The sequence below is a fragment of the Squalius cephalus genome (assembly GCF_949319135.1).
Source record: "Squalius cephalus genome assembly, chromosome: 9".
Classification (NCBI taxonomy): Eukaryota; Metazoa; Chordata; class Actinopteri; order Cypriniformes; family Leuciscidae; genus Squalius; species Squalius cephalus.
Window position 1 is genome coordinate 15,069,218 of NC_137130.1, and position 244,406 is coordinate 15,313,623.

At 37.9% G+C, this 244,406-nt stretch overlaps 3 protein-coding genes and 3 long non-coding RNA genes across 16 annotated transcripts; 2 read left to right on the forward strand and 4 right to left on the reverse strand.

Moving 5' to 3' along the window:
* Positions 1-1,932: 1,932 nt before the first annotated feature.
* dachd (dachshund d) lies at positions 1,933-108,501 on the reverse strand. 10 transcript variants are annotated; one of them, XM_079880816.1, is made up of 13 exons: positions 107,708-108,494; positions 57,037-57,152; positions 48,961-48,993; positions 48,097-48,258; positions 33,580-33,752; positions 33,126-33,261; positions 31,760-31,894; positions 29,346-29,498; positions 14,490-14,632; positions 12,506-12,653; positions 9,305-9,448; positions 8,098-8,166; positions 1,933-4,313 (listed from the first exon to the last, which is right to left on the reverse strand). In XM_079880816.1, the coding sequence occupies exons 1-13, from the start codon at positions 108,271-108,273 to the stop codon at positions 4,273-4,275; spliced, it is 2,019 nt and encodes a 672-aa protein (XP_079736942.1). In that variant the 5' UTR covers positions 108,274-108,494; the 3' UTR covers positions 1,933-4,272. The 10 variants fall into 10 exon arrangements, with proteins under 10 accessions (XP_079736942.1, XP_079736943.1, XP_079736940.1 ...); XM_079880817.1 differs by having other exon boundaries at positions 1,933-4,310; positions 14,490-14,635; XM_079880814.1 differs by having other exon boundaries at positions 14,490-14,635.
* Positions 108,236-112,528, forward strand: LOC307164244. The gene is made up of 3 exons (XR_013822243.1): positions 108,236-108,752; positions 111,379-111,647; positions 112,387-112,528. It is a non-coding gene; the product is annotated as an uncharacterized lncRNA (long non-coding RNA).
* Positions 112,529-136,960: 24,432 nt separating this feature from the next.
* On the reverse strand, positions 136,961-139,681 carry LOC307164243. Its single transcript, XR_013822242.1, has 4 exons — positions 139,606-139,681; positions 138,783-138,861; positions 137,537-137,628; positions 136,961-137,293 (listed from the first exon to the last, which is right to left on the reverse strand). It is a non-coding gene; the product is annotated as an uncharacterized lncRNA (long non-coding RNA).
* A 4,949-nt stretch (positions 139,682-144,630) lies between these two features.
* On the forward strand, positions 144,631-150,135 carry klf5b (Kruppel like factor 5b). The gene is made up of 4 exons (XM_079882339.1): positions 144,631-144,898; positions 145,963-146,765; positions 147,337-147,396; positions 147,939-150,135. The coding sequence occupies exons 2-4, from the start codon at positions 145,970-145,972 to the stop codon at positions 148,115-148,117; spliced, it is 1,035 nt and encodes a 344-aa protein (XP_079738465.1). The 5' UTR covers positions 144,631-144,898; positions 145,963-145,969; the 3' UTR covers positions 148,118-150,135.
* Positions 150,136-156,190: 6,055 nt separating this feature from the next.
* klf12b (Kruppel like factor 12b) lies at positions 156,191-196,723 on the reverse strand. Of its 2 annotated transcripts, none has more exons than XM_079882341.1 (6): positions 196,496-196,652; positions 176,449-176,531; positions 171,548-172,049; positions 166,116-166,251; positions 157,776-157,933; positions 156,191-157,622 (listed from the first exon to the last, which is right to left on the reverse strand). In XM_079882341.1, exons 2-6 carry the CDS (start codon positions 176,512-176,514, stop codon positions 157,441-157,443), a joined length of 1,044 nt encoding a protein of 347 aa, XP_079738467.1. In that variant the 5' UTR covers positions 176,515-176,531; positions 196,496-196,652; the 3' UTR covers positions 156,191-157,440. The 2 variants fall into 2 exon arrangements, with proteins under 2 accessions (XP_079738467.1, XP_079738466.1); XM_079882340.1 differs by lacking the exon at positions 196,496-196,652 and adding an exon at positions 196,700-196,723 and having other exon boundaries at positions 156,198-157,622.
* A 5,503-nt stretch (positions 196,724-202,226) lies between these two features.
* On the reverse strand, positions 202,227-216,840 carry LOC307164717. Its single transcript, XR_013822322.1, has 3 exons — positions 216,432-216,840; positions 212,835-213,042; positions 202,227-202,577 (listed from the first exon to the last, which is right to left on the reverse strand). It is a non-coding gene; the product is annotated as an uncharacterized lncRNA (long non-coding RNA).
* Between the last annotated feature and the right edge of the window lie 27,566 nt (positions 216,841-244,406).

Below are 244,406 nucleotides of genomic sequence, written 5' to 3' on the forward strand. Positions count from 1 at the left end.
TGACATTGACACGGTCCATGTTTGGAATGAGCAATGCTCGTTATAAATGTGCTCGACACGGGACGTGATTACAGCACCGTGGATATTTTGGTCTTTGTGCCTCAAAGTCATGTTCTAACTGAAATGAATTTATTACAATATGTGCAGTGATATGAAACATCTAGCTGGAGGGGTGAATCTCTCTTAAATAGCTGGGGAAGAACAAGACATCAAACAGCTCATAACTACTGTATATTTCTGTCTGAGAGAGCGGAAACACAGCATATTCTCAGCCAGAGAGTCTTGATCCACTGCTGGAGCTACAATGCTGATCTCTGTCTACTAAAATACAAAGCAGGAAGACAAAAAAAACACACAATTTGATAGACAGCACATTTGTGGTTTCTTTACTGCATCAAACCCTAACAGTTCAAATTTCACCGGTGAGCGACAGAAACCTTTTATGCTCGTGAAAGGGCCAAACTTGAATTACAGTCACCATTGATTGCCACTTTATATGTAGTTTTTCCAAGGTTGATAGAAACTTTAACCTCATTTTCAATAAAGAAGAAAAACATGAAACGTTCCAGACCTTGAATTTTTACAATGCTGTGTTGAATTATGCAGTGACCAGTCAATTATTCATCTCGGAGCCTCTCTGTTACAGCCACGCTTTCAAAAGCATGCAAAATGGACCTGTGCACGGCCGTGCTGTGTCAACACATTTCCATCAAAATTGCTTACGACAGGAAATTGTCATTCAGTGTCAATTCTGCCTAAGCTTTTATAAATTTGAAATAACACTAATATCAATTAGCTGCATTGCATTGGAAAACAGTTTCCTGAGCCAAACAGTTAGGTGTTCTCATGGGTCATTTCAGTTGCGCACTACCTTCTGAGCTCTGCAACTTGTAGACGTAATGTTTGTGCTGTAAATAAGTATTTCTATAAAAAGATGTATCAAACTTTTAGAAATATGTTCTAGTCAAGCTCAGGCGCTGTATTAGGCTAATTGTAACTTGATCATTTACACAATGGCACAACAATGAAATAAACAGAATTATAAAAATAAATGTGAAAAAAATGACAAACAGCCATTGCTCAGTAAGAGAATGAGAGTGACCTTACATGTGGGAGTCAACTTGAAGGTAATCTTGATTTTGTTTGATAATATATTTACTTTTATGATTTGATGTGATGTTTTAAAATGAGACAAACCAGCTAATACCACAAAACGACATGATTCATCAAATCCATTAACTTAGAGATGTTATAAGTATGATGTCATTAATTAAGGAATTGGATTTTTCTTGGCAAATTTATGAAATGCTTACCAATTAAAATGATATTACCAAGAAGACATTTTTGGTTTGAACATTTTGATTAGATTAAGTAAAAATTAATAAGTGTGTTTTTTAAATCAAGAGTTTCATCTTAGAAAGAGCCAGGGACATCCATTCAAAATAAAGAAGTGAAATTATTTCAAATCCACTTATTGTAATATTAAAAGAAAACTAATATGATTTCCATATTTCCACGATTTTATTTATTCACAACTGTATATGATGGAAAAATGAAAATGTACTGCGTAACATGAGTGACCCTGGTTGGCTCAATCCTAACAGTTTATCAATAAGTAATTAAATTAAACAAAAGAGATGTAAGTTCCTTCTTGTTTCCTTCTTTCTTCATGCACATTTTAAATATGTGGCTTTTCCCAGGAATATTGTGCCCATTCAGCTGAAATGAATGAAAGGTATTATTTCTCAGTCATGTGTTGTGTAGAGCAGTGTGCTCACTGTACTAAGCATGAGTGGTTTTATACTGCTAGATATTGTCATTGCTCAGTAACACATGTTTTACAACTCAACCATGAAAAATTTTGATTGCCCTTCAGATTAAAATATAAGCACACAGCTTATGTAATATCATACGTGACATTTTGTTTGCAACTGAAACTTTACAGTCTCTTTATTAGGATACAATTGCAAATACTTTTTGGATTGAACCATAGTAAAATCACATAGATTCAAGAGTTCAACTGCATTAAACACAGTGACATTTGATGGTAAAGTCACACCACAAACAGTGTGTACTTCTCTCTGAAGTTGTTTATAATGACAAAGTGATTCATTCGCAAAAGAGCTTAGTCTAATAATCATTGACTCACAAATATTTTATTACCATATATAACACCATAGAATAGAAAACAGACACACACTCATGCAACTTTGCACAGATACACTTCAGTGCATGTGTGCAGAAACACACTCGGACATACACGCGCACACACACGCACGCACGCACGCACACACTCTTACATACCATGTCATTACAGGAGACAAGATCAGAAAAGAGGGGAAAGCACTTTAAAACAAGACATCCTTTCAATATTTGTTTCCTTTACTGCCATAGAAAGAAATAAGGAACAATATGTCCATAAATCTTGCTACAGTGTTTACATCACATAAAAAGAAACTAAAAGGCAAGTCCTCGTTGATGAGGTAAAAGATACTTTAACATGTAGTTTAACACAATAAACATTGGAATTGTTACAGACTGAGGACAAATGTGTGACAAAATAATGTCTATGATTATAGTATAAATAGCTGCCCCATTACATTAGATACGTCCATCTAATAAAGGATCCTTTCAACGCATATTCTTTCTTGATTATCCAATAAGTGCCTCATCACCATCATCATCATCTACTTGGTACAATAAAAGCCTGTAATCTATAATTTAATATATTCAACATTACCATTAATTAGCACAGTGTCATTTTAAAGTCATCTGGCTGAATTGTTTCATTCTTTATTCAAATGTGATAGTTTGGGATTGCTATGATTACTTGATTTTTGTTTTCTGTCAAATGTGTGAAGGACTCATGTGGATGTTTGCAATCTTTGCTGGCAATTGTTCAAAAAATCTGTCAAATACTTTAAGAATCTTCTCAAACATTAAAAAAATAAAAATAAAAAATAAAAACAACAAGTCTATAATCCTTTAAAAAAATTGCAATTTCCACAAAAAAATTCAAATTCAATATGCAGTTTTATCAAATATGATTCACATGGGGAAAATTATGAATAATTATCTTCCAGTTATCGTCCTCTTTTATCTTTATTAAAAAAGGCTAATATTATGGTGTCTGTAATTTTCTGATGGGAACCTGTAGCCTGTTATTGATAATGACAAGCTTTTGACAAGAATAATAAATATTTTTTTATTATGATGCATTAAATACTATTTAAAGGGGTCTATCACTGAAAGTAATACACCAAATTGAGTGTAATAATGATGGGTAACGTTTGGCTATACAACTTTTCCATAAACTGAAGTTGAAATCAATCCAAAGCTTCAGATTCATATCACTGCAAATTGAAAATGTAGCTGTGAATAAGATAGTAGTGTTTATCAACTTTTACTGGATGTGAGTGAAGAAACCCTAAGTACAGTACATTTGTTCAGCACAGTTAAGTATTTATTGAATAACATGAATTCAGGACAACACATTTACATGCCTGCATGCTTCCTCACCATAGTGGCAGCGAATTGAAAGAATGATGGCTCAGAAACAAAACAAATCTATAAATTCAATATAAACGTTGGCATTGTTCTTCTAATAGATCTACTGCATACACAATACCAACTTTTAACATTATATACAAATACCAAAGTGAGTGAGTTAACCTATCTTCTGTTCTTGTATATACAATAATGATAGAAATGAAACTTGATTGTTTTTTTCTTCTAGTTTAGAAAACATTAAAAGCAAATATTAGTCTTTTCTGTTGATCAACATATATTCAAATTCACATTTTCAGAGGTTCTTCTCCATGTTTGGATCATTAACATCTTGGCAAATAGTTATGACATTGATTTATGTTCTTTTTTTCTTTTTTTAATACAAAACAAAACCTCTGAATCAGATTTAATTTTCGAAGCTTTTTCGCTGGTTTAAATACAGTATAAAAAATCTTCAGTGCTGTGAATTTGTTGTAAATATTATCACCGAGTGTACCAAACGGTACATTTTACTGTGCTCAAATTGTCACCTTCGCCAACTCATCATATCCAATCCCACATCTGGCATAATATAACGTTTATATCATTGAGAATAAGAGTCCTAATACTACATTCGAACACAATCCGTCTTCCACATCGGGCCAAGCATAAACCCTTGATGCACCTCTACGAGCGATTGACCTGTTTCTGTAACTAAATTACCCTGCGAGGGGACTCTGGAGAATCTTCATACGATACACGCTGCCAGTCTTCAACATCATGCTGTTAGTACATCACTGTGGTTTTCAGAAAGAGTCTTCCATCTGCTATTGATAAAGGGAGAGACAAAGTAAGTATACAGAACAGAACAGAGCCATAAAGCAAGGATAAGTAACAGTGATGCAATGCAATTGCACAAATTACACCATTGTTGTAAACCCTGGATCAATGTATGTCACATTTAAAGAACATAATATTGCCCTCATGATGTAAGGCACTTCACACTTTCTATGCATAAATGGAATTTAGCGAAAATAGCAGCCTTTATTTTGTAATGTCTTTTCTGACGTGTACGATCTAATGAGTTTTGTCCATTTCCAGCGAACCGTCATTGGCAAGTGCATGCCTAAATGGGCGGTAGCTCTCTTTGCCTCTTCTGGTAAAAGCATCTGTTAAGCATGGCTCAGGAGCGTGTTTGACATTTATTACCAGAACATTTCCTCTGTGTCCGGGAATGCTGCATCACTGCATTTAAGCAGTGTTTTCTCTCTTTGACAGTGCAAATAAAATGATATTCTGATGAGCAAAAGTAGGGACTGATCGAGGTTGCTCTGTGTTGGAATTGGTTGAAACGAGATTTGGTGTGACAGATACTGTATCTGCTGCATAAGTGATTTGTTACCATACCATTTATATTCTGCCTTTTTTGGGATTGCTCAGCGATACCACAGATATAAAATCAATTTGATTTTGTGTTCCATTGATTTTGTGTAAAAAAAAAGTATTTTTTTCTTCTACTATTAGATGTACATTCCTAAATCTGTGCTTTGTGATTTAATTTAACTCTGAAATATATAAATATTGATTCATGTGAATCCAGTAATCTGATGAACATTGATTAATTGCAGCCTGTGCACAGAGCTGCAACATGCCTTATTTTGTATGCGTTTTGCCATTGACTCGGCTCTTACAGGTTTAAAAGGGGTTAATATTGTGATCTTGATAAATATTGAATATAATCATATATATGGCTCTAGGCTCACAGGGCATTTCAAGAGCTTCATCCACATTATCTACCCCATTATATAAATGCTATATACATATTTATTCAGATCATGATAAATGCATGTGATTTTGATTGCCTTAATTTATCAGATTGCACCATATTTGGTGCTGGAAATAGTTAGTACAGTATTTTGATATCAGACAACAGCAAATATTCAATAAAGCAAATCAAAAAATAAAAACAAAACTATTATCCTAAATTATTTAGAAAATATACAATTAAAATACTAAAATACCACAGTCAAATTTAAACGACATGAGAAAAACGACAACAAAAACCAGCAGAAAGCTAATCTTACATGTACAAATTAGCATATTAATTCTGGGTCAAATGGAGTGTAGCTAAACTAGCGTATGCAAACAGTGCCAGGAATGTTTCTTGAGTGGGAAAAATCGAATGACTGCCATGTTGTTTTATGAAAGAACTCCCTCATTAAAATATGTTAAAACTTTGGCATTTTTATATTCAAATCAAGATGAAAAGTTCATTAAAGAGGATAAATATTTCATTAGATACTAAATAAAACAAAGGAATTTTTGGCTTCTCTCAGCATAAAATTCCTTTGAAAGATTAATTAATACATGTAAATTATGCAAATTATGCCCATGCAAATATTTTATGAAGACAATTAAGGGAACCATTAATTACTGCCTTTTTTGCTTCAGTGACATTCATTCATTTAATTTTAATTTCACTTTAACTGTTTTGATGTTTAATCTTGCAACAAAAAACTTTATCTCCCCTCACAGGGTCGTGTAAACTTGCAGAAAACATCGAGGCGCGCGCGCTGAGCATCGGGAAAAGATACCGGGGAGATATTATGTTCGGTATCACAAGGAATTAGTGGCGAGATGTGCTCCCAGAAGCAAGGAGCCAGGAAAAACAGTCAAGCTTATTCTTGGAATGGATTCAAAACACTGGAAAAGCAATTAATAAACACAGACTGTGTTAATATAGCAGAATTACAGAGTGTGACAAAAGACAAATAGAAATAATTAGTTCTCTGAAATTATGCTCTCATTATTATTATTTTTCCCAACAGCCAAGTGCTGAAATTATAGCACGTCTCTTTTTTTTCCTCCTTTTTTTTTGTATACAGATTGGAATAGAATTTTTCCCTCACATGCAAGTGTAATTTATCAGCACCCTTTTTTATGTTTTTGCCATTTAAGAGTAATTATGCCACACTGGTTGTAGTCCACAGTAACCATGACATGAACACAGAAATAATTGAACAGACACACATGCTATTTTAATACATACACAATTCCCGTGGCCAGTTTTTAAGTCAATTCTTCAAGGGCACTGACCATAAAACCTATGAAATGATTGCTTCTTGTGGAGCAATAACTATAACTGCAATAACTATCATTAAAAACATACATATGTTTTTCTCCAGATCATATGACCTAAATATCTCAAATTTCACAATATGTCTGCTCAAAGGAACTACTGACAAAAGCAAGTAGTAATGAACAAGCTTCTCTCCCCTCCATGCTTATACTAACTTTAGCAATTAATGCTGGAAAATGATTAATCTTTAGACATAAGAACCATCATAATGCTAATGACATTATATGCTCTGAAAAAAAATAATTTCCTGTTCATCAAGTCAATGTCACTCGATTTAGTTGGGCAAAATCATACTCCTTGCACTGGATCTCCATTTATTTTTACTAAAAACTTCCTTCACACACACACCAAAAAATTAACTAGGCTAATCAAACTGGGTTACGGGGCTTTTACTTGCGACGGGGTATTAAAATGCCATTTCCCACATTTCATAGCAATTTCCACACACTATTTTCAAAGGGAAATTGAGACCACTCAAGACGACATTTTTTGTATCACATGTGCTGCTGGGTACAATTAAAATAGACATCAGAGCGATGAGCGACTTAACACTTAAGGTGTAGTTAAAAGAGTGTGACTGAAACATTTGCAAATGGGCAAGTGGTTTTCTGTGAAACGATACCAGACTAAACCGGGTCCATAAAATACCCAAAAACCAATAAAGTGTGTGTGTATTTATTTGAGTGGGTGTGTTGTGCTCCACTGTGGGTCATCTTCAGATAATGAAACTTCTTATTATGCTCATTAAATTGGATTGGTCTCTGAGGTACACAACAGAAAGGGTCTTACTGTCAAGGGGGTCTATCTTTAAAATGATTCTATCCAAAGATTCTATCCATATAATATTATCCTTTACCTCCATCTATTGAGCTGAATACCATATTGATATATATACATATAAAATATAATCTGTATATTATAGATGTAGGCACATTTATAAAGAAAGTCAAACATGTACAAAACAACATTGGACCCCATTGATTTTCACTGCATGAGAAAAAAAAAATCAAAAATATATATTTTTTGTGTTCTACAGAAGAAAGAAATTCATACAGGTTTGGAAGTTCCTGAAGTTGAGTAAATGATGAAATAATATAACATTTTTTGGTTGAACTATCCCTTTAATAATATTTTAATACATCCCTGCTGGTAAAAACTTCAAAACAAAAGTACAATTTTAATTGACTCAGTGGGCTTGTTTAATGTTTCATCTTCTCCTTGTTCCTTGTTTAATATCTCATCAAACTCCTTCAATTCTCCAACACAGCAGACCATGCCACTGTCATAAATTCATATATTTTCCCTGTCTAGAAATGTTGTCTTGACAGATCCCACTGATCTTGACCTTTGTCTTGAACTGTAGGATCTGCGGCCCAGATGGCAGGCTGCATGCATGAACAGCAGGCCGAGTTAAAGCGAGGCTCATATACCGGAGCTGAGCCCAGATTTATAGTCTCTTGAAAAACACGTACCTTGTATTGTCCTCTCAGCATCTGTTCTGCCACTGCTGCGGTCAGTCTCTATCTCCTGGGTCAACGAGTCTGGCAAAATGAAAAGATAATGACGATTAAACATCCATGACATCTGCGCTTAATTAGGAAAGTTTTCTAGCCTCGTCTTTCGTGATGGGCGGATGTGCTCAGCAGATCGCTCGGGTCAGGGCAAAGTTTCGACCAATGGATGAGCAGTGTTATGAATACTGAACAGAGAATTTCGCATGCACGTTACCCTGATCTTATAGATCTTGCTTGGTACAGCTAATGTAGAATATGCTTGTTTCATTCAACATTTTAAACCTTTTATGATGTAATAAAAATGTGTCAAATGTAGTGTTATTTCAATATTATTTATATGCTTAATAATAGCTTTTTTCTAATTTAATATTAGTTTTATATCCCTATTCAGTTTTAATTAATTTTTTTATCTTAGTTTTAGTAATTTTAGCAATTATACATTTTATTCCAGTTAGATGACAAGGCAACATTTCTAAAAAAAATTTTTTTTTTTTTTTTTAGGTTCAGCGTACATATTATATGAATATTTTATATATTTATATTGCATTATTTAATTTAACAAAAAAGATTTAGTGGTTTTGATTTAATTTTAGTTAATAATAACAACACTTTAACAACACTTTGCTCAAATTACTTTGACAGCAAACACTTGTGGAAAGAAAATGAAAATGCTTGTTTTTATGGAAGATATGTTTTTTATCACACACTTCATCATATTGCAAAGCTCTCACATTATATATCACCTTATTATACAGATTTTTTTGCAGTCAAAATTGTTTATCATGACCACTGTTTACAGTACAATTTATCCCAAACACACTCGATAAATATGCAAGCTTCAAGTCTCTTTTATGAATCCTTTTTTTCTTCTTCTTCATATAATAAAACTATTAAAACTAAACTAAATCTATAGTCACCTGGTCATTATCCCAAAATAAACCCTTGTAATGAAGACCCCGATGTGAAGGTTTCGTTTTGTAGTAATCTCTAACATACTGAAGCATATTTCATCAGATTATTCTCAGCAAATGAATAAAATATATTTTACATGAAGTGACCTTTATCAACATTGCAAATTCCATATCTAGGAATCCACATGAAATGGCAAAAATGCACCTTTTAACAAATTGAAGTATGTCAACGTTAGACAGGCAAGTTGTCTCACCGTTGAGTGATCTGAGACTTTCCGTGGGTGATGTCTGTTTCAGGGTTTGCTCCACCTGCTCTCGTCGTTTAGACTCATACTCCAGTGCCTCCTGCAATTTCCTCTTCGCTTTCTTCTCCTTCTTCAATCGCTTCTGAATGATTGCTGTGTGCAAAGAACACAGAAAAGCAGAGGTATAGCTGGATTAAAGGATGGAGAGCTGGTTTTCAAACTCTGTCCGTGAGGAAATATTCATAGAAAAGTTGCAGCTGAAAAAATGTTCAATGAGAAATTGACTGTGTCATTAGCGAAATAATTGAGCCAGCGATAACCTGGATTAACCTAGGTTAAAATGCCAATGAGACGAGGTTAAGGGAAACTTTCTGTAAAGAAGGAGAGGAGAGAAGCACGCTGAATATTAAACAGAAGAAAGCTGGAGGGCTGTGGGCACATTTATAAGGAACCTTCTGTGAAACTGGCTTAATAAGCTCAATTTGATTCATTATGTAGGATAAATACATAGAACATGAGAATATTAAATCACACTTAACAATACTTTTGTGCAGAAAAAAAAAAAATCTAAATCATTTATTGATGCCAAAATGTAGATTCATAATTATATGTTCATGCAATAATAAAATACAATAGAGTATGTAACTAGAGGCCATCTGTAATACACATATCAGTTTTAATCTCAAAGAGAGTTGAAAATTATTAGCTAAACTATTATCAATCTGTAGTCCAATCATGGCCTTCCCTCGAGAAATATTGTGGCTCATTTAGAAACATTTACCATATAAATTACTTATTCATATTTCCATGAGTTCAACCACATTCACTCGAATGAAAGCTTTATATCTTTCATTTTCATTGTCCATGTATGTACTGTAATATACTGTATTCCCAAAAGCACTTCTGCACACATAATCAATATGTGCTCATGTATTGATCGAAATGTGAATATGCCTCATTCTGCTCGATTTATGACCTTGTCTCTATCACTTTGTTTTGTGTGCTTGTAATTAACAACTGTGTTTGTAACATAGATTTTCAGGTTATTTTAATGCACTTTTGCACAAATGGTTCTATGCTTTGAAAATGGGCATTTATGAAGTTTTTTTGGTACTTGTCCATGCAAACATTTTTGTGGGTGGTTGGCTTATAAACCCAAGACAAAAAAGGCCACCAAAAGTCTCTGATGAAAAACTGATGCCTAGAATTACTTCAGTCACATGATCCTTCAGAAAACATTATAATATGCAGATTTGGTGCACAAGTAGCGTTTCTAAATATTATCAGTTTAATAGAACTCTGATACATTTTGTTTTTTTCAGGATTCTTTGATGAATAGAAGGTTCAAAATAACAACATTTATTTAAAGTATATATTTTTTCTGTAACACTCACTTTTGATTAATTTAAACCATCCGTCCTGAATACAAGTATTTAATATTTCAAATCTTTCAAATAAATTAATTAATTAATTACCAACCCCCAAATTTTGAACGGTAAGTCTATGGATTTTTTGTTTTATTGTTTGCTAGTCAGAAATCAAATGTATGATCACTAAAAACAAACACACACACACATCTCCATAACAGGTGGTGTGATTTGACTTGCCATTCATGTTCTTAGCACAAACAAGCTACAAGCAAAATTCAAAATAAGGGGACAAAAAAAGTCTCAGTAATGAATTCTTCTGATTTCTTTGTAACATCCAGTATATTTAAACGTTGTAGCCCTAATTATACAGTACCTCACATGCAGGGATATTGAGAAGCAGACAAAAAAAATGACATATTGTGGCCACAAATAAATAATTTGTTCACTTGTTTTAGTTAAAGGGGTGGTATAATGCCCTTTTCACAAGATGTAAAATGTGTCTTTGATGTCCCCAGAGTGTGTATGTGAAGTTTTAGCTCAAAATACCCCACAGATATTTTTATATAGCATGTTAAAGTTGTCACTTTTTGAGGGTGAGCAAAAACGCACCGTTTTGTGTCTGTTCCTTTAAATGCAAATGAGCTGTTGCTCCCGGCACAGAGGGCGGAGCTTCAACAGCTCGTGTCATTTTACCTCACATAGACATGCACTGAAAATTTCTAACACTTTTAGCCTTTTATGTTCAAACCAGAGTCAGACAATGATGGAGAGACTCAAGAAGAAGTGACAACATGTAGAATGCAACTACCGGTATGTAGAATCAACTAATCAACTGAATTATATGCTGTTTAATGTTGATGGTCGCATTATTTTACATGTACATCTGCTTACATATGCTATCGCTTGTTTCGGCTTCTTCTTCGCCTGTGTTTTGATCAGGAGATTCTGTACTCTTTCAGAAGATGTCTAATAGCGGCCCCCAACCGTATAAGAGTGAAAACACGGAAAGCAGGAAATTTCCGTCAATGGCGGGGAAAGAGATAAGAATTTGTTCCTATGACTTAATTAATTCAATCATTTTAGTAAATTGTGGCCACATTGAACTAATCTGTTTGATTTAATTAAAACAAGGGAACAAATTATTCCAACGTGGCCACAATTTAGTAAAACGGGACAAATTATTATATCGTGCACGGTGCACACGATTTACTTAAAATGAGGGAACAAACATTTTTGACACATTAGTTGTGGGAACAAATCGTTAATTTGTGGCCACGATATACATACTTATTTTGTCCTGCATGTCAAATGTGGGACTCCGTATAATTATGGTGGTTGCTTTTGCATCATTGCAAAACTTAGGCTACCCAGAATACATTTACTAACTGCCTAGCAATGACCTTGTAATCACCTATATTTCTCAGCATTTGACTAGCAATACCATGAAACCACACACAATGACACAGGAAAGCAACACACATTTTATCACATAAAATTCTGTTGGTTTAATTGTATAGATAAGTCCTCAACCTAATTAGTCAAACTGAGGATACTTTATTAAGCTGATTAAAATGAAGCAGTTGACATAAAAAGATGACACATGGTATATTTTTTGTAGTGAGAGAAAAAAAGCCATAATAAATACAACTGATAGGGGCAAATATTCCCCTAAATAGAATTTCTAAAATTGTACAGTAAAACACTTTGCCTTTTTTCATTAAATTCCTCTAGAACCAAGAATCAAACTTTAGGTGATATACAAATTGTGTGTACTCTATGGTTTAAGTGTGCGTGTGTGTGTGTGTGTGTGCATGTTTGTGCGTGTGTGAGTAATACACACCTCTGTTCTTCTGCTCGACAGCCAGTTGTTTCTCCAGGGTTTCTCTGAGCTCTCGCTCTCTAAACAGCTCCATCTTTAGCTCCGTTTTCTCTAGCTGCACTTGTTTCTCCTGAGCGCGGGCGTTATCAATTGCCACCTTCAGCAAACCCTTCAGCAGCAGCAGGAGAAAAAAACTCACGTTATACAAAGTCTACACACACCTACTCAGGAGTCAATCGACTATCCGAATGCTTTATTTTATAATAAAGCAGTGGCACTCGAAGTTCGGAAACTTCTTAGAAGAAACTTGTTTTCCAAAGTCAATGTCAAAGACGATGGTATTTAAAACAACACTGGACATGAGGGTGAACAAATGATAACAGAACTTTCATTTTTGGATGAACTGTCATTCTTCAAATGAACATCAACAAGCCATGGACACAATATAAGCTTTAATTAAACTGTAACTTCTGTTCGTCAGTTTGTGAAGCAGCAGATTGTACAAGAACGATCAAATCTTGAACTAAACAGCAGCTTGTCTCAAAACAACACTTAAAAAGGTATTTGCCAAGCAAACAGCGCAGTGACCATTTCAAAACAATTATTCCCTGTACACATGCAATTAAGCCAAATGCAATGGGCTATATCATACTAATTGTTCCTTTGTATGACCCCAATTTAGACTAAGTTGCTTTATCTCAATTTTCTGCTTGGGTTCGTTTTGTTGATTTGTGTGTGAATGTTCAATCAAAACATTACCCTGAAATCATGATTAAAGATGACTGACTGAACTGAGTCCTGCTAATTAACAATGGGGCCGAAAGCAGCACGATAGATCTGATGGCCATATCACAAGAGCAATGAGCAAACCTCTCACTCCCCATACTGTACCCACATCATTAGTCTCAGAGGCGGTGTTAATCAACTACATTCATCTTTCTGACTGGGTCTCACTTGCATGACAACCACAGTGGTGATCAAGGTAGTCGTGGTGAATATACAGTATGCGGCTGTGCATTTGATTTGATGGGGAAAAACATCAGCTGGAGGAGCACCCAGAAAACTAGTATTTTAACTTTTTTACAAACCTGCCACAGGCAACTGCACCGGGTATTAACTTAGTAAAGGCACTTCTTATTAAAAATAATAGTTTCTTGATGCATATTATTCTAATATGCTGATTTGGTGCTTGAAAACAAATCTTTTTATTATCAATTTTGGAAATTGTTTGTTAAATGTAAACAGCATGAATTTTTCTTACTGTATGAATGTTTGACTTAACCTCAAGCATGATGCTAATATCACTGCACATCAGCCTCCTTTCACAATATTTTCCAAACAGTGGCTTTAGACTGCCATAAATTGTGATAAACGACTTGATGTGCCATCTCCTTCCATTATGTGTAATCTTCAGAATCACTGGTGTTCACTGTGTTATGACACATGACGTGATAAGATCATGACATGTGTCAGCTGGCCAGTCCACAGTGGGCTAAAATAGAACGTTACTATAGCAAACAGGAGATAGTCTGCTAAAATTCAAGGGAAACATTTTATTGGAATCATCATACTACTCAGTTATTATGACTTATTCTTTTTTTACTTTTATATTCAGTCCAATTCATCAATTTGGTTTGTTTATCAATTTGGTTATTTAACATTTATTTCAGATGTTGTGCGACAGTTTCTTTGGATGTCTTATACTTCAATAGGTAAAAAAACCCCTCAACTCACCATTTTCAAATGTCCATTTGAGGGAAATTCAGTCTTAAGCTGAACTTAAACCAGACTGAGAGCCTTTGATGGTCTTAGATGGTTTCCCAACATAACACATTTTTGTCGTCAAGCATTTTATTAATGCTTTGTGAATAGTCTGATTTTGACCACTTCACTAATTAGTACTTAGAAGACCATCTGAATCAACCAGGGAGAACTGGATCAAGAAAGACCATTCATGGCGTATTTCACTTTCTGCTAAATGCCTTCTGACAGAGAGGTCTCTTACCTGGATGTTAGTCAGAAGGGTCTCTATAGACGACAGCCCATCAGGGAAGAGGAAGGGTGAAGGGAATCCTGGAGGTAAAGTCTGACCTGCAAACGACAGCCTCTCATAGCCGTCTCTCGCCGTCGGCGTGCACATGGGGGTTTCTTCTGGTGGCAAGCAGAGAAACATACACATTCAGCACAACAGATGACACACTTCATGTAGTACTGTGCTGTAAAATAAATCATTATTTTCCTGAATTGGTGTTTATACACCCAGATTGTTTGTGAGATGTAAAATTAACATCTATACAAGCATGCCCAATCAAGCACGTATGATTGATAGCCCATTCTGTCAGTGTCACGCGGCACTCTATTATTGATGCTTCTGTATTTATAGCCGCTATAAATGCTTGAGAGATTTTACATACAGATAAAATGAGAGGCCCTTCTAAGAAATAGGCATTTGCATTTTTGGAAATTATGTGTTTCTCGGTAGCATTGAGGGCATGGATATGTTGGGAGACAAAGCCCACCCGTTCCATATGGCACGAAAACTCTCTGATAGGAAAAAACTGCACTCAAGCAGATGCATATGGCTAGCTGAGATTAGCAAGGGCCCTGGCTTCTCAACAAAGGCCATATGGCACAAGGTGGTGAACCCTCATTGACCATGTTTCAACACTACTGCCGCCCCCTCAGCAGACTGGCAATGCCATTCTGGGCAAATGAATTAACTCCCTCAAAGGAATCGGTGCATAAAAAATCAATATGATTGGAAGAGATTCAAGAGGAACCTGGTAGAGCAAAACAGAGGAGGAAAATAAATATCATTTATTTTCTCTCAGTCGATGGTTGACACATAAATGTGCAGGTGTAAAATGTCACAGGTGGGGCTGCCGTTAAAACCCTCTGGAAATAAAAGAAAAAGGATTTTATGTCTACCAGACAAATAAAAACAGGGGCCGGCACATTAAAGAGTATATATTTTATCACCAAGTCCACTGGGACTTCCAGCTGGATGTCATAAGGAGAGAAAACGCTGGGATGAGCACTGTAAAGTGTGCAGCATGTCTTTACAAACAGCTTTCCCAGATTAATCACCATGTCAACTTATTAAACATTATGCTGGTAAATGAAAGGAATCTGAAGTACCTCGTATTAAAAAAAAAAAAAAAAAAGTAATCCCCTTTATAGTGTAGTAAACAGTTATGTTACAATCAATATGCATTACATTTACATTTATGCATTTGGCAGACACTTCAATCCAAATCCATTTACAATACATGCAACACACTTTAATAGCATGTGTTTCTTGGAATTAAAACCCATGACCTTGGCGTTGCTATTGCCATGTTTGACCATGAGCTACAGGAATACGTGCACTGCAATAAAAAAAATTAAATAATAATAATAATAATTCTAGTGTTAGTTTATATATATATATATATATATATATATATATATATATATATATATATATATATATATATAGTTTACCTTTCAATTTCTTTCATTATTATATATATTTTTTTAATTATTAAATAAAATATATATAAAAAAATTCAAATCTGCCATTACTCAATTAGAGTGTATATGTACTAAATAGTACATATATTTTATTATATCTTATAATTATATCATTTATTATTTTACATTAGCTCTATTTCAAAAATGAATTATTAGATATACATTTTAGATTCTGTAAAAATCAGAAGACATCAGGTAGGGAGGCATTAAAACTAAATTAACAAATGATTCAATTCATTTGCTGTAATAATATATTGGATGATGCATCATTCTAAATTCATATTTAAGCATGTTTTGTGGTAATTATTGATATAGTTGAGGTTTGGACCTGCATTCTTTCAGTTACCAGCCAGATCTTTAACCACTAGGCTACAGTACTACCTGCCTAAATTAAAAATGTTTTCAAGTTAAAATATTAAAAAAGTATCTGAGTTGCATCTGAAAGAGAATAACGTGAGTGAGGACACTGAGCAGATGTCCAGTGGGGCTGAAATGTAAAGCAGATTCTTGCTCACTTCCTGTGAGCAGCCACCAGTGCCTGTCAGTGCCCTGATGACATCATCTGCCATTCATCAGTTCCGTTAGGGCAGACCTCTGCCATCTGCTGCACGGCCAATCATAACTCTACATCTCTCTCCACACACACACACACACACACACACACGCACACACAGGCCATCAAAACTCCACATTTATCTTAACAGCCACAGCCTTATACAGGCTATCATAGGCCTGCATCCATCACTACACACACGTAAAGGCCTCATAACCCCCTGAATCCATCTCCACACACACATGGCCAAACATGTACACACAGACTATCATAACTCACTTTAAACCACACAGCCCTGCGCTGACACTATCTTCACGCTGTCATAGCGTGCTGCCAATCACAGCAGAAGTCTCACAACATTCTGCCTGCTAGAAAACGAGAAAACACACAGGCCATGTCACCAACTAACAGAACACATTACAGACTGTCTAAATGGCAAGAACAAAGAAGAATATCTCAATAATACATTATATTAATGTAACGCATTATGAATGAATTGATAATGCCTTTTGATGTACAGTGTAGTTCATTTGATCAAATAGGGATGCACAAATGTGTGTACCATTTTGAGCATGCTAATTTCCCCCATTTTTACATTACATGACATTGTTGCTGTCATCTAACACCCACTTAATGTTAATCTTCAAAACACTAATAATTCAACACTGTAAAATTTAATCTTTAGCAAATTTCATAATGAATATCTATTTTTATATAGTATACTATAATATTGCAATGCATAAATTCACTTCCTGACTTAAGTGTTTTATTTGCAATTTAGATCAAATATTCTAAATGAGAAAATCTGTAAAAAATCATGTTTTTACATACCTCATATTTAATTAAAACAAAATTCTTGTTCATTCATTCAAAGCACAAATGGTATGGGATAAGCTATACATTGTGGTTTATAAATTTATTGTAAGTGTTTGTTTAAACTACTGATGGGCAATATTTTTCTTATATTATATTATATTTTACAAGATGATCAAACTAATTATAAGGTGTATTATAAGTCATTACAACATTTGTTTTAAATCATTATATACTAGTAATTAAAAAGCCTAGAAATCCATTTCTCATGCATTTCAGTTTAAGTATTAAACCCCAGAATCAGGCCCTCATACAGAATTAATACGTGTTTATATGACTCCCTAAATCATGCACAAACACGGCATGACTTGAGGATCCCCTCTTCTGCCATCAGCATTCACTAACGCCGGCCAAGGCTTGGTAACAGCTGGTCCTACATTAATTAGTTTAAAGTATTTATTTCAACCATCTCTGCAGCAGATTGCAGCAAAACATAAGAGATTATTCCGAGCATCTGCAAATGCCCTGGAAACATTCAGCCAACCAACAGTTGAATATCAGCCGCCACTATTAAGACTTTACGATTCGAAATTCTTGGACGGAGGAAAGGCCAAGAGGAGTGCTGGGAATCCATGGAGGGTCTCCACCAATCTCTCCCCGATTTAACTAGCATTTTACTCCAGATCATTACCAACAATGGGCGGCCGAATAATGAGTGTGCATGTGCTTGTAATAAAATGTAAAAGAAAGAAATAATTAAGAAAATTTGTTTTAATGCTGTTTGATGGCTTAGTTTTGTGCAATCATTAACAGATCATGTAAACAGAGTGAATTATATGAATTTGATGTAATTATTACATCACAGAATATACACAGTATGTTTTCTTCTCTTTGTCTCATTTATGGCTCTGATTCTTTGGATGCCAAACATGTAGCGAATCAGCAAATGAGAAACAATAGAGGAGAATTGGATGTCAGAAGCCTGTATTTGGTTTGCAGCCACCGTAGTCCTGGATTTGGTGTTGGCATTAATAATACATCATTGCTTAAACCAACTTCTGCTTTAGACTCAGCAGGACCTCGCCGCAAACACAATACTGGATCACAGGGTGGCTCATATTGCTTTGTTACTAGGAAACAATCTGTCATGCATTAGAAAGCAAACAGCACATTTCATCTCAAATGACCAATTCAGCTCTCAAATAACCGAAATTTGCCATTTTTTTGGTCAGTCTCCATTTACATTTGCCACACTTGAGTGCAATTGTGTCTGTGAGCATTCTCTTGTTTCTAGCACTCCATTTTGGCCAGGTTTTGGCTGTTTATTTCCTGCCATTGGTCCAGAATCATTGACTTGGACTTAATTACAGTGCCAGACGCCAGCATGATGAAGAGAGCGAAGGAGAGAGCTGTGTTTTCCAGGTGATATTTCTCCACCGGGGCTGCCAGCAGCAGCTGTGACAGGTCCGTTTGCAGCTTTCTGCCTCAAAAATGAAATCCTTATGAAATCCTTTTAGGTCAGCCGTGTCACAAATAACATTTCATGCGCAACTGTTTTGCTGGATAATAGGAGCCGCAAATAAAAATGGGCCGCTGTAAATACGACGCATTTGGAATGAAATGCCATAATTTAAAACAATAACGCACATACAATCACACGTAAACATGTGCACACACACACACACACACACACACACACAAACGCGCGCACGCTGTCCCTCCCTCCCGTGGCAGCAGTGGGAGTCCTTGACAGTGTGGTAGCAATGATAAATCACCTTTCCTGTTAATTCTTTCAGTCCTTATGTGTTGTGCTGCTAAAACAGGGGCTCGGAAATCAACTTGACAAAACTATAAATGTAAAAAAATATCACTTGGAGGGATCTGGGCTTATCTCCAATTTACATGTTATTAGATTTGTATTGTGAGCGGCTGCGTTGAGGAAAAGGGAAGAGCGAAAAGAGATGTTTGCGATAAGAGAAGATAAAATGTCTCGAACCACTTTTGATATCTTTGATGGAAAGTCATGACAAGGAGAGTGTAAACCACTCGACTGATTTTTAATATGATAGACAAGGCACTCTGCGATGAATTGAGTGGAAACCTTGGGAAATTTAGCAACATTCTCTCAATAAATAGCTTTAATTGACCTTGGGAGCTGAAAATGTGCCATATGTTGCAAGTTGCAGTGTTTGAATTGAGGTCCCAGTGGACCTTTCAGCTGATTTCTCCAATGAAGGCACTGAGCCGGAGGAGGGAGAGAGAGGGGGAAAAGCATTGCAGCATTTGGCTAGCCAGTCACTGTGATATATTGACAGGTGAAGCCTGTGTCCTTGCAAACCTGTGTTCCTCGCAGCAGGAGAATTGAATGTTTAAAACGTGGAGGATGTCAGTTCCCCTCTCCGCTACCTACAGCAGACAATTACATTTTATTTGACCTGCCAATGCGGGCTGAAGAAGTTGCCTCCTTCCAGGGGAGTGGTTATGACCTTTCAGTCTCATAAATGGAGACAACAGTGCATTACACAGAGGTGAATCTTTAAAACTGCATTGTCTGCTCTCTCTTCTGCATTCCATTAAATATTTCAACAGCAAACTGTTTTATTGACCTAACCGAAAGTGGCCAGTTTGAAGAACCTCTTTAAAAATGTTAATGTATCACCAACGCTAAAAAACAGAATGATATTTAGATAATTAAATATAAGAGCACCAAGGATATTTTTAAGGTAAAAAGACAGTTTGGTCGGAGTCTGTAGTTCCATCCGACACTGTTGCCCTCTTTCCTCAACCACTGCTTCCTGTGAACTCTTGTACTGTCCTAGAAAATAAAGGCAAGAATGCCAAAAAAGAACTTAACAAAAAAATTAGAATCGTTAGAGAAAGGCAGAGAGCGATTTATACAGTATGGATAAAAAGAATGATAAGAAAGAAGAGACTAATCACTGCTTAGTATGCAAAGACAGACGGACAGACAGACAGATAGACAGATAGATAGATAGATAGATAGATAGATAGATAGATAGATAGATAGATAGATAGATAGATAGATAGATAGATAGATAGATAGATAGATAGATAGATAGTAACTAGACTGTAACTAGGGTACATAACAAAACATAAAAACAAGAAAAAGACTAAAGCAATGAAAGGAAAGCAATTCTACCTTTACAGCATGTGTACACATGTAGACCACAGTTAGAAATGTGTGTTGTGATCCGTAGCGGGCAAATTCCATTAGAATGACTTAAAGGTGCATATGTTGTGCATATGGGCACGGTGAACACACACGTGTTCCAGGATTCTACCAGAATCACAGTAATCCTGTGTCAGGATTCTACCAGACACAGCTATCTACCGCAGAACCGCTAAACCCGCTCACACCCACTTGGCTTTGCTCTTTTCTGCTCTTTAATTCCGAGATGAAAATTAGCCATTACCAAATTCCTGCTGAGAGTCAAAGTCAAGTGCTGGAGTCGGTCGGCCCTGGATTAACAGGTAACATTTGACTTGGAAAGCCTTATCTCTGAGAAATGCACTGTGGTGTTTCTCTCTCCTCTCTCTCTCTCTCTCTCCTAATGTTCCCTACACTTAGAGATTAAATCGCTTGCTGCACAAACCCATTTGAGAGCACAAGGAAGGTGAGGGGGATAATCAGCACAGGCACTGGGCCGTGTTTCCTAAACGCGCTCCCAAACATTACTGTGCACGGGCATAAAATTAGCGTCGGGACCTTAAAACGCTGACATTTCGCATGACTTTTGGGAAAGTGACACCATCATATTTTCTTGTAGGATATCATTAAATTTCAACTGCCCTGTGGCAGAGACTTTCCATTAATAACCAATTCTGTGTGTCACTCCGTGCCCCTCTTCTGAAATAATGAGTCCTTTGGTTTGGCTTAATAAATTGAAACATATTCTCAAGGCCACGCTGAAGACAGCCGCACAGATGGGCAGGCGAAGGGGAGGAAATCTTCATAAATCCTTAACTGTCGCACACGGTCAGGGATAAAAACAAAAGCAGCCTTTATGGTGAACAGTTCACCACCAGAGGAAAAAAATACAGGTCCTGTGTGGTGGCAACAAGCTACAGCAAACTGTTAAGATTACAAGACGCATGCACAGAGCATAAAATGATTGTTAAATCAAATAAATTAACAGCAATTAAACTTTTGGTTATTTTCTACTTTAAAGATCTAACAACTTACAGTTTTTAACAACATCAACTATCATACTTTGGCGGGCAGTAGGGGTTTAGATCATTGTGGGGGGACTAGCCTCGCCAACAGTTCACCCAAAAATTAAAATTCTATCATTATTTACTAACCCTGTCATTCCAAACCTATATTTGCAAACCTATATCTGTGAAACACAAAAGAAATTTTGAGGAGTGCTTTGTCTAAACAATTAGTATCAATGAGGTCCAAAGCAACATTGAACCCCATTGACTTTCCTTGTAAAACATTTTTCCAAATATTTTCTTTGTGTTCCAAAGATTGATTCTTTGCGATTTCATGTGCAGTATTGTCGCAGACATCTTGTTTTCTGGTACTGGGCCATACAGCAGCGGCAAAGCAAAGAGTCTCTGATGCAAACCCCAGCAGAAGAAGATATCTTGTCTTTTTATATGGCCTGTGTCATATTTATTGCATAAAGGTCAGAGTGTTCATTTGTTCAAAGTCAGCGTTTTTCCACGCTCCTCCATGTAATAAATGCAGAGGGGATGTCATTATCGGACCGCTGAGGATTAAAGGCTTGACTGCCTGTGATGACTGCATAAAAAAGCCCCTCCACTACTTTTGTTTCTTCAAGTGAGCGTCCTACAGAAAGACCGCACTCGGCATACAATGACAACCATCGTTGCCAAAAACAGACACTCCTCAAAGGTGGATGAAGCTTTAGCGAGAGAGGGTTGCATAACCCGATTAATAAAGGTAAAGAAGGATGAGTAAATAATGTTCTCAAAGACCTATGAATTAATTGCCTTTTGAGAAGCAAATGTATGCAGGACTCGTAAGTAGTGGAGGGTCTTAGCCCAAAATGAGTCTTGTTTAGGGTCTATGTGGGGGGTGATGATCACTAAGGTCTGGAAATCAAACATGTCTCGGTTTAGGGGCTGTTTACACGACACCGTTTTCAACTAAAAACGTAAAACTTTTTATGCGTTTTGTCCGTTCATTATTAGCATGCATTACAGGAGTAATCAGCCCAAAATGAGTCCATTTATTGATCATTGAATGCTTACTGGTGCACACCCTGAAAGCTAGATTAGCCTACTACAATCACACTTTGGAAGCCTTCTGCGCAATCTAGTGCTAATCATCTCTAGAGATGGGTCTGTGTGGACATCTTTATTTATTTTTGTTAACTGGAATTGTTCTCAGCTCACATCTGTTTGAATTTTCTCTTCTTCTATCTTTTATAAATGCGGACATTGCTGTCCTTACACAGAAACAAATGTGTTTCAGCGCCAATATGTAAATGCCTTCCACATTTTACACGCAATGATATTAGAAATTCAAACAAGGAGTAAAAAACCCGACATAATCAAAACGCTTTGATAGAACAAGCACTCGAACACTGAGAAACGGGAGATAGTCTGTGGACTGATCACAGTGGAGTGTGTTCCGTCGAAGACGGGCGGACATATTAATGTGATTCGCAGCAATCCTACAGGGAATGAGGATGTTTGGGGCGACAATCGACTCTGGCACTAATCCAGGCTCTATGTACTGAGCCGCTTTGGAGACAGAAGATGAAAGACAAAAAGAAATGTAAATGTAAACTTTTTAAAAAGCAGAGCTTAGGAGCCCCCCATCTGACGCCCTCTCTCTGTGTATCTCATGCCCTCGTGAGCAAAGGAAAATGGATGCAAATCCATTTGCGTCTGGTTCACAGCTATAAAAAAATACTTAGGATTTTTAAAAGCGGGTGATGTGTTAAACGTGTGGAAATCTGTTTTGATAACATTATTCATAACACTGGCTTTGCGCAGCTTGAATTAATAACACTCCATTTACAGATGGAAGAAAGCTGGCATGGTATTTCCAGTTAAAGAGATTAATTTTTAAACACCTAATTGACAGGCTGGGGTTAGGCGGGATAAGCAACAGCATCTCCGGGCCTGTGGCTGCAAAGTCAAGGTGACTGGAACACTTAGGCGAGCTTTCAAATGCTGGAAGAGAATTAGTATTCCCGCAGTTTTTCTCCACCCCCTATTCTCTTTTATTAGGAACGATTTTGTTCACAGTGAAAGGATATAACAGCCCTAAGTATCCGTTGATAATTATGGAACAGTGAAATTGTAAAATTTGACACACTTTACCCTAAACTCAGCAGCTTAATAAGAGAGCTGCATTACTGTGTAAGTGCCCCAATATGACATTAAAGGGATAGTTCACCCAAAAAAGAATTTATAACATTCACTCTCCCTTGTCTCGTTATAAACCAGTATGTTTTTCTTTTCTTTTGAAGAATACAGGAGAAGATATTTTGGAAGTCAATGAGGTCCAAACAACAAAACAGAATTTCCATTTTGGGATGAACTGTCCCTTTAACACAAGTTATAATGGATGTACTGTACAAAGTGAAATCTGTTTTTTATGTCAGTAAAACATCTTTTTTAGTTACGTCTGGTAAATCTGCCCGTGAACATGATGTTTACAAAAACAAAAACGTGCACAGAAAACAATGATCTTTGAGGTATTTAATTGTTATGTCTGGGACGTCTGGGTCATAGAAAGTCAGGGTCAACCTTACCTTAACACAACAGTTGTTCTTAAGCTTTTTGCATCTTGAATTGCAAATTAGCATAAACGGCATTGCTAATGGTTACATTTCGTCTGTCCAAGGGCAAGCAAATGATAAATATGTTCACAGCAGTGCGCATACCGTTAAGGGCAGATGCTAAGTACAAGGGATATGTACTTAGAATTCACAAAGAGACTGTCCATGCTGCACAATGAACCATGTTCATTCTAATTGCCCTTGTAGTGCAAAACAAAAAGAAACTCACTTGCAAACTGAGCGAAAGGAAAACGCTGGAACTACCAGTGCAATCAAAAAGCGAAGCCCTAACCCTCTAGGCCAAGAGCTGCATCTTTCTTTTTTATCAGAGCAGGTGTCTCTGCAGCACATTGCTCCCTTTGAAATGAAGGATAACATAAAACGGCCCTGGCGTGTTGTGATGGACAAGGAGATTTCACCTTCTCTAGTGAATGATAATACATTATTAAATTTGCCTCTCTGCTCGTGAGATACTCTTAGCTGACCACAGCATATTTATCTCTCTATCTAAGCCTTACATCTTGGCAGGAGAAAGCATTCTGACACTTTTAAGGCATTTCAAAGATTAGAAAGAATCACTCGCTTTTCAACATTCCTAAAAGCACTGTCTTTCTTGTGGAATGTGATTAGCAGTCCATGGTATCACGTAATGGAACATTCATGAGGGAGAACAAATATCCAAATGAAGCGCCATGTCCTGGAGGGACGGCCCACGTTTGCATCATCAGCACTATTTGTTTCGCTGCTCACAAAGTTGATTGATCCTCTATTGAATGTTTTTTTCTTTCTTTTCGCACCCCTTCATTTCGACAGAACACACTGACAAGTTGTTTGATCATACACCCTGATTGTCTGCCAAGTCACATTTCAGATCCCCAATGGCTAATGATCCAGCCTTTTGTCTTAGGAAAAGTCGGCCGAGTCAGCACAAGCCTCAGTCCGTTTCACTTTTGAAGCCAGAATCTCAAGGACACTTAAAAAGGCAATAGAAAACATGCTTGGAAAGCAAGTGTGTCTGATGAAAGGAGAGTGTGCAAGTATACCATGATCAGACATGAAGTTAAAGAACCGGAGGTGTGTTGTAAGTAACATGTTTGCTAAGCAAAAAACAATGTCTCTATAACAATGCAAGATGGTGTTCATAAAACTGCTGGACCGGAAACATTTCTGAACTAACTACTGTATTCCTCGCTCAATAGTTTTGGCTTCTTGTTGATCAAACCGAAATCAGTGTAACACATTAAAAGAAACGCTTGATACGCAATCAAATGTTTTATTTATTTTTTTTTTTTTTTTTGAAGTAGGGAGTAATGAGTAACAACTTTTCGAATTAACAGGTACTTATATAACAATAAAAATGTAATTTTAAATGCATTTCTTGTAACCGTGACTTCTTTCAACTGTGACTTCATATCTAACAATGTGACTATTTCTTATCTTAAAATTTGTGTCACAATTACCCGTTTTATTTATTTTATTTCATTTTTTACTCTGAGGCAGAAATAGTCTTCCATAGTTACAAGTAACTTTGTTCATTTTTGTATTTACAGTCTACTACAGTGGAAAACATCCCACTTTCCACATCATGCTATATGATACAGCAAGAATCAAACATCATAATGTTTACTTTGTTCAAAAGGTCCACCAAATTTGTACAATTTCCTGCAGTACGCTAAGTGAAATTAGCCATATTATTTCTCAAGCGTTACGCTCTAAATGAAATAAAGCCTCTGTCCTTAGGGTTTGTGAAGACAATTACATCAGCGAAGCAATCTAATGAGTTTTCATTCTTGCACTGCAAGAACAATATCTAATTCTGCAAGATACAAAAAAATCACAGTAGATTTCCCCATTCCCTTCATGTCTATTAAATTTAATGTCATGAAACTTGAAAATCCAAGATCTTACAATGTTAGTCCATCTGCAAGTAACAATACACAAATGTAATGTTACATGCAGTCAGACTAACCTTAAAAGTATAAAAGCATGGTTTTTGTACACCACTTTTTTTAATGATTCATATTTTTCTTTTTCATTTGAGTTTTTAAAAGCAAAGAACTTTTATTTTCGCATCTTTTGATGTTCTTAGGGATGAGGTATTTTATGATGAAATCATATAATGGCTAACACATGCTTTGCCATTCACTGACCAGCTGGCAAATTATCGGAGTGATACTGCGGCTGCCATGCTCCATTATTCATATGACTGCATCTCTGCGCTTGTCTGTTTGGCCAAATCAGATCCGATTATTCCACGCACATTTAATGCTGAATTCAGAGGAGGGGGTGTACGCATCAATCACTCGCATAACCAAAGTCATGATGTACTGTCAATAGAGAGACTCAGTGATGGTACAGTTTTTCTTCAAAGTCGCACAATATGCTTGTGATGAGGATGTGGTCATTTACGTATTTGAATACTGTGGTAACTACGAAAGGGGGAAAGGGTAATAATCATATATACACTTGTAAAATGAAGGCATCAGGATTATTTGTAGCAATACGCAATAAGAAGTGATGCTTTATGTAGACCTAGAAAGAAATTATTTCATGATCAGGTGTGATCATTTCCCCCATTTTTTCAGGACATTTAGGACAATTTTAAGCATTATAAAAAATGTGGTACAAAAAAGTACTGGAAAAAGTGTTTGTGCACTTTTACAATACGAACATCCTTTACACAAATCAAATTTCGCATAGCTAAACATGCCATGCGGCATCAATATTACATTGCCACTCATCAATGTCATCACATATGACTCATCTGTTATGATCAATAATGCAGAAATAATTTATGTGAGAGCAGCTCTCATTTGGTAAAAATAAACCTCTACCATTCCTTTGGGTAAGTGAAACTGTTTGCAGTTATTATCCCATAAATTACTCTTCTAGTGTTGTTATTGTGCGGCGCTAAGCTACAGCACCCGCCCATATGTGGATATATTCACGAGCGGCTCCCCCAAGGAGAGGAACCATGTTAAATGTTTGATGTCCAAAATGAGTTTACTGCCAAAGGCTTTAGAGCCTTTCAAATTTCCTTGTTTGTCAACTACCTGCTGTTTCACAAGAGCGAGGCTTGTCAAAAACAATTCTGACAGATTCCCTTTGTGAAGCAATTCAATTAGTCCAGACTTTATAATAAATGTGAGCAAACTGTTCGCTTTTTTGCTTCACTTCAAGGTAAAGCGCTACTTAAAGCGGTCTAAAATTCTGCTTGCACAGATATGCTGGCAAAACATGACAGAGATGAAGGACACCAAAGAGTAGCTAACAATGTATTTTTTAATAGAACTTTTTCATTTATTAACTGAGAGTGATAGCATTGAGGTCTTAAATCGAGAAGTTCCTTGTCTTTATGAGTGAATCATTACAACACAAAAGATATTTAAAAAAAACACTGATTTATTCAGTAAGGAAACAATTTAGTGTTCATATGAATGAGTCATTGAATTATTCAGTCAACCGATTTGTTCAAAACAATTGGAACTAAACACTCTGGAACAAAACAGGTTACTGTCTGTGAGTGTATTACTGAATCATTAACTAAACTGATTTATTCAAAATACATTGATTCATTTACTCAAACAGATTCATTCATTCCTAATTCATTTAGGAACAAAACACTGATACTGTGTGTTGGTCGGAAGCACACAATGATAATGCTTTGACTTTTCTGGGAACTAGTTTTGAAACAAAAATACACAAAATAACTGGCAAAATTGTAAAAATTGTCTAAAATTTAAGCTACTTAAAAGGAACCCTTTTTTTATTAAGCTGTTCATCCATTTACTCGAACAGATTAATTAATTCCTGATTCACTTAGGAAGAGGAACATTCATTTAAAAATGAACTTCTTGTTTATTGAACTGTTGTATTGAAGAAATTGTGCGGTATCATTATCACAACAGCACTCGCTTGTGTGACACTCGCTTGCTTGTGTGACACTGCTTAAATGTGAAGGGATATTCTAACTGCACGAGACACAAAAACTGTCCCAAACTCATCTGCTGCCTTAACCTGCTTGGATACAGGTGACGTAAACACCTCAATCGTAATATGTCACACTGAATCGAAAGTGCACGACGTAGCATTAATTTAATGCTCTGCCAGAACCATAAAGATCAAACAAGTGGAGAAATATCATTAAACCATTGGAATGTAATCTCATTTGTCTAAACAAACTGATCCAATGAACAACCCTAATTAAAAAGCCTGCCATAAACAAAAGCAGGCCAAGCCAGACGAGCCCCTCCTCTTTAACAATGGGACACATTTATTTTATTAATCTAATGCATCATGTATCATATCATTACAGTTCAATATATCTATCATTAATTTTATTCCCTTCACTTAAGGCTTTTATTGGGATTACTTTGGTTATTAGTTGGTCTAATGTATTGGTTACCTCCAGATCCGGCGCTACGATCTCTCTCATCTCGCGGCATAAACCTGTGCGTGTTATTCAAATTGCCTCATTTATTATGATAGCTTCCTCATGTAAATTGTGCTGACTGCTCGCCCTTGCACAGTCCTCATTAGACTAATGAAAACCTTCAAACGAAAAAACTAAACAACCTGCCAAATAAAGGTCTGAGGTTATTATGAAAATTACAACTCTGGGAGCCAGGAGAAGCTCTGTTCATTAATTCATGCTCAGCAAATTGGTAACTAATTTAGTTGCACTCCTCTGCATTAATGGATTATTTTATAAAAATGTTTTCCACAGCCCGAGACCTTTGCCGCACACGTTAGAGAGCTTTGGATTCTAATCAAGAGGAGTGACATATTAAGCATGCCAAGCATCTGAATGATAATGCAGCAGCGATGCAAATAGACAATGTGGATTTTCACTCGGTCGGAGAGAATCAGGACCAATATAACTCAATTGATATCTTAAGGGGCTGGTGGAACCGTGGCGTGCTGGGGGATTAGACAGATCCATCTCCACATCTCTATTGGGGAACGATAGGAAAAAATGAATCACGCGTACTGTGATAATGTTATCATAAACAGGCCAAGATGTCAGTGGCCTCGTATAGTACACAATCAGTCACTAGAAACGTGAGATCGAGAATGAACAAAACACATCGACCGCACACACCAATCCCCCTAAGACCCACACAAAAACCTCATCTTCAGCCCCCCCCCCCCCATCACACCTAAGGTCTGACCTGTAAATTCATATAATCATGCTAATTACTTTGATTCACAGGCTTGGTTGGTCTATGGGAGAGAGCTACACAGCGCCTCCTCTCCGGGCAGATCCAGCAGGGGACGTGCAGCCCAGTGATTTCCACCGTGGTTTTAATGTCATTATCACCCTCTCCAACACTTCCCCAGCCCTGCATTCCGCCTGGAGACAATTCTCAAATCTATTATATGCATCATTTTGTGTTTATGCAAAGCATATGAGAGGACACTTCATTTTTTCTTTGCCAGATAAAAGTAAATATTGAAAACTGAAAAGTATAGAAATTTGTCAAATGTTTAGCAGCCTCCAATTTTATACTCAAGAGCTGGAGATTTGTTTGGATTGAATATAGTAAAAAAAAGGCATCTGGGAAACATAATCAATGTCTAAATTGGTGTTCTTAAAGTTTTCAAATGGACACTCCACCTGTGTTTATTAAATTATTTGGTAACACTTTACAATAGGGTTCATTAGTTAACATTAGTTACCTTAGTCAACATGAACTAAGAATGAACAATTCTTCTTCAGCATTTATTAATCTTAGCTAATATTAATTTCAACATTTACTAATATGTTATCAAAATCAAAGGTTGTATTTGTTAACATTAGTTAATGCACTGTGAACTAACATGAACAAACAATGAACAGCTGCATTTTTATTAACTAATATTAACAAAGATTAATAAATACTCTAACAAATGTATTGCTCATTAATACATTAACTAATGAACCTTATTGTAAAGTGTTACCAATTATTTTTGTTCAGAGTGTAAATTGATAAGGTTGGATGGATTTCAAAGTGTCTAAAATATAAGACCCGAAAGATTTGATTGAATGATAATGAAACAGTTATTGTACTCTTAGCAAAAAAGTACTATGGCAGTACCATGGTGCAGTGATATTATAAATGGTAATGTTAAGGTACTAAGATAGACTACCTTTCAAAAGTTTGGGGATAGTAAGATTTTTTATGTTTTTGAAAGAAGTATATTATGCTTACCTAGGCAGCATTTATTTGATCAAATATATATGATTTGATCTGAAATATTATTACAATTGTTAATATATTTTCTGTTTTAATATATTCAAAAATGTAATTTATTCCTGTGAAGGCAAATCTGATATTTGATCAATTTTATGGATTCTTGCTGAATTAAAGTATTAATTTCTTTAAAAAAATAAAATAAAATAAAAGAAAAATCTTATTGAAACAGTAGTATATATAGCATTCTACTAGGTACATGCATAGCTATAGTTATCAACATATTTCTATACTAAGCTATTTAATTAATAGTGGAAGTTACTATTACTTGCACTTACTTAAAACCCCATTACAATCCAAACAAACATTTTTGTACCAAGTTTTCTGTATAAAAGAGAGATTAAAGGATTAGTTCACTTCAGAATTAAAATTTCCTGATAATTTACTCACCCCCACGTCGTCCACGATGTCCATGTCTTTCTTTCTTCAGTCAAAAAGAAATTACAATTTTTGAGGAAAACATTTCTCCATATAGTGGACTTCAATAGGGTACAATGGTTTGAAGGTCCAAATTGCAGTTTCAGTGCAGCTTCAAAGGGCTCTACACGATCCCAGCCGAGGAATAAGGGTCTTATCTAGCGAAACGATCGGCCATTTTCTAAAAGAAATAAACATTTATATACTTTTTTTTAACCACAAATGCTCACCTTGCACTAGCTGCGATGCGCCACACATTACGCAATCACGTTGAAAGGTCACGCGTGACGTAGGCGCAAGTGCCGACCAACTGTTTACAAAGCAAACGTGCAAAGACTAATTCAAACGCCATTAACAAAATAAATAAATAAAAGGTAAAACAACGATGTCGGACGATTTTGAAGATTTTGAAGAATGAGATTTTCGCCCTACCCTACCTTTTTGAACCGGAACACGAGTGGCCTTTTCAACGTTATTACGTAATATGTGGCGCATTGCAGAGCTACTACAAGATGAGCATTTGTGGTTAAAACGATTTATTTGATTTTTTTTTTCGAAAATGACCGATCGTTTCGCAAGATAAGACCCTTATTCCGCGGCTGGGACCGTGTAGAGCCCTTTGAAGCTGCATCGAAACTGCAATTTGGACCTTTAAACCATTGTACCCTATTGAAGTCCACTATATGGAGAAAAATCCTGGAATGTTTTCCTCAAAAACCTTGATTTCTTTTCGACTGAAGAAAGAAAGACATGAACATCTTGGATGATGAGGGGGTGAGTAAATTATCAGGAAATTTTAATTCTTAAGTGAACTAATCCTTTTACCGTGTAATAAGAAAAAATATCATGGAAACCAATAACTTGATTTTTGCACAGTAGTGCCATACCCCAAAGTGTTTCACAGATATTTCCATAAAATAAAACAATAGAGCTATTTTGTTGGATTTAGGTTTTGAACTCTGACCTTTCTCGAGGTGCATTCTTTTGGCCTCATGGCCGATGTCGTGAGTTGCCAGGTCGCCCTCTTTAGGCCCGGGTAAGATGCTGGGAGACAGACCCAAAAATGCCTGGTTCATCGACAGTCCATTCTGATGCACAGCTTTGAGAGAACACAGAGACACATTATTCCCATCTCCACACGCTCTCAATTGACAATGCAAAACACCTTGAGTGATAAATAATTATTCTAGTTGAAAAGAGCCCTCGTCGTCCAGTGGCCAGAGAAGGTTAATACGTCCTTGGCTTTCAACTGTTAGTGACTTGTGGTATACCTCATCTCCAAATCAATGCGCCAGTCAATCAAAATCACATTTGCCACTCTGCCTGGCGTGTGCAATTCTCAGTGCAATTCTCCCTAACATCTGAGATGAGGCGACAGAACTTGAGTCAAAAAAAAAAAAAATTATTCTGTTTATGAATAAAAAGGCCTTATTACAAAAACCTGCGATTCACTAGATTCACTGGTTGAAATACATAAAATCAAACCTAAAGTCTGAGACCACTAGTGAAAAGGATTTAGCATTTTTATAATTTAATAAAACATTTTCATTACAAAAATTTATGAACAAAATGACCAATTCATTAAATAATGGGTTTTGCTTTAACAACAAGAGAGCTGGAGCTGCATGAACTCCACGAGTTTGTGTAAAATCAGATTATGTTGATTTGAGTTCACATGATTTGTGATGATCCAAAGAGCATCTCTTTAATGGAAGCAAGAACATCTGACCATCGGTACAAAGTTGTTCACATGATCAATGTCACACATTTAATGATTTGATTTTGAATTGAGCAGTCTTATTTTGTGTCTAAATGCCTTATAAAGTCTCTGTTCATAAATTCTTTAACCATTTTAACAACGTATTTCCAGGTTCAAACCCCAGCTTTTCAATGTAACTTTTGGAGCTTAAATAAGTTTTTAATCAAAATAAACACTTACTCGTTAAGACACCGCTTCCAGAATAACATCATAAAACATGGTAGCATATTTCAGAGATGACGAGAAACATACATACAGGCTCTCTCAGTGATTAAGGACATGGTTTTTATTTTATGACACAGCTAATGATGAAAACATTTGAGGTCTGTCTTTGCACAACATGAGCCAGAACCAAACTTAAAGATAGTTAATATCTCTTTGCCATCTGTTGAAAACAACAGAAAGCGGGAAGGGGCGCACGTGTGCTACGCTCTTAACAAGAGGCACTTTTAGCGCGGTATTTAGCAGGTCTTGAATGTATGTGCGCCTGTGTGCGGAGACGCTGGAAAAGACGAGGGAGAGAAATTGAGAGACAAAGAGAGTGGGAGAGAGATTTATGAGGTGAACATACGCATTCTGTCGGAGGAGCTCTCCGTGTGCGCGGGAGAGCTGGAGACGCTGCTGCTGCGCTGGGATGAGGGACGGCTCCCCGGCCTCCTGCCGTCTTCCAGAGAGGGGGCAGGGGAGGGACTGTCGGGGACCCGTTCCTGCACAGCCAACAGGAAAAACAAACACAGCCAGGGCGGCCATTACATGACACATTCTTTTCAGCAACACACCTCTATGGACACACAAGTGTCCATGCTTTTTTTTTCTTTCTTTTTTTGAGGCACCGCCCCCCCCCCCCCCTCCTTCCCCTTCTCTGCATCCTTTCCTTGCTTTCTTCCCAGGCTATTGTCTGACAGACTGTTCCCTGCAATGCCGTTTGAAAGCACGGATCGCGCACCACCCAGCCCCCTCCACCTTCCCCCAATGGCTGATGAGAGATGTGCACGACACAATGAGAGAACGGCGCTGTGGGTTACCTTAATCACTGATGTCACCATTCGGGATGGGGCACTCTGTCCCTGTGCTGCGGCGGCCATATTGGCGATGGTGCTGAGGTGGTTCATCTGACTCATCGCCATGGTGACGGATGCGGGAGGCAGGCTGACAGGGATCAGGGGGTGGGGCATCATCATAAACGGCAGTTCCAAGCCTGAAGATGAGAGGGGAAAGTAGCTGATTAATTAATCATTTCTGGCATTAAGTTGTGTGCAAATGGAAGACGCGTGTGCGACAGAAAAGAAAGCGTACTGCTGAAGAAGAGAGGAAGATTTAAAGGAGAAACGCTATGAATTATTCACACGTGACCTATCGTGCGAGCGGCGTGGCTTACAGAGTAAATATTCATTAAATAATAATCGTCACATTAGATAGTGTATTATGTTAAAGCTATTGACGACTACAAAAAAAAATAAAAAATTGCGGCATATTTTCAAGCCATTATGGTTATTAGAAACATAAATATTCACTTTTGTTTTTAATAATACATATCGCTGTTAATAATATATAGCGTTCTGGTGATTACAGTCATAATAACCTAATAATTATGAGATTTAAACTAATCTTTATTATGTTGGGAAAGGGAAAAATTATGGAAATATTTCACCATTAATAGTAAATGCATTCAAAATATCTGTGGAAAAAGAAGGCAAACATGAAAGGCATTAGTTAAAATGAGCAAAAATGAGCCAATTAAAACTAAGTGTGTATCATGAGATGCCTACAAGCTAATTACGAGTATTTGTGCCAGAAACTCCATTACTTGTATAACGGAGTGCATTTATAACGTCATTTTTTCAAGTCCTTGATAGTTACACGGGATTGAAATAATTAAGACATTCAAAGTATTTTGATGAGGCAAACCAGATCCTGCAGGAGGACATGTGATTGTACTGTTAAACTCATATATAAAACTAATGTGAACTGTGCTACATTCTTAGACAGTGATTAAATGGGTAGAAAGGAAGCTGTCCCGCTTTTTCAAAGGACATATGCACACAAATAAGGTCACAGCCTAGTGTGTGTCCCTGAACTAAAGACCCACTCACTCCCACTCCTGACTTTGAACTAAAGGATCAAAAGTAACTGAGAGAAATTTCAGTCTCGGGCGGTCAAAGGCACCACTCGAGCGCTTGAAAGAAAACTTGAGCGTTCGCAGTGGATCCGATCGAGCGGGCGGCCCCGTGCTCCATCCCACACTTCCCCGATATCGCCTGGCTCAAGGTAACAGGAGACACAGAGGGATAATCCAGTGAGTTGTTTTTGTGCGAAATATCAGTGGCCAAGGGCTGTGAGACAGTCTACATCAGAAAAAAACGAAAAAAGAAAATAAAAAAAGGGGAGGATGGAGGGGGTCCCTTCAGTGTGAACGCTCTTCGGTGAAGCATTGTGCATTTCCATAAGAAAGATGACCAGCAGATGCACAGGGAAAACACATTCCCTGACATTAAAAAGGAGGCTGAGATTAAAAGAACGAGAGGCCAAGCAGCACCTTGTAAAGGCGTCTCTCCTCGAGTGCCGAGTCTGAATCAATTACCACTCGCAGGACCGGACTCAATTAAAACCTGCCACGGCGCCAGCGTGTGATTGCAGGATACTTACAGCGCCACGCCGAAACAAATTGAGAGAGGCATTCATGCACGTATCTACCTTTCAAAGCTTTCGAGAGCCGGATTGAGTGCCGGCACGCCTTTGTGATTCGCTCAAGAAGATCTGACTGGATTTCAGGAAATCAACATTTACAAGAGAGGAGAGAAACGTATTAAAGTCTGATATGACTTTGCTTTTGTCATTTAAATGGGCGTCCTTTATCAGCCTGGCGGTGAATGATGTCTGTTGTGTTGACCGACTTCCACAAAGCAGAACTCTGCGTGTGAGAGCGACTACGGGCTTACAGTAGCAGACTGCTCTCGGGGGCCTAATCTCTCTCCCTCTCTCCCTCCATCCCACCTCCTTTCATGTTCCGCCATCCTTAAGTGATGTTTCAGCCATAATGGCCTATTGAAAACCATAAGAAAACATGATACAAGCTAAAAGATGTCCACCAAGGCTTTTCAGACAGACTGAAAGGCAATGAACTATGGATGTCTGATGAAGCAGACGCATTGTTCATCAACTGTTTTTCTTCTTTTGTAGTCTCAAAACAAAAGCCCTTTGGACACTGTTAATTTACCTTGTCAATAAAGATTTTTTATTTATTAATAAAGACACTTTTTTTCTATTGCGTTCCCGATAATAGATTAAATTCCAAGAACAAAATCAATGAAAATTTAAAACATCTCGGCAACTTATTTATACTTGTAACACTTTTTTATATATAAACGCAAATCATTTGTGTTCCATCAATTCAAACTTTATTCCTGAGGCTACATTTAGAAATTAGATAAATATACTTATCTCTTATTAGAATATGCCTGTATTCTACTTGTACATGGGTCAATAATAAAATCTCCTTCATAATACATATTATTATATACAGTATAATCATTTTCATTATATTTATTCCTAAAATATCAGCACTCCTGGAAGGCCTCTCAGACATTTAGATTTGAGGACCAGAACTAACTGTTGTATAGACACACACACACTGGTATTGCTATCATTATGAGGATATAGACATAATGATTTTTCACTGTATAATCTCCTAACTCTAACCCTACCCATCACAGAAAACTTATCAAAAAAGATCAAATATCAAAACAGCAATAAACTGCTGAAATTTGCATGAATTAGGACCTGAGATATTTACTGTCAAACAGATGAACTTTGATTCCAGTGGCCCTTAAAAACGAAAAAAGAGCCCTAAAGAGACAGACTGAAGCAGCTATTGTCTGGTGAAAGCTGGCTTTCAAAGCACTAGCAACCTGCATTATCCTGTGAGGGAGGAAGCTTTCCCTTGACAAAAATTAAACCAGCTCCTACTTGGCACTTTATTATCTCTTCAACTGAGTGATTTATTGTTTGTGGAATGAGAGCAAAAGAGGAGGAAAATTACATTTTCAGCAGAGCCAGGGCTTGTTCTGCCTCTACTCCTCTATCCTGGAAGAGCTCACGACAAACAATAATGTCAGCTGTAATTGATCTGAGGTCGCCGGTTAGCCCTCCAGTAAAAGCCCACTATTTAAGCGACAATCCGCCCTGCCTGCTCCTCAGATGCTGTCTAATGAAGCTGTCCATCTCTGCTATTTACCTTCTCTTAAATGGAAGAGAAAAGATGTACTGTATGAAGCCCAGCCAGGGAAGATTTGCTTTCCTCCCGTGAAATAGGACCTGCAGATGCCGTTGGAATGTGTAATTGGCTGCAGAGTCGGAGACGGGGGTTCCAGCGCTAATTAAATGACTTGTTTCTGGCCTATCCATCTTTGTTTGCGAGCACAACGCGACGGAGCAGTGTGTTGTAAATGCTCTTATCTAAACAGACGTTCTTTTGCTCGTCCCTTTGATTTGAGGGCCAAAATCATACGCCTTTTGAAGTAGCTGTTGAATCAGGATAACAATTTAAATGGTTGGCGTTTCAGAATGGCAGATTGTTATTTTTGCAATTCCCTAAAACTGTCAAGGCTTTTGCCACAGGTTTCTCATTCTCATATTTCATTTTAATTGTAAAAATATAACCGGCTACTCATAAACTCATTCTGGCTATTACAAAGGACCTTCAACCATAAAAAAAAACAGACCTCCATCTGTGTGGAGAAGATGTTACTGGAAATAAACACATAGGTCCTTCATAAACAGACATGCTTCTATGGTAAGGGTATAGATTGTTTTCTTTTTCCCAGAAGGCATAGCTAGTCAAGGCTGTTAAACGCTGTAACTCATTAAGGCCCGTTAGAGGAAGGTATTTCACTTTGAAGTAGCCACCCACGGTCTTTCTGTGTCATTGAGAAAAACTTTAAAGTCTTTTCTTCCTGTTTATAATCTTAATGCTAATCATAAAAAATAACATCTTGAATTTGTTAATATCCTCCCCCAAAATGATAATAAAAAAAGAAACAGACCTGTACACTATCACCAACAATCACAGAGCGCTAAAAACACCCCCAGATGCTTGAGAATGTGATGTGATCTTAAGCCACGAGAACAGAGAAACTGCATCCCTGTGTAAAATAAGGATTTACTATACTCACTCTGAAGTGAGAATGCTTAATAAGAAACAGAGGTTAAAGAAAAACATCTATTACACACTTGTGAGTGTAAAAAATAAATGGCAACAAAACATCTCTGGTTTGATGAGGTAGCATAATTACGCAGACCCCGCAACCCCCCACAACCATCAAAGCAAACATGTGGTAGGGATTACGGAGGAGACAGACAGTACTATTTTATTATTTATTTATTTATTTATTTATTCTTCCTTCAGGAGGATAAAGACCCAGCAGCAGTTCTTGGCATATGATGGAGTGCTTTTGGTCACTACCTGTTTATGCAAGCTGGCCGCTAGCAAACGTATGATATAGGTTCTGATTTTGATATAGAATTATATTATTGAAGTGTTTTTATGTAAATCCAAATGGCTTCATACATTTTTTTATGTTCATTTTATGTTTATTAAAGAATTTTTTTTTTTTATAGATGTAGATTTAGATTTTGTTCATGCTGGAATAAAATAAAAAATTAAATTAAATTAAATTAAATTAAATTAAATAATAAATACATAAACAAACAAACAAATAAATAAATATAATAATAATAATAATAATAATAATAATAATAATAATAAACGTAAATGACAAGGCTATGGGTTGGCACCACATATTCACTGTGATCTTGTGGTGTGGTTAACACAATTACCTGCATGTTACGAGATGCCCAGACACAGGCTTCAGGACACATCACTGAAAGCACACCCAATTTGGATTTGAATTAGGTTCAGTTTAAATGTGTCTTGTATCAGTCTCCATAAACTACTGCTGGTTTAGGGAAAGCATAAGGGAGCGAACATTACCAGCAGATGTTTCCACTGAGGGTACAATATATTCAAGTCCAATCAATAACCCCCCTCCCTGAGGGACTGTGACACCCAGCGAGAGGAGGGTGGGGGGAATCATTTTCATCAGATACTGAGCAAAGGGTCCCGTTTAAAAAGATTGCTTTTGGTCAATGGCAAGCAGTTGTCATTTGACTTGGACTCTGAAATGAAATGTATCGAACGGTGTTATCAATCACACAGTGCAGGGGTCCATGAGACGGCTTTCCAGGGGATAAGACAGCCTCTTGCATCATCTGTTCTAATTACAAAATTAGCATCACGTTGCAGAGGCTGCATCTTTGCGTGATTCTGAAATTCATTGTGAAAGGAGATTTGTTATGTTTGTCATGCCGCTTTGGTCTTATTGAATGTGCTTAGAAGGATAGTTCACCCCAAATGGAAATAATGTCATTATTTACTCATCCTTATGCGTTTCAAACCTGTATGACTTTTTTTTTTTTTTAATGAAAAAAATTATTTGTATGCATACAACATAAATCAATGGGGTCCAGTGTTGTTTTGGAGCACATTGACCTCATTACAGATGTAACATTCTTCAAAATATTATTGTTTGTGTTTCACAAGAGACAGAAAGTTTGTCCATTTGTCCAGCAATGAGAGATCACATGGAGAGAAAGTAAAATAAAATAAATTAATAACATGATATAATAAAATAAAATAAAAATATTTAATGATATTTTTATTCATAAAATATAAAACTAAAACTGTTTTAATTTTTAAATAAATAAATAAAAACAGAGTGACATATTGAGATTTGTATATACATATATTTGATATACATTTGTCCAGCAATTTGAGATTACATGGAGAGAAAGTTAAAAAAAAAAAAAAAAAAATGTATCTGATTTAGCTCTATATTGTGTCTATATATGTGACTATTTCCTTTTATATAAAGACATTTAGTGGAAACATCTGACACAAGCCAAACATAACCGAGAACTCTTTTAAGCTTTAATAAAATAAAATATACATGATATAATAAAATAAAATAAAAATATTTAATGATATTTTTATTCATAAAATATAAAACTAAAACTGTTTTAATTTTTAAATAAATAAATAAATAAAAACAGAGTGATATATTGAGATTTGTATATACATATATTTGATATACATTTGTCCAGCAATTTGAGATTACATGGAGAGAAAGTAAAAAAAAAAAAAAAAAAATGTATCTGATTTAGCTCTATATTGTGTCTATATATGTGACTATTTCCTTTTATATAAAGACATTTAGTGGAAACATCTGACACAAGCCAAACATAACCGAGAACTCTTTTAAGCTTTAATAAAATAAAATATACATGATATAATAAAATAAAATAAAAATATTTAATGATATTTTTATTCATAAAATATAAAACTAAAACTGTTTTAATTTTTAAATAAATAAATAAATAAAAACAGAGTGATATATTGAGATTTGTATATACATATATTTGATATACATTTGTCCAGCAATTTGAGATTACATGGAGAGAAAGTAAAAAAAAAAAAAAAAAATGTATCTGATTTAGCTCTATATTGTGTCTATATATGTGACTATTTCCTTTTATATAAAGACATTTAGTGGAAACATCTGACACAAGCCAAACATAACCGAGAACTCTTTTAAGCTTTAATAAAGCAACCTTTACGCACTCAAATTTCCTCTGGGTCACTAAGAAAAGTTCAATTGCACAGATTCTTGTACTACGAAGCCTAAATGCGGGCTACTTTCTGTAACTTGAGGCAGTGGGATGATTTGTTCTGGCAAGAAGCCTGACCCAGAGTAGGATCGCTAGTCTGGTTGGGGTTAATGGGGCTCCAGGCATGATTGATACCCGTGAGTGATAATGGCCGCGCCTTCATTTCTCATGTTCTAATTGCTGCAATGTTATTATAACTGCAATAATCATGGCAATATTCCGATTGCAGCACATCCTCTCTGTCATCATAAGGCACGGCGGTTACGCATCACACGCTGGTTTGTTTCTCTCTCGTAATTGAGTGCAGTGAGATGACCTATCGGAGGAATATTCGAAGCAGTCAAAGCGCACGCAACTTTCGCATTATGGACCCCAGAAGCTTATCGTGTGTGAAAGGTTGAATGTCATTTATTACATGTATCACATTTACACCATGTGACATTGTCTTTTCAAATTGCGCAGATCTCTTCATCCCTATCTTTGCCTCCAAAGGTCACTCAATTCCACTTATAAATGCAACCTGACAGAGATTAGTAAAGAGGGACGGGCAATGCACCACGTCTCACAACTGAATCAAACGGCTCCAAATTAATTCATCCAATTAATGAAGAACGAGCTTTAATGTTGATGAGGCCCGACAAGTAAACCGGCTACTTATTTATTTCATTTACTCCGCAGACACAAATATCTGCATGAACATGTGCCACGTTTATGCCGGCTAGGCTCACTGCAGTAATGTAGAGCTGTACTGCTTTTCAGAAATGATAGAGCATGATACGGATCATTACAGAAATAATGTTTAATCAATTCCCATTTTGTAATCTGTTTCTGCAGTTGTAGGCATTTGTGTACACCAGCGCTTTGCACATTTTTGCACCCCCCCTCCCCCTCTTCCAAAATCATGCATATTCAATTTTATGCTGATGCTTAACTGTCGATGCAACCGGAATTAAAACAAGCAATTCGACTTCATTAAAAAAGTAAGTGATTATCGAGTTATCTTTTTGAAATTCTATTAAAATGTGTGACGCTCTCCACTTATCTGTCACCTGCTTCCCAGGAGCACAACACACTAATAGAGGCACTCAGAAACGAATGCCCAGGAGAGGCTGCGTGTCTCTGTAAACTCAGCCCTGGTTCTCATCCCGGTCTCAGAGCTATTACCAATGCTTCCTGCCTTCCCGTGAACAGCCCTGCTGATGTTTGAGGCGAGACAAAACAGCATTCAACAATGTAAACTGACAGAGGTGAGGCGGATTTGAAGAAACTTGTTATCTGCAATGCTAAATGCCTATGGTGGATCTCAGTCAGAGAGTAATAAGGAATGAATCATTGCCCTGAATTCTGCCGATGCGACTCAGATGTGGCTAGGAAGTGAACATGTTTTCACTGTTTAGCTGCGGGCTGGTTTTTCACTCAGCAGACTTCTGGGCAATATATCACATTTTCATACTGTATTCGTGGTGATTTCATTTAAGCAACATCATGAATATGATGATGATGATTTTATTGCACTTTTATTTATCCAGTAAGTTTCCTGAAGAGAATGTCATTAAACTAGCTTCACGTGTCTCACGAATTGCAAGAATGTTTCTGATTGAAACTTTAGCAAAAACAAAACGCAAAACGCCATTAAGTTAAATTCCTTGAATCAGTTCAATCAATTGATTCAAAACTCTGATAAAGTTTCATCATTCATCATTTCATCATTGCATCATCATTCATATTAGTCAAATACATAGAACACATTTTATTTACATATCGTTTTAGTAAAGAATTTGAATATATGAAAAATGCCACGTGGACATTTGAATTATGATTCAAACAAATTGCTGAGTTTCATTTGCATAATCAAATGAAGTCTATTTCCTATCTTGTGTTCACTTCATTCAGTGAAAAATAGTGTTACTGTATTTTAGTTGTTGCATGAAACAATTTGAATCAACTCAGCAACAATAGCTGTTCAGTAAAAAAAAGTCCCAGAAAACATAAAAAGAATATCATTTCATTTTTATCCATGACATAATTACTTTTTTTTAAAAAAAGGATTAGTTATAACCATTTCACCCTGACTTAGATGGAGGCATGAGAAAAGAGAGGAAGAAAAAGTGAAAGTCAAACAGACAGACTCGATTTAACCAAAACTTTCTGCTGTTTGCAGTTGCCTTGCCACGTTTAGCAGTGCGAGGCCGGCAGATTGAAAAACAAAGCGCAACCCTTGTTGGATTTGTCCTTCCACAGTGTGGGATTTATTATTAGAAAGGACATAAACAGACTAATTAAATCACAGCAGTCGAGGCTGAGATGACAGCTGGTGCTGTGTGTGACCAAACAGATCCCTATCAAAGAGCAGGAGGCATTGCTCACTCAATCCGTCCTCTATGGGGAGCTATTTTAAGAGGCCCGGCATTGAGCACGAACGCTTTATGCTAAATGAGGGCTCAATGTACAAGCTGGCTGATTATAAAGACGCGACACGGCCCCGATGCATGATGGATGTGCATGCTGTAAAGACAATGGGTTTAGGGTCTATGTTTTTTGATAGGTGTTGAGGAAATGTGACAGCGCTCATCAGAAAGATATCGCACTGCCACCGACTTCCTCTGTGTCAGTTAAAAGCGCCGAGTGCTTGACGCAGTGATGCATTGAATTTATGACGAGATCGCTCTTGACAGTGTAACAAGTACAATAAGAGGCACGAGTCTTTTACTGTTATTAATGTGTTTGGAAGCTTATCCATATGGTTAAGTGCATAATAAGACTGCTTCAGAGACGGTTCGTTCCCCTTTGAAGTGATTCTTCATCTCATGCAATCATGCATCGAAAAGGGTAATTCTGCGGACAAATTTATACATTTTGAGTAATTAGTACAAGATTTGAAACACCACCGGTTGATTGGTTGCACATGTGAAACCACCGATGAGAAGAAAATATGGTTTTAACAAGTCAATAATGGCAAGTGCAATGAAAACAACTTAATCAATGGCACTGCAACGTTTGCAAACAAGAGCTTGAATTATAACACCAATAATTGATTCCCCTCCTCCCCGCTGTTTTTTTTCCTTTCCCTCCCGTGATGTCATTTCCAATCGATTCCTTCCTGTGTACAATGATGAGAAGTTTCCCGAGTTTGTTTTTTCGCTCTGACTCTTTCACCCGCTCCACCAATGGAAATTTGCAAGCTGCACTAGCAGCTTAACCAAAAAGGATTAACTCCCATATCCAACCGAGAACACAGATAATGCTCGGTAATTGGTAAAAAATGAAGATGAATGGGACAGCAAGATAAGGACCAATTAGCTCCTCCACGCTTACAGCTGCGGTCTCTCTACAGATCCATCTCTTGAGTGCTGGCCTCCTCTGCCAGAAGAAGCCTGGCGGAATTAGCGGCCTGACCTCATCGATGGTGGGAAGCCCACCCATCATCTCCCCCCATCACTTTCAATTCTGTCCCTAACATAGACACCTGTCACCAGCCCTGACGTGACAGGTTTGCGCTCCCCCACGTCCCCCAAAATGCTAAACGCCAGATCTGGGCCAGGTCTGAGCACGCTAACTCGCTAAATCAGAGAAACCCACACAAGCACGTGCACACATACATGCCTGAAAGTTTGTCGCTTATTTCATTATGGCAGCATCATCTGGTTGGTGATACACACAATTCCCCCATCTAATTACGGAGAGGATTTAAGGTCCATTAACGTTGCCGTGGCAAGGAATCAGATGCAAAATGGCACCCAGTGGCCACCAAGAGAGGGATTCTTTTCACCTCCTTCCATTTCTTAACCTGAAGGCAGCAAATGCATGAGTCACAACACGGGAAAGAAAGAAATAAAAATGAATGAAAATAAATCAAACAATTCATCATGCTGAAAAGGGCAGGTGTTGGTTTTGGTTCAGGTCTATTCAATGCGAGAGAACGGATCACTGTTTGCTTGTCTTCCAGGCACATGTTTTGCTTGGTTGTGATCTTGAATTGTGCCGTTTCCTGTGAGTCAATGGAACAATCCACATTGTAAGAGAAGGGAACCCCCCACCTCCTTGAAAAAATGCTGGGGAAGAATCAAAAGGGAAGCGAGCGCTAAGCTTAATCACGTTCACCACCTCCTCTCTCGCTTAGGCTGTTTGGCTATTTGGCTCCAATTTTAACTGGCTGACTGTTTTTCTCTCTGTTTTTGTAATTAATAATAGTGATGCAAGCCGGCGAGAGTTATTGAGCTGAATATTTAATGCAGAAGAAACATTAGCCCATCCAATTTGCATCAACATCAACAAATCCGGAGAAGAGTACAATGTCCTTCACACACTTAATATCAGCCTGTCTCTACTTCAGACTAAATCTATTCTGCTCTAAATTGAGAATCTCAATCAGAATATATATCATTGGAGGAATAGAGTATTTATATTAAAAAAAGTAGAAGCAACTACCAAGCAACCATCAACAACACCATTGCAATGCTGGGAATACCCTTGCAGTGGCCACTTTTTCACCACTCACAAAACAAATAAACACACACACACACTGATTATTAGGAGTAATGTTTTTTATACTGTACAAACTGTATATTATATCCCCTTACACTAACCCTACCCAAGAAAACTTTATGCATTTTTACATTTTTAATAAAACATTGTTTAGTATGTTTTTTAAGCCATTTGAATTACGAGGACTCAGGAAATGTCCTCATAAACTAGGTTTACGTTGTAATACCAGTGTAATACCCATGTCCTTATACAAATTGGTGTCCTCATAAATGATATAAAAAAACACACACAAACACACTTAATATCTTAATAATAATAACTTGTATGATGATGATGATGATTATTATTGTTATTGTTATCGGTGGTGTTGCCCCTAGTGACATTTAGAAAAATAATTGCACTTTCATGTAAGCAAGTGTCTCTAAATAAAACCTCATAGCAAGAGCAGCTGTTTTAATATGCTCACTTCCTGCTCATGACATTGTCCACCCCAGTCTAGAGTGTTTAACTGAGTTCCTCTGCTCTAAAGTCATCCCTATATCTGTCAAATGATTTCAGACTCTGGACTCCAGCTGCAAAAAGCGCCTATAAGCAGGACATAATAGGCATTCACAGCCCAAAACCATTAGAGCCAATCACGAGGCTCAGAAAGGCAGAAGTCAGCAGAGCACCACAGCTAAGAGTTTATTTTCACAGTTGTGTGTTTTCTCTGGCACTCTTTTAAAACACCCCGATGCGATATCACTCTCTCGGCTCTCTGGCGAAATGACCTTTCCGTTTTAATGCAGTAATGATCCGGAGCAGTGAGGGAATTCGCTGGGAGACGGGAATGGAAAACACTGTCTATTTCACTTAAAAACCTAATTTATGTTGCAATTAAAGGCTGAAAGGAGCTTGTTTCTCCCCTCTGGCTGGCTGAATAGAAGCAGCTATATTTCGCCCTCTTATCATGCGGGTGACTCCTATTGGCCACCCCGTCACAGGAGAGTGCTTGATATAAACAAGAGATTGCACTGACATCCAGTAATCAATATTAGGATGGCTTCAGTACCAAACATAATTTGTCTCGGCCTCCGTTCTTTTGACCAAACCGAGCATTAATTTAAATCATAAATCTGGGAGTGATTTAAATCCCGGAATGAGAGGCCCGCCTGCCTTTAATGATTTATTTTCTACATTTCTGCAAGCGAGAGATTTGTCCATACGCGGTGACAGGTCACCTTCAAACGCCAGAGGTAGACTGTTCATCACCATGCAGACTAGCATCTCATCGCTGCGAGTAAATATTAAAGTAAAAGAATCCAATTGATTGTGGATGGGCCGGAGAGGCGTCTCAGCCATATATTTCACTCAGAGCTTCTAATGCCTCTCTAGTTCGGCTCCTTCGCTCACCGCTGGGCCTGGAATTATTATTCTTCAGGGAGTCTGCATGCTCAAGGTTACAATTTAAATTGTAAAAAGATAAAAACAGTTTCTTATTAGCCCCATTGCCGCAGCCTCGCCTATTCCGATTCGCATTTATCTTTATTTCGGTGACCTCGCGGCCCCCCGCCGCCGTTCGCTGTTAGATGACCTCAGCTCCGCTCGGCTTCCTTTCGATAAATCTGCTTAGAGCGCACCGTGTTTTGCCAAAACTCCTAGTGTCAAATGCAGCTGGGAAAGCCTCGACGCAGGGTGGATATTCACAATGGAAATTACACACGCACAGTTCAGCTCTGGGATTATGGTAACTGAATCATTTGTAATGGATTTGTGGTTTAATATAACAGTGTAATTTCCACAAAAAATGGCTTTAAGTAATGTTGCAAAGAGAGAGAGGAAAAAATCTGAATGTATCTGAGAAACGATTAATTGGAGCGGGGGACATTCAAAACTAATTTTCTTCACCAAATTGAATTAGCGGCTCGCTTAATAGCTATTAGCTTTGGGATAAAGTGCTCATGGATGCATTTGATGTGTAGCTACTTTAAAAGTGCATTACCTGCTAATGATGAATTTGGAATCAACCAAACAAACTGACTGCTCAAAACAAGATTACACAAAGCTTTCTAGTTTTCTTCCAGATTTGGTATGGTTTGCCGTTTGATCTGCATTTAAGTGAGCTTAAGAACATATTTTCAAGAAATTTTCATAGATAAATAGAATGAATTATGTTTAGTTTGATAACAGCAGATCAGTTTGTTCTTAAAGGCATAGTTCACTCAAAATTGTCATTCCAAAACTGTAAACCTGACTTTCTTTTAGGGAACGAACAAACAAAACAAAAACAAAAAAAAACTTTCTTACTGTCTTACTGAAAAATGTGGACTTTTGATGTAAACAGTTAAATTCTTCAAAATATCTTCTTTTGTGTTTCAAAGAAGAAAGAAAGTCATACAGGTTTGTAACAACAAGAGGGTCAGTAAATAATGACAGAATTTTCATTTTTGGGTGAACTATCCCTTTAAGTGATGAAAATTCAGTCATCATTTACTCACCCTAATTTCTTTCTTCTGCTGAACACAAAAGAAGATATTTTGAAGAATGTCAGTAACCAAACAATTGATGGGCCCCATTGACTTCAATAGTTTTTTTTTTTATATATATACCATGGAAGTCAATGGGGCCCATCAACTGTTTGGTTACCCATATTCTTCAAAATATCTTCTTTTGTGTTCAGCAGAAGAAAGACATTCATGCAGGTTTGGAACAACTCATTTTTGGGTTAGGGTCATAAACTTTGGGTTTGATTTGAAACCCTGTTCAAACTGACATTGAAAGCTTTGAGCGCTTCTGGTCAGTTTCTGGTCATCTGAGTGGACAAGCACTAAATAAAGGTGTAAATGGGGTCCAAAACACTTTGCGAATGCTCAATCGCATTCAACATCGCATTCTGCCCTGATGAGTCCCACCAACTCATGTGCCAATCAAAAAAACGTGCCAAAACAAGGATTTTAAACATTGTATCTACATGTGGCTTTAAAAGAAAATAACCTTCTAGTTGAAAATTTGGAAAGCACATACATATGCATGCACAAGACTTTACAGAACATCTCCAACATATTAACATGCAGTGACAGATCATGTTGGTTAAATTGGTTAAATTGTTAAATCAAACAAATTTCTTCTTTTTTCCCACTTTATTAATATTTTAGGATTAATATTTAGTATTAAATAAGGGACCCTCCCCTCAAAATCTGATCACAAGCAGTCGCAGAAAACACATTTGTGAAGCATGTTACTCCCATGTGTAAACAGCCATGTGTCTTGCCTGACCACTTGTGACGGGTTGCGAGACGGCTGTTAACAGGGCCTGCATTCAGTGTGAGTCATGCTGCTGGTGGATGGTGACTCACCCACACTAGAGCTGAGGTCTCCGTTTTCTGAGTCGGCCCCGTGCTGGGTGTTGCTACCATGGTAGCTGCTCATCACCTCCAGTTTGATCTTCTTCACCTTCATGGCCTCTGCAATGGCAGCATTGGTGGCGGCCGCAGCGGCTGCAGCAGCGGCTGTGAGACCTGAAGATAGAGGACAGAAAGATGGAGTCACTGCATCATAAGGGTTCAGCTCAAATGGACCTAAAACAAAGGTATGATCAAAAAATGCTTCTAGAAAAGACATTGTGCAGGAATTTCAAGGGGGATAAGAGACAGTAACATGAGGACAACACGTTCCAAATTTTAAAGGGGAAAAAATCTATTTGAAATTTGATGCATTAAATGAATAAAAAGTGACAGTAAAGACATTTATAATGCAGGAAAATATTTTTATTTCAAATAAATGCTGTTCTTTTGAACTTTCTATATATATATAAATGTTTCCACAAAAAATTAATCACAACTGTTTTTAACATGTTTATTGAGCACAAAGTCAGCATATTAGAATGATTTCTGAAGGATCATGTGACACTAAAGACTGGAATAATGGCTGCTGAAAATTCAGCTGTGCCATCACAGAAATAAATTACATTTATATTTACATGTATATATAACAAAATAAAAAAAAGTTATTCTAAATTGTAATAATATAATTTTCACTGTATTTTTCTGAATAAAAGTTGTGAAGAAAAATTGTACTGACCCCAAATGTTTGGCTGTACTGTATTATAATATTGTGTCTAAAAAATAAATGTAAAAATAAAATAAAATAAAAATCGATATTCATTTTGAGATTTGCTAAAGATAACATCATAAATGTATCCTATTGTGTTTAAATATTACCTTTAGTGAGCATCAAATGACCGCAAAGGTAATCTAAATGTAAAAATAGAGGAAATAAACATGCATAATTAAATATCCAATATCAATACATTATGTAATAAGGCAAAATAACAATTTTACACTCATGTTTTTGAAATCACACATTACTTTGAGTATGGCTTTACCTCAGAAAGAAGGGGGGAAAACTGCTTTTCGCTCTATAACAGTTTGACAGTCTTTTCTCCCATCACTAGCCTAACTCAGTCTAGCACTGCGTCTTAACTAGAGCAGATCATTTGCATCCCATCACCGACAGTAGCTTTGCTGTTTTTGATTACACAGCTGGCCCCATTGGACTGATGCAACATTTTCAGCTGGAAGCCTCACTGTCATGAACGTCTTCTCTGATTTCCATCTCTTTTTCTCTCTAAATGCAAAGATGACGCCGTTGAGCTTTGATGGTGACAGATGGAATCAGGAGTACATATCAGGACTGACATGTTGCCATGGTTTCTGTTTGTAAATAAACGGGTGGGGATGTACGACAAAGTGAAAACAAACAGTCTGTAACAGTGGGAAACCGAAGAAGACGCGCCTAAATATGCACGCATACACACACAAATGTCTGTAACATCTCAAACACACGAACATTAAACGGCAAATCCATTGTTATTCCCTCTGAATGAAGAGGAACGCTGCAATTCAAAGTCTTTTGGCTCCAGTGGCAATATTACATTTTTTTTCCCCCATTGTTTGATTTGTTTAAAAGGAGCACAGTGGAGATGGAGAGATTGGATAAAGAACTGACTCGCTGTCATTTACTCTTTTTCAATGACAAAACACCTGAAAGACTCGCAGAAAGTAAAAGGAGGATCCTTGAAAGAGACCTTGAATCCATGAATGAAGATTAATGAAACGATGTGAATGGATGAATCAAAGCTGAGCTTTTTTTCCAGCACTGTTCAGTGAATCCTGTGAACGCAGTCTCATTTTGTACGTACAGTGTATTGAAAATGGTTACAGTACAATAACCTCATTTATGAGGCAAAGTGGATTCTGGGATAGGGGCTGAGCAACGTCATGACACTACAAAATATTAAATATCGTGACAATGTACATTTAATGCATCATTTAAACAGATCTGTATCCTGCATATTTAATGATTATTATCCTCTTAATTCATTTAAAATGAGTCCAATTAATTTCAAGATATGCCAATCAATTAATTGCATATTAATATGGAAGAAAATAACCCCAAAATATCCTCAACATTAAAGGTGGTCGATAAATAAAACACTGAATAGGCGATACAAAAATTACTTTACGTCACGAGTCAACAATTGTATGTTTTCTTTCCATATCATTACACATATGCTCGTCATTTGTCGCTAAATTGACAGACATTATATGTATCGCTTTTTAGCAAACTAATTAAAAAGATGCAGTCGGTATTTAAAATGTAAAACTCCTCTTATGTACCAATCAGTGACACGCTCATAGTTTGGCTTTCGTTTTCCCCCACATGAGGGAAGCCAATTGGCAAATTCATCATCACTAAAGTGTCACTTTCACTGACATGACTCGGCTGCGGCCATTTGGCCACTGTCTCCATTCCTGAGCGTGAAGAGAACGGGAAAAAGAAAGATACTGAACATGTGGCTTTAATACGCCACCTTGCCTCCCCAGCAGCAGACAGGCAGATGGTGTGAGCAACACTGCATGCCACCGGCTTTCTGGGCTTGTTTGCATTTTAAAGTACATCAGTACCATATTGATGAATCGTATACACTGTGTCGGAGTGGCCGCTCTCGTTTGCTGTTGTATATTCATGCCCTACAGCTGCGGAGGGGATCTACCTCCCCCCCTCCACTCATAATAAATATGGCCTCCAGTCGCACCGAAGGTCAATCTTCATTTGCGTCTAATGGGAGAGAGTCAACTGTTTTCTAAATGAGATGTATGCGTAGAAGAGACCTGGAGAAAAATAAAAATAAAAAAAAGCCTTCTGGTTGCTTGTGTGAAAAGTCGGGCACTTGAGTTGCTTTTACCAGAATTTTTACTTCAACAATTAAGCACTTCAATAATGCATTAAACATCCGTCGTATTCATTTATCAACTAAAATGGACATGGTGATACGTAATGTCCTGCAGGTATGGATGTTATCAATAAACAGCTTAACACAATTTCCTGCTTAATTAGCCTATTACAATATAGACCAGTGGCTCCCAGCTGGTGGATTGTGACCCAAAAATGGTAAAGTCAACGACTGCAAGGAAAAAAAACATATGCTGCTACTAAACATTTGTTGTACATAGTTATGATAGCAAAATAAATAGTTTTGTCAAATGCTGTAGTTAAAGGCAAACGACTAATTAAACTTCAGAATTTAGGACAAATTGATTGTATCAGTCAAAAACTGAATAATATTAATAATAATAAAATGAATGAATCATTCAATCTTTAAAAACAATCAACAAGTAAAAATTAGATGAAACCCAAACCACATTAAATATGGGTTTACTCGCAGCGAGAATAAACATGGTTTGTGCCAACCATGTTTTGGAGATAATATATAATTAGATAATAAAATCATAAAATCATAAACAACAACTGTGAAATATATTATTATGGAAAAACCATTCTGGCACTGCACTGAGCTACTACTTGATGTAAAATGTCAAATCTGGGTCCTGAAGCAGTCATAAACCAGTTGAGAGCCACTGCTACACCTACAAGCATTCATGAGCAACTGTATTCACGTTTATGGGTCCTCTTCTACATTATCATTCACTATTGTTCCAGAGAGATAGTTTAGTTCATTAGATCACAAATAACTTCCATCATAGGCTACAAGGGGGTTTGACTGTAACATCTACATCAGAGTACCCATCCACAAACTGTTCTTCACATCAGCAACAAGTCCACTCGTATAGTGCCCGTGCACGTCTGAGCATCACAACGAGCAACCCACTCCTTCTTCAATTAGCATTCATTAGTATGCCAAGCACCAATAGCAGATCACAATGTTTCGACTTTTGAAAGTCACCTTTAGATTCAGACCCACATGTCTGTTTTTTTTCACAGACACAAGGATCTCTTCAGCCACATATAAACAGCCAAACATAAAAGAGAACGAGCGGGCAGACGGGGCGCAAGACGGGGCGTGGGGAGGGGACAAATAAAGAATCACTTGGTACTGTCATACTGCGCACAAAACAGCAAATAATGGAGATGGGGTCTGATCGTAGCCCTTGGAGCAGCTGTCATATTAAATAATAATGAAGGATCTATTAATATGCAAAGGAACCAGCAGCAGACTGGCTTAATGCTGTCATGCCTCTGAATATTGTCAGAATGTTCATTATTAATTAACATGCGGGCTGCCCCATACCTGCTCAATGTCAGAACATTCTTATAACAAATAAGAAATGTATGTGCCTCCTTCCACTAATAGTGTAATTAAATTAGGATCAGATTAACTTCACATCAGTACACAAAGAGTGACTTAGCCATGCTTATGATAAGAAAGTGCTTATCTACTGACTCAATGGTGCGCGCTCCTAATAGAGATCAAGGCTAAATGTGACTATTTACTCAGTATATTTGCAGAAATGAGCTCTGTTTCAGTGACTATTGAGGACCGATCGCACACACAAAGCTGAGGTTGTGCCAATGAGGACTGGGTGAATTAATGCATCTGAATTGTTCCGTCTGCATTGGAGCCAAATACAGCACATCAATTATAAGCTGCCGACACTCGGTTGAGGAGAGTCACATTAGAGTTGACTGATCTGTTTATGACAGTGTAATCTTGCATCTGCGTGAAGGCCTCATGTTTCATTAACCTCTTTTTGTGTCTATTCTCCCAGTCTTGCTGCATTTCTAGTTGATTGTGTCCACCTAATGACAGACTGATGGAATGATACTCTGATGCCATTACCTGAATAGCTGTAAAACATTGTTCACTGTACATTTGACAAAGTGTCTACAGTATATATATATATATATATATATATATATAAACACTGTATACACAAATACATGTATGTTTTATATTTGAATATATTTTAAAATGTTTTTTTTTCCTGGTATCTCCAGTCTTCAGTGTCACATGATCTATCAGAACTCATTCTAATATAATGACTTCCTTTTCAAGAACTTTTCTCATTAATATCAATGTTGAAAACAGTTATGCTATATTTTTCAGAAAACTGTGATTAAAAAAAAAATTCAGGATGAATATAAACTTTAAAATAACAGCATTTATTTGAAATAGAAACCTTTTGTAACATTATAAGTGTTTTACTGTCACTTTCGGTCAGTAAATTACATTCTTGCTGAATGTATTAAGTTCTTTTTAAAAAAAATCTTACCACAGACTTTTGGATGGTAGTATATGTAAATAATGTCATATTATATATCCATTTCATGGTTCTTATTTCTGTCAAACCCAGAGCAAATGACCTGTAAGATTTCATCTATATTTCATACAATATTTCTGGTGAGTAATTTCTGGTCAATATATAACAGTAATCTGAGACCAACAGTGAGATAAAAATGGCCCTATTTTAGCAGTGTAACTGTGATGCTAAATGCAACTGGAAGGAAAATATCTCAAGTGCTGCGTTAACAGCATTGTGCACAAAGGCCCTGAACATTTGCCAACATTACAAATACACTCTTTTATGATGAAGTTACATCAACAACAACAACAAAAACGACCACTTCATGCTGTATTGAGCTGTTGTATGCATTTGCTCTCCCAATCCTGGTGCTGGTCAAGATAACTGGGATCCAAGAACCGAATGCGAGCAATTCTTATTGCATCTACTCATTGTATGCCGCTTCATCAAACAACCGAAGACCCTTACAAACTTGATTGTATAAAATGTTACTTTTCTTCAGATGTTTCAACCAAAATGTCAAGATCAGAGCCTCTCTCATGGTTTAAAGGCCTTGATATCAAAGGGTTTTTGTAATGGTTTCTCAGGACTAAATAAGAAAAGACTCATCCTGGGCTCTCCCACTGGCCTTTAAGTTCATGTTTCTAAACAAGACACTGATAGGCTGACCTCACTCAAACATAAAGGCAGGGTTGAGGGTTCCTACACATTTTCCATTTCAAAATTCCATACTTTTCCAGACTCACATTTTCAAACCTCTCTGTAGATTTTCAGACCATATTTAACATAAATGGTTCATACAGCATTGTGTTCAGCTTTATATTTGGTATATAGAAGTCATCTATAAATATTTTTATTTTCTCAGGGTTTTTTTTTTTTCATTGATTTTCTCGAAATGACAACATACAGAGCCACTAAAAAATAATAATAAATAAATAAATAAATAAATAAATAAATAAATACAGATTTTTGCATGCACATGAGAAACTTTTTTGTGCCCTCGAGAAACTATTCACATGCGCACAGGAATTTTTTGCATGTTTACGCATTAAAATTTTTTGTTTTATATATACTATAACCATTTCCTTTGTGCGTTACTGCCATCTCAAGGCCTAATGTCCAATTTAACACATCCTCTGTGGCGGTGGAGAAACCATGACGCGAAATGGGCTGATGGCATTTGCCAAGTTCAAGGGTCTATAAAAAAAGTGTTCAAAATTGGGCTTTTCATATTTCAAGGCATTAGGTCTACTTTTAGGTCTGGAAATTCCTCAAATCAAATTCCATACTTTTCCAAACTGCATAGGAACACTGTAAAGGGACGCAGTTTCCCAAGCAGAATGTTTCACTAATGCTTCAGCGGCATCATTCAAGATGACCAGTTCTGTTGCCAATTTGGAATTTCAATAGTTTCCTCCTCAGTCAGATTGCATATGCAAAAGAAATAAAATACAGGAAATAAATTAGGTTTGTGCATAAACTATTTTAGATTAGTGCCTCGTAGATTCAAGTTTTTACATTTACATTTTAAGCATTTGATATACACTTATATTCAAAGCAACACTCAAGTTACACGTTTTAATGCATTCCCTGTTAACTGGACCCATGACTTTGGTGTTGCTAGCGCTATTGCTCTATTGTTTGAGCTACAGTATAAGCTGAAAATTATAAATATTGTTAATAAATATTGTTGTGTTTGAGATGTTGCAAAAGAGAGGTGGACAAATACACTACTACATTGTGACATACTTAAATGTGCTGGTAAATTAAAATTAAAATACAGACTAAATATAATTTAAATATATTTCTTAACAATTCATTAAAGATATCACTTTATAATAACTTTCATTTATGTGCCTTCACGTAAAGTTGGAAAGTCTGTAGTGAATTATAATGAATAATTTTTTTATCAACGTACAGAATATTCACAATTCAGGGTTTGCATTATGTAACAAAAATTTTGATACAATGTATGAATAAGTCATAGAAATGTGTAATTTTCATAGTTTTAAATTCAGTGTAGTTCAGATGTAATTATTTGGGTTTATTGTTAACAATATAATTATTATTTTGCGTGTTATGTTTCTGATTTGAATTCGTGACTGAAACAGTGGCTGAAACAGAGGTATGAGTTTCCCAGGTGCACTTAACTCTTTCCCCGCCAGCGTTTTTGAAAAAAGTTGCCAGCCAGCACCGGCATTTATTATCTTTTTGACAAAAGTTTCATGGCCCCCAGAATATTTTGTTGTATGAATATTTAAACATGCAAAACGTCAAAAGAAAGAACAGATCCTCTGGTTTTAAACAAAATCAAAAACATTTTATTCTAGCTTCATCCAATCCTTTTTTATCAACACTTGAATGTGGGAAAGTTTAATAAAAAAAGCAACATTTTGAGCAAAAAGCTGAGAAAATCACATTTTTGTCAAAGACTACATCTAGAATGATGATCAAAACATAGATGGAGTAGATCGAGTCCATTAACACCACCAAAGCTTTCACAGTACTTCCTGTGTCGACATTTCATTCAGTAATATAAGTCAGTTTTGATTTTTATGCTGTTTAATGTTGATGATTTTGCATATACATCTGCTCACAAATTCTATAGCTAGTTTCTGCTTCTTCTTCACATGTGTTTTATTTAGGATATTCAGTACTCTTTCAGAAGATGCGTAATAGCGCCCCCTACCATATAACAGTGAAAACACGGAATGACGGAAATTTCCGTCAATGGCGGGGAAAGAGTTACCGTTCTAACATTATATAATTCTTACCACATGATTAAATAAGATGACTGGTCAGTGTTAGTGCTAACAATGTCCAAATATTAAGTTATATTTCTAGGGAACACGCATACAGAGAAAATGCATAGCTTAGTTGCATTCGATAAAGTAAATGCTTGTAAATGTAAAGTCATCATGAAGTGTGCTTGTCTGAAGATTTATTGTTAGCTTGTTGTGTGGCAGCAATATAATGTGTCCTATACACTGATCTATATAATGTCATTCTATATAGATCAGTGGTCCTATAGGACAGAAAACATCGTACTTTGCAATGAAAAAATAATAATAACACAAACAAATGGTTTGGTTTAAAAATGATAACTATATGGCTTTGTGTTTAATCATTGCTCAAGAATCCACAAGAGAGATTTAAGTTAACTGTACATTAACAAGGAGTGAACCATAACCGAATGTGTGTTATTAAAAGATGGCAGAACAACCGAGAGCACGATATGTAAATCAGGTTCTTTCTCATGAGTGACTTCAAAGCTGCTACAATGAAAACCAGCCATAAATAGAACAAAAGCATAAGAGTTGCTCCAGGCCAACTGAAGGCACAAACGGTTGTTGTTGATTCTTGTGGCGATAAGCTTACTTTAACATCGCGACGGCCTATGTACATTTAGCAGTGAAGTGGATTTAATCGGGCTAATTAAAATCCACTCAAGGCAGAATGCAGCATCCACTATAATAATCTGGAAGAGAACAACTCTCCACTCCAATTTATTCTGGAGCTGTGGTTGCACAGGGGGGCTTGCTGGGAAGGGAGGGGGGCCGAAGGGAACGGTCAATGGGTCTGGCTGGTAGTTTGGGTGAGGGCTGTCAGATTTTGCAGTGTGCCATTTAACGGATGTGCAGCGGGTCGCTACGAGAACGGGCCGGGGCGTGGGAGGTGGTCTGCGTGAGTTACCTGTGGGGGGAATGATTCCCGGCGACATGAGGCCTGGCACAGAGTGCGGCATGATGTGAGGGTTCTCCGGCGATGTCACACTCTGGGTCCGTTTCGGAGGCCTCCCGGGTCTTGAGCTAAAACAGAAGTGAAGTGGCGGAAAGGGGGAGGAAGAGGGAAGTGGAGAGAGAAGGGGAGGGGTGAGGGACAGAGGTTGCCGTTAACATTCGGACCAGAACGCAATTCCATTCCGAAGAGCTAACATGTACTGTAAATAAATTCCTTTTCAAGGACAGTTGCTTTTTGCTGCTCGACATAATAGACTTCCATAACTAATTAGATTACACAGTGAATTCATTTCCTTTATTGAAGATCAACCACTTTTTGATGCATAATTCATGACCCGCACCTCGTTACCTGCCCTTCTGTATTAATATCCCTACACTATTTGAATTACCTCGTTTGCATATGCTAAAATCCGGCCATGCGGCTTTCAGCCTGGAAATTACATGTTAACTTGTTATAATTATTGCAGTCAGGCCACTATTGATTTATGAGACTTTTAAAAACCAAATATGTGTAGTTCTAGTAATGAATGATATTCTACGTTTCTTTAGGAAATTAAAAAGAAAAAGGCTGCCTTAGGAAACGTTCTGCTTGCTTGATTTAATAGGAGTCGTAGCTGGAAGCTGGTGTGACTGAGTGAATCAGACCTGTTGTGCGTTGATGATTGAAACTTTTATTACTTGAAATGAGTGACCAAGATCACACAATGATTAATGCCGCAACAATTGCCAAATCCGACGGAGGGAAAAAAAAAAACGACCCTCCGAGCTGATTGTCAGATATTTTTCACACATTACAACGTTATGTTCATCCATGCATTTTTCCACTCTAATTTTGGCAATAACAAAAAAAAGTAGCTTGCGTAATCTCACAGAAATATTCCTTTACAGAGAGCATCCCTAATAAAATTGTGGTTGTTACCAAGGGCGCTTTAGCCAATGGGGATGTTTCTCATGACTTTTTACAAAAAAAAAAGTGATTCTGTCCTCTGTACTTTTTCAAAACTAACTACATACCAAAAGCATTAAAGATATGATGAGTTGGTCAACTGATATATGCAAACCTATTAGCATTGTTTCAATGACAACCACACATCCTAGTTACTGATGCACAAGACCCTCCATTCATGTTCATCATTAAATCAAACACTGTAGGAAGCAATCAATCAATCAATCAATCAATCAATTTGTATGTGCCACCTAATGTTAACAATTAAAATAATTGCTAATAATCACTAATAAATAAGTAGATAAATAAATAAATAAATACAGTAAATAAATGCTCCTGCTTTTGGTTGTTACCAGAGAGAAAAGCTAATTTTCAGGGCATTGCCTATATTTCACAGCACTTGCAATACAATGGCATATCAGGACATGATTGAAAGAGACCTTCATTAACTCAAGGATTCGTTCTCTGCTTTTCCAGTGACTAAACAGGGCCTCATTTTCATGGCCAAAAAAAAAAAAAAAAAAAAAAACAGAAGAGTTCACTATGACCAAGGCCAAAAAACTCACTTATTCATGTACCACCAAATTCTGTCATGTGCATCAGTTTAGTCAATTTACAGACTGAGCAGATGAGCTGCATTTCATTGCGTTTTATCATGTTTTATCCCTGACAGGCATGAAATTGAAACGGAAATTCTTTACTTCGCACACTAAAAACAGAAGAGGCCATAAACTCCATGCTCAGAGTTTTAGCCATGAGAAAGAGCAGCACTCGATATAGTCAGGCCTGGGGCCATTCACACTGTAAGGAGTTTGAACCATATCAGCCTGTTCAGATGTGACAGAATCATTTCCACATCGCATCACGCAACAGAAATAGAGACATCATCTTCTTCATACCTCATATAAATGTTCCAGAAGGGATTTCACACTTATTTTAGGTTCATCTTTAGGAATCTTTCAAATTCATCTTCGCAGTGTCCCTTCTGTTCATAATTGGTATGGATCAAGTTATTTATTGCTGTTCTATTTGAAGTTATTATGCTAATCTCTTAACTTGAAAATAATTTTAGTTATTTTAGAAGAATTATTCTCTCATTATGCTCTAACCTTCATGTTGTTTCAAACCCTTAAATTTTCATATTTTGGGCAGAATGTTCAAGCTGCTCTTTTTCATACAATGAAAGTGAACATGGAATGGGGCTGTCAAGCTTCAAAAAAAGCATTAATTTGTCATATCAAATTTGCACATTGGTAACAAGAAACAATGACATTTGGCACAATTCATGTAAAAACAGATGTGACATGACAATGCCATATTTGAATATATGCAAATGTGAAGATTATCAGTAAATAACCACTCAAATTTCCATCTTTTCCTTACAAAATCTATGACTTTGAGGGTGAGTAAATAATAAAACCATTTTAATTTTTGGAAGAACTATCACTTTAAATATAGCACTTTATCTGAGTTTGTCACAAGAGAGCTAAAAAGACCCCGGCAACAAACAATCACATGGCCGACCCAGAGAATCCCCTAAAATGGAATTCCTCGTCCTATAGAAACACCTCTTTGATCTTATGTGGGAGACTGCATGACAGTTTTGCTGTCATCACTTTCAATGTACTCAACTGAATTATTTATGAAAGACCTCAACAGACGGCATGTGATGGTAAAAGCCTTCCTCCCTCAACAATGCCAAAAGCAGAAAAAACTTGGACAAAAAAATGGACAAAATGTCACATCAACTTTAGCTCCAGAAAGAGCAGGGGATTGTGAACAAAGCAGGCGTTTAGCCGACGAATCTGCTCACGGAGTGTTTACACCATATCTGACGAAGGTAGTATAGAGTCGAAGAGGAGAACAGTGGCTTTTTATAGGCTGTAGCAGAAATATTTTAACTTAAATATTTAACAGGACAGTTCACCTTTTTTTTCCCATCATTTACTCACCTCCATGTCGTTTCAAACCTGTATGACTGACTTTCTTTTGCTGAACAAAAAGGTGTAATACATTGCAAAAAGCAGCATAAAAGTCTTAAAATTCACAGTACTCATTTTTTTAAGCCACACAATACCATTATATGAGGAACAGACTGCAGCATCCAATTCATGAACAAATCATTCTTTTGAGTCAGATCTTTTCACTGAACTGATTGAACCAGTTCACAAAAGCAGCCTGAATGCTTCGTTCATGAATCAGACAGTTCTTCAGTTCAATTGAATAATTATATTTTTCCGTTCAATTACAGAACTATAGCACGAGAGTCATATAGGATACTTTTATGTTCCTTTTATGGAGCCTCTGCCTCATTTCGAAGCTCCTTTTGAGCTCCAGTCCCCATTCATTACAATAGTATGGAAAACATATTCTTTAAAATTTCGTCTTTTGTATTCCAAATCAAGAAGAATTTAAGTCATACAGGTTTGAAACAACAGGAGCTTGAGTAAATGATGACAGTTTTTGGTTACACTTTGTTTGATGATCTGCTTTAGACATTCTGCTTACTATAAGTAACTTTGCAACTATATGTCAACTAACACTGTAGACAGGTTAGGATTTGGGTTAGGGTTAGTAGAATGAGTCAACAATATCAGTATGACATAACAATAACAAAATGACAAGAAGTTTACTTATAGTCAGTAGTATGTCTGTTGGGGGACCATCAAAATAAAGTGTTAGCAGATATTAGGCAGACAGTCTACAATCTTTTTTTTTTTCTAAGAGCGTACTAACATTCTAAAGAAAGTTGGTTGGCATGTAGTTGCAAAGTCAATTATAGTTAGTAGTATTCCTAAAGTGGACCATCAAAATAAAGTGTTACGCAATTTTAATTGTTGGGTGAACTATAGCTTTAAGAGATACATACTGAAGTTTTGTTGTTGTTATTAACCATCTTTATTTTGTTCTGCTTTGTGTGTGTGTGTGTGTGCGTGCGTGCGTGCGTGTGTTTGTGTTTGGTCAATTGCTTGTATTTCATTTATGACAGCAGATAGCATTTTGAAAAACAAGTTGGAAACAAAGCTGAATAACATCAAGTGTTTGAAACCGAAATCCCCATCATGCGACAGCGCAGAAGGTTTTCACTTAAAACAGCACGGCCTGTGCTCATATGTTCAAGAGGACACTGCAGTCATTTAGCTGAGATATGCATGAGCATTCTCTGCTGTTTGTCGCTTCTGTAAACAGCGATTATGGGGCCACTGAGGACGTAGGGAGAACAAGAGCTGGACCTTCACAAAAGAACAAGTACAATTTGTCATGTGCTGGATGCTGAGTCCTTAAATAGCCCAGCACAAAAAGTCCTCAAAAGTAGGCTATTAGAGCACAACAATGGTTCATGAGATCCACTTGTGTCTGAGATATGCCCTGTGCACTCCACTATTGGATGTCACCAATACCAAACTTAGTTACATCCTTTTTCCTTTTCATTTTTTTTTTTTGAGGATATTTTTCCACACAATGGTAGAAGCAAGGCTATCCGTGACGTTTTGCTGAGCGCGGCGCTGACAAATTCAAATAAACAAGATTTTCACCCCTAGAGGGAAAACGCAATGTTTGCTTGCATTCATTTATTAGATAAAGCTGAGTGGTTTGTATTACTCAGAAGGTAAACGTTTGAAATTAGCTGCAAAATGCAATGCAGACACAGCCAACCAGTTATTAATAAAGAGGGTTACAACCAGGGTGCAAATTATGGGAGGTGGGGTATTTAGGTATTTTGGGGTATATAACAGTTTTAGTTTTACATATTAAGAGCGTCCGAGTATAATGTTGAGGAAAAAAAAAATTGTTTGCACATTTTCTCGTGGCACGAACAACGTGTACATATACCTGTACATGTATATTTATGTGTGTGTGTGTGTGTGTGTGTGTTTTGCTATATTGCATTAACTTTTCATCAAAAACCAATCACCCAGCAATCTCTCTTTATTGCTCATTCTATAGTTAATAACAGATCCTGTATCCAAACTTAGGATCTTTTATAGACAGCATTTGCCCGAGGTCAAAAAGTGGCAAATTTGTAACAAATGTTGGAATTCTCATTTTGTTTTGCATTCATGGCGAAAAGAAAATAAGAGTGAACTTTCCCTGAACCATGCTTCCTTTAATGGACTTGGTCCATGTTGACCCAGGAGTTCACACTGGAACATGATCTCCTCCGTCCCACCACACTGAGAAAGCAATCAGATTAAACCCACAAAACATATGGCCATCTCACTTCCACAATACAAAAGTCGGCAAATAACTGAATTCAACCTCTCATATGTTGTTTCTTATTATTTGTTTATTATCTGTTTCATAAACAGTGGATCCAAAGACATTTCTTTCTTCCAAGTCATTGGCTAAACAACCAAAAAAAATTATGGACTCCATCTATGCTTTGATCGTCGTTCTGAATCCGATCTAGACATCTTTGACAAAAACACGTTTTTCTCAGCTTTTTGCTCAAAATGTTGTTGTTTTTAATAAACTTTCCCACATTCAAGTGTTGATTAAAAAAAAGAAGGCATGAAGCTAGAATATTCATTCAACAAAAATATTCTCACAAGCACACAGAATATATTTGGTCAGTATTTTTCAGACAGGTTTGTGGACCTCTGGACCTAATGGAGACACATTTTGCTGCCAGCTGATGAAACGTTATCCAGGAGTCAATACATGTCTCGCTCAGGTTTACAGAAAGAACATTCCTTTTTGATTCGCCTCAAATGGAGCAATTAACCTTTCCCGTCTTCCTTTTGTTTGTCATTGGGAAAGGTAAAGATGAAGATATTTATTCCATTTACTCGCAGTCAACCAAAACAAGCGGACAAATCACAGCATCTCTGCTTCTGTAAATACAGACTCCTCCAGTAGCCCGCCAATCAGGCCTTATAAAATATTAACTCAATGCCATTGCCCTTTTCAAATCTCTCACCTAGAATTCCCTAATTGTTCCCTTTCTTTATCTCACCGAAGCAAAGTGTAAATAAATTAGCAAAATAGCTTTTATCAGCCTGAATAACCTTTTAACTGAAGGATTATCAGTGGTTTATTTTTCATTTCTTTCCGTGCGATAGCAGCACATGCCTCATTGATTACTTTGCTGAGGTGGTGGCCAGCAGAGAAAACAAGGGCCTGATAACAAACCGAGGTCTCCGCACTAACAATAACACACTACGCTCAGATTAGGCCCCCTGACTTTGCAGCTTTATTCGGCTTGATTAGATGGAATGCTGGCAGGTAAAGCTCTTCCATTTTACTATGCAATCTTTGTGCAAACTGACTAAAAGATCGAAGCATATAACTCTGGCCAATTGATCACAGTTAGAAAGATATTCAATTGAAACTACTGTACACTGAAAGGACAGACTTGAAACTGCAACATGAAACTAGGCCAATACATTAGACTGGATAATCAGAATTTATGGACTCTAAACCTAGTGGAATGATTACAAATGGTCGTTCGAAACATTTTAAAGGGAAACTTCTCCTTTTCGTTCCACAGACAAAAACAACAGCATATGGGTATGAACAAACATGAGGGTGAGGGTGAGCTATCCCTTTACTGCTCATCAAACATGCTTTTTAAAAGCTCAGGACCACCATGGAAACGATATGGCCGTGATCGCATTACGAATACGAAACACTAACATTCTTGACTTTGCAAACCACTAATCATCTCTTTTATTCCCAACACAAACCGCCAGCATCAACTTCAACGTCCCTGGAAGTTTTCAACAAGGGTCGTAGGGAAGCAAAATAGTAGAATCTGCAATGATACCTGATATATAGCAACACAAGTGGCTGTCTCAGTCACTTACACCTGCACATGAATGGAACGCTAACAGAAGAGGTCAGCCGGAGCACAGCGATGGCCCGTTCCACAGGCGCTCCTGCATTAATCAGTGCTGCCTCAGATTTTATCACTCTCTTTATTTGCATCGAACTGTTTATCGCCACCAGCTCTCTCTCTCCTTCTCACACCTGTCACCCTCAGCCAGGTAGACGCCTTATCAGATCAGCATAGATGGATTATGTGTGAGCACTTCATATAAAGCATTTTATAAGCAGGAACAGCTGCATCCGCTGGTAAATGGTGAACTTTAGTGAGGAACAATATATTAGATCAAATGCAAACAATCAAAGGGAGCAGTTACCCTCACTACAAACTACAAACAGTGGACCTCTCCTCCCCAGACGTGTTTTTCTGCCCGATCCTTCAACAGTACCACGCCAGGCATAACATTTAGAGATACAAAGAGTGCTCAGGTTATAAAAGTGGCCTTCCTGCTGCTTTTGTACGCAGCACAGTCTGATTAAAGAGCTTCTGGGCAGGGCAATCAGATTGCGCCACTGCAAAGGAACTCGCAACCCAGTTATGTTCCTTCCTTGAGCTTTATTTACATGGCCGTGTCCTCATGTAAAAGTACGCAGAACAACTGGCCATAAAACTTTTTTTTTTTTTTAAGTATGTGAACCATCACAAATGTTGAGCATGCAATTCATAGGAAACTTTGCTTAATGTGAACCATGCCTCAAACAAAAAAGATCTTAGAAAACCGAAGATTAAGAATTGTTAACTTGGTCAACACCTCCACTTATTGACTGGACCGCAGGTTATCTGACTTAAGTTAGCTTTTGGAGAACTCATTGGGATGGGGATTCACACACTTTTTTTCTTGACCAAAATGATCTGTTTAATTTGTCTAAACATAATGTGTTTGTCTATTCTTGACTGAATTGAAGTGAACTCTGTTGTAGTTTGCAAAAACATCACAGGTCAATGACATTTTTAGAATAATAATAAAAAAAGGTTACTGACCAAAACATGGTTCGTGCTATTATAGAGTGTGTACCATTTCTACAATTTTCTCATTACTGGCTGTAGTTTTTAGGTGTTTGAGGGTTGTTCTTTTTTATTGTTGTAACTTTTATGACCAGTTTATCCATAAATGCAAGCAAATCCACAGGGTTAACTGTGGACTGCAACTGCAAACATGACACCGTTTGAGATAACTTCATACTGGAGGGAGATTTTAGAGGGAAAAAAAGATCTGAAAGCAAGATAAACTGCTTATTATTTTAATGCATCATTAATGACAAAAAGCCGATTTCTTAATTGCATACTATAATTGTGAAGCTTAAAATTGTTTTGTATCAGTACTATTAGCACTAATAAGGAGCAGCAGGCCTGTACATCCTGGGAACTGATGTAGAATGCCTAATTGGTTGACTTTTCCGTGCCTAATGGACGATTCTCTTAATTAAAAAGACACTGCAGAAAATGTTATAGATCAGATACGGCAGAGAGAGGGGGAAAAGTAAATGCAGTTAATCAAATGTATTAAAATGAACAGTTCCAGGAAAGTTAAAATGAGATGGCTAGATATGATTTCCATCGCAATATTTATTAATTTCAGTCCCTTTGGTTAACAAAACAGTGCTGCGCTTATCTCCGGAATGGTGAGGAAATGCTCTCCGTGATCTCCTTTGCCACGCAGAACTGCGACGCATATGAAACAAGTCTTCAAAACAAGGCTTTAAAAACTTACTAGTCAGGGTGCCTTTGAGGATATTTAATTAAAATCTAATCCTGCATTCATTAAGGCTCACATAAATTAAGCTGTCATTCATAAGATTTATGGATTCTCATTTGCATATTGCATACAATTCATCAATTACTCAAGTATGAAAGGAGCACATTTCCCTTGGAGCTGCCTGCTGCCCTGCCAGCATTTGAAATGAGAGAAAGAGCGATACTGTCAGGCATTCGAAACAAACTTTCCCCACAATGTCTGCCTCTTGATTAATCTAATTTCCAAGGCATCCTTTTACAAGATTGTACACAGTCCAGCTGCAGTTTTCAATTATATGTCCTGTCCTCACCACTAACTTTGAATGGGAGATAGATGTAGCGCAGGGCAAGTATCCAACCCCAGTCTCCTCCGCATCACATGCCTGTTTACTCCGATCTTCGTAAATTAAAAAAAAAAGAGAGGTGTTTTAGAGGCAGATGGAGCCTGGAGGGAGGGAGAAGGGGGAAACGCTGTAATTTTATTTAGTGGGATGTCAGACGAAAGGCTCGGTTTGTAATAATAGCATATTTCCTGTCACATTTACATCCGCCGTGCTTTCTAACAGAGGGAGGTTTCGTCCAAACACATTAAAACGACTCCCTTTTGGAAGAGGCGCTCGGCCACTGTGGGAGAACGCCAGCATGGAGGAAGTGCTTAAACCGAGTCGAGCGTGAATACTTCTAAGATAAAAGGTCAGGCGAAAACAAACAGATGACTTGCGAGGATGAATAGAATTAATTGAGTCATTAATATGCATGGCTAATAAAGCTCGAAAAAATTCTACGTGGAGAACGAAATCATTGTCGACTATTCTCTCTTAATGGCCCATATTTTCAGCTTGAAGGGATCTGGGACGTGTACATATCAATCTCGGAGAAGGGGAGGAGGGGGGGATTTGACAAACAGGTTGGGATCACCTCAGTGCCGATTGTTAAAGTCAGACAAAGCAAACAAAGCGAACTTGTTCTAGAGAGGATATTAATTCCCAATTAATCCCAAATTCTGGCAGAGGAACAGACCAGTGCAGCAAGTGAAAGTCATCTTGAAGGGTACTTAATTGGTTCCCTATAGTAAAAGAGCTTGATAACAGAGATCAAGCTGCAGTTTATTAATCCTTCCCATTGTCTTATGAAATTGTCGTCAAAAGTAACTTCAGATAGAGCCAATAGTTAAGACTTTAATGTGCTTTTAATATTAACAAGAGGAAGCAATTAAGAGGCCACAAAACAATAGCACTCTCAGACTGATGCATATTAATTTGGCAAATATGATTTCAGAATCAATACGATTAGAGCAGTGTGCCACACAAACACGAGTGCCTATACTGTCACACACACACACACACACACTCAAATCTAGAGCCTTTTTTTCTTTAACTGAGAACATTTGTCCCACATTACATGGAATTATGTTTCATAAACATCCATGTTTTGCATTACATGCATTTCAAATGGTATTTCTGGTTGCTCTTTGACATTTCAGTCACATACTGACTTTCCAATGTCGTTAATTCAGGCGCCCGCAACTAAAACGGGCAACTGACTAATTATAACCAGAGCAAATATCTGGTACTGTGCAAGACGTAGGATGTGAGGTCTGTATCCTCTCAGGGACAAACAAACTTAACGCCAGGACTAAACAGGAAGTCCTTAATGATTAACATTAATTGGACTGTGGAATCGGAATCCTGTGTGAAACATTAAACAAAATTTATCCACTGTTTATACTCTTTCTGCTTTCTTAATAATTAATGAAATGTAAATATTCCAGGGAGTCCAGAAGTGATCTGTGGTGGGAGAGGAAGAGCGATGTTTACACAACGGCACAGCGAGTCTGCGTGGCAGAGACGATCCGCCCCGTCCTCCTCCTCCTCCTCCTCCTGCGCTTCTAAATACTGTTTATGCAGAACGAATCATCCTCTGTGACTCCCGGATGCTGATCAATTCCATTTGAACGCTGTTTACTGTGAAAACAAAACAATTGACCCCACAAAAACGGCTCCTGCTAACAGAATCCCTCGATTTGTCCATGCTAAAACGAAATCAAGGCCCGGCTGCTAAACGCATGTCAGCCGCATCCGTCTGAGTCTCTTTGATCCTTCAGGACGAATCACCGACTGCGTGCGGAGAGCAAACAACCAGAACCTTTTAAGACAGTTGGAGGGAAAAGCGCCCCACCCAGTCAGGAGACAAATCGAATGTGGCACGTACAAGTTTACTTTCATCCTCGCTGTCTGATTGCCATCAACTGCCAAATGTGGCGTAATGGCAGCGAGGCAAGGCCCGTGTCGTTAAACCCACAGAATGACAATTATTTCAGACAAGCTTTATCAGGGCCCGTGACCCAGCCTCCACCACGCTAACTAAATCACTCGTTTTATTCCTGGAAGCTCGCGATTCCATTAAAAAGCTTCATGAGGAGGTAAGAAAAGTCCATTTAGGCTCAGCGTGAGGGCAAATAGTCCGACTCAGCACATCGTGCGAAGTCTTCACACCACTTGATGATGTAATTCTTAATGCATGGCCTTGGTCCACATAAATCTTAAGCGAGACATCACCTGAGATTTTTTTCCATCCCTCTCTGCTATCTCTCTCTCAGTTTTATGATGAATTGTTTGCAACATCTCTGCGACTAAAGCCTTCAACCTCTTCAAACCGCTGCCTCTAATAACTCGTCGCTACAGGAGGGGGGAGGGGGGGGGCATGACAGAATGATGAATATCACAACAGACAGCTCCAATATGGTACAATTTTAGCAGATCAATATCGCACTGCAATATAAGAAAAAGCAGCAGATATTAGTCTACACAGTGTATTACAGATGAGGAACATCTATGCTCTCTACTCTCGTGCCAGACCCTCGCAGATATGTTGAGCACGTCTCGTACTCTGCGCCTCGCATATCGAAACTAATCACTCTGTGGGTCGAACGGGCATCTGCTTAGAATTAGCATGACACGCCAACGTTTGAGTGACTTCCGTGGACAAGGTTGCTTAAACAGAAATAAACTATGGCGAGGTGCTAGGGTCCAATTATCCATGAGAGAGAGAAGAAATCTTTCTCACAGGCTTATAATGGGTTTAAGGAATAATGTTGCATGGATACTTCTGCACTATTAGCTAATACAGAGGAGACTATGGAGGACAATGGTTTTCAAGGATGAGGGTATGTCCATGTTAACCCTCTGGGGTCGACAAACGAGTCATGAGCTGCACATTTTTTTATAATGTTCTCTGAGGTCCACTTATATTGTTATCAGGACTTTTACATCAAAAAACATCCTAGTTTAGAATTAATAAGCTATATTTTATACCGTTTTCTTACGAACACTCTGTTTTGATGGCCGTGCCGCATTCAAGACTTGAAAGTAAACGTCCACTGCTATGATTGGGTAACAATTTTCCATATTAAAATAATTTTTGTGGAATTGTTTTGAAAACTTTCGGTGTTGAAAAATATCTTGTTACATAGTTGAAACATTTGACAACAATGTGAAACATTTCTGCATATTACATGCTTTATAAGTCTTGGTTGTGGCAATAAAGTTTAAGTACTTAGAGTTACTCAACCACAGTTATAATTGAAAAACGTATACATTGTCATTTGCAGAGTCATGTTTTAAATAAAATGAAATGTAATAATTTACGGATGACAATACAGAGGATGTCACTCACTGAAGCTTTTATTCAGGATTTCAGTGAATGGCTTAGATCAAAACAATAACAAAAGCAGCGTTCTCTACGTGCTTTCTTCCGTATCCGATAATCCGACGCGTAAATGCGGAAGCAAATGAAAGAACAGAAAATCACAACTATTCACAGTTTGACTGTTGTGCTACAGTATAAATACTCCGTACATATCAAATGATCTGTATCAGACAAAGCAATAGTAACACATGATAAAAACACTGTTACTCACAATTGTGTGTTGTGGCATTACTGTCGGATCCAATGTAAATGGTACTGCATCATCTTTTATTTTTAGTCTCTTTGAAAAGCCTGTGTCGAAGTATGTCTTGTTTAAAAACTAATTTGCAGTAAAATTAAGTAAACAAATGAACAGTATCTTACTGACAAGATCTGACTGGAACGTTGTTAAAAATAAAGTTTATCTGCGTTTAGGATTAAAAAAAAAACAGCAAAGACTGTTTTTCCACAACTTGGCACTGCAAAACTTCTTGTAATCCTCAGAGTCGACTGCAGAGGCATGCTTGAGTAATCCTGTATTTGAATCTGTCTTTTATTTACTACTTCATGACATGCTAGGTGGGCGGGGCTAAAGAGGCAACAATGTAGTAGAAGTAAGCATTGATATTCTTCTGGAAAAGCAGTCTTTTGTCACCATGACGTAATAATTATCCAAAACGACCCATTTTCTGAGCTTGGTTTCAATAAAAGCTGTTTTTGGACTAACAAGGAAGTTTTGAGTTCTGAAACTTACAGAATATTTGTTTATGGTACAATGACCTCTTATGTCAAAAGATCAAGAAATGTTTTATTTCTCAATAGATAGATAAGAGATTTAACTAAATTCTCTTCCTGTCATTCCAATAGAAATGTATGTGGGGTGTGGCCAATTTAAGACAAATTCTAACTCAAGTGAAAGAGTCAATTCTTCATTCCCAACTGATTTTAACATGAAAGAATTTTGTCATTAGCATTTGGCATTTTCCCCTCTGCTGTCAGAACAGATCAGTTTTTAGGTCATCATGACTCACCAGTTTTTTTTTTTTAAGAGATGATCTACAATCAATAATTGAGTACTAATCTACAATCAGTTTAAACACCAATCACTACAATGAGGCACATTTATCCAGTTTAAGAGCACTCTCTTGTTCAGCAGAGAAAATAAACCAGAAAGAAAGGGGAGCAAACTGAATCAATTCATACAAATCCAAATCTCATACAAATAAAAAAAATAATAAAAAAAAAAATATGACAAATGTTTTCCTCCCTCATTATTCATCGCAGCATCACGTATGAGAATTCATAAAATTCACAACAGCATGGTTTCCGTTCTAACCAGACACCACTGACCATATTGCAACAGACCGTCTCACTCTCACTCCTATCAGCAAGACAAGTAAGATGGTTTGGGGGCAAGAGGGGGATTGCAAATGTTCATAATGCATAATATCTTCTCTCACCGGGGAGCAGCAGTGGGGCCCCTGAGCTGTCACCGGCAATAGGGCCCAGCCATTGTGAGAGCTCAAGGTTCGTTAAATACTATTAATGGAACACAGTATCCGTTGTGCGGCGAAACTTGTCAGCATTTCATTAGAGACTGATAAACATATAATAGAGAAGTGTCAGGCCCAGAGTGGAGTGTGTGACAGGCCGGCGGGGGAAGGATTTGGAGGATTTCGCCGCTGCGATCATTCATTCCCATGATCCACTGCTGACTGACAGAATGATCTCGACCAGCGCGGGACATTACAGGGAGGAACGAGACCCAGACTGTCTGAAGTGGGGCTCAAACCACATATAAAAAGTAGTGCATCAGACAATATGTCATGTTCCTTTTGTTTAAGCATCAGGGCTTAATCAGTAGGAATATTGAACTTTTTCATTTTGGTCCAGCTGGATTAAAGAAAAAACAGCAGCTTTGGGATAGTGGGGTCAAACAGAGAGATATGCCTAATCATTTAATTATAATGTATGAGTTCTTAAGCAATGTATTTAAATTAAAAAATGCAGGGCATAGCTATTTTTAAAAATATAATTAAATATTGATTTAATATTTAGTATTAATATATATATATATATATATATATATATATATATATATATATATATTTAAATACATATCTTATTATTTTTATATTATCACAAATAAAATTCATACTTAAACTCAATTCGTACTTAAAGGGATAGTTCACCCAAAAATGAAAATTCTATCATCGTTTACTCACCCTCAAGTTGTTCCAAACCAGTTTCTTTGTTCTGCTGAACACAAAGGAAGATATTTGGAAGAATGTTTTAATCAAACAGATCTCGGTCCCCATTGACTTCCATAGTAGGAAAAAATATATACTATGGTAGTCAATGGGGACCGAGATCTGTTTGGTTACAAACATTCTTCCAAATATCTTCCTTTGTGTTCAGCAGAACAAAGAAACTCATACAGGTTTGGAACAACTTGAGGGTGAGTAAATGATGACAGAATTTTCATTTTTGGGTGAACTATCCCTTTAATTCACAAGCTCATCTAATTGCTTGAAGATTGCTGTTTTGCCACAAAATGAGTTGTAAAACGTGGGACTTTTGTACCTTGTGCTGATGTTTAACACAGAACAAGACACTTGAGCCTTTTACACCATCAACAATCGGTCACCAGAGCTGTTAATCAGTTAATCTATTCTTTTTCCCATCTTACGAGAAATATGTAAAGAAAGATAATTAAAAACGTGTTAGGTGAAAGTCCAGCAGCCTTGCTCCGAGTGTATGTTCTCACAATGCACGCTTTGTTCGTCTTATTAACCTTCTCGCTACTCAGCGTGCCTATAAATGAAATCTTTAGCCCTTTACATGTGAAATTAAAACTGCAGTCCCCTGAGCACTTTTAATTATTCCTCTCCTGAAAAACTTCCACTTTTGTCAGCCCGCTTTATTAGCAACGCAGCCGACTCCCACTCTCTCTCTCTCTCTCTCTCTCTCTCTCCCTCTCTCCCCAAGTCTGTCATGGTTCACTCCTTTGAATCTCTCTCCTTTTTTCCCTCTATTCTTCCAGCAGGCCTGTTAAATTCTCACCTTGCACTGCCCTTGTCATCAACCCGATGAAGCACAAAGCTAGGCAGCGAGGGAGTGTTTACTCATTTCCCCAGCACATTATCTATCACATTAATCACAGGCCCGGACCTTCTGGACACAGCGGTCTCCTGCTCTGCCCTGGACTCTCATCAAACCTGACCATCCCTCTCAGTGCAATACACACACTAAACAGCAGCGCTGCATGCCAGTAAGAGCGGCTGTCTCTTTATACAGCAGATAATGTTAAGAAGATAGATAAGAGTCAAATGCCCATGTTTCTCTTTATCGGTTAATAATCAGTGAAAAACACAAGCTGCTTGACATAAATATGCATGATAAATGAAGTCAGTGTATCCAATTAACTAAAATTAATTGCATGTAAATTGCATCTGTAAAGTTTTCCCTTTTTTTATTTTTTTTTTTGAAAACAGCACTCTTCGCATATGCCTAATGTTTTTCCTCAGTGTTTCTGCGTATGGTTGAACATTTTTTAAAGAGACAGTTCACCCAAAAATGTTAATTTTGTCATCACTTACTCACCCTCATGTGGAACACAAAATAATTTATTTTTATTTTAGTTTATTTATTTTTTTGTTCATACAATTAAAGTCAATGGTGTCCAGCCATTCACTGAATTCAGACTTTTATTGTATAGACAAAAAGTTCTTCAAAATATAATCTTTTGTGCTCCACAGAGCAAAGAAAGTCATAGGAGTGTAAGTGATGAGAGAATTTTCATTCCTGTGTGAACTTTTCCTTTAAAGAATTAAAGTTATAATCTGCATCTGCGTCCAAAAGAACAATATCCTGTTCTTTTGGACGCAGACGCGTCTGGCAGCAGCACTGTCCAAACAGATAAACAAATGTGCCCTCATATTGAACTGCTCCGATTTGAACATTTCCTTTGAAACTGATGTGTTCCAGGCTCTTCTAATAATGGCTGCTCACACAGAGTGTGAGGCCCTGAAACAAGAGCTCTTTAAAGCTAGGAAGAGGATGTTTTAAGAGATGGTTAGCCACAGGCAAGAAGTCGGCTAGGAACATGTTTGTGAAATACATGCCGTCACAGGTTCTAATGAGGTTATGGTCAACAGCAACATTATTATAAATGATCCAGCTCTTTCTCTCTAGACGTTGTGCAATTAATGTTTCCAACAGGCTGGAAGCCAAAGACCAAGCTACATCTGAAAATCAAATAAATGAGCAATGTAAATAGTTTAGAGAGCGAGTTTACCCACTGAACAATGGCCTGTTATGAGACACAAACGACCAGAGAAAAAAAGAGACACACTGGTGTGGGGATGGAAACAGTAGGGGGTGAGATGAGCCAACACAATGTGGCCCTTCTCCTAAAGCAACTTGTTATCAGGCAGAACGCAGAGGCTCTTTCAATCTGCATTTAAATACATTTCATTCCAGCCGCTCATTTGCATTAATTTCTCCCATTATATTTGGAAATGGCCAAATGTCTAGCTGACACAATGTGGGAGCCCATCACCACAGAGAGAAGCCCACACCTGATGCCAATTTAGGACTCCTGGATCTTTTCAGTGCGCTGGCCCGATCTGACAACTCCGGTTCTTTGCAGTCCAGAGGACTTTTCAATTGGATTTGCTTGCGGTGACAAAACTGTTTCGCGCTCATCTGAGAGGTTTTTCCCCCTTTCTCTCCCCCTCGCGCTCCTTCTCTCCGTGAGACCGGGCGTCTATTTGGGTGCCATGGGAAAACCGGTGCCGAATGATTCTCAGTGGCTTCTGATTTCCACTATTTGTTCAGCATTAGAGCCACTTATCTCTCAAAGAAAAAGCAACATGTGGAGAGAGAGAGTGACAGAGCGAAATACAGCCTCGCTAACAGGACCATTGTGCGCTAAGGATCTGCATTCAAACACGAGGGGCCCTCGCTCTCGCTCGCGCTCTCTCGGCCGCTTTCACACAGACTCGGTTTTTGCTGCAGTCAATTACCAGTGCTAATCCTACCCGCAATAGGGAGTAAATATTTCATTACTTTTTCAAATAAACACTCGGTGTGCACCGCTGAAGTGTCATCCACGAAGTGGAGAGAGACGGCCACTTCTGTTCTGTGGGAAAAAAATCTAAAAAACTTAGTGTCTGAGTGGGCTTTTTGTTCCTAGAGCAAACAAAACAGAAGAGAAACGAGCGACACTCAACCCTAAAACATTTTAGCAGATAAAAAAAGAGAATTGTTTTCTTTTCCTCGCTAAACTAAACAGCAAAAGCGGCTCAGTCAAAAAAACCTCCACAGACACCGTGTCATTCCCATCGGCCAATAAAGCCTGAGCTGTCTTGGAGGAATTAGCGGCCTGACTAAAAACACAAGGGGGGAAAATGACAGAGGGATCTTGGCGCTTGGTGCTCATTAATCACTGCAGCGTCTTTGACCTTTCATTTGCCAAGGGCGCCGAGGGAGGAGGAGGCGGGTGGCCGGGGCACAGGAGGGAGAGAGACTGAAAGAAAGAGACAGAAAAATAAAAAAGGGAATAACAATAGTACAGAAGATGCCACAACACATTTTTAATGAAGAGTGAAATTAATCAGCTTCACGGGTTGCTAAAAGAATCAGACTGCCTCTAGCTAATGACATATAGGGGACAGAAGTGTCTTAGCTGCAGGAAAGATCATGGGATTTGATAGACGTTTCTAAAAGAATCACAGAAATGTATGAAAAGTGACACAGGGCAGCAACAGGAATATTTTTAACTTTTAAAACTGACAGCAATGAGACGAACACAACGAGAGTCGGAGAACGCAACAGAGGCACAGGGCCCGGGACTGCTGCGCTGTCGGGCTGGGGGGTGGGAGGTACATGTTGATTTTAAGTGCAAGATAATGAGACACACAGGCAGACACAAGCTGCAGCTGAAATGACAGCGAGTGCATTGCTCCAGAAATAAATGTTTTCACTTAAGCTAACATGTGTTAGGATCCACTACCAAAAGCCTTTTTACCTAAGCGTGTAAAAGCCTGTGAGCACAAGCATTCCATTAGTGTCACAGTCAAAGGCCGAGCCGTCCCGCAAAAGCTCATTTATATCAAGGCTGAGGTCATTCTCTCCACATCAGAGTCAGACGGGCCATATGGCCGACTCTCAATCAGAGAAGTTATTTACTGCTGGCATGTGTTAGTGTTCATTAACACTAACGTAAAGTATTGAAACAAAGTAGAAAGTAATGAAATTATACACATTTATCACTTTAAAGGGTTAGTTCACCCAAAAATGTTGTCAGTAATTACTCACCCTCATGTTGTTCCAACCCCGCAAGTCTTTCGTTCATCTCCGGAACAGATATTAAGATATTTTTGATGAAATCTGAGAGCTGGCTCACTCCTATAGGCTTCTATGTAATCGATATCTGCCATCCCAGAAAAGTTCGTAAAGACATTGTTAAAATAGTCCAAGTGACTACAGTGGCTCAACCTTAAGTTTATCAAGCGACGAGGAATACTTTTTGTGCACAAAAATAACGACTTTATTCAACTATTCATTTTCTTCTGTGTGGGCCTCTGAGTGAGTTCACGTAGTGTAACAGCACAGCGCTTCTGGGTTGTACGTCAGAACGACGCTGGTCATGTGTGTGATGCTTGTGATGCTGGCCAATAGTACACATACATATATAACTTTATTTTTAACGCTAATTGCAGTTCAAGGTTAATTTAATCCGCCTATTTCTACCTCTGAAGTGCTTGCTCCAATTTAATTGCCTATTTTTATTGCTTCAGCAAGGTTTTAATTGAAACCAATAGGGATCTAACAACAACTGTGACATGTTGGTGTCTGGGGGAAAGCTATAAATATGTGAGAAAAAAATATGTGCATTATTAATGTGATTTCTTAATGCATTATTGCAGAGAGCTGGGCAGGATTTCTTTATTTCAGGCAAACAAATTATAATTAGTCTCCGCTTTAAATGCAAACTCGATAAGAAAGTACAACTAAATATGGTTAAATGACATCTTGTCGCAGTGCCACATCTGATCAGCTGAACGACAAACCTTAAGCATTATTGGCATGGGTGATTTATTGGGTTATTCTTGCATGTACTGAAGCAATCAATTGTAATGGCACTGTGTCTGAGTCTTTCTTAACAATGAAAGGCATTATGTATTCGAAAACGAATAAAGGATCGCATGGCTATTGACCCAGCAGTAAACGTCATCACAAGTCCTTGGTATCAAATTCTGCATAGCAGCTTTGGCAATTGACACTATTGATTTGGCGCATGGTAAGCATTATTGTTGGATCTCAAGCTGTAGTGTTGTTTGGGGCGCTTCGTACTCCTGCAAAACCTAATACAGGTTTCCATAAATCAGTAATTATTTTATTTACTCATGTCTAAAACTAACCTTAAGCTAAAGTTGGTATAAAAATAAGCCTAACTGCTGAACCATGCCATTTTTAACATACACATTCTTGTTTAAAGGATTAGTTCATTTCAGAATTTAGCTCTGCGATGCACCACACATTACGTAATCAATTTGAAAGGTCACGGGTGTTCCGGTTCAAAAAGGTAGCGTAGGGCGAAAAACTCCATCTTATTTTCTCCTCCAACTTAAAAATCGTCCGCCATTGTTGTTTTGTACCTTTTATTTTTTAATTGTTTTTGTAAATGGCATTTGACTTAGTCTTTGCACGTTCGCTTTGTAAACAGTTGGTCGGCACTTGCGCCTACGTCACGCTTGACCTTTCAACGTGATTGCGTAATGTGTGGCGCATCGCAGAGCTAGTGCAAGATGGAACTTTTTGGTTCATTCAGATTTGTGGTAAACAAAAGTTTTTAAAAAAAATTATTATTAAATGACCGATCGTGTCGCTAGATAAGACACTTATTCCTCGGGTGGGATCGTGTAGAGCCCTTTGAAGCTGCATTGAAACTGCAATTTGGACCTTCAAGCCGTTGCAGTCCAGATGCAGTCCACATACCCCAGTCCACTATATGGAGAAAAACCCTGGAATGTTTTCCTCAAAAACCTTAATTTCTTTTCGCATGAAGAAAGAAATACATGAATATCTTGGATGACGTGGGGGTGAGTAAATTATCAGGAAATTGTAATTCTGAAGTGAACTAATCCATTAAGGCCCAAACATTGTATTGTGGGAAATGCGATGTGAAAGTATCTGTAAAAGGATAGTTCACCCATTTACTTAAACATGGTATACTGTACGTACAGACAGACAGACAGACAGACAGACAGACAGACAGATAGACAGATACATAGATAGATAGATAGATAGATAGATAGATAGATAGATAGATAGATAGATAGATAGATAGATAGATAGATAGATAGATAGATAGATAGACCTCAAACCAACAGAGAAAAGAATAATCATTTGCTCCCATTACAGTGTAAAGGCTCTGGGGCCCTGTAGCTAGAGTGGAAAACACCAGCAACTCAAGCCTGACATCTGTATAAAAACAAAAATAATCTGCTGTCAGCAGAATGTTCAATGACTTCTATCACGCCGGTGCAGAGAAATTCTGCGAGGATCGGCCGCGAGGATCGGCTGCGAGGACCGGGCTGTTATTCTGGGTTCAGTGGATTGGAATGCATGCTAATTAGCATCAAAAATGTGTGTCACCACCTCATATCTTCACCAGGAACATGTCAAAAGGTTTCCTCAAAACCGAGTTTAATAAAGTCTGTCGGAACGCGTAATGGCATGTCAACAAAAACACACACGTTTCATTACGCAGGTCATGGGAGGTTGTGTATTAATGTCACGGTTAAATTTTTACAGCGCACGTCTTAGTCAATCGAGAAAGGCTGAAAAAGCCAGATAAATATTTTACTTGCAGTACACCTCTGCATTATTGATGTAATTGTAATCACAGGCGTGAATACAGTGGGCGAGTGCAGGCTTTGACACGTCGTGGCGAATACACCTAAAACGAGGGCTTGTGTTACAGTGGAAATTCACACAGCGCATTGTCTGCGGTTGTCACTTCAATCTGGACCGTCTCAAAATCCTCCAGCACTAAACAGAAGCAAGCCTTTCCCTTTAAATAATTGATATTTTTCATTAAATGTGGCAGTTCATAGATAATGAATTCTTTATGGCGGTGCCTTGAGCTACTCCACTGCCCCTGCTCCTGCAGACAGCTTTATGGAACCTGCTGCCCAAATTTTGAAAGTTTAACCTATGTAGATCAATGTGCTTCCTTAAAAGAGTTTAATAAATTAAAGTGCACGGGGCCCTTTTTTTCCTCTGTGAGCAGAAAAAAGCTGATGAGACAGGTTTAGTTTAATCTCAGGCAATAGAAGTCATTAACCATTCTCCTAGGAATTAAAATATAGCTTGCCCTTTTCTTCTCTCACTTATCATTAGCATCACTTTAATCTCCCAGCGTTTCACACTGCTATTTTAATCATTACTTACTGCCTTTTGACAACTGAAGAACATGCCTCACTCTCGCTCAGGCAATATCCCCATTTTAGCTGACAAAATGTAGGACATCATGTAAAAATATCTAAATTTTCTCTCTCTTCCTTTCCAATAAAATTCATAGCAGAGTCCTAGGGGGGAAAAAAAGCCAAGTGTGTTTGTATCAAAAACAGCAGGGTGAAAAGAAAGGAAACAAAAGTGAAATGAGAGATTCAGGCGTAATGGCGCAGGGATTAGGGGCGATGTGACAGTATTTGCATTTATCACGTTGTTTAAATAGATCATGAATTGCATGTATTCTGTTATGTGGGTCATTTGGTGAGCTGGGGCCATCCATTTCTTTGTCCTTGACTCAATGAAATATACAGAAAAATTGCCTTTTTTTCCCCGGACGAATATAAATCAAGAGTTATGCACTGTCTTTTAATGTCTTTGACAGATATAGGCCATGTACTCTAACTTTGTTTCTGCTTTTTTTTTTATGAGACGAGGTTGTAATTTTCAGGGGGGAAAAAAGTCTGACAATTATAAATACGCAGACACTTCAAGAGATGAGCATTTAGACCAGATAAGTATTAAAATAAACAGAATGAAATGTGAATTAAAACTCGGGCATGCACTGATGCATGTTTTTTGTTGTGCATTGGCATTGGTCTTTACATTGCATTTAATCTATCTGGACAGGCACTGGAAAAATGCCAGTTGTTTTCCACATTGCCACACAAAAGTAAAGAAAAACTCTCCCAGGATAGAGTTTATCACTTCCATCTGACCTATTCTCCGGCATTAAGGTAGAAGTAACAGCAACACCACATTAAATAAAGCCTGCTGCCATTAAAAGATATTAACTACATTACTGTAGTCTGACATCATAAATGTATTGGCACACCAAAATTTAAAGGGATAGTTCACTCAAAAATTTTAAATTCGGTCATCGTACTGAACAAACCTATATGACTTTCTTCCGTATGTGAAACAAACAAATATATTTTGAGAAATGTCTTTTTTGTCCATACAGTGAAAGTTAATGGGTTCCAATGTAGCTTGGTTTGCAACGTTCTTTAAAATATCTTCTTTTGTGGTCCCCAGATGAAAGAAAGTCACAAAGGTTTAGGTGATTAAATGATGACAGATTTTTCATTTTTGGGTGGACTATCCCTTTAATCTACCTCCTTAAACAACAGGAAACTAATCTGATAATCAACATTTCTACATCTATAACTTGCTTTTAAGGGCTCTCAGATTTCTGGCAAGAAAATCCCTTAGATTAGTGCAAAATGACTTAATCCTATAATAACGATTAAAATGAAACCAAAACATGAATTGAAAACATTTATTGCATTATTTCTAATGTGATTATCAATTGGTATATTTAATTGTTTGTAAAAACCACTCCAGGACATAGACAAAAACAGTAATACAAAAAGGGTTTTACTAAAAAAGTAATACAAACCACCCCGAAAACCACTGTAAAACCACAGTCACTTTTGAAGAAAAACTGAAAATTGTTTCTCCTCGAGATGCTCTACAGGAGAGAAAACAATGTGTCTTTTTTGATCATATGCATGAAGAAAAGTATCACTCCCCCTCATCCTCTTTGAAAATCAACACCAAACTGGAAACGGTTGGTAACAGTTTAAGAATATTTCAACAATCAAATCCCTCCTTTTGCATCAAAAAGGAGCCAAAATCATTTCTGATCTCTATCCAAGTTCAAAGGCAAACTTAAAGTGATACTTCAAAGAAGCATGTAATCAAAGACGCACAGCTGTTAAAACAATCTTTTGTTAGTTCATTGTCTTCAAACCAGACTCTACACAGATCCATAAACGAAGGGAAATGGAATCAAATAAGAAACGCTCCATCTCTGTTAAGTGGGAAGCTTTGGTGTCTGGCTGAACAATATTTCTTACGAGAGATTTATGTCTATTTACAGCAGCGTGAAATAATACAATAAACAAAGTGCAGGCTTGCAGTTCGGCGCAAATTAAGAGGTTCAAGCTGAGCCTTTTTGACAGATAAAGCTCTCTGCGAGGGGGGCTGCGCTTTCATACGTGTACCAGCCTGCAATATGAACCCATCTGAGATATGATCAGATTCATTTTGACAGCTAAAGCCCAGTGTTCTGCAGATAATTCCCCTGCACACAAGTCATATAATATTTGTATGCTTTATTCAATGAAGGATGACGTTTTCTTCTCGTCTTTTTCCTTTTAACAATACCCCTGTATATTTAGTCATTCAGTTTTCTTCAAAAGAGCATGGTAGGACCCGGTGAGAAGTTGCTATCGTCTTATAAAAATGGACTGTAGAGGAATTTTAATGCTGTCTGAGGGGGAAAATGAGCGAACAGAAAGGAAATCGACTTAATTTTTAATACACTTTAACACCTTGCTTTAATCCGACGCTAATGTCCATTGTCAAGGGTTACCGGCGAGATTTCGCGAGCACCTGTCAATCAAGAGCTTGGTCAAATTAAAGCACAGTTCCATTAAGTTACGAATGGAACCTGGAGGTCCGCTGTGAATCAGTCATATCACAGCCACTGTTATGCTTATTACAGCCAAACATTAGACTGACCTTATTAGAGCTTCTGTATTTAGATAATACAGGGTGGCCTATAGTCGTACGCATGTAGGTGTGTTATTATGGCCAGTGTGTTTTTATCTTTGTAATTGAAGTTGAAATGTCCTACTTTTTATTTCTACTTTCAAATTTTGTTTAGTTGTCTCTGTGGACATGAATGATTTATACAAATAGATACAATGGCAAAATACTGAACATCACTAACCTGAGTTGGGAGTGTCATCACACAGGGATGCCAAAGACGCCATGCAAGGAAGAAAGATAAAAAAGACAGAGTTAGTGGACACATAATAAAGAAGAGTCCTGTTGAAATAAAGTCTAATCATCTCAGACTGTCTGTTTTCCCATACATGTTGCTGCAAGAATCCCACTGCAAAGGAACATGTGAAACATCTCCCATGAGGGCAGCCAGAAAACTGGCAGCATCTCTTTTTGAGTGCCGATTTTGGCACCTTTCTAGGGAGTCATGTGAAAGAATAATTCACTTTAGCGAAGAAGAGCTCAATAAGATGAGCATTTGGAAAAAGAAATTTTCAACAAAATAGGTTTACTGCAATAAGATACACAACTGTTTAAAAGCTTGGGGTCAGTAATTTGTTTTATTCAGCAAGGATGCATTAAATTGAATTGAAGTGACAGTAAAGACTTTGTAAAGACATTGCTTCAAAAGATTTCTATTTCACAATAAATGCTGTTCCTTAGAACTTTCTATTCAAAGAATCCAGAAAAAATGCATCATGGTTTCCTCAAAATTATAGTAAAACTGTTTTCAACATTAATAATAATAAGAAATGTTTCACCAAATCAGTATATTAGACTGATTTCTGAAGGATCATGTGACACTGAAAACTGGAAAAATGGCTGCTGATCAGCTTTGCCATACTGTAGGAATAAATCACATTTTTAGATACTTTAAAATAGAAAACATTTATTTTAAATTGTAATAAATATTTCACAATATTACTGTTTTTACAAATAAATGCCTGCGTGAGCAAGAGACTTTTCAAAAACATTAAAAAAATCCTAATATTAACATTAAAAGTAGTGTAACTGCGCATTGAACTGACTTCTAAGATTCAGAAAATGTGATCAGAAAAATGTGACAATCTCTTAAACAACATTTTCGGAAGTCATCACTTACAGTAGGCTGGATTGAATAATGCCATGTACTTAACCACAGTTGTAGCAAACTTGCATTCGGTCTGACTCTTTTGACCCGGTCTGGTTCTGCCATTTTTCCCACTGAATATCCTGTTTCGCTTGAGATTGCTTCACATTTTGGACGTAAAATGGCTTGCGAATGCCAATTCGCGTTGACTTTAACAGATGGAAATGAATTCCAAGTGTCTTTTAATAACTGTCTTTTTCAAATTTCCCCTTTCTACGTCAGTTTCCCTTAACGTTTGGGTACCATAAATTAATTCCTGGTTAAGTGCATGCCATTAAGCTGTTAAATTATTTCACAGCAGTGCACCTTGACTGAGTTTCACACTGAAGACTGTCAGCAGCACACAACGCTGCAGACAAGCAGAGTAACTTCATTTGGAATCCAGTGTGACACTGGCCTGAGGATAAAGCGTTTCTCATTGTGTTAAGATGTGATCACTGCATAACAACAGAGAGATGGGGGCTTTCAGGGACAAGCTGTCCCACCTGTTAAAACAAGGTGCCTGACACGTTCTCACTGATATAGTGTATATATTTTTGGAAGTAAGATAATGAGAAACAAGACAATCATTTCACCCTTTACCAAACGCTAAAGGTATTCCTGTGTGTGTGTGTGTGTGAGTGTGTAAAGAAGCATGAGTTTGCGCAAGCCTCTCTTTCTGGCTAACTCCATCTGGAAGATTCAAGCACTCGGCGGCTGTCACACAATAGGGAGACCAAAGCCTGCTGAAGGATAACAAATGACTTCATGGCAAAACAGCTATTGAAATTCTTTCAGTATGTGGCATTAAAAACAACTGAACAAATAGAGATAAGGAGGTTAGTAGGATTTGAAATGAGATTTCTCTCTCTCCCCCTCACACTCTTCCCCAGCCCTCTGTTAAAAAGCTAAACAAAACAAATGGAGCTTATTACTGCAGATTACCTTACACTGGACAGATTCACGGTGTGGGGCCAACTGTAAACAATGTCTTTCTCTCTGCTTACAAAGTATGTGCCATTTATAACACTGAGCAATCATAGCCACTGTGTGGCTAGATAAAAGAAAATGTATGCGGGGCCTGCCATTTGAAAACACAATCACTTAAGACTGTTACCACGTGTGTTACCATAGCAAACACTGATAAACTAATTATCCCCTGCTATACAGCTTATATTATTGCTGTTTAAATAGTGCCCGGGGGATTGGGAGGGATTTTAGCATGTAGGCAAGTGGCGGAAGGGATTTCAAATCAGCACAAGGTCACAAATTAAAGGCATAGTTGACTCAAAAATTTAATTTGACATTATTTACTCACCCTCATGTCTTTTCAAACTTGTATGACTGATTTTCTTCTGTGGAACACAAAATGTAGGGGGTTGTCCATACAATGAAAGTCAATGGGGTTTAGAGTTGTTTTGGACCCCATTGACTTCTATTATATGGACTAAAACAGCTCTTCAGAATATCTTCTTTACAAGTTTGGAATTTCCTGATTGTGAGTAAAAGATTTTTTGGGTTAATCTTTAATAAAACACAACAGTCAATATGGACAGCTAACGAACTGTGTGTTAATGGCTATACGTACATCAGCATTTCAGATACGTTCTGTGGCAAATGCGTACGACTCTGCGGTCGTTAATCACACCGCAGGGCGTTTCCGCACCTCACACCTCTCCCAATTCAATACGAAACTTTCTGGCAACTTCCAGCGGTCTGCAGCAGCAGCAGCCGGGGGAAGATAAATAGCGTCGGACATATATTCTGTTCATTTGCCACTCTCTTTCCTGTCAACAGCCAGCAAAAGCTCTCTCATGCAATCGGATTTATGATTTATATGCGGCGCCGAGGGGCAACAGGCTCTGAGCATGGGTAAAGCGGCGGTCTCTAGATTTATCATCGGCCCAGACCATCTAACAATCGGGCGTTAAACAGAACAAAAACCCATTCCAAATAAATTCCCACTGTATTTGTGTGCTGATTTGATTTACCGGCCTTTGGGGAGGCACCATTTGGTAGCGGCAAGAGCGTCTAGAGGTAGGTGGTGCCGGAGAGAGAAAAGGAGGAAGGATGGGGAGGGGGGGGGGGGTGCATGTGCCAGAAGTGTTTATTGTGTCAGGTTGATTTATTGAGTGAGCTTCATTTCACTGAATGTTCTCAAAAATTTATTTCCCTAAAGGCCCCACAAAGATATGAACAAGCCCGCATCCACATATGTCATCATTGCCTATTTTACAGAGTCAGGAGATTTCTTTCTGAAGAAGCGAGAGGAAACACCAGGGCACCTTTCCATCTGTGTCTCACCGAAGACGCTTCTTAAAAAACGAGCCTCTTTAAACAATGAAAATACATTCCCAAACTCTAAAAATACAAATAAAAAGTTCCCTTTTTCACAAGGGCACTCAAATGTCACTGAACTTCACAGTAATCTCACAGGTCAAAATACAAAACAAAATCTGCGACAAAATAAATGGCTTGGAAAAAATTCCACATCAGCCAAGTTGACGAAACAAGATGGCACTTAAATCCAGGAGAAGAAACAAAGATCCTGTTTTGATGGCCGGGTGGCAGAGAGAAAGTGAGAGAGAAGGGAAAACAGTGGGAAAGTAAAGCAGATGGCGCTGGCCTTTGATTTTCCAGATGGCTGTCCTGACTGGTGAGCTCAGTGACATCGAGTCATCTCATTGACATGCTGCCTCCACTGCCTCCCCATCCGCAGGTCTCTCTCTCTCTCTCTCTCTCTCTCTCTCGCTCTCTCGTCTCTCAGACGCTCCGCCCGGGCACCACTCGCCAACCTGGCCACTCTGGTTTCAGCCTGCTGCCCCTGTTTATTCGATATCGGTAACGAGACGCAATTGTACATGGCATCTTTTATTTAAAGAAGCAAAAGCAATTACTATTGCAATGCCCGAATGCAGCCATCACTAATTAGGAGACTTAATATAATGTTAATATTAGAGGTAAAAACACCCGGTGCATAACGAAATGAGCTATTTGCTGTTTTGCATGGGAATAATTAACACTGACTGCTAGTCATTTTTTACGACTGTATACATTTAGACGTCTGTGTTTATTAGCAAGCAAATAAGTCCTGCGCTGCTGACACAGACAAACGGTCCGTCAATCTGCGGCGTACGATTAGCATCTTAAGGAAAAAAAATTCATAAAGTATGATCCTTCACCCTTATCTGTAAATAAATCTCCATTTTAGCACACAAGAATTGGAATATTAAACAGTTGCAGGCTAATTTAAATTGGACCAGCGAGGAGAATTAAATGCAGGTTGCCTATTCCATGACCTCGAAAGAACCTCGTATTTTTTTAGGGTCATATCATCATTACCATAGTGCAAGCTCAGAAACGACACCTCAAAATTCTCTAATTACTGTGTGTTTACTGGGGGCCACAGGCCTGCGCACAGTTAATGAAACATCACAGTGCAAGCCTTTAGGGCCCATGGGAGACAGGCCCTCCATTGTAACACTCACCGTTCTGCTTTTCCACTCTGAATGCAATTAATTGATCCAGGAGCCATATTTTATGAGGCATTCGAGGACAATCTGAAAGCGCATCAAAATGTCCTTAGAAAATCAGGATCTTTAATACAACACAGCAATTTGGCCAAAATACAAACAGAGTGAAGTGCCCATAAGGTGTTTAAACCTACTAATGACTATGTACTGTGATAAAACACAAGCACAACACCTGATTACTCCTAATTGGGGCAAATACATTTAAACAGACCTATAAACCAGCTAAGACTACTATAAATGGTTTGCTTAGAATAGCATTAGGTCTCATTCACAAACTGTGTATACCATTGAGCATGTTCATGCAGACCTCATGATTTATCAATACCTTTGTACTTAAAATTATTCACACACAATAAAATGAATATAGCCTATACATCACATCTTGGGTTTTTATGTTTTATGGGGACATTCCATAGACATAATGATTTTTATACTGTACAAACTATATATTATATCCCCTAACCCTACCCTAAACTGAAAACCTTCTGCCATTTTACATATTCAGAAAACATCACTTAGTATGATTTATAACCTGTTTTTCTCATGGGGACCAAAAAATATCCCCACAACTGCAAGGATTTCGAATATTTACATTTTGTCCCCATAACGTATGGTTTACCTGAACCACATTCACATTGTGAAATGCACTGTGGACATTTTAAATGAACCTTTTCTGAGTATACAAGTACACAGCTTAACAATTATTAGTTAATGAGACCCATTGACATTTTGTTGCATTGTAACTTAAAGGCATGTATTACAAGAACTAAAGTGCATATCACTCACAAAATCACTACCACGCTGTTTACACATTGACTAGCCCATGAGCAGACTGCCATATCGTATCCGTCTCTGGCCTGGCTGTTACCCTCACAGAGCAGAGAGCTGAAAGTGATTCCCAATTGTTGTGATGTCATGTCTGAGAGCAGACTATTGATACTATAAAAAACATGTTGCAAGGGCTAGCATGTGGCAGATTGCTTTCTCCAAGCCGGTTTTAGATCAGTATAAGTACAGACAGGGGCCATAGTCTCTTCACTTGGGACTGGAATGAGAAATAAGCATTTCCGGCTGTATGCAGCTGGCCACCGAAACAATTTGCTGTGGGGAAAATGGGATAAATGGACTTCGCTAGCAGATAGCAGGCTAAAAAAGGGGCTAATGTTGAAATCTAAAATCTTTTACAGAATTAGGCGAGTTGAACAGCTGAATTATACCAAAGTGGAAAGCTGATTCTGACTCTGGTTTAAAGTCACAAGACAATAGCAACAGATGAAGACATTTACTCAGGACATATCGCTGAAGTATAATATTAGCTGCCAGTTAAAGGTATCAAATTGCTCGTCACTATTTCAGGCATCTTAACTGCAATGCTTAACTAAGCTACCTGGACAGCAGAATTGTTATCTCAAAACGTCAAGCTTCCAGAGAACTGCATGGAATGTGTGTTGACATCACATCTAGCGAAGAGGAACTCGACATGGGAGTGTTTCAGCCATAAATATCTAGAGGTTGAGATACAGCATTTATATTAGAGCAGTTAAGCTAGGGAGGCGTCACATGGACATGCTTTGGTGTGCGCAGCGTGAAGATATTAGAACAGGTGCAAAACGCCAGCATGTATAAATCTGATGACAACTATCATTGCTAACAGGTCAGTTACTATAAAATCTCCTTCATCCTCTCCTGGTTTAAAGGTGCACTTGTAGTTTTTAAAAATGTATTTACATAAGTTCTACACGAAGACGATAACAATTTTGAAAAGCTTCATTAATTAACATCATGTCAATGCAAATCTGCAACAAAATCACTAACAAAAAGTATCTATAAAATCTATAAATATTCTTTAAAAAAAACATAAGACTAGTTAATCATGATTGACTGAGAATAAAGCATTGATAACTGAAAACTAATGTTGTTGCGTTATGCTGTCACTAGGTGTCAATACAAGACGAGAAAAAAAAATGACGAAAAATTACTTAATTATCATTGCAATTGCCTTGTCTTAATTATCAAGCGTTTTCTATTGTAAAAGTTTTCAGATCAATCTATATAAAGGGATTGCAGTGTCTTTGAGAACATCACCACTGTATATAGCAAACAAAGCAATAAGAGCCAGGCTTGATCTTGGTACGAGCTACGAGAGGCTGTTTTCTCCACTTGAGCGGAGCTGATTGGAGGTGGAGGATTCACAACGCTGGGGCTGATTTCCATAAGAAGGGGAGGACGGGTTCTTAATGGGGGTCAGTGACAGGGCCGGAGTCGGAATTGGCAGGGGTGCATCAATTAGTGCGCGGGCAAAGCTCAGGCTAACGATAAGGTGAGTGGATGGTAGAGAGGGGTAATCTTCATTAGAAGCACATGAAAAATATTACAGGCTCACAAAGAAGAGGCAAATGAGAGTGTGGCAAAGGGCACGATAGAATCATACTCGCTCTTCACAAGCTCATTCCAGTGCGTTACTAGCGCAGCGGTTAAGGGTTTAACATCCAAGACTTCGAAGGGACTGTTAATTAGAACATGCAGTACAACATCATTTTCGACAAAGAAATTTTGAATCTCTCAAAATGGAAATATGATTCTATGGAGGCTTCGGTTTAAAATAGTTAAACATTAGCATGACTCACTCAGTGGAAAATCTGAGGCACGCTACGAGCTAATAATGAACATCCAGAACAATATTAACACAAGCGTTTACAGAGAAAAACATGTAACCGATTGTCTATGAGGCGTTCTGGATGATTTCTCTCCAGAATTCAACACGATTAAACAATTTCTGCTAACAAGCAGTTTTTTCTTGTCGAAGAAACATTATCAAACGAAACCGTCATCAGCTTGTTTTGATAATGCTGATAAAAGAAAAGCGCGCTGTTTACCGTGCACACAGGCCTTTGATATTCAACAGCTCTGACTTAATAAGGCAAGACATTAGTGTACACATATAAAGTGTGTTCATAAATGTGTGAGAGGAGAGGCGAGCTCAGAAGCAGAAAGGAATTTGATTACACTGTGTCCACCTATCCAAATGAGCCCCATCATGTGAACATTGTGCAACCAAGCAGACACACAGCTCCAAAGAACATCCAGGTTACCATTTAAGTGCATATTGAGAAAAAAAACACAAAAACAATCTGCCCTATTGAACAGTTTCATCCCCACAGGACAAACAACCATGGCACATTCTCCAGGAATTACAGTTGTCTCCTGTTTAGAGGACTAGAAAATAAAAAAACATTTCATGAGCCCCTAAACCTGTAAACAAAATCTTTGGAGCAGATAAATTTGAAACGCCACAATGCAATTAAAGCCCAATTCGATTTGAGCATGCACAGTCCATCTGTCAAAGAGAAACTGAAGCAGAGGGGATCTGTTATTAGTGAATTCCTGCTTGCCTTTTCGAAAGTCAGATGTTCTCACAGATGCAAAATACCAATCGAATTATTCGCCGAGCTTAAGGTGCTGTACTGCTCGAAACGCTAGCTTCGCCAAGTATGTCATCATCCCACAAAGTTCTTTGTGCAAACTTTTCCCATTAATTATTACATCTTTGGAGATTTGATTCTTCATGCTCTGGGGAATCATTGTGATGTTCTTGGTTTAGCTGAAATATAAATGTCTCCTATAATCCTATTTGTCCACTTTAGAATCGAGAAGATAAAAATCTTTATTATCTAGGGGGAGGGTTCAAGGGACCCCAGCTCAGTGCTTTCAGCTTGAAATGCTATCATCTTCAAAGGTAGAAGAGGATGTCGAAAATCAGAAATGTATCAGGGATCTCTACGCTCCTTAAAGTACAATACATCTCCGCTGATTAAAATACATCAAAGCCTCGTCATTCGTTCCTCTGAGCAATAAGGGTGGATTTTAATTGCAAAATGTTAAACCTCACAATTAAAGGCTTTGTGCTTCTTAAAGCTAGCCCAAACAGACTACGAAACAGCAGCATACAAATGAGCCGGTGAGAGGGAGAGAGAGAATTAAATGATAGCATTAAAAGGGCTCTGTTAAATGATAACGTTGTAGAAGACCAATCACAGCACGCACCGATAATGCTACAGTGAAATATGTCAACAGATTGCACTTTCACAAGCTATCATTTTTCTCTTAAATTAAAGCCGTCCCTTTAAAGGAAAATACATGCTCAAGTGGCTAAAACAGGTGGCTGTTTGCGAGAACACTAGCATGGCTGCCAATGATAAGGAGCTCGACATGATGCGACCCTGCTATAAAAACATGTAACACTCTGCCAATGCAAACAGTTAGTCAATTTACAGTCTACAGCCATGAAAAGTGCTATAAAGTTTTTACCGGATTGCTGCCATCAGATTGCAGCAGGTTCACAATGCAAAACCTACCACCCAAAACTCTTATTTAGGATTTATGATAAGGTAAGTAAAACTATGAACCACAAAGTCACACACCAGCTTAATTAATGCAACCAAAAGAGAAAAAAATGAAGTATTTTTTTATATTCTTTTTTAACTTTCATTTTCAAAGATACAAATATTTTTTTCGAGTTACATTTAAAATTAAAATTCACTTGCCTCAAAAATGTTTTGTGTTTAAATGGCCTAAAATAAAATAAAATAAAATATTCAAACAATGATGAACGCTATACAGAAAAGTGCCTATCTACGAATTCCCCACAAACCCATCATGCAGCATTAATTAAAAGCCTATGATAGACACGGCATGCTTCTAACAAACCTATCAACAATGAAATTAGGATTTGCTGGCAAAAGAGCATTCCAGGGTCCCTCGGAGGGACTAATGAAAAACACTTTCATGGCTAACCCATCAAAAAAAGCCAGACTGGAGGAGAGCGGGGCAGCGTACAGCTCCAGCAGCAGGATGTCATGTGAGGGTCTGGAACGTGCGACCTCTCATTTCATCCTTTAATAAAGTCGCACCCAGGTGGCCTTGATGCCTTACAGTTGCCTGGGGCTCCCGAGCGCTAAACAGGAGCTTGGCTTAACATCATTACCCTCCATCCCTTGCTTCCCTGTTTTCCAGCATAAAAACCTGCATGCTTTCTTTTCCATTTCATGTCACAATTTGAAAGTCTGTTATCAAGATCAAAACGCTCCTTAATCTCAGCTGGTGAAACTTGTTCCATTGCCTCACTGATTGACTTACAGAGCACTCTAACGGCAATTGTGAAATGATGAGGTGAGGAAATAACTCAACTAGGACCAAGACTGTGGGATCAGTTTGCGGCTAAAGCATTGGGGAAGTCTAGGGTAAGATGACTTGTTTGGAATGTTGCAACTCTTGGCTGCTTAACATTAATACAAATATTAAATCAAAATTAACAACAACAAAAATAAGTCCCAAAAAAGGGCTGAAGTACTCAAATGCTACTTGCATCTGACAGACTGCTGTGAAACTAGCCTAGAGGTGGTCATTTTTCAACTTGCTACGCTAATTCAAACACAAACACTGAGAGAGGCATGGGATTTCATTGTGCAAATGATATGCGTGTAATACTTTCATAACTTCCTGTGTGAAAGGAGCCCGTTGGCCAAGCAGCCAGAAAAACATTCAGGTTATCAGAATTTCTGTAGGCCATTTCTTTAATTAGCGCTCACAATTTGCATTCAGATAATGTCAGGATTGATGAATTTAGTCTTGGAATGATGACAGAAAGTTAAATAAAGTTCTCTTTGGGCTCTGCGCCATTGCAATAGACAGAATTAATGCTTATATTGACAGATGAAAAGATACCTGTCTGGTTTACTGCTCATTCAGACAGTAACTTAACACCACGCACACACCCACACATCTGTCAAATCGTGGCTTTATGGTGTAATTGCAGAATAAGGAACCTGCATTTTAAAACAACAAACGGAAAATTGCATTTATTCCGCAATGTGGATGCAGCTTCAACAGTTTCCTGTCTTTGATTTATACGTCCAGGTCTTTCATAACTTTAAAATTCATCAAAATGGCTTTCGCTTTTTCAAACACAGCACTCCTAATTAGAATTATTGTAACTCTGACAAACCCTGGACAGAGATGCCACTTAACTACCTTGTCAGACCCTGGACTCACAGCCTGAATACAGATTCTCCACCTGTCCGCCTTTCCGTATTGTTCAAACTTTTCCACCATACACCTATTTCCCCAGTGGGAAGCAGGTGGTATGTGGAGGTGTTTACGGAGAGAGTCTAACTGACAGCTGGCGGGAGGAGACTCAAACAGCTGCAGACGAGTGGAAAAAAAAAAGCGCGCGAGAGAGAGAGAAGGCAAACAGCTCTAATACCCTCAGGGTTGTCAACTCCAATCCCCCAACCCACAATGCTTTTAACCAAGCAAACAGAGGAAAAACTGTTGCAGTCTCAAGACATCAGAGTCTTCCACAGAACTCCCTGATCTTGGAGCGATTTTGCAGGCTTGAAATGGGGCGATCAGAGGAGCTTAAAGGAGAGAGATACCACCAGCTTCCTTAAAATGTTCAGTTACTGTTACGTCAAAAAAAAAAAAAAAAAGTATTGCATTTACAGAATGGTTAACAGGAAACACGTTTGTGTTCATTTCTCATTTCAAGGTGGAGGGTAGCATCAAAACACACCAGATCAACTTGTTTACTGCTTTGTTTGGTTCTGCCAAGGTTATTGGAGACCCATTCCAAATTTCCTGAGGCTGAAGGGAAGGGGGTGGTGGTGTGTTGGCGAGTGGGTGAGCGTTGCGCGAAAACCGATTGCATGCAGATAAATCACTTGAACAGATCAAAAGACAAATCAGCGGCAAAAGACAAAAGATGCTGACGAGCAGAGAACAATAGAAAATGTGAGACGTGGGGATCACAGCAGACGGCCGCAGGATCCAGCTGTAAAGGAGACATGCCGGGGGGTTTTGGGGGGGGTTTTGAGCGGAGTGTGGCTAGGCAGGTGATCCTTGACAAGTTAACCGTACGCTTCTGATCATATAGACCCGTGACCATCTTGAGGTTCACACTAGCATTGTGCATTGCTTTTCTTTTTTATTGCATGTGAATTTGAACTGAATTGGCATGGCAGGAAGAACTGCAGTTCATAGAAATTAAAACATTCATAAAAGATAATACATTATGGGAAATGTAGTGTTTGTCCACAAAAGCCTAATTTATTAAATATGGTCAAATATATGATATAAAATACAATATTCTTTAAGAAGAATTTCAAACATTCTGTAAACATTTCATTCACTTTAATTCATTTAAATTCTTACTTTCAAATTCAAACTGAAATTCTTCATTTCAGGGTAATTCAAAAGTCATTCTCAATTCTATTCAATTCTGAATTGTGCACAACTTTTGGACCAGATTCACAAAAATCATGTTAAGGAAGAAATTAAGAAATATGTTTAAGATAAATTACTTTGTAAGAAGTTCATAAGATTGCTCCAAAGTGCAATTATTTCAAATATTTTCTTAAGAACATCTTATTTTGGATAAGAAGAAAATTACAAGCTTTGGTGTTATCTGACTTTTGCCAAGACTCGTTGATCGACTGAAAAACACTTCTTTGGAAACAACAGGCTAAAAAAAGCTAAGCAGAAAAGTATGACATAGTGAACATCAGGCGCTAATTATAGCACCATTCACAGATACCACTAGAATAAGTAACATATCACTTTTATGGGCCATGTTCCCCTGCCATTTACGACCAGAGAAAAAGACGAGGCCATATGAGCACAACCTTGAAATGAAACGCCTGCCGTGGTTAATCATATTCGGCTGTAAATTAGCTTTAATAATACATTGACTAGTGTATTTTCCACACACACCACTTTAAATAGTTAGCATGATGCATGCATTGCAGACAAGTGCAGGGCCAAAAAGAGATGCAAACTAGTTTAATCAAATAGAGCTAAGACTGGGTCAGTACATTTCCCTTATAGATTTGGATAGAGGGTCAGAGACACTTTTAGGTGTCCGCTAGTGAATTTGAATGAATGTAAATTTACTCTTCTGGGTCGCGGGATAATATAAATAGCCCCGAGTTCCTCAAGCCGTCTCGATTCTAAACAGCAGTTATTCAGAACAACTGCTGCAATGGTGAAATTAAAGGGGGATTGCAGGGGGGGGGGGGGGGGGAGGTTCCTCTTGCCACAACAAAGGAAGGAAATCCCACTCAGATTTGTACTTCTCTCTTTCTTCCACCTTTAGCGGGTGTATCAGAGAACAAACAGTGCCTGAAGCTGGTAGCCACCTGCAATGTATTCCCCCACCCCACCCCCATTAAAGTCCTTCACAGAAATCACAATTTAATAAATCACCCCAGAGTCTGACAGAGTTTATCTCAAGGGGTCGCTTTGACTCGGGAGGAGCCGCTAGACAGACAAAGCCTAGGCCGATAAGATGTGAAATTAAATACAGTTAGCAGTTTGAAACAAAGGACGGAATGTGTCACAACTTACAAGCCACTACGTAACCACCAAAAAGCTTATTGCTGAATAAATGGCAGAGCCGTGAGGTGATTCATTTCAGTTTGCACACATTTAACCTCATTTGCATGCTTACTGTCAACATATCTCACTTCCACCGATCCGTTCAAGAGCTTTCATTAAGGCCTGAAGTTGACATCCTTTTTTTTGAGGCATGGCATATAAATCACGTCCGTCGCACACCTGCACATCTTGATCGGAGATCTTGCTCTATCATGTTATGCTTCCTTTTAAACACATGACAGGTACGACACCAGTCATCGCTTAAGGTAAGGAGAGAGTTATGAGAGCACGGTTTATCTCTGTGTGTACAGATATCCTCACTTAACGTGTTGAAATACAGATTATTTACTGTGACAAATACACTACATTAACAGAGACCCAGTTAAAAGTGAAGGTTTACATTTCTGCGCAACTAGCATCACCAAACGGAATTACAAAAATACTTACTGTTTTCAAACAGGTTTTCCAAAATCTGCCATTGGTTGAACAAACCATTAGTCCCGCCCCCAAAACTCACTTGTTGCTATGTTGACTGGTCGAGACATTCAAAACAAATAGAGCAGAGTTGTGAAAGTGCCAGAGCCACAGAGTTTACACTTTTTGGAGCAGTCAACCAAACTTTTGGAGCAACTATAAATGGCTTACTCAACACACTCTCATGGCAATTCATAACTATTTATATTTAATTCGAGAATTAATGTTCATGCTATCTGCTTACACTGCAGTGAGGGTTATGTTTACCCTTACAAAAAAGAAGATTATTCAAGTGTGCTATTAGTAAAAAAATAGAAAGTACACTATCAGTCTACTTTTATGTACTTTGCAGAAAAATTCTTTATGTACTTCTCGGAAAAATACTTAAAATTACACTTAAGTGTACTAACTTATACTGACAGAATAGTCTAAGAGCCAGATTTACTAAACAGGGCAAAATACACATGACAACGATGTACTAAAAACCTAAACATTTACCTTTGCATTTTTCGCATACAAATGACAAGGGGATCCTGATACAGATGCGAAAACGACTAAACGCTGTGTTATGCATGCCAGACCAGTAGTTGGCGATGTCACTTTGTAAAGAAACATTACGCGCCTATGGAATGAACACATAATATGCATGCGCACGATTTCACCGTTTTCACAAATTCACATTTTTGTATTTTACACGGAGACGATAACGGTATTATTTCCAAAAACTTGCACTTTGAAACCTGTTTTCAAAAGTGTGCGTTTTCAGGCCCCCAAAACTGTTTTGTAAATGTTATCATTTTTATTTGAAAATGGTATTGTGTGAAAAGTCCCTCAAATATACAACACTGCTTCAATGAAATGTAGCATATTTACTAAAATAAATGTAAATAATTTTTTTTATTATTATATAATGTCCAATACATTTTTTCTCAGTATTTGATATACCTATAAATGAATATGGCATTGCATATATGACATAATTCTCATGAATCTATAACAGAGAATCGGATTAGAAACGGCACACCAGGGTTTAAATCTAGAATTTAAAGTTGCTCTATTGTGTTTGTCCAGTGACCGCAGAAATTTCCTGACCGTTTTCGGTTCACATGGTTTGTATCCTTCAAATGGATCTTAACATGATCAATGTCAAGATAAAGACTTGCACAAACTGTCCAAATAGCAAAACTTACAGTTGATGTCTAATTAATAAATAACCAAATTTCAACCTCTACTGTATATTGGCCTTGGGGATATAGTGGCAGACCACTAGTTGTCTCAGCATCTTAAGCTGGGATAGAAGAATATTAACATAAAAAATGGCATGATCCACCTTTACTTTACAGAGGTTAAAAATAGGAAAAAGAAAGTTTTCAAGACAAGACAACTGTAGGGCACATTACATGTCAACTTATGTCCACAGCTAGAATACTAATGGTGTGTTGGTGTGCTAGCAACATACGCCTACTCTAATGAAAGAGGTGAGTTTGAAATTTTCAATGAGCACTTTGGCCCTGTCTTTTATTAATAACACTCCAGTGTCCAGGAGGCCACGAGCAAAACGGTGGGAACAGGCTGACCCGCGGGCCACGCCTAATCTGTCCCGACTGGTCCGCGCCACCGACGGCCTCGCTCGCTATCTGTTTCTCAAACTGATGCCTTCCTGCTGGGATGGCGTGGCTGGAGAGCTGTCAGCATGCTGCCCTTTCTGGGGCGCTGCGCTATCTCTGCCTGCACCAGTCCGCCGTGGCCTGTTGAAAAGAGCTGTCATAGCCTCGCAAGTCTCTGACATTCCTATTGGCTTGACCCTGACCCTTTGAGAAGCGCACCTTTAATTATCCTGTCTCAAATCTCCTTCCATGGCAAAAAGGAATATACATATCATAGCCGTGAGCATGAGTGCTATTCTTTTAAAGTACGCATTTGAGGGCCCCACTCAGAGCTGTGCAACTCTTGGAATAATATTAGACTATTTGGAATGTGACTGTGAGACTAGCAAGAGACACAGCTGCCGAAGAGGTTCTTTTATCAAGGGAAAATGACATAATGCCCCAACAACTACGAGCAGCTTCCAGCACAATACTTAAAGTAAAAAAAAAAGACATAAATATGGTGTATTGTTTTAGCTGCCCTCCCCAGTATCCTCCAATTAAACATCCCTGTCACTGATAGAAGCGTAAAGACACTTTTGATCCGTGTAATCAGATCTGTGAGCTTGCTTTTGTCTCACATTCCTTTTCTGACATTTGAAAGGTCAAGAGTGAGAGGACATTTGATAACTGCAAAATCCTCATACTCCATTTTACAACCCTTAATCTGTCTTCTCGGAATCGGTAACATAGAATTTTATCTTTGGGAGGAGGACTAGAGAGAGACTAGGAAACTGTGTCTGTTCACATTTTGTTCACCATAAGGTGAAGCTTTAGGAATTCGCTGCACTGAAGACAAAAAGAGAAAGGAATCGGATAACGCTCTGACCGCAACAAAAGGTCAAGTCGCTACACAGAAATACATGCTTGCTAAAAGAGCCAAACTGCTGTACCATAAATAATCAGTGAGACAAACTGTTTTTTTTTTTCTTCTTTCTCTTCCTTTTAGGTTTCAGGAAACTGCGCATTGTCAACACTGCAAATGTAGCGCAGCTTGGCCTAAATATCACACAAAGAAGGGCGCGATTTGTTCTGAATGCAGATCAAAGACATGACAGCGCATTGCATTGTTTTTTCATTGAGACACAATATTGACAGTTGCCAGTCCATTTTTGTTCCGCCAGTGAAAATAATTCAAAACAAAAATAAATGCCGTTGCGCGTCTCCAAGCAGCACAAAACAGTTGCATTCATATACAAATCAGTGTTTTTGAATAATGATACGACTCTAATCAAAATCAAAACAGTTCAGTTCCTGAATGAACGAATGCGAGTTTGAACGAGTCGTTGAGTGAACGATTCAATAACTCACTCATGAATACAACAGTCACAGGTGCTGAATTCAGAACCGCACACTAGTATACTACTCATAATAATTTTACCATATCTTTTTATGTCAGAAATAGTAAGAGTAGTGTCAGAATCAGTGCCGCCAGCTTCTGACGTGATGATGTAACCTGCAGGAAATCACTAAAATTCCCATCACTAATATGACGACTGAAAGTCTATCTGGAACACAAACAGATATATTTATATATAAATATTTATTTCTAAAGATTTGATCATTATAATTAATAATTAAACTACCCCAGAGGTGTGTGTATACATATACATATATATACACATACATATACACACACACAGATCAGAGTGATAATAATGTGGACTTATACGACAGCCTTTTTCTGTTGTTCCTGTTGTTGTTGTTGTTGTTGTTTTGTCAATGCTTTGCTGCTCTCTGTACAGCTCACAAAACCTTCCACTGTGCTCTCAGAATTGTGTTCCCTTCTCCCTTCTCGGCAGGACAGTCTTTCCCATTAAATAAGTCCTATTTCACTTAATGGCAACCTTGGGAGATCTGTAGCGCTTGAAAGCACCGGCACTTAACACTTTGTAGTCAGAGAAAACGTTTTTTTGATCTGCTCGTGTCATTTAATCATCCGTATTCTACCGAGCTACTCAGAAACAATTTTGCAGGATATTAACTTCTGGCTAAACCCTGCTTGTGCCATTTGTGGTTCCACTCAACCAATGGTCCCGTGGGGGCAGGAGCCCTCCTCACGGCTGTAATGAGCTTTACTGAGCTGAATAAAACAGTTAATAGAAAGGTAAAATCAAAAATGCATGAATCATGAAATATTAGCCAGATTCCAATGAAAATGGCTCTGGTTAAGTAGACATAGCTGTCTGTAGGGTTGTTGGGCGGCTTCAGTAGTGCAGGAGACAGTTTAGTAGCTTATTGAATGGTTATACCATACCTCCTCCATGTATAAAGTTACTTAAGTGCTCGCCTGCAGGGAGAACCATGTCAAATCGCATTGAAAATAACTTTGAGGAGCAAATTGAATGTATTAGCTTAAAGGGAGCTGATGTCTATAGGGACCGCTGACACTTAATACTGAATTATCCTAGACAAAATGTATTGAGCAAAAGTAAAGTGATTCACTGTCACTTTTGTGATTCATTGTCACCATCCCCCCCTAAAAAAAAAAAAAAAAACAGTTTCTGTTGGTGAGAAAACCTACTTATTACTTGGTTGGCATCCACAGAATACACAGACAGGCAGTGGCGTCCCATGAAAACCATTTTTGTTCCATTACAAAAAACTAGGTCATCCTCTCATAATTGTCAATCATGCAATAAATCTTTCTGTGCCGCAAATGAATACTGCACTGGGAATGAAACAAAGCTTATTGGCATGCGATGTCAGCTTGACTTAATTCATTCTCCTTTTCAGCTGAGCCTATTCATATGTGAAGTTTACGGATATCACACTGCCTGTTCCAGAGCGGGATAATAGATGTGGACAGACACATTATGCTGGGAATGTTGTATTAGCACAGCATAAGCTGTCTGAATGGAGACACAGCTCACAACAGAGTTTAAAATGTGAGACCGGATCCACAACTAGAATAAATTATCCTTCTTTAAGACACTTTGGAAGAATATTCTCTCTCCCGAGCACATGAATGTAAATATGTAAATGTGTACAGCCATGAACCTCCTCTACAATGGCTTTGAAATGAAAGCAGAACTTTCAAGGGAATCATTTTCTCTGAATCATCAGTTCATGACGTCATGTCTTGAAATAAATCCACAATCAAAATCATTAGTAACATAATCCTTTCGGAGGAAGTAAGAGAATGGGATGGGGAAAACTTAAGCATTTCTTAAAATTAATAGAAGTAATGCAAAAGACAACTAAAATATCATGGGAAAGAGCTATTCAAAGTCTAAATAGTTTCTAGATGAGAGTAAATGCCGAAATAGAAATAGAGATTGTTCTTCTGGTAAAAAGACCCTATTAATCTCATAAGCATCTTCCCTAGAGTTTTAGGGAGGAAAAACTATCAACAATATCCCAAACTGTGCAATAAAAAGTAAGAGATTTCAGTATGAACATTTTCCATCAGATTCTTACAAATTATCTGAGTTACGCAATTCACATTAATTTTACAGTTACATAGGCTACTCAAAAATGTCTAATATATTTAATGTATGTATATCTAATATATACACAAAATGTTTCTATAGATATATTGCTCATGTCTGTGTGGCAAGCATTCCCGGAGTTTTGTTTCATTTTTGTGACGTGCTCCAGAAAAAAAGTTCACGGAGACCGAGACGGAAAATTCGAAAATCCACCAAAACGCGTTGGCGCGTTTGTCAACCCCAGAGGGTTAAATAACTAAATATATTTTTATAATTAATTTTAAGTTAAAAGATATATGAAAGAGCTATAAAAGAGCCACCTCTGAGAAATAATTTTTTTTATGGTTTGATCCGTCTCCAAAAAAAAGGTAATAATTTGTATGAGATGGTCACACAAAAACATTGTACAAAAACACTGTACAAAAACAACCCCTTACCCAAACCCCAAAACTATGTAATATGAAAACATTTAAAAATACCTTTACTACATTTTTGTAAGATCTAAGTTGTTATGGCGATTTCACCATCTCGTACGAATTATTCCAAGTGATTATGAGAGTGTGGAGTATGTAATTGTGTCTGGTATCTTTCCATCACACAAAGGCTTGAACACAATATCTGTGCCTGCAACAGCTCTGGGCTCACCATTTACCTTCTCCTGCCAGGTGTCGTCAGTTTACAAATATCTGATTGGACAGACGGGAAATGCAGTGGTACGCCTCCAGCAGACGAGTTTGGTGTCATGTCTCTCTGGAGCAAACTGTCAGTCTTTAAGAAGAGAGTAATAATAGCCGGGTACCACAGCCACTTTCTATGGAAAAAAAAACGCTTTCTTTTTTAAAGCGAATAGCTGACATTTGAGTCTGCAGGAGAAACTCAAGCGGAGCATCATAGAAAGAGTTATCAGAATGCCTGTCTCACTGGACTTAGACAACAGCAATGTGAGAAGCTCTGGATAGCTTTCAAAGGAACAACACCTTTGTTTGCTGATAATGAAATGCAGTATAGCCCATTGAGGGTTTCGGGCGGTTTAGGGATCATTAGAAAAGAATATTTCCAGTTGTTTTATGGGCTGCATTGCAAGTTGCGATGTTTCCCCTGCAGAGAGTTGTGTGCTATTCGTCGCTCATTCACTTTGGCCTTCAGTTGGCATACCATGATCGAGCTACAAGGTCTCTTAACTGTTTGCTTTGTTTTCATAAAGAATGCTTTTGGAATGTTTCATATATTCAAACGCAGGAGTAAATTAAACACAGTTGCGCATATTTTGAGGAATATTACCATGACTCTTGACGTTTATATCTTTACATCAATGCAATGGACGAATTAAAAGAAATAAAAGCTACTGAACAAAAAATATAAAAAGAAAAGATGCTTCCTCAAAAGGTGGCGAGAATGAGATACAAACACATCAACAACCGCAACATATGGGATCCTCAGCGGCAATGAGCACTGAAATTTGGCTTTTCCATTATGATTCAATTGTGCTAAATTGACTTGATAGGCTTCTGTGCGGTCCATGAGGATTCCAGCTTCATAAGAGAGGCCTGGTGTCTCAGCTTTGTCAAAGGCCCATCATGCTTTGAGCTCTGATAGAGTTCCATTCTATTCTCGAGTGTCATTAGCTGTGGGCCAGGTAAAGATTAGATAACAATCAGAACTTTATGAGATACCTTTAGAGGTGTTAGGAGTCTTTTGTCACACTGCTAAAAGATGAATGTAGATAAAAAAAAACGTATAACTTCCTATTTTCTTTCATTCCTTTGAATGATCTAACTGGATAGGGACTCTTCAGTTGTTTTGGCAGCACAGAAACAATGTAAATGTATTTTTAAGGAGCAAAAAAAAAAAAACTTATCATGCCCTATTAAGCATATTTCATGGAGTATTCATAATTTACTAAATATGTAATTTATGGCGAAGTTCGGAAGTAGTTTTATCAAAGGTAGGCCTACTTTAATAATATAATTCATTTTTGCAGGAGAGCTTGAAGTGAAGTGAGAGCTTATTTTGTCCTAGGAAAAGTGTCTCCAGCACTCCAGAGCCCTTTGTTTTCCTTTAATGGAGTTATGGTGCTCTCATTGCGCTGTAAAGTGGTGCTTGTTCTGACCTAAATGAAAACAGCCTCGAGACCTCAGCAGTCACCTGTCCTTCACCGCAGTCCCGCCAAAACCTGCTGACGGCCTCTCCGAGTTTCCCCGCATCTCATTGACGCCGTTTATGACAGCGGTTCAAACTTAAATATCCAGCTTTTGCAGTCTTCTCTCAAAACCACAGAGCTCATAAAACATCCATCATGACATTACTCCATTTTATAACAGAGTAAATATCACTGTACATGGTAGATTTCCCATCATTCACTTTTATCACAGTAGAGTGGGACAAGAAGAGGCCATTAAGTTCAAACAACGCAGATATTTCCGTGATAACATGAAAAAGTTTATATAGGAGGAGATTCATCATTTGATATGATCTTGAAGACAGGGGGAAAAAAACAAGAAGAGGAAATTTCTGGAATCCCATTTGAGATTGATTCCCTGAAGTATTCTTCTTCTTTTTTTTTCTCATGTCAGCTTCAACACGAAAATGAAGCCAGGGAAAATTAACTCCTGATACGGCTACGCTGAATTAGACTGTGCAAAAAAAAAAAAAGAAAAGGAAAAAAAAAACACTTTTTAAGGATTCCGGCCTTGTCATTTTCAATTTTCTGCTCTTTGGACATGCTTGTATTCAGATTCGCGAACATCCACTCGGCATATCAATCCTAATTAGACAATCTGGGTTCGTGAAGGATGAGAGCCGAGTTATTTGCATAATTTAATCATAAATACTCAGCGATACATATTTCCAAATGCATTTGTACAATCATCTTTCTATCCTTAGGGCAAAAGTATTAATATGATTAGGCAATAATTCTTTAAAAAAGGAGGAAAATAGGAAACCAGAAAGTGCACTCTCTTTTTAAACTCCAGCTTTGGGCTATATGAAAAATTAATTAATTTCTGGGGAAAATCAATTTCTTTATGTGACCATATTAGACAGAGCCGAGCTAAGGCCCGGAATCGCTCTCCAATCAAGAAATCTCATCTGCTCCCTCTAACTTGTGTCAGTAGTGGTTAGCGTCCCTGCGTGAGCGTCAGCGGTCTGCAAACTGCTTCCTAAATATGCTGTAATGTGGAAGGGATGGTGGCTAAAGACATGCCAGGGCTCCGAGTCAGAGAGCTCATAATGCATTGCTTTTTCCACCGGCAATCTGTCTCAGGTGTGACTATGGTGGCTAGTGTCACTGTCCTGTCTCATTTCATACTTCTGGTGGTCAGAAAAAAAGAAACCTGCAGATGATTTGACACATTTACACTCGCTTGTTTGATTTGAGACTGATTGATGACTTACGCCATCACTAAAGGTCACCGCAACCTGTTCTAAAAATCATGAACGCCCGCTGTTTACGCGATTAACGCTGCATGTTTGACCAATTCTTTTTTTTTTAAAGGGATAGTTTTACTCATGTTGCTCCAAACCTGTATGACTTTCTTCTACAGAACACAAAAGAAGACTTTTTGAAAGATGTAAATGCCAAACAATTAAACTAAAAGGGATTCAATCAATGTTGTTTTGGACCCCATTGACTTTCATTGTATGACAATATTCTTCAGAATATGCTCCGCAGGGGAAAAAAAAAAAAAGATTTAGAACAACATGAGACTATCCCTTTAATATGGAGGTCAAATGTCAAGAACAAATTTTTGTTATCGAAATTTTAAAGTGCGTGCAAATATGAGGGCTTGAATAGAGAATTGAATATTTTCCTAGAACTGTTTCAAATGAACCTCAATTGAACACAGAAGTATCAAGTTGCTTTTATCAGAGTCACGTTCATAACAACCTCTTCTGCTGTCTCGTCTCGCAATGACGACGGATGCCAAGAGCACAGTTAATTTGAACACACGTGGCTAATCCCATCAAGGAAAGCTCCAGTGACTCACGGCGACGGAAAAAATAAAAACCAGATTGTTTATCTGCTTCATTTTCAATCCATCAGCGCTGATCGCAAGTGAGGAATATGGAATCATGTGTATGATTTGTAAGAAAGTGCTACAATGAATCTGTGATTTTAACAAGCCTTTTAACATGCATCCCCCCCGCGCACGCACACACACACACACTCACATCCCCCCTCAACTCTTTCATCCTAATCAGCATCTGTCTCTCTGTTTTTTGAAGTTATTATCGCCTCAGCTCCCTCTTGGATGTGGTTGCTGGGTGACGGGTATCTTAGCACCCACTCTGACTGGGAATGATTTGAATTCGATCCAAAGATTTCCCATGAGTACCTGTAAACACATCCGTGCCTTGTCGAAAACAAATATATCAGAAGAGCACTGCAAAGAGAGCGAGAGAGGGGGGAAAAAAGAGCGATAAAATCTGCCACTGTGTGTTAAGACGCACCCCTGAGTGCTAAACAAAATAATGACGCTCCTCTGTAAATATGCCAGTCTGCTGTACACAAACAAAAATATTTTGTCAAACGTGATGCCCCTGTGACTGAATTATAAAGGTAAAAATGTAACAAAAATATCATTTAAAACACAATTAATTAAACGAACACAAACTTGAGGACATGTTCTTTATTCATTTAAATGGAATTAAATAAAATATGCATTCAGTAGAATCTATTTAACCTTCCATTGTTGACAACAACTGTCAATTAACCACCTGGGCCGTACGCATCCTGACAAACCCTCCAACGTAACAGCTGTCTCAGCACTCACCTCCAGCCCAACCGCCCTGGTGTTTCAATAACCTTTCCTTAAGAGTTCAAATGTCGCCAGGCGGCAAGAACCGCACCGTCCCACATGGACAGAATGGAAAGGAAAACAAGTAGCTGAAGTACTGCCTCTCACGGGGCAGACTCATAACTCCTGTGAAAGCAGAGAGATTACAGCCCCGTATCTGTTCGGCGGCAGAAGGTGCGCATTAATCTGGGCCGAGGGTCCCCGGGAGGATGAGGAGGGGGGAGCCGGAGGAACACGTCCTCATGCGGAAGGGAGAACGGGGCGAGTCTGACTCCGCTTCATGGGGAATTCTTTTAACGTGAGCAGACAAAGATGTAAGGCCGCTGTTATCCCGAAGCAAAGAGGATTATTAGCACTTCTTCAGCACTCTGGAAGCCGAGCAGCATGCTGGAAAAGTGAGCTCGCTGGTGCTTAGGCCATTTTTTTAATTATCTCTAGTTTTTTTTGCCTTTATTTGCAATTGAAATAGGATTGGAACACATTCCAGGCCGGACTCAAACCTGACCTCTTATGCTGTCAGCCTACGCACAACCCATTGCGCCACTCCTCTGTAAAGTTATCCTCTACATACCAAAAACATTCTATCATATTCATCTAGACTGCTTTAGACAAACAAAATTATCCTTCTTTAAAAATCTAAATATGAGCAAGTAACAGCCCCCCGAGTCACGTCCATGCAAGAGTTATGACTTAATGTGCTGACCTTCCCCGTACACAGAATCAAAGCAGATGTAGATACATTAAATCCACACTGTAAATAAGAGCCAGTGTGTTTGTGTTCCATCCGAGCAGATACCTTTGTCCATACAAATGATGTAATCCTCCAAATGGGAAGCAGACATGGAGGAGGTGATTGATTTCAGCATAACACCGGCAGTACCAGGTGCTTTCAGAGACAATTACAGGCCTCTCTATGCAGCTGTAATAGGCCAGCACTTTAGCGTCATTAAAGCAATGTGTAGCACTGCATTATCCTTTAACCCCATCACTGACCACTCTCTTTCCCAGCCCCGAAGTTCAAACCACACACTCCATCACCTCAGGTCCCTGGGACGGGGACGCACGGATTGAAAGCAAACACAGGCCCAGAAGGAGCTCGTACAGACAGCATGGGAAAGACTGTGAGCAGACTGCTTCTTTAGCACCGCTGCTGGACGAACACACACCGCACTTGACATACAGCTACAGGGGAATATTTACATTGTGCATTTTTAAACAAACATATATAACTGCTTTAATTTAATTATTTACACTAATACAAAATAATGCAATGCATCTGGTGTTAATCTGCAGCTGCAATTATGACTAGCATTAAGAAGTCCAATATATGTATGTGCATGACAAGAAAGAAAAAATATATATAATTAATATATTATTACATATCATAATTGTATATATTTTCTCGCAAAAGTACGTGATGGTATAATAACGTGCGATTTAACAAAAGAGTTTTTAATCTGCACTCACACTGAATAAAAGTGGCACTTGTCCAAAACAGAAAATCATATTACGAGTGTGAGTGTGTTTTATATTATTTTTTATATGTATATCAATGTTATGTTTGTAAGAAATAATATTGAGTTTATAATGATAAAAATCACTCTGGACATTCAGATCTAAATAGATTGATATTAACATTATGTTCAATGTCGAACGTGCCTGATCCACAATATATATATTTTAATTATAAAGTGATTCTCGTAAAAAAACAAAGGAAGTTGTGATTTATTGTTCAGTTTTTGTAGCACTGAAATTCCTCATTAAACATTATCTGAAATTGTACAACACTCAGGCTCGAATTGCTGCATAGAAGGTGTTTTGTGTTTTCATTTCAGATGAGCTGTCAACACCTTGACATTTTTAAATTAGCTTACTTTTTCTAGTAATTATTGGGCCCATTCACTTGATCACTAAAGGGTGACATTAAAGTTTCAGGGCGAATTATTCACCGATGTTACAAGCTGTAATTGTTTCCTGTGTGAAGCTGTACCTTCAAGCACTGTATCACTCCTGCCATTAAGTATACAAGCACTTATTGACTATGATTTGATTTTTCCCCAGAGGAAGAAAAGAGTAGAAAGAAATGTCTGCCTATAAATACAACTACACGGGAGAGAGCATCTATTATAATAATTCTGACAAAAATGCTTATTTAAACCTGCTCAAATAACAGAAAAGCAAATAATAGTTTCCTCTTATGCTCAATAGGAGCTCAATATTGCTTACAACATGCAGGGTGACTTTAAAACTTGAAAAAAATCACATTTGTAAGTATAAAAATATATACCAAGAAAAAAGCTCTCATGTTCTATATCCACAAAACATGTTTGAGCCAACTGTCACTTATGAATGATTCATTCTGGTAAATAGTTAAAAGAAAAAAGAAACACCCTGTTTTGCACATGCACTACAACACAAATAAAATGTTTGCATTTATTTACAATTGCAAAAAGTTGATTATAGTCACTTTATAGTATTCTAGAATTAGTTGTACAATTTTCTATTTTTATATTATAATTATTTTAATGATATAAGAACATGATGTGTTTTTTCACCTTCAGTTTAGCAAAGATCCATGAGAACTTCTTGAGATTAAAGTTATTGATGCCACAATATAAGTAAATAAAAGCAAATAAAACGTACAAAAAAATAATAATAGTAAAAAGTTGTTTGTTGAACTTAAAACAATTGCAATGTTGCATCCGGCTGTAAAATTATTTCAAGTTCTAATTGGAACATATTTTAAAGTGCAAAGACAAATGTGAAAGTATTTGCAAATGTCCTGCACATCTGTTCCACGTATTGCTCTAATAACAAAGTACATTCGTTTTACTTTGTCGGCTACTGTAAGGTTCGCTTCACTTCTTATCTAACTTGTCTATTGATTTGCAGCACTAACAGAGTCGCACTTGTTCTGACCTGGCATTAGTGCAGTCGTTGTAGAGGGTCTCGAAGTCTTTTCTGGAGATGAGTTTGCATCGGTTGACACCGGGCTGGATGGCCCCCAGTCCGCGCAGGATCCGGACCTGCTCCACGTTACACACCACCGGCGTGATCTCCAGCCGCTTGAGTTTGGTGTAGACGGTGTGCAGACCCCCGACCAGGTGTTTGAGAAACAGGTCAAACGCCTGGGGCAAGCAGATGAGCTCATGTCCGTCCACTGTGAAAGAGGCCACCTTGGCGCCCCTAAGCTCCACCATCCGACACTCATTATTCTGCGGGGTGTTTTCAACTGGGGACGGGGTCGAGTACACGGGCTTGCCGGCCAGTGAGATGCTGCTGGTGTTGGTGCTGAGAAGATCCGTGCGGAACAGATTATGGGGCGCTGACTGAGAGGGAGACGCAGAAGTGGCCGAGGGCGAGGATGATGATGCTGCGGTCGCGGAGCATGATGATGATGATGCTGATGATGCTGACGAAGAAGTTGAGATCGGACACGGCTGGACCAGAGACGATTGGGGAATCAGAGCAGCCGGTACGGCCATGGTGTTTCTGCACCTATCAAATAAGTTCAGACGGGAAGGAGAGCCAGTATGCAAAAGTAGCGCAAAGAAGAAGAAATCCCACCCGGGTGCGCTCCGCCGACGCGCGAATGGATGTGGAGAGGTGCCGTGCTGAAATTAGGGCTCTGAGAAAGATTGAGAGAGAATGACAGGAAGAAAATGAGCAGAAAAGTGTGCCTCTGCTCTGTGGATGAGTTGTTGTTGTCACAAGGTACAGAGAGGGAGGAGCCACTATCAGCCCTTTGAAACGGAGCACAATCTAATGCGACCCTAGTGGAACAGCGTTCGGAACATTTCCAGCGTTAACTTACAGCGGTCGTAAACTCGGATGAAACCTGCGCCTCTTCTAGGAATGCTCTCTGAAACTCAACTTTATACGCCGTGCTCCTCTGCTTCTTATGGTTCATTGTTTTACTAGAAGTTGTCATTATTTTTGAGTGAGACATTAAGCAAATTTAAAGGTAAACATTACAATTACTTTCATTAGTAATGTGGGAAATATGTATGGAAAATATATAGCCTAAAGAAAAAATAGCTGTTTATAAAATGATCTTTTAAACGTTATAAATGTGTGTTATTGATATTAATGCAAGTTATTATCACTATGACAAATAATGAAAGTATAGATGCAGAGAGAACTGTGCATTTAACAGTATCACAACTTAAGGTGAGTTACAGGAGGGAAGAACGGGGTGAGTTGTAACGCCATCAGTTTAACCAATTAGAAATGAGCTACAGGGGTGAAATTACTTCAGACATGAGCACCACCCTCCTTAGGTGACTGTAAAGAGTTATAAGAGAATTCACAGGACAAAAACAAAAGAAGGTAAAGTAAAGCGTCACATCTGGATTAATTTGATATGCAGTCAGGTTAATGCATGTTACAGGACTGGTAGCCTATCTGAAAAAGCAGATTATCTTGTTATAATTTATATATGTGGTATGTCATCCACACAATCCTTTCATGTAAAAAAATAAATAAAATAAAAACATAGAAATATCGTGTGTGAGCAAACAAGAGAGGCTGTAACACTTTCCAGGTACTTTACCTGAACCTACAAATGTGCATAAAAAGGTCAGTGTGTAGCCCACATAAAAGTAACACATGTTTTTTAGGTTATAGCTTGTGTTTTTCTATATTTGTTTCCAATTTTAATTTAAATTTTAAATATGTTTTCAAATTTTAAATACATTTCCTATAGCATTTTGATATAAAACCATAGGGGAAATTTCTATGTGTCACTGTACAAACCAGCACAGTTCATTTGTAATTTATGGGAATATTATGTGTCTTAAAATTTAATATGGGGGGGGGGGGGGGGGGGGGGTGCGGTTACAGATGTACAGAAACAAAATGTGTTATAACACTCCCCTATATACACTTTTAACATATTTCTAAAAATTAAAAGACCCCCAAAGTTTATAATAGCCTTCTGTTTTTTCTCACACGTCTCATTTTGCAACTTCGGATATGTATTTCTTCAAAAAACAGATTCAAACATACGGAACTCTCCTAAAGCAAAGAGCAAACTATGAGGAAATTTACACTGTCAGAACCCTATCTATCCGAGTTAACTTAGAAGTTCAAGTTAGTCTGCTTTGATCTGCTTTAAGATAAGCAGAATGCCATTTCAGAATTGTCATTCAGGCACAGAGGTAGCATGTAGTGTAAAAATCAATATCCGCTTAAAATTCATAGCCAGACAAAGTTGCCCTTTATGTTGCTAACCTTTGCTTAAATATGCATCATATTAAGATTTCATTAAAAACAATGAATGTCATGATAGTTTGCCAACTATTTTTCATGTTAGCATGGGGTTAACTGCAAATGATGGCCATAAAATTCTACACAAAGAACTGCTTGCAGACATTCGTTAAGAGAAGAATGATGATAAGACAAAAAGGCATCCACAAACGCCACAGGACCTCTATGATGTCTCCGATTCAGAGTTTCTTAACAAGCTGGGTGGGCCTGATGAATCAAACTCCCATTAGAACAACAGTCTTTCAATAGACAAACAGCAGGATGCACAATGCAGAGAAAGTTTCTAACCTAGAACGTTCAATTAAGTTTTATTGGTTAAATTAACAATGTCTGCAATCTTTATGTATTGGGTAAATGCAAGCATCCTGGCAAGAATTTCTCAATCTCGTGCTTTAGAAGAAGCCATGTTTCATTCTACATTGCATCATAATTCAATGAGCCAGGACCGAGATGAATGCCACATGATAACACAGTCCACCTGAGAGAAGTTCAAGCCAACAATAATCAAGAGGTTACATACAACAAAGAACAGCTTGAAACAGCTGAGAACGAAATGTTTAACTGTTTTAATTAACTCTATTTAAGGTCAACAGTATAGAAATAGCATGTCCACCTCAATTAGACAGTCAATCTATTCTCTCACTTAAAACACAAGTCCCATTAGTTAATGTTAGCATTAACTAACGATGAGCAATATATTTGTTACAGTATATATATTAACCTTTCTTAACATTAGTTAATGAAAATACAATTGTTCATTATTTGTTCATGTTAGCTCAGGTCCATTAAATCATATTAACAGATAACTACTTTTGATTGTAATAATGTATTAGTAAATGTTGAAATTAATAAAAGCTTTGTAACTAATGGTAAAAAATTAAACGTTATATGTGTGTGTATATATATATATATATATATATATATATTTGTAGTTTCATATATGAAATATTAAACATATATTCATGTATTGAACCATCAAAAGCCCTTACTGATTCAAGATGTTCCTTCCATAAGGGAAAAAGTGTAATTACAGAATACCAATGTGTTAACAACATTGGCATTTACACTGTTAGTGCTTGAAAAGGATCCATCAGGAAGGCAAATGGATGACATAAATGCTACCATAAATGCTACCACAAATTAAACCAATCTGACTGTTTGATCGCATTGGATAAAATGCTCAATTATCTTCCGAAGGAGCATAAAGGGTGTTCTTTGTTTCTATGCTTTTTTTGAAAATGACATTTAAATGGTTTCTAAATAGTGCTTGAAGTTAGTCAACGAGATTTATGTGTTTCTTCCATGTGTTTATATGATATCAGAGGCCCATGATGACTGCTGGAGGATGACATGACATCGCTAATGAGGAAAGGCCCATCGCAAGACCGCACGCACAAGGGTTTGAAGGCGTTGCAGTGCTGATGACTAACTCCTTCCACTTTGTTTATGGTATTTGTTACAGGGAACAAACAGCAAAACATCAGACATACATGAACCATCAAACAAGCTGACAACAGTACATCTACTTTCTTTCCTAATCCTCAGCACTCCGGCTAGAAGACTAACGAATCGGGAGGCATCTGGGAATAAAGTGGGTGCACACTGCACAGAGTTTCCCTCCATCTTTATGAATCACCATGAAGCTAATGTACCAGTGTTTAAAAGTAGAACTACGATATGACTCGCGTATGATCAATGGCACTGTATATTGTTTGATATAATAATTTATTCAGCCTATAAGGCTTTGATAAAACAATGTTGAAAAGCAATTTAAATTAAATTCATTTAAATGTCAATTCTCATGGTTAGGATTTTTCTATAATTGGCTATTTAATTAAAATAATTTTCACAGTCATTAATACAGCTCGCAACTTGTAGTGCTCTGACATGTTTTAATTACATGGTATTAACAAAATTGATATGCTTTAGAAAGCATGGTGAATAAGAAATAATTACACCAATCATACATCATCCCCCTTATGGACATTAAGAGTATTTCAACATAATTGATGAACTTTGAAAAGGGAGATAAATAACTTTAATTGCATAAAATGGGCGTTACCTGGTTCAAATGGAATCAGCCGCCATCGCATTGCAACATATTGGCAGATTCCACTAAATGCAAATCTGCTCATCTGATGAATAAACATGACTTTCATGCAGTAAATATTTGGGTGCGTCTGAAAGTGTGGTACGTCTGTCTTCTGACTCACGTTCATTACTCACATTGTTCTGTTTTTGGGGGAGGATGCAGCTTAAAATGCCGCTCAGACAAACAGAGTGCAGAGTGAGACAAATACTTATTGATTTTGAATATTTGTCTCCTCAAGGTCGCATGCCATTGACCCCATCCATCCGGAGACGCCCCCCGCCACACACACACACACACACACACACACACCGTGGCAGAGGGCAGATGACAGAGTGGTCACAGTCAGTTCTACCATCAGCTAAAAGTGTCGACCCTCAACATCACCCACCTTCTGGGTCAGTGAAAGAGATGCAGGAATTGGAGAGATTCTGCATTGATAAACCTGTAAAACAGAAATGACACGTTTAAAATAAAAAACAATGTGTATATATATATATATATTGGTCTATCTGAAATAGAAAAGCTGCCTTCCTTTCCATTCGTTCCTTTAAAGAAATTACATATTTTGCAGGTACACAAAGAACAGGGTTAATACACAGAGACGCCCAATTAGAGCCCCCTCATTTAGTAGACGTCTGAAGGAAAACTTTATGACAGGCAGTTTGGGACTGTCATTAAATTAGATGTTGTGAGAATGATAGCACACTTTCTTTGCTTAATGAGAATGGAGTTTCTCCCCAGACTGGAATTTTCACTGCCGTCGGAATGTTTCACAAAGCGAAACTATGGCTCTCTTTGTTGTGTTCACATTACAGATGAGATCAGAAAGTAAACAGAGACCAAATGTGCTCTAATAAAACTACAGATCTTCTAGTCGGCTCATTTCCATAAAGCAGTTCCTGCGCATATCAGGTATGACCTTCAGAGACATAATTAAAGCAAATATTTTTAGTCCCTGATTGGAATGTTGCATGTCAATACAAATTGTGAAGGAACCTCGTGACGGAATGCAGATTTGATTGTTTACAGGATGTATGGAATCTGAAATGATAAAAGTATATAGCTGCATGTGAATTAAGTTCCTATAAGGAGTTCATATAAATACTCAATAAAATTGTACTTTTTTTTTTCCATGTAAGATTCACGCAGTTAATCCATTTAATTACAAGTCTCATTTATCAGTAAAAGATGAATAAAAACCCTCTTAACAGAAATATTCTTTATTAATAAAACAGATTTAACAAACGTTAACAAATGTCACTTGCAGTCTTTGTTTGGTGGAATTTACCTATCAAAGCTTCAAATAACTTCTTTTGAACAAACATTAATAAAAAAATGGATGCTTATTAATGACAATGTTAAAACAGTTGTGTACAATTTCTCTTCAGGATACTTTGATGAATAGAAAGTTCAAAAGAACAGCATTTATCTGAAATAGAAAGCTTTTGTAACTATGCACTACCATTCAAAAGTTTGGGGTAATTTATTTTTATTTTTTTTTGGGAAAGAAATGAATGCTTTTATTCAAGGAGATATTGAATTAATCGAAAGAGACAGTAACAACATATCTTACAAAAACTTTCTATTTCAGATAAATGCTGCTCTTTTGGACTTTCTTCAAATCAAAGAATCCTGAACAAATATTGCACACAACTGTTTTCAACATTGATAACAATAATAAATGTTTCTTGAGCAAGAAATCAGCATATTATAATGATTTCTGACGGATTATGTGAGACTGAAGACTGGAGTAATGATGCTGAAAATTCAGCTTTGCCAACACAGGAATAAATTGCATTTTTAAATATATTCAAAGAGAAAACAGTTATTTTAAATTGTAAAAAAATATTACTGTTATACACACACACAAACATATATACATATACACATATATATATATAGCTTCCTAGCATAAACACAGTGGTTCATTATGTGCATTATAGAGATGCGCTGCCATGAAATAATTATCAGATGTCAAGCTGTTCTGATGCTCAGATCCATTTGTGCGGTTGTTATGATGATGCCATCCTGCCTTACAACTCTCTCTCTCTCTCTCTCTCTGCAGATATATCTGCAGATCTCAGGATTCACTTGGAAAGATGCCAGCCGAGCGTCTTGTGAGCTGAGCTGGCAAAACGTCCAAACGTATGTAAAATACTGCCCCTCTGGTGATATCAGTCTTTAAAAGAGAGCTAATTTCATTTTTTTCAAAAGAAGTCGCTTGATAGCCGCACAATTACTCTGCGGTGCCCCGTACCCTGTTTAAAGCCGCACAGACTTTTATATCAGGCGAGAGATTTGTGGATATCTAAATTGGAAGGTAAACCTGTATAAACAGTAGTAATTACCGTGCCATTCACAGGGCCTGTTGTGCTCGTTCGGCAACAGCCACAGTGATTAAAATGAATCTCCATCGACTTCTCCATTAAATTGCTGGCAGTGGCGATCCTTTGACCTTTCCCATTGATTGAACATAACAATCACAATTCAATTGTAATGCAAAGAGAACATTTGTTATAATGTACATGAGATGCATGAGCCATTTCCTAGAGGGTTGAGGTAATCAATGAAGTGACTTCAAAAGGAACCCGCACAAAGACTCATTCTAGTCAGAATCCGCGGTACATATCGAACCCAACGTTCAGCCGTCGGCTGCATTACTCAATACGTTTGCATCCTATAAAGAAACATATTGTGCATCCAAAACCCTTGGTGTCATTTTATGCTCGTTACAATAGCCCAAATACTGATCGGTATGGTCCATTTGTTTTGATCTGTTAGAATGCTAAGCCTTCCCAGAATTCACTGCATGTGGCACAGAGGTCTAAGGAAATGATTACAGCTGACATTTGCCTGAATTTCTTTCTGCAATGTTCTATGCACATCCACTGATTGGAAACATCTGTATGTGATACCGATGTGATGGTTATGAAACACTTTTAAACTTGTGATTACTTGTACGTAACTCTACTCCCTCCCTCTGACCAGGAAGGAAAAACTCTGTGAAATACCCGGCTTCTAATCAGCATTTAATTCTGATTTTAAGAGCAGTGCTAGATCATGCATTTCAAAAACGAAGAGTATGTGAATAATGTCCTTAAGGGAATCTGCCGAATTGAGAGATTATAGTTTACACGCACATTAAACAGATTAAACCAGTCAGATCTCAAAAGGCAGTTTATCTAATGGAGAAAATGTAGTATGCTAATTGGGTAAAGTCTGGTGCTGAAATTACACACAAGTTCTTCTCACTGTGTGTAGATTTAAGGGTAAAGTTTGATTAAAATCGCAAGGCTAATCAGGGAAATAAGCTGCAAAACATTCCCTGAACGAAAGCGTGCTCGCCACACAAAAAAGTAATTGTCTCGAAAAAGTTCTGCGATGACAGATTCAATTCCATTTAGTAAATGTTTAATAAATGTTATACAAACACGGCCGCCTATCTCACTGTATTCAGAAAACAAAGGGAAACTTTAATTGCTTTAATCATCCCCTGCTTTGACGTTGTTATTGGCTTTAAAAATAGCAGTTAACAGTAACTGTCTTGTAAAGGAAATTGAACCACATTTGCGAAATGATCCCCAATTAAGATATGGCCATCCAGACCAGCAAAGTTGAACTGGGGTGTTGTGTCTAAGAAAAGCAGTCGATGCCATACAAAGCTATTTAATTAGCTGAAATGCCCAAAGAAAACAGCCAGCTTTATATGTATCACTTTAATCAAATTTAAAGTGATTGCATCTCTTTTGAAGATTCCAGAGCACTGATATGTCCGTTAACAGATATGTGGACAGAATGAGGTAGTTGTTTCTCACAGAAATGACACTTAAACGTCAGGAAGCTCACCGCGCTGCTAAGCAAAACAGAAACATGCATTTCTGTTTCGTGTCTTTAGTGTTCACTAATGTGTTTCAACATAGCACAGTGCGTTTAATCTGCACTAAAGGGAAATAATGCGTTTCCTGCCTTATTTACCATGCTTGCTTAACAAGTGCTGTACAATTAGAATTGTTAATAGATTGAGAAAAACAAAAGGACTTTGAAGGTGGGAAAGTGCTGACATTATTTCACAGGGGAAAAGCACCCCTGAGAAAAAAAAAAAGGTCTGCAATAAATGTAGTTTCCTGCACTGTTCTTCAATGAAACGCCGCTCCCTCTCATTAGAAATGCCATAGAAGACATAAATCAAGGACAGTAAAAATTTCACTGCCTCCGCGATAAATTACGCACTTTGCGCGTCGGACAGCAACTGTGTAAACATTGTAATTTCGCTTGATTCTCGTTAAATGTATGCAGACTTTTACAATCCATAAACAGATCCGGAATAAAAGTTAATAAATGTCAAAATTTGCATTCTGGAAAAAAAGAGCATCTTGCTGCATTTTTGCAAATATCAATCTATGAACCTTTCAACATTTTGTCAGACAAAATGCTAATTGTACCTTTAGGAATTTGGGACACAGTGACAAGAAATGAGATGCCCTGTCCTTTTAGATGTGGAAATCAACTGGGGTAGCATACAGAAACCCTCGCCAAGGCAAAGCAAACACCGCCAGACACGTTTTCTATGTGGAATTATCAGCGCATAATGATACATCTGTCTTAGATAAAAACTGCTTGATAAATTCATGAATTCACAATACTGTAGATAGTCAAACTTTGCACAACATAAGTACTGTAAATACATAATAATAGCCTACATGACCATCATTATAAAATGATAGACTATATGTAGTTTATTTCATAAATAAAGTTGTTTTGGATATTTAAGAGACTATCTGGTGAAACTGAGAGTACAAATTGGTTTGTTTCATCGTGTCAAATTTTCAGCACGCTCGGGTTTCTTCTTCATCTGTTGTCCCATCATTCCAACACTGAGGCTAATTTAACAAGGGAGAATTAAGAGTGTAAAAAGTGCTTACACAAAGGTTTCCAAGTTATTTGCTTGGAATTGATTTGAACACTTAAACAGAATCCTAACTAAGGGCTTATGTGGGCCAGGCCATCTGCATTTCACCGTAAACACATGCAGATACATATTGGTTTACGGATATCTCCGTAATCGGAAATGCCAGCTGAAGCTAGCAATGTGTTTCCAAACAAAGCATAATTTGTTTATTTTTACCCAACAAACATGTTCTACAGCGTCCTTATGAGCGATTAGCAATGTTGTTCTTCAAAGGTCCTTAAGAAGAGTTTAATGCAGTTCTTGCCCGTCCTCCCATTAATCCAAGCTCAGTTAAGAGTCTGCCATCTGGATGTGTGTTCCTAGCGATAAATATGATTTAGAGTTGATTCAGACATGTTCCCCGCACCGTGTGTGCGTGGATTTCAGAATTAAATGGCACAAACAAATGTGGAGAAGAGAGCAAATTAATATCTCTCGTTTCAGAGCTGTATGACAAAGCCCCACCCTTAATTACAGCCTGTAATCATTTCGCGAAACACACATATCAAGGAGTTCAATTACCATCATAGAGCCCTTGCACAAATCAACTGATCTTACAAATAGAAAATATCTCCTGATGCTTGTTCAGATGATTCAAGGTGTCCATGTAGGTCATTCTCAAACAACACTAGTTGCCTACTTGTTTAAACTACGCTGGGATCAAGTTATTTGAGTAATCAACATTATTTTGTGAAATTGTACCGGTAGCCAACGTGTGAATATCAGATAATGCTGGATCTAATTACCTTCCTTTTGAGCTTCAGATGTTGTTCAGCTGTGCCAAGCAACAGTGACCTCTACAGGGATTGAAGATGGAAAACTCAGATACACTTTTGACTTCCTGCAGTAACCTCCTCAAAGGGAAAAACAGAGGATAGGATCATTAAAAAGCTATTAAAATACTAAAAGTCATTTAAAAATAACTGTCAAAAACAGTACAAAGACTAAAAGACACGATGTAAAGGGTAAAACCAATCAAAATAATATTAAAAGCCTCTTCTTACCCATTTATGTGGCATACTTACAGTATAATCTAATGTATAATAATTTATTCTGTAATAATTGAAGGTAATTTTCAAAATATTCCATTAACATTCATTTATTTTAATAGATGCATTTCTGACACGCAACTAGTAAGCAATTCCACGTTATAAATAAATAATATTTATAAATATATAGTAAGATTTACACTTTTAGGGTCCAGTTCTGACTATTAACTAACTATTAACTATTTGCCTCAATAGGCTCCCAATTACTGCTTATTAATAGTTAGTTACCGGTATGTAGTTTTTAAGATTATGTATGGATTAAAGAATGTATACTATGCAGAATAAGGCATTAATATGTGCTTTAATAAACAGCCAATCCTAGTAATATGCATGTAAACTCACTGTAAAAAAAAAATTGTTTTTTTTTTTTACTTTAAAGTTTTAAACAAGACTTACCTATTGTTTTTAAGTCAGTTTAATGTAATTTAAGTTAATTGTACTTAAAAATTGAAGGGAGCAGCTTTATTCTTTTTTTAATTAGTTTTAACAATTTAATAATGAGAATTGGACCCTAAACTAAAGTGTTACCGCAATTCCACATTATAAATAAATTGTATTTGTACCATTTTCACAAAATTTTATCAAAAATAATATGGAAAACTGTCATTCTGACAACTCATCTATTGTTTGGTACAGAATAAACAAAAGGCAACTTCAGTTCAGGAGAAGATCTCCCTGAAGGCGAAGTCTTGGACACATCCAGGTGTAACGGAAGCAAACCCAGAAAGTGTTGCCAAGACATTTCTCCCTCGCTTCTAAACTTTAGCACAGGAGGACAAAGTGTCTTTCACAGAGAAGAGGGGGTAGAAAAGAAAGGGTGCCAAACAACACGAGGCAGAGCCAAACGCTGTATCAAGCAGGAGGAATGACTGATGAAAAGATAAGGGACAAACCAAAGAAAGCAGACCAAACAGGAAAAGCAGGCGAGCAGCAAATGGAGGGGTGTAGCCTGGGCCGACACAGAGCGTATGGTGGACGCTCACGTTGCATGTATCTGCTTTTGTTTAGTGCAGACAAGAAAGCACATTTTTTCTCTATCTCATAAAAACATTCCGGTAACTTTTCTCTTTGTGGTGCATATAAAAACACGAATAACATTTCTAACTAGCATGTATCTAGCAAGGAAATCACTCAAGCATAACGAATAAGTAACCTATTTAAGATTAAACCAAGAATGTGGACATATTCTGTGCTGATTTTATTTTTTTTTCTCCCCGTGTACAAAAGACACACAAGCCATGTTGTGCCTACTGCTGCCGAGTTTTCTTTTATGCATTCACATTCAGTTCGGCAGCATCAAATCCTCCAGAGAGCCAGCATTGTCCTCTCGCGTGTCCCCTGGGTTTCCCATCACATAGCTGCATCTCTCATGCACACAATATAACACCCAGAAGATCCAGCGGCAAGTGGGCTCTTTTTAAACGCTCGCACGCAATTTGAGGAAGATTAATTAAAATGCTATTAAAGCCACTGCTGATTGTGTTGATTCTCAAAGACTTTGCAAATTATTCCACTTTTACTGAGGCCTTAAACAAACGGACTCAATAGCCTTTCACTGATTTCTCCCTCTGAATAATAAGCATCTGTTATGTCATTATGCACAAAAATAAAAGGGACACATTCTTTCCCCGGTGATGTGGAAAGAACGTTTTGCACCAAAAGAAGATCTGCGACTGTAGTGTTACAAATGTATGAGCACCGTGGTTTCATATCGACATGGTTCAAACGCTTTCAAAGGCCGGGGTTTGCTCTAGTGGACTTGAATGTGTAGTCTCTGGTGCATAAAGTGAAACATAAGGCCTAGTAATGACGCTCCGTCTAATAGGATACAAAGCCTGAGGCATTAAGAAAAAAGCGTGTTCACCATGGATATGAAAAAAAAAGACTCTTTTTCGTATACTAATATATACTTAGACTGTTGAAAAAAATATTTTTACAGAACCTTTTGAGTTACAAATATTGAGAATGCGCTGGACCAACAGAATTCCCCCAAATGTATTTCCAACTAGTCAAAAGTTGTCCAAAAAATTGAAATTGAAAAATATTGCTGAAATGTTAAGTTTCATGCACAGCAGGACTAAATTATGGGATTACTGTTTCGCCATCTGCTGACTTTTATTTAAACTTTTGTTGTTGTTTTGTCATTATTGTTTGTTATTTGTTTGTGTTCATGGTTTTAAGAGCTCATCTTTTTATATTTGTTGATTCTCATCATTCTTTAGATTTATTCTTGAGTGTTGAGGTCCATATACAACCTTCTTAAACATATATATATATGCTTTGAAATGTGATTGTGCCGTCAGAAACAATTAAAGATAGCATTCACTATTCAAATATGTATTCTATGGATATGGCTACCAACATGATGTATCAGTCTATTGTGTTAATTTAAAATTTGATGAACAATTAACATCTGTAGTTGCCTTGATAAATGTATTAACTGAATGAGGTATTTCACATTTAGTGCATATTTGCATATATATATATATATATGCATATATATGTGCGTGTGTGTGTATGAGAATCATTTAGGGTGAACCAGTTCACTTGAATCTATCAGACGTTCCAACACTATGAGAGAGATTTATTTAGTATGAACTGATTCACAAGAACCATCTGACTTTCCAGAGCTATACAGTATAAGGAAAAAATAGAGAGGACCATTCAGCTGAGCATGTTTGATTAATACCCTAGTTTAGTAACTCCATTTAAAAACAAGAGCTTACTTACTCACTTTTTATACACTTACTTACAAACACTGTTCTAAAATCCCTTCATAAGGCATTCAGTGCATTTGTTTTGTGCTATTAGCATACATAAAACACTATGAATGCTGTATTAGCTTTAAATTTGGTATAACACTATTTCGATAGTTCACTTTAGACAACTTTAGTAACTTTGCAACGACATGTCAACAACCAGTCATGAGAGTATTAGACGGTCTGCGTAATATCTGCTAACACTTTATTTTGATGCTCCCCAACAGACATTCTACTGACTACAAGTAGCTTTGCAACTCCATGTCAATTTATAGTAACCCTAACCTTAACACTCAACCTTAATACTTTAACGAGAGTTAGCTGACATGTTGTAAAGTTCCTTCTAGTTAGTAGAATTTCTAGAATTTCTAACCTTCATTTTTTGTTTGTTTGTTTTAGAAAATTCAATAAAGACTACAAATCGAATCTAAAATATGTACAAATAGGTGAATCCAGCTCCATTGTTTCATTATTTGCAAGCTCGCGTATCACTTTCCAGTTGTGATGCAAATACGCTCAAAAAAGTCTGGTTACCCCTACAAAACTCTCCCGGAGGATTCGAAACTCCAAGTTCAGTCTCATTTCCCGCTCAGCAGTGGCGAGTCCTCGGCTCTCTGATCTTCTCTAGACAAAATGAGACGCAGCAGCTCGAACAGAGGCAGCCCGGCGTACGCTATTCCCTGCGCTACTTGAATAGATAATGCTTCTCTTTACTTTCTTTATTCCTTCAAAACAAAAAGCATCAGAGGCCAAATATTAATTCTTTCTGTCACCCAGCAAAGCAAGGGGAGCGCGACGCACCCAGCATACCAGCTTGTGTTTTAGCATGATTAAGGCACACATAAAGGCTTTTCGCAGGCTGCTTTGAACCTTGCCATTGAATTCTTTGTTTTTTGTGCATATATTCAAACTTATTCCCCCGCACTGCTGGAGTCTGATCCTGAAAGACAACGTTAATGAAACATATAACAGGTAAAGACAATGGGATTAGCGCTTTCCTAGCACAGAGCATCTCCATCCAGGCTGGCAGGTTCGACGGAACACCCCCCTTCTCCACGCCAATGAATCTCCTTTTAAAAAAATGCCAATAGTTGTGATTGCTTAAAGCTCGATCCTTCAGCTCTCCATAAAGATGTGCGTGGAAAGAATCACATCAAGGAATGACATTGACAGAGGAACTGCTGACTCGCATCAGTGTTTGTCTTTTGATGTGAGAGATCAAATCGATGTACACACTCTCGTCGAATGCCATGCTGGGAGGGGGGAAGATGGGGATTAGCATTTCGCAGCCCCGAGTGGTGAAGGTGCCTGCTTGCCTTAAATCATTAGCGTTTACGTCTGCATGCGCAAAATAATCAGGTTTTACCAGAGTTTTCTTGCGGGGAGCTTGAAGGAGCATTCTCCCGCGCGGAGTGAAAGATCCTCTTCGCTTCCTCAATTATTAAGTGGCTACATGGGAAATAGAGAAACATTAGCAGGTGTGTAAAAATTTTAAAAGATTAAGTGCTTCAAAAGAGTCACCCAGGGGAGAAAACCGGAATGTGAAACTGCTTTGGCAGTAACCAGGCAGTGAAACAAACGCTTGAGCAGAAAATGGTTATAGGAGATTCACTGCCAAGAGTTAAGTGCATTTCTGAAGTTAAAGCAATATAAATAGAGAGAAATGAGAAGGGTCCAAATGAAGAGTGGCTATAGAAGAAAACAAATTTCAAAACCTACAATACACTTCAAATACACATTGTCCTCAAAGAATGGCCAATATCACCCACTTATTCCCATCAGCGTGTCTCAGTTATGCATTGAACGGGAGTTATGCAAGTTAGTTCTTTTTGAAAGATTGGACCTTATTCTTGAGACAAAGACAGAATTTCTGAGCAAATCATTCATAAAACCATTTGTATGCAAACTGTCACATGTAATTAAATTTGACAATTGACATACAAAATGTTTTTATGTAGGATTTCCATAGAAATTTGTTCTGCTTTTTTCACGTTATTAAATGTATGTCTGCAATACTAATACTCTGACTCATCAATCTGTCATCAAATGATATGTGTATTATGCATGTGTCTGTATTGTATGTGTAAATTGTTTAAAATATATAAATTGTGTGTGTGTGTATAGCAAAATAAACCTCAACAATCTGATCTTGTATCCTAAAAGTGTTTATTTTTCAGTAATGATCATCTGACTGTATATTATCCCTTACTTTACTTTATATGGCATTGAATTCCTTCATTGTGTAGTCATCTCTCAATAAAGAAGTACTTATCCCTGCCTATACTGCAATCCTACAGGCGACTAATGATCGTATCAGAGTGTGTGACAGAACAAAGTTGTTAAGAGTTGACTTTGCGGTTCAAATGTTGCGCTTTTCCACACTATTTGAATTCAGAGGGCTTGCTTGCAACTCTACGCTAATGATCAAAGTTCAGAGGGGAAAAAAATCTCCTGAGTGTAAGTTATGAGGATGAGACGAGCAGAGGAAAACGCTTTGCTACCCAGCTTTGAACACTTTTACACTTTCCAATAAGCTTTGTTTTTTAATTGGCTGAAATTAATCTTAGGGATGTAGATGCCTGATTTGCATTCATTAAAACTCAACCAAAGAAGTCATGCTTAATTCCAATCAAATTTGCTTAATTATGCATGGCGAAAGAATCCCAAATGAGCTGAGGATTTTTGTTAGCTTTCCTTTTTTTCTATAGCAAATAAAAAGCTTTTTTTTTTCTTTTTGTTTCCTATGGCAAATAAAATGTAATGAAGCTGTCTCTTTGTGTTCTGCTGAATGTTGAGGAGCTGGGACGCGGCACCTTGAGTCTTTGTTGAAAAACAATATTATGGCTAAAGTAATTATAGGAATCTGCATTTTTCATTGTTAATTGTGGATGTCAGCATCATTAATTTTAATTTACAGCGGGCAATAAAATTAAGAATACTTTGTGCTGATGTTTTAAATCATGCCAGTGAAGGCGATGCATTATGCAACTTAAATTTCAAGAAGATATTGATTAGGGCAGATAGCCTTTTCTATGAATCTTAAACAGGCAGATGCGAGATAAAGCCTGAGGTATCACTTTCGCTCGCTGTCACTTCGCCGGACGAGGGAAAGGACATCCATAGTCCCTGTGATGCTACTTTGGCAGTGAAAAATAAGTGATGGGAATGAAACGTAGAATAAATATACAGGAGAAATAAAAAGAAACGCAGAGCTCATAGTATATTCTATAAATTCTAAGCAACATCACTTGAGTGTAGATTTGAAGACTATTTATAATGTCAAAAGTACTGTTGCAATATGCATAGTGAACATTTTTATGCCCTTTAAGTAAATTATTGGATTAAGTTCAACTAAATCTCTGAAATAAGTAATAAAAATGGAAATATGTAAGTGTGTGGTGCCACAAAAAGATGGCTTAGGGGAAACATGTCATATCTTAAAATATTTCAATCAGTGTGCATTTGTTTCAGCCAGGCACCCATCCATATGTCCAGTGATCTATGTTTCTTCAGCTACAAAATATGTGCGACTTGCAGCCTAACAAGAGCACTTTAGGCTGTCTCTATTGTGCAGGACAACACAATGTGCTTGCACCAACACCATTTGATTAATAGCCTCTTTTCTTCTTTGGTGTACAGGATATATCCAGCTGCAAGAAGCTTTGGAGCATTGTACTTGAAAAACAAAGGAAGAATAAAATTGATCTTTCTGGAAACAGAAATCAATGAATAGTTATTTCCCGTGTCATGCATGTTATTTAGACAGAATTACTGAGTATCCAAAGAATTCCCCTCTCTACTTCAAAAATAGCAAGGTCTTGACAGTAAATGTACTGTGAAGGGTGGAGTTTTGTTTAATGTTTTGAGCCTAAAAAAGGGTCTATAATTTGAATTGAATTGGTTATTTAAACAAGATAAATGTTTAAACTGGCAAAAACTTGTTGAAAGAACGATTTTAAAGGGATGTTAACACCCCCAAAATGTAATTATTTAAACTATTCACTCAAGTTGCTCCAAACATATGACTTTCTTTTTTCTGTGGAAAGATTTCGATGAAATAATATTTCAACAGAACAACATTGGACCCCATGTACTATCAATGTAAGAAAAGAAAAAAAGAAATAAAGAAAAAAAAAATGATTAGCTTTTTCATTTTTGGTTGAACTATCCCTTTAAGAAAGCAAGATATGAAATTGTCAGGTTTTTTTCTTTTATAAAAATAAAAACATTACTGCCAAGGAATAACAAAAAAGACATCACAGCCAAGTACGGTTATAATTGCCATGTTTGTGGTCCCTGGTTAGATTTATGTCTAGAAAGATTTGCCTGTGCCTGTTCTGCATACAGGACTATTATATCTTGGGGGTGATTGTGTTGCTATCACAAAAGCTTCTCTGCTCGATTGTTCTGTTTGGAAGTTGGAGGGCTGCCCGTGGCCTTTTTTTATTACTCAGGCAACTCCAACTATCAGCTCCATTTTCCTCTTCCTGCTTTTTTCCTGTCAGACACTGAGACAAGTCACTCCAATGTAACAATGAGGGTGATTTCATTTGACTTATCACACACACTAACGGCTAAACCAGCTGCCCGGACTTTGATCCAATGCACTTCCTGCAATGGATTTCCTAAAACAGGCAGTAAACAGGCTGAAACTATGCTGTCATTTCTTGAGAGAAGCAAAAACATTTCAAATTGATTATTTTACCTGTTGCCTGCGTCCCACTGGACCAAGAAAAGAAAGCAGGCCTGCCATAATAGCACACCAACCTCCACGTTCCCCCAATGCAAATCATGAGACAATGGTGTTAATTCAGCCATGTGATCGTTGAATACCGCAGGGGCATTAAGACAGGAAACCATACGGACGTGTAGCGTTAGCATACTTCTGAGGGGGGGTGGGGGGGAATAGCCCACACAGTTTGGGAAATGCTCTTTTATTCATACTACTGTCCTTCGTTCTCCCGAAGGTTAACACGTAGCCATTACTTCTATTGTATTGCGAATGAGAGAAAATAAGTCACACTGCTCTTAAGGGATTTTCCTTTCTCCATTAACCATTCTTTTTCATGAGGGGCTAAATCATTGACATCGCTTTAGGCTTTCTGGTCAACACGGTTGAATATAAAAGACTCAAGATTAATTCAGCAATCTGTGACATCATTGTGTGAATAATTCATTCTGAAGGCCAGATAAGAAATGATCTGGGTGGAAATTAATAGCGCTTATTTAATAACATTCTCCCACGGATTCTCGAGCTACACGACGGCGCTGGAGTAGCGGAAAGCGGGTTCAAAAATCAAGGCGGATGATTCATTCGCACTCCTTTGGTAGTTGAGTTTGATGGATCATTCTTAAAAGCATCGTCGCTAATCTTCGGCTCCTCTTTTTTTAGGTTATTCACAGATCAGTGAGTTTTCCGGCTAATCCGGGTTTTGATGCTCCCCTGTCTGTGTACATGGTATTCATCATATCTTGACAAGAGGAGTCCTTCAGACAACAAATAACCTTCAGTAAGGGGACGTGAGCAGTAGATGTGCAGTTATTTTGGATATGTATCACAGAGTGGTAAGAACACAGCGGGAGATGAATGGTGTCCTTGTTGGCAGTGGGAATGGGCCCCTTTTTCGGTTCCTCTGAATAATCATTCTGAACCCTAGCCATGCCTTCGACAACTTAATCAGACAGCCTACTACCTGTAAAGTGGTTGGGCTGATTTGATTGCCATTTTTATTGGATCCCCCGCCCATAAATCAAAGCAATGGGGACGGTTCTACAGACATGACCACTTGTCATTCGCTAGTAGCCTTGGAAACATTGTTGCGGGAGTTGTGCAACTGTCAGTGGGGTAAATCAGACTTTGGAAATGTTGCCCCTTCGCCAGAAGAGCGTTATGGTTAGAGTAAATCATCTTGAAAATTGATGTCACTTTGCCAAAGTGGTTCACCTATCCCTCGACGGGGCTCTGTCATCCTGTGTCAATGTCAGCACTTTCATCTTACTTTCTAAAAAGTGGCTTTTCCACATGATGGGCGACTAAGGGATCGCTAAACTGCAGAGGAGAACTCTGTCTCAAACAAACTGCTTGGGAACAACACTCTTTAGAGCTTCTCAAATTTCATCCCTAAAGGAACAGTGCAGCAAAAAAACTATTTTTTTTTTATTCACCGTTCCAAACCCAAGGCTGTCATTTTTTTCTATGGTGTAAAAAAGCAGAAATTGTTTATAAAGTTAAGAAACTTCAGCCCCAATGATCTGGAAGAGCGAGTTTACCAGAGCGAGTACCAGCAGTTTGTTTATGCGTCCACACAAATCACACACACACACAAATAATATCTCCAAAATTATGATTATTTACATTTTTGGGTGAACTATCCCTTTAAGAAAACAAGATATGAAACTGTCCGATTTTTTTCTTGTATAGAAACAACAACAAAAAAGTTGACACACTCCTACACTTTTTCAATATGCTATTATGCATTGAAAAATATGTCAGATTACGGAAAAATGGAATGCAAAGGGCAAGTCATGGTGACTAAAATATTCATTAAAATAATTTTTTTTTTAAACACTAACTCCATAAGACAATAAAAAAGTATTAAAATATCAAGGGGCTCTATTGAGATGTCCATTCCGGTAGTGTGTCAAAAGTGAGAGCGCTAATGATATGCTAAGGATTGAGAATTACCATCTCGGATATGTCTAAACCAGTAAACTGGTAAACAAGCCTCCTGTTAGGAACAGGGATGATTTGAATCAACAAGGGTGAACAGATATGGATACTCCCTGCATTAGTGTTAATAGGAATAGATTATGGAGGGATTTGGCGATGTGACCTTCAGTGTACTAATTGAAATAGTATTCAGAGTCAGCAGTGGAGTAATCAAGTTAAACACAGAATCATAAATCATCATGAGAAGCCCTGTCACAACTAAGCCATTAGCCCCCTGTTTTTCATCCACACACCCTCATGGAAATATCTGCCACGCCGCTCCGTAGGTTAATAGGAACAGAAATGGCATTTAAAGTCTATTTGGATCAAATGTACTGCGCGCCTGAAAGTAGAACTTCGCTAATTTGCAGGTAATATGAATTGATGTGGTTATGGTATGGGATACTTGAGTCGACAGTAGAGTTTGACTTGGGACTGCTGGGAGTTCAGACACATACCATTCATTTCATTTCGACTTTAGCATACAGGATTCAACAGGTCGCCCTGCATTAAAATAATTTAAATTAAAAAAAAACTTGCAAATGATGAAATAAAAATGTTTGGTAGTCATTAGGTATTAAAGTCGGCATAAAACGGAAGTTGCAATAGTCGTTTCTTCCCTTTTGAGTACGCATATCTGAGTGAAACAGCTTCTCGAACAAGAAGAAATGTAGGGCGGGGCTTGATACTGTTTTTCGGGAATTGATTGGATTGTTGTGGTTTGCTATTGCTGTGATCTCATGTGAGTGACAGGTTGCCCCGCCCTCGCGCCAGTAAACACGTCTTGAGAAAAGATGTGACTGCAAGTGGGAGGGTAAGTTATTTTGATTAAAGAGGGTATAAAAATAATAACCTGCAAGGATAAATCATGTATTATGAATACTATAATACTCCATTAATTCCAAGAAGTTTCAATTTTGATTTCATTGTGACTTTAAATAAAATATTGTAAATATACATTCAATTTCCAATTAAAATAAATACATTTTATTTCAATAAAACAGTAAATAAAAGGCAATGAAATAAAACACTTAATAAAAAAGATGAAATTTTTGTTTACCTGCATGACAAAGAACAAGGGGGTTCTTCAAATGAATAGGTCAAAGGGTTTTGGCTGACACAACTTGTTTGGGAATCTCTGCACTATAAGAAAGCAAATCCATCGGAGAGAGGCAGGTCTGGCTGAATAAACTATGACGTTCAGCGTTTGTGGTCACTTGTGCCAAACCTGTAATGCATATAGCAGAACTCTGTGATACTGGGTGGTTTGTCAAACTTCCTAACATCTTTATCGATATCAACAAGTACTCTCCAAGCAAATAGCTTTTTAATTGTTGCAAAATGAGCGAATTAGATACTAAACAGTCGGTTAGCGTCAATGAAACGTCTTTCACAGAACAGTGACCACCAAACTTGTCAGAACTCTGATAAGAGGCTGAACTAGAATGCTTACATGGCATTAATCAAATAGCTACGTCTAATTAAACGGGTTTAAAACACGGCTTTTTCTAAATGTTGCTCAGGTATTGCAATAATTTTTGATCACCCAAGCCTGGAAGACAAATAATTAGAACTGCCACACCATTCTGATGAGTGATGTCAGCAGCTCGGAGTGACCTTCCCACTGCTAATTAATTTTCATCCCGAGAAAAAAAGACCCTGTTGTTGCACATTATTAATTGAGTTCATGAAAAGATGCGGCTGATTAATTTTTGTTGATAATACTTGTCATTCCAGGGAGCGTTGGTGATCATTTTATGGCTTTTTGTTTCAACGTTCCTCAAAGTTAGTCCGAGATATCTGCGGTGCGATTAATTTTGTTCCAAAGCCAGAATCACTGGACAAACTGCCTTTGGAGTTCATTAGAAATGTGTTGCTTTGCTTTTGAAGTGTATTTACTGTATACCAGATAAAAGCAATGAGTTACTGTTCAATGTCTGCCAGCCAGGTCATATCAGAATCACTGACACAAAGTACAACAAGATCACGGAAGCTGTCAAAATCACTTATCTTGTGTTTAACGCAAAACTGCAACATTTGCATGTACTCAAGTTTACTTTTTGTGAAACTCTGAAGTATAGCAAGTCACTTTATTTACATTAGCAGTGAGGAAAAGTTAGTGAACCTTTTTGAATTATCTGGAATTCTGCTGAATTGGCAAGAACGTCTGAGTCCAATTACTCCCATTTCAAGCTGCCAATATCATAGATATAGCTCTACATACTTATATAACGCTCTATCCATAATAGAGCTATATTTTCCTGTCATTGGTCACTATAGCAAAACGGCTGTTCTATGATCTTGATTGTTTAATATGGCACAAATAAGAGCAGGGGAGGAGCATTTAGCTCCAGACATGAGCACCACGGTGAACCTGAGAATGCAGGGTCTGGATTGATTTTTATGACCCGATCCCACTCCCCTTTTCTCTTATTCATTTCCTGTTCAGTCTAAATCAACATGTGAGGCATAAAAAGCCTCCCAAAATAAATGGAAAATAAGATCAACTTTGGTTATTACTTACAAAAAGATCAAGTGACACTTGAAAAGCCATTCACAGAAAGGGAGAATTCCATATGAAACAAACTTTCTTTCACGGCTGCACGGTGTCATTGTAATCGTCTCGTAATGTTGTAGGCAGTCAATTGCACTCACAGAAATATTAGAGTTCTCAGGAGGCCTTTCACGACATAAAATGAGTCCCCAGCTCAGAAGGGCTGCTATTCTTTGATAAGGTATAGCTGCTGAATGTTGTAAAGAAAACCATTATGAATTGATAATACTGAGCGCAGACTTGTTATTAGAAAAAAAAAAAAGTCATTTATCTGAAACGTCTCACAGTCGTCTGTGAAATGCAAGATGTCATTGAGCTGGTGAAAATGTGTCCCTTAATGAATATTCTGACAATTTCCAAGCATTGTCTTTGACGGTATAAATTTGAATAGCATAGGTTGTCATGGTTGTAAAATTACATAAATAGAACAGCAATTATACAGGAGCACTGTTATATTTCACTGCTTTATGTTATTATGCTTGGCACTAATGAGGACTAATAAACAGAATTCTCTGTGTAATTTCTATAGAAACATACAGTTTACAGTTAGCAACACTGGCCTTAGTCTGAAGTCTTAAAAGTGCTCAGAATATGATGATTTAAACTGGATAAATATTCTTTAATTAAGCCTCATGTGAATTGATAACACCTCAGTTGGAGGGAAACATAGATTTTATGGCTTTACAATATTAATCCACTGGTTTGTGGTTTACCTTAATTGTCATTCCCAGAGAAGCTTAAAACACAACAACACGTATTCAGAATACTTCTTTTAAGAGGGGGAAACCATATTTACACTTTTGTTCTTCAAATCATATATGCTTTCTTGGTTCTGGAAGTTAAATCCCTATTTGTTTTTCTCAAAAAGCATGTACAGAAGCATATAGCATTGTCTGCAAACTCAGTTCTCATCGTCAGTCTGTCCTGTAAGTTTGGTAAAGAATCATGAAGAATCAATTTCTCTATAGAAAAAAAAAAAAAAAAAAATCAATGGGATTTGCTCCCAGAAACCTGCTGTTGCACAATGCATTAAAACTGAACGCATAGAATTTAAAACGACTTTAACTACAGCAAATACAGAAATTATTAAAAAGTAAAGTAGTATGTGAAATATCACATAGCACATTTAATGCTGATTTCTTTATTTGACAGTTCCGCAGATTTTGCAAATGTATTTCTATCCAAATACTACAGTTATAAAAGTTGTAACTATGACTTAGAATATAGAGATATAGAGATTTTTTTAATTATTATAATTTTTTTTATAATTAGTGGTATATAAAATAATAGATGTCTATAGTTATATTTAAAAATAAAAAAACAGTCAGGACTTTGAAATGCTAAAGAGCTGAATAAAAGAATAAAAATATTGGCGAGCAATCTAAGAATCTAAAAAGTGGGGATATCAGGGGATTAATGACTGATTTCCATTCATCTCTTAACCTGAAGGAGATCGGCTGCTTGAATCGTCCTTCTCGGGAGGTGAGCATATGGACAGTACATCTGTTTTTGTGGGGACTTTTGTGAGCGATTCTACGTCGAGTATAAAACTGGGATTCTGTCCAACTCAAGAGTAAGTTGTCCCCACCTGATAAATGTTGTATGCTTTCCAGATTGCATGTTTGACCATTTAATCGCTAATGTTCAAAGATATTGTTTCAAGTTTCTGTGGGCTTGAAGTGTGGGCACATAAAAAAACACTAGCAACAACAGCAAAAATACTATAAACCACTTCATATTTTCAAAGGCTGCTTCCAGTTTAGGAAGCCATAGTTAACATCAGCAAGTCTTTGGAAACATTAATTAAACATTTGAATTCATTCAGAAAGAAAAGAATCATTTAACCATTTTCATTTGTCTCTTCTAACACAAGTCCCTGAACAAACTTGAGCTTTCTCCAAAACAGTATAGCTTTCAGCACCACCCACTGGTAAGAAATGTCCCATATAAACACTTTGCCCAACAGGACTGCGGAGTCTCTCTGAAATGATATTCTCACAAGACTGTGACGCCCTGTCATTTCACCTCTCACTCACCCCATCAGAGAGCATTCAATCATCTGTAATTGTGATCACACATCACCCTTACAAAACAACTGCTGCAAATGCAATCTATAACTGGACCCGAAGAGGGGAATGGAAATCCCATTCCTGGGAGCTCTAAAACAAACAATGTGTTAGTCCTATCAGTAACCTCTATCCTGAGAGGACAAGGTTAACATCGACACTCTGTGAATTGGTGCACCCAAAATAACAATCGCACCAAACAACACAATCAAAGCGTTCCCTCATTGTTTAATTTTCTGTTTTTTATCTGCGATATCTCCCAGCGTGCTCTTATCTTTGACCCTCAGCTTGTAGCTTTGTGGCGGCTTCCCTTTTAGATGGCTGATGACCTTGGGAGGGATGTCATTAAACCCTGACCCATTTGATGATCCCCTCATGTGGAATACATATGCCAAACGGGAGCTGCTTTCACGCAGCAGGGGTGACGTGAAATACTTACAAAAATATGACTTGACACACTTTATCAAATGGGGAAAGATGAAGACAAAACAGCTGCTGCTGCTGTCGTAAGCAATCTGACCGTGATTGAATAAAAGTGTCAAGAAAAGGGCCGCTTGATGGTCTTTTGTTCTTTCCCATCCAGGTTGATGTTAGTTTGAGCTGTCAGGAGGGAATCACAGCTGTGTGATTTATCAATACTCCAGTGACCTTGTAGCCGCTGGAGGATGAGAGCACAGCGCCCCCCCCGTTTGAAATCTTGCTGAATGCCCAGAAACGATCCACATTTTGGGTCTGCATGCCAAGTGGCACATCAGCCAGAAGAAGCGAGTTTGCTTGCATTGTGGATTTCTTTGTGAGTTGAAAAACACTCAAGTATGAAAGAAAAAAGTTTAAATGAACAACCATTTTTGCACAGCTAGCTTCATCTATAAATATACTATCTCTATACATTCATGTTAATTTATACAACTTAAGTGTATATAGTGTAATGTATTTTTTCTTATGCATCGAGCCAGAGATATCCACTTCAGTAGCACTTTCATACAACAAACTTTCCAGTTTTATATTCTGTGGGTTTTTACAGAGTGGTTTGTTTATATATCATTAATCTGTATTATACAGCATTTTATTTCTAAAAATATGGTGATTCAATGTTCAGATTTCTGTTTTGTAAATGTATGCATATCTCATTAGATAGTGCCCCAGTTGCATAGTTGGTTATTATCGTGAAAAAAGTGTCGGCGCATATTTAAACGTAGCATTTCAGAAAACTTGTAATACAAAAAAAAAGTCTTAAAAGTACTGATTTATCAACATTTGGTGATATCTATTTTCTTTATCTAATTTTTTACCTCATTCACCTGTAGTGTGCCTTAACATGAAATAATTTATTAATAATTTTAAGAAATAAATAGTCATAATTAGAATTAATGTGGTGTTATCAGAAAAAAGATGATCATATACTGTATCATACAGGTTTTTTTTTTTTTAACAGCATGCAAACCCTACATACTACTGCTATTTTATTCAGAGAAACAAACACAGACTATTTAATATGATCGTCCTGCTGCTATTTTTTTATTTTCTTTCCTATTCTGATGAATGTGTCTTCGGGTTTTTTTTTTCAAAGGACAAGCATTGTTATGATGAACCAGATGTTATACCAGCATTGCACATTCATTACTCCCATAAACCCATCTGTGGAATAGATTTTATGCAAATTTGTTCAGGGATCTGCATAAATAAAGTCCTAATTAATACCTCTGAAGAAACCTCTATACTGTTTGATACTAAAGTGTTCTTAATTATGAAGGGAAAGGTAAGATGCCCCCAGGTAAAACTCAACAAATGGATAGCGATCAAGAAACATGGTGAGTTTTGTACTCCGGACCTTTTGTTCTTATGTGTTGGAATAATAATTAAAATAATGCACCTAATGTATGACCTGCTGTGATCATTTCTCATTGGATGGCTATTGGATAGTTTACTGCTCACATTATTTAAATGGAATACCAGCCTGCGTGTTTAAATAGCGCATAAGATGCTTAAAATGTGAGGGAAATATTTATATAACTTATATCTATATTTATATAACTTATATACATATATATATATATATATACACATATATATATATATATATATATATATATATACACATATATATACACATATACATATATATATATATATATATATATATATATATATACACATATATATACACATATACATATATATATATATATATATATATATATATATTTTTTTTTTTTTTTTTTTTTTTTTTTATACACACATGAATGTCCTACTTGTTTGAATCAAAAAAGTACATTATAAATAATTGCAGAAATGGTGTGGCTTAAGTGTCTAAATACATACCGTGAATACAAGAAGTGTGTCATATACATCTGATTGCACTCAATTCCGAACAATTTCCCAGGGTACACTGGGAAGTCTATTTAAAGAGGTCTTTGTATCAATACTTCTCAAAAAACCTAATTAATTTCCCCCTTTTTCACTAGGAATGCACAACATGTTTAACCAGATGCCTTTGGAGCAGTGCATTGATTGGCAGGTCTGTTTTTCACCAGACACTGATGACTTTAATGGTGAAGGTGCCCCTTTGTTCAGATTTTATTGACTTGAGCCAGAAGAGGCTTAGCTTTATCATAGTATTCCACATCAGTTTCAGGGCTTAACCAGCGCATTTCGCATGACAGTAAATAATACTGTTGGTCAAATAATTCATTAGCACAACAATAAAGAGAATAATAATAGGCAAATCTGTGCGTGTACTTGAAGCCGAACAGAGACGAGTGAAGGGAAGGGAGGGGTAGACAGAGGCTAATAGAGACAGCTTTGCCATGTGATTAGTGGTCCGCTCTGAAGGAATCTGGCCAATGACTAAACAGGAGGAGGTGTGGACAGATCAGCTAATGGCTGGGAATGTGGTGGCTGAAGAGGTACCAGTTACTTTTGTATTCTCTCGTATACTTCAGCTCGTAATTTTTTTATTCATAATGGCCCGGTTTCACAGACAGGGTTTAGATTAAGCCAGGATTAGGCCGTAGTTTGATTAGGGCATTTAAGCAGCTTTTATAAACGTGTCTTGGAAAAAACATTACTGGTGTGCATCTTGAGACAAAACAATGGCAACAATCGCACTGATATAACAGTAAAACAAAGGCAGTTACATATTTTAAGATATATCAATGCAAGGTGAAACAGCTCAAACATGCATTTTAGTCTGGGACTAGGCTTAAGCCTTGTCTGTGAAACCAGGCGAAAGTATTTAACCCAATAGAGCTTCTAAATTATGTAAATAAGTAGCAGTGAAAGAGGGTTATTTAGATTAACAATCAGAAAATCTTGAATATTCTGAGTAACAGAATCATAAAAAATATATACAGTATAGAAACCCCAACATTTTTTTGGACACTTAAAAATGAATATCACTGCATTAGAATTACAATGTCAAACCAAGAAGCATCTGTTTTAAGAAAAATAACCCACTTTTCCAGGAAAAATATATATAATGGGATGCAAAATGTCAGCCGATGTTACATTTTTTTTATATTATATTGTGAATTCTAATTTTTCTTACTTTTGCATCACCTAACGATCACTTCAAGTATTTATAAAAAAAAAAAAAAAAATTAATAATAATGTTAAATGTTATCTTTAGCAAATCTCAAAATCTCAATTTTTTCATACTGTACATTATAATGTTGTGATGCCTAAATACACTTGCAGCATGATTAATGATTAATATTAACTTGCAGCAAAATGATTAATATAAGTCGTTAGTGCTTCTATTTTCAATTGTTTCAAATTGTAATATCATTCATCTTATCAGTCATAACATGAAGAGAATTATTGACTTAACAGTATCGGTGTATCCCTAAAACGTTTGTTGGGTTTTAAATAATAAACAATAGATTTATGCCCAGTTTCACAGGCAAGGCTTATATATATATATATATATATATATCTGGGCACCTGTGGTTCCTCTGCTAGGACACCTGTGTGAACTTGAAGGGATCTAACAGCTGGTTAAAAGTAATTGCAAAAATGTCTGAGATAGTCCTGAGAAAATCATTTGTTTGCAGATGCCATTTGGCTGAATACAAAATTATTTTGTAATTTAAGAGTGTCTTATTTGTCGAAATACTTTTTGGGGCCAGTGTAAGCCATTTCAACACATAACATCTGTTCTGTAGAGTATTTTTTCCTGCTCCCGTCCAATCTCACAGCTGAATAGAGGCATAATGATCTGAGCCTTCAGTGAATATTACAGCATTATAATCTTATTCGTTTGATGCAGCAATTGGACAGATGTTCTCTTTTGATTTGACGCTTTTTTGGTTACAAAAAGTCCTCCTCCACGAGGCTTACAAATATTTACCCATGTAGCAGCGGGAAACTCGTTATCCCGCGTAGATAAGCTTTGTATGTTTGTGCAAAGCATTGCTGTGGCGTTCCTTAATTGCTTCAAACATACAAACCGCTCAAAGACATAAATGCATTGTTTTGAAACAATGTGTTTGAGATAAGCGCACAAATTTAGCTCATTGTTTCAACAATTAAATTATGAAACTTTCTCAAGTGGGTATCAATGCGCAGAGTGGAATTCAATGAAGATTTAGATGACTTTAATGGAACAGATGGGTGGTTTTCTTATGTTTAACTTAAATTTTATGTTTTGCACTTGCTTTGCTCAATGTAAAATGTATCGTTGTGTGTTCATGAAAGAAAAAACAGTGTGAACAAAAACTTGTGTTGTCTTTTTTATTTTATGTTTTTTAAACATTTTGTTCTGTATGGGGAATAAAAAAGGCAATTAATAGTCCATTTGCGCATTTCATAAAATTCCAGGCACGAACCTCGTAAAAACAGTTAATGATATATCTTATAGGTACCTTGCTAATAAAATCTCGAAGACCAGAATATCACTACCAGACTACAACTTTTTAACTATCTTGTTCCTTTGAATTTGGATACTCTTGAATTCCCATATCATTTTGTTCATTCCAGTGTTCAACAAAAAAGCAGTTTCTGCTATCTCTCTCGCTCTTTCTTTTTTGAACAAGGAATGGGTTGTCTAGCAAGGAGAACACCTGTAAGAAACAGAGACGCGTACCTGATCCAACCGTGCCGAGCGAGTCAATATGCAATTATTTCAACTGAAGATCCACCACTGTCCACATCAAACGCTCTACATTCCTTTGGCAGATTAGCCGAAATTATCTTTTATTATTTTGGCCTGCATGGACGAATTGAACTCTATCTGGTCCACATTGCGATGAAATTTGAGACAGCTTGAATGGCAGTGGTATGTTTGGAGTTTGGATAATACTTACCTTTTATGAAAGGGCCAACGGCAGCAGGAGATTAATAACTGAACACTGAGTGCCTTTCACTGATACCATCCCTCTGGTCGTCTTGTAAAACCCTGTTGAGAGGTTAAATTAAATTGCTGTAATAAATGTTTGGTTTCAGCAACGCCGTATCATTGAAAATCAAACAAACACCGACAGGCTTCTGTGCGATGAGGATCAGTGAGAGAAAATGAATAGATGAGGAGTGGAGGGGTATGTAGGGAAAGATTATGTACATTTGAAACAGACTTGTCTTCACTTAAACATTAATTAAATTGGAGCTAGAGAAACAATTATATTGATGAATGTTTTTGGAGCTACTGTAATTAAATTAATCCATTTAATTAACAAATTATATTGAACTTTTCCTCAGAGAGCAACATTAGTCTTGTGTTCTCTCTTACAAACAAGCAAAAATGATGTTGTGGAAATGATTGCAAAGAACAGAAGGAAATGAAACTGTCAGATAAAATGCAGAGACAAAGACAAACCGATGAAGTGTGTATTGTCTTCTGTTGTAACACAATCACGGATGATTGTGACGCACGGGGGAAAACATAATTGGGTGAAAACTTTTTCATACCTTAATGGGCTACTCTGGAGAGATCTGGTTCCCTCATTTGCAAATTAAATTTGGTAGCATTCTGACAGCACATTGCAGCCCTATAAATGTATTTAAATCACTAAATTATTACAACAGCTAACATTATGCTCAAAGAAGGCTTACACTTGGATTCATTATTGCGTACTGTATCAAGGAAATTAATTACATATAACACTATATTTTAGTACTACTGTAATACTACAATGGCTCATACAGCATCTACATATTATTATTGCTACTATTGTTATTATTAATAATACAAATAAATAAAATAATACAATTTATCAGAATAGAATATGATCCTATTAATAACAGAAAGTGTTTTTATCCATGAGATAGATCTCAGATGATTGTGTGTCTGACGACTAAACAATGCCATCTAGAGGCAGCAGGCTGACACTACAGTGAGATTGACCCACTCTGACAAAGCCCATGGCCTAGATCAAATGTTCACCATTTCATGTCACCAAGAAAAAATAATGGCAGACAAAAGCCATAACTGAATGTGCTATGTAAATCTAGGCTGTGTTAATCAACATTTCTGCACAAAATAATCCCAGAAGTGACAGAGCAAACATCGTAAACATCGAGAAAACGTTTCAATAACATAGCAGGTTAACTCACCCTGCGTGAAGTTTTCTCATTTAAGTTGAAGAGCGAGCGAGACTCTTTGGATGTTGATCAATTTGGGTGTCCGTCGGACCTGTTAAAAACAACAGGAGAGTTGCAACCTGTTACTGTTGTTAACCACTTACGGTATGAAGGGAAATAGTAGCTATGTCCGTAATAATCTCTCTATTAGTCTTAGATTAGCGTTACGCGACGGGATCCAGGCTGTTCTGTGAAAGGAAAAGCAATGGAGTAGGCTAATGCTGAATAAACTGTTTTGTGTAAGCTTGTTTGACAAACAATAAATGAATTGCATTTTAATCTTCAACATACTTATATTAGATATGTATTTTTTTAAAGTGCACCATGTTTGGTGTTTACTATGATTATTATTCATAATTTTTTTACTTCTTTTTTTGTCAATTATTTTAGCTATATTTCACAGACAATTTTAGGTCAGGTGAGTTAATGACGTCAGATATGCAAACGCCATTTCTTCCTTTAGTATCGTATGATAAACTTTTAGTGATTTAGATGACAGTAGAGTCATTCCTATGAATTTCCTTATGCAGTAAAAATGTACAGTAGGCCTATGTCTCGAATGAAATATCTTGGTTTGAATAGCCTTGAGTGCTCCAACTGAAAAATAGGCTACTTAAAATAGTAAAAATAGTCCATCTTACTTTGTTCTCTATCTCTACCCCCCAAACAAAAAAAAACTATTTATATAGGCCTATATTCAATCTTGTAGTGTTTTGTTATGTTCCTTTAATATAAAAATATATTATTTAGCATTAGCATTCCCATTCATCTCATGTAAATTGTTTGCTTTGCTCACCCAGTTCTTGGCTTGCATGCAGTTGTGGTATCCACCAGCAGGGGCTAACCAGCCAAACCTTCACCCCTTGACAAATGCCAGTTGATTATGATATTATCCTCCAGGAAGTGACATCATTTTGATGTCCTAAAAGCTAAAAAATATATATATAATAAAATAAAAAATAAAACCCCAAAAAAGTCTAAGCAATATGGTTTTTATTATGTCTGTGAAGTTTTGTGGTGGTTTGTGTTACTCTAAAACCTTATCCTGTTTGATAAAAATACAGGTAGGTCCTATAATATCCACATAAAAGCTGGCCAAAAAAATATATATAAAAATGTACTTCAACTTGATCCTGTAAACTGTCTCTCAATGACCAACACTAATTTCTTGTCACTGTATATAATTAGGTACAATTAATAAAGTTTAAGTTCATTGTTTAAGTTATATAAAGTTGAAGTTGTGTGTGTGTGTGTGTGTGTGTGTGTGTGTGTGTGTGTGTGTGTGTGTGTGTGTGTGTGTGTGTGTGTGTCCTAGCAAACCCTATGTCATGAGGACAAAATGTCCCCACAAAGATGGCAATATGCGAAATTCTTGCAAGTCAAAAAATGCAGAAAGTTTTTTTTTTTTTTATGGGAAGGTTTGGGGGTAGGGTTAGGGTTAGGGGATAGAATATACAGTTTGTACAGTAATTTCATGTCCTCTTTTATGTCCAATTTTATTCCCTCTTTTTTGAAGAAAATAAAACCTATATAAGATACCCTGACATGCAAAGGATTTCAGCTAAATCATTATAGAACTTCATATAATACTCAACAGTCTAATACAAAACAATTGGACCATTTGTCTGTTTTCGGTACTTAGCGAAAAGGTTTTATGAATATTTGTGGGAAACCCAAAAATAATTTTCACATGATTGCTTTTCTTATTACTTTCAAATCATTATCATATTATACTTTTGCTTAAACAGCTACCTAATTCAAGTTTTCTAATTAAAAGAGCTGCTTGGTGAATTTGAAAGATCAAAGATCCACAAAATTATGATAGTAACACATTACAGAAATTAGGCTGAACTTAGTAGTACAATATTTCAATGTGCCTTTTCCTTACGGCTTTAAAGAGGAAATACCTACTTGCTTCTGATTCTTAATCTGATAGATGCAGGCTTAAAATAGATTCATTATTTTCCTCTTTTTTACCAAAAGAGTCTAAACAGTATATTTATTTACAGTTATCACACAATACATTTATGTAATTCACAAATGTAATTCACGTCTAAGTCTAACATGTTAGTCTGTGCTCCAGAGAAAGATCAGACAAGTCAGGTTGACAGAGTTTAGCATATAAATCTCCTTTTCAAAAGCCTAAGATTGACTCTCATTCTGTTTACAACTTTTGTCCTAAATTGCACTCAGAGTACATGCTGAATTTCTGATGACTGCAAAAGGCTCTTTGATACTTCTGCTAAGCCAACATCTTGATTTGTTTTTTGCTATTTCACTTATGTAATTTGTTTTTCTACAGTCTTTTCTTATACATATCTAGATTGCGTTTAAACCCATTTGTCCCATTTGTTTAAACAAACTACAATGTCTAGATGTGCTCTGCACATTTCTTCTAACAGTTTGTACTTGTTTAATACATTTCCCATTTTGAGAAATCCTAAACGCCCACGTGCATGGAAAAAGCCAAAGGTAATTCACACATATCGCTCTCTATCTTTTTTGTATGCTAGTTCACATGCAATATAAACACATATATTCACATGGATTAAGTTCTATTCAGTGCCATCAAGCATTAAATATTATCTTAAATAGCTCTTTCAGTAAGCCACTCGTAATCCCACTCACAATGTGTGCTTCCTGACACACCACACCCTATAAAACTAAACTACAACTTTACACTTGACTTAACTTTTTAAAAAATATCACAGAATATGAATGCAATTGCTGATCAATACAATCCTTTTGAGAAAACCTGATGAGGAATAAATATATTCCATTTCGAGATCCAATATCAGTTTTTGTGCATCGTGACAATATTTATTGTAGAGCTTGACAGCAACTATGTTATTATGAATGTGGGGTTAGAATAGAATAGAATTAATTTGCATTATACATGTTGATTTTATCCTGGAAATGAAAAACAATAAGAATTCACAAGCTCAGATTCTCATTTCATTCCTATCTGTGGTAAACAATTTTTAGTCATGTGGATTTCACCGTATTAGTCCATGTACAGTAGATGCTCACTTCAGATGCTTTGCATTTTCTAAAGTCTGGCATCTAATTGTCTGAATATTCTGAGTTATAAATGATGTGCAACATGAATTACTTGCATTCATATGCGGATGTCTATGTGCCAACATCAACAGATGCTCCCTGGCTGCTATCATCCTTAAATTCTCTAATGAGCAACAGAAAATACTTGCCTTTGATGCGCATTCACTGCATAACTAGAATCAGTGGATCTTGATTTAACATTTGGCAATGAGGCATATTGGCAAAACAAAATGTGTAAATATGTCACTTTATACTGTCCAGTATATGAGACTCCATGACAAGTACATCAATGAGATGTATGAAATATCAGTTTTATGCATATTTGTAACTCCTCAATATCATAATCAGTATTTTATTATTTATTATTTTACCAGGAAGGTCCCATTGAGATAAACAAAAGAAAGAAAAAAATCTCTTCTTCCATTGGGTTCTGGCCAAGATGGCGGTACCAAAGTTTCACATTATACACAACACATAAGACACATTATGAAAAAAACATAAAAAATAAATTATAACCATACATCAGAAAATTGTATCTCATCACTCTGAGAATATGTCCTCTGCATTAAAACTGTAGTCACATCTGCTTATTTTACTCCTTATTCATTTACAGCATATGCCTAGGAACGTTTTTTATACAATGAAAGTCAATGGGGTCCAAAAGGATTTTGGATTCCATTGACTTGCATTATAAAAAAACATGCAAAATATCTTATATGTTCCACAGATGAAAGAAAGTCAGACAGGTTTAGAATGACATGAAGGTGAATTTATTGGGTGAACTATCCATGTCAAAGCATATTTTACAAATAAATATTCTCTGAATGATGCTGCAAATGTGAGTCAAACTTTTACAGAAAACCAGGAAAGTCTAACTTTAAAAAAACATCATAGGTCCGTCACATTGTTCCAGTTTCAGTGGTTTGTCCGGCCCCAGAATAATCTCGCAACCTGTCTAACGTGTCTTTGTTTTTCTAATGTGTTTGGTTTTCAAATGTTTCTGAGAAGCAGGACAATACAGGTTCACATATGAATAATGGGAACGGCCTTTATTTCGACATCACAATTGATTTGTAATGCTAACACATACTGTATGTTTTACTTGTTGTAACATTGATTTCCTTTCATAATAAAATGAAACCGAAATTCAGGCACCTTTTCACTAATCAGCGACATTTTGATGAATAGGAACTAGAACCATTCTGCTACAATAATTCAGCCAGGCAGGCAAACATGCCACAACTGTACATTTTGATTTTGACATGTTTACAGCATACCAATTTTTATGAATCATTTTCAACTAGATTTTCCTTAAGTGACATCAGATTTGTCCACAAATACCCTTTTGAAGACTACCAAGGCATTCCTTGTGATTGTTTATGATCGTGTGCTATTTTAATCAAAACATTCCTGATATTTTTCCCTGGCAGCAACTTTGCCTACTTCAACACTTCTCCTAGCATGTTGGCATAGAACACGCAATCCACACAGGCAGCTGCAGTGCAGTCAAGCAGTTTTGCATACCAGCACATATGGCCCAAAGCAGAGAGAGAGAGAGAGAGAGAGAGAGAGAGAGAGAGAGAGAGAGAGAGAGAGAGAGAGAGAGAGAGAGAGAGAGAGAGAGAGAGAGAGAGAGAGAGAGAGAGAGAGAGAGAGAGAGAGAGAGAGAGAGAGAGAGAGAAATTTTAGTTGTGTGGATTATCTGGTCTGATTATCTCGAAGTGTTGTTGGGGAAACAGTGTCATATTAATATTTATATTAAGATGAAAATGTCATTATTTAAACATTTTGGTAAATATTTTCAGACTTTTAGTTACACTTTATTTATATACCATAAAACTGAAAATGTAAAATATAAAAAAATAAGGTGTTTTTAAGTAATACGTATGATATGAATTACCTAATAATTAACAGAGACGAGAGAGAGAGAGAGAGAGAGAGAGAGAGAGAGAGAGAGAGAGAGAGAGAGAGAGAGAGAGAGAGAGAGAGAGAGAGAGAGAGAGAGAGAGAGAGAGAGAGAGAGAGAGTACTTTTTGCAGTAAAAAAAAAACTTTCGTCTTATCCCACCTTTCAGGGAAAGGATTCCTGCCTTGTGCAGATCATTAAATTTGTCTGGATTTTGATTTAAAAAGTTATATTTCTCCTTATATTTTTGTTATCAGCTGTGTGCATTTGAGTGTTTATGTAGCATTTTGTGTTTTGGTTAATGTTTACTCCATTTTTTAAGCGTCAAGTGTGTTATGGTGTTTGTTTGTTTTTTGTTTGTTTTTTTGTGTGTGTGTGTGTGTGTGTGAGAGAGAGAGAGAGAGAGAGAGAGAGAGAGAGAGAGAGAGAGAGAGAGAGAGAGAGAGAGAGAGAGAGACTGCTATGTCTTGATTGATCACATTTACTGGAGAGGCCAGTTTTGATTCACCTTTAAGATCTACCTGTGTAATTATGTTTTCTTTTTTTTCTTTTTTTTACATTTTAATAGCTCAAATAGGTTGGTATATCGCTATGGTTTAATGGCATACATTTAGTCACTAAAGTGCCTGTATTTGTATGGTAAAGTTCTGGCAACTACAGCAACCAATTGTATTAATATAATAATAAAAATAACAACAGCAACAACAACAACAACAATTACAACAATAATAATTAACATTATGTTTCTATTTTTTTTACAGTGCATTACCATGTTTGTTTTTCTTTACTAGACAATTACAGATCCTGAAAACCTGTTTGGATGAATTACTAAATGTACAAAGCCCCGCCCCGTTTTGAGGCATTGAAACGAGGCAGTTGCGTAATTTGTCTTGTCAAACGCGTAAAGCGCTTGCCATCTCTGGCTGTCTGTCGTGTCGTTTTCATTTGCGGCATATTGTATGACGTGATCTCCAGTTTATTTCAGCGGAGGACATGCGTTATGGGCAACGCTTTGTTGAGCAGGATCCACGGCTAGAATAAAACACCTCTAAGAACTGAGCGCGGAATTGAGAAAGGACGATTACAGTGGATTTAATGACAGTCCATCAAAGCATCACATTCTGGTAGAGTGAATCTGTAATCGCATGTTACATTGGTAAACAGTGCTGGGTGCCATGCTTTCCGAAATGCCAGTGTTATTTATGCTTTTGATCTAAAGCGTAACATGATCGCTGCACAGCTTACATTTTATAGTAATGTTTTCTCATGGTGTTCTCCACTACGTTATAGCCTATATATTAAGCATGCTGGATGAATTGTGCTGAACTCTGCTCTGACCTTAATCTGAAAACTCCATAACAGCAGAGCAGCTGTAGGCTCTAAATTCAGATGGAGTATTTCCTAGTTTATGGATGGCAGATAGAGAGAGAGAGAGAGAGAGCTTGCATGGGGGTTCCTTCTTCAGTGTAAGGTAGCAACAAGCCTAGTGTATTTAGACATGCACACAAGCTGACTTGTTGACATAAAAATGACAGGAATATTACTAAGTTTGTGTTGATCTTTCAGTTTGAGAGTGTACATTGATCTACTGTGCAGGTAAACAATAGAGAGAGAGAAAAAAAGAACAGTCAGGTTGAAGATTCATTCCTCTGAACTTATCTTGCAATTCTCTGGAATTTCTGCCTTGTTTACTTGAAAGCTTAAAGGATTATGCCAAAGTGGATTAAAATATATAATAAGTGGAGAAAGATGTCAATTATGTTTCCCATGTCAATGACAGTTGCTTGGCTGGAAATATGCTGTGTTTTGAGCCAATCAGCTGACTCGTAAATACCACGTGACTAATGTATGTAGTGTGTCATGAATGTTGATGGGAACATAAGAACTCACACAGTCCCAAAACCTTCACTGAGTGACTTTCCTGAACCGTGATGTGAAAGACGACAGATGTTTTGTGCTTTTCCTCAAAAAAGTCTCGGACATTGGTAAAAACGATAATATACTGATTTATTTGCAAGAAAGAAAACAACTAGGTTACAGTATCCACCAGCTATGGCCATGCTAAACTGATAAATCTTTATTAATACAATTTCAAGGATTATTGTTGGATATGGCTGAAAAAACTTGTATTTTATGTTTTTGTGCAATTTGTGGTGAATGAAAACCTATTTTTTTCTCTGACCCTCAGATCAGACATGGATGGATACCTGCCGCCTCAGTTTCACGTTTTGTCAGACCATAAGAAGTTTTGCCAAGACAATTCCCTGACGATGGACCAAGGAGCGCCGTACAGCATAAACATGAATGTTTTTTTACCTGACGTCACCTACCTACGGACCGGCATGTGTAGACCCGTTCGATCTGCAGCGACACAGATAAAGACGGAACCGCTGCATTCGTCTTTCAACTACTCCAGTTGCCACGGCTCCGTTGCGCCCGCCATGACGCACACAGAGTACATGAACCTCTACAGCCCAGCTGCGGAAACGGGTAACAATGTTTACGTCAAGCACGAGACCCCATCCCTCGAATTCCCAGAAGTCCCTCTGTTTCAGCTGTTGACTTCGGAGCTTGAGCCCAATGTGCCTGGAGGCCACTCTTGCACAGATTCCCACAATGCCGCATGCTCTCCGATGTCAACGTACAATGGCATTAACCCACCGCCCAGTCATGTTGCAGAAAGATCTCTTTGTAACATGGGCAGCAGTGGATATTCTCTACCTGCCCAGTTTGGTCAGCATCCTCAGAAGAGGGCGGCCTATCTACCACCATCCCCTCCCAACTCAGAACCGGGCAGCCCGGACAGGAGGAAAGAACTCGTACAGAACTTATCGCCACCTCCGTCATATGCTGCCAGCATGGCATCTAAAATGTCGTGTCTTACTCCCGGACCAGCACTTTCTATCCAGACACAAGCAGGACCTGCCCAATACAACCGCAGGAACAATCCCGATCTAGACAAAAGGAGGATACATCACTGCGATGTACCAGGTAAGATTGAATTTAGCATCTAGACACTTCAGTATGTGAATATATAGTATACACTTTATTTGACATGATTTTCAAGGACTTAGAAGGAAGCCACAGCTTTTTCCAAATAAATGACACAGCGCAGGCTTAAATGGCTATTCAGGTGATTGAACGTTGTTGAATAGATGTTGTGGACTGACGTGACTAATCATCTGGCAATTACCGGTCTAAAAGTTGGACTAAGAGGCTTAGGACACAATGGCATAACCTTTTGACATTGTATTTGAATCTGCTGGACAAGTCAGAGCTGGCCAGAATGTTAAAACGATAGTTGACCCATTGTTTACTCACCTTCATGTCATTCCAGACCTGAATGACTTTATTTTTTCTGTGGAACACAAAGGAAGATATTTTGAAGAAATTCTTTTTGTAACGGAGAGAAAACACTTGAGACATTTTTCAAAAGATCTTCTTTTATGTTCCACAGAAGAAAGAAAGTCATACTGGTTTTGGATGAACGTTCATATAATGGATATAAGGTTTAATGGTTAAGGTTATGATGTATACTGACATTTATTGTATTATTCGTCAGGATGTAAGAAGGTATACACCAAGTCCTCACATTTGAAGGCCCATTTACGTACTCACACAGGTAAGTAAGACTTTTAATAAGCAGCAATATCACACAGACAACAGAGCTGTTCACACAATTTTCAGTGTCATACAATAGTTCAATAAAGTTGACTGAACAGAATTACACATTTAGTGATTTGATTCTGATTCACAAGCTGAGTCATTCAGGCATGTTATAATGTCCCTGGTATGGTATAACTTGATGCATGACAAAAACATTAGTTAAAAACAACATTAGTTAAAATCAACCTGCCCAAATTATGCAGTTCAATTGCTATTTATTGAACAGATATACTAACCAATACAACAAAAAACTAACCTTTACTTATAAAATTATAATTATTATTCATGTTTTCCATGTAAAAATGTCCAATGTCCAATTTGATGATGATGTTGTGTAATTTGTTTGTGAATCAGATAATAATAGTCGGGCTGTATGTTATTGTGTACAGGCCATTAGGACGAATCAATGGAAAGACCTTTTTTTCTTGCCAATGTTTTATCCTACGAAATTGTGATGTGCTCTCCCCTCAAACTGTATTGGCCTGTGTTTTTTTGCAGGCGAAAAGCCATACAAGTGCTCATGGGAGGGTTGCGACTGGCGCTTCGCCCGCTCTGACGAGCTAACGCGCCACTTCAGGAAGCACACGGGGGCCAAACCTTTCCAGTGCGCCGTATGTAGCCGTTGCTTCTCCCGATCGGACCACCTGGCCCTCCACATGAAAAGGCACCAGAACTAGAGCTGCCCGCTCTCGTTGTTCTGACGGTGCCGCGGGAGGGCTATCAGGACCTCTGCTGATGATACTAATTAGGATTTGGGTGTGTTGGTTAATCTTGGGTTTTGGCAGTTCATCAGGTACAACAGGACCAAACCCTGCCGTCGGTACGGCTCCTGTGGTCACAAAACCAGCTAATTGATGAGAACTTGGCTCATTTGCCAGATGGGACATTCTTTTGACATGTTTTTTTTTTGTTTCTTCGTTTGTCTGCATACTTTGAGGTCATTATTTATGACATAACTACTTTTAATGTGCCTTTTTTACCTTATAGAATTGAGGTGCCACGTAAAATATACAATGTGCAAGATCTTGTGGGCAGTTTTACAGTTTTACTCCACTATAGAGGAATATTCTGGGTTTAGTAAGAAGTTAAGCTTAATTTACATCATTTGTGGTGTAACGTTGATGAACACAAAAATAGTTTTAAAAAAATATATAGAAAATCAAGTTTACAGTGGAAGTGAATGGGGCCAATTTGAAATGTGAAGCTTATAATTTTATATAAGCACTTGCATTAATTCTTCTGTTAAAAATGATTTGAGCTGTAAAATTGTTCGGTCTTTTTAGAGTTTAAGACTTTGCTTTGACATGGTAACAAAGTTTTCACACTAAAATCATGTTAAAACATTCTTTACGTCTCGTGTTATACAATTGAAACATTTAACGTTTACAAATTGGCCCCATTGAAATTGAGTTTTTGTGGTACCACAGGTTCTGTCAGCTGAGCTTGTACTGAACCCATAATATTCCTGTAAGCGACTACTCGTACTTGTATCACAAGGTAAATAATATCAAGACAGAGCTGTAGACTTGGTTGTAGAACCAAACCGCAGAACAGTCATGAGTATGTGAGCCACGAACGGCGAGTCACTATGAATTAAGGTCTCTTAAAAGCAGCGCTTGATAAGAAACAGTGCTTCAGAAATTTGTGTGGGAGTCGCCGGGTAATTAGAAAATTAAATGTAGCTTCAGAACACCAAAGAGTTGGATTCAGTCCAAACTATGATATGTGTCGAAGAGGATTCGCTTTACGTCGGCAAAATGTTTGAAAGAGCACAATCTGAAGATTGATTGAACTCCTTTATGTGTGTTTTACTGAAATGCAATAAGTGGTACAAATACTGTATTTTTCCTGGCAAGAGGACAGGTTGGATATCGATTACTTCCATAGTTGTTTATTTTTCCTTACTATGCATTTGTTTGGGATAAATGATAGCTTTAAATGTACATAAGACGTGTATTTATTTTGCACAGATTGTTTTTTGTTTTGTTTTTCCATTTATATTTTATAAAATGTAACTCGACGATCACATGAAATGTGCACCGGGTTACTGGGAAGTGGTTTTAAAACTCTTTGTTCAAACTAATAGTGCTCTGAATGGCTGCATTTTGCAGAACAATGTGGCGGATGATTGTTTACATTAGTTAGTTTGGCTTTTGGTGTGTTACATCTGTATGTGTGGCCTCATAAAACCTCTTATTTTCCATTACAGTGATAAAAATGTTTTCCACCTTATTTTTCAGAGATTACAAATGCATAACAGAAGGGACTCATTACAGATGACAAGCTGATGTTGTTATTGAGATGGCAGTAAAATAGACAGAGGACTTATGGAGTTTTTTTTTATTTGTCTGAGGTAATGTAATACAAGGATCCACAGTGTTAAAGAGTATATGTGTTAAAGAGAGAGGAAGAACATATTTGTAACTACAAGTTCTTCATTTTGTGACCAAAACCCAAAGAGAAAAACTCTTAATTACAGTAATTAAAGGTTCAGACTTCTTAAGATTAAACACACCCTCTAATCGCTCTAATTTGCAGTACTTAGATAAGTACAGTAATGTAAAATATGTAGGCTACATCATTACTGTTATTATAGAGGCAGATCTTTAAAGTCTCAGTATGTCGGGTTAAACTGGAGTGTCCCGTCATCTCACATGTGATTAGGTGAATAAATGGAGGTGTGGTTACAATTGCTAATACGGTCTGTCAGATTTTAAGTCGCTGAATTTAAAGTTGATAGTTTTGAGTGGTAACACCCAATTAAATTGATACTATAATTATCTTGACTGTATACAAATCACTGAGTAACAGCAGAAAGGTCTCAGTCATGGAAATAACCTGACGTTTTCACAATGCATTCTTTTCATCGTTAGGGTGTATATTATTGAATCAGTTCTTACATAAGCAACAGATTCTGAACATGAGTAATTTACAATGTTTTTCCTACTTTAGTAATAGATACTGATGCTATCATCCAGAAATGAATAACAGTCAGGCCTACACCGGAACAAATACACCAAAAAATGTCAACTGAATGGACTACATGTTGGTGTAGGCCTATTGTGTGTGTGCTAACAAGTCCTAAGACGGAAGCATGTGGAATTATTTAGTATTTATCAAATAAAAATACAATTTCCAAATAGAGTGCAAGACAATCACCACTCTTGAGGTAGGTATTGTCCATCTTATAGTAAGAGTTTTATCTTGTGCGGCCTCTTTAAACATTTTAGCAGAGGTTATCATGCTAGCTACATGCTAGGTCAGCACATTCACATGTCACTTCAATGTAAAACCTCACTGGTCAAACAGAGTGTGATGTTATTTGAATATTAGTGATTGCTGGCTAATAAAAATAATCTTTATGTTATATAATATACTTGTTAAACATGACTGGAAGCAGCCCAACTGCTTTGTCTCTGAGGAAGATTGTTATCATGAAGCCAATGCCTTCATGTTTCTTTGAAAAGACTTGTGTCAATAGGGAACTCATTTATTTTCTTTCATGGAAAGGAACAATAGTTTAATTCAGTATTTGACCTGACATTTAGATGTTCTTTGCAGATGAGAGTATGGATCAAACAGTAGCTCAGCTGTGATCCTCTTTAGTGAATGCCATTTACTGAAAGCACTTATAGGATCACTGTGATGTTGCTCATACCCAGGGAAAACCATTTAATTTTACCCACAAAATCATATTGGTTTGAAAGCAATATCAATTGAAATGTTTCACTCGACACAAAAATCATCATCTTCTGTGTTTATAGTCTTATGAAGGCCCTGATCTCAGATAAATACGCTATACCGTTCAAAAGTTTGGGTTTGTGAGATTTTTTTAAAATGTTTTTACATTTTTTAAAGTCTCTTATGCTCACCAGCAGTGTTGGGGTAACGCATTACCAGTAACACATGTTACGAAATCAGATTACTTCAAGTAACTAGTAAAGTATAGATTACTTTTACATTTACAACAAAATATCTGATTTACTTTTTCAAATAAGTAATGCAAGATACTTTGTGTTGCCATTTATTGACTGATACCTCTCCTGTCCCCATGTTGAGAGAAATCAGGAGTAAGTGCAGGGGCGTTATGTGTGTTGTGTATAATATGAGGGTTATTGTAGTTCTAGACTAAATATGAGCAGTCACTGGCACTAAAACAGAATCAATATTCCTCAAAATTAATAAAAAAAAGAAAAGAAAACAGTGAAATGCAAACTCAGATAATTATGCAAATATATACTTTATGTATTTAATCTCACTTTATTAACAAATGTCTTTGCTGCTGACCTTCGATGATCCAATTCAAATAAGCAAAAATGACTTTTATATAAACATCATATTTGTTTCATTTTTTATTTTTTTATTTCTGAAGATATTTTTTTTGTTATTAAAAAACAAACAAGCAAGCCCAGCCCAGGAGAGAAAGTAACGCAAAAGTAATGCAATGCATTACTTTCTGTAAAAAGTAACTAAGTAATAATTAGTTACTTTTTTAGGGAGTAACACAGTTATTTAATGCATTACTTTTAAAAGTAACTTTCCCCAACACTGCTCACCAAGACTGCATTTCTTTGATTATAAATACAGTAATATTGTGAAATATTACATTTCTATTTTAAAATGTAATTATTCCTGTGATGGTGAAGCTTAATTTTCAGCATCTTTACTCCAGTCTTTAGTGTCACATGATCCTTCAGAAATCCTTCTAATATGCTGATTTGGTGCTCAAGAAACCTTTATTAATGTTGAAAACAGTTGTACAGCTTGAAATTTTGGTGGAAACCATGATAAAAAAATAATAAATAAATAAAAGCCTTATGTTCCATATAACGTTCCTTAAATAGAACATTAGATTGCTTCACTGTCACTTTTGATCAGTTTAATGCATCTTTTCTGAATAAACGTATTAATTCCTCGCCCCCTAAAAAAAAAAAAAAAAACACACCAAACTTTTAATTGGTAGTGTTCATTTTCTGTTCTAGAGCTGTTCAGTCATGATGTCAGTTTGTTGTGCAACCTGTAAAACGAATTTGCCATTAGCGTCCCTTAGGAATTTCAATGTTTTTGTTTTTTTTTATTATAAATATGGTAGCTTTAGTACTTGTTAGCAACTTGCTTAATGTTACATTACTATATTCAAATGCTATAAAAATACATAAAAAAATTCATGGGACAATAATGCTAATTTTTCAGGTTTTAGGACTGAACATCTTTATTCTATTAACAGTTTTGAAATGTTAACGTGAAGTAAATGTAAATACAAGACTTTATGCCAATATGTTCCATACAAAATGCAAGTTTATTAACTTCCATGCCTCCAATTAGATTATCAAACAAGTATAATGTATAACCTCAATTTCAATTCACAGCTCAATCTTCTGGAAAAGAAAGAAAATACAGAGAATAGCAAAAAGCACAGAATATTTAGACGACTTCTGGAGAAGCAAAATAAAGCTGAAACACTTTTAACCTCTGAAACGATCGGGACGTGACATCCTCCAATGGGAAAGGGAATCCCTTTGAAGATCAGCTGGGGAAAATATCACAACTTTACAATAAAACCAAAAACAAAAAGCTCTGAATATATTTACAAATACACACACTATACATAAATACAAGAAAGATAATTACAGAATATCAGCAAAACAAGAAACAAAGGCCATTGAGTAAATACTTGATTCCAAAGAAAGTAAAGCAAATACATAAACAAAGGTAATATTTTACAGAGACCGAAGGGGGGAAATGCTGCTCACGGAGGAATTATTACACCGTACCACCAGTGTCTTAACATTCAGAATATTTCCTCGATTTCCATAACTGGGGGCGCATCAGAAGTTCACACGACTTTATGAAGTCAGAGGTAAACCGGAGTCCTGTTAATTAAGCAAATGTGTCCTTCCGTAGGTGAGTATAACCATAGAAATCTTATGCAGCTTCCATAGGAGACACATAAAGAATGTTCAACAAACACCAACCTGGATATTTACAGCTTCAAAATGGTTCATAAGGCTCAGTGCATTTTAAAAGAACATGTCTGGGTGATTAAACCAGGGAAACCGTGACTTCATGTACGTGAGGATCTTAATAATACTAGGCACTCGTCATTATTGCATAACTTTGACCCTGTTTGCCTTTGCAAAATTATGCCGCAAAAAACATAAGAATGTCAAAGGAGAGGGAAAGTAATGCAGAATTGAGTAAAACAACCCTTTATTTTTCTGAACTCTTTCCAGTAGAATATTGATCACTATATTTGTTGCTCATGACTCTTGCATACTGTGCTGGATACACTGTTTTCATTGGGTTGTTTTTACTTCATTCACATTTTAAGAGTCAGTATAAAAACATTGAAATAGTTGCTAAAAATGAGGCAGCACCGCCTGAATACTGTACTGAACATTTAATTTGATTTTTTTTTTGTTTTTTTTATAAAAACTACATGCAACTGCAACCGGTTTCACTCGGCCAGCTCAGAGCAGGGCTCGAACCGGTCCTACATGTGCGTTTATAAGGATAGGTCACCCAAATATGAAAATTCGGACATAATTTACTCACCCACATGTCATTTCAAACCTGTATGAATTTCTTTCTTATATATATTGAAGCTTTTTTTGTCCATACAGTGAAAGAAAAACCCCTTCAAAATATCTTCTTTTATGTTCCAGAAGAAAGTCATACTGGTTTCGGTCAACATGAGGGTGAGTAAATGACAGATTTTTCAGTTTTGGCTGATCTATCTCTTTAAGATGACAAGCCTTTATTGTTCTCACACATACTGTAGAACAGTTGAACACTTTTTTTTTAATTATATTAGCTAAATGAATGTCTCTGAAAAATCTGCATATTACGTATAAAGATAATCCCTTGTATTTTAAAAAAGCCCTATTTTGATAGGTATTTACAGCCTGTAAAACGGAGCAATATCTTTTCACTTTCACATATATTACAACATCTTTAAAAGTATTTTTTTTGTACAGAAAATAGTCATATGCTGATGAAGTGCCCCACATTATAGACACGCTTCAAAATACAGAATATGATAAGATACATTGGTGATTAATGTCACATCTACCTTAAAATAATTACTTCCTTACTTCATAAAAACAAGGTGCTCATGTTATGTTCAAGCCCATAAACAACAGAATACACACGTGTGTACACAAATACATAGTGAGGGACATAAAACATGGTGGATCATAATACTTCAGAACCAACGAACAAACAAAAAAAAATGCTAGAAATTGATTGGTCATCTCTAACTGACAAACGGTTACTATGTAAAGAATGTTTCTTGACATGTTTCCTTTCACAGCACTTCAGTTTTCTTTTGTTGGTGACGAAAAGTTCCTACATGCACCACATGCACCAGCAACTGTGTGATTGATTAGATTTAGTCAGTGTGTTTGATCACCTGATCTGTCTGTGCATGCAGTCAAGTGGCCTTTCGCAATGTAAATTATAGTAATATCTAATCATTTGAGAAGCGATCACATGGCTTTCTGTAGCCACTTGAAAGTGCATATGGATCAAAGGGACAGAAGTCTTTGACGGCTTATTACAGATGTCCTTTCAGAAACAGAACTTAGACAGTTTAGTGAAAACGTATACCTTAACATGAACTCGATCATGGGGAACGTACAGTGGATTTATCTGGGTACAGTATGAGTTAAATTAAATTACTTGTATTCATTACAAGTGTGGCATATTGCTTCTTTTGAGTATCTAGGTTATTGTAGTGTGTGTGTCTATATATTGATAAGTTAAGAAATGCCTTTAAGATAGATAGATAGATAGATAGATAGATAGATAGATAGATAGATAGATAGATAGATTTAGCACACTGGCCGCCCTCTACTGGTCACTTTGGGGATTGTTCAAATGGTGTGATGAAAAGCAAAAAACATTGGTAACATTTTATAAGGTTCAATTCATTAATATTAGTTAATACATAAAGTATTATGGACTAACCATGAAATAAATTGAATAGCACTTACTAATCTGGGTTAATGGTAATTTTTACATAAACTAATAGGCTACATTTGAATATTTCAAGTTGATTAAACTAACAGTATTATATTAACAAACATGAATTGTGTAATATATCATGAACAGAACAATAGTTATAATTTACCATTTACCTAGATTTATAAATGCTTTAAATACTGTTGTACTGCACACTTCCTTTCAAAAGTTTGGGGTCAGTAAGATTTTTATTTTAATTAACACCTTTACTCAGCAAGGATGTATTAAATTGATCAAAAGTGACATTAAAAACAGTAATAATGTCACAAAAGTTTTTTATTTCAAATAAATGCGGTACCTTTGAACTTTCTATTCCTCAAAGAATCCAGAAATTTTTTTTTTTATCACGGCTTCCAGAAAAATATTAAGCAGCACAACTGTTTTCAACATAATTATTAATAATAAAAAAATGTTTCTTGGGCAGAAAGCATATTCAAATCAGCTTTGCCACAACAGGAATACATTTAATTTTATATTAAATATATAAATACATGATATATTAAAATAAAATACGGTTATTTCAAATTGTAATATTAATTCTCATTATTGTTTTACTGTATATTTGATAAATTAACTGCAGCCTTGGTGAACAAAAGAGACTTCTTTCAAAAACAAAGTATTCTTATAGACACCAAACTTTTGAAAAGTAGTGTACATTGTTAGTTCAATGTTACCCAATGCATTAACTACTTGAAGTGTTTTTAAAATAATTAACAAATGAATGCACTGATGTTTGCAAAGACTTTAACTGAAGCATTAACACAGTACTTACAGTACTTCAGTAAATACAAAGTAAAGGACAAAGCCTATCAATGCTGCTGTACTGACCATAAATTACATCTAGGCTTCATAGTCCAAAAGCAATCTCACAAAAGGAAAAGAAAACAGAGGGTTCCTCTGCATATTCTACAAAGCGACTTCACCTCCAAAATGTGGCAGCTAGAAATCCACTATAAATAAAAGAGGTATAGGAATTATAGAAAACAATGCGGCACTGGTAGAAATCCAAAGTTTTGTCCGTGTTTCAAAGCCACCTGATGTAAGTACGTACTGTACATACTGATAGATAGATAGATAGATAGATAGATAGATAGATAGATAGATAGATAGATAGATAGATAGATAGATAATGTACGTACTGTATAAGTGTAAGAGCCAGACCAGCTCAGAATGAGTATATTGCTCTTCTACCTCGAGTTACCAGTCTGAGTAGACCCTCATTATCCAGATTTACTCTAATTAGTGAGTTAGTGTGATGAAATTAAGACAAATGTGGATGGTAGACAGCAGAAGCCCAAGCATGTTTTGTCTGTTCATCAAATTGAATCAATTTCAGTTTAAAATCAACAGTTGTGGGGAACAGAAGATATAATGACCCAAAACATAAGCTGTTTTTGTTGCGTAATCTCATTCGCTGGTATGTTAACCTGTAAATGGCAACCTCTGAAACCTCCAGAATCACTGGCCCAAAGTCTCCGTCATCAGAAGAACTGCATGATCCTTCACAGATGTGTCTGGCTCTTGATGTTCCACAATAATGTAAATGTAAAAAATTGTGCAAGCATACAATTCCCGGTCAAGCTCCCCTTTGCATCTGCCTGAACAACACGTAAAGCCCTTCCACTCTGCGTTCCTTCACATTGTAGATGTCGACCGAGAAGCAGCCATGTTTAAACAGAACACAAGGATGATTCAGAATGGAAAAATCAGTTTGTCCGAGTTTGTCCGAGTGAAATATTCCTTTGAACACGCATGAGACAATCAACATCCTGGACTCCAAATGTTTCAGGCCTGTAGATGAGCCTCCTCCCTTCCCTGAATGGACCCTGTTTAGCTCTGCAAATGTGAGGAAAGCATTGTACTCCTCTCTCTCTCTCTCTCTCTCTCTTTCTTTCTCAGGGGCAGGGATGGCCATTTTTGTATCCAGCCCAGCTGAACACTATTGGGGGAGATCCAGCTCTCCCGTGTGTGTGTGGATTCAGACCAGCATGTGTCTGCGACGATGCAGGGCCAGATGGTCTGAGCGGGAAAAGCTTCGGTCGCAGTCCCCACACTTAAAGGGTTTGACCCCTGTGTGTTTACGGTAATGCCGTGTCAACTCGTCCGAGCGGGCGAACTTCCATGTGCAGCCGTCCCAGGTGCACTTGTATGGCTTCTCACCTGGTGGAGATAATGGATCACACTTAAGCAAAAAGAGACACAGATGCAATTCTTAAAATCTGAACCAATCAAGACTGGTTAACTATAATCCCCAAAATCAAATAAATTGGTAGTGAGACTATGTGTATGGACAGCATTTGTGTGCTCACTTACCTGTGTGTGTCCTCCGGTGTGCCTTTAAATGGGAGCTCTTAGTATAAACCTTATTACAGCCTGCAAAGTCACACCTGTGGATGCGTCTTTTCTTGGAGTCTGGAGATTCAGGTGGCTGTGGCCGTCGAATGCTCTCAATACTGAATGGTGACATGGAACTGAGGCAGAGAGAAAGATATTTTAATCACACTGAATTAAACATTACAATGTTGCAGGAAATAGCCAACTGACTAACTTGTTCAGCATCCTAAACAAAATCCTTAACACAGCAGCATGTACACAAGCTAATTTGCTGCCACCATGTGGTGACATGATTTTAAAGCAGTAGTACTTAGACATGGACCACGTTTGCATGTGTCAGTATTACATGTAAAGTGTTTCAAGCACTAATTTTCAGCAGCAGCGCTCAGTGTGGCAAATGAAATCATATTTCACCTCAGCTGTGAATGTTAGTTTGCCATCTTAATGTAATGCAATAAGAAGTAAATAATGGCAAGAAACATCTTTCGACTGACTTTTCCTCACAAGCCAGGGTCACTAATAATGTTTTTATGCTTTTGAAAGAAGTCTCTTATGCTTGCCAAGGCTGCATTTATTTGATCAATAATATTGTGAATCAATATTGCAATTCAAAATCGTTTTCTACTTCAATATATTTTAAAATATAATTTATTCCTTTGATGGAAAAGCCAATACTCCAGTCTTCCGTCAGGTTATTCTTCAGAAATAATTTGCTGGTCAAGAAACATTATAATTATAAATGTTGGAAGCAGAATGTTCATTTGACACTGTCATAAAATGTATTTGAAATACAAATCTTTTGTAACATTATATATGTCTTTACTGTCACGATTGCTCAATTTGATGTGTTATTGCTGAATAAAAGTATTAATTTCTTTAAAAGAACATTTGAATAATACATACATTATAAATTATATATATATATTATATTATATATATATATATATATATATATATATATACACACACACATACACAAACACACACACACACACACACACACATATATATTATATATGTATATACATACATACATATATATACACATATATACATACATATATATACATATATATATATACACATACATATACACATATATACACACATACACACACACACACACACACACACACACACACACACACACACACACACACACACACACACACACACACACATTCACTGTTCACTTTATTAGGTACACCTTGCTAGTATCGGTTTGGACCCCTTTTGCCTTCAAATCTGCTTTAATTCTTCATGGCATAGATTCAAAAAGGTGCTAAAAAAAATTCTCAGAGATTTTGGTTCATATTGACATGATAGCATCACAAAGTTGCTGCAGATTTGTTGGCTGCACTTCTATGATGTGAATCTCCTGTTCCAGCACAACCCAAAAGTGCTCTATTTAGTGAACTCATTGTCATGTTCAAGAAACCAGTTTGAGATGATCTGAACTGTGACATGCTGCGTTATACTGCTGAAAGTAGCCATCAGAAGGTTTTTACACTGTGGTCATAAAGGGATGGACATGGTCAGCAACAATGCTCAGGTAGGCTGCGGTGTTAAAATGATGCTCAGTTGATACTAAGGGCCCCAAAGAGTGCCAATAAAATACCCTCCACACCATTACACCACCAGCACCAGCCTGAACCATTAATACAAGGCAGGATGGAGCCATGTTTTTATGTTGTTTACTCCAAAATTCTGACCCAACCACCTGAATGTTGCAGCAGAAATCAAGACTCCTCAGACCAGGCAACATTTTTCCAATCTTCTACTGTGCAATTTCGGAGAGCCTGTGTGAACTGTAGCCTCATTTTCCTGTTCTTCTTTCCTGACCTCTAGTATCAACAAGGCATTTTTGCCCACAAAGCTGCCGCTCACTGGAAATTTTCTCTTTTTCAGATCATTCTCTGTAATCTCTAGAGATGGTTGTGTGAGAAAACCCCAGTAGATCAGCAGTTTCTGAAATACCCAGAGTAGCCTGCCTAGCACCGACAACCATGCCACTTTCTTCCACATTCTGATGCTCAGTTTGAACTTCAGCAGATTGTCTTGATCATGTCTACATGCCTAAATAAATAACCAGTGAGTGTGTGTATAGCATATATATATATATATATATATATATATATATATACATATATATACTGATAAAAATGTATTCTCTAAGCAATATTTTACTGATTTTTATCAGAATGTTTTTTTTTTTCACTTATTGCTAATGTTCTACTCAAAATGTATCACTAGATGGCGCTGTAGGCTAGCTGCATTTTGATGGTACAAGACAACTGTTCAGAGGCCAAAAAACATGCCTTTTTTTTCTTACAAAACCAGCCATAATTCTTATAGAGATGTGACATTTGTTGCCTGTTAGTTTGCTGTTAGTAAAATCCAAGAGAATGTTTTTACGTACTTATTCCAAATCACAATAATGCAGGATCAGATGCATAAAACTGAACAGTATTAACACACTGTCTGTTCTGATTGCTGTGGGAAAATGAATTATTGCCATTCCAGACGGTGGGCCCGATTTCAGACTGTAAAGCTGGCTCTCATTGAGAGGATTTGTACATGATATCAACCAATGAGCTCACTGAACTGTTGGAGAAGAGCAGAGAGCCACGTAAGTGTGAGGACACGCTGTGTTTGAAAGCGAGAGAGCGTACTAGTCTTTTTGTTCCATTTCTCCCATAGGTAGAGACAGAGAGGAGCGCCTAATTACATTACATTGTCCTCGCTCGCCTTCCCTTCTAAGGTAATAAGAGCTGTATGTCCCCTGCTTTGCTGATTGGCATGGGCTGGGCCTGGGGGGGGGGCGGAGCCAGACAACCCCTCCAGTGAACTGTCTCCACCACACGCAGCCCACTTCCTGTTTCTCCTCTGCTCCTGGGTCACCTGTTGGTGTTGGTGCGCTGCCAAGCGAAGGCCTAGCGGAAATGAGCCAATGTGTGAGAAATGAGGCTGAACTCTCTCTCGCTGCCTCGAGCAAAAGCACACAGAGAGTGAAAGAGAGAGAGAAAGAGACCCAGGAGGGGAGAAGTGAAATTGAGAAGAGGAGACAAAGAGAAGCCGAGAAAGAGGCAATGAGCCAAACAGGTTGTTTTTTTCTCTCTCTCTCTCTCTCTCTCTCTCAGATAAATTACAAGAGAGCGAAAGAGAGTCACAGAGAGTTTCTGTGAGAATGAAAGTTGGTGGCAAGATAAAAATGTAGGGGGGGTTGATGTTGGAAGGAGAGCTTTGAGGGAGTGAGGGAGCATGAAGGGAGTGACAGGATTTACAGTGGAAAGAATTCTCACAGGATGTTTACAGTCTAATATATTTCAGAGGGGACGCCACTGACATAAATAGTGATACAGTAGTCTGAATCGTGGAAAATGACTTGAAAATATATATTCACCTGACAGGTACTGTACAGATGCCTCTTCCCTTTATTGTCCTTCTCAAATCAGGTGCATTGTCAATAGACGTCAACCAATATATTATTTTATTCAATCAGCCAAAGCTATACATCTAAAAAAAAAAAAAACGTAAAAAATTACTTTATAATTACAGCTCACAAACACGTGAGGGAACCTAAATATTAAAATGAATATAAACACACTACCGTTCAACATTTTAGGGCCGGTAAGATTTTCCAAGGCTGCATTTTTTTCTTGTTCAAAAATACAATAAAATGTTGTGAAATATTATTACAATTTTAAAAAGCTGTTTTCTATTTTAATACATTTTAAAATGGAATTTAAATCCTGTCAAGGCAAAGCTGAATTTTCAGCAGCCTATTCAGCATTTATTTGAAATAGAAAACTTTTGTAATATTATACTTTTTTTTTTTTTTTTACAATTGAATGTGTCCTTGACACTTGCTGAATAAAAATCTTAATGTCTTTCAAAAAAATAAAAAATCCAAAATGATTTATTATCATATTATTATATATTATTAAGATATTGATATCAGCTAAATCCATTTTCAGAAGATCTTTAATTTAAATCTATAATGTAATAAACATCTGGCCAAGAGGACTATCATCCAGTCTCACACATCTGCTGTCCTCCCTGCAGGCACCAGGTGTCCTCTAGATTCTGGTGCGACAACACCAGGCGGGTACTAGGATGATCTCCTGGTTGGATGGACCCCTATTTTGCCCAGCCCAACCCTCACATCCCCCAGCACGATGAGGACCGAGCTACTTTTAGTTTATACCCCACTTTTTTCTTCGCTTTTATATACAATTTTAGTTCAATCAAAGCCTTTGTCCATGTCAGCCACTGATCCATCCATGTCCAACATATGCTAGTGCCGTCACTTACTGTAGAACATAGAAGAGCTTTGCAGCCCAGATGATGCCTAGACCTTTGAAACAGCTCTTGTGGTGTAAACCCTGCATAAACCTGTCATCCTGGCTTTGTGCTTTTGTCTGTGTTTGGGGGTGGGGTGTATGAATTGTTTGGTTCTGAAATGTTTCAAATCAGACTGAATTGCGCTCTTGCTCCTTTTGTCTCAGCTCTCCCTTCAGAGTGACCAGCAAAGTAAGCTTTCTGCTGAGGGCTCCGGGTGTTCTCTGATACGCTCCCCTAAACATTTGTCACAACAAGACCTGCATCTCATCCTGCAATCCCACAAAAAGAAAGCAGGCTTCAGAAAGGAATGACAGAGAAGAACCAGGGAGAGAGGGAGAGATTAGGTTAGACTACTGCATGTCTACTCTAGAGTCTAGAGATAAAACGATAGCTCAGTTAGTATTGATAAAATATTAATATTTATTATTTATAATTAATAATCTACTATATGAATTTAAGTCAGCACTAGTCGATGGCAAAAGTATCCAATATAAGTCAATAAATCTAATATAGGCCACAGCAGTAAATAATAATTAATAGGGCTGGGTATTGACACAAATTTCACAATTCGATTCGATTTCGATTCACAAGCTTGCAATTCGATTCGATTTCGATAACGATTCGATTCAATATTGATTATTTTGGATATCAGGTACAATACATTGCAAATTTTCTCAAGGAAAACAAATCTCTTAACTATTATTGTAAACTATGGTAGTCAGTAGCCTATAAGCTTCATTAGCCTACTATAATATTGAAGGCAAAAATGAACTGATTTGTATACAAACACTTAAAATACACTTATTTATTCTTATAATAATAAAGTTATATGAAATTATATAAAAATTTAAATGGTGGCTGTCATAATTTTTTTTCCAGATTTATTCAAACATGCATTAAATATTGAAGAACATTAAAATTATAATGAATATGTAATATGGTGCATATATTTAACAAAATGCTCCTCTCTAGAGTTAATTTTTCTAGCTGACCAACGAGTTTATGGTCACTGGATATGGTTTTTCTGAGTAAATGTGACGTGTATGACATTGTTTACTAACGTCTTTCCACGGTTGAAACACAGATTGAGCGATTCCATGTGACATGATACGGACTTCGATAAGTTGTACTCTTATCTTTTAACACACTTTCAGATGCTCATTCATGTTTATTTCGCGCTGTAACTGGTATTAAGGCAGAGGAGAAGATCGCGTGCGCTCCGCGTTGATGCTTCTCTTGAGTTGAGCTGCGCCAGAGCGATCTCACGCCACAGCGCCAAAACGGTAGGCTAATTATGTTTTTGAATTTCGTAAGAAAATGGACGTAATTTGAAATCTGAGACTTTGTTTCATATAAATAATAAAAGATTACTGCGATTTATTGGATGGGATGCGCGCAACAATGTTCCATTCATTCATCAACTGAAAACAGGATGACTAATCGATTCTTGGGATTTAAGAATCGATATCGATTCGTAAATAATAAATGAGAATCGATTAAAATCGAGAAATCGATATTTTTTACCCAGCCCTAATAATTAATATGATCATGCATCTTTAATACTGAAGTTTGATAATGCCACAGTAATGCAGGAACATGCAAGTGTGTTTCTGTCCTAAAAGAAGTGAAAGTGTGCAGTTGTGTGTGTCTGTGTGTGTGTAGCCACACTCCCAACCTGTCTGACCGAATGACCCTTTGGGACTCAAGGGACCCAAATGAACCTGCCACGGCCACTTTAACGATTTTATAGTCCCTTTCCCATAGGGATTCATAGATTTAGCAGAGGCTGTTTTGAACACACAAAATACAGCAACCCGCATACAGTAGATGCATTTGTCACTCAGAGATGTGAAAGTTGGACACAGGCTTTTCATCTGTTCTTCTGAAACTGATATCAGTAAGTTAAAGCCAGATATCAGCACATAACACATCTGGCCTATCGCTCAGAGTGCCCCGATGTAATGGACGGCTTCTTTAGCAGCATGGATATTTAAATTAAGTGCAGAGCTAGCAGTTCTCTGTCTCCTAAATTGGCTCGTCTGGTGTTGAGGACAGTCTTATAGTGGAGACTGAGTAATTTTGGGTCGGCTGTGACTGGCCTCTGACAGGTCCGTGAGCCCGGTTATTTTAGTCCCGCGGGCTTCACGGTGCCAGCCAACCTATGCGTCCGCAAACTCACCCCTCAAAGGGAAGGCATCACTCCTACCGTTAGACGCTCTGGTCTCAGTTTAGACTGCATTTTATTGCCCAGCATCTCGTATTTTCTGTTTCGATTACTGCGCAAAATCACTGACCCAGTTAAATGACAATATTCTTCATCAAACACTTCCTTGATGTGATAAATGCTTATTTGTTCATGTCCATTGAGTCCGCCATGCTATCAGAGTATTTTATGGTGACGCTGCCCACAATGTTATCTTATTTCACATGCTAGAATGAACACAGCTGCACACATGACCTCTTTCTCCATCTCTCTCTCTCTCTCTCTCTCACTCTCTCTGTAAACAGCCAAAAGCGGCAGCTCTCCCAATAACACCATTCTTGCAAACCTGGTTAAACTGTGTTTTGGCATTCTGCTGCACTGGGGGGCAAAGTCCTAGTACCGTTCGTTCACATCACATTCGGAGCAAAGGGAAACATTTGCACGGTATCAGTGCATGAGCTCTGACATACAGAGGAATCCAGGAATACTTTCCAAACCATTTGCCTAAATAACAGGCAGACGACAGGGTGCTGGTAGGGGGCTGGCTCATGGAAAACTCTTTGGGAGAAGTCCTAGACTGTTTTTTTTTTTTACAGCCTGCAGGCTTGAGAGTCTTCTGGTTTTGATCATGTCACTGTCTTTAATGGGACGACTACCTCATCTGAGTAAAGACACATGGAGTTGTGCATACAAGAATGGGAGATGACAGCTAATGTTACCAAAGAGCTGGTATTTCAAAGAATGGCATTTAAGGAAACGCTTCACAGTTTGCACAAGTCTTTTGATAGAAGGTGTTCATTTCCAACTCTTTAATAAATTAAAGGGATAGTTCATCCAAAAATGACCATTCTGTAATCATTAATTCAAGCTCTTGTCGTTCCAAACCTGCATGACTTTTTGATCTCTGGGGACCACAAAAGAAGATATTTTCAAGAGTGTTTCAACTGTTTCTCCATACAGTGAAAGTCAAAGAGGTTTAAAACAACACTGATTGGACCCCACTGACATTCATTGTACAGACAAAAATAAACACAAATACATGTTTTAAATATATCTTTTTTATGTTTCGCAGGAAAAAGAAAGTCAAACAGTGGGAACAACACAAAACTGTAAATAAATTATAAGTTTTGGGTGAACAGCCACTTTAAAGCAGTGGTTCTTAACCAGGGGGCCCCAATAAGTAATACAATTATTTATATTAACCCCTGGTTTCACAGACAAGGCTTAAGCCAAGTCCCAGACTAAAATGCATGCTTGAACTGTTTTAACTGAAAGCAACTTGCACTGACATACCTTAAAATATGTCAGTGCCTTTGTTTTGTCTCAAGATGCACATCAGTAATTTGTTTTTTAAGGCACATTTATAAAAGCTACTTAAATGTCCTAATTGAAAGGCCTACTCCTGGCTTAACAAAAACCCTGTCTGTGAAACCGGGCCTTAGTTTTATTAACATAATCCTAGTTAAAATGCTAAAACAATACACTAAAAATACAGATGTACAACATTAAACTATCATCATATTTTTGAGTTTATTTATGTTTTACTACAACAAGTGCATATCAGCAGATGGAAGGGCCTTTGAATCTTGGACTAAGGGGGGCCTTGGATCCACTACTTTAAAGTCAAACTACAAAGCAGAATCTCCAAATTGACTGTTAGCAGTACGTCGATACAATTTTCTAGCAGAAGATTGTCAGTCTGCATATGTTGGAGCTTGATTTCCAGTGCATGCTGGTGTGTTTGTGAGAGTGTGTCTTTGGAGGATACTCACTCCTGCACTGCTCGTGCTATAGACAGCGCTGTGGATCCCGTTTCATTAACACTGTCCAAGGTCACGTTTGGCAGGTCGTCATCATCACTGTCACTTTTGATTTGTCTTGGTGACAAGCCATTGGGGTCTGTTTGTGCTGCCGCAGGGGGAGAACAACAGAGGAGGAGGTTAGTTACATGACTGTAATATGCGCTCTGCCCGAGGACATTCTCATTCCCATTCAGAAGCTCACAATATGCTACATGACGTTGAGCAGGAATTAGCACAGCATTTCAGGGTGTTTCTTCAACTTTTGGCACCTTAATGTCCCAGGGGTTGATTTTTATTCAAACGAACAGATTTCAACTTTTTTTCTGTTTATTGTATTAAGGTCACATTAACTGTCTTGGAAACATTATCGTGCCTTCATTATTTATATTTGCAACTTTTCAAATGCCCAAAAATGTTATAAATATAATTTCCACCACAGACTGATATTAAACACAGCACATCATTTGAGATGGTTGAAATGATCCTGCGGTTTATTTACTAAAAGTTCCACAGGACCAAAAGGGTCCATAGTAAAAGAAACACCCTTCATCTTACAGCACCTAAAAACTTGTATATTAAAACATATTGGTAACCAGCCACAATACAACAGCGACATTTTATTTGTAGCAATTTTGTTATTTTTATTTAAAATGTTTTAAGTAATTTAGTACTTACACTTATTTATTTCAGTTAGGTGCCAAGGCAACATTTATTTTTGCTTTGTAAGTTTTTCATTTAATATTTATATTTGATTATATTTCAGCTTTATTTAAATTATTGTAAAGGATTCTTAATAGTTTTAGTTAACAATAACAACAATGGTATGAAGTGACAGAATCCCAGATGATCAGAACATACAGTTATTAGCATTTAAAAAAAAAATTTGAAAAAAAAAGTAGACCTTGATTAGAAGCATCTACCAAATGCATAAATGGAAAAATATTGATGCTTTATCATGTCCTGGTTCGGACATAATGTAATACAAAGACAACGTGTATTTTAATAGCATATGATACATTTCAGCCGTGTGCTTGTTTGTGAGTTTGTCATCAATTACAGGTTTTTAATTCAGACACACCTGCATATGTCAGTGTTTTAGACTGGCGGTCACAGAACACCCGTCTCTGATTACTGTATCTCATTCCCCACAGATTGAGAGCAGCATTCTCCCTGACTCAAAGCTTTGTTAATATTATGTGGGTTAGCCCAGGCTGCAGGGCTACGCTTCTAATTCGCTGCTCTCTCAGCAGTCTGTCAGACCTGATCCCGGATCAGAGGTGTCCGTGCTGTCTCCCAATCAGCCTAGGGCGGTGTGTCCTGCGGGCATGTCACCAGCACAGGCGATCAGATGCCCGGAGAGCGTCTAAAGACAACAGCACTGTGCTGCCACTCACCCTTTGTTTCTTAGGTGTTGGACATAGTTATGCTGCCAATTTATGAATATCTGTATGAATGATGGGAACACTTAAGATGTCAGTTATTTGATCTCAGAAGCATTTCGGTGTAAAACGTAAAATTTTTGAGGGCCATGATTTTTTTTGAGCTGCCACTGCAGACAATGCACCTCAGCAAAAAACACTCAAACTACATGCTGATAATGTTTTTTTTTTAAAAATCCCAAAAGTTTGTAGTTAGTATGATTTTATTATTTTATATAAATTATTTCATTCAGAAAGAATGCATTAAATTGGTCAAAAGTGACATTAAAAACTTTAACATGGTTACAGAAAATTATATTTCAAAATGCTGTTCTTTTGAACTTTCTATTCTATTCAATCCTAATGTTTTCTTGAGCAGCAAATCAAGATATAAGAATGATTTCTGAACTATCATGTGACACTGAAGACTGGATTGGTGATTCTGAAAATTCTGCTTTGCCAACACAGGATTATATTAGCAGATATTTTCAATTATAATAATATTTTGCAATACTTTTGCTGTATTTTTCATCAAGTAGATGCAGCATTGGCGAGCATAAGAGACTTTTCAAAAATATAAAAAAAATCTTACAGAGCCAAAACTTTTGAACAGTAGTGTACATACAATCCTGTGAGAACAGAGTAGACCAGCACTCCACTTTTGACGTGCAACTTACTAGTAAAGAACCATTAAGTAAACATCACATGCACTGGTCTAGCTTCACACCTATTGCTTTTTACCGTTAGCCATAAGCTGTTTCTATGCCTTTTGCAAGGGTAGCTTAAACATCCACTTTAGCCACAAACGCTCAGCAAAAACTAACGGAGGATTTCATTGAAAGATTAATTGGACACATTACAAGAGCCTGGAGCTTTTCTCTCTCCTTCTCCATTGTATCTACTCAGGGCAGGCTAGACACAAATCAGTTATAGCATATTGATTGCAGATTATAACATCTGTATAATGCAAAACAATTCAAAACACTATATTCTACATTACATTATGATACAAGATCAATGTTCAAAACAGATCCAGAATCATATTTGTATACTGTTGATTCCCCTGATTATTTTTAATGCACTCAAATATTTGATAACTTCTTATTTGCATTATATTTTTGAAATTGTATTTTTTTTTATTTCATTTTATTAGTCTTTTTAGTTTGTGCTGCACTTTTTAATGTGCTATATGCCTAAACTAAAATATGCAAGACTAAATCATGAAAATCATCTTTAAAAATATATATAATTTTGAATTTACTCGATAGTATAGACAGATATTATAGACAGCATTCACAAATAAAATGGCCTGTCTCTGTACTCCCTCTGATGACTGTTTCCACCATAATCCATTCAAGCTACCTACAGTTCATAGCTTGCATGGATATTCCTTAAAAACGACCATATAAAGGCAATGACAAAAGCGAGAGTTCATAAGAGGTGGTGAAGCAAACCCCATGATTTCTTTCTCCTGTTGTTTCCAGCCATAGCCTGTTTCCATGGTAACTCAGCCGGAGACAGAGCTGTGGAGAAGGGCACACCCCCTCCCACCTCCCCCTGGCAACCTGTACATGAGTATGCGTGAGCATGTAAAAGTGTGAGCTGTCCATTGTGTTTCCAGCTGTCACTGGCCATGATGAAAACATTTACATGTAAGTGTTGATCGGTGCATACTGGTGTCTCAATATAGTGGTAAAATGTAACTGTCTCACTATCATGTAAGCATCTCACCGTCTGCTACCCTGTTGACCCCGCCCAGGTCTGACCCCATTTCCTCTGTGCTGTTTCGGAGCTCTCTGGGTGGAGTCCATGTTGCTATGTGCCTGACTGCTCGCGGTGCCACCCATCTTCAATATCCGCCCCACCCCATTATGCAAACCTTGTTTTTCCTTTCTTTCCTCATCTGAAGCTGAGCGAGACACCCAGTATTTAAATCCTCCTTCTAACAGGATGCCCAGCCCTGCCCAACCATTTGGGACAGACACCCTTCCCAGATAAACAAGAGGTTGAGCAACAAACAGCTCCCTTGTGCCCTCCGCTTGGGCCGAACACCATTTGACAGCAACACCCAGAACATCATGGCTTACTGCCAGAGTATTAAAACTCGCCCTACAGGAAACCAACCATAAACAGCAGTCCGGTGAGGTCTCGAGAGTTTGGGAACGCACCATGCAAGATGTGTGCTTCTGATTAGGGCATGTGGGACCTTTCTGCTTGACCTTGGAATTGAGACAATGACACAGATCCTACATTTGAAGAAACCACATTCATCCCAGGATGATTAGTGTCTTAAGATACTGCATAACTGTGGGTCTTACAGTAGCTATAGTGTGGGGAATTTTATTTATTCAATGTAAACATATACAACTCCCTATGTATGGCTGTTTCTTAAACTATGGGCACTTTTGGCCCTGTTGACTTTTAGAAAATAACAGGCTTTTCACACTCTCACTAGTAAATTTGTCTACAAACAATGTCCAACAGAGGCCAAACATGCATTCCAGGACAATTTTTGTCTTTTTTTTTTCTGAACATTTCACAATTTTGTGGTGGAAAGGACATTTTGAGCTGCTTTTTTTAAAATAAAAAGACACCTTAATCTTGCTACGGCTATTTTCACAGCTAACACATTATGTATCTTGAATACACATAATGTAATTGAAATTACTATAATAAAATTATGGTACATACCATTTTCTTTTGGGTTTTTTTTTCCTACACATCATGTCTCATGTTGCATTCCTCACTGAACACTGTTGTGTCCTTGGTAAACAAGTACACAAACTTATATATAAAACATTATTATGGGCAAAATTGTTGTTTGAGGTAAAAAAGAAAAAAGAAAAAATTACACCGCAACTGTGGGCTAGACGTATAATAAAAACTGGGATATAAAAGTGCCAAAAGTTGAAGAAACAACCATATGTGAACTTGAACAAATGTAAAAAGCACATCTCTGCAATGTAGCTGTAATCTCAATTGTGTTTTCACATTTGAGTCCTCTTGAAAAGAACGAAATTCTGACCTTTCATGTTAAAAAAAAAAAAAAAAGAAATTTTTCAACAAAGTGAAAAAGAAATTAGTTCTCTTAGTGTTTTCATTTTTCCTTGTATCTCATTTTTGGTCCATATGTGAAAGACTATTAGTTCACTTTGCATTTACGCTGTATACCGCAATTTTAGATGAAATGAAGCAAGTGTGAAAATACCTCACATGTTTGGGTGTGTTAAGCAGCAAAGTGCTAGGAATATCTTGAATAATGTATATTGGGACAACATGCACCTTGTCAGCTTTTCAAATGACTTTCAAATCTAAATCAAATATTACTTCAACAAACATGCTTTTCTTTAAAAAAGCAACCGTATTTTTTCGTCAAATGGCAATCTGAGATGGCTCGCAGGTGGACCGCCATATTGGCTGGTACATAAATCAAAATTACCCGCCACTCTCCAAACAGTACTAGCATTTGGATGGTGGTAGGAATTAATTCCCCACCCTGCTTACTTGATTTGGAATTAGGCTTTTCGTTTGTATGCCCTCCAGAAGCAGTGCGTATGCAAGGCCTGACACACATCACATACTCCCTAACAGCAGGAAGTACACAGGCAGCTGAGGACAATCAACCCATATCTGCATGTCATTATGAGTGTGGTGCTTTACTGTGAAGAAAGGACAGAGAGATTCTGCTGTCTGAAGCTAGTCTTTTAAAAACAAATCCGAACAGATTCTTTTAATCAGCTTTCATTTTTTCCCCATTCCAGCTCATTTCTTTTCCCCTGTGATCAAAATTTCATTTGATTTCAGCATTCCCCCTGGGGCGGGTTGATGTTAAGTGCTTCACCCAGGGGCACAGTGGTGATCAATTAAGTAATTCTCAAACTGTTAAGTTGCAAACCTCCAACTTGTCAAATGAAGGAATCAACTTACTTTTTAACTGTATGAAAAAATGAATCAATTGGAATCAATCTAAAATGAGGTCCTTACCTTTGCCCAGGCACTTGGCCTCGTCCAGGAGAGGTAACATGATGGTGGAGTTGAGGGTGGAAGGAGAGCGTACGGCTGTGGTGTACATGAGGGGCAGCGACTGCACCACCACAGGGATACGGTGCACCTGACTGGGCAGTTTACTGGGGCTCGAAGGGGGAACAGGGTGGATGATGTGCAAAAATTGCTTGCCTCTAACTCCATGAGAAGAGCCCACCAACGGCCCGGGTGTCAAAACGGAGGGCATTCCCGTGGAGATGGAGGCGATGACGGAAGGTGAGGACGACGATGATGAAGAGGAGGATGGAGAGAAGGCTGAGGTAATGGGTGAGGTGTTGGATGAAGGAGATGACGTCCGTGTTTTGTTGATTGACAGGTCCACGGGCTCCGTCTGGGTCTGGAACTGCTCGGATGAGAGCAGGTCTTCTGGAGGTTCTGCCTTCACTTTGCTGAGCAGGATTGGCACCGCCTCCATATCAGGATAGCCGTGCACTTTGGGTGACTGCAAGGAAGACACACATAAAAGCCGTGTAAATCTCTTCAATCAAATTTCTGACTCAAATGTTCATTGATGAGTTCTTTTTTTTTATGTGCATCATGACAGTAATTCAGTGATTTTTTTTTAAACAAACATTTTCAAAAGTAATTATATTTTATGTTAATTTTTATATTTTAAATTGTATTTAAATATGAACTCTTTCCCTGCCAGCATTTTAAAAAAATGGCCTTACATTTCTTACATTTTTTGTTGTTTAAAAGCAAAGGCTCTGTTCTTTTCTTTTTTTTTTGAAAAAACATTTTATTCTACCTTCATGCATTTGTTTTTATCAACACACACAAAAAAAAGCTGAGACATTCTCATTTTTGTCAAAGGCTACCACCGGTTTGGATTCAGAGCAGTGATCAAAACATAGATCGAGTCCATCAACACCCCCAAAGCTTGCACAGTCGTATATCTCGTCCTGGGTCGTCATTTCATTCGTTAACGTTAGGCAGTTTTGATTTATATGCTGTTTAATGTTTGTTGATCGCATTAGCTTACATGTTTCTGCTTCTTCTCAAGAGATTCAATACTATTTCAGAAGATGCGTAATAGAGGCCCCTACCGTATAACAGTGAAAACATGGATTATCGGAAAATCAAGTTAATGGCGGAGAAGCGGTGTCAAATGACGGAAAATTCTTTCAATGGCAGGGAAAGAGTTAAAAAATATGAGGAAATGCTTTTCATAATATAATTTATAACAACAATTCCCGGCACATTCAAATTGTGGTCCGCAACATGGACAAAACATAGCTTTACTTTTTTTTTGCTTTCTCAACTATCAGAACTACATCTCGGAGACAGGATCTGTCAACTCCACATATTTGTCTGCTCAAAAACACCTAAAGTGCTAGCAGACAAAGCGCTCAATTCTGCAGTAAGCGCATACAGTGAAATGATCACTCCTGAGCAGGCGGCTAATCATGACAGAGCAGCACATTAAAACGAGGGGAAAAGTTCTCGAATTGCGACTGCAGATGTGATAAACGGTCTGCTGCAGAATCACGGCTTGACTTTGTTTATAGACTCACTTTTCTTTATGCAGACTGAGTGGGCCTGTAGCAAATTACCGTTTTCCCCCCAGAGCTCATACTATTTTTACTCCGGACAAGTGGAGTCACTCTGAGCGTTACCGACCCATGAATCAGCAGTATGTGGTACAATAAAACTGCATCTGAATCCAAAAACAAACAAATGTCAGGCAATTAAATATGCTGACATGACCCGTAAAAACCCAGGTGGAGTCATTCAGGGTTCAGAGGGCATTGTCACAGGTCAGGACACATGACCTTAAGGTCAGGGTTACAATACTGATATGACTGGGCAGGGAAAAGAGCAGTATATTAAGAACAAAGAAACCCCTTTCTGCAAAGTGTGACAGTGCTGACAACAATGGTTCATTGGTGATTTAGTCTCTTTCAGGAGTTTTTGGGCTAAAAGAAAAAGCACAATGAAACTTTTTCACAGCTCTACTCAATTGACTGGTGGGGCTATTAAGGGATTATAGGGTCTGCAAATATCTCCAAGTCAATTTTCTCTTGCAGGCCAAACAAGTTTACATTTAAAAAAAAAAAAAAGCTTTTTTTTTTTCCACCAACCCTCATTAACCCCTTGCCCCAACTCCACTGTATTTTAAGCATATTGATAAAAAAATACTTATTTATTAAAATGTTCTAAAACAGCAACCAAATTGGCAAGACATTATTAAACAAACACATGAAAACATTGGCTAACAATTGAACAAAGATAACGGACATTCTAGGTGAATGTTTTGAGTAAATAGGCCTATATCAAATTAAACAAGAGAACCTCCTGGTTCATATTAAACATCCATTAACCTGATCGCAAATCAAATAACACATTTATATAAAATGCATGTTATTTTTACATCATCTAATTTTTTGCTGTAATAAATGCTGAACATGGTCAGATTTTTAGTAAATTTTAGTCTTTTATTCTTTAAAAATGCTGCACAGCTGCACAGACAGGGTAGTAATCAAACCCAGTGAGTGAATTTCTATTAGCATAGCATGCAATCAGCACCCTGCTAATGAGGGTTGTATGAAAGGGAAGGGAGGTGCCTCTAATGACCAATCAGCATCATGCTTAACAGACTCGCTATCTAATTGAAAAAACCTGCCTCTGTAATCTTTTTGTGTTCCAAGCAAAAGGGACAAACCCTTTCTAACCAGTTTCACATATGAGATGAGAACATGCAGCCGATGATAAGGCAGAAACCAGCATGTCCAGTGCATGTAGGCTTTAAATATATATTACTTAACATTAACAACTTTTACTCTAGTCGTACTGAAATTGGTGACTTCTAACTTGTAATGGAGTCTTTTTCGCTGTAAGGTATCTGTACTTTTACTTAAATATGGTTTTCAGGTACTCTGATGATTATTCATATGGTATCACTGGCTGATCCACAACATACAACATTTCGAGATTAAATGTGAATAGGAAAGAAAACAAGATGAAACTGTAAACCATAGCAGACTGAAAGTGTAAACTAATGTACTGTGGCACACATGACCCCCTTTCATATGGAATGAAATGTAAATGAAAGGCTTTGAGGTGATAAAAAGTTGTTTCTGTAGAAAGGTTTTCAAACCTCAACCGCTCACTCCTCCGTACTTTCCACCTTGGCTCTTTACTGATGACTTTTACTTTATTTGAGGATCCTACATGAAATCTCGGTCTAGCGAGTGAGGGCATTAACTGGGGCAAACCGTTCTCAGCAAGGTCTTGGCAAGTGGCCACCGGAATGACGACCATGTTTGAGCAATGAGATGCACTTCAAAGAGTCATTGTGTAGGTTGCACACTTCCTGGCGCTCGACAGCATTTTGACGCATATGGATAAATACGTCTACCAGCCTTTCGCAGGAAGGAAACAAGGTGTTGATATGCTGGCTTGTGAAGTAGAACATAACGAGGGTACGTTGTTGGCTCTCAGACGCAACTATTAACAGGTTCTCTTTAAGAAAGTGGTTTGTCTATCCATTATCTGCTTTTGTGCTTTTCATTAACTGAGAAATTCATTTGGAGTTCACTGAATAGAATCAAATTTATACACTAAGCTATGCTGAGTCAAAAGCTTATGATAATGTGACAGGTTAGTTATATAGTTCAGGGCTTTTAAAACGTTCAAGAACCACAGGCAATCCCTATTTTGAAACAAATTAATATCCAATTTATTTTTCACGATGCACAACTGGTTGTATGGTAAGATTTTTTTTTTTAAAAAGAAAAATACTCACCAAGACTACATTTATTTGATCAAAAACACAGTAAAAACAGAGAGTAATATTGTGAAATATTATTACAATTTCAAACAACTGCTTTCTATTTGAATATATTTTAATTCCTTCAGAAATCATTCGAATATGCTTATGTGGTGCTTAAGAAACATTTCTTATTATTATCAATGTTGAATATAGTTTTTTCAGGATTCTTTGATGAATAGACTGTTTAAATAAAAACATTTTATTTATGAAAACTGTTTATTTCTAATATTTTTTCCAACAAAATATCTTTGTCACTTTTGATCAACTGAATACATCCTTGCTGAAGAAAAGCATTAAATCTTACTGACCACAAACTTATACATAATGTTTAACATGACCCTATATACAGTGTTTAATATATAACAAATATGTTTTTATTTATTTCCGTTAGAAGCTATGGCTGTTAATAGAATAAAAAAAATCATAATTAATAAATTACAAACAGAACCGAAAATTAAAAAGTAATAATGTCAAAGTCAGTAAATGTGTTAAACAATGAAATAAAACAAATTAACTATAAAAACTTGCAAAACTTCTTCTTTTAATTAAAAACAATATGTTAAACATATTTGATGAATATGTTAACACATTAACTTTGACAGCCCTAAAATACACATTATGAAAAATACTTTTTCTCATTGAAATGCTCCGCAGATCCCCTAGCACCCTCTTGCTTGTTTGAAAACCCTGATATATATAGATGAACAGTATAGATGTGCCTGGACAATCATGTAGAGTATATACGCACTTAGGTAAGCAGCATATGAAGAAATAATGACACAAAAGAGAAAACGACTCTCAACAGCAGTGTATCTGCATCTGTGCTTATGCCCTGCCAAAATGGCTGTCCTGGCTGCAGTGGCCCTGTCTGCAAGCCCTGGGAGCATTCCTGTTTCAGCTGTGGCTCTCCACATCAGGGCTGCTCCACACACACACACACGCCTGGGAGTAATTAGGGGTATCACAGCGAGAGGGTGGGCGTGTGAGGGGTGAAAGAAGTGGAGGGTGGTACAAGAGAATGGTTAAGAGGTCAGGACAAAACTTGTATGAAAAACAACTGTTCTCTTACCCCTCTCTCAGATTCCAGAGGTTCTGCTTTGACTCGGACTGCAGGCATTCCGTCTAGCATTAACATCCTGTTATTGATGGCGTCTGCGAGTCGAGAGAGAGAGAAAAAGAGAAAGGCATGAGAAAGCTGCGTGTGACTCCTCTCACCTTTTCAGTGATTGCACCATACCTAGCATGCTCCGAAACAATAGCGCAGGCTACAATGCAACAGGCAATGATGTCATGACGGTATGCAGTCAGTAAGCAGTTCAGGTTTATGTCTGAGGGTAAACAAACGCATCTGGCCTGTATTTTGGCTGGTATCTTACACCAAAAGGGCAGTGAAGAGTGAGTGACACAGAATGTAGCGTAGTAAGAAATCTGAGAGAAAGCTGAGAAAATCCAGGATAAATACAGTATCAAGTAAGCTTTTTTTGTGAATAAACACCAATAAGTAACTTAGAGAGGAAAAATACAGATTTGCCCTTAGTTTTTTGTTAAACATTATAGACATCCAAAATCTCCCTTCAGGATCCTATCCCCCTTGGATCCCAAAGCTACTCCATAGAATACGCTTTATGATGCACTTAGTACTCTTGGTGCCTAATCAAAAATAGACATCAATTAACATTTTTCATGTTTCTTTTTATTTTTTGTTCATTTAGTTAGATATCACATATTGTATTATAAAAAGCAAAACATTTACCTTTTTGTGTTTTTAGTTAGCCTTCAAGCTAATAGCTTAGTTTAGTATGTTTATAGCTTAGCATAGCTCTAGGCTAACTCTCTTTGAAAAGACCAAATGAGTCGAATTCATAAATAATCAGATATTGCTGAGCAAATCACAAGACCACAGTATCTGTTGTTCTTTTTAACACTGTGAAACCACTGCTCGAACAACTTCTTTGCAAAGTAACATCGTTACATTTGACTTACAAGTAGTTTAATGTGTATTTTATTTATTTATTTATTTATGTAAACAATACAGGTAAAAAGCATATATACAGCTCTGTTAATCAGATAGCAATTCCTAAAATACTTGAATGAATAATGTATGTCCTTAATACGGGCAAAAAACATTCCAGACCATCTTCGAATTTCAGAGATCTGAAAATACATTAATGCCGTGTGTGTAAAGGAGACCTGTAGATAGGAAAGAACATTCGGCATCACCTAGGCGACCTGCTGCATGTCTATAGGGTAGAGATGTGCTAGCAAACACATGCACTCACTCGTACAACACACACACATACGTATAGCTGCATACAGTGAATTCACACATCCAAGGCTGCCTCTGCTATCAGAGTCTCCTGACATTTCTCTTCTTGTATATCCACACAAATGACAAGACTTTCTAACAGAATCCATGTCTTTGTGCAAACTCCCCTCAGGCGTCTGAGTCTCGGAACAAAGACTACAGGCTTGTTACAGCTCTGTGCTTTACAGTGGGCATTGCTCTACCAGACTCTTTCACAAATAAAAAAAAAAGTGGCCACCTCCCTCAACATCCAAGGGATGCACGAGGAGACAGCCTTAATGAACTGGTGGAATCTGATTACAAGTTAATATAGCTCTTAGAGCACTGCATGATGGGCTCCAGAACTCCCACAGAGACAGTTTCTCTCCCCCGTCTACTCAATTTACCATGTTTAACACCATAAACGCACAGTAATAGACACATGGGCATCTTGGGAAATGTAAAATTCATGTGTCCTCGTGTTTGTTTGGGTTTCGCCTTTTGGAAGGGATGAGTTTGCACACAAACAGACAGGTGACTTGTCTTGAGGATTGAAAGGAGTGAACATAAATCTCTTCCTGTCAAAATGACTTACTTTGAAGTGTGCGGCTCGTAGGAACATCTGTCACTAGTGTTGTAAATACGGTCAGTGTGGCTTTCGGAGTTGTTACGACTCTTAGCAAAGGGGAACCTCAGGAAAGAGCCAATCACAACAATGCGATTGTGGCTCAGAGGGAGTTGTCCTGAAGTAACCTGTGCACTTATTATTTTAGCAGCAGCACATGATGGAATGCAAGCAAAGCAGATATGCTTTAAACATCTCTATTACACTTCAGTCTTGGCATGGGCAGCAGGAAATGAGGCCCAGATCTCGACTCAGCACTTGGGCTGAACCCATTCTGGTGAAGATGAGACAACATTACAGTCCACTGGATGAATCTACATTGTTATGCATAAATAGCCAGTGTACATTTTCACACAGCTATTGTGTTTTGACAAAAGATTTGTTAATATTTTGTCATGTCATATTCAAGCATTTAATTTTAGTCATTACAAATACAATTAAAACAATTAGGCAAAAAAATATGCAAAGTGATAAAAAACTTTGACCAAACTATAACCAAATTTAAAAAGTTTTGGGTCAGAAAGATTTTTCTCCTTTTTTTGTAGATAGAAATACTGTTAATACTTTTATTCAGCAAGGATTCATTAAGTTGTTTAAAAGTGAGAGTAAAGACATTTTGAATGTTACATTTAACGTTGAATGTTACATTTTCCATTTCAAATAAATGCTCTTTTGAACTTTGTATTCGCTAAAATATACTGGAAAAAAAATGTATCACTGTTTCCACTAAAATATTACGCAGCACATCTGTAAGCGGTTTTTGAAAAACGCTGTTGAAAAGTGTATCGGACCGAGCACCAAAACACACTTGTAGCCAATCAGCAGTAAGGGGCGTGTCCACTTATGATGGGGGCGGAGAGAGAGCTCAGTGCACAAGACATACATTAGCAGAACGACTATAGAAAGAGAGAGATGGCAGAGAAAATACAAAAGAGGAAAATGTCAATATAACTTTAAAAGAAGGGTTACGATCAGTAAGCTAAATAACAATTAGACATTCGACCTGAATTATCATAGCAACACAAACTGCTTTCATTTATGTGTAAAGCATTTGTACGTGAGTGTGTGTGCTAAGTGTGTACGTGAATGTGGGGGCGGAGGCATCAAGATAGGGGTGTGATCCATTTGGGTATAGGTGCATGTTTGTTTTGGAGATTTCAAATGTTAACAGCATTTACCAGAAAAGCGTTTACCATTTCTCCTAAAACCGTTTTCATGCTTTTATTAATATCTTGCAGTGTTATTCTTTAATATATTGTCTTGTAATTATATAGCTAAATAAAAAAATAAAATAAAAACATCATTTAACAGTAATTTCATTTCAGACATCAGCACTAGCATGCATGTTAGCCTTTAGCAGTAGCACAGTTGACCTGTATTTAAAAAGACTTAGTCATATGGAGTTAAAAGCAAAATATAATTTCTGTGTGAATTGTAACTGAGTGTGCTTCCAAGTTAATCTGTGTGCATTGGATTGATATTGTGATCAGGATGTCCAATGGCTCCAGGTAGTGGTGGGCTGAGATAATGTTGCCATGGCAACTCAAGTTGGAGCTCAGAGGGTTATTGTCCTTCTGGATTGACATGCGAGATTTCACAGTTGACCAGGGCACTCGCTGTTCAACAGCCAGCTATTTTTTGTGCGTGTGTGTCCAAGGAGCTGTCATCACACTCTTGTGTATTGTGTAAGCATATCACTCTGAGACATTGATCATTAGATCAGATAAATGAGCCAACCTCTTGCCTAACTAACCTTGTCCCTTAAGAGAGCTCCAAATGGGAAATCAATACCAAGAGCAAGGTCTCAGTTGTTTCATTAACCATCAAATGAACAGATTATTAGCATAATTGAGTACAGCACCATGAGGTTAACATTTAGGCACAATTTGTCTATCTTAGCTCCAATTGATTAACACTTAATCAAGAGGTTGTGATGGAGGATGGTGTTTCGCCAACTGTATTTAACAGTGGCAATGTGATACTAGAGGCAAGAGTAATGATGACTAATTCTAGATCCATCTTCCTCCGCCTTCTCCAAACAGCATAAATGCTCTTGGTCAGATTGTGCGATTTATCTAGTCTAGTATACTGTCAGTGTATTACCCTAGCAGACCCTAACAAAGGAATTTTCACATTAGGACTTGTATGTTATGATATTGTTTATGGATAATTAATCATCTTGTGCATGTAAAGTTTAGTTTTAATTCCAAAACAGACCCATGGGTGTGTGTTTGTTTGCCTTGACGTGCATTCCATGTGATCAAGCACACCGAGCAGGAGTCCTTTTTGCATTTCTTTCTTCTGCGCAACACAAAAGAAGATAGTTTGAAGAATGTTTCAACTCTTTTTAATCATACAATAAAAGTCAATGGGATCCAAAACAACTGTGGACCCCGTTAAATGTTATTCTATGTATAAAAAAAGAAACAAGACATTTTTAAAAATATCTTTTGTGTTCCACAGAAGAAAGAAAAACACGAGGATGAGTAAATGTGTGACAGAATTTTCAAAAACATTTCACAATAAGGTTCAATCCATTAACATTAGTTGACTAGTTAACAAACTAGCAATGAAAATACTTCTAAAGCATTTATTAATACTAGTTCAAGTTAATTTCAACAGCAACTAATACATTATTAAAATCAAAAGTTGCATGCTAATATTATTTAATGGACATGAACTAACAATAATCAGTTGCATTTTTATTAAGTAATGTTAACAAAGATGAATGAATAATTTAACAGATGTATTGCTCTTTGTAAGATAATGCATAACTAACTAATAAGACCTTTTTGTAATGCGTTTCTGAATTTTAATTTTTGGGTGAACTATCCCTTTAAAAAACTGGAGAAATGGAAAGAGAGCAATCGAGCGAGCGAGAGAGATTAAGATCACCTTTCCATTTCACCGGGACGGCGAAATGAAATGGTGATCCCAGGTGTGAGCTTTATGAGCATGGAAGGTGCAGTAACTGAGTGCTCAGGCATCTCATTGCCATGCACGGCTGAAGCCGTCCCCCGAGAGGCTCCCTGAGAAGAATGAGGGCAATTCAACTGGAAACGGGGCAACGGGGAGGGGGCCCGCCTGGGATTTGATTCCGGCTGAGGATGGGGGAGCCAGGGGAGGGGATTGGCTGGCACTCCCATGCCCAGCCGTAGCTCCAGAACTCCCCGATGGACGTGGGTGCAGACGGAGCACCGGCGAGCAGACCCCAAAGAATGACGAGCGGATCAATATGAGGTGACAGGCCTGGGTGGAAAAGCCTGACCTTCCTGGACCCCACGCTGACCTTGCTACACAATGATTTAAAGAGTATTCAACTTGCCCCCTGGAGCCGGTTGCATACCTCATTGTATAACTTTCTGCCTCGCCAAGCCTGGTGTGGCATTGATGTGAGGGGCGTTACAGTGTATAGTGGGAACCTTTATTTAAGTGGTTTGGAGGTATTTATAAAGTAATAGCCTATCAATTTGTCAAGGGGTATAAAATAGGGAAGCACTGACATTTAAATTTTGGCCGATGCCGGTAATTCGATAATCATTTTTGTGTTATGGCAGATATTTAAATTGTCAACTTTTTTGTGTGAATGTTGAAAATAAAAATACAAAGCAACTGAAACTAATAGTGTCAAGTGAATTTAGGCATCATTACTTTATAATATAAAGTGGGTCTTAAGATTTGCTAAGGATTACATTTAACTAAATTAGTAGTGTTTTTAAAGATTAATAACTAAGTTACATTAAAAAAAGCAGGGCTCAACGCTAAGGATTTTTTACTGGTTGGGCCACTGGTTTAAATTTTTATTTGCATAAATAAATAAGTATTGTTTTTATTGTTGTGACCCATGTAACATTATATTCTAATAAGACAACCAAAATTTTAGATAGGCTTGCAGTGAAATGTCACAATTCTTGATTTCAAATTCGATGCCACAGCAAAAAGTACTAGCCTAACTAATACAAAGTACTAGTTATTACTGAAGCCAAGTGAACAGTCAGTAATAAATAAGAACAAATAAACAAATTAAAAGCAACAGCACAAATAAATACAATAGAACCAAGATGAATGACGGTGCAAAATTGAAAATGAAATAGAAAAAGGTTTTCAGGTAGGTCTAACTGTAGTATTTATGTACAGCAATTAAAGGATCAGCAGTAAAATAACACTGCATAGTCTTCAGTGTATAAATTAAATGTAGGTTAAGCTACAAAAGGTATTCAGTCAAGAGCAGTGAGTGATTTTCTCTGTCTTTTGTTGTTTGATTAACATTAAGAACACAGAGAGCAGCAGGTAATAGGCTCCTGTCACTTTAAGAGCTAATGCATGGATCCAATATACTGTTAAACATGCGTTTTCTTTCGCAAAGGTTTACTCATCAAAACAGGTATCTTAACATAATTTTGTGTGTATTTCAAGCACAAGACGCAAAAGAGAACTCAATTTCTTCTTTCGCAGCCTCTCTTAAATACCGAATTGTGTTCTTTTTCACATCTTCTTGAGCTTGAATAGTTCAGAATTACTTGAATGTTTAAATATACTAGACTTAAAAACACATGCATATGATAAACCTTTGTGACAATTCTGACGAAGCAGCACTGGCCTGAAAATTCTTCAATAAACAGTGTCTTTCATGCAGACATCTAGCCTGGGAAAACCCAGACAACTTCCGGCAAATTCAGATTTGCTCGAGAAGTAGTCTGGCAAAGAGCTCATTCAAGCCCATTTCCATGGCCTAGAAATCGCGGCACCAATCAGAAACGTTGAGGCGGGCTTTACACAATGACGATCGCTCTGATTGGTTTTAGGTCTATCCAATTGCGCCCAGAGGCATTTGACCGACGTCCGTTCAACTTTTAAATGCATTATTATATTCAAATTGCAAACACATGAGGACAGTCTCCATGAAAGACCCACTGGCAGATGAACGTGCTACTACATTTCTCTCCGAAACGGTAGGAAATTCAATTTAATTTAATAGAGGATTTTAACTCTGACACGATGATTGACAGGGCAGTTTAAGTGACAGGATGCACGCGACAGATCCGTCCGATAAAGATGACGAAGTAGTATGTCCCAAAGCTTGCCTACTTTTTTGCTACACATTCAAAAGTAAATACCTTTTCTTCACAAAAAGAGTACATACTTTTATGGCGTAGTGTAACTTAGGTGAATTGGGACGCAGCTTTACACGATGACGATCGCTCTTGACGAGGCATTTGAGCGACGTCCGTTGGTGACGCCCCTTTGGAAATGATTTGTCTATGGAGCTTTCCCAGACCATAACTCAGTTACTACTGAGAATGGTCTGGTTTTAACCAAGCTAGCAGTTTTTTTTTATTTCTATATATTAATAGTTCTATTTATTTATTTCAGTTTATTTCAGTAATCTTAGTACTTCATCTTAAACTTGTGTATATGTATTAAACATCCATGAAAAAATCTCCAATATCAGCCATTAACCGATACGGCAGCAATATATCCAAGTATAAAATATTCTAAAACACCAAGAAATCTCAAAATAAATAAGACAAAATTTGGAACATGAGCAGAAAAGAAAGAGGAGCAGGATGATCATGCTACTGCTTGGAGGCGTTTCATATCTGAATTCATATCTGCACTGGAGGAGTAGCACACTAACAGACGGGTTCCCTTGGTCCTGCCAATGCTTTGTTCCCATGTCGAGAGCCCAGAGCAACTACAGTCATCTGTGGCACAGAGGCTGGTCCTGCTGCCATGGGCCGAAGGGGGAAATGCAGATGGGGAAGAGAGGAGGAGGAGGAGGAGGAGGTGATTGAGGAGGGAGGTAGAGATTTAAGCACTGGAGCCTAGCCAAGAACCAGACAAGAACACTGAACTCAAACATGCCAAGAGAGCCTCTCAGACTCAACCAGAGCAAAAGAACAGCATTTTATGTAACATCAGACTCCACACTGAGAAGAAGAGCTATTGAAAGCTGCTTCCCGCTGAGCTCTTGTAAATAGATTACCTTGGCTTTTGATTTGCAAAAAACTAACACTCTGGAAATATTAAAGGTGAAGTGTGCAATTTCTGAACCACTAGTTTGGAAAAAAAAAAAAGAAAAAAAAAGTGACTGTCTGTAAAGAGATAGTAGTTCCAGCCCAAACTCAAACTTTTTTACATCTACATTTATGCATTTTATGAAGTAAAGTTCCTGCTGATCTACCGAATAAAAATCCTGTAACCACAATAGTCAAAAATTCAACAAGTTCACATGATGCAATGAGAATCAGGCTTCCTCTCGCCACTGCCAGACAATGTCTGCAAGACAGAGCTCGGCTCAAGCTCACTTCCCACTTTGGAGCCCCTGTAAACAGCAAATATGACAAGTCAGCACTCTGTCATTACCAGCAGAGGACATGCAGGCTAAATACCGCCTTTCCATTTACTGTCATGCTGGACACAGTAACTCAACCTCGGGGGGCAGGGGGAGATGTGATGGTATTTAGTGGAAAGCTCGGTTTGTTTCAGTATCATGAATTTTTTCTTCGCACATGGTATCAGTCATGAGATTTTTTGGTGTATTAACAAACATCTACTGTCATAAACTGATAATAAATAAATACGTAACTGTTTTGGAAATAACCAAGTACCATAGCACTACCATCTGACTACCAAATAAACTTTTTCACTGGCGCAACATCAAGGTCATCTCAGGTAGTGTCAGAGTATGCACTGCATTTAAAGAGGAATTTACTTCTTGACTTCTGCCCTTACACAAACTGAACATTGAATGAATTTCAGAAAACATAATACACATATATATCTCTTCCTGGTAGATATCGTGGATTCTAACCCCAATGCTCCCCATCCTTCGGAGTGGACTATATTTTTTTGGTTAATCTTTTCTGGCATACTGTGAATGACTTCAGACTTTCCATTTCATAAGGCGCATTTTCCTTGGCAGGCAAGTCTGTGCCCTAAGACTTTGGCCGCTATTGGGACCTTTTTTGATTCGAGCTCTAGAGAGATGTGCTGCTTCAGTACCAGCTGAGTTTGTGGATAAGTAATCTGAGTGCGTGTTCTCCTCCCTGCGCATCCAGACGGTAGCGCTTCACCTCAGGGAGCCCACTTTGCCATTTTCCTCTGTCTAAAAACAGCCACACAACAATGCCTGTCATTCACTCGGGCCCCCAACCAAGCAGATTTGCTGTCTTGTAGCTCTCTTTATTTTTCTGAGTGTGACAAATGTACTCTGACTCAGAGACGAACAGAAGGAGTGCTGAAAGACATGACCAGATAAACTCCTCTGAACAAAAAATGAGGTCACAAGGGAATGCGCTACTCTCGAATGCCAGTTTTAGAGCCATGTCAATGCAATCAAGATGAAAGTTCACTCAGAAGAGGGAAAAACATGCAAGCCCTAAACACCATCAGCAGAGTCAAATGCTGGGACCCGTCCAAGATGGCAGCTGTAAAAAGACTCCTGTACTGTACATCAATTTTATCCTACTACCCCCATCACTAGGCCTCACACACCTGATAGGAAGTGAGAGACCTTTAATAGAACGCTGAGGCTCTTGTAAACACTAGGCCAACTTTCCAAAACACAGGCTGACGGAAGCACCCGTAGTCCAGCAAAATGCCCTTGGGCTCTGGCTATTTCTGCCCAGGGAGATCCTGTGTCAGTGATTCAATGAGGATAAGACAGCTTAGTCCATGAGATACGGCCCTAGTCCGCACTACTCGCATATAAAAAGCTGCACACAGTCAAACTTTGGTACGGTTGTACGTTTCCTAATGGAGCAAGAAAAATCATGCCTAATTAAGCCATTAATTTCCTCTGAAATTTAGAAAAGAGATGAAATCTGGTATAAAAACTTCTGGTATGATTTAAAACACATGCATAAAACTATTATTCTCGAATCCTTTCCTATAATATTACGAGATAAAGTATCAGCCAGGTTTATTTTACTGATTGGTCAGTGCTATGGGGGTGAGAGGTCATGAGTTGTGTAAAAGGGAGTAAAGAAGAAAAGAGGGGTCAGAGTCCATTCTTCACTCATGCTTTTTTAAAAACATCTCAAATTAATGTTTAGTGGAATCCATACAGCAGAATGTAATGCTAAAAAAAATACTAATACTAATATTTTAAAATTAACTATGTTTTTTTTTTAATGCATCACCTACAGTTACTTACACAGAACGATATCTGAAGATATCTTAATATTCAACAATATTATTGATCTGCCTACATTGACACCATTAAATGACAACTGAACTGAGCTGGACGATGACATCACTGTTTTCTTCAGAGCAGCTATATATATATATATATATATAAATTAACTAAAACGAACCATCACTGAACTTACTTAAGCTGGACTATGATGCTGTTTTCTGCTGTACAGCAGAAATAAACTTTGTTGCATTATTTTCCTGTTATCACTGTAAAGCTGCTTTGAAACAATCTGTATTGTAAAACGTGCTACATAAATAAAGGTGACTTGACTTGCATCCTGATCAGCATTTTCAGCTGAAAAATCTGTCAAAGTTTATGAAAACAGAATTAAAGGGATTAGTTTCGCTAAACGCACCCATGGGACATTTAGTCACAGCTTAGCTATTTAGTTTGAAGTATCAGGATGCAGAGTGATGGGCTTTCAACTCAGCAAAGAGGCGTCTTCACAGCTAAAGCAAAGGCATTGTTTTTTTTGTTGTTTTTTTGCAGGTTCTAGTAAACATGTCTGGCGTTCTACGACCTCTGAAATATTTCTCATGAATTTCCAATTCACCCTAGTTGTCACACATAATGTATACTGTTGTCTCTATAATATCCATCTCACTGCAGTGTCATACTGTTTTAACAGTAGCGTAGAAAAAAAAATAGGGCTGGGCGATATATTGAATATTTACAATAAATTTGCAATGATTTTGCTGGTGACAAAATGATGCAACACCGAGTTTTAAAATAATATAAAATAAAACGATTTTAAGATTTTGAATAAAATTATTTTATTTGAACAAAATACAATTTTTGGAAATGTGGATGTGGAAAACATGCATATGATTACTTTAACAAGATTTTCTAACAATATATTAAACATTTTAAATAATGAGATATATATTTTTTTTTTTTTTTTTTTTTTTTTTTTTTCTGCTATATTGCATAGACCTGACATTAAATACAAAGAAATCTGCTGTTACATACACACTACTTATAATCTGAAATTGTAGGCTGCACAAGACCCTAGCCAGTGCTAGCACACCTCTTCTTCCCTTCCCCCTTTAGTTAAAGTGCTGTGGTCTCAGTGGTCCATGCTTTAAAATAGACCTGACACAAAAACCTCAATTGCTCCGAGAGGTATGGAATGGGCGGAGTGGTCACCGCAGAGGGATTTAGCTGGGGAGAGGTGGACTTAAATGCTGATGATGATCTGTGCTGGATCAATAAGGAATGTGCATGTGCTGATAGGCTGCTCCTACTCCATATTTTCTCCCTCCAAGCCCTCAGTTTGCACAGGAACTGGAAACCCAACCTCATCTCCAATTCAGAAAAGAAAGCTAATGAACTGCCTCTGACCAGCAATGCCTCACAGCTCCCGCTTTCTCTCTCTCCTTCTCAGAATGTGTCACGTCAGAAGTCTGCAGTTGGTGTACTGTAAAGTGACCAGATTTCTGAAATGAAAACCGGGGGCCTTTCTAGTTTAGTACTAGAAGTATTGTTGACTAAAACAAAAACTGTTAAAAATCATTTTTAGCAACTGAAATAAAGCTCAAATAAAACAAAATACAAATATCAGATGAAGAACTAATCTTCAAGAAGCCGTATTTTAGAGCAGCTAAGGGGCGTTGTTAGGCATAATGCGGAGCGATGTTCTAAAAACATGGTAACCCATGGATTCACGGGGCTTTTTTATTTTTATCCAATGGTTACTACATATAGCCAGCAAGATTTCATAAAATAAACACACAGCAACAAAACTTAAACTTATATTGACAACATGCCAATGTAGTTACATACATCGGTTTTATACATTATAAATACAATTAGAAATGTTGTTTTGGCAACTACCTGAAATAGGTTTAAATTGAAGCACTAAAATGACTAAAACTGAAATAAAAATTAAAGCTAAATAGAAAGGTAAATATAAATTTAGTTTAAACTTTAACTAATAAACTAAATAATAAACTAAAAACTAATACTAAAACTTAAAATATTCTTAAAACAAACAAACTGAATATATACAAATAAAAAGTTAATTCAAAATATTAATAAATACTGAAATAGGATATAATTAATACTAAAACGCCATCAATGCACACTTGTAAAACCTGTAAAGACTATTATTCTGCAGCACATTTGCACCCTTCAAACTAATGCTTGTGGACAACGACATACTGAATTGCAATATAATGCATAGCAGTTTGACAGACAGTTAACAGCTATATAAAGAATTTGAGTTATAAAGGTAAAGATTCTATTCTGTTATAGTCTAAAATTTCCTATTATTTAAAAAAAAAAAGAAAGTAAGTAATTACACACTGTATGTTATGGTAATGGACAATGGTCTGTCCACAGAAAGCGAGTACTGCCTGTGTTACAACATGCTGCACTGTAATCACAGAAGTGAAAAAAAAAAAATCGAACCTCTGTGTTTTTCTTTCGACAAGTCATTATGACTAACGAGTAGTCATGTAGTGGTAATGTCACATTGATTCACATGCCATTAATCCACTTTTAATGAACCCAGCCCATTGTAATCAGTCTTGTCACTGACATGTGACCAATACATTGACAGTCTTGACAGTCAGCAATGTCACTGCTGTAAAAAAAAAAAAAACTCCAGTTTCTCAGAGTGTGACTTTTTGACCGTTACAATTATAAGCTCTAGTACAACAGTCCTATTTGGGAAAGCCAAGTTATTCTCTGGCTATTACTTAAATGTATAAATTGAAAAAAGAAGAAGATTGCCCCTCCTCTCAAATCCTACGCCTGCTAAGAAGACGCTCACAGCTGTCCCCAGCATTCAAGTAAATCCATTTAAAGGTGTCCAAAGCTAACTTTAAAGGGCCATATGTGTTCGTACCAGCTGTGGACTGCAGGGTGGCTCTGTTTGCTGGAAAGGTAGATGTTCCATCCAAAGAAAACATCACACACAGATGAGCAAACAACAATACTGTTTCGAGCTGTGCACTGTCAGACACTTAGGGCAAATATCCACCTTTATACTTACAGCAGTAAAGTGTGACTTACTCATCTAAACTCATATGTTTAATGCATATTCTTATAAAATGTACATTCAAATTATATACACTACTGTTCAAACGTTTTTTTTTTAGTTCAGTAAAGTTCAGTAAAAATGTTTTAATGTTTATGAAAGAAGTCTCTTATGCTCACCAAGGCTGCATTTATTTGACCAAAAATACAGTAATATTGTGAAATACTATTACAATGTAAAATAACTGTTTTTTGTTTTTGTTTAAATGTTATTAAAAATGTTATTTATTCCAGTGATGGCAAAGCTGAATTTTCAGCATCATTATTGCTGCTCAATAACATTTCTTATTATCACCAATGTTGAAAACAGTTGTGCTGTAATATTTTGAGGAGTTCGTGATACATTTTTCAGGATACTTTGATGAATATAAAGTTCAAAAGAACACAATTTATTTAAAATCGTAATCTTTTGTAACATAAATATCTTTACCGTCACTTTTGAACAATTTAATGCATCCTTGCTGAATAAACGTATTAATTTCTTTTAAAAAATCTTACTAAAAAAAAAAACTTTTGAACGGTAGTGTATTTATAACAACAATAATAATACACATTAACCATGAATTTAGGAGAGTGGTCTGTTTGACCAGCCAACATCAATTATGTAACTAAATTAATATGACAATTTGCAGTACTAGTATTTTTTACATTAAGGGTTGGTTCTGAACCTAGTAAGCAATTACCCAAAACATCACAGAAACCGAATAGCGGTTAGCTATAAAAAAAAACACTTATAGCAACTGTATAGCATTGCCCTGGCAAAACCTTAGCATCAAAATCGTTAGCTTAGCACAGGTTAGCAACACTCGCATTCTCTTCAGAAAATGAGGTCTAGTTATACCACATGCTTTTGTATCAGGACTGGTGAATTTCTGTAAATAATAGCAATTGAAATGTGCACTTGAATGCCACTTGCAGTTACACAACTATCATCAATGCTATATAAGGAGATCAGCTACAGGCCTTTCATTCATAGCATGTCATTCTACTGTTCACCATACATCATGTGGAAATAAGTGCATTCATACTATGTATAGCAGTGCAGGTTATACAACGTATTGAGTCTGTTAAGTGTTTGCGGAGGTAGATGGGAGGAGGGTTGTAGGTCTGTGGGTGGAGGTGGTGGAGTGTATTATCATCAGTACAATAACCCACTCCTCATGTCTCGGGGGGGCTGGCTGCATCCTCCAGCCTTAATGGTGAAGAGGTTCTTTAAGACGCCTCTCTGTAGCTTTTCAATGCCTTGCATACCGGCCCCCTCCCCCTACACATAAATACATAAATTTGAGATAAACAAGACCAGGTATACTTACCTGCTACTAGTTTGCTAACTAAACTCCAGCAGAATTTTGGTAGGTTAAATGGGAACAGGATGGACCTACATAATAATCTCCCAGATTCACAATTTCAGATTCACCCAGATTCACAGTTTCAGAACGTGCATATTTACACAGCTCACATCCTCTTGTAGAACCTCCTACACACGCTCTCTGATTGAGCAATGGCATTTGTGCCAAACAAGAAAACACACTATCACAACATGCACGAAGCACAGCACACAGTCGCTTGCACTCTCGATTTTTTTTCTGCAAATCTATAACCGGCACTCTTGCCACATTAAGTAAAATAACAACTACAGAGCAAAAAGAGTTCAACTTACTCAAACATTAAATAAAACAGGAAGTCCTCATGAGGGTGTTTTTGTCCTGAAATTTGACCCATTCAGGCACCCATAGCCTCATTTAATAGAATAAGCAGCTGGGTTTATATTCATGCTTCACATGTAGTGTCTGCTTTTCAGTTTACTTTTCCACGTTTTCTGCTAATATCCAGATTTAGGTCCCAGTCTGGGCATATCCAGATAAATAAATAAATAAAAATGGTTTTTGACAAATAAATAAATAGATAAATATGTATGTGTATATAATAAAAATATAAAGAAATACATATGTATGACTGTAATAATCTCAGGCTGTAACCTAACATATATAAAATGAAAAAAAGTCCTGAAGTTGTTCATGGCATTAATACATAAAAGAATTATGATTGTGATAATCTCAGATTGTAATTTTTTAGAGCATATTTCAAATGAAAAATGGCCAGAAACTTATCTTGAAATAAATAAATAAATTCATGAATGAATAAAAAACAAAAATAAATAAATAAATACTCAGGATAATCTTAGATTGAACCTTTCGTTAGAGTGTAAAATAAAATAAAATAAAATAAAGACCCATTCCGGCACCCATAGCCTCACTTAATAGAATAAGCAGCTGGATTTCTATTTATGCTTCACATGCAGCGTCTGCTTTTCAGTTTACTTTTCCACGTTTTATGCTTATATCCAACATTAAGTGCCAGGTACAAGTCTGAGCTAGTCGCCAGAGGGAAGTTATACTATATGACATAGACTCACGTTCCAGTCTCTCAAAGCTGAGCCATGCATGCTGTGCTTTGCCTTTGGATCGTAATTGACTCCATATGTTGTTTGCATAATTTCTCAACCCCCCGATCGCTGGACCTAAAACTGCTAACAAAGTTCATGCATATCTCAGAATGTCCTACTGATGGTTTCTGAGTCCCCTGACTGAGCAATTAAAAAAAAAAAATCACAACAAATCCTGGATGTATTGTTACGCTTTGAGGGATTATATTGATTCAATTTTTTTCCATTAAGTTCCCAAAAGTCATCTTAGGTTAAGGGACGGCAGATAGGTGCGCTAACGGTGTTGTCATGACGACAGGCAGAGAGAACAGCACATAGATAGTGTACAGCGCAGGTTTAGTCGTCTTCGATTTCTCTTACTGTCATGAAGAGCCATACCATGTCTAATAACTGAAAGGAGGCATATGTAAACATAAGTACAGATATTCATGCCATTAAGACCACTCTGAATACATGACATAAATAAAGAGTGTAGGGTATATCCAGAGTTATTGATACTGAATAGTGACACGTGTCATTGATAACATGTGTACTTGAAGTAGATGTAGAATTCCACGTCTTGCTTTCTATGCCAGAGTGTTCAACAATCATCCCTCCCCCTCACCACACACAGCTTCAGTAAACAAACCAGGGCTGGACAAGAGGGTCAAGGGTTGAACACACCAGAGGACACACTAGAACATTTTGTCAGCTTAGCGAAATGTTGAAATGAGGAGGAAGAGCGAGATCATAAGACCCACGTAGTTACCCACAATTCCTTCTTTCACCAACTCTTCTCTTAGTTAGTTTTTGTATGGGCACTAAACACAGACGTTGAAGTATGATCATGATAATCTCAGATCGTCCTCTTACTTAGAAACGTATATCAAATGGAAAATGGCCTGAAATTGTTAAATAAATAAATAAATCTACCTCAGGCCATCCCTTTTTTCAGAAACATATCAAATGGAAAAAGGCCTGAAATTGTTAATGAAATAGATAAATAATATTAATGATAATCTCAGATTGTCCCTTTTCTTAGCGCAAATGGAAAACGGCCCAAAATTGTTCATGTAATAAATAAATAATAAATCAATGTATGATCGTAACAAATTTAAAATGAAAAATGGACTGAAGCTGTTTTCTGAAATAATTAATTAATTAATTATAAATAAATAAATAATCTGGAAATAATCAAATAGAAAGTGAGTGAGTAGTGGCATCCACATCCCTCTTGTATTACCAAACAATCATGACATTACTTTCTGAGTTGGCAAACATTTATGAGTCATTACTCTATTGAAGGACACACTCTGTTTCTGTCACATGCTTCAGTTTACTCACAGACATGCATGAAGCCAGCCTTAGCGCAGACACATATTGTATGTCATGATCCAATAAGGAATGACAAATTATTTTTCATACTATTTCGTAGTATGCACCACAGAATCGCTCAGTTTAGTCTGGCTACACAAAACACACACCTGGATCCATCAGTGCAGTGAAGGGTATCATTAAACCGACACGCTCTCTGTGTCATTGGACAGGCCCGGTGACAAACCCAACATTAACTCAACATGTCCGCTCTGAATGTGCTGTGCTCTTTAGCTGTTTGTCACTAAAGCAGGATTGGGGGCAAAGCTGAACATTTGATCAGCTGGAGCCGACAGCTATGTAGACCACAGGGGCATTCCTGAGTCCCCTGGGCTGAGCCTGGTACAGATGGGGCCGGTTTGGGTTTCAATCCCTGCCCACTTCCTCTGGTGTGGGGTGTTCTGGGGGTGTCTTTTGAGGATTTTCCATATAATCCCTTCAGCAAGGTGTCCAGTCTCAGGCAAGTTCCATCAATAATTCACTATCCCCAGCCCACCTGTGTGAAGCTCCTTCGAGCAGAAGGGTGCTAACCTTTTATTCTCGAACCAAATGGCCATCAGGGCCCACTTGTGTGGCTGGAGAGACCGTTTTAATGGAATCCTCCAGCGCAACGTAAAGCTGAGGTGATAAGCAGATACGCTTTCCTGTGATTATTGGGTCCCATTATTGAGCCCTCTATCTGGCTGATTGCTATCTCGAAGCCACCGATAAAATCCTCCAATACACTTTTGACAGGGACCATAGAGTCAAACAATTAAACTTGAATCAAATGAATCAAATTAAAGATTGGATTTTTTATCAGAAAGTGTCCAACATGCTTTACACATATATAGCGCACACACAGAAAGCCGCGGCTCAGACAGCACGCAAATATTGAGTTCTCTTTCGAGTCTAGCGCTTGAATGGACAAATTCACACAAAAATTGTCAACATGCCCGTCTTGGTATAAGTATCCTAGCAAACATAGTATTATGTCTGTGAACGTGACATACGAGTGTCGTAAACACAGTGAAGTGAACGTAAACAGTCGAGAAAGACAACGCATCAGTGTACTGGATCCGTGAATTATGTCTTGAAGTGACAGCAGCCTAATATTCCTGGTGTCTGTGGTTTTAATGTTAATCAAACAACAAAATACAAAAAAATTACTCACCGTTCTTGACCGAATAGCTTGTGTAACTTTAATAATGATTCATCTTTATTTAATTTATACAGTGAAGATTATATGCAATTTTGTTTTACTTTTGATTACTTATTTAATTTCTATACCTAAAAACTATTATTATACCTGAAAAACCTGAAAAGCAGTTTATTTTATTTGTATCTTTGCTCTATTTGTATTTGTTCTTCTTTATTTTTATTTGACAGTAGACCCTTTTTCCCTGAACATAGCACATACTGAACCGTATCGAAACTGTGACCCTATATATATATATATATATATATATATATATATATATATATATTGTAATAGAATACTTTTGAAACATGAACAGTTATCAATAAATGTAGATTTGAACACCAACATAGACATGCTAAAATAAAAAACTGATCCATTTGATTCTCTAAAGAATGTAAGAGCTCCCTGCTGTGCAAAACTGACTGCCACAATGCTAGGGTATTCTGGGTGGTTGCCAGGGCTTTGGTTGCGGTTGCTAAGGATGTTCTGAGTGGTTTGTAGTATGTTGCTATGCAGTTGCTAAGGTGTTCTGTGTGGTTGCTAGGTGGTTACTTACTGACCCAAGACATGAGAGGCCACCTCAAAGAAACGCTCCTTCAAAGATCCCTCTTTCAATGTAAATCTAAGAGATTTTTCCCCCACCCGTTTTATGGTCTGCCAGGTGAAAACCGTAAATTGGTCACTTAGTACTCTCCTGAGCAATTTGAGGCATTATTCAAACCTTTAACCAAAAAAAAAATGTAGCAATATATACAATAACAACAACAATAATGGTTTGTTACACTGAGTCCCATTAAATGCAATTTTTGGTCAACATGACTTATAGTATCAGCAGCAATAGTATAGTTTACTAGTGTTTTGGGCAATACACACACATACACTCAGTGTGTCCTGAATCAAGGGTCTTAACCAGAAAAGCATTAAATAACCTCATCTCTCTGGCAGAATAGCCTTAAGCAGCAGTGGCTGCCTCACAGTTTAAGGCTGAGTGACCAACATTAGCACTGTGAAGAGTCACACAGATCAGGACACAGTACCAAAGTACACACACACATAAGGAATCCAACCTCCAAATAAAATTGCACACACACAAATGCACATCGACCTCCACACCACTCTCTCGGTGAACAAATGCCTTCGCTGTCAGTTGCGGAGGTCTGGCGTAATTGAAAAGAACAGCCACGGGCCAGCCCACAGACCAGGAGCCCGCCACTGACAGCCAGCCATCAATACCAATGACTGTTCCTTGAGGAGCAGATGACATCCACGACACCACCCATGCAACACCCCGGCACACACATACGAACGCTTGCCTCCCGCCCCCTCGCTGTCCTTCCTCCACCACTTGAGTCTCTGATTCCTACCCCAGTTTGTCACCACGGTAACTCCACTCACCGGGAAGCCTGTCATCGCTTCAGAGACACACGTGCCATCGGCAAACGCACTCATACGCGCTCGCACTCACTTACGCTCATGCTTTCATGCCGAACGGGGGGATGAAACTTTTTTGAGAGTGGAACAGTGGCTGCTCAGAAACCTCCGGCTCACTTTCCTCGCATACACTACTCTGACAGTGTGTCAATATTTAACCCAGAAAACCACTTTGTCTTTAACTTTAACTAAACCTTCTCCAAAATACACACACACCTAATAAACCAGAGAAATAATAAAACTCTACTGAGACACTTCAAACCACTTTACAGTACATTTATATTGTGCATTGCACTACATATTTCAAACTCAGTGGACAACACAGGGGGCAAAAAATGACATCATGCTTTTTTTAATCATGTTTTTGACCACCTGCATTGTACGATTATTTTAGAAGGCTGGACAGCATCAGACTTGCCATTTTTTTAGCGTAACTCTACAGTGACAGCTGAACAAGATGCACGGAGCACAGACAAACAAGCGAGACAGAAGTATTCAAAGAAGAAAAGAAAAAAAGAACAGCGAGAAAAAGCAAAAGAGAATAAAACATACACAGACCTGACCAGGAGCTGCAGAGCGACAGAAACTGTCTTCCTTATACAGTCCTCTCTGTCTGTCTGTCTCTCACTCTCTCACTCTCTCTCTCTCTCTCTCTCACTGTGTGTGACTCCCTCCCCTCTCTGCTCCTCTCAGCTGCTCAGGGCAGTTCTCAGGAAATGAATGGGAGCTCACAGAGAACTGTTGTACTTGCAAATGACTTACCACGGTCACATGATCCGCTAAATGTAGGGTGGGCCGGTGGGTGGAGGCTTCATAAGCAAGAGAAGACAATATACTCTAAGCTTTAACAGCATGCATCGAATTACACGGGGCCCCTCGTGGGAGGTTTCCGACATGTCTCTGAGCACAGGCAGCGGAGAAACACTAGAGTACCTCCCCGTTTAAAGGGGAAGAGAGAGAGAGAGAGAGAGAGAGAGAGAGAGAGAGAGAGAGAGAGAGAGAGAGAGAGAGAGAGAGAGAGAGATACGTTCTGAGAGTGTCACGGTTCTGTTAGTTTGGACTTTTTGTGTTTCTCCACCTTCTGCCCGAGTTAGTCGTTTGTTGTCTTGGTCACTCATTACGTGCAGTTGTGCACTCATTATCTACCTCGTTATCACGTGTACTTAAGTTCAGGTCTGTTTGTGTTCATTGTCGGGTATTGTCTACGTTACGTGTGTGAGTAGCTTTCGCTCTGTTTTGGATTTATGACTGTGGATTAATTAAAGAGACTTTCCTCTTCATCATCTTGTTCGTGCTGATAGAGAGAGAGAGAGAGAGAGAGAGAGAGAGAGAGAGAGAGAGAGAGAGAGAGAGAGAGAGAGAGAGAGAGAGAGAGAGAGAGAGGGTATATTTTCTCAAAAAAGTACCCTGCTTTATATAAATTCAGACCATTAAAAGAGCTTTACAGTGGAAAACATGGAACTATTTTTAAAATGTAATTAAATTAACAATTAAATTAAAAGTAAATATCAATAATCCATTAAATTATTACATAAATATGATGTAATAATAATAATTAGTAGTAGTAATAGTACACTGTAAAAAAAATTACATCCCCAAGTCAAAAATTTCTAGTGACTGATCACATCTAAATTTTTCAATTAGTCTGACGTATTGTTTCTCATTGAGCCAATGTTAACAGACTATTGCAACAAGAATTGCACTTGGGCCAATTTAAAAATTTAGATGTGACCAGTCACTAGAAAATTTTGACTTGGAGAGGTTAGAAATTTTTTACAGTGTAGTATTGACATTGGTGTTATTATTATTATTAAACTGTCATGCTGTATTGTCTTACATACCGTATTTAGCTTATTCACTTGCAGTTTGGCAATTATGTGGAAAATCAGATTTTGACCTACTGTCAAATTTATCACATTTATCCCAATATTTGAAAATATTTATTAACAATATTAAGCTACTTCTCTGTATGCATTTAACGTATAAATCAGTCCATTTCATGTCTGTATTACAAGATGTTTTAGTAAGAAACCGTCTGCCACACAGCTCTTAATTGGCTCCATTTCTATTAGTCACCAGACATTGCTCTCCGTTAGATTATAAACGCATCTCTGTACAACAATTCAATCCTAAAAGCCATTTATTTCTGCTTATGAAAGCATGCACAAGGGGATGTTGCAAAGGCTCGGCGATGGAAGAGGCAGCTACGGTTTTCAAGATGCAGATTCGCTCTTCTGGGAATCCTAATTAATGTATAGGAAAAAGAGCTAATTTGCATCTCTGATAGACTTTGTGTTCCACGCACACAAGCTGATGGGGTTTGATAGTGCTTTGAAGAATACTCTGCTCATGTTAGCTTTTACCTAATCTCTTTCAGAAAAATCTCTTAATGGCTTATTTATGTCCTATGTTTTCATGTTTGAAATTCATCATACAGTATGTGATGGAAACCTGAATTTGGGAATTTGACAATTAAAAGCTGTATAGTGGCATCCCTAAGTTCATTACCTAAAGAGATTCATTTTAAACACCAAGGTGTATCACATCATATATTTTTGCACTTGAGACATGTAGATGAAATTTCTCAGATCTAAAAAGAATGATGTAATATTGATTCCCGCAAACGACAACCCATATCGTCATAAAAACTACAAGATAAGTGTAAGACATATCAATACAAGATCATCCCGGTGAATTACACGAGAAAAAACAAAGACCTTTATCCTTGTGTCTGACTAAAATGGGCATTGAAATACCACTCTGCTCACGCTTTTAATGCTGATTAGCCCTGATGCTTCTTTATGAAAAGCTATGCCACCCAGCTGCAGCCTCTGACAAGAGTGGCAATTTACCCAGCAATAATGACATCTCGAGGAAGCAGTCCCGCTCTGCCCGCACACCCAGCCCAGCCTGGCACACAAAGGGTCCTGGCATGTCTTGTAAAGGGCTGAACTGGAATCAGGCGTTCCAGTGGGAGGGTGAGCCGTGTATGGAACTCTGCCAGGGAACATGGCCCCATCTTAGCTCCCCTGCAAAGCGGAGAGAGAGAAAGAAAGATAGATAGAAAAAGAGTGAACACCCTTGATTACAGTTGTGGCACAGAGAGGACCCAAGGCGATTAGGTGGGCTACAATGTCCGTGTTTACCATGGTTAACTGCACAGCAGGCAAACAGTTGTTGTAAGGTGATAAGATTAACCAAGCCCATGTAGGCCAATATATACACATTTACACATCAACCATAAATTACATGCAACCAAAGATTTCTGTTCCACCAGCACTGTTCAAAGTAAAACCGTGACTGTCATCCCTCCAACAATCCTCATCTATTTCACCATTAAAAAAGACATTTCTACAAGGTCCATTTCAGGGATAGTGTGTCAAGTTATTCTCTCTCATGCTGTTCAAACCTGTATGACTTTCTCTCTTGGATGTAACACAAAAGATGATGCTTAGCAGACTATCCAAGCTGCTTTATTCTATACAATGAAACCAAATGGTGACCACAACTGTCTCTGGTCCAAATGCTAAAGATCTCCTTTTGTCTTCTGCACAATAGAAAAAATGTCATGGGAGAATTTTTTTTGTATTCTAGAGCAAACAACCTTTTAATGTTTAGATGTGACTGCAGAAATACTCAATGAGGTGACTTCGAAATGTCCCAGTGCGAAGAACTAGCTTTTGATGAGGGCAATGGTGGGCCATCAATAAACAAAGTACTTAGCGATCTACGGCAGAGTGCAGAAGCTGGGAAATGCGTTGATGGCGCATTAGCCACACAGATTTCCCGGCTGCATGAGAGACCCGTCGCGGCGCAATAAATGCATCTCCCGCTGGGTAACTTGCCGCTGTCTGTGAGCCTGCCCTGAACGTTCTGCGCAGAACAAGAAAAGGAATTACTTCACACCATTTCACAGTCAAATTTGACTGGAATATAAACATCATGACATTATGTGCACATCCTTTACTGCGGTAAATGAGAACTGTCACTATAATAATAGATTTTTGTTTTTGCGTACTATTTATTGTTCAATTCAAAACAGTAACTTTAGCAGCTAATTAGTAAATTATATTCTTTGGGGATTATATTCTTTGAATTTTAATCAAATCAAACACCAATGGTGTACGCATGACAAAACTCTTTCTCAGTTTTAAAGTTTTAGATTCTGAATCCAGTAGCATGGTATCTTCATGCTTTTTGTAACATGGTTATACTATAGTACTGCATGTAAATAAATGGTATATGAAAACATGCTAATTTTACAGTACCATCTTATTGCCATCTGACACAATCACAGGATGGTATCACCATAGTATATAAATATTTTTTAACATAAGGATCTAATTCATAAAAATAAATTAATTCCAAAATGAATCATGTGAGAACTAACTGGCAAAATAATATTTTTAATGCAAGGTCCATCATCTGTTAGATGTGAGACATAAGATGTAATTAATTCAGAATAAGTTGTTTCTGTTAAACACAATTGAATGAATTTGACCTGCTTCAGTTATTAAAACAATATGGGAACTTTTGTCGATGAGGTCATGCTCAGAGGTTCACTGCTCCAATCAAGCCAGAAGATCTGAGAAAGATGGGTTTTTTATAACAGGGTGTTCCTCCATGCTGTCTGGTCACTTCACTTGTATGGGCTCTGATCTCTTAAGTGTGATGAACAGCATGCTACGGTTCTGGGCAGAAAGCTCATGTTTCCTCACTGGCATGCTAATTCAACACAAGATTAGTCTCAAATCTTTAAATATTACTCTTTTTAGGATCTATAACACAAAAAAATTTCATACATTTGCCATGATTTTGAAATATTTATTAATATTAACTCGTTATTTACTTATTGCTCATTTACATTTGCCATGATTTTGAAATATTTATTAATATTTACTCGTAATTTACTTTTATTGCTCATTTTTTGGGTTATGGACTTTACGGCAAATAACATGAACTTAAAATATACTTCAAATTATGGGTGTGAAGTTACTTTTCAAAGTGATTGGATTCTCAATTTTAGCCTGTCGGAGGATAATCCAAGTGAAAAATCCCACATACTTACACTGAAAGAGGGAGCTAAGCTATACTGTATCTGGGGACCAGAAAAGAGATCTGTAGCTTTTTTTTTTTTACTTGGTCCAGCAATGGCCTGTCAACCGCTCATAACACCCTAGCATTAAGGCTGGGCGATATGGCCAAAAATATTATCACAATATTTTTTTCCAAATCAAACAATATCAATATTTAGCACGATATTCATTTACCATTAATTGGAAAGGAAATGGTTTCCACATATTTGTTATACCTTGAGAATGAATGTAAACATGTAAACTTGTTTGTTCACAATTAAACTCCACAGAATAGCTACCTTTTAATTTAGGGCCCTAAATTCTTTGTTTTCCTTTTTTTTTGGGGGGGGGGGGGGGGGGTATTCTGTGTTTTATGATTTAATATAAATTTATAGAAACTTTAAACAAGCTTTTAAAATGTAATCAAATGGAAATATAACAATTTACAACAAAATATTTTTTTTTATTTGGTCAAATAAGATACTGTCAAATAAACAGAACTGTATAGATTTAAAACATGTATGAACAACATATCTTGGTTGTATCATATCATATAGAAATAATAATTTTACTATTACTACTTTTAGTATACAGAAGTGACACATTTCTGTCATAATTTCTCAGAATTAAACTGACGCTTTTATTCTGACGTTTTTTGTGAAGATCTTTCATTTTGGTTTCAGTTATAGTGTTTATATCAGTAGTTTTTATCAAATAAAACGGTGAAAAGCTTGTGAAGTGACTTTTCAGAGCAGCTATGGAGATTAAGTTCATGTGTTCATACGCTTACACATTGAGACGGCAGATGCTGAAAATGGCATGAGCGTCACATTTGTGTGACTTTGTGTATCAGACGAAACCACGCCGTTCATTCACACAGTGACACGCAGAAATCACTTATTTGCGACATGCACTGAATGGCTGTTGTCACGTTTATTCCTGGTGTGTGATAGGCTGTAAGATAAATCCATATTAAGTAAAAAAGTCCAGAGCTTATCTTTGTTATCGACGTAAATTTGATCGATTTTATTAGATATGATATTGTTTATTAAAATCTAGAAATTCAGTTCTTTCAAAATGGAAGGTTTACAGTGAAATGTCCACCAATTTGACCACATCAAGCCAAGAAAGGACCACAAACCATAGAATGACTGTAAAAACAGGATCAGGGACTTGTTGGGGTCAATTTTTTTTTCTTTAACTATGAAGGCACATTAAATGTACATTGGTGAAGTCTGTGCTTAACCAGGCAGTCTTTTTCTAGCTAACTAACAAGAGTATTATTCCAGTAAATGTTCTTCAGTGTGGAGTTCAGAAGCACATGACCTGTGCATGCTCGGGGGTAAGGACTCTTCAGGAGGCACTGTGTGTGTTTGTGTGTGTCCACCTGCACAGATAGAGGGGGCTCTGGCTGGTGTGGCTGCAGGGACTGAATCGGGTCTGCATCTATGTGCTGTGGCCAAGGTCAGCGCATCACCGCGGGGCAGAAGCAGAGGCAGGGGCAGGAGCGGGGGCGGCTGCCTAAACACCACCACTACCTCCTTTGTGTCCAATAGCAACTGCATCTGCAAAAGGAAGAAGTGTGCACACTGTGGACAACTACCAACACAGGCACAAACACACACTAAAACATATAGATAACAGCTGATGTTCATGGATATGTACAAACACACAAAACTACTAGAGAAATGGACCTTTGCAAAGGACAGCTGTGAAAGTATCAAGCGAGAGCGATGTGTTCTCAGAGTCCAGGCTGGGTATTATGTGATCTCCGCTCAGATCCATTACCTGGATCGTTTTCCCTCACAGGGTCTGACTTAGCAAAGGCGGGGCTGACATTTAACCCCCAGCAAACTGCTACCAAAGTCACCTGAGTATTGCGATGGGCGTAGATACGACTACCCAACTTCATTAATAAATAATATACAGTCATCTTCCTCTTCTTTTTGGGAATTTCACAGGCTACAGTGGTTAATTTTGCTAGCAAGGTTTGAGATAAATGCTATGTTCTGAAACCTGGACTCTCTACCAAGGCAGCAGTTTAAGGCATCACAGTAATGCTTTCAATGGTAGTCATTGTAATTATGCTTCCCTAGATACCTTGTTTTAGTCATATTCTAAGACAGGATCACATATGCCCTTTGCAAAGAAGACATATTCAGAATTTACTGCAACAGACTAAAGGTGTGGTCATGTCTATTGTCTTCATCTATTATCACCAATAGTGTAGCGATGAATGGAACACAGCTCATGATGACAGAAGTCAATTTGATGACAGAAGTCAACAATTTGAACGTGTTGTGAAATCTGCGTGGGTAATTCCCAATGTGTGGATTCCTTTTTAAATGGATTTTACTCAAGAAAAATCTCTGAACAATGGTAAATGTGACCACACCTTAAAGGTGTATTGATTATTACCAAATATATGCGTATTATGTATTCTAGCCTAGCAGCATGCTAACCTTAAACTACTGAAATCAAGTTCATCAAATATGGTTGTATAAAACATACTTCCCCTTCCCTTATAAAACATTAACCTTGGTTTTACTATAGGAAGTATAGTAACACTAACTGCAGAAACCATAGTTACTTTGGGTCTAAGCACTGCAATAAGAAATACCACAGTTGAACTATAGTTGCTATGCAAGAACTATGGGCCGTTTTCATAAGGATTCGTTTTGGGAGTTTCAGCAGAGTTGAATGTAAATGCAGCGCTAATCAACCTGTCATGAGAACCGATAACAGCCCCTGGCATCATCTGAGCGGCCAAATACTGTATACAGAGCGCGCCCATCACCCAGCCACACGGACACAAGGGAGAGCATTGGGTTTGTGTTGAACCTTTTGTTGCTCTTTCCCCAGCCAGCAGCCTTGGTTTGGTTGAAGAGAGACCTCCCCTTGTTTCCAAGCAGCTCCACCCCTCCCACCCAGGCTCAGGGTTGGGAACAGCCAGTGCTGTTCATTGTGGGGGCTTTCGGTACACGGAGGAGGCTGCCAGCAGGTAGCCATGGCAACAACATTGCTTTCACTCTCTACTTTTTTTGTGCTTTAAAAGGGGACTGTGGAGAATTGGAGGGGCCCTCATCACAGGCCAAATTAAAGAGGTCACAGTCATTTGCTGGCACCAGTTGAGATAATCATAGAGACGGATGTGTTGCAAAGCAACGGTGAAATGGAGGGAAAAAAATGAGCGTATTAAGCAGACAGCTCGTTCAATTGTAATATGATTAATTTATGTTGTAAGTGGGAAATTGGAAGAGAGATTACAAGAAATGCATTTGTCAGAAGTTCAGTGTAATTACAAGCATTCTGCGTTAGCGTAAGGAAACAGTCGACTTGGTAGGGTATGCAAACATCTAACTTTAAGGAGAAGTGCAGACAATGAGCAGTGAATCTTTCAGTGAACACCTCATATCAATAGTCATGTGTCTTGTTTACTCGAACACTACGTATTTACAATCAGAAAAGATGTGCATGCATGCATGATTACAGCGTTCTGCACACATTCAGATTTTTTCTAAATTTCTTGCATACTGTATGAGCCAAAAATTATAATCCAGATCATGTATATTTACAATTTGGCAAGAATTACAATTCCACAAGCCGTAAAACCCTCAACTCTGACTGGGTCTATTTCCTGTATTTTCATCAGCTTTTTGTGTCTTTTAACTCGGCACGGGTGTAAAACAGGAAAACCGATATCACTGTAAAACTCTGGAATGTCTCATATTGGTGAAGGCTGTTTTGACTTTATGATACTGACCAGGGCAAGTCACTCAAAGCTGCTTATTTTTAGTTGGATTTTTCTGAACTTAATCAGGAGTGGGATTTGATTTATTGCCAATGTAAATCAAGCACTCAAAGAGGTGCATGCAGCCAAGACCGGGGTGAATTGCTGTAAAGAATATTACAATTAGATTACATCATAACCAAAACATTTCTATTTTTACATGCTGATTAAACACAATTTGTCATATCAGGAATTTCCATTAGAGAGGTCTAAAATTGGAATTAAGGCTTCCCGCTCACACAAGAACAGTTAGTTTATGAGGATATTGTTATAGTAAGAACTTTCATGGCAAAAGTGTTTAGTTAAGCTAAACACTAAGTTAAGCTTATACAGTAAATTTGTATCAATGACTTGACACTCACTTTTTGTACAAAAAATATAATTTAAAAAAATGCAGTTCATACATACAATGACTCGAATACAACTCTTATGTGATGAGCAATATACTGTATATTTTTGCAGTGCATAAAGTAAAACATTTATCTAGAAATCATAATGAACAAAACCCTCACTGAAAAAAATATATATATTCTTGAAAAGAAAACATTTAGTAGCTTTCAATAATGTTTTATTATTATTTCTTAGAAAAAAAAAAAGTTGTGTAAAGTTGAAAGTGCACGATAAATAAAGTTATTGTCTCCTAAAAGAAAGAATCTACTATGAACAGCATTATGGCTACACGTCACTGGGAAACACATTTGCATAATGCCCACCTATGTTCTACGTTGTCCACTAGCGAACAACTTGACCCGCCCACAAACACTGTAGCTTTGTCATGTGATTAACATTATGTCGAGAAGACATAATGTGTAGGCTGTGGAAGTAAAATTTGTTTTATTTTCACTTCTGAATGACGAGGCTGCGAAGAATCAGTGGTTAAAAATTATTTTTTCAACGATATCAAAGCAGTACAATTCCAATCTTTTGTTGTGTTCTTGTCATTTTACTGACGACTGGATGTTCAACAACACTCTCGTGTTCAACACAGGATTCGCAAAACGCTTTCTCTTGAAAGATGGGTCAGTACCCAGTTTATGTGGACCAACTTGCTCCTCAGAATCACAACCTGTAAATATTATTAATTATTGATGTAAATATTTTCAACAGGGTGTTCAAAATGCGTAGTTTTGTGTTTTATATTGTGTACATTTCCAGCTAAACTGGAAATACTTACTGAAAAACTTACTGAAATAGTTCTGCAAAGCAGCTGTGGGCCACTATTACCTAAAATTGTGTCAATTAATGTACTGTCTGTAGTTTGTACTACTTTGAGAAATTATGAAGGATTGAGCTAGATTTGTTTTGCAAACTTTAATGTTAGTCAGTCATTCACGTTACTGCTCAGCTAACGTATGAGCTGTTATTGATACAGTTCCTGCATGTGCCCTGCAATAAATTAGAAATTTATAAATTTGTTAATTTCTGTCATGATGGTCCTTTCTTTTTAATAACATTGAATGTGTTAATAAAGAGTTGGATGTCATGTGATGAACAGAAGACTCGGGAGGTGAACTATTCACTTCTGTTACATGTACAGACTGCATAGTCAAGTCACCTTTATTTATATACTGTAGCGTTTTTTTACAATACAGATTGTTTCAAAGCTGCTTTACAATGATAACAGATAATTAATGCAACAAAGACTGTTTTGGCTGTACAGCAGCTGTAGAAGAAAGTCATTGTCCAGTTTAAGTAAGTTCAGCGTTGATTCATTTCCGCTGTAAAAATCATTAGTTATTAATTTAGGGGCCATTTACTCGACACTGTTTTCAACCGCAAACAGAAAACTTTTTATGCGTTCTTCTGGTTATGGGTTGTGTCATTTACACATCAACACAGTTTTGGTGGCCTGAGAACACAAACTTTGAAATAGATTTCAAAAATCAAGTTACAAAACGATATCGTTATCATCTCTGTGTAAACTTCAAAAACATGAATCTGTGAAAACGGTGACAGCATGCACATGCGTATTTTGTGTTTAGTCTATAGGCATGCGTATTTGAGTGCGTACAGTATGTGCGCAGGCGCGTATATCTTTACAATGTGACATTGCCAATTACTTGTCTGGCATGCATAATACAGCGTTTTTAGTAGTTTTCGCGAATCCATGTGAACGGGAATCATTTTAATAATGTTGTCATCTATACAGAAGAAAGAACTTTTTCTGTTTTTTTTTTTTTTACCCTTTCACGATTTCATACTTACATCAAATTAAACAGAGTAAAGATTATGCGTATTTGCCGTGCTGGCCGGGGGGAGGGCTCTGAGCTCGGAATTTTTGCCCGAACCCAGAGTACTCCCCCAAAGGCAAAAAGAGCAAAGGACAGCCGCCAGACTAAAGACCCCCAAAATGTAGAGATTTGGCGGGCTGGCGTATTGAGAATAAGCCTGGTTGCTTGACCAGGAGGGCCTGTGTTGCCTTAGATGGGAGCAGCTCACAGCGCCGGGGGGATGGGCCCTGCTAGCCCACGAACAGGGAGCAGCCGTAGTTTGGAACAACCAGTTGGGAGGGCTTGCGGCGCCAGACGGGCGAGCCCTAACGGCCGATGAATAAGGAGCAGCGTGATTTAAGCCGCCTGACCAGGAGGGCCCGTGAGAGGAGCTCACAGCACCGGGCGGACGGGCCCTACTGGCTGACGAATGAGGAGCAGCAATTTTTGGAAATGCCCGATCGGGAGGGCTCACGGCATCAAACGGGGTGAGCTCTGCCGACCAATTGGCGGGGAGCAGCGAGATCAAGGACGGTCGACCGAGAGGTCCCATGTAGCCTCTGACGGGAGCAGCTCACGGCATCGGGCTGGGGCCCTACCAACCGACTACGGATTGACACATTTTTTTAAGTCCGGCAGGGAGAATTCTCGTTGCGTCCGCTGGGAGACCAATGCTCGCTGGACGGAGAAAGAGGAAACCTAGATTCATGCTACGTCCGCTGGAAGACCAATGCTCGCTGGACAGAGAAAGATGAAACATAGATGCATGCTACGTCCACTGGGAAACCATTGCTTGCAGGATGGAGAAAGAGGAAACAGATGCATGCTACATCCGCTGGGAGACCAATGCTCGCTGGACGACCCGGAGGGTTTTAATCAATGAGGGTTTGGTGGACTTTTTTAACGTGGAACCGGTTGGTCCTGATCTAGCTTTGGAAAGCATCTGAGTACTATCTTCCGAGAGCTTAGATCTGCTGCTGGGAGAGGCCTTTTTGGGCTGCTGAGGTTGCTGCCCCGATGCGGAAAGAGTGACTGGAGATTTGTTTGTTTTTTTGTTCGGATGCCTGATTGTTGGAGAATGGATATGAGGTGTTTCTGGAACCAAAAGATTTAGCCTGAGAGCTTCTCCATTGAAGATGGCCAGAACGGACTGGTATGGTTAGATTGGCGATGAGAGGTTGTCTGGTGTCAGGGCGGGTGAGCTGGGTTCGTTGGATCCCTTTGATTAGGAGGGAGGTTTGTAAATTATTTATCTCTGGGGAGGGGGTGCCGTAAATCAACTTGTGGAAAAATTGGACGCCGCTAAAGTAGCCTTTGATGGACCCAACCTGGAGGCCCTTAATGCTGTTGATATGGTTAATGAATTAGGTGATTGAAAGGAGAGAAAAATCATGGAACTGCATGTTATATGCAAAGTGGAATCCTTTTAAACATCTCCATGCGGTCACATAGGATTGGATGGTTCTGGGTGAAATTGGAGTGTGGTGTCGAGCGATGCGTCGAGTAGGGGTTTTAACAAGTGAGTTACGGGAATATTAATTCTGAATAGTAAGGTACTGGAGAGGAGACATAACTGCTGCGTAAAATTTGCCAGAGAACAGAGCGGGAGCCGAGGTGACATTGCCGCGGCAGTGGAGAACTTTACAAAGAAACTTAGCTCTGCGGGAGCAGGTAAACTACTGCGGCAGTGAAGGCAAGGTTAGCCAGAGAAACTGGACTCCTGTGGGAGCAGAATGGACTGTGTGACAGTGAAGAAGGTTAACCAGAGGAACGCCAGAGACAGAGCTCCTGTGGGAGCGGAGGAGATGACACTGCTATGGCAGTGTGAGAAGGGAGTGGGATCCTGTGGGAACGGTGGGGAAGCTGGATATGGTGAGCTTGTAGGTTTAGAGGTTTAGAGGGCAGCCTTGCAGGAGGATTATGCGCATCTGAAGTTTAAGTGGCCGAGAAAAGATAGCAGTTCACGTTTAGGACAGTTTAAAATGTCTGGGAATGAGGCTGAGACCAGAAATATCCTTTGATTGCTCCTTGTGCAGTGTGGCCTGGAAATTAACTGTATCCAAGTTAATGCCCAGAATTCAATGGATGTGGTTAGACCCATGGTTAATCCTGGGCGATTGAAATCCAAAGCTCAGCGGAAACCCTGCGGGGCTGAGAGATCGATTGCTAAATTATTTTTATTTTATTTATTTTGAGTGAATACATGAGAAGCCTAAACGGTTTATAACCTGCGAATATTCACCTATGACGCATCGATTTGATACTGTAGTCGTTGTTTGATGTTGGATAATCAATCTGATTTAGATGATTGTTTGTTCCTTTATCTGTTGCTGGTCCATTTATTTAGTGAAGTTCAAAAGAGACTCACTTATGTTGAAAGACAAAGAGCTTTTCATAGAATTTTGCGCCTTGAATTTATCCAATTGTGTTTGAAAATCACTAAGGATTACTAAACTTTGCCGTGGAAACACACACTGCTTGTATGAATTTATTTAAATTTTTCTCTTCATTTCTATGGGTCACATTACCTGCCGATTTTGTTCGTTCTGAATCAGATTTTTACCAATGGTGAAGCTGTGGTTTTAAATTACTTTAAAAAAAAAAAAGTACTGTTTGTACGTGTGAGTTTAAGCCACAAGGATGCAGCGCGTTAATGACGGCAAATAATTTGAACAGAAACCATTTAAAACGCGTATTCCCCAAATCAAAATGAGTATACAGAAGGCATAACTGTGCTCGTGACTCAACAACTGAAGCAATGCAAAATTTAACCAGGGACAGAAAACGAGAAGGTTTTGAGCTGAGCACTCACGGAGTTGAGCCAGCGGGGGTTGAGAGTGTGAGCTGGCCGGCCGGGACTGAATCTGCGGTGCGGCGGCCTGATGCTGGAGGAAGGCCCGTTCCTTCGCGTGAAGAGGGCGGCATTGCCTGAGACACGAGGGTGTTGCTCAGTGGGCCTTCTTGTCCATTTCTCTATAGCAGGAATTATTGAATGGTCCGGTTTAGAGAAATGCACGGAAGGAGATCACGGATGCGTGGTGACTGGGGTGACGAGGACCCGTTTGTTTGGCCTGACGTCTGTAAGATAACACCAGAGGATTGCAGCAAAGATTCCTGAAGGACGAAAGATTCTTCATCGGACGGGAGAGTTCGTGTCGGACATGTTAGGAAGGTAGGACGGGGCCAAATGCTGTTAAACTGTCAACGAACAGACAGTAAGTCTGCTGTAGGCTATATATACCTCTTAACTCGTTGATTGGGTTGATTAACTGAATCTGCTCCACTAGGCCTAATTAACTTTGATTATCTGTATGTGCTCCACAGGTGTTTAATTAGGGTTAGCCTAATTATCTGAACGTGCTCCTCCCGAACTTTGTTAATAAAAAATAATTTAGCGATACAGCAGCTCTGGAGAAAAATGTCATCGTCCAGCTCAGCTCCGTTCTCATACAATATTTTCAAAGCAGGCAGATCAAAAATATTACGACTAATGAGTGTCCCCAACTAAGCAAGCTAGAGGCGACAGTGACAGGGAACCAAAACTCCATCAGGTGACAGAATGTAGAAAAAAAACCTTGGGAGAAACCAGGCTCAGTGGGAGTGCCAGTTCTCCTCTGGCCAACGAACGAACAGTGTATGATTATGATTCAGGCCGCATTACAGGTCATAAGTCAGATTGGGATCGTTTAGCTTCAGCTTATGGAGATGTGACGTGACAAAAGAACAAACAACTTGGATCGGGAGGTGAGATGAACTAACAGACTGCATAGCCTGATGACCCAGCTAAGCAATGAATTAATCATTTCTGTTTCTCATAATTTGACCTTGGCTGCATTAGTTTTTCTTATTCGAAATGTAATCAACGTTTGTGTTAGTAGATGTGTTAGGAAATTTGGCTATTAACATTTAATTATTTTCTGCTGAAATGAACAAAATGAAAGATCCCGAGTCAGTAAAATGATCCGAACTTCTCATCACTAATTGACTGTTGCACAACTCTGAATGAAATTCAATGACGTCAAGGCTGTAATGTGAGAATTAGAGCCACGGACCCTCGTATCTCCCAATAATAAGACCATCTCTGGCACAGGTGCACTCTGACCAATGAGAAGACGGTAATTCTAATGCGTAAACAATGAGTTGAACAATTGGTCAAACAAACCAATAACAACCGAACCAAGAAGATTTACAGGTCTGAAAATGCCCTTAAACTCTCATATAAATTCAAGTCCTCCTGCAGTCAATCATTTTATCCATTAAAACTCATCTTTGATAATCTCAATGACATATTTAAACGTTTTTTTTTCCTGTGAAAATAATTTCTTCATGTCTTAAAATAGCTTGAATGTTACTCTATACCCTTGATTCATTTAGTATATGCGGATCTATGAATATGCACATCATTCCCCACCTCCACTCAATCACACCAGATCAGACTAACTGATCCACTTGGTCAAATGTAGTGAACGCTACACAGTGGCAAGTGGAAATATTGGTTTAATTCATCCATATATGTTTGAACCAGAAACTGATTCAGAAGAAGAAGAGGAAGAGTGTTCAAAGGCAGGCCCGGTCCTGGATGCTTGAGGATGCTGGTGCTAAGCCCCCTCGGTTGATACTGTAATAATATAATATTGACAAAACAGATCTGGTAAACGCTCCAGTGCGAATTTGTGTTTGTGCTCTGGAGAAAGCCAAATGTTTCTATTTACAATGTGTTTTTGCAGCGGTGGGCCTATGATTGCTAACCAATGACAGGAAAAGATCAACCCCGCACGGTGACGGGATTGGTTACATATTTGTGATGGTAGGAATTAGGGGCGTTTTCAAACCGTGTTTTTGAGACTGTCTTTGGTACACTGCCATTTAAAGGACAAAATACTCAGCAATGGTGATGATAGATTAATTTGCACCTGGTTTGTCTTAAAGCATTAAAAAAACACCACATAGCCTAGATATTTAAACAAAATTAAAAACTTGATTTTCACTACAGGGGGTCTTCAATTCTGGTCCCTAATATAACTGGAATAACCATGGCACCATCAATAGCAAGTCATGATTCTGCTACAATTAGGATGCCATCTCAAAGGAAAACCACATTTTAGCATCGTCCACATCCAGTGACCTTAAGCCAGCAGACCTAATGTTACACTACTAGAAATCACATTTCCATTGTTTTATCTGTCAAATATGGTAAATCCTGGCTCATAAAAATGCAATAAATTCATACTAAGAAAATGAAAGGGAAAGCACAAGTAAAAGGTTTCATCAAGTTACATATGGCTTTTCTTCACAAGCCTAAAAACACTGGATCACTTGCAAGCCATGGCATCATTCTACCCTGTTTCGCCCACCTCTAAGTTTAATTATCTTTCAGCATGGTTGTGCTTGTGTGTACCTCCATTATTTACACTATTATGAAAGACCTGGGAACATTTGTACTAACTTGCCTGTTATTTAGTTCGCATTTACGTGAGATCTCAGCACAATGTCTTCCTAACAGTTCATCTTACATGCAGTTCATCTTACAGTTCACCTAACATCTTCCCAAAGATCTTTCTAACAGTTATAGTGCTGTGTGGAGCTCTAACTATATTTGACTGACGTATGCACCTTGCTCACAAACTACTCTTATTTCTCACTACCACCCACCCGGATCCCTCCCTTTCCTGTGTGAGAGGCTAACAGGAGACATCGCCCAACCTCGTGCTTGACTTCCCCCACATTTGCAGCAGATGGCCCTCACCATCAAGTCTGATAGAGGAATTCATCTGGCAGGGCTTCCTGACCAGGGCCGCCCCTCCTCTACAACACTGACTGACCTATTTGTATTCTCTGCACAGCAGATGAGGCACCCTGCCCTCTTCGCTCTGGGCATCTGGGGACTGGCTGTGGGAACCAGAGCCAGCCTTTCCTGGCAGTAGCTCACCGTAACCCTCTGAAGCTTCTCGGCACGCTTATACGCACAGAGTCCAACCTCATGTCCTCGCTGTCACCTGGGTATGTGGCACTCGGAGTGTATCCTCATTCCTAAGAACATAAAAGACCAGTGGTCAGTGCCTGATTGGTTCTGATGTTCTCCTGAATCATTCCTGACACAAATGTGACACTTTGAACCTCAAGCCTGACACTGCAAATCCATAAGAAAAAAATAAATGACAAACAGGATGTATGTAATGTCTAAATTATTTAGGTCAGCACTGAGAATAAATGGGGAGAAAATGGCTAACGGCTAAAACGGTCATGAGCGCGTTCAACAGTCTGCAGCACGAGCTTCCTGTCGCAAAATGACGTAGCAATGCTTTGGAGCGAACTCACAGACGTGAGCTGACTCTGTGTTCGTTTACAACAGAGAGGGCACGTGTTGTATTGTTCATCAAAGTGCTACTTAATTGTGCTTATCCTGGATGCCACAACCCATTTAAAAAAAAAGATTACATTCGCTTGCGCGATCTCAATTGGGAAGATCGACTTTTTACAGATTCCCAACGTTTGAGCTCCTGTATACATCATTATGCGGCAGCAAGCTTGCGATCCAGACTGCCATGAACGCGCTCAGGACCGTTTGCCAAGGCTGACGATTGCAGGTAATAATGCAATAAATAATGTTCACTGAAAGAACAACCTCTGAGCTATAAAACACTTGGTTCAGTGCTCTAATCGATTCAGAAGAACATTAGGACAATTCTTAACACAAATAACACTAATTATTATTATTAGCCCATCACTGCAAGCCCATAAGAATTATTATTTTTTAAATCACAAATAAGATTTAATTAAATTTCAATTGTTTCTCCTAAAAAAGGTTAGAGGAAACAGCAAAAATCAAGTCTACTATCAAATGTATGAGATTTCAAAATTCACTCGTTATCAAAGCCTTCAAAGACCAAACTATCTGAACTATGCAATAAACATTCGTTTTACAGCTTTATACTCATTCAGTATGTAAACAATTATATTTTTCATCCTCACAAGTGGTTATAGGCATAAAACTCGTGACAGTATAATGAAACCAGTAATGGATCTCCGTGCACTGCCTCTTAAAGTGACAGCAGCCTAATATCTGTCTTTAATTTTGTTGTCAAAACAACAAAAGATAGCTTTAATTGTAAGGAATTAGGATTAATAGCCTAGGCCTATGTTTTTAATTTAATCAGGACTAAAAAACTATCCAGATTTATTACATTTGATTACAAATTGAGTCTTCTGCTTACATCAGCTTCTCCTGAGACAAAGATACAGTAGTAATGTCACATATCTTATCTAGAGAAAAAGATCTTGACAATGTTATAAACCGTGCTCAGATTTGTCAGAGATTTCAGAATAACTAAATGACATGTGTCAAAAAAAAGCCTTTAATGACTCAATTATCTGAGCTGAAATATTCACATATTTATTTATGTAACATTTGTGTCTATTTTAGTTTCTCAAAAATTTCAGATAAAGGTGACACTTGAAAGAAACCTAACTGAGAGCTCGATTAAGTCTCCTGAGCCCTTAAAGAGGAAGGAACCCCTCTGAGCAATAAAAAAATTCCTCTGGGTTACTCTGATGTGACACTGCTGATCCAAAATGACAGTGCAAAGAAACAAATGACAAAGAGGAAAAATATATCAGGGGTGACATATCGCACTCAGAACTGTCAAAAAATCTTTGCCAACAATGATCCAAAGTACCTCTCAAACCTGAATGAATTTTGGATAGGAAAAAGCAGGAATATTAGAGTCTGATAAAGTGGTAGCAGACTGCTGCCGGCCCACTCTGTCAATCTGAGCGTCTGAATGTGGCCAGGGACCGAGGTGGTTAGGAGGTTCATTTGAAACCAGTCAGGCATTTCTGATAGACCTCCATTTCACTCTATCCATGTCTCTCTCCCTCCCCCTCTTCCTTCACCGACTCTCCCTCTATCTCATCCATTCTGTCTTCCATGAAGCAGAGTCTACAACACTGTGGTGGGGCAGAGGAATGCAGACCAAGGTAATCACAACATCATCAACTCAGCAGCACTGATGTGGCCGACCCAATAATGCATATCTAATTGAATAACTTCCCACCACACATCTCCCGTGGGGACACACCGGGCGGAGCACGAACTGAGAGGCAGATGGCAGAAGCTGAGCGAGCACTCATTCATAAAAAAAAAAATTCATGGCAAAGATTACATTGTACTTACAAACTGCAAATAGAGAGAGAAAGAAACAAGAGCTTGAAAATAAAAACCCCTAGAAAGTAAGACCCCTCCTGGGCACCACTGGCTGGTCCTGCCACATTTGCCACCCTAGGTAAAACACCCCTCACCACACACACAAAAACCGAGAAACTTGTTCAGTACTAACAACGAATCAAATCTACATTAACAACAATGCTCATGGACAGAATAGGGATAACCATAAATAAAAATAATAAACATAAACCAACTAACTAAATAAACCAAAGTATGTAGCCTACAGTATATATGTAATCTTAATGTTTTTGAAAGAAGTCTCTTATGCTCATCAAGGCTGCATTTATTTATTTGGCCAAAATACAGTAAAATATTACAACAATAATATTGCAAAATGTTATTACATATTTTAAAATGTAATTTATTCCTATGATGGCAAAGCTGAATTTCTTTGGTGTCACATGATCCTTCAGAAATCATAATGGATCTTTTCATTAACAAAGTTAATGTAGAAACTATGATACTTTTTTTGCATGACTGTTTGATATTAAGTGTTAAAAAAAAAATCTTTTGTAACTTTATAAATTTCTTTACTGTCACTTTTGATCAATTTAATGCGCTCTTGCTGAGTGAAGTGTTAATTTTTCACTCAAATATTTTTTTTTTACTTACCCAAACTTTTGAATGGTATTGTAACGTTACCACGATTTCCACAAAAATATTAAGCAGCAAAAGGAATGTTTTCAACATTGATAATAATTAAAAATGTTTCTTGAGGACCAAATAAGTATATTAGATATATTAGCCTACACATTTTATACATGTATTACACATTTTATACATATTATATTTTAAAATATATTCAAATAGAAAAATTGTATAATAATATTCCACAATATTACTTTTACTGTATTGTTGATCAAATAAATGCAGCCTGGCCGAGACTGCTTTTAAAAACATTAAAAAAAAAAAAAAAAAAAAACTTTATTACTCCACACTTTTGACTGGTAGGCTAGTTTATGAATGTACCCTTATATTATTATAGGAGGTGAAGTTGAGGGACTTTGGATACCAAGTTCGGATGGCATGATGAGATGGCATATATCATGCAACATGCTATTAAATTAAAGTACGATAATGTTTAAATAGAGTAGCCTACTTCAAGCTAGCCTAAATGCCCCCCAAAACACCGTCATCATCGGTGCTTTCGTGTAACGCTAGAGTTGTGATATTCTATGTTGAAACATTCCTTTACCTTCATTACGGAGTCGTTGACAGAGGCCGCAGATGTTTAAAGTAGTAAGACCTTCTTAATCGATGACAAACGATCAGATGTAGTTTGGTCTGAGCTGATTGTAGGTAAATATCTACTTCATTCAGTAGTTTTTGTGTTGTGACGTTACTTTTTATTGTTATTGTTTCATTGACTGAAAATCGCTCCAAACAACGGGCACGCGTTTTAGGGCCTTTTCGAATGATTCCCGAACTGATTCAGGCAGATTCGTTAAAAAGAACCGACTCGGTTATTCTTTCTTGAATCAAGCATCGTTAGTTCTTTTTGTAAACAGTCAACGGAAAATACGGATAAACGACTTGGTTGTTGAAATATTTGTAGGGTAGGCTAAATATTTCTCAAGACAGTACAAGGACCGCTGAAGACACATAGCCTATTATCATTAGTTTGGTTACCCTAAATTGCTGCGTATGTGTAGCCTAAATAGTGGTTGAAAATGTCTTATTTATTTTTTCTCTTTGAAGAGCTTCGTCCACCTTCTCCATCCAATGGGCAGAGGTATCCTAAAGACTACACAACGACTAATTGCAATACTTGGTAAGCAATCACGTGAAGTGATTTTTTATGTTTATTTTTATTTTTGTATTTACGTGGATGTAAGCTCTTCTGTGGCTGTGGGAGACTTGTGTTTCATTAGCCAGTTAGAGAAATAACATTTACATTTAATCATTCAGGAGACACTTTCATCCAAAAGCGACTTACAAATGAAGAGAGCAATAGAATCATAAGAACAATAGCAATATGCAAGTGCTGTGACCAGTCCCAGTTAGTCTAACACAGTACATGTAGCAATTTTAAGATATACAATAGTACTGTAAGTGTTAGTATTTGTTTTGTTTTTTATTTTATTTGACATGGACATTACAATTACATTGGACGAACCATATGCATTTGCTTGGGTGTTTTAGCACACATGCTAATTTTCAACACCTGTCCACGGGAGGCTTTTAAAAAGAAAGTATAATAACAATACTGATAACAAAAGTAATAATAACAATACTATCAAAAAAGGATAAAGAAAATGTACCATATGATTACAGATGCAAAAAAATATATAGGCTATATATTTACATACATAAGTTATAAAGCAAAAACATCATAATCAGAAAATATCTTAGTAGGTTATTCATGCAAGCACTGTTGTTTTGTTTTTAGCCATTGTTTAAGTCCTCTGTTAAAAGCATTGCCATCGGTCTCTAGTTTTAAATTAGTAGGTAAAGCATTCCAGAGTTTCGGCCCCTTTGCAGAGAAAGCAGACTGACCAAAAGAGGTCTTGGGACTTTGGGACAAGACAGTCACCTCTGATAGTGGCTCGTGTGTTCGCCCTATGAGAACTTTGACGCCTAATGACTAATTTAGAAAACAGTGGTGAAACATGATTATTCAGACATTTAAAAAACAGTTTGAGATAATTAAAATCAATAAAACTGTCAAAGCCAAGAAGCTGATGCTTTCTTAAAACATCACAATGATGCCATCTCATAGGTTTCCAGTCCATCATATTTATTGCCTGTTTGTAAATTGAGAAAATAGGTTTTAATTTAGTTGGAGAGGCTTGTGACCATGATGTGATGCAATATGATAGATGTGATAATATCATTGAGTGCATGTATAGTTTTGCAGTGTGAAATGACAAATCCCTTCTTATAAAACGAAAACAATTTCACTGCTTCTATTACTTCATTTTTGATCTGCACCTCAAATATATTGCTTACAGGCCTATTTCGTATGGAGAAACACATGGAAACTGTTTTCTTAAAGGGGTCATGAACTGGATTGTTTTATTATTTTATAATGTTGCCTGGGGTGCCCTTATAATGTTAGTATGATTTTTACATAAAAAATTGTCATAATTTATAAATAAAAGCCATTTTTTCAAGCCTGATTTCTGCCTCAGATTTGAACGCTCCGTTTTAAGGGGCGTGTCTGCTGTGAGACTGCAGTGCAAACGCCCACTGCTGTGATTGGCTGACATGCTTGCAATGAAATAGCTAGTATTACATGAACTCTCTCGAAAACTTTTACTACGTTTTTACTATTACAGCTATCGAGATTAACAAATCGTGAAAAGTATCGTTTAAAGAATTATATTTAAATCTATTCCATCACATGAAAGGTTGCAGCATGATGAGCACTGAGCAGATGACAGACAGTCTGTTGATCGCGTGAATAAAGATCTTATCATTGCAACGCAATTTTTGCACTCTCACAAATGCTTACACCAAATCACAATGCAAACACGATGTGAGTACACAGTAAGAGCTTCTTTGTGTAGTGTAACAGTGTCATTATTTCATCACGAGTTTGGTAAGTGTCCAGATAAGCTCTCGCGGCTCGCGCTGTGCTGTTTGATTGACAGCTTGGGCGAAAGGGATCGTTCTTTGATCACTTTCTGTAGGCTATATAATTTAATAACAGTTTAAAAAAAGATTATTTTCATAATACTACGAGAAATTATGTGAAGTTGATCGTTTAGCACTGATGCATAAACAGTATTGAACGATTTTAAGAGAAATATCTGAACTTGAATAATTACACCGAAATCACTGATCGCAGATCAGGCATTAGAATACACATGGTTACTTACATGTTGCTGGCAGATCCGTGTCGGGAAATTGTGATTGACTGATTTAATAAAGTTTAACCATGCTGGAATCCGAAGGAAGCTTATGCAGACTGTCTTCTTCCACAAACAGGCACTGCACAATATTTAGTCAACAGCATGTTTATTGCTTGTAAGTAGCTCGATCCGGTAGCAATTATCATGTCGTCCTATGTTATTTAGCATGTTTGTGCGAATCGGTGGGCGGGGCTAAAGAGGCCGTGTTGAAGTAGGCGTTGATCTTCTTTTGTGGAGGCGGTGTTTTATCCTCTTTGACGTCATAGTTCCCCACTTTGAAAAACGAGTCGTTTGCTGAGCCTGATGTCTATAAAAGCTTTTATTGGACTAACAAGGTAGTTTTCAGTTCTGAAACTTACAGGATATTATTATAGTATGATGATCTCTTATATGTCAAAAGCTCAAGGAAACTTTGATTTCTCAGTTCATCACCCCTTTAACATTAAGAGATAAATGAGATAACTCAAGACATTTAGAGATATTCTGTAATGCCTTTGTCAGGTGTTCACCTGCCAGACTGGGTGTTTTAGTGAAAACATGGACCACAGTGTCATCAGCATACATCTGACAGTTGACACCCGGACAGCATTTTGGTAGGTCATTTATGTACATTGTAAACAACAATAGGCCAAGTACAGACCCTTGCAGTACTCCCATGTTGTTGGCATGCAGAGGTGACTTCATCCCATTGACCCCGACACATTGCTGTCTCCCGCCCAGATTAGACCTAAACCACTGCAAAGCTTCTGATGACATTTTAAATTGATTTAATTTATGTAACAAGATACTGTGATTAACAGTGTCAAAGGCCTTTTTTAGGTCCGGGAACACTGCCCCGACAACATTTCCTTTATCCAGTGATCCTTTAATTTTGTCAAGCAAATAACAGTTAGCTGTTTCTGTGGAATATTTGTCTCTAAGTCCAAACTGCTGTGGATAAAGCAACTGGTTAAATGTTTTTTCAACTTTAAATGTTCCGCTAATTGCTCGGCGACAATCTTTTCCAGAACTTTTGAGACTACAGGAAGGATAGCAATAGGCCTATAATTACTTGCTAGATCCTTATCTCCCGATTTATAGACAGGTGCAATTATTGCTGTTTTCCAGCTCTCTGGGAATATTTTTGTTTGTATTGACAAATTTACTAAATAAGTAATTGGCTCCAACAGACAGCTTTCATATCTCTTAAATAATGCAGCATGAATGTTGTGAATGTCCTTAGACATGGAGTTACTCATATTTATAATCACCTTTTTAACTTTATCACAAGATACCTCTTTAATACAGAAGGAGCCTGTGTGAGCTTTGTCAAGTTCTTCTGGAGATGACTCGATATATTTAAAATTACTTGCTAATTCTTGTACTGACTTGATTAAAAAAAACAATTAAAAACATTTGCAATAGCCTCATTACTATGATTCAGATTATTACAAACTTTAAGACCATTTATTTTTAAGAGTTTTTGTCTACTTGAATTGGTTAGTTCCTTCTGGCAGACCAGGGTGGTGGTCCCTCTTTTCAAGAAGGGGGACCGGAGGGTGTGCTCCAACTATAGGGGGATCACACTTCTCAGCCTCCCTGGGAAAGTCTATGCCAGGGTACTGGAGAGGAGAATCCGGCCGATAGTAGAACCTCGGATTCAGGAGGAACAGTGTGGTTTTCGTCCCGGTCGTGGAACACTGGACCAGCTCTATACCCTCTACAGGGTGCTGGAGGGCTCATGGGAGTTTGCCCAACCAATCCACATGTGCTTTGTGGATTTGGAGAAGGCATTCGACTGTGTCCCCCGCGGCATCTTGTGGAGGGTGCTCTGGGAGTATGGGGTTCGGGGCCCTTTGCTAAGGGCTATCCGGTCCCTGTACGACCGGAGCAGGAGCTTGGTTCGCAATTTTTATGGACAGAATTTCTAGGCGCAGCCAGGGGCCGGAGGGGGTCGGGTTTTGGGACCACACGATTTCATCTCTGCTCTTTGCGGATGATGTTGTCGTGCTGGCCTCATCAAACCAGGACCTCCAGCATGCACTGGGACGGTTTGCAGCCGAGTGTGAAGCGGCTGGGATGAGAATCAGCACCTCCAAATCCGAGGCCATGGTTCTCAGTCGGAAAAGGGTGGTTTGCCCGCTTCAGGTTGGTGGAGAGCTCCTGCCTCAAGTGGAGGAGTTCAAGTATCTTGGGGTCTTGTTCACGAGTGAGGGAAGGATGGAACGGGAGATTGACAGGCGGATCGGTGCAGCTTCTGCAGTAATGCGGTCCCTGTACCGGTCTGTCGTGGTGAAGAAGGAGCTGAGCCGCAAGGCGAAGCTCTCGATTTACCGGTCAATCTACGTTCCTACTCTCACCTATGGTCATGAGCTGTGGGTCATGACCGAAAGGACAAGATCCCGGGTACAAGCGGCCGAAATGAGCTTTCTCCGCAGGGTGGCTGGGCGATCCCTTAGAGATAGGGTGAGAAGCTCGGTCACTCGGGAGGAGCTCAGAGTAGAGCCGCTGCTCCTCCACATCGAGAGGGGTCAGTTGAGGTGGCTCGGGCATCTTTTCCGGATGCCTCCTGGACGCCTTCCCGGGAAGGTGTTCCGGGCATGTCCCACCGGGAGGAGACCCCGGGGAAGACCTAGGACACGCTGGAGAGACTATGTCTCCCGGCTGGCCTGGGAACGCCTCGGTGTCCCCCCAGAAGAGCTGGAGGAAATGTCTAGGGAGAGGGAAGTCTGGGCATCCCTGCTTAGACTGCTGCCCCCGGATAAGCGGTAGAAGATGGATGGATGGATGGATGGATGGATGGAATTGGTAGTCTATGTTGCCACAATTTAGAACTGTTGCCACTGGCTTCAATTAGTTTAAATAATTAGTCTTAGCCTTTTGCAGCTCTGATACTACTTTGTTCCTCACGCCAGTAAGGTGGTCAGTATTAGTTTTTGTTATTAAGGACATTTTAAGAGCAATATCTCGCCTTTTAATCATCTGAAGGATGTCACTGTTAAACCATGGAAGAGAGTATTTCTTAGGTATACTTTTCCAGGTTTTTGTATGTTTACTTATTAGATCACTTAAAACAAAAGTAATATTGCTTGCACTATAGTTTAAGTCTGTTTCTTTAATGACGTGCGCTCTCTTCGGCTCATTAAAAACCACTCTAGCTGCAGCATTCTGGATCAGTTGTAGAGGTTTGACAGTGCATGCAGGAAGGCCATCCAAGAGAGCATTGCAATAGTCCAGTCTGGATAGAACAAGAGCTTGGACAAGGAGTTGTGTAGCATGCTCCGATAGGAAGGGCCTGATCCTCCTAATGTTGTATAGCAAATCTGCCAGGCCGGGCAGTTCTAGCAATGTGGTTGTAACAAGGTTCAAGGTGTAAGGAAGGAAGAGGACAGGGTCAGCTTACAGAGACTGTGTGTATTTACTGATGTTTTCAAAAGATCAAAACAAAGTCGCGCTCACTGCGCTGAAACATTAAAACTCAGTCCACCAAAATCAACGATCACTTTTCCTCCTGCAGCTTTCTCAGGGCTTCCGAGCTCACACGCATACACGAGTCCTCCGTTGGTCTCTCTCATCCAGGGTCTCGTTTCCCGGTACCTTTTATCCAGTCTCTCCATGCCAATTACTGAAACAAGACACAGGTGTTTGTTATTCACAATTAACTTGCTCACCCACCGCATATCTCCTGGTTCTCTCCTCCTGTTCTCTCCACCTTGCTAAACCACGCCTCCCCCACCAACGTGGTCTGTGAAGTTCAACTGATCATCAATCACAACTCCAAGGTTCCTGAATGGAGTTATGGTTGACAAACCTAGCTGAATGGAGAAGTTGTGACGGAGTGTTGGGTTGGCCGGGACCACAAGCAGCTCTGTCTTCGCAGGGTTTAGTTGAATGTGGTTGTCCTTCATCCAAGAAATGTCTGTCAGGCAGGCTGAGATGTGAACAGCTACCGTCGGATCCACTGGTTGGAATGAGAGGTAGAGTTGTGTGTCATCAGCATAGCAGTGACAGGAAAAACCATGTTTCTGAATGACAGGTCCTAGTGATGATATGTAGATGGATTAGAGAAATGGTCCAAGCACTGAGTCCTGAGGCACCCCAGTAGCTAGATGTTGCAACACAGAGACCTCACCTCTCAAATTGCATATAAACTGTAAAACTATTTGCGCTACAAACCAGTGTTTATGGCTATGGTAATAATAATAAAAATACCAATTTGCAATATCAAGCAGCATACTGTTGTTATACATCTAAAATAACTGGATGATACCAGAAAACTTGTACATTTCAGTGTTTTTTTTTAAAGGGGACTGGGGTTGAAAAATTATGCCTGAAAATGTTTTAAATTATGCTTTTTTGTCCCTCAATTTGAATGGATTCATTATTCACTGCCAAAAAAGCGAGGGAGTAGGATCAGGAAATATTATGAGCTATTTTTGATCTCACATCACCCGTATGAGCTCCTCAGCTCACTGTGTCAGAGCCATTCTCTCTGTGTTCAACTCATACTTGGAGCCCTCTAGTAGACCATTTGCTGCAAACACTGAAGGTGTGGCTCTCATAATCAATAGGATCCTTGTTAGCATTTGCATGGGTTCTGTCGTTGTAAGGCATTGATTTACCCTTCACAGCCGATTGCACTACATTTACCTAGCCGCGTGTTCAAATGAATGCCCTGCTGCTCTCTACCAATTAGTTTCCCTGCAAATAGCACTGGGGCAGTCAAAGGGTTCATTACCTTTGAGTTCTAGTCTTCCACATGTAGCCTAGACCTTGTGACTGATGCTCTGTGCAGTCCAGCACTTTTAGAGGGATATTGAGAATGAGAGTCTTGCCATTGAACCTAATGGGTTTGTAGTAATGAACTTTCTGAGAATGTGATGCATAGTGTGTGTTAGATTAGCATACACAGAAGTAGACAAGGATACAGTCAAGAGGTTGAGTCACACTGCACTCTCAAACACGGTCCACTGTGTCTAATGCTGCTCTTTCCTAATGTGTTATTTCATTGTGATTCATTCATTCACATGAAAAGTTCTTCTGAAGAGGTACTTTCCTAGTCAAGCGCTGTGCATCGCTTTTCATGTAACATCTGATCTCTCCCAATGTTAAAGCCATTTTAAAAGCATGCCCTAACTTTGACATAAAAGACTCCTTCATTAAAATGCCACCTAGCTCCCTAAGTAATATTTTTAGAGCAATTAATGGATCCATTTACATGCTAATGTTAGCATGATTGGGAGGGTTCTGTATTACATGCATTAATGCAAGCTAAAACATCCTCAACGCTTTCTATTGTCCTTGAAGTGGAACGCCTAATGTCCTCTGTCGTAAATACCAACATGGGGGGGGGGGCACTGATGCATCTTGGAAGTGTAATGATTGTGCCTGGGGCCATGGTGGTCCACTGGGAGATCAGTGAGCTATAGGACTGTAGGCAACCAGGTGGAGTTAGAAAAAACAGGGTTCAGCAGGGGTCGGTATCAACTCTGAACACTTTTTTCATCTCACCCATCTGTAAGAGTTTTAATATCTGTGAAAAGTCACTCATCTTTCAATAGTTTTGATTGGTCAGGGCTCAACAATAAGGTTTTTTAGTAGTTTTTTAGTAGGTAGTTTTCCATTTTTACTTGCCCTGCCAACATTTGCACTGGCCCCAAAACAAAATTATGTACTATGTTATGTACTATTTTCCTTTATTAATGGAATTGCTTAGAAAGGCAGTAATTAGTCAATAAGATAATTTGCACGAGGACTGATTTGATTGAACAAAAAACAGTTATTGATCTTATGAATGTATGATGTATATGACCATTGTGTACATGGCTGGAAATGAGAAAAGTGTGACTATTATATGTGCGTGACAGAGGGGCCTCTGCTCAAGGATAGAATATGATGAGCAAGTCTAAACAATGATCCATGTATACATGGTTGAAAATATTTCCATTGGAAACTATCAAGGAGGTCAAAAGTATACAGAAGGAAGGATGCCCTCCTTTCATTGTCACACTCTGCAGCCACTCTGTATGACTGCTGACCTTTTCTTGCAAGAAAATAAACCTGATCAAAGACAATTGGTATGTGTTTGTCTCTTATTCAGTGATGTAATTTTGTTTTCCAACCCAACTAGGCAAAATTTAAAGTGCAAGTGTTGTTTCATCAACTGGTCAGAAATTTCCCTCACACTGGCCCTGGGTTGTGCAGACCATCCTTGAGCCTATTGGTGTTATTGATTTCATTCCTTATTGAACCTGTGCAAACATGTATGTTAAACATTAAAGAAGTTTGATATTCAATATCAAGTCTGTTATTCTGACTCTCTCCTGAATATCATTCTGTACTTCAGCAATATTTCCCCACCCTGTTTGCTTGCCCTTTGCACTCTGTCTCTGATTGTTACCTTTGAGCCCCCTTAAACAAATGTAAATGTGATACAGCAGAACTTATTCCAATGTATTTGAACACCATTCTAACAATACATCTCTTAAAGGGATACTCCACTTTTTTCGGAAATAAGCTCATTTTACATCTCCCCCAGAGTTAAACAGTTGAGTTTTACCGTTTTAGAATCCATTCAGCCGAACTCCGGGTCTGACGGTACCACTTTTAGCATAGCTTAGCACAGATCATTGATTCTGATGAGTCCAGTAGCATTTCTTTCAAAATGACCAAAGAGTTTCAATATTTTTCCTATTTAAAACTTGACTCTTCTGTAGTTAAACCGTGTACTAAGATCGACGGAAAATGAAAAGTTGCGATTTTCTAAGCCTATATGGCTAGGAACTACTCTCATTCCGGCGTAATAATCAAGGAACTGTGCGGCCGTACCATGAGTGCAGCAGGCGTAATGATATGACGCAGCGCCTGAAAATAGTCCCCAGCTCGGTAACTTCTTCCAACGTGACCGGGACTAAGTTTGTCTAACCTATTAGACCTATTTTCAGGCGCTGCGTCATATCATTACGCCTGCTGCACCCATGGTACGGCCGCACAGTTCCTTGATTATTACGCCGGAATGAGAGTAGTTCCTAGCCATATAGGCTTAGAAAATCGCAACTTTTCATTTTCCGTCGATCTTAGTACACGGTTTAACTACAGAAGAGTCAAGTTTTAAATAGGAAAAATATTGAAACTCTTTGGTCATTTTGAAAGAAATGCTACTGGACTCATCAGAATCAATGATCTGTGCTAAGCTATGCTAAAAGTGGTACCGTCAGACCCGGAGTTCGGCTGAATGGATTCTAAAACGGTAAAACTCAACTGTTTAACTCTGGGGGAGATGTAAAATGAGCATATTTCCGAAAAAAGTGGAGTATCCCTTTAAACTGACTAAAATGGCAATCCATTGCGTTTGTGAGGTGTGGATTTGGGAAGTGATCCCGTTTCTCCCCTTCTTCCTCTCGGCTTTTAACCATCAGTAGAGCAAACACCTTTTCTTTCTCTCCCTGGCAACCCAAACCATAGTTGGGCAGATCCGGCAGGACTGTATTTCTCTGGATTTGGTCCCAGCAAACAAAAGCTGCCCTGTCCACTCCATCCCCAGATGTTTTGTATTGATCTCCCTGTGGTTTTGGCAGGGTGGAAATGCTGGGATTGTTGCTCCCCTTTTCACTTTTTTGTTGCAGACAGAATTAGAAAACAAAGGAGAAGGAAAAGTCTGCGAGTGTTTTTGGCTCCGCAGTGCATGTCTGCTGGGCGTAGTGTCACATTTCAGGCAGAAGTGCGGCTGGCCTTGCTCACTTTATCTCACTCTCTCTCTCTCGCTCTCTCTCTCTCTCTCTCTCTCTCTCTTCACCTTCCCCTATCCCTCCCTACACTCCCTGATTAATAATGCAGAGTGTCTCTTTATCTAATGTTTGGCTGTAGGTGAGTGCTGCGGATGGGCAGGTGAGGAGTGTACCTGTCTGCCTTTGAGGTTCAGAGACCTGGCTGATGGCCTAATTGTAGGAAGTGTGTGTAGGAAGTGGACAGTAGAGAGGTACAGTATGGCAATCCATATACAGTACATATACACTATCTAGATGGTCCAAAGCTGCCCATAACTCACACACTTTTTAGAATTCTCAGTTAAAAGAATATTTTGGGTTTAATACAAATTAAAGAAAAATAAATCAATGATGATGCTCTTACAAAGGTAAATGGGGACCATTTTTGCATGATTTAAAAGCTTATAATTTTACGTTTTTCCCAATTAGCCTATTTTCTCATAAAAAGAGAAGACTTGGGTGAAAGTTGTTAAGGAGAAATAATTGAAATATTAATTATCTGAAGTGTGTGTGTGTTTTTAATGTTAAAATACTTTCTCCAGCTCTAGTTTTATATAGACAATTCTTAAGTAATTGATAGTTTTATTTCCCCTCAAAAAATAGTAAAACTGACTCCATTGGTGTGCTAGTGTGGGTCTGACCAGTGGAATGGCACTTTGGCTCTGAATTGTTTTAGATGGACTGTAACATCTAACCATAGAATGTTAATGGCATTTGTCTTGCACAGAGCATTGGTGAAGTGTTATGAAGCAAGCGCACACCCATTGTCTCATCCCATATAAGTTAATAAGTCCCTTTCCATCCACTGAAATGGCAGCGAAACACTGAAAGAAACAGCTCAAGTGGAACGGCATGGAGCCATGGTAAGTGCACCAAATTTACGGCTGTATGCAAGACTGTAGACTCACACCCTCACCCACGTCATGTTTCAATAACCCTTCACAGCAACGCTCTATAAATGGCTGTCGGCTTAACTAGCAATCCGCAGTGACACAAAATAGCTATGAAAACGTACATCAGCCAAACCAAAAAAAAACACCAAATCTGTGATAGATATGACTGGAACGATCACAACTGTTCGTTCCATGCTCTGTGAATAGGGTTTTCAGACTCATTTAACCTAGCGCTAATATTCAGAGCTAAGTCACTAGGAGAAGCTCATCATTTCTCCCTCTCTGCGTCAATGTGATTTTCTTTATCTGTCAGAGTGCAGCTTGCACATAGAATCTGCCCCGAGTACACGGCTGCTCCAGTGTGGGTGGAGAGTGGGCGAAGGTGCGTGGCATCTGCCACAGTCCAACGCCTGAGGAGAAATAGCAACACTTCACATTCAAACTCACTTCCACTGCAGCCTTCACATTGCTAGGCACTGGATAGATTGAAAGTGAATACCGTGTTTCAATGAATCATTTTCTTTAGCCAGGCTTTACCCTCCACCTTCGACATTTCCTTACAGCACTCATTCAGAACGGTGAAGGGGAGGAGGAGAATGGAACATAAAAGTTTCAAGCACACTATGTACACACAGCAAACAGTGGTTAGATTAAATATTATATGCATGCATTCATTGATAAATGATCATTTTCAGATTTGCTACGAATTACCAAAAAATGGAAAACAATTTTTCACTTAAAAACTAACACTTGAAATGTAGTAGACACCTCTGTCCATTTCATAGTCGCCAAAAAAGTTGCCTGGAATTAATTAAATGAGCCATGTTTAGATTTACAAATATGAACCCCCAATTTGAAATCCAGTGACTCCACAGTGAATTTTCTGACTAGGGATACCCCCAGAAGTAACATAAATTGGTGTTTTATTGTCATTCTGGCCCAGGCTTTGGTTTTCTCCGGCCAAAACTGTCTCATAAACACACTTCCATTTTGACGTCCAGCCAGTGTCCTATTTCATAATGTCCCCTTCTTTCCAATATTCATAGAAATATCTGCTTATTTTCTGTCCAAATGTGTTTCATTAACACTCAACCACTGTCACGCACTTACACAAGCCACAATATTTATTGTCCAAAGTTCATGTCATCACTAAGTTTGTGCAGAAAAAGTTTTGAAGGATCATAACATGGGAGACATTTTGTACAAAGCTGTTCAATATACTATTATATACACACTAGAGCTGACTTTTTTAATATTGTCTAGCAAGCTTAAATGTACTCTAGCAAGCCTATTTTTCTTTGTTTTAAACAATATCTTTTAGCTTAGCTAATTGTTTTCTGTGAGTATAATTGGTATATATTGCTACTTTTTTTGAGAAATGTAGCTTGCTCAACTCTAACACTGAATATGTTTGCAATACGACAGACTGCACAAACAGAGCCTGAATCCTTTATTCTCAGGGGCATTTCTGTAATTGTTAATTAGCGCAATATCCAAGAAGAAATGCACGAGGTTGTTTTGATTGTGCTGTCCTCTTCTCTGCTTTGTATACATCATACTTAAACCTCAAAGGTCTCCTGTTTATGTCTAATAAATCTTTAAGAAAAAATAATTCTAAAATTACTCTAAACAGATTTAGAAAGTCACACTTTGTGGTCAGATTTATAATGTAACTAAGGCTAAATTTCATATTACGTAACATAAACCAATAAATAAATGTCACTGAAATTTTACATTAAATTTGTAGTAGATATTCTGGAACACAGTTTTTGTTTGAATGCTAGATGGCTTGCTAAAACTTTTCCATGCAGTTAATTGGACCCCTATTACTCTAGCTGCTTTTATTCTAACTGCGCGAGTAGAGACGACTAAACGATGGTCTTCCGACAAACCTTTGTGCTGTGTGGTGTGGATGCTACTGCATTCCAGAAATGTCTTTAAAATGAAATAAATAAAATTACAGTAGGAGAACACTTATTCCCCCCTGCTGCTGCTGCTGATCATGCACACAATTTCACTCAAAGTGTGCCACTGGATAAATTGACTCCACACTTGTCAAGGCATCAATTATTCAGCGGCTGAGCCTTTCAGCACCGCCATCATGTCCCTCTCATTTGATTTGGAGGACAGGAGAGGCGAGCGGTGCTGAAGCGAGCCTGGCGGAGCGCGGCGGAAAGTAGCAGAGACTTCTGTCTGATTGGAGCGCGAGAACCGCCCGAGTGTTCATTAAACCCCAAAAAGTACACGCAGGCAAAGAGGACGATAACAAGACCCTTGAGCCGCTCGTACCCGGCTCTCTCACATTTCTGGAAGCCAATAAATATTCTCCCGCTCTCCCTCTTGCACAAACAGGCATGTCAAACGCAACTAACGAGTCAGCAAAATAGGCAATCCCTGTCCCTGCGGTGAGAGCCGGCTACTTTCATTTGTTCTATAATTTGGAGCTCCTGCAAAGGATTAATAGACCCAGAGTCACTGTAAAGGGTTGAGACATTGCCTCTGTGTCCAAGACTGACATCACACAAGTAATTGTTCCCAGGCTCCAAAATTAGGCTACTTTTTTACCACACCTAATGACGAGTAAACATATTACTTAGAGGCCATGAAACTTTTAAAAAATGAAAACGAAAAAAATTTGAATCCTTTTGGTTTAATGACAATGCAATAATTATGTTTTGTTTAGCTTTTTTCAGTAACGAGTCACATGAAGAGAGTTGTTCTCAGTGTTGCCACTGAGAATGTATTAGGAAGAAAAAGTTTCCTACAATACCTTTTCAAAGAGCTGTAACAAGAGCTGAATCTAAAGCGCGAAACAGACAGTGTAACCATTGTCAAGTCACCTTCATTTCTATCGATCTTTATACAACACAGATTGTTTAAAATCAGCTTTACAGTGATAACAGGAAAATGATTCAATGATGCAAACAGTACATAATACATAACAGTTCAAATAGTGTCATTGTTCAGCTGAAGTCTGTTAAGTGTTGATTCAGTTCCGTTGTAAAGATCATCAGTTATTTTACTATGGGGCAGTTGAGTGCTTGAATCTGATTGGTTGATGAACGTTCCAAGGTGTGCAATTATTTTCAGGGAAACGCACAGATCCAGGCAGGTCTTGACCGCATTACAGTTCCATGTCAACTCACCAAATAATTTCAGTTATTTCAAAGGTTTTTACAGCCTACAACAGCAAAAGAACCAAAACCCACAATGACACCGACCAAGCAAATAAACATAGTAAACAATAGGATAAAAGCTACAAATTATTTCCATGTTTTTTGCCACAAAATTACGTTTTATTATGTACGGAAAGCACATATTTCTCCCGTCCTGCCCTCTCTCCCACTCAAACGCACGCATACATTACGGACACACACTCACACAGAAACATGTTGTCAGCTCTGCTCTGACGATTTTATCAGTAAAATAGTTTAACAACTTAAAAGAACTACATTAATTTCTCACTAGCGAGGTAATTACGACGCTGTTCTTGAGGCAGATAAACGTAGTTCCTCTTTTAGTAGAGACACTGCTACCTAACACTGTTGAGAGACAGATTCAAGTAATTCACATATGATTAATCAATCAATCTCTCTCTCTCTCTCTATAACTGCATTAGACTGCTATCAGTGGCTGAAGCCTCTGTTACTAGCTCTAAAATTACGTTTTGGAATTAGCAGCGGGGGCTTGGGATTAGATGCTTACACACAAGAGCGTTTTAAGGATAAAAACCTAACAAATGTCTTGAATTACATCATCCGAAATATGTTTTGAGGTGTGGTAACATAAGCGGAATAATTGACTCCAGGCCGTTGAATTATTAGAAAAAGAATGGCCGCATTACCACCTCGGGTGTGCATTATTTTTCTAATAATTCGATGGCCCAGAGTCAGTTATTCCTTAAATTAGTTCATTTAATCTATAAAGCATTTCTGCAGAAAAAAATGACATTCTGCAGCGATGTCATCGTCCAGCTCAGTTCAGTTCTCATCCAATAATGTCAGTCCAGTCAAACCCATAATAATGTTGAAAATTTAAAGGGATAGTTCACCCAAAAGTGAAAATTCTGTCATCATTTAATCACACTCAAGTTGTTCCAAACCTTTATAAGTTTATTTCTTCTGTTGAACACAAAAGAAGATATTTAAAAAAATGTGTAGTCAAACAATTGGGCCTGTTTGGTTGGCCATATTCTTCAAAACATATTTTGTGTTCAGCAGAAGAAAGAAATGCATACAGGTTTGGAACAAAATAATAGCAATTTTTAGCAAACATTTTACATGATGATAGAATTTTCATTTTTGGGTGAACTATCCCTTTAAGTCTAGTCCAATACAGAACAAATTACTCTTATTAGCTTCTTTTTAGTGAACTCCTGAATGAATGATTCACTTTTTTTTTTTTTTCAAACACATAAAGCTTCTTTGAATTTAATTTCATGTGTTACAGCAATGGTCAGATTATCATTTGAACAGCTGGATTTGAACCATGTAATTTGCAGTTTTTCAGTCAACCGGTGCAGTGTTATTTTAGTATTGTTTAATTTTATCATCATATCTATCAGTCGTTTATTTGTAATTTTTTTTTTTTTTTGCATTCAATTATTTTTATTTCAGTTTGAGTTTGTCATTTTAGTACTTCAACCTCAATTTATTTGATATTTCAGTTTGAGTTTGTTCATCTAATATTTATATTTTATTGTATCCCAGCTTTGTTTTTCGATTAACAGAAGCATTAATTGAAAATAGTTTTAGTTAAGAATAACAATGAACTGTTAAGTACCTCTGTCTTATTTACTTACACAGTATATACATCTGGTGCTTAGTGTTCATTTTGGTGTTAATCCATGGTTGTTCCTTAACATTGCTGTGCTGGAACAGATCTTGAATCACACTATTCCCTGGATTAAAGTGAAGGGAGGTCAGTGCGTTGCCATAACTCAAGCAAGAAAACTCTACGGAGTGTAATATGAATAATGAAGTTGTCCCCTGAGCCACTAATATGACCTCAGGGTTGTGATCCAAACAGTTTGCCTCAGTGTTTGGGTGTAGTCGACCCGGGGTATCCTTCAGACCCTGCAGCCACTGAAACGAAAGCTGTCTCACTGCGGTTAGTAAAATAGTTGGACAGTGAGAGCATGTGGTGGCCACGACTCAAGGCAGTCTGGGTGAGCAATGGAACTACTGAGCTCTGGAGGACAAAAGAGAGGGAATCAGCAAGAAAACACACATTGACCTGGTTTAAATTTACATGGAAGAATTTCAGGAAAAGAATTGTATACATTGAAGCATTTACTTGGCAGCGTATATAAAAAAAAAAAGAATGTCAACAGGGCGTGATCTGTGACCAAATATCACTGCGTGTATCTTGTTTTATGACTACTGCTAAACTTAATGTGTCATTAAAATGTGATTATCTGCACCTTTTTATGGCCTAATTGTTAAGTGTATGTAATAAGAAGGGTTTGGTTGTGTTTAGATAAGCAAATATAAGGACACAACATGCAAGAGATATGTAACACATCTTTCTGTCATCTCTTCAGCTTTCAAAAGTTACAAGAACAGCTGGCTGGTTCAGTTATTTGACAGCCATAATACAGTCTGAAATCTTTATTGGATTGCATAACTCTTCTGGCAACATTTGAGAGGGCAAGACGTGAAATAATATTATAAGCTTCCTGATTGGTGAATCCATCTTAATCCCCACCCACATTCCACAGTAACTGCTTGCTCTGAGAGCTTCATGTTTTTCCTGGCTAATTACACCACTAACATATTCCAATATCAATATTACCGTATGCTCCACATCAATAAAACATACAAGTTCTTTCTTACCTGAACCTTCTCAAGGTTTCCTCACTCCTTACTCTTTTAGTTTTCATTAGTCTCTTTGCTTCATTTTAAAGGGAGGAATGTCACGATAGCCAGTCTGAAAGCAATCTTTTGTTTCAGAGTACCTTACTTTACCAGGAGCTAGAAGTTCATCAGAGTTTGAAAAACAAAAGTCTCTCATATATTCTAAGCTCTGCCGGCTCCATGCAGGGAATGGGATGGGTTTCATAAATCTCCGAGCCAAGTTCCTTTGAGTCCATTGGGGGGGCCAGGCATCAGCCATGACTCAGTCTTTCAAGTGTAACCCGAGCCAAGACATCTGCATCGCTCGAGAGGAAGGTACTGAGGCGCAGATTTGGAACACTCAGTGTTGGGAATTTTGGGAAGCAGTGATGCCTATCAATGACCCACTTTGATTTCGAAATGCTAATTTGTTCTTTGTTGCCACAAGATGTTGTTTTTGTGTGACTGATTGTCTGAGGAGCCACTGATTTTAAGAGGAGAAAAGATAAGTAAGCTTCCTGTCATCAATTTCCTCAGGTGCTTCCATAGCCTGTGCTAATGTTCACAGCCAGAGGGAAGGTGTGTGTGTGTGCGCTGTCTGAGTTCAGCAATAGATTGCAACACTCTCTTAAAAGTGGTGAATTATTACGCCACTGTACTATTATTTTTCATTTCTTTTTCTGTCCTCTGATTTTATTGGAAATAACAGTTAATGAATTGAACTGATCTTAATTGAGCTGGATAATGACACTATTGTCTTCTGCAGAGCTGCTTTATATTGTAGCTGAATCTGCTTCATAATTGACGGATTTTATTGAACTGAATTGAATCAAAATTGAACTGACTCAACAGTATTGTCTTCTGTAGAACTTCTTTTCAGCAGAATTTGAATTTGTCTCATATTTGATGAAGTTTGCATCATTGATTGTTTATTGCGAAGCTTCTTTGAAACAATCTGTATTTATTGATTTGGAAAAAAAAAAAAATTTCTTTTTTTTTCTTATTAAAAATATTCTTCACGCTTTAAAACAAATGGTTCTTTTTAGAACTTTTCACTGAAAGATTCTTTTGGGAATCCGTTTATTTTTAGGAACCTTTAACTGACTTGGAAAAACATAATCTCACTACATTTAGCTTTGTAGTGAAAATAAAATCTAAGGGTGTTGCCAAGGTGTTATGTGGTTGCTAGGTGGTTGTTTAATGGTCTGAATCAAAAGTCTCTGATGCCCATTTTTTCCACTAACAGGGTGAACAATGCATGAGTTTCCCCAGCAGAAATTATGATTTCCAATATGGTGCCAATGCAGTTTACATTGCATTCCTACATACATTATGACACGTTGGCCACTTTATTTTCCCCATTCCCGTCATAAAGAAAAATAATCCAAGTAAAATGTATATTATATTTTTTTAAGACTCAGAATGCTCATAAAGTCCACGATGTGGCTTTATTATTTAAATAATTTAATTTTTTAAGACAAATAGTGGTAGCAAATTAAATTTGATGTTAATTCTCAGTAGAACTTTTACCAGCCCTTGCAGCATCTTGGCTTGCTTAGCTATTGTAACAGTATGGTGGTAGTTGAAGGCACAGACAAAGATGAGGGTATAACACAATGTTTGGTACAACTCAGACAGGATAAACACCCACAACTAACATTAACGAGAACCGACAAGGGACTGAACAGAACAGGGAGTATAAATACACAGGGTGAAATCTTGGAAACGAACTAGGCACAGGTGAAGGAAGATTAACTAATCAGGGATTAACAAGAATAGGCGCAGACAAGACAGAACATAATTGTGACAGCTATAATGTTTGCATTGATGCACATGTGCATTAAATTTGTTGTAGGCCTAATACTTAAAATTAGGAGTTTTTTTCTAATACTCTAATGCTAAGTATTAGAAATTATAATACATATGCTTTTTTCTGATATTGTATGTCAGATACAATTTCTGATATTGTATTGTATGTACATGTAGGAGGGAAACAATGAGAAATGCATGATGTATAGTTGCCATTTATTTTCTTGAAGGATTTAAATTATATGTTACATTTGTAATAGATGTTTCTCTTACACTAGTCTTTCCAGTCGAGGCACATGTGGACAGGAAGGTGCAAGGATAATCTTTCACGTCTTTCCTATTTCTGCTAACAGTACCCGTGTGTGTCTTTGTGCAGTCCTGTCAGTGTGTGACCTCCCATGTCCTAGAGTCCTGCCACCACACCCCCCAGCTCTCAGCGCGTCTATTCCACCCTAGACAGGAGCCAGGTTGCCAGAGCTACGCTACTCCCACCCATTAGCTGCAGGAATCCAACATAACCATGGTAACAAGTCTCTCACCCCAGGGGAGATGAGCAACAGAACTGAAAGACTCCATTCAATTTCCACATCCCCAGTCCACTAGGGCTGACAGCCTCTCATCGTTTGTGTTGCAGTGGGCAGGGGTATGTGCTCATTAAAAAAGCCAACACACACTCACTCTCTTTTCTATACACAAGTCCGTGGACACACACTGCCATACATGAGCTTCACATTATCTTCACATTAGACTGCATCCAGCCTCAATATTTGAATGCTTGAATTGCATCTGCCCACTTAGCCTGACAGAAGATAAGAGGTTTTAGGGCTGGGCTTGTATTCCAACTCCCTACATAGTTATGTTTTTATGTCTTGGTGTGTTTCCACCCTCAAGATTAATGGTGTCATTCTGCACTCCTAAAGATGCTGGATCAATACTTCTATTCACCTTTGCCACCCTTTCTTAATAATTCAGATTTGTGTCCCTAGATTGTTTGGGGTGATGTTGTGTTACTGACTTTTTTGGTTTCTGATTATCACATTTGGTGTGTTATTTCGGTAATCAAACAATACAATAAAAAATACAAACTGTTAGTGAGTTAAGTCAAATGTCCCAGTACCCATACCTGAGGTACACCGGCCTTCTTTGGAAGCATATGCCTGTCTAATCTGTGGATATTACTCCATGTTTCTGCATTTAGTCACCACAATATCTAGAGACCCATCTACTCCCTCAAGTGATGATGGCATTGGAGCGCATGCTTCAACTGTACCTCAATGAATCCGTGCTGATGAGATCCAGGAAAGGTTAATGAAGCACAATGGGAAATCAGCCCTCCTCTACTAGTGCTGTGAAGAGGCTAAAGGAGTTCTCTCTAGGTGGAGTGGGAGATAGCAGTTTCAGGTTCTCTCCAGTGAGCGATGAAGCAGCAGTGCCCACACTGCCTGAATCAAAGCCCGGCCCATCCCCAGTGCGCAGGGAAACCATGCAGGCTTTCAATTATTAGTCAGGCTGGGGACTGGAGAATGGAAGCAAGAGGTAGGAAACTCTGCTGGCGAAACTTCATATATCAGTTACTCTTTTTAAAGGCAAAATAGATGTTAGGAATAGAAAATGTTAAGATTGGAGAAACATGAGCTAGTCTGAGGTTTTTTGAAGAGAAACTGTAATGGGCAGTGCTTAGATTCTCCTGGGTACAGTATTCGGGCTGGTGATTGTTATGCATATTTGTGCTTCGATTGCACAATTTCAGGTTAATGACTTTTGTATCCTTTTTGGACTTATTTACACTTCATACGTCTTTTTTTTTTTTACAGCGCAACCTGTGTTGTCGAGTTCACAAACAATCTCTTTTGAACTGGCCCTTGTAATAAATCATTTAAAAAGACTCATGAACTAATGAACCATTACAGTTTACTCTTGAATTCAAAGAATCTATAGACCAAATTCAGAGCTTTTCTACTATTTGGGAGTCTGAATGTTCATGAGTTTGATGAGTTTTAGACAGGAAATGCAATTTAAAGTTTGGAAACTTTGGGGGAAAAAATGCACATTGCATCTGAAATATAACCAAAGGAATTTGAAATTGATTTGTGAATTGAAATCTGGAATATTAGTACCCGACCTTACTTATAAAAACATTTACATTTGTTCTTTTCATGATCGGATAGCTATCTGCTAAAAAATGAATGATATATGATCAAGAGTAGCACCACCCATAATTCGCCTCTCTCTTGTCTGCATAAATAGTGCTTGAGGGCACTGGTCCCTCCTTCAGAAACAGGAAGTAACTGGTCAGGGGTGGAGGTAGTGAGAGAGCAAAATAAAGATAAAAACAGAGAGAGGGAAAGATAGAGCAAGCAAATTGGCTCTTAGCCAGATAGACAAAACCTAAGTGAGCCGACCATTACGCCTCAGTGCCTTCTTTAGAAACCTCATTTGGAAAGTTCAGCATCTCTACACAGCAACTTAAATGACCTCAGAGGCCCCAAAAAGTGTGAAATATGAGGTGTTTGTGTGAGCATGACGAGAGCTGGTGAGTTGTGGTCTGAGGGTGGAGGCGGTTTGTTATTAAATAGATGGGTGTGGTGTCAGCGCAGTGAGATCTAGGTGGGTTGTGAAATTAGCTGAGGGTGCGCCCATAGTTGCACTCCTTTACGATGTTGCCTGCTCAGCAGAGCTTGTGCGAGTTTGTCTGCACAATTGTTGCACCTTGCTTTCAAACAGATGTGCCACTCAAAGGACTTCAAAACAGCCTTTTAACGCTGCTCCTCCCAAGGCAAAGTTCAATCCAGACATGTGATGTGGGAGATGAGCAACAGTCTATCAGCAGTGCCTGGACCCATGTAGAAAGGAACAGGGCAGAACAACAAATATTTGGCAGCCATTCACCCATCCAAAGGCACACAAGAGCAGCCCCCAGTCGAATGTTTGCTTTGCTGGTGGAGAGTGTCTCCACTTATCACACTGTTTTCACTGAGGTCATCACAGACGTCAGAAGAGTGTGGTTTCAGCCAGTTCTTTCTATCTTTCTTTCTCTCTCTCTCTCTGCCCACCGCAGCATCGTTGAGGATGTATGTATGATATCAGTGTAGTTTCACACCCATAACGCCCCTCACCGATAGTCCAGAAAATCCCCAGAGTTGACCTCCTCCCTCAAAGGTTGTCAAACCAAGTGTTTTTTTTTATTTAATTTTTTTGCAAAGAAACGGGCCTCTTTCTCTTGTTTTCTGTCTATGTAAACAATGGGCTCTGATCTGGTTTGGTGAAAGGATAATATGATTAAAAGGGAGTAGATAGAATATGCAATGTCTCTTTTGGGATCAGGTCACATTTGTCATGAGAACTTACCTCATCTAGAAAATCAATTTTCATTAGGGTTAAGTCATAAAGGTTATTGTTGATGTCAGTGTAAAAACTTACATGTTGCCAAGCCAACATGTATCATATGTTTCTGTCCCTAATAAACAGTGAGATTTATGACTGAGAGAATACCTTTATTTTTCCCTAATCAGACCCAGAGAGACACATTTTCTGCTCTGATTTTGTGGGAAAATGCAAGGAACAAAATGTGTTCAACGGAGTTGAGAGTATTTAAACCCAAATATTAAATTAATTACTGTAACTTGCCAGATTTGGTGATGTTTTAAACAGAAAACCACCTACATCATTCAAAAGTTTAGGATCAGTCAGATTTGTCATGCAACCAGGAGTGCATTAATTTGATCAGAAACAATAAAAACAATAATATATTATGAAATATTGTTGAAATGTAAAATAACTGTTTTCTATTTTAATATATTTACAATGTAATTAATTCCTGTGTTGGCAAAGCTGAATTTTCAGCATCATTACTCTAGTCTTCAGTGTCACATGATCCTTCAGAAATCATTCTAATATGCTGATTTGGTGCTGAAAAATTATCAATTATCAATGTTGAAAACAGTTGTGCTGCTTAATATTTTGGTGGAAACCATGATAAAAAAAAATTCAGTATTCTTTGATAAATACAAAGTTCAAAAGAAAAACATTTATTGGAATTTCATTTGTAACAATGTAAAAGTCATTACTATCACCTTTAAATTAAAGCCATCATTGCTGATTGAATAAAAGCATTCATTTCTTCTAACTGTATCGGCAGCTTCTGTACTGTCAAGGAGAGCCGATCCCATGATTGTAGGGCCGTGGGAAGAAAAAGGAATGCAGGAATTAGGTAATTAATATTTTGATCTAGTTCTTATTAATTTACCACACTGACTTCACAATTTCATATTTTACCACAGTAAACTAAAATTGCTCATCCTGTGGACCTTAAAGAGTGAGTTTCATCTCCAAAAAAAAAAAAAAAAGATATGAGCAAAATGGCTAAAAGCAGCATTTTTTTTATTTTTTTTTGGAGATGTGATACATGGTGGCACAAGCAGCACCAGCTGGGAGGGGGTGTGAGCGTTGTGCTGTACCGAGGACGTGCATGGAACCTCCCTCCTCGTTCTCACCATCCCTCCTGGACCAAACTGTGCTTTGTTCCCCTCCCAAAGGGGAAGGAGATTAATTCAGTGCTGGATCAGGTAAGCCCAGTGATTTTCCCGGGGACGTTGCAGCCGGTCTTTTGGGATTAGCTGCACACTCGCCCGGCAGCTGGGGGATGAAAGTGGAAGTGTGGCTTGCAAATGGCCTCCAGGCAGGAAAGGAGCCTTGACAGGTACACTAGGATAAACACTGATTGCATTCAAAAAACACATTGTCTGCTTTGATACATCAAGGAGGATTTCTCTTTGTGTTTGAGCATCTGTCCTCTGCTTTTAAAATGTGCAGTGACTGTGAAATGTCTGTGCTGATAATCTAATGAGCTGCCACAGACTCTTGACAAATGTAAACCTCAATAAATTGACAGATAAATATCTATGTGACTATCTGCATGATGTTTCAATAACATGGGATGTCTGTGCATTAGGAGAGTATATGATGACTTTGGAGTTGGTGTAGACTGAACGAGGAAGGGGGGAGGGACATGGGCAGACTTTACTCTTCTCTCAAGGCCAGATGCAGTAGTCCTACACCTGCGTCTCGATAGCTGTCTGCACACCTCTGTCACCTGGCCTCTGTGTACAATTCCCAAACACATCAGCACGACTGCTGAATCTAGAGCCACCACTCTTATCGGTGTGCATTAAATGTTTGAATGCACTTAAAGTCACAACAAAATCAAATTTGACAATTCTTATTTTTGTATGGAATATTGCAGTATTTATTATTAGTTATCCATGCACATCATTCAAATTCATATGCCCTAGTACAAGGTGTGTTCGACTTGAAGCGGCGCTGCACAGACCTATCAGTGTATGACATCAAAGTACCGCGAGAGAGTTTCGAAAGCATGCAGAGCTGTCTGCTCTCTAATCGTTCTTGCGGTACTTTGATGACATACACTGATTGGTCTGTGCAGCGCCGCTTCAAGTCGAACACACATGGGTTGCATCCGAAATTGCATACTTTCATACTATATAGTAAGGTGAAAAACAGTATGTGACAAAAGAAGTATGTCCGAATTCACAGTACTCAAAAAAGTACCTGGATGGCCTACTAGTTCCGGCGAGATTCTTAAGTGTGCATACGATGGACACTTTACTATCCCATGAGGCCACGGGAGAGGATTTATGAATGGCAGTGAAGCAACACAGCTGACGCTGGTAGGTCACATAATAATGACAACATGGTGGATGTATTACGTCCGGATTACATTCATGCTACACACCTCATTCTATGGGCCTTTCCAAATAACCACACTTGCAGTCTTTGCACTTGACGACTTACATATTTCCTAATACACACGCATCCCACACCACTAATCCTACCCAAACGTATATAATACACACGTAGGGTACCCCACACACCACTACTAATCCTATCCAAGGGGTTTACAGTGCGTATCATATTAACGTAAAAACTAATTTTCAGTGCGTATCATTAACGTAAATACTCTTTTCCGCGTATAAATTGCACGATAAAAACAATGCGTGCTATAGAGACACAATGTGACCGGGTCGGAAGACCACAAGTGTGTGTATAACAAGGACCTATAGAACATACTTTTTTAGCGGTCGTGAAGTAATTAATTATTCAAAATAACTAGCCTACCTACTCAAGAGAGCATGCGATTTCAGACGCAGCCCTAGCCTCTTCTCTGATGACTTGTTTGCCGGCGCGAGGACAGGACAACTCTCAAAAATGAATGCGTGCTTGTAGTCGATTGTGGAAGGGTGGAGTTATCTAAACATTTTCACCGTTACACCGTATATGACATTTTGATTAAACATGACAAATGAAACATATGGATAGATTTACAATCAAATCTACAGTATAACATGAATTTACAAAATAACGTACATTTTCATTTCATGCTGACTTTAAGGTGCACTTTTTTTTTTTTTACAAAGACATAAACAGATTAATCTACATGAGGTTGCTATGTTCATAAGATATTGTGAGACAAAATATTCATAAAAGTCTTCAGACTGTTGTTGCATCTTGTATTAAATGCAGCTCATATTTGAAAAATTATTTTGAATGCTGGAATCATTATTCCTATACAGTGTACAGCAAGTAAGACAAGATGATAAATAACCACAATAAAGAAATATACAGGCTCAGCATTTGAAAAAGAAATCTGATTTACAAAATCAGGATTGTAGGCCAAAAAGAAAGTTCAAGCAGAAATAAAGTAATAAAAGCTAGCTATTTTGAAGAAAATCACTCAATGGTTCTTACCTGTTCAAAAGTCACAGAAGTGAGGTACTGCGGGTGTTTGCTATGCCATTGCTACATGGATGCAAGGTTTCTCAGTGTTTTTTTTTTTTTTTTTTTGCTATGCACTTGCTATATTGGGTTCTGGATGGCCTTTAGGATGTTCCCATGTGATTTATTGCTATAGGGTGTTCTGTTGGTGCATCCCAATTCGTGTTTTGCACTATTCTTTGCTTTTTTTGTAGCATAAATAGTGTGAGTAGTGTTCAAGCTGAAAAATACCCTGATAATGCACTTAATTAACCAAAAGAAAAACTAAGTGTGGAATGCTGGAAACTTTGTGCACTCAACTGTCGCAGCTTTCGTTACTAAGCAGAGGGTGAGGGGGTATTAGGTTCCAATGATGAATGACAAAATAATAACCTTATAAAATTCACACACTACACGGTTGAGCGCATAGTATTAGCGTATAGTGCGTCATTTTGGGACACAACTTATGTGGTCTTTAGCATGTTGCTAAGCAGTTGTTATTGTGCTCTGGGTGTGGGTTTTTTTAGCATGTGTCTAGGGTTTTCAGGGTGGTTTTGAGCATGTTGCTATGCAGTTATTTACTAGTAGAGCCTAAAATTCTCTACCTTATGTTAGTATATGGGTTTTCATCCATTTTATCAACCAGTAGGCAAAAATCACAAGTCTAATGACTTATATCAGCCTAACTGCACACTTATCCTTGCATGAGTTGCATTATCTGAGTATACTGTCAAACCTAACACTATGAGCAATAATGATGCTTTCACATGCCTTTGTTATCTTAACTGAAGTTAGCTTGTAAACCAAACTGATCAAAATACTTATTTAGGCTGGAATTGAGTGATGCTGCTCAATTACTATTAGTTTTAGTACACTACAATTAGTACAATGCAAGTTTATAAGAATATCCCATCATCTGAATTTCCCACCTGATGAAAAGAACGCTCCAAATAATAGTTGCAGTTAGACTTTATTTTGATGGTCCCCTTAAAGGGGTCATATAATGGTACATGCACTTTTACAAGTTGATTGTACTGAAATGTGCGTTGGCAGTGCCTGTACACAACCATCATAAAATGATAAAAATCCATCCAGTGTTTTTTTTTTAATCTTCTTATATGTTTTCCCCTGTCTCAAATCAAGCCGTTCGATTTTGTGACGTCACAAAATCGACGCCCCTCCCACGATTGTTGATTGACAGCAGCGTTTCAACACAGACCCGCCCTCGCTCGCTCGTGAGCTGTCTGTCATCGTCCGCGCGGTCATTGTTGATATGCTGGAGCAGAATGGCGTCTAAGCAATTGTGGTGTTCTGTTCTTTGGTGCAATAAGGAACACAGCAGTCATTTTGATGTTCCTAAATCCGAACCGCTGAAGGCTGAGTTTTGTTTTCGAAGGGAATATTCCCCACGATCAATGTCAATGCTTTCATGTTTCATTTCATTTCACACACCAGACTGCTTTACAAACGAGGTCAGTATAAAGCTGGTTTTGCTAAGAAGCTGCTCCTGAAAAAAGGATCGGTACCAACTATTCGTGTTCCTGCTGCACCTCCAGAAGAACTGAAGTGAGTGTAATGTTTTATTAACCTTTATATTAATATTTATATTAATCTTTGCAAATCGCTTGCTGCACGCTTCACAATGAATGCGGCTGTTTACACTCAGGGTACATTACGGCATGTTTTCTATGTACGACGTTCTCAATATAATTCACGTTTATAATGAACAACGCGTTATGGTTATTGTGTTATTATTACAAATGGTGTACGCACAGAACAGAGGGGCGGGGTGAGCAAAGCTCATTATCATTTAAAGACACATGCACTTAAACGGCGTGCTGAAAACAGAGCTGTTTTTGACCAGGTAAAATTAGTGTTTTCTTAATATACTAATGAGAATTTTTAATTAAAGTATATTACAAACTTTTAATTTAGACCCTAAAGAATAATATTAGCTTGTACAAAAATGGCATTATATGACCCCTTTAATACTTTCTGTCAGCTAGTCTACATGTCAACTAACTCTCATTAGAGTATTTGTTGAGTATTAGTAGACTGTTAGGGTTAGGTTATGGTTAGTTGAGTAGTAGAGTAAGGGGTTAGGGTTAGTAGATTAAGTTGACATGTACTTGCAAAGTTACTTATAGTCAGTAGAATGTCTGTTGGGGCGCATTAAAATAAAGAGTTAGCAGATATTAAGCAGACCATACCAATACTCTAATGAGAGTTAGTTAACATGTAGGCCTAGGTGCAACATTACTTAT

What these genes read in the sequence shown, in the direction of transcription:
- klf5b (XM_079882339.1), top strand. Translation starts at nt 145,970, where the DNA reads ATGGATGGATACCTGCCGCCTCAGTTTCACGTTTTGTCAGACCATAAG. An exon ending in ACATCACTGCGATGTACCAG is followed by an intron (nt 146,766 to 147,336) that starts GTAAGATTGAAT and finishes ATTATTCGTCAG; the next exon opens with GATGTAAGAAGGTATACACC. An exon ending in CCATTTACGTACTCACACAG is followed by an intron (nt 147,397 to 147,938) that starts GTAAGTAAGACT and finishes GTTTTTTTGCAG; the next exon opens with GCGAAAAGCCATACAAGTGC.
- klf12b (XM_079882341.1), bottom strand. Translation starts at nt 176,514, where the DNA reads ATGTTAATGCTAGACGGAATGCCTGCAGTCCGAGTCAAAGCAGAACCT. An exon ending in GGCCAAGTGCCTGGGCAAAG is followed by an intron (nt 166,252 to 171,547) that starts GTAAGGACCTCA and finishes CCCCTGCGGCAG; the next exon opens with CACAAACAGACCCCAATGGC. An exon ending in ACACCGGAGGACACACACAG is followed by an intron (nt 157,623 to 157,775) that starts GTAAGTGAGCAC and finishes TATCTCCACCAG; the next exon opens with GTGAGAAGCCATACAAGTGC.
- dachd (XM_079880814.1), bottom strand. Translation starts at nt 108,273, where the DNA reads ATGGCCGTACCGGCTGCTCTGATTCCCCAATCGTCTCTGGTCCAGCCG. An exon ending in GGGAATCATTCCCCCCACAG is followed by an intron (nt 48,994 to 57,036) that starts GTAACTCACGCA and finishes TTTTACATTTAG; the next exon opens with ATTACCTTTGCGGTCATTTG. An exon ending in TGGTGACATCAGTGATTAAG is followed by an intron (nt 33,262 to 33,579) that starts GTAACCCACAGC and finishes TTGGCTGTGCAG; the next exon opens with GAACGGGTCCCCGACAGTCC.